The following is a 288,358-nucleotide window of genomic DNA, read 5'->3' as shown; positions in this document are numbered from 1 at the left end:
TGTGGGACTCTGCAGATGAGATATTTGGGTTCTGATGTGAACGGTGAGAGCCTGACTCATAGTGCTCATCCGGAGAGGAAGCAAGCTACCCATTTGAGTGATGGTCCTCCTATTCCTGCTGTGTAGTCTGGCATTGAGTGAATGGTGGGAGAATGTGTCGAAAGCAGTGGAGAGGTTGAGGAGTATGAGGGCGGTGGTCTGTCCACAGTCAAGGACGATGCGTACGTCACCTGTGGAAACAATGAGGGCTGTTTCGGTGCTGAGGTTGTTTTGGAATCCTGATTCGAGTCGCCCAGAAGTTTATGGCATTCTAGATGGTCAGAAAGTTGTCTGTTGATGGTCTTCTCAATGACTTTGGCTGGGAAGGGGAGCAGCGAGATGGGTCGGTATTTGCTGAGTACTTCGGGGTCGGCTAAGTGTTTTTTGAGGAGGGCAGTGATTTCAGTGTTGTTGTAAATAGCCCTTTCGAGGGTGCTTTCACTTGACATTTTGCTTTTCTCCTTCCCAGTTTTACACTGCTCTGGATGCTAGCCTTAGATCGTGAGCGCATTTGGCACTGCTGTGTAGTATCAAAGCTCTGAGCTCTCCATATACATACTGTGGATTGGTGTATATATGATTGGCTCATTTGAGTTAGCTGTAAGTCCCTTGTTATGGGGTCAGACGTATACCAAGCAATATATTTTAAATGCGCCTCCATAGGCATGCCGCACTGGTGGTGCCATCACTGAAGGTAGCTCATCGATTGTGCTACTGGTTTGTCCTGTTGGGGCCTGTGTGCATGGGTTACTGTTATTCGACTTGGCATTGACAAAGCTGTGTGCCAAGGTTCTACATGTCTATTGCTATATCGGAGTTCTCCCTGGTGACAGAGTGAGGTATTGGGAAGAGGTTGGAAGGTGTGTGTATATGTTACCTGCAAGAGTCGTGAATGACACCGGATAGTGTGTTCTGTACAATGGTGCCTGTTTCTCACATTGGTTTAGCATGAGGGGGTGTGGGGAAAGGCTGTCTAGCATTATTTCCTACGGGCAGAATAGTAACAGTATGGTGTTTAGTATCAATGTGTTCATAATGGCAAATCCTCTCCAGTAGTGGGAGTGGCTTCGACATTATTGTGATGGAAATGTCAATTTGGGAAAGTGGGCATTTTGATATACGTGGCTCTGTGTGCCTGGCAGCCTGTCTCCTAATTCACACTTGGGTGCTAGGGAGACAGCCTCATCTGTGCATTCCTCCTAGAGGGCCATAAACTAGGGGTTCATGGGAAACTGTGGACCTTCGACTCTGAAGGGCCCTTCTGGGACTGTTACATGGTGGTGGAATTGGCACTGTCCTGCATTTCAAGGGGCAGGGTCTTGGCCCCACTAAAGATTGTGATCAAACCTCCTGGGGTAGAATGGCAGAGAGGACAACATTTAGAGAGGGCCTAGCATTTCAAAGGTGGCCTTTTGAAGTGATTGTATCTTCAAAGCCATGGTGGGTTTAACTACTGGGGCTTCGGCCTCCAAAAGTAGAGAAACTTTTGGATTTCGAACGATACTAAGCTGGTTCAGTACTGAGAGATTGACACGAAGAATCATTAGGGCAAGAGGGTCTGCAACTGTACTATCTGCAGACTTGTGGTAACCTGGAGCTGGTTGTGCTTCAAGATGGGGACTATCACTTGGTGGATTTTGCCTGGACGTTGTGGCCTGGAGCTAGTGTCAACTGTCGCAGCCTGGGTCTCGAAGTACTCTCCAAGGGCCAGTGAGCTGGCCTCTTGTCCACAAGATCCCAGGGACACAAAGGATCTCACTGTCTCCATGAGATCATAAGGACCACACTGGGTGTGGCAGAAACAGGGGGAGGGAATCATGGTTGGGACAAGGACCGTCCTCACATACACCATCATCTCGCTGTGCAAGTGAAGTGTGTATGCAAAGATCAGTAGCCATTGGATGTGAGGAGCTGGAGGAGTGCGATGAGGGCTTGCTGAGTCTGAGGGACCCTTGCTTGCAACCAAGGGGACATCTGCTCATTTGCACTCTGGAGCATGTGGTGTCAGAGGGGTGTTGGGGGAATGTGAGCCGGGAGCTGAGACTGTCTTCTACCTCCAGATCGGGAGGGTGACAATGCCTGACATTGTGGCCTCTGTTTGAGGCAGTTTACTACCTCTCCCCGGACCCATGGCACAGGGTGCTTTGTTTTGGAAAACATTGTAACAAGACCCGAGGGGTTTCACATGCCTTGTGGGCATCTGCAGCTCACTGCTGGGGGTCTACGGCAGGCCACACCTTCGCTTGAGGGAAAATAATTTCTCCAGACGGGGAGCATGGCAGCTTCCTGGGACACAACCTTTTGTCTATGTGGGGATATCGCTCCCACACTTGTGCAGGTGCCTGAGGGTCTAATCTGTATGGATACTACTATGTAACTGGTTCTTTCCATATTAGGTGTTTCCGACTGTCTAGTTAACAGGGCTCCAGCAGGGGCAATGTGTGTCATTGGCTGGCGGAGTTGAGAGTCTGAGGGGCTGGGTCACGAGGCATAGTCAGAGACTAGTGACATTTTGACGTTTCTGCGGTGGGAAAGTCTGACAATTGCATATGACTGTAAAGTGTATATACAATGTGTGTTTTGTTTTGATTTCAATAAAGAAGTTTGACAATTGCTTATAACTGTAAAGTGTATATACATTGTGTATCTCCTTTTGATTTCAGTGTGCATGTGTAATATAAAGACTAGTGTTTTTATATATAAGTGTGGAGTCTTTTTGTGGCAAATGCAGTGTGTTGCGGGGGGTGTTGTGCCAACAATTGACACTAAAGCCCTGAGGATATGCCTGACTGATAGGTGCCAAGCTACCAGAGAGTGAGCACAGTTTATCAGATGAGTGTTTCGTACTCATTCTAGTTGTAATGGTGGGTTCTGACTGGGTCTAACTAGCATGTTTGTAGCTATCGAGAAAGGTGTTTTTGAGGAAAGTGTTGATGAATGAAGCGAGTGCAGCACTGATCGTGGCTCTTCCCAGATTGCAGATATGTTGAGGACCGTAGAAGCCCCTAAGTGGACTGTTTTCATTATTGCTGCAGTGTCCTCGATGGATAAAGGGTTCTATGCTGTCAGTTGGTAGTCTTTGGTTGATGAGATTAGAAGACTTGGGAAGTTCGAGGGGGGGAGGGGTTTGACTGGGTCTGAAAAGAATAAATACCCAAGCATTCCATTCGGGTAAAATATCAAAGCGAAAATGCATTTGAGGTTGATTTTGTGTCCACTCGAGTAAAAAAATCTACCCGAAATGCTGAACTTGACTGCCCACAGTAAAGAACTGCTGCTCGCTTTCAAGCCGACTGCTGAATTTTCTGATCCTATTTGTCAAAAGAACACAGCATTCATAGTATCACGGTGTTTCAGTGCTTCTCGTCTGTTTTTCGTGAAACTGTATAATCTGTTACGCAATATGGTGTTATGGCAGTAAAATCACTAATTATGCATCACAAGAGAAACGTTAAATTACATAATTACTCCAAGCCCTATCAATAATTTGGTAATCCTTGCCCCCATAGCACTTTCCGTTTCAGTTTGAACATTTTGAGACTGAGCGTAAACAGATCAAATGGTTTGTGCCGTCCCTTCAGGAGCTATCATGCGCACAGTTTTAGAACAGAGAGTTCACGCACATCTCTAAAACTGGGCAAGTCCAAGGCCACAGATCTTCTCCTGAGCATCAATAATTCTGCATGCTGCCATCTCTGTCAACAGAGAGTGAGAGCCATGTGCTACCTGACATCTATGGCTGTTAGGAAAGAGCGAATGGAGGTCAGTTAGACGTAGCGAGCCCTAGCAGCTGCTACCACTGACATTTCAACCCCTAGCACCATCCTTGTTACACCTGGTCTCAGAGGTCATGAAGTCAGAGACAGAAACAGAAAGGAAATGCTTTCAGAGCCCAGTTCCCATTGTGTTCTTTGCATTTCTTGCCCTTGAGCAAGGCCCTCTGCAGCAAAAAGTAGCTTGTTGGGAATCAAAGTTTGGGGAAAGTAGGTCAACCTTAGGAGCTCAGATGGTGCATGATATCACTTGCACTGCCCAGCGTCGGATTGGTAAAGCGGGCACTCGGGCAATGGCCGAGGGGCGGGTATCCGAGTTTCAGCTCTGGGCCGTTTTTTGGGCATGGGGGGGGGCTGTCTGTGCTGTTTGCATGCCACCAGCGGCCCAGTGGGTGCCTGAGTGGCCTTTCAGGAGGCAGATGGGTGGAGGTGTCAATACCGTTCTCTCGCGGGGCCGCCCATTAATGTATGCAGATTGAGGAGGCATGGGGGCTGTACAGAGGTGGTCTCACTTGCATTCATGTGTGGTTCAGCAGTGTGAACTAATCCACGCATTTTTGTTTCTAAGTGAAATTAGGAAAACATCCGCAGATGTGGGCCACTTTTTTTGCGTGCCCGGGCCTATTCTTGATCCCAATCCAACCCTGGCACAGCCCCTGAAATGTTTGTGAATCAGCGTCCATGCCAGAGCGAGAGGCATTTTGCAGTGAAAGAAGGGACCTCACCTGAGGACACCCAGGCGTCATCAGACTCCGTGCTCTGGCTGTCATTTCCGCTGGCAGGGCTTGTCAGTCACCGAGAGCCAAGGAGCGCTCCCTTCCCGCCGCTCTCAGTACCCAGGCTCTGGTGAGAACAGGCTGCAATCTGCTCAGATGGGATGCCTATGAAATCATTACAATTGACTGCACAGAGCATTCCGCGTCCGGGCTGCTGGGCACCGAAATACAGGAGAATTTCACGCTCCAGCAGATAAGTTTCAGCAGGGAAAAAAGTCTGATTTTCGCAAGTGTGTCATTTTTCGATTTTCCTTTCATTCGCCAGTTACATCGGTATGAGCGAGGTCATTCCGGTGATTGAAGGGGCAGGGCTGGGCTGTGAGAAAACAGCAAACCTGAATAGTACTTTAAAGCCAGAATCACATTTTACAAATCACAGGAAGGGGACCCCACATTGTAAGTAAGAATTTGGGGGTGAGTCCACTAACATTTTTGTTTTTTTTTAAACAGGGCCAAATGATTTATTTCAAAGCAAAATGTTTTTAAAATCCACACGTTTTTGCAGGGCGCTCTGAAGAAAACCTATCAAATGTTCTAGCACCTCATGAAAATGGACACTACCCTGGAACATAATTCTTCTACATCAGTTACTCACGTATGTCCCTTTGGAGATGCTTTCAGGACCCTTTGCCCGATTCACCTTGGAAAGCCGTGCCCTACCCCAACCCCAAGAGGATGCTCCCTTGTCTTGCAAGGCCAGCCCAGCCTTGGCTTGGGGAGAAGGTTGTAGGTGGCTACGAATAGCTGCTTCTTGCTTCTACATCAGTTACTCACGTATGTCCCTTTGGAGATGCTTTCAGGACCCTTTGCCCGATTCACCTTGGAAAGCCGTGCCCTACCCCAACCCCAAGAGGATGCTCCCTTGTCTTGCAAGGCCAGCCCAGCCTTGGCTTGGGGAGAAGGTTGTAGGTGGCTACGAATAGCTGCTTCTTGCTGGAGCTAAATACAAGGAATGTTGGTTTGCACATGATGATTTAACGTAAAGGTAATAATAAAAATAATAATAGGAATGCATTTTATATTTTGGTTGCTGTCACTTATGACGCGAAGTATCGCTGTAATTTACATATGCTGTTATCAGTATTGATCAAAAAATGCCTAAAAATCGAATCAAGCTCTATTGTAGGGATTAGATTTTAATTTTAATTTATTTATCACAACTATTAACAATTCCTGTCAGTTTTAGGTCACACGGCTGTGGTCACATCAGAATTTGGTATATTTTATGTCGCTGAAATTGGTGAAAACAAACATGAAACACGCAGGAAAAGCTGCATGACATTTCAGCTATAGTGGCATGCTCTGTCCTAGTGATGGGGGTATCAGCCATCTAATGCTGAATTCACATCAGCCCCCCTCTTGGTTATTTGGTTACCTTGTTACCTATTAAAATGCCTGAACATTTGTCTGCCTTTTCTAGTTCAGTAGGCAGGATCCCCTTGCATGGTCTACCAATCAGTAAATTGTTCCTGCTTTTTCCATTTTCACTACATCTGCCACCAGTATAAACTGCTGGCAGCCAGTGATTGCTTTCTTTGCTATCATCAAGTGGTCGTTGGGCTATTTAGAGAATTGCACTTTAGATGTGCTGCACATGGATAGTTGGAGCTGCATTAGTTGGGGTGTGTCGATGAGTATTTTATGTGGCATCAAGGAGGCTGTGACTAGTCGGCTGGTGGGATGTGCTACCTCTTTCTTGGTACCTAGCCATCTAGATTCAAGGAAGGGCTGCTTGGTGCCCGATCGTGGTCGGTTGGCACTCTCCAGTCTTAATGAAGGACTAGTTAGTTTTTGCTAGAAGGGTGTTTTTCATGGCTCATCATCCACATCAATCAGAGCATATCAAGGGCTGTGTGCAGCACCTGACCTTGCTGTAGTTATGCTGGGGATACTTAAATTCCCTCCTGTTTTACTTTCCAATTAAACAGGTGTAATTTGGAGGCAGACCTTCAAGGTCTTGGTTTTTACAAAACTTGATCATGGGGAGAGTATTAACTATACCTATCACTCTAATGCAACATGGGCACACTGTGTATGTGTGGTAGCCGTGGTAAGGCCACAAGATGCTAAACCTCCTTGTGGACTAGTTTAAAGTAATAGAATCCTGATATTGTTACTCATTACTAATAGATGTGATCAATTCCATGTGCCTGAGCATTATCAGAAGGAACAGACCCTTCTACCTATTGCAGGGGGGTATGAAGACATCAAGTAACCAGTGCTATTCAGAATCAGAACTCTCATATCTTATGTCTTGTCCAGGAAGGCCATTCTTCTCCCATTATCTTAGCAAACATTGCGGTGAGGAGCTAAGTAAAAACATATAGATCTGCTGTGCCCATCATTTTAGAAAATATTGCAGTGAGGAATTGAATCTAAAATTTAAAATCTGCTTCTACATTTATTTTAGCAAACTTTCAATCAATCAATCAGGGGAAAAATAATCGCACCACTCATCCGTGAGGGTCTCAAGGCGCTTTTTGCTCAACTTTGGCTGTAATATTGCAGTGGTGAATGCTAAAATACTCACTTACTCCACACCATACATAATTTCCCCTTTTTAGTTCGAGCTTACAACATTGGAATGTTGCATTGCGGGCTTTTTCCGGCCCGTTGAAGCACGGAGCACTCTATCGTATTCAATGGAGTGCTCCACATTCCAATGTTCTAATACACTTTATGAAACATTACAAAGCAACACAGCTGCACAGCAGCCACACTGCTCTACAACATAGCTTAAAACAAAGGCCAAACCAAAACATCTGGCTAATCACTTATAAGATCCCAAAGGTGAGACATATTGGCTATTCCAATACTTGTTTTACTGTGTTTATGGTGTATGGTTTCTAGGGTGCAGGGTTGGCCTTTGCAGTTTCTATTTTTTTTGTTACAGTTGTATATAGCGCAAACTCGACCCAAAGGCATCAGAGCGCTTTACATGAGCACCAGTTGCATTACAGACAGACACATGAAATTTTAGACATGTTAAGCCACATCCTCTCCCCAGCTGTTTTTGGTCACAGTTTATTGATTGTGCACCTTTTAGGTCTGGCTTGGCAGCGCAACTGTCGCTAGTAATTATGTGATCACCATAAAAAAGAGCTTTAAGAAGCAGTACTGAGAGAGGAGCTTAGGCTACCCCCACATGTTAATCTTCATTTCCAAAAGCTTTTGCTTGGACAGAATATATGTGCTTCTACTGAAAATAGAATTTGTATTACACTTTTTGCCTTGTGGGAAAGCTTATGCTCCATACAGTAGGCTCAAGTATGTACTGGTAACAAAAGAAAGATCAAGGCTAATCTGTTTATTAAGAAAAGTTATGATGAAGCCAGTATACACGACATTTATAATGAAAGACATATGTTAAAGGGTGGATTGGTATTACACTGTGGTAAGGCCTGTAGGCAGTGATTTAATTCCATAGAATGTTGCAGATTACCTTATTAGGCAAAGGTTTTGATGTTGGGTACTGCCTTTGAAAAGCGTTGAAGGTAGAGGTATGTTTGAAATGTGCATTTTCCATTTGGTCACTCCATATTTTAAGTATTTTATTGGACCCTACATTTTTGCTGGTGACAGAATTATGTGCACTTTACCCCTACTAACAAGTGGTAAAGCACTTGTTCTCCCCCTTTAAATATGGTTAATTTGGCACATGTCTAATTGGTATGTTTATTTTACCTACAAGTCCCTATCATATGGTACAAGGGCCTGGAAGTTAAATGTCACTATTTGACTGCAACACCTATTGTGCCATCCACTATAGTGGTAGTGCAAATATTGCTTCAGGCCTACCCTGTGTAGCCGAACTGTAGCAGTATACATTTGGTAATTTGTCCTTTCAAAATAAACCCTTTCGACAGGTCAAAACCTCCTGTTTAAATATTAATAAGTCACCTCTCTGTAGACCATGTAGTGCACAAGGCAGGGCACACAGTATTTAAAAGTAGGACATGTGGACATTTAATGTTAACATGTCCTTACAAAGACTAGCACCCAAAAGCTATTTTCCACTGTGGCACATCTATTCCTAATACTGTATCTCGGGAATGGTAAGTAGCTAGAACTATAATGAAACTGCTGGCTCCAACGCTAGTCATTTTAGCAGCCTTAGAATGATACATGTCTGAGCCGACCCTGCAGGAATACCATCTTCGCCAAAGACAAGGTGTCCAGTGGGAACGCATGTGTGGCCCCACAAATACTGAATTGTGGAACTTGTAGTCCCGCTTTTGACACTGTAAACAAGGCCTGAAGACGCCAGCATGCCTAATGGTGCTGGATAAAATGCCACAACTGACAGAAAATACTAGAAGACCTGGAGCCACTTGGGGGGACTCTGGAGATGGTCCCAACGGGCCACTTGGACAGAACCATTAACACACTGAGCCACGATAACAGTCTATGGGACCTTCATTAATGAATGTATTCATATCTGGCACATGGACAGTGCAGTCTGATACACCACCTGCCATGGATGACCTATTTACCGACCCGTTTTTGCACACCGGGTCTTCTAAACCCAAACTTCTACTAGGGAAACACGAACTACAAATCCGAGAATGTAACCCCATACTGACCGGAAAATCAGGACTGGCTATAGGGGCCATTGGCCAGAATTCTAAGGCATGCAGCGCCACAACTCACCTTCTCCGTTGAGTGCCGAGCCATCCTTTCTTTCCTGAACACTGTGCTCCCACTGGTGGACTGTGCTGTCCTGTCAAGGAAGAGAGGATGGAGGATACGGACACTGGACCTGGACATCACATGGTCCACTCCCTGTGCAGAGGCGGAAGTGGAGCAGATGGATTAGTCTCCTGTCAACCCTCTATGCATGCGCAGAGCAGGAATCACTAACCACAAGGAGTGAGCAGATCACGCATAAGCACTCAAAGAAACGCTAGTTTGTATTACTCAAATTTAGCTTAGTGCTACGAGTTGGAGGACACTAAGATTACCATAATATACTCACCACCCACAACAAAGTGCAAATTGAGAGTGCTCAGGCCAATCTTGATGCTACTGTAATGAATCAGAGCCGCATCAGGATTGGCTGCAGCGGATTTTGGGTGTCTGTGCTGGTGAGGAGGAGAAGGAAAAGTATGGCGATGCAGCGGTGCGGCAGGATGGGCAGGTAAGTTATATTTTATTTATTTTATTTGTATTTTGTTGTTGTTAGTTTCCCCCCTCCTTCACCCCCACCCCGTCACTCAGCTCGGACACCAGTTGCTTCTACTTTACACCGACATGCAACACCAGACCCTTGCCAGGCCAACTGCACTTACAGTCCAAATGTGGCACACAACACTTACATCACTGGGCTGGAGAGGCAAAATCACGCAGGCAATGCCATTATGGGATTCTGAAAAGCTGGGTACACTAGGGGAGATGCCACGGTTTTGATAAATGGGGTCCTATAGGACTCTCTAGAGTTGGGAATCTTTGGACCAGGGGAGGAATAATTCAATTTCATGACCTACAAAGGGAATATGAACTGTCACCCGCATAGAGCTTCCGGTATCTGCAAGTACGCCATGTCCTGCAGGTGGCCATTCCCCATGGGGAAGACCTCCCTATATCGTCGCCACTTGAGGACAGATTACAGGATGAACACATGAACCGCAAAGCAATATCACTCACATAACAAAAAAGAATCAATAAATAGCCAGATCTACTTATTTAATTACAACTACATTGGGAGGCTGACTTGGGGACTCTGGCTGATGATGGCACTAGCCTTTCTCAAAGAGTTGTACGTTAGAGCACAATTTAGACTGGTTCAATTGAAAGTACTCCATAGTAGGGTGGATTTCACCTGTACTACCCTGTTCAAAATGGGTAGACTGGCTGATGCGAATTGCGTAGAGGGTGTGGCAGTGAGTGTACATTCATCCATGTCATTTGGGACTGTCTGCTGGTCCGGAATTTCTGACAGTCCTTGGTGACATGTATGAACACTCTATGTGGTAGCAATCAGCAGGTCTCTGCCAAATGGTGCCTTCTTACTGTGTGGGAGGCCACTGACTTAGGTTGTATGGACCAAATTTGGATGATGTTGGGTATGATTATTGCACAAAATATTGCTCGACAGTGGGGGTCGGTGACAACAACGCTTCTGGAAGACTGGAGGAGAAACATGGATTGCTGTATAGTAGCAAAAAAGGTGGTATATGAGGGTTGTATTTTCCTGGGGAAATCGGAGAAGGTCTGGGGCAAATGTGATGTTTATAGGGGAAGCCCCTGTGCTCCCCCAAGAGCACTCCATTGGGAGGCCACCATTTTTGGGGAGGGCATATTTGCCACATGATATCTGCAAAGGGCTGGAGTAGAGTGTGATTGGACTATTAGTGACGACACAATACAAAACGTTCCCATTGTTTAATGGTGGAGCTACTATGGCTTATCTGCTTATTTCATGCTGGTTATGAACATAATAAAAAAATATTTAAAAAATCCAATTCCTTAAAAAGACACACTGTGATAACCCCTCTTCATGTTGTATATTGCTTTGCAAACAATAATTGTGTACATATCTTTTATTTTATGACTGTATGCCTCATGTTTGCCTTTTATTCAAGGTTATGCTCAAGACAGTATGCCTGAGTTGGTTATGATGGCAAGTCAATGATAACAGTTGTGGTATGTTTTTCTGTTATCCATTTCTATTTTCTTTAGTTAGTTATGGTGGTGTTTCCTTTCAGTGTTTTTAAAACCTATAAAAATCAATGGATATCAACTATTACATTTTTTGTGTCATAAAAGTTCATGGGGGGGGGGTCAGTGTTTTTCCAACAAAAAAGTCCTCTTTTATTTCCGTTCTTCTCTCTTTTATTCCTTTTGTCTGTTCTTCATTCATTCTTTCATGCTTTCCTTCTATTCTTTCCTTGAAATTGCTCTGTCTCATCTATTTCCATTATTTTTCTCACTTCTTCGAGAATATTATCTCCTAGCACTCAAACTCCTCTTCCCGGCAAGGCAGTCTCACCTCAGGTAAAAAATGTGCATGACTTAAAATGCACAGGGTCAAGACTGATTTGCATATGGCCATGTCTGAACTGCGGTGGCGTGGTGAGCAAAATAATGATGGATTAAACCCAGATCTGTGACTGGGGGTGAATGTTTTGCCAATGTGCAACATTCCGTCCATCATCTTGTGTGTTTTGCTGTCGCCCTATATGGGAAGGGTATGCCCAGACGTGGGTCCCGTGCTCACTACGCCACTGGAGTCAAGCTATCCTGGCTGAAGTGTGGTGAAACCCCAAAACCAATCCTAGGATGCTTGATTCCGGTCCAGGGAAGACATGGCTTGGTAGTTCGGGCTGGACTGTTCCCATGAGGCACAGGATCAAGACTGATTTGCATATGGCCATGTCTGAACTGGGGTGGCGTGGTGAGCAATATAATGATGGATTAAACCCAGATCTGTGACTGGGGGTGAATGTTTTGCCAATGTGCAACATTCCGTCCATCATCTTGTGTGTTTTGCTGTTCGCCCTATGTGGGAAGGGTATGCCCAGACGTGGGTCCCGTGCTCACTACGCCACTGGGGTCAAGCTATCCTGGCTGCAGAGGGGTGAAACCCCCAAACCGATCCTAGGATGCTTGATTCCGGTCCAGGGAAGACATGGCTTGGCAGTTCGGGCTGGACTGTTCCCATGAGGCACAGGGTCAAGACTGATTTGCATATGGCCATGTCTGAACTGGGGTGGCGTTGTGAGCAAAGTAATGATGGATTAAACCCAGATCTGTGACTGGGGGTGAATGTTTTGCCAATGTGCAACATTCCGTCCATCATCTTGTGTGTTTTGCTGACTTAAAATATGTTTCACTCGCAATATTTGATTGCAGCTGATGAAAAGTTAATAGTGAACATTTAGCACACTATCATACTGTTGTTTTCATTAGTTAAATCTCAATGGTTCTCTACTTAGGGCATGAAGTATATCTTCTGGCGTAATCCATTATTGGAAATCAGTGTTAACTAGTCCTGTTTTTGTCTCAAGTTACCAAGAAAGGAATGGACATATAAATGTATTATTAGAGGCCGATTCCGATCCAGGTCGGAAAGCACTCCGACCGAGCCGGATCCGGAGTGTTTTCCGACCGAGCTGGAGGCCTGCAGTCCGACCCAGTGAGGACGATGCGGCCGTATGCTGCCGGACTCGGTTCGGTCGGACTCCCATAGAAGTCAATGGGAGCCGGTCGTACGACGCATACATGGGCTCCCATTGACTGAATGGGTACGTCATGGAGCAGTGCGCCCCCTACAGTGGGTACGCGTCGGTGCCATCCGCACCGTACATGCCTGTGTTGGGGAGACCCGTAGGTCTCCCACTGTGTTCCGACGCGGACCCCCAAAGGCAACCATCCAGACGTTTTGCGAGCCGGTCACTCCGGCTCGCACAGGCTGTCCGACGCGTGCATCGTACTGGCTCGGCTGTAAATCGCATCCATTGCACGTCACGGTTAGCTTCCGACCGAGACGTACAGAACGGTTCGGACCCTGAAACGACTCGGTCGGTAAATCTCACGTAGCTTGCAATGTACTTGCTCGCTCGTACAGCTGTACAAGTCGGCCGGAAAACATGCGTGCGGCTCGTAGTTTTTCCGGCCGGATCGCGTTTGGTGCCCTTCCGACCTGGATCGAAATCGGCCCCTTAGTGTCTGATATGATTGTTGATCTTTCTTTATCCTTGTCTTCATGCATTGTGGGCCCTGCCTATCAGATATTGTATTTATGTGGAGGTTCATGTGAGGCCTACTAAGCACTGATTTCTACCACGCATGAGGTCTGTGTTTAATTGAAAGTAGTGCAGGGACTGCTGTGCTCATGTCGGGCATTTATGAGAGTTGCACCATCTGCGTTATGTTTGTATGCTGTGCAGAGGTTTCATCCCTTGCACTGTTCTTGTTCATTTTCTATCTTGTGCAGAAAGAAAAAGCACAGTTACATATGTTGCAAATAAATGAAGCACAAAATGATGCAGATAACATTAAGCTGAGTCCAGATGAGATGAGCCATGTTCCCCAAAATGGCAGCAACAATTAGTTAGAGTTGTGTCCTGGGTTCCCAAGGACCTTGAAGGCCGTCACCAGGAAATTTTTGATGGCTTGTCATGGGTCACAAGTTTGACATAGAGTGAGCACTCATAAAATAAATGCTTTTAGAGATAGGGGCTGCACATATACTGCTTTAACTCACTGTGCAAAAGCGGTGTAAATGCAGCAAAATTCAGTGTTTTCCAGCATCCACTGGAAAGCTAATATTCGTTTCTGTGAGATTCTATCTGTAATACTTTTAATTGAAAACCAGAAGCCCTACTAATGGGCTGGATTGTTTTATCTGGAAAAGGTATGTCTGATGCCACTGGTCTTGTCTGTTTTTTATGAAAAGTTACAGTAGTGTCAGTAGGACTGTCTTATTTATTATGAAAACACATGACAAAGCCAATATGCCCTATGGGATGAATATTATTACAGAGTATTAAAGCCAGTAGACAGATATTCTGTTACATGGAATTCCATACATTACCATACTGGCCAAAGGTTTTGATGTTGGTTAACCATTCTTACAAACCGAGGAGGTAGAAGGTTTGCACTGTGATAACTCTAATTGACTCCCCTTGGGAGGGGCGTTATATAGTTTTGCCAATAACATTTTGTACATATTTATAATTTTAGACTGGATGTCTGAACGTTGCCTCATGGGAAATCTTATGCTCAATACAGTAGGCTTGAATTGGTTATGGTCACTAGTGCTTAATATGTAAAAGAATCAGTGCTGCGGTCCAAAGTTTTGCCCAGAAGCTCACGGTCGGTTCTTTTGAATGTAGAGGTTGCCAAATACCAAGGTTGTGTTGTCCTGATACCACCTCATACCTCTTTCAACCACCATATAATCCCTGCTTCTTTATCCCACTCTATTAGGTTCTTTTTCATCCCTGCTTTTTTTCTTGGTCACTGTTTTCAGGTCTCGCCTACGCAGCACGCATGAGTTGCATAGGAAAAAGACCTTTTGAAATCGCTTCAGTTTTGCAGGCAAAAACGTGCACGCGTTGCTTTGAATGGCACCACGTGCACGTTTGGCGATTCCCTTGCAGGAGCGAGCTTTAAAGCCATCTGGTTTTAATTAATATATGGTTCCTGCTCGCTCCCGCAAGGGAAACAGGAGCAGGCCCCCTCCTCTCTCCCCTCCCCCTGCTGCCTCCTCCTCTCCTCATCATTAGCAAGTAGCGCGAATCTGACACCGGTGCTTTAAAGCGCTTTATAATAGACCCAGACACTACATTTAAGGCACAATGATAATAAGTGATTTGCACAGAGTCACAGGATCCGTCGTGTCCATGGCGGGATTCGAACCTGTTTCCTAATTCCAAAGTCTATAATTTTGCAATTTTACCGGTGGGCGGCAGTAAACACGGGAACGACAGCGCCTGCCTCTGTCTTTACAGGTACCAAGTGTATTTAGCCTTAAGGTTTCAATTTCAATTACAAATGCAAAATAGCTAATTTTCCACGCAGCATTTTTCCCAATTTAAAGAAACCCCTTGTTTACTTTCTTTACATAGTTACAGTTTTTTGTAGTTTCATGTAGAGCGAACTCGACCCGAAGTTATTGGAGCGCTTTAGATGAGCACAGGTTACATTACATTTGGTTACATTTCACAAGGACACATTCATTTTTGTAGCTACGGGGAGGTTACGAGATTTGCCCAGAATCACAGAACGTTGAGCCAACTCCGAAACGAATGAATGAATGAATTCTTTTATTTGTGTGGTAACTTAAAACCTAAAACTCCTAGGCCGAGACTAGAGCCTGGTTCCCCAGCTCCAAAGTCGGCAGATTTTGGTCTGCAACTCTTTTAATATTCAAAAATCTATATCACCTCACTAGACGGTTCACTGAGTATGCGGCTAAATTTGAGTAATACAAACTAGCGTTTCTTTGAGTGCTTATGCGTGATCTGCTCACTCCGGGTGGTTAGTGATTCCTGCTCTGCGCATGCATAGAGGGTTGACAGGAGACTAATCCATCTGCTCCACTTCCGCCTCTGCACAGGGAGTGGACCATGTGATGTCCGGGTCCAGTGTCCGTTATCCTCCATCCTCTCTTCCTTGACAGGACAGCACAGTCCACCAGTGGGAGCACAGTGTTCAGGAAAGAAAGGATGGCTCGGCACTCAACAGAGAAGGTGAGTTGTGGCGCTGCATGCCTTAGAATTCTGGCCAATGGCCCCTATAGCCAGTCCTGATTTTCCGGTCAGTATGGGGTTACATTCTCGGATTTGTAGTTCGTGTTTCCCTAGTAGAAGTTTGGGTTTAGAAGTCCCGGTGTGCAAAATCAGGTCGGTAAATAGGTCATCCATAGCAGGTGGTGTATCAGACTGCACTGTCCATGTGCCAGATATGAATACATTCATTAATGAAGGTCCCATAGACTGTTATCGTGGCTCAGTGTGTTAATGATTCTGTCCAAGTGGCCCGTTGGGACCATCTCCAGAGTCCCCCCAAGTGGCTCCAGGTCTTCTAGTATTTTCTGTCAGTGGTGGCATTTTATCCAGCACCATTAGGCATGCTGGCGTCTTCAGGCCTTGTTTACAGTGTCAAAAGCAGGACTACAAGTTCCACAATTCAGTATTTGTGGGGCCACACATGCATTCCCACTGGACACCTTGTCTTTGGCGAAGATGGTATTCCTGCAGGGTCGGCTCAGACATGTATTATTCTAAGGCTGCTAAAATGACTAGCGTTGGAGCCAGCAATTGTCATGTGACGGACAAAGGGCCATGAAGATTTTGAGTGTGCCTTCTGAAATTTGTTTTACTATGTGAGAAGACGTGATCCCAGGACGTACATTATAAGGATATATCACGACGTCAAAGAATACTTTCCCTTTTAGGTCATAGAACTTCAGGTAACTTGTAATACTCAGTAAGGTGAGGTGGCAGTATTTTATTTATTATACCACAGGGTCACACCTTCACTCAGACCCCCTTTGCTTTATGAGATCCTTGGTCTCTTTAACTTATCTTGTCAAGAGCAGGCTTGATTGCAGATAACGTGTAATGCACGTGTTGGATGTACTATGAATGTAAGCACACCCAGGACTTTAGGTAGGAAGAAAAAACTGGGGGGGTCTCTCAAAGGGGCGTGGCCAATGTAATTAAGGACGTGGCTTAAAACACGTAAGTTAAAAATCCGTGCTTAGCATAGTGTGCTGCCCGACTTGCATTTTGCTGTTTCTGTCACTGCATCCAGATATATGATACAAGCAATACTTCACCTTCAACAAGCCAGGACTATTTGCTTTGTCAATGGTTGTTAGTTGCATATAATAAATAAGCAACGACTATGGCTTGTATATAATATTGAGAAATTTTCCACTTACAGTCCTGGTGACACCACGACAATGTTGCTGTTCCTGAGTTTCAAAAAGAGAAGGGAAATCCAGAGAGAAAATGACTCTTTAAAGGATTTCCCTTCCCTTCAACACTCACCTGGCATGACTTCATGCCGTAACTTCTCCACTAGTGAGAAATGAGCAGTGTGAGCACATGCACATCGATGTGCCTGCTGTCACTGCAGTTGGAAACAAGCATTGGCATAGCCAATAGGTCTCGCTTTTGGGACCTTATAAGTATTTAGTTATGCAGCACAATATCCTTGGTGCAACAACATCAACTGTTGCATGGCTAAACACTTATAAGGTTCCAAAGGCGAAACCTATAGGCTATGCCAATTCTTGTTTAGTTTTTCTCTTCCTCCCCCTTTCCCCCTATTGTATTTTTCTCTCTCTTGCTGTGGGTGAAAGTCTTCTGAGGAAAAATAAGGGCTGGGCCCAAAAAAGGAGTGCTGTGAGCTCCACCTGCAACCACCGCCTCAAATGTATCTAGTGGTTGAAATGGAAAAATGTAAGTGCAGGTACTCTGTAGAAGAGTACCTGCTTGTTTCTGAGAAGTGCTGGTACTCTCCACTTAAAAGTATAGCATTTATCTTGAGAAGTGCTGGTATTCGCCCTATCAAAATAAACAAGCATTTGCAATGCAATAGGTCTCTCATTTCGCAAGTTTAAGCTATTGACATTGTAAATAACAATGCCTTTCATTTATGTTTTAAAATCAAAAATAAAAGGCATTGTTATTTGTAATGTCAATAGCTCAAACTAGCGTAAATTCGAGACCTATTGCATTGCAAATGCTTGTTTAAAGCATGTGAAGCCGGATCCTCAGACAGTAGCTTGACCACATACTCCATAGGGGGGGGGGCAGGCGCTGTGCGTCTGTTGATTGGTGTCAGCGAACCGAAAGTGCATCCAGGCAGATAGAAACAAGGCGATACAGGCAGCAAGCAGTGTGCACGACACTGCTCGGGCCCGAGCCAATACTCCATCACTCCACAAAGTAAAACAAGTGATCGCCTACAGCGCAAGCGCTGTTTAGACTCAACATAAAAAGTGCTGGTACCATAGATCTTATCAATTTATTCAGAGCATTTTTTTAAGAAGGGCTGCAAGACTTTAAAAAGATATGTTAAATCCAAGAGACTTTTAAGGGCAGACTAATATTACACTGTGCATACACTACGCACATTGCTATTTTAAGATGGCTCTGTGCTGCTATGCTTAATGGTTTACTCTACCTTGTCATATCAAGCATATGCCTGCCACATTTAAGAGACCCTCAAGCCTAATCGATTGCCACCCAACAAGGGAAGCAGCCTGGCACTGTGCCGCTTGGCGGTCTGCCATAGGAGCATTATATTGCCCTAGCAGGTCCCTGCCATCGTGCTGATAGAGCACTGGAACGCTTACTAAACTCTATGAGGCATATTATCAAGAAACGGCGTTAGAATTATTGTCGCTTTAGCGGCAGAAAACTGCAGCTAAAGCAGCGATAATGGGCTTGACAATATGCCGCAGAGAATTCCAATAGAAGCCCATGTTCTGGTGTCAACATGGGCTTCTATTGGAATTCTCTGCGGCATATTATCAAGCCCATTATCACCGCTTTAGCGGCAGTTTTCTGCCGCTAAAGCGGCGATAATTTTAACGCCGTGCTTGATAATATGCCCCTATGAGAACTCTTGATCCTTGAAGAAATCACATTGTAGATGCTCGTCACTTGCTATTCTTTTTCAGTGTTTCAGAGGGGGACCGCCGCCCCTTCTCAGTTTACATCCATCGACCAAGAAAATATATTGGTCCCCGCCCTTCGGACACATTGTCCGCTTTCTTAGCCAAACCCCAGGCATTTCTAGTCCTGCGGAGACCCGCAAATTCATACAAGGGTCGAAACGCCATCGACACATATACAAAGACAGGCTGTTTTTTGTTGTTGTAATTATGATACAATTATGTCTTCCCTGTGTCTCTAAATCTGGCTGAATGTAAAACTGCTGCCTTATGATATAAAGCAACCAATATAACGTGTATGTGTACATTGTACTTCACCCTCATGTTTTTGATTTCGGCTTTGGTTTTGCTGAACTGCAGTTGTTCATAAATACTGGCTGTGCTGAAATTTTTGCTGCTAACTTCTTTTTGAAGGCTACTGTGTATTACACATGTTAGTATAATACATTTTCTGTAAACAGAAATAATCTGTGAACAACACGTTTTCTAAAAATGAGTTCCATGTGAATGCTTTTTTCGAGTATAACATTTAAGAGACAACGGGGAATATTATCAAGAAATGGCGTTAAGATTATCGCCAGAAAACTGCCGCTAAAGCGGCGATAATGGGCTTGATAATATGCTGCAGAGAATTCCCATAGAAGCCCATGTTCGGGTGTCAACATGGGCTTCTATTGGAATTCTCTGCGGCATATTATCAAGCCCTTTATCACCGCTTTAGCTGAAGTTTTCTGCCGCTAATGCGGTGATAATGTTAACGCCCTGCTTGATAATATGCCCCAACATTTTTTGTGTTTTCTACTTTTATTATTTTCATTATTTTGCATATGCTTGTTGAGAGTGTGGTTGTGCGATTGTATCAGTGGGTGGATTAATAGTCAGTCACACAGCGCACCTAGCCCTTGGGAGTAATGATAAAACAGACAGAAACCGTAACCCTACAAAGACAAACAACTGGAGGAGAAGAGTCTGTGCTCAACCACAGCATAACCCGGACTCCTCTGGAAATGATGTTTCTCGCCGCGCCAAGCGCCTCCAACATTTATAATAGTTTCCAGCGGTAACCACGGGAGTGATAAATTTGATTTGCTTGTAGATACAATTGATATATGTAGAGAATCTCACCCACCGCAAAGAGCGGTGAAGGGTACGGAGGCCAACTCTATTAAATCTGCTGGAATTGGAACATTTGACACAAAAACTGCTATAACCCAAAGTCAAATCATGAATAACACGCCTCGCTGCTCAGCCTCACAAGTGAAATATAGCAGTGTCACACTGCCTTCAACACAGCAGCCCAATCCGAAACCAATTTCTGCTGTGAGCTGGAGTACGAGCGAAGAGGCTCAGAGAAGTGCGTCGGGCCTTTCATTTGTTTGCTTTTTGTTTCTAAACAGGACAGACTCTGGCACCCAAGCGTGCTGTTTTCATTCCCTGCACGTTTGGGTGTTTGCAAGCACGGGGGATGTAGTGGCTTCAGATGGTGACGCCTTCAAAGGAGAAGTGATTCGACTAAACTGGGAGCCAGAAAAAGTGAGCAAAGCCAGCTTCCTCGTGTGCTAAAGCGGCGACAATGGGCTTGATAATATGCCCTTGAGAATTCCAATAGAAGCCCAGGTTCTGGTGTCAACATGGGCTTCTATTGGAATTCTCTGCGGCATATAATCAAGCCCGTTATCGCTGCTTTAGCGGCAGTTTTCTGCCGCTAAACCGCCGATAATTTTAACGCTGTCCTTGATAATATGCCCCTCAGTTACTTTATGATGCAAAACGGTTGTTTCCCACTCAAGCCCTATTCCAAGTGTTGCATGTCCGCGTGAAACCATGTTTATTATTATCTGCATTACTTGAAATTTTATGCACATCGCACTCAAATATGATTTTTATTGCTGAAAACAAAATATGCCATTGGCTTTGAATTACTCTAACCAGACAATACAGTTTAAAAACACAAGCAGGACTAAAAAAAATAAAAAAGGATAAAGGTGAAGCACCAAGGCAGATTGCACAACATACGGTACAGGCGCATTCAAAACCTTTTCGACGAGTTTGCACTTGCGTGCTTGTATAGAGTATAGTTACGTAGGCTGTGGCTGGACTGCTCCAAATACATAATGACCTGCGATTTAGCGGGTACTTCTCAATATATGGAAAATTTGGAACTTTCAGGATGTTCAGGTGGAATTTCACATAAGTGAGAATGATGTCAGAACTCACCTATTTACTCACTCGTCCATATATAAATTCCACTCAGTATGTTAAACAAGCGCTTCAGACATCTGTGTCTGACCTGCATGCAGTAGCGACTGCTATGGGGCAGTAGTGGTGAACCGGGAAGGGGAGGGGGAGAGAGGGGAATGGGTTATAAAAAGGTAAAATCCACTTACCTGCAAGCCGCCTCCTTTCCTCCGACATATGTCCGACGCAGAAAACCAGGAAACAGGAAGCCCACAGGCTCCCAGACTCCCCTAGGCAATCACGACGCTGCTGTCACCAGCATAATAGCAGCATCATGATTAGTCTGAGCACCATGGTTCGGCGCTCAGAGAGGGACTGAGTGCCTGTGCATGTTCTCCACCAAGGCTGTACAATATAGCCAGGTGGAAAACATGCTAAGTGTGCACAACTGTTTGGCCAGCCCAAGACGGCCCGTCAAAGAGACAGGTGCCCACCACGCATCCCCCAGCTCTGTTGGCACCTGCCCGCACCTAAAACCAGGACAGAAAAATACGATGATAATAACATGGTGTTATTATCATTTTATTTTTCCTGTGTGGCAACATGCTTCTGCCTTATGTGTACATATGTGCAACATCAATGTACCCTCAACATGCGAAAGACTCTGCCTTCCTTCACCTATAATACATCTAAAGAAAGCCTATTTTTCATAGCCATGACTTGAATAGCCAATAGCTCCTTGTTAATGGTTGTTAAGGCACCAGCAATATTAGCAGCCAACTGATCCACAATGGTACATTGCTTTCTGATCTTCCAGTCATTCAAAGCTACTCAAATGGATATAATCATAGCACCAAATATATCTCCTGACACTTAATCAAAGCTGCACTCTTTCTCTGTTCAATTGTATTATCCCTCTCACTGAATTAATCCACTTGATAAACAAGGGGGGAAACTAAACCTAAATAGACGCTACGCACCCTATTAAGAGGGAGTTTAAAATTGGCTGTCCTATCACACACATAATAAATCCCCTTGATAATGGGCTATCGTCAAGTCAAAATCATATTATTTGCAAATTATTTTCTTCACACTTGCTCCAACCCACTAATTGTTCTGTTTCCTTCTGTTTCTTTTTACCTACCACACACTTTTGCCCCTTTCAAGTCTGGTCAAGACTGAATCTTGGGTGTTCTCTTGCATTTCCAACCATCTCTTCTTCTCTCTCTATCTCAATCTGTCTCGCCTCCTTCAACTTTGCACTGAATCTTGTTGTTAGAAATGGGGGGTCTCTGGTTGGCAGTGGCTTGCACCCTTTCCAAGTAGGGACCTTTCCCTCTAGTCAGGATAAGGGAATTACACACCCAGATAATCCCTGCTCACCCCCTTAGTAGCTTGGCATGAGCAGTTCGGCTTATCTCAGAGGCAATCTGTAAAGTATTTGTACATAACACACAGAGTAACACATTGAAATCTCTGCACATGAACACCACACCAGTTTAGAAACATAAAGTATCTTTATCTAAACCAAACAAGACCAAAATGACAAGCATTTAACACACATAATTCAGGAGCTGCTTTGATTCATTTGGCCACACGTTGGTGGTGCATGGAAATTTTTCCAGCACAGCGGTGCTGAGTCAATTTTGATGATTTTAAGCAGGTCTTTTCAGCTGGAACAGCCTCCAAAGACCCAGGACTAAATTTGGCACCACACAGTGGGTCAGATAAAGTCTTTGATGACCCTGAGACTTCTTAACAGGAGGGAAGCATACACAGCCCCTTGTAGAAACATTACTAGCAGGGTACAAAGCAAAGTCCAGTCTTTTTCCTCTCCAAAAGCAGAAGCAGCATCTGCAGACCAACCCAGCAAAGCAACACACAGCAAAGGGGCAGTACTCCTCCTCACAGCCCTTCAACTATTCTCCTTGGCAGAGGTTCCTCTTGATCCAGATGTTTTCTAAAAGTCTGATGTTTTAGGTCCAATACTTATACCCTCCTTTTGGTCTATGAAGTAGGCATTCTTCAAAGGATTGTCTTTTTATGCACAAGTTCTTGTCCTGCCTAGTTTTGGCCCCAGACACACTCCAGGGTGGTGGAGAAAGCATTGTGACAACGAGGCACAACCCTATTCAGGTGCAGGTGAGAGCTCCTCCCATCACTCTAGCTCAGGAAGGCCCATCAGTCTGTTGATGGTCCATCAGGATATGCAAGGCACATCTCAACTCCCTTTGTGTGACTGTCTAGAGTGAATGCACAAATTGCCTCTTTCAATCGAAACCATTCCACAAGTAGGCAGGGGCACAGGATAGTTAAACAAGAAAATGTCCACTTTCTAAAAGTGGCATTTTCAAACACACAATTAAAAACTACCTTTAATAAAAGCCCAAACTCCAAATCTCTAGCTGTTCCCAATTGAAAGTTACACTTGTAAAATGTTACAAGGCAGCTCCAATGATAGCCTATAAGTGAGCTAGTCCTTGCAATAGTGAAAAACAAAAGTGACAGTATTTTACTAGCAGGACATGTAAAACACACTAGAACATGTCATATCTTTCACATACACTGCACCCTGCCCATGGGTGTACCTTGGGCCTACCTTAGGGGTGCATTACATGTAGTAAGAGGGAGGGTTGGGGCCTGGCAAGTGGGTGCAATTGTGAGGTCGAAATGGAAGTTTAAAACTGCACTCACAGACACTGCAATGGCAGGCCTGAGACAGGTTTACAGGGCTATGCAAGTGGGTGGCACAGCCAGTGCTGCAGGCCCACTAGTATCATTTGATTTACAGGCCTTGAGCACACATAGTGCACTTTACCAGGGACCTACCTGTAAATCACATATGCCAATCATGGAGAACCAATCTGAATTACAATTTGCACAGGGAGTACTTGCACATTAGCACTGATCAGCAGTGGTAAGGTGCCCAGCTTACACAAACCAGCACAAACGAAGCCCAGCACACAGTCAAAAAATGCAGGTGTTAGAGGAAAAAAGACAGGGGAAACCACACTAATGATGCCAGGGCTAACACTTGTCTTCTGTTTATTGAACCCTTCCACAAACTCCTTCTTATCTCTATTTAACCTGAATGTAAATTGGTTTAAACATAGTTAGTTTGGTTAATTTGTGCAGTGTATATAATGTATCTAGACGTAGTCCACAGTCTTTCACTTCTATAATAAGAATGCAAGACTCCAACAATAGGCCCCTTCTCCAAATAAACATCATTTGGAAGATATAATTCAAGAAAATCCTTTTAATATATATAACATCTATAAACACACTGCCTGACAAGGAGCAGGTGCAGGGAAGATGATGGCATGTCACGCTTTAGGAGCAGATGCAGACAAAAGGTACATATGTAACAATCATGTACTTCAATTAATGTTTAATATTCATCAAATAAACTAAAGTACACATTTTTCGAAAAATGACCTTCAAAATTATTTCTGTGCAACAATTTGTTAACTAACTTTATTCTTTCATCTATTAAGGCCTGGGTATTTTTGATTTTAGGTGAAGCATGTCCAACTGAAGTGCAAAATCCCACTACTAAGCCGCCTATGAATGTTAATATCATAACTACCTAAATCAATTGTAACATTTTGCTGCAATATTCTCTCCATTAGCCATGCTTGTTCTACGAAAATTCTATGAACAAATAAAATCATAATCTAATGTGGTGCAAAGTCAACAAAACCTAAGTTTCATCAAACAGATCAGATGTCATTCAGTTCACCATTCAATGTCCAAGGAACCTACAGTTTTCAACTCAATACCTAGAAGGAAACTCTAAAATCTTCAACTGAACAAATAAGGTACAAAACAAAACAGACTCTAACTTGAGATTTCAGTTTGAAACTTAGTTCAATATTTCATCAAATCAGGAAATTATTCAGAAATGACTGTTTCAACTTCAACTTTGATCAGTTCATACTCAGGGTTATTCTTTAAAAATGATTGGATTGTCTGTTAAATTGATGACTACTTCATCTGATTGTCCAGTTTGCTGGGCATCAACTTGATATGATCATTCAGGAGATGCATACTTTCTGTTAGGCCCTCTCAGTCTCTTGGGTCTTTTCACTTTCTGTTGTTCATTGACACTGTCACTTTGTTCTACGTGCTCTGTTTCTTCTTTAACTGTTTTGAGTCTTTGAGCTTTCTCTGTTACTCTTTTCCTTTATCTTAAACCTCTTGGACAAATTCTGTCACAAGAAACTCTTCTACGTGAAGTACTTACGATGGCTGTTTTTCACAGTGTACATTTTCATCTTTACATCTGTTTTCAGTGTCTGCTGATGCCCTCACTTTATTTGCCATAGATTGAGGATGGTTTTCTTTTTGACCCTCTTTGCCCCTCACAGCTAATCAAGACTCTTCAAGGGTTCAGGAGATATGCAACTTTAATCTCTGTCTCTGTTTCTTTCTCTAGATTTGAAACTCATTAGTAATCTCATCCTGATCTTTCCCTTTTAGCTTTAAAGTTTGATCAGATCATATAGGACTTGCTGACACCACATCTTGCAGAGACCAGCTTGTGTTTCTTCTTCTTCGATATCCACGCATCGGGTTGGGGTCTGATTTGATGAATTAGTGGCTTTTGTCACCACTTCTTCATCAGCTTGTCTTACTCCCTTTGTGTGCAATGTGTGAATCCACTGTGCCAATCCGGTACATTTCACAGCAGTATTCGTCACAAAGATCAATTGGTGCAGCCACTTCCAGCAGAGCTCCAGACAGGTCTTGCAGATATGCTTTTTCACCAGAACCCAGTCTCCACAGTTGAGGTTGTGGCACTGCTCCTGCCTCACTGGTGTTGTTGCTAAGTAGACCGGACGAGAGATACAATACGCCACATCAGTCAGCCCTTTGCAATATTCTGGTCAATAACTGCAATGGAATTTCTTGTCAATTCTTAGAGCTATACAGAGTAGCTCCATGATATTATTCTTAAAATGTGGGACACAGCCCAGTTCTAAAGAAACTGGCATGCCAAATCTAGGTGTTAACTCTTTCAATAGTACTTTGGCTACAGTGAGGCTATCATATCTTCTAGTTGGGTACGCCTCGACCCACCTGGAGAAAAGATACATGCAGTGCTTAATTTGAACTGGTGGTTTCCGGTGCTCAAAACCGGCAGTTAATCATCAAAATCAGTGCTTTTTATGAGCACCAGTTAAGGACACATTAATTTATGGGGACATTAAGGGATTTGCCCAGAATCACAGGATGTTGAGTCGAAGCGAGACTCGAACCTTGTTCCCAAGCTCCGAAGTTGGCAGCTCTGGACATAACGCCACATCCTCTCCTCACTTTCATGGTTAATAGTTGGTTCTGTTTTAGGCGGCGCTAACTTGAGAAATGAACTTCTACGAGCTGCCCCCTGACGAGAGCCCACGTACTGATTTTCTTTTACAAATTAACCACTGAATACACTACTACTAAATTATGCCAACGCCTGTTCAAAACAGGCATCTCTACAAAATGTAACTGCATTTCAGCAAATGGGTAGTCAGACTTTCCAATAGGTCACATGATCACAACTGTTTTCTTGCCAACATTTAACATCTAGCAGGTAATGCATCGCTGAAACAAACTCTCAACCATGGACCGAAAGTGGGCATTAATCATTTCTTTTTTTTAAAGGTATGAATCATCTCATCCCTACTCATATGTATAATACCATGGAAATATCAGATCATTGGCAGGCTACTGAGTATTCGGTAAAACATCCTGCCATTTTATCAGGCTCCAGCAGCAGGTGACAAAAAGCAAGGCCTAAAACAGTAAATGTAACCCTTGCTAAAGAACAACTCAAATCTAAAAGGAGAATCAAATCCAATAATTAGAAAGCAAATGGGAGATTGTGGAATTCCAAGATGGCAGCTAGGCGCCTTTCCCTAGGCACCACACTAGTGTTTCAAGCGCATGCTTAGAGTAGAATGTGCAGTGCACACTGCTTTCAAACTGCGCACATCACTGAGTAAATTCCCCTGTGAGCAGCCTTTACCTCAGCCCCCGTAGCGAAAGTCAGTTGGGAGTAGTGGCGTCGATTTTTAGTCTTTGTACTAGTTCTTTGTGTTTTCTCCCAATTTTACAGGAATGCCATTGGTCAAATAGAGACTAGTAGTGTCTCTATTTTGAGTTTTGGCCATTTGTTTTAGGAGACTGTGAGAAGCCTCTCTGTAATGTACCGCATCCTGTGAGGAATTAGTGTCTCTGCTTCAAGCCTGGAATTTGAAGCATGCTTCAGAGGCAAACAATTATAAGAAGGGACGTTCATAGGTAGTGTTTTCAAGCTGCAACTCCTTTAGAACAAGTCGGTCGCGATAAGAGCTAAGTGATAGTTCTAATTATAACATTTATGTTTAAATGCCTTGTAAGTAGAGTGAAGAAAAAAAACTTCAGTGGAAATGTTTATTTGGTGACTCTGGGTTAGTTTCTAAAACGGAAGTCAGGAGAATGAATTCTTACTTGAGGAATCGAGGAGTCCTTGTATCTTTTAATGTCTTCATGGCACAAGCAAGTAAAACCTGAAAACGAATATATGCAAAGGTTACAAATAATGATAATTGCACATCAATTATAAAAGACTTATGAGCAAAAGGTTACATGAAGGTTGAGTGATGTGCAATTGACAAGAACTTAATAGGATTGTTGCAATAATACACATTAGAAGAGGATCAATAGACTTAGACACTTGGGGTATGTAGCATATATAACTGTTCAGTGTTTTCAATTGAGTTAGAGATAAAAGCTAATGAAAGATTAGGAATGAAGAATATTGTATATTGTGTTTTTTTGCATTTTCTTACACTCTCAAGAGAAAACTGTTGGACTTGGCCCTTTTTGCAGGGTCATCCATAAACGTTTTGCCTTTCTCCTAGCCTTTTTTCTGATATGGTGTTGGTGGTTTTAGGACTCTGGGCACTTTAGCACTGCTGTCCAGTGTAAAGTCTGTGTGCTCTCTGTGATACAAATGATAAGGATTGATCGACACCTGTTTGGCATATTTAATTTACCTGTCAGTCCCTTGTAAAATGGTATCTCAGATACCCAGGGCTGGTAAATTAAATGCTACTGGTGGGCTTGCAGCGCTGATTGCGCCACCCACCAAAGTAGCCTTGCAAACCTATCTCAGGCCTCAGCCATTGCAGGGCCAGTGCGCACAGTGTTACTACCACTGTGACGTGGCACCTACAGTGTGTGCCATGTCTGTGACCCCCTTTTACTGCATGTCAGTTACCCCTAAGGTAGGCCCTAGCTAGCCCTATGGGCAGAGTGCATTGTAGGTAAAAGATAGGGAATGTACCTTAAGTGTGTGACATGCCCTGGTAGTGACAAACAGCCATTTGTGTTTCTCACTACTGTGGGGCTGCCCTCCCATAGGAATGCATTGGAGATTCCCTGAAAAGTATTTTAGTGGTAATTCCTGATATGAGAGGCGCAGCGTGGTCAAGTTTGGTATATTTGGAATAGTGATAGTAAAAGCTGTGCAATGGTGTGAGCAGATTTATTATAATTTTTTTGTTCAAATATATTTTTATTGATATTACACATAAACAAAGTACAGCATATGTATTAGACAATCAGCATTGTTACACAAATAAAGCAGAGCAAATGACATGTAGCACAGCGAGGTTCAAATCCATTCATGCACAGAGGACAAATCTCTACCCCTGCTTCACCACAGTGGTATCTTATAGGAATGTCACATCTTGAGAACATCATATAGCATTGTATAGTGAAATAAGACGGACGATGTACACATGGGGTGCATAAAGAAAGCCGTAGCCTGGAGTGTTTAGGCCTAATCGTATAATGATTAGATTGAGTATTAGGACTCCTGGTCAATCTTAGCTGGATGCTCCAGTAGGTATGCCTGAAGTGGGCCCCAAATGTCCTGAGGGCGTGAGGAAACCCGGAGTAGCTCAGCATACGTACAAGTTTGACCCTGCCATAGTGTCATGTCTCCAATCCATTCCTTGAATTTGAGTGCCCTTCCCCGACCCCACCTACAGGCCAACTAGGCTAAAGGATACAAATTTACGATGAATTGCTGGTACCTGCTCAGTGAAGCCTAGTAAGGCCACAAGAGGAGACCTCGAGAGGGATAAAGAAGTCATGTAGTCTAACGCTGTGAAGACCTGTTGCCAATATGTGTGAACAGATGGGCATCCCCAAGCGAGATGAAGGAAGTCAGCAGCTTCCGTCTTACATCTATCACATCAGTTTGTGTTGCGTAACCCAAATTTGTGTAGTTTAACCGGGGTATAATAGCTGTGGTGGAGGAATTTGTAGTGAGTAGTGCGTAGGTGGCTACTGGAGGAGACCTGTTCTGTTTGTTTACAACAATACGTAGATTGTGTATTAGAGATGTCATGTTCCAGTTCGGTCGACCATTTATCTCGAGATACACATTGAGGGTACGCGGCATCAACGTATACACGGTGATACAATGTGGACACTAAATGAGAAGCGGTGGGTGAACGTAGTACATGATGTAATGGGGCTACCACTAAGTGCTCCAATAGGTTTGCAGGAGTGCAGTCTTTAATCCCAAGCCTTAGTCGGGCTGCCCTTTTGGTGGTGGCTGGCGGGTACCCACCCTACTTCTGTGCTGGATTTGGGAAGACGGGTGCCCACCCCACACTTGAACTTTGTTTTTAAGCAGGTTCCCACCCCGCAATTGCAGAAAGAGAAGGAGCGCCGAAAACGGAAGTCAGGCACCTTCACCTGATTGTGGGCCGGGCCTGCTCAAAACGCGAGAGCCTCGCGGGCTCCCTTTTCTGCACCTCGCTCCCCGAGAGTGGAAGTCCGGCAGAGGCGCAGATGATTGTTGCACGGGGGGCCCTCATGAGCTAGGTAGAGAGCCTGCGTGTTTCCTGACAACCGGCTTCTGCCCAGTATCCCGCCCAGTTTCCAGAAGGAGGAATCTGGCCGCTGCTCTAGCCGCAGAAGGACTGACTCCGGGCAGAACTTCATTCCGGGCTTGAAGCCAGGCGGGAGCCCACCCCGCATTTGTGTGCACAGGGTGAGGAGCTGAGTTGCCAGCGCGAGTGGGAGGAATCCTGAGAGCCCGGTGAGTGGGGCTTTAATTTACACATGGAGAGGAGGCACCAGAAGTGCCAGTGAGGGGGGAATTGTCGGGGCACATTGTCGGTGCCTGCCCCCCCACCCCGTCAGAGGAGGCACCAGAAGAGTCCCAGTCCTAGGGGCTGAGTGCGGTGCATTGTTTTTGTGTGCTAGAGGCACGGAGAGTGCTAGTGTCGTTTGTTTCCTGCACAGCTGCGCAGCAGATACAGGCAGCTGCAACGAGGGGGCCAGTGATTTTCTTCTTTCTAAAGGAGGGTTGAGTGCGCCCCAGGCCCCAGTGCACTTGCGCACTTTATGCTGAGGTAGTCAGGGGGCCCTATACGAGGTCCCTCTTAGAGCCCTGACTGTGCAGGACACAGGGCATTTGAGCCCCGAGGAAGGCCAGTTGGCCTTGGGTCATTTTAGGGTTTTGTTAGGGCAGAAGGCCCTTGTCAGTGCTACTATGGTGCACTGCTGCTTTTATGCCTAAGATACGTCCTGCCTAATGAGATGCCTCATGTGATTTATGCCCCATGATTATTGTGTCATGTGATTTATGCCCCATGATAATTGCATAATGTGTTTATGCTGGTGAGGCCCAATGCATAATGAATTTATGCTAATGAGGTTTGGGCCTAATATGTTTTATGCCTAATGTAATTTATGAGTAATGTTATGCCTAAACTCATCTATGATATTTTAGGATGGTGTCTGATGCTAATGTGATAATGCTTAGGTCATTATGGTACCAGTAGGGACTGGTTATGTTTTAGATTTACTTACCTGATCTAATGGTTCTGACAGTGGCTCGATTGGCCCTGTCCTGTATATAATCCCCTGTGAATATTGCCTAGTGCTAGTTGGCACAGTGTATATTGTGTGATTACTATTCTAATGTGTTTATGATAATACAAAGGCTATTTTTTATATAACCTTGTTTGGAGTTCCTTTTTGTGGTGTGCCCAGTGTGTTGCTGCTGTATGTGTGTGTTGCGCAAACGCTTTTACATATTGCCTCTGGGATAAGCCTGACTGCTCGTGCCAAGCTATCAAGGGGGTGAGCAGGGGTTATCTTCAGCGTGTAACTCCCTTGCCCTGACTGGAGTGGTGGTTTCTGCCTGGCTTTGGCGCAAGCCTTAGCCAACCAGAAATCCCATTTCTAACAAAAACACACATCAGCAAACACATAGTGCCAACTAGTTCAGAGATTAGAAATATCCTAAATGAGAGAAGGAACTTAAGGAGTCACGGTTGTCTCTTCTTTTCTCCAAATCCCCAATCCCCTTTGGGGCATTCTTGTCCTCCAGTGAATTGGAGGACAGAGGGGTTCTGAGCAGGGCATTGCGAACAGTCTTTATTCTGCTACTGTGGAATTCATAGGTCAGAGATTCTGACAGAGTGAAGTGCCCACACTGATTTTTCACCTGAGTAGCAGGGCCAAGGGTTTTGATTTAAAATATCTGGGAGGAATCTTAGAAGCAATTCAAAAGGAATTAGTGACAGTTAAAGAGGAAAACAAAAGTCTAAGACAAGAATTAGTGATGTTTAGGAGAGAAATATCAGATTTAGCTAAAAAGGTGAGTGGAATACTTTCAACAACTATTTTTAGGCTTCCATCTGAAGAAGAAGGTTCAAGTTCCACCTCAAAACCTGTATCTAGAGTTACTATCCAACTCGTACACTTGTTGTCCCCTGTGATGCCTGTAGATCCCCCTGAATCCTCTAATGGGGAACCACAGAAGGCTCAAGCCTTCTTGACCCAATGTTCCCTACACTTTATGGGCCCGATTCACAGAACAAACTTAAGACTAAATCCTAAACTTAGTACCATTCTGGTATTCACAGAATGCACCTAGTACTTCTGGTATTCACAGAATGAATTTACTACTTTTGCTATTCACAGAATGAACTTAGTACTTTTGCTATTCACAGAATGGATTTACGACTCCTAAACTTACGTCCGCACTCGGGCCGGAAATTCCGGCCCGGAGGCGGAGCTTCCGACCCGGAGGCGGGGCTTCCGGCCCGGAGGCGGAGCTTCCGGGCCGGAGGCGGAGCTTCTGGCCCGGAGGTGGAGATTTCGGCCATAGCTAAATCGGCCGGAATCCCCACCTCCGGGCCGGAAGCTCCGCCTCCGGCCCGGAAGCCCCGCCTCCGGCCCGGAAGCCCCGCCTCCGGGCCGGAAGCTCCGCCTCCGGCCCGGAATTTCCGGCCCGAGTGCGGACGTAAGTTTAGGAGTCGTAAATCCATTCTGTGAATAGCAAAAGTACTAAGTTCATTCTGTGAATAGCAAAAGTAGTAAGTTCATTCTGTGAATAGCAAAAGTAGTAAGTTCATTCTGTGAATAGCAGAAGTACTAGGTGCATTCTGTGAATACCAGAATGGTACTAAGTTTAGGATTTAGTCTTAAGTTTGTTCTGTGAATCGGGCCCTATGTGCGGTCCTTCGATTTTACCTGATGCACAATCTCAAATGGCCTTTATTCTGCCTTCTCTCAGCGGAGATACAGCATCAGGGTCTATGCCATTATCTTCCAGAGATCGCCCAGTCCTGTACAATTCTGAAGAATTCAAATGAGAATTTCTTAGCATTTTTGATAGAAGGAAAGTGTCACAAACTACAGACAACAAGTTACCAGAGTTGAGGGAAGAAAATAGAGACTTAGTGGCCGACTTGGTGCAGTTTAACCAGCTGGTGGTGGAAAGGGAGTGGCCAGAAAGCAAAAGAGCAGCAGTCTTTTATAGAGGCTGAAAAGATGATTTGGAGGATGCCTTGGCTCAAATACCTACCAACCGAAGTCTCTGCTCCAGTGGTTATGGTTTAAAAAAAATATTTTTGTCAAAATGAAAGAGGAGGAGACAGAAAGAGAGACTTTTGTTCCAATGTGCCATGGTTTGATAGATTTTGGCCAGAGAATCCAAAGGTCTCAGTACCAGCATGGAGTTAAACCTATGCAAATAGGAACTATTTGCGGTCCTTTGTCCATAGAGAAAAAAGAGAAGAGAAAACAAAATAACCAATGTTTAAATTGTGGAGCCAGTGGACATTTTGTAAAAATGTGTCTGAAAAAACGTAAGCAGTCGCTGAAGGAAACCTTGCGGCACCATCAGTAGCATGAGTTGGTCTGATGTATGCAGATAAAGATACAACTCCAAAGGCCCATCAGTTGGTTAATACCTTACATTCTTCCTCTCCTCATCTGGTCCTATCTATGATGCTTACGTTTCGAGAAATTTAATTGCAAGAAGAATCAGTAATTGTAGATTCTGGAGCCACCGGAAACATTTGGGAGAAAGTAGGATTGACCGCTATTTGGAAGAACTGGAGTGAAGCAGTTCGAGCAGCTGATGGGACAAATATTTTATCTGGTCCCTTTATGATACTCACTGATCAAGTAGAACTGATCTCTCAAGAAGGGTTCCAAGAAGTAGTGCAATTTAATCTGAATGATGCCCCACAGTTTCAACTCATACTAGGGTTACCATGGTTAAACAAGCACAATTCCACAATAGATTGGAGTACAAGAACCACAGTCATGGATTCGGAGTTCTGCAAAGAAAACTGTTTTGGAAAACATGAATTATGTCAAGAAATAGATTTAGCTACCTTACGATGTGAGGGAGCAGCTTCATTATGTGCAATTCATAGCGATGAAATTCCACTAGAATATGAAGATTATTTGGGTGCCTTTAACAATGGTAGAAGCAGAGAAGCTCCCACCACTCAGAGCCTGTGATTGCAAGATATAGCTAGAACCTGGTTCAAATCTGCCATGCAGTAGGATATATGCTCTAACATAGAAAGAATACCAGCGCTTGAAGAATTATATACAAAAATACTTAGCCAATTGATTTACTTGATCCTCCCAATCTGTCTTTTCCTCACCACTTTTCTTTGTTCCTGAGAAAGAAGCAGAGCAAAGAGTGTGCATTGATTATAAAGCCATCAATTTAATAATTACCCTTTGCCCCAAACTCAGTGTTGTTGGACCAAGTGAAGAGGGCACACGTTTATACCAAAATTGACCTGAGAGGAGCTCATCACCTCATACAAGAGGGAGACAAATGGAAAACAGGTTTCAGGACAAAGTATGGCCTTTTTGAGTATCAGGTGATGCCGTATGGATTGTGTAATGCCCCAGCAGTTTTTCAACAATTTATCAATGACGTGTTGAACAAATTCATTAACAAATGTGCCTTAGTCTATATAGATGACATTCTAATATATTCAAACTCAAAGGGGGAAAATAGAGAGCATGTGAGAGTATTTTTGCAGAAATTGAGAGTAAACTGTCTGTTGGTGAAGCTAGAGAACTGTGCCTTCAATGTTAAGTCTGTAGAGTTCATCGGGTTTGGACTATCCGTAATTGGAGTGACTATGGAGGAGCAAACAATAAAAGCTATCACAGTGTGGACATCCCCTAGTTCAGTGAAAGAAGTTCAGAGCTTCATAGGCTTTGCAAACTTCTATCCAAAAGATTTATCCAGGACTTCTCCCAGAAGGTAATTCCTCTAACCGGTCTATTGAAAAAATAAGTTCTTTCCAAATGGTCACAACATGCAGAAAATGCCTTTAAATGTTTAAAAAAGGATTTTACCACTGCCCCAATCTTGCTGCTACCAATCCCTCTGCATTATTGTATGTAGAAACCGATGCATCTGATTTGGCTATAGGTGGTGTAATATTTCAAAGGCACAATAAGACTGGGCAGTTACATCCAGTGGTATATCATTTACACAAACTGACCTCAGCTGAAATTTATTATACCATTACTGAGAAAGAACTGTTTGCAATAAAAGATGATTTCAAGGAGTGGAGACACTATATCATGGGAGCCAGACATACAATCACAGTGTATACTGATCATCGAAATTTGAAATGTTTGAAATCAACAAGAACCTTGACTCCGAGACAACTTCGTTGGCCCTTGTACTTTACAGATTATAATTTTGTCATCACATATAGACCCGGAACAAAAACAGAAAGTCAGATGCTTTATCATGAATAGATACAGAAACACCTAGGAATTTGATAGTCTCAGAAAATAATTTCAGAGACGAAGATCATAGGAGCCACTCTAAAAGGAACCATGTAAGAACAAGTAAGCAAGTCCCTGAGTTTAGAAGAAATGAAGGAGTGAGCCGGTCAGGATTCAAAAAGAGTAATTTGAGATCATTTGCCATATCGAGATGGAGCCTTGTACGTTCCAAACCAAGCTCACGTTAAAAGACCTTATAAGAGTGTCATGATAGCCCATTAGCCGGTCGTAAAGGAATCCTGAAGAATGAGGATTTAGTAAAAGAAGGTTTTGGTGTCCACAAATGACTAAAGATATCCAACAATATGTGACAACCTATGAGAGTTGTGCTCTGGGAAAATCAGAGATGCAGTCCCCTAAAGGTCTGTTTCAAGCATTGCCAATCCCCTCTCATCCATGGCATACCGTGACCTTAGATTTTAGAGTGGACATACCTTCTAGTCAAGGGTTTGATACCATTTTAGTGTGTGTCCATGCTTTTAGAAAGTTGGACCATTTCATTCAATTAAAAGGAATGCCAAAAGCAAGGCAACTCACGCAACATTTTGACCAACACATACAATATGCAGATGGTATTCCAAAGGTAATTATATAATATTGAGGCACTCGGTTTTTGCAAAAGTTCTGGAACAGTTTCACAAGTGGATTAAACATAGAAACCAAATATTCAACCAGTTGCCATCCTGCAATAGATGGACAAACAGAACGAGCAAACCAAGAACTAGAGCAATATCTGAGATTGTTTCTTTTAGACAAAGAGGGGACTGGCCAGAGCATCTCTGGGTTGCAGAGTTGACACACAATAATACAAAGAGTGTGTCTACAAATTATTCCCCTTTTTATATGAACTATGGTAGACATTCCGAATTCCGTGGTAGACTTTCAGGAAGTCACTATCCCTGCCATGAAAGATGTTGTCCAACATTAGGTATTAATACACCAATTAGCAGTAGAAAATATAACCATGGCCAAGGAGCTTTACAAATTCTATGTAGATTAAAAAAAAAACAGAATTGAAGGTTGGAGACAAAGTGTGGCTGAGCTCAACAAATCTTAGACTCCAGGGTGGTTGAAAGTTCCAACCTCATTTTGTGGGACTATATCGAATTGAGAAAATCATAAACCCAGTAACCTTTCGATTAAAATTGCCTCCGGATGTTAAAATACATCCTTTATTCCATGTTTCATTGTTAAAGAAGATGCCACAGAATTTAAGAATAAAATTGCCACATAAGCCTTCACAACTAGCAAAAGGGACAGAGTTTGAACTGAAACAAATGTTAGGCTCTAAGGAAGTGATAGGTCAAGTGTAATATCTAATTGAGTGGAAAGGCTATGGACCAGAAGAAAAATCCTGAGGTCCGCGTACAGATGTACATACTCCTCATTGACTAGAGCCTTTCATTAGAAATTTCTAACCAAACCTCGTCCAGAAAAATCCTCCTTGCAAGGGGGTACTGTCAGGATCCAGCAGCAGGCCCCAAAAGCAAGGCCTAAAGCAGTAAATGTAATCCTTTCTAAAGAACAGTTCAAATCTAAAAGGAGAATCAAATCCAATAATTGGAAAGCAAATTGAAGATTGCAGAATTGCAAGATTGTCTCTAATGTCCCTTTCCCCAGACACAGTGCTAGTGTTTCAAGGGCAGGCTTAGAATGGAATGTGCAGTGCACACTGCTTTCAAACTGTACATTTAAGTGAGGAAATTCCCCTGTGAGCAGGCCTTACCTCAGCACTCTGTCGCGAAAGTCAGCTTAGGGTAGTGGCGTTGGTTTTTAGGTTTCATACGTGTTCTTTGTGTTTTCTCCCATTTTTACAGAAATGCCTTTGGTCAACTAGAGACTAGTAATGTCTCTGTTTTGAGTTTCCCCATTTTTTAGAGGAGACTGTAACACGCCGCCCCCTGCAAGGCATTTATGTTTCTGCTTCCATCTTGGAATTTGAAGCATTCTTCAGAGGAAAACACATAAAGAACATTTGTTGGATGTGTTTTGAGGATGCAACTCCTTCAGAACAAGCTGGATGAGATAAAAGTTAAGTGACAGTTCTAATTATAATATTTGTGGTCAAATGCCTCGCAAGTAGAGTGAAGGGGAAGAAAAACCTTCAGTGTATATGTATATTTTGGGACTATGGGCTAGTTTCTAAAATGAAAGCAAGGAGAACAAGTTCATTGAGAAGAAAAAAATTACTCTTACCTGAGGAGTCTTTCAATCATTACATCTGTTCATGGCACACACAAGTAAAATGTGAAAAGAAAAGGAGTATACCAAAGGTTACCAACAACGATAATAGTACATCAAAGAGAAAAGACTCATGAGCAAAAGGTTATTTGAAGGTTCAGTGATGTGTAATTGAAAAGAGCAAATTGACAACAGAATTTAATACGATTGTTGCAAGAAGAATACACATTAGAGGAGGAGCAATAACGTTAGGCACTTGGGTTATGTAGCATATATAAAGGTTTAGCGTTTTCAATCGAGTTAGAGATAAAATCTAATGAAAGATTAAATAGGAAGTGTACTGTGTAATGCATTTTTTTGCAGTTTTCTAGCAAGGAAGCATACATCAGCAAACATGTATAGCCATCTATCACAGCGATTAGAAATATACTAGATGAGAGAAGGAACTGAAGGAAATCAAGGTTGTCTCTCCTTTTCTCCCCATCCCCTTTCCCCCCTTGGGCTACTCTTATCATTCAGTAAATTGGAGTACGGGGGAGTTCTGAGTAGAGCACTGAGAACTATCTTCTCTCTGCTCCTGTGGAAATCATAGGTAAGAGTTTCTGACCCATTCTTTGAACCCCAAGTATTGCATGCATCTTTGGTACTTCTACCTGCTACCCACTTTTCTTCTCATTACAGGGTGCTTCATGCTTTAGGTCTCTGAGCTCACTGAATGTCTGAACTGTTGTCAACACCATGCTGGTGACATGGTCACTGTCGGTTTTACATAGTTTGTCTACATTGAATGAGCTGGAATCAAGAGCACACAATTGGGTCACCTGATCAGCATATGTGTTGCCCTGTGTGACCATGTCCTTGCCACTCTTGTGGGAAGCAAGTTTCACAACAGGTATTTTGCTGGGTAACTGAAGTGCTTCAAAAATATCTAGAATATACATTCTATTTTATATTGGGAAATCAGAGGATGTCTGTGGGGTTATTTACAACTTTGAGATGTAATTATTATAAATTTGTAAATAATTGTACTATTTTATGACTTTATGAGCACAAACGGAAAAGAAAAAATCTTTATATAAAAATGAAAAAATAATGAATTCTCTTTGGTAGGAAATAAAATAACAAATTATATGGAAAATATGTTACAAGACAGTGTTAATGGGGAGATGTCCTAGATTTGAGCCTTTAGCCAATGTTTGAAATTAAATAGGTCAGATTAGAGGTTTTCCCTTATTTGTTGTTGTTTCCCCCTCCTCTTGGACCTGAAAGCAAACAGGGAGTACCTTTCTTTCTATAGGATTCATAACATTACACCATCTGATGGAAATATTTTCAGTCACCAGGTTAATTTGTTTGCATTTCGTCAGAAAAAGTGGTTAGTCATATGCTGAGTTTGTGTACGAATCAGCAACTGAATGAGGAACCTTCACAATTAGAGTCCAACCCATTACAATTCCTTCACTCGCTGGATACCCACACTGACTGCTGTGAAAGATTTCAGGCAACCAGGAAGTGCCATGCCCTCAGAGTCCGGTATGGCTGGAAAGTAAGTCAATGGCATCTCACTTCTGTAAGGGTTCATGCTAACACAAACAATGTGCACCCGTCACATTTGTGACAGATGAGGAAAATCATTCTCAAAATCTGACATTCTTAGTGCTGGTACACTACAGAGCTTGTCTCTGAGCTCTAGGAATACATGTATGTATGAGTCATCTCAGGGGACCGGATCACTAACATCATTGTGAGTAAGCCTCTTTGTCACTAGAAAAGGGTTAGAAATCCACCGGCAACAGTAGTCAGTTATTCCAAGGAACATTCACACTGCTCTTTGAGCTGTGGTTGGATTCATTCTCAGAAATGTGGAAATGTACTCTCTGGACACCTTTCTCACTCCCTTCTCAATGTGGTGGACCAAATATATGACCTCTTTCTGACAGTACTGGAGTTTATTATGAGACATCTTGTGCCCATTCACTGCAAGATGATTTATGCAATTATGTCTAATCTGCTACTCTCTGGGACTTATTTACAAGCCCCTATCGCCACGGGAAAATCTCTTTTATGATGTTCCTGTGGCAATAGGGGCTTCACCTTATTTACAAGGCAGATTAAGCCACTTAACGTGGCTTAACTCTGCCTATTAAATAAGGCCCCCTTCCACGCTATGCTTTGTTTGAAGGGGGGAGCAATGGGTGCTGCTGTGGGCATTCCAGCATAACACTCATTGATTGTGACGCTGCCCCCTATTTACAAGGGAGGCGTAAACAGGAGGCAGCGCCAGAGTAGTAAATGTTTCATTTCTCCTAGTTTTTGCTGTTTTCCTTTATGCTGCGTAGTGCAGCACACATGAAAACAGCAAAAGCCCAATGATTGTTTATGCACAGAAAGGTCCCCCTTCCTGCACATAAACAATCATTTAAAAAAAATCCACTTTGCAGCTTTTACAAAACAACATTTAAAGATTGTTTATGTGAAGGAAGGGTGACCTTCCTGCACATAAACAATCTTCCCCTGCACACAGCCATCTTTGCACTATGGTGCAAGGGTGCCTGCGTTGGTGCTAGGCTGCTAAGTGTAGCAACAGCGCAGGGGGAAACGCACGGCTGCACCATATTTTTGTAAACATGCAGGTGCAGCCCTGCGTTTCTGAAGTGGTGGAGTGAGGTGTTAAGCCAGGAAGGCTAACACCTCACTCTGCCACCTCCCTTGTACATATGCCCCTCTGTTGTTTTAGACACCGCCAATAGGTCCTCAATGTATTGTACCAGTAATGAATTACAGAGTAACTGTAAAGTGTCCAGATTTTCTTCAATATCTGATTAAAGATCAAAGGACTTTCTCTATCTCCCTGAGGAACCTTACACCATATCAAAATTGTGTTAAACAATGTAAAGGCAAAAAGAATCTGACTGTTCACCTGCAGGAGAATGGAGAAAAATGCTTGGCTGTGAATGACTAAGCATCTGATGGGATTAGGAAAAGGATTTCAAGAGGATCCTGTAACACAGAACATCATGAGATAACAATTGTATTACTTTTTCTATGGTCCTGTACTATTCTCCATTTTTGGTTTGCATTTTGAAGTCCTAGAATTGGGGAATTATAGGGTCTGTCCAATACTTCCTTTAAAATGCCCTGATCTATCATTTGTTCAATCAATGGCATCATCCTAGAGTAAAGTTATAATGGTGTGTTTAAGGATAAACTGCATCTGGTTTCCTTTTTTTTTCAATCGCTCAGCATCTTTTATCAGTTCAACGTCCTGTCTTGTCTGTAAAATCCCAAACTGCCTCCTTCACTGTACATTTCAAATTAGGAAGGAAGCCATCTTTTGCCAAAACAGGGAGTAAACAGACATCTGACTCTTGTGTTTTTATTTTGAAGTCATCATCTTAAATCTTGGGTCGAAATTGCCACTCCATTTAGAGTACAGAAGATTGTGCAATTCATCTTTGTTAGAAATGGTGGTCGCTAGTTGGCAGAGGTAGGTTTTTTTGAGCAATAGGGACCCTTGCTTCTTCTCAGGGTAAGGGAGATAATCACTTTAGATAACCCCTGCTCATGCCCTTGGTAGCTTGGCACAAGCAGACAGGCTTATCCCAAAGGCAATGTGTAAAGTATTTGTACCAACACTCACAGTAACACAGTGATAATACCACAAATGGACACCACACCAGTTTGAAAATAAAGTATCTTTATCTAAACTCAACAAGACCAAAACGACACAAATCCAACATACAAGTATTAAGAAAAATTACTTTCAAAAGGTTTTAGCAACTGAGTCCATAGCAAACTATGAATGCCTGATTTCCTGCAAAGTACCTGTGGTGGCGACAAAATTCACCAAGCCAAACTGCCACAGTGATGGGAGGGTTAAAAAACAAAGAGATGTGTCAATTACTGAGACCTTTGTGGATGCGATGCAACAGTTCTGCTGAACACAGGGGAGCGGTGCGTTGGGTCCGGTCTGTAGGGGGAAGTAAGGCGTCGATTCTGAGACGACTCCGATCCGCGGGTGATGCGTCAGAAAAAACTTGCCACACCGGGACGATGCGTGGAAATCCAGGATGCGTTGGCGAATGATGTGGTGGCGTCGAGCGATGCTGCCTCGGCCTTTTCAGTGGTGATCTCTCAATGCATCGGTTTCAGCAGTGGCGCGGCAGTGCAGGGAGATTCTTCTCGCACCACAGCGTTGCTTCGGAAAACTGTAGCAAGAATAGCGATGCGTTAACTTCCTTGTTTGTTGCGTTGCTTTCCAGCTCCCAGCAGCAGGAACAACCTCCAGGCACCACACAGTCACAGGCACTCCTGGCAGGTCAGAACTCCCAGCAAGGAAGTTCAGGGGGCTGGGTGTGAAGTCTTTCTGTTCCTGAGACTTCAAAACAGGAGACAAGCTCTACTCAAGACCTTGGAGACTTTCCTCAAGCTGGGGACACAGCACACCGTTAAGTCCTTCACCTTTCTTTGGCAGAAACAGCAACTGCATTCCAAACCCAGACACACAGCAAGGGCAGTACTTCCCCTCAGTTTCTCCAGGTCTTCTCTTCAGCAAATGTTCCTTCTGATTCCAGAAGTAGTCTAAAAGCCTAGGGTTTTGGGTCTGATACTTATACCCCAAAATGTCTTTGTTCTCTTTGTGCACGGGTCTCTGAGCCCAGTCCAAACCAGTTCTGTCCTCTCTGGTGCAGCTGCCTGGCAGGAAACTGGTCATCAGCATTGTGTAAGGCAGAGGGCCCTATTCAGGTACAAGGGAAATCTGCTCCCACCACTCTAAATGCAGACCGGGCCTATTCAGGTGCTAGTGAGAACTCCTCCCCCTACTCTGAATGCAGCACAGGTCTATTCAGCTCAGCACTGACTCATTCAGAAAAGGCAGGACACACATCCACATCCCTCCCCCGCCCCGGTGGCTGTCTGAGAGAATGCACCTCCCCAGCCCGTGTCACTCCAAAACCAGACAGTCAATACACAAACAGGCAGAGGCACACAGATTGGTTAAACAAGAAAATACCTACTTTCTAAAAGTGGCATTTTCAAACACACAATTTAAAAACCAATTTTAGTAAAAGGTGTGTTATTAAATTCTGAGTTCAGAGAGCCTAAACTTAATTTTTCTTTCTTATCCCTATGGAAAGATATGCTTGTACAATGTTATAAAGTGTTCCCCATTCTGTCCTTTGGTGCAAGATAGCCTTTCAATAGTGAAAAACGAAATTGGCAGTATTTCACTATCAGGACATGTTACACACATCAGTACATGTCCCACCTTTCAAATACACTGCACCCTGCCCAGAGGGTAGGGGTGTCCTATATGTAAGAAAAGAGAAGGTTAGGGCCTGGCAAGTGGGTGAACTTGGAAAGTCGACATGGCAGTTAGCAAACTGCACACAGGCACTGCAGTGACAGGCCTGAGACATCTTTTCAGGGCTACTCATGTGGGTGGCACAATCAGTGCTGCAGGCCCACTAGTAGTATTTGCTTTACGTGTCCCTGCACACCCAGTGCACTTTACTAGGGGCTTATCAGTAAATCAAATATATGCCAATCATGGATAATCAATCATAATAACAATTTACACAGAAAGCATATTCACTTTATCACTGATTAGCAGTGGTAAAGTGCCCAGAGTCCTAAAACCAACAAACACAGGTCAGGAGAAAATAGAAGGAAGAAGCAAAACGTTTGGGGATAACCCTGAAAAAAGGGTCAAGTTCAACAATCTTTCACAGCAAATCCCTTTCCAATAGATTAAAGGGACATGCTACTGGGTGGCCATTCACTCCACATTCTACATATGGGCTACTCGGGTCTACCTCTAGGATTTCACCAAGCATGCAATCCTCGTCCCTCCTCAGGTATGGTCAATGTGATTAGTTTGGGACAAGTCTAGTTGGACTTTCAGAATGTGCTAAAAACTGTAAATTGTGGAAACCGGTCATCAGTTAATAAAGGGTTATGCTGCTAGTTAAAATGTTGTTGAAAATTAAATCCTGTACTTTTCATGACTTACTGCATCATTGGGGATCGTGACATTCTTGCATGATATGGTCTCTGATTCTGCATGCTCTGCCCTTGGGTCAGTCAGGCTGGGGTTGCTGACTGCATTGGCCCATGCTGAGACATTACATTCATGTTCTGAAACCAAGAATGCATTAGAGCGTCATCCAGTGTTCTGCAAGGATCCAGTGTACAATCTCATTTACGATGTCCAATCTTGTTTCATTAATGGCATGATCTTTTTCTGGGTGCAAATTGTCACATTCATATTGGAATTATCAACAAAACCTCTACCTCCATGAGGAAGGACATATCCTTGCTACTGACTCTGGAATAGAATAGTCTGATACAAAAGAACCTCTCTGCCTACTCCTCTGAGCCGTGCCCATTTGCACCAACATGTACGTTTTTGATCTTTCTTTGCTCTGCACCACGTGTCACTGCAATACTTTACTTACTTTATTCTTTTTTCTAGGGCCTTTGTCTGCCAACACATCACATTCTTCTGTAGCTAAGAACTGAGTTCTGGGCGCAAACCAGGCACATACAATGAAACAAATCCAGTAAGGTTTTCACGAGCTGGGTCTTTAACTCTACTGCCCTGTCTATATATCTGCATTAGCTTCTAATAATATGCATGTACTGAATCTTGGTTCTTACATCGCCCTAATAATTTTAAACCAATTCACCTTTCCTTGTGCAATCTTCAAATTTAAATGATCAATTGTTGCTCTGAATTTTTTTATCACTTCTGGCAATTTACTATTATGTAGCCAATTCATAATCCCTTTACATTCCATCTGCAGGCCTTTGGGAACCACAATCTCAAACAGGATGTTTAGGTCCCCCTACAGTACTTTAGAAACAGTAACACGTCTCTCTATTTCTGTATGCCACTTATCAGGCTCTTCCCTAAGCTTTGGGAAATTCTTTGTAAATGAAGGACGATCTGATTGACTCCAAGGCGCATGCATATACATTTCTCCAAGCAATTCTTACACAGGGAACCTCGTGATCACTTCAGTATCCGGCTTATTTTCAATTGTTTCCATCACTTGCTGCTTTTTTCTCTTTCACCATGACACTGTATTTCCTTTTCCACTTTTCCTGGAATTTCTTTAAGTTTCTCCATCCTCAAATGCAATTCACTATTTCTTTAATGTGCACTCTTAAATTTGGTAATCTCCTTAATTTCTTCATCAACCATTATATTTCTGAAATTTTTTAAGAAATCTTTCTCTTATTCAGGCAAAGCTTCTTCTATTCTGTAAATCCAAACTGCATTTCCTAAGATTTAGACCTGTCAGCCTTACAGTGGACTGCCCCCACACGTTTTGCCTATTCCCCTCCTGCTTGCTGAAAATCGTAACCAGTGCTAAAGTGCTTGTGTTCACTCCTTAAAACATGGTAAAATTGGCCTGCACCTTCTTGGCACATTTTATTTACTTAAACGTTACTTGAGATCCTTGCCCCATATATCAGTAATGATAGGGACTTCCTATTGGTAGGAGACTTTAACATACATAGCGAACAGAAAGACTGCAAGGAGGCACAGTCTGTACTAAACGACTTATCCCTACTTGGGCTAACACAACTGAATTCAGGGCCAACACACCAGGCAGGACACACCTTAGATCTGATATTAGCCAATTTGCCCACAGTTACATGTCTAACCCCCCACCCAAGTCAGCTGGACTGACCATTTTATCATTGAATTTTATACCTCTCACCCCAAACATACTCTCTACGGACCGACTTCCCTCCCTAGCAAACGACATCAATGGCACAAAGTCAATAAAGACGTTTTTAAAGACAATGTCACAGAGCCCTCCATTACCACATCGGAGAATATCGAAAGCGCCCTAAGGAAGTTCGAAATAGCAACTGGGTCGGCTATAGATAACATAGCCCCTTTAAAACAATTCAAACCCCGGCCTGCCAACAAACAAGAAATCTGGTTCTCTGATGACCTCAGAGCATTAAAACAAGCAGCTAGGAAGCTAGAGAAAAAATGGAGAACTTCCCATCTGGTGAGTGACAGGAGTCACTACTACTGGGATTCACTATCCACCTATCACAAAGCCATCCGTAGTGCGAGAAAAACTCACATAGCATCCCAAATTACTGCTGCAGGGAATTCCCCCAGGGTGCTTTATCAGGTACTTCAATCATTTGTCAAACCTGTAGCATGCGTAAGCTCTGAGCTGGTGTCTCAACAGCTCTGCGATAAAATATCAATATTTTTTTCTAACAAAATAGATACTATCTACGAGAAAATAGTTGATTCGAATAATGCCATGACCACCGACACAGCTCTTGTTTTTCACGACACGGAACATAACCAAAACACACATACTCTAGACATTTTTCCCCCTATCACTCCCAAGGACTTACTAGCACTGACCACGCAGATCAAAAGTGGCAGCCCGGAAGATACTATCCCAGCCAGACCAATGGCCACTTTACTTGAAATACTATGCCATATGATTGAAAAACTTGTCAATCTGTCTCTTAGTACGGGCTCCGTCCCCAGAGAATGGAAGCGTGCTTTAGTAAGGCCTATTAGGAAAAACACTGCTACTCCATGGACTGAACTAGCTAACCTCAGGCCCATCTCACTGCTACCATTTCTGGGAAAACTGCCGGAAAAATATGTCAACAGACTCCTATCCAGCTATATCGAAACTGCTGGCGGCCTGGACTACTCCCAATCTGGGTTCAGGCCGAAACACAGCACTGAGTCCACCCTTTTGTCTGTCACGGACGACTTGCATATGTTCCAAGACAAAGGCTACTCTGTGATCCTAGTGTTACTAGATCTGTCGGCAGCGTTCGACACCGTGTCACACAACATCCTTATTAACCGGTTGTCGAATGTAGGAATTAAGAACAAAGCCCTTGCCTGGCTGAGGAGCTTCCTTTCCGATCGTACCCAGACTGTCACCATGGGCACATACCGCTCAGCGGAGGTAGAAATCACGATAGGGGTGCCTCAGGGCTCCTGTTTGAGCCCAACACTCTTTAACATCTACGTGGCACCCCTGGCAAGAGTGATGCGCAAATTTGGTTTCATCCCCGTGTCATATGCTGATGACACGCAGCTCCTCTTCCCCTTTAAAACCCTCACCACGGAATTAAGGAGTTCCTTCTCTGCAGGCATGAAGGCTGTAGCACAATGGATGTCCACCAACTACTTACAGTGCAACGTCAGCAAAACTGAGGTTATGCTGTTCGGAGAAGCTAAAATACTGTGGACACCTGATTGGTGGCCACTTGATCTTGGCACAGTCCCAGAGCCCAAACAGGTCGTTATGCAGGCGTATGTTTCCATACCATCAGCCTGCTACGCAAGGTCTTCCCCTTGCTGCCGTACCCCTTCAGAAAAACCCTAGTGCAAGACCTTGTCTTGAGTCAGATCGACTATGGCAATGGCCTGCTTCTCTCTGCCAATGAGGGAGTCTTGGCCAGACTCCAGGTAATACAAAACACGGCGGCTCGCCTGGTCCTTAATGCCCCTCCAAGAACAGCATCAAAGCCACTCCTAGAAAAACTACATTGGCTCTCAATCCATCAAAGGACAAAATTTAAAATATGCTGTCTGATCCACAAGAGCATAAATGGACAAGGTCCCTCCAACCTGGAAAAGAAATTCACTCCTTACATTCCTTCCAGGTCCCTCAGATCCAGTAATGGGCATCTGCTGGTAGTGCCATGCGCCAAGAATTCTAGGCACAGAGGCAAAGCTCTATCAGTGGTGGGACCCATATTGTGGAATAGTCTCCCTTTAACTCTTCGATTATGTTCTGAACACATGAAATTCAGAAAACAACTCAAAACCCTGCTGTTTAAAAATGAGATCTAGTCTCAGCCCTCTCTCTTTCGAATGAAGGACAAACCGGCCCAAAAGCGCAGAGATACTCCAGTTGGAGTCGATTCTAGCGCTATAAAAACCCATAAATAAATAAATAAATAAATAAAAACATTCCTAGCACTGTGCTATAGCATGTACTTAGGGTCTCTTAAATGAAATGGTACTAGTTGGACTAAAGCACTTGTTCTGCCATCCTCTCAAGTAGCTTTTTAAAACATATCTCATGCCTGCCATTGCAGCCTGTGTGCAGTTTTAAACCTCTATTTTTAATACATAGAGGTCACCCCCAAAGTAGGTCCTAAACAGCCCATAGGGCAGGGTGCAGTGTATTAAATAAGTTGGATATGTACTTTTAAGTTTTACATGTCCTGGTAGTAAAATACTCCTAAATTCATTTTTCAATACTGCAAGGCATTCCTCTCCCATAGGATAACATTGAAGTTACCTTAATATTATTTTTATAAGTGTAATTTCCAAATGGGAACAAGTAAGACATTTTTCCCCGAAATATCTTCTAAGCTCTTCAGGAAGCCGAGAACGGACCCAATCCACCTCATGTATCGAAACCGCTTTCTATTGTGGTTAGCCATAACTTTCAACTTTGCTCCAGTCTGATGCAACTAGATGCCAGCAGTTGCAGCTTTGACCTTTTAGGTGCTAGTTTTTACGAAAAACTTTTAAAATTCATAACTTTGGTTCTTCTGATTGGATTTTTGTTATTTTGGTGTCAAATTATTTAATATATATATATCTTCTTCCCTATTTTTCAAAAATGGTGTGGGATTTTTCCCGTGTTGTGTTTTAATTTTATTACTGTCTGTGTGCTACAAAAATACCTTACACATTGCCTCTTTGTTAAGGCTGACTGCTTTTGTGCCAAGCTACCGGAGGGTTAAGCAAAGTTTAATTGAGTGACTTTTTGTTGTTCATCCTGACATGTATTGTTGTTGTTGCTGAGAGGGGTTCAACCCCCCCCCCTAAATCCAAAAACCCAATTTCCTTCGCAAAGCATACTCATCAAACACTTATTTTCATGGCACCAAAGACCCAAACAATAAATCCCACATTGCACAATAATACACTCTCAATGAGTTTCTCTACCATGAAATATCACCCTTTTTATACATACTTCTCCTTAATTCACAGATCAGTTTCAGAACCAGAACACTGGGATACATTTAAAAAGGACCATTCCAACACAGGATTGAACTAGGGCAATTTAGTTTCTGGTTCTAATCTGCTGTACCATTGAAATCCAGTTTCAAACCATCCAGGTCCAGATACCCATGATCTAGGTGTAGTTTCTACCCATCCTCTGCTACCAGATCTGATGGCACTTTTTTTACTAAGGTCAAACTTAACTGGGAGAGATGTTAATCTCGTAAGGATTTTGTTACTTTTCAACTGGACCTGAGCAACACAGTTCAATGCAAATTATAAAATGGTGAAGCACATTAGGCTTTACAATGAAAAGGAGACAAGCATAAAAATTAAACCCATGAAGGTTTATTAAAGGTTTAAAGCTTTACAGTAGGCAAAATAAATGGTTAGGATCAGTCAATCAATTTAAAGAGATAGCATGTAGCTCAGAATACTCTGCCAATAATAAAATAGCAGAACAAAGTATAGTTTAGCTCAAATACAATGAGTCATATTTTGGAGGTCAGATGGACATAGTGGGATCCCCTAAAGATCAGGGGTGAGTGATCCCAACACCCTCCTCAAGGGGCTTTCTTTATAATGCAAAATATAATTAGAGTCCTACATGCAATACATTTTTGCAAGAGTCATACAATTTAAATCAATCAGGTTGAAGAAAGAACACTTTCTGAAATTACATTATTCAGCACCATCCCATAGATTTACAGAATGCAGTTCACATCCCTGGTGCCTCTCAGACACATAAATTGTTAATACAAATGTTGGTACTTGATATACAAGAAAAGGATCTCATGAGAAACCACAATGGTCTGATTAGGTGAAGCCTTGGGAACATTCACTCTCAATGAAACAGTATGCTACAGAATTGTAAGAAAAGAAACATCATTCTGTAGCTTGGAAATTGAAATTACAACTCAAAGCAATCTTAACAAAATTGCTTGTATGTGAATTGTCTGTATACAGGGTTGAGACAGGGACATACAAAATAACATGCTGAAAAGATAGTTGATGACAGCCGCAACCATTTTGAAATCGAGACCTACATTGCCTAATATTAGTATACGCACAGTTCCTTCAACATAACGTCTTTATTATATTAACATGTTAATTTTATTTTATCGTTGTTAATGCTATTATGCATATAAATATGAATTCCTCTTTCAATACCACACATAATTAATTGCATGCTACTTTATAACACTGTTGTCTAAAGGAAAAGATATTAAAAAAGGCACTGGATGTATTCACTGTATATAAATCAAAATGCCATCACTCATCATTAAGGGATTCAATGCCTGAAGTTGGTCCATGCTGTATATTGTTGTTGGTGGCGGAAGTATTTATGAGTGCCAATGGATCAATAGGTATGCAGGTCCTTACCCTGCGGTCTTTTTCCTGTAGGATGTTACAATGCATGTAAGTACCACACACGTACATACAGTGATGCCCCTTTTTGTTACTTTACCCTGCAGTACTTTGCCATGTAGGTAAATATTATTTTTCTCCTAAATGACATAAACATTATGTCATTTAAGAAAGGAAATGTAAGCCCTAAGGATGGGTAAGGGTTAGTGAATGGGTAAGGATAATGGAGGGCAGAGGTAAAGGAAAGCAAATTGTTTTTATATTTTAGGGTAGGGTAGATTGAAAGAGAGGAAGGGAATATTTAGGGTTTAGGGGAGGGTTGAGATAAAGAATGATAAGTGTTTTTTAGGGTTCAGGAGTGGGTCGACGTAAAGAGAAGGGAGGGTTTTTAGGGCTCAGGGACAAGTAGAGGAAGATGTAATGAGAGGTAAGGGTTTCAGGGTGCAAGGGCAGGTATAAGTAAAAAGAGGTAAGAGATTTTTAGGGTTTTGCGAAGGCTTGAGGTAAAGGGGGTAAGGGTTTTTTAGGGTTCCAAGTCGAGTAGGGGTAAAGGGAGATAAGAGGAGGTTACTGGTTTTATAAAAGCGTGTTTTGTGGGTTGTTCTCAAAAAATAAAAAAGGGGGTTTTCCCTAAAAAGTAGAACAAAATGATATATATATATATATATAATCACTGAAAAAACCAAAGGTTATAGGGACATTATAATTAGGCTCGTACAAAACCAGAAAAATTCAACAGTTTTAGTTAGCTGAGCTAACTATAACTTACGCCACCCCAATGCACTGCTTATGTCCTCACATATTACATCACTCATCACATCACTGATGACATCGGAAATGACATCACTGATGACATCTCAAATAACATCGCTCTTGGTTTCAACTTTACGCATAAGGTTTATCTTGGATGGGAGATTACGAGTGAGAGAATGGTCCACTTGTACAGCGGCAGGCCTTTGGCGGTATTGGAGCCATTGAGTTAACAGAACACAGGTTTTAGGAGGTCTTTGAACAACAAACCGTATGGATCACGTATATGTGTTATGAACATTCATGTTATATTACGTATTGGTTTATTTTGTATGTGGACAATGTTTATTCCTTATTTACTAACACTCCCTTGAGAGGATGTTCAATAAGCTCACTGGGGCTAAAAGGCATTGATACTAGTTGGTTACACGCTTCATTGGTTATCTTCGCCGCGCTTCCTGGTAACAGAAGTTGTCCACTTGGGCTTGATTGCATCTGCTTTAATGAATGAGATTAATTATTATTTATTTTTTGCCATGGGGACGGATTACCCTGATGGGTTACTTTTGTGGACACATTGGGTCCCATTATAGACACTTGAGCGCTGCACAAAACTATCGGGTGAATCCTGAAATGATAGAGTGTAAACACAATTTAAAGACTATGATCACTGATACGGCACAGTGGAGGTTAAATGTGAAGGCGCGGACTGGAGGCAGAGCTGATTCTTTCTGTCCTCTTACTTTTCCACTTAATTTCATGACTGGATGTTGATTGTCGGGTGGGGTATGGAATTGATGATTATAATAATTTGGAAAATGTTATGTAAAACAAATCTGTATGTCGGCTCTCTATGAAATGTTAGCAAACCCCAGATTGATCAAAAATGTATTATAGTTAAGGAATATGTGTGAGCTTTCTCGGTACGACATGTTTTCTGCAGTAGTATGTCACGATCCCCCAGCAATTTGCCCTTCTTTTATGTTGTTACCAAGAAGAAGAAGAATAATTCTCTTTTTTAACCAATCATGTGAATGAGGCTGCCCACCCGTAACCAAGACGACTTGATCTTGAAAACGCGTTGGCATTGTATGCTTTCCTACATGCGTATGCTCATGAGTTTACTTTATTAATCCCTAGCGCATGTATATACACACACACACACACACACACCCACACACACACCCACACACACACAAACACACACACCCTCCCCTCCACTACACACACACGTTTGGAGTGCCACATAAGTTATGCAAAGCAAGGCTAGGATCTCGGGGTAATTCCCAACTTTAAGTGGAGACCTGCTCTTGTTGGAGTGCAACGACAACATCAGCAACGCAGCCCAAATCAAATGTTTTTGTTTCTACCACAGTTTTTATTTAAGCATAGTATTAGCACAGTGCCATCCGTGCTGAGCTAGAAAAGTTAGGAGACTTTTGCTATTTGTGCAGCTAAATCTTTAAGAATATTATTAGCCAATGCTATCTACACTGAGCGGTAAAATGACAACAGGTTTTACTACTCCAGGCACAATATTAGAGCTTTGGATTAACACTTTCTGTGCCAAGGACGTAATGGTTATGTCCCCCGCCACTGTGGCCATGTCCGGAGGATGTAACTGGGCCAGGAAATCCCTCTGCTGTTTACAGCAGAAAGATTTATTTTTGTATTTTTCAGCCTTAGAGCAGGGGAGCTTACCCTGCCGCCCAAGGAATTAAATATGTTTTGTGGTCATGTAATGATGATCGGCGCCTATGGTGTGCTGCATCATTACATTAAAAGTGAAAGAAGCTGATTGGCTCATTGGAAAACAAATGGTACGTTTTGGTAGAAAAATGCACTGCGTCCATGTGACGTTTTGGACCATTTCCTGTTTCAGACACTAGGTCTATCCACATAAGTGAGGTACCATTTGTATTGTGTGACTAGCATTTGTATTGGGAGACTTGAGGAAATGTTGGGTGGAAGGAAGTTTGCGACGCCCTGCAGATTCCAGAAGTTTCCATCACGGAAATGTGAGGAAAATTAGTTTTTATAGTCAAAGTTTGAGCTTTGCAAGGGATACTTAGTAATAAAACGTAATGAGAGCCACTCAAGTCATGCCAGCCTGGACAGCCCCAGGTTGGTTATGTTTCCCTAGGTGCTGGCTGAGCTAAGATCCAAAATCTAAGGGAACAAAAATTTTAGAACATGCGCTATTACCAATTGTCCAGGCCCAGAGAGGCTTCCCTGTGTGGCCAGGTCCAAGAGCTCCAATTTGGTCCCCGCCAGGCCTCGGTGTAGGCGCTCCCGTCCTGGGCTCCTTCCTCCTGCCGGCTGCACTGTCAAAGGCCCGGCACGGGGGTCCTGGGGACTGGGTCCAGAGTCCTCGGGCCTGGATCCTGGGGACTGGCTACCAGGGCCTGGGTCATGGCTCCTAGTGCCTGGGCCCTGGGTCCCAGGGCCTGGGTCATGAGGCCTAGGTCCTAAGTCACAGGTCCTGGGCCAGGGACCTGGGTCTTGGTGCCGTGGCCTTGGGGCCTGGGGCCTGGGTCCTGGGGTATAGGTTCTGGGTCCTTGGCCTTTACCCTTGGCCATCTGGTCCCCAACTTCACCTGTGCATCAAGGTGCCTGTGGGCCCCGGGCCAGGAGGTCAGGTGCATTTATGCCTTCGGTCCCCTTTGTCACTCTGATTACAAGAAAGATGGTTAGCCTGTGGGATTACTAGGGACAGGGTACCCTGGACCCCCTTGTGGTCTGGTGGTTCTCAGCCAGTGACCAAACAGCCCATGTCTGAGGCCCCGATGGGCCCTGGGATGGGGTGCCCCTCATCAAGGGCTTCATCCTTCAGCCTGCCGTGTAGCAGAGCACCCAGGACTGCCACATTTCCAAGCAGCCAGGATGGGGTCCTGGGAGGTTTTTCCTGTGTGGCCGGATCCAGGAGCTCCGACCAAGCCCCGGGGCGGGCCCTCTCACCCTGGGCTCTGTACTTCGGCCTGCTGCACCATCAAGGGACTGGGAAGGGGGTCCATCGGACACTGGGAGGCTTGCCCTGCTTGGCTGGGTTCAGAAGCTCCGACCAGGGCCCTGGCAGATCCTGGGGTGGGGGCCCCCATCCTGCAGCGAGCTGCATGCCAAGGCACCTGGAATGGGGCCCCGGGGAGGCCTCCCCTTTGCGATACCCATCCAGAACTCAGGGTAGGCTTGCTCGCCCTGGGCTTTGTCCATCAGCCTGTAGCACTGCCAAGAGCCCGAGATGGGGGTGCATCGGGCCTGGGGAGGCTTACCCTGATGGATGGGTACAGAAGTTCTGACTGTGGCCATGGCAGGCTCTTGGGTGGGGGCCCCCAGTCCTGCTTCCTGCTGCATGTCCAAGTACCTAGGTTAGGGCATCAAGGGGACTGGGGGCCTTCCCTGTGACACCAGGTCCCGGAGCTCTATCCTCCAGCCTGTGGCACAGCCAAGGTCACGGAAGAGGGTCCAATTGTCCCGGGGAGGCTTCCCATGCTTGGCTGGGTTTATAAGCTCTAACCGAGAAATTGGTGGGCTCTGATGTGGTGGTCCCCCATCCTGAGCCCCGTCCTGCAGACTGCAGCTTGTCCAAGCACCAGGGATGGGGTGCTGGGATGCCTGGGGAGGTCTCCCCTGCACGATTGAGTCCAGGAGCTCCAACTTGGCCCTTCCCTGGGCCACACCGCTTGGCTGAGTTTAGAAGCTCCGAGCAGGGAGTTGGGGACCCCCATCCTGGGTCCCATCCTGTGGCATGCTGCGTGTCCAAACACCCATGATGGGATCCCGGGGGAGCCTGGTCAGGCCTCCATTGTGAGTCCAAGTCCAGGAGTTCTGACTGGGCCCCGTGACCCCGCTGAGCCCTACTTCCCTGGGCTCCATTCTCCAGCCTGCTGCACTGACGAGGTCCCGGGACAGAAGTCCATCAGGCATGGGGTGGTTTCCCCTGCTTGGCCGAGTTCAGCAGCTCTGACCGGGTCCCTGGCAGACCCTGGGGTAGAGGCTCCCGGTCGTGCGGCCCTCCATGTGTCCAATCACCCAGGATGGGGTTTATAAAGCCCGGGGAGGCCTCCCCTGTGTGCCTGGTTCAAGGAGCTCCGACTGGTCCCTGTGGCGAGCCCTCCCACCCTGGGTCTCCGTCCTATGACCTGCCCCACCACCAAATGCCCGGGACAGAGGTCTATCAGGCCTAGGGAGGCCTTCCCTTCGTGGATGATTCCAAGAACTCTGGCTGGGCCCGGGGTCCCGTTGGGCCCTGGGGTGAGCACTCCCACCCTGGGCTCCATCCTCTGGTCTGCTGAACTGCCAAGGTCCCAAGATGGGGATCCATCAGGCCCAGAGAGGCTTCCCCTGCTTTGGCTGGGTCCATAAGCTCTCACTGGGCCCCCTGGGCCATTGGGTGGGGGTGGCCCATCCTGGGCCCTGTCCTGCTGCCTACTATGTGTCCAAGCACCCAGGATGGGGTCCCGGGTAGGCCTACCCTTTGCGCCTGTGTCCAGGATCTCTGACTGTGCCCTGGGCACTCTTTCCCTGAACTCCGTCCTCCGGCCTGCCACACCGCCAAGAGCCTGGGATTGGCTCCATTGGGGCCAGGGAGGCTTCCCCTGCTATGCCGGGTTCCGAATTTCTGACTGGGGCCCCTGGCCTCTTGTCCTGGGCCCCATCCTGCAGCCCACCATGTGTCCAAGCACCCAAGATGGGGTCACGGTGAGGCCTCCCCTGCGAGCTCTGACTGGGCCTCACCAAGCCATTGGGCTCCATTCTCTGGCCTGCCACACCTCCAAGGGCCCAGGAGGGGTTCTATTGGGCCCATGTGGCCACCCCACTTCACCTGCATGTTAAGGTGCCTGCGGGCCCCGAGTCAGAACTCCATGTGAGCCACCCTTGCAGCCCGGTTCCTGAGGCCCTGCTGGGACTCCAAGCACCTGGGCCGCAGAGTCACCGTCCCCTCCAAGGACAAGCAGAAGCCCTTTCTTTGAGGCACAGCGTGACCAGTTGGCTGTCCTTCGAGCCTGGCTATCTGGTGGCACTGAGCCCTTTGGACATCTGGTCAGGCGCAATGCTTTCCAATGACACATCAAAATGGCTGGACTGCCCAGGATGTCCGGATGAGGGATCATTTGCTTCCTCAGGCCCAGCCAGGGTGCCAGGAGGCCAGGCACATTCGGTCCCCTCTGTCGCTCAGTGTGCACAGATTAAAAGAAAAGGTGGTGTTTTTCCTCTAGATTACTAAGGACAGGGTACTTTGGACCCCCTGGAGGTAAAGCAGTTCTCAGAATGGTGCTGCCAGGGCCCAGGCGAGGCCCCGGACCCCCAGTCACCTATGTCCGCTCCCGTGTCCCAGCCATGCCCGATTGACCTTTCCTCCAAGCCTTCCTTCCCCGAGAGCAGACAGAGACATGAAGCCTTCATCCCAGCTGCCTTGGAAGTCTTGATGAGGGCTCATTTGCTTCCTCTAGCCCAGGCAGGGCTTCAGGGGGCTTGGTGCGTTGTTGGCAGTGGTCTCTTCTGTCACTCACTGAGCACAGATTAAAGAAAGGGTTGTTGCCTTCCTTCGGATTACTAGGGACAGGCTACTTTGGATCCCCTTGTGGTTCAGCAGTATTTAGCCAGGTGGCGCCAGGGTCTGGGCTAGCCTGGCCTGTCTCCCAGCCCTGCCCGATGGGCATTTCTTCTCTGCCTGCCTTCCCCGGGAGCAGGCAGGGAGTTGAAGCTGACATCCCGGGCCAGGGTGGCTTTTCCGGTATGGATCCAGACAGAGCTGTATACTATGATCGATTAGGCATGCTTGGTCTGTTGAGGGATGCACTGCTTAGCCATCCTCGGTTGTTGTTTCAAGGGACATGAAGCCAACATCTCTGTTGCTTTGGAAGCTCTGATGAGGGCTCATTTGCTTCCTCAATCCCATGTAGGTCTCTAGGAGGCTGGGTGCCTTGTCACCAGTTGTCCCCTCTGTCACTCGGTGTACATGGAATACAATAAAGGGTGCTAGTCTTCTTCTGGATTACTAGGGACAAGGTACTGTGGATCCCTTTGTGGTCCAGTGATTCTTCTTACCAGGGTGGCACTAGGGCTTGGACTAGTCCACTTAGTCTCCCCGGGGCATGGGTCCACACCTGTATCCAGCCATGCCTGATGGGCATTTCCTTTGAACGGTAAATAGACATAATATCGAAAAAAAAATATCGAGTGGACAGAATATCGAGTTTTAAATATAGAATGGACAGAATATCGAATTGCCAAAATATAGTGGTGAAGAATATCGAAAAACAGGTAAGAAATATCGATTGCAATAATATAGAAGTAAGTAATATCGACAGTCATAATACAGTTGTTAAAAATATCGATTTTTTTTTAGTGTTTTAAGTGTTAGTATATGTGTTAAAAGTATGTATTAATATTGTAATGTATGTTAGTATATTTTTAAAATAATGAATTTTATGTTATTTTATTTTTGTGTAATTTAATTCCGTAGCGGGTTGTGGGTTTATAGGGGAGTAGGGTGGGAAGTAATTTAATTATAGTACATTAAATAATAATTTATAGGAATTATTAATTATTTTTAATTTAATTTTGCGTTTTACTTCTGTAGCGGGTTGTGGGTTTATAGGGGAATAGGGTGGGAAGTAATTTAATTGTTATTAGTTAATTATTAATTGGTATTGAAAATTAATTGGTTGTTGATTAATTATTAATTGGTAAATAATTTGTATTAATTGGTAATTAATTTGTATTAATTGCTTAATTAATAATTATGTTTATTGTATTCATTTAATATTTGTAGCGGGTAGTGTGTGTATAGGGGAATATGGTGGGAAGTAATATATTTGTAAATAATTAATTATTTAATTGATGTGTGTATATTGTTAATTAATATATCTTTAATTTAATTTAGCGTTTTACTTCTGTAGCGGGTTGTGGGTTTATAGGGGAATAGGGTGGGAAGTAATTTAATTGTTATTAGTTAATTATTAATTGGTATTGAAAATTAATTGGTTGTTGATTAATTATTAATCGGTAAATAATTTGTATTAATTGGTAATTAATTTGTATTAATTGTTTAATTGATAATTATGTTAATTGTATTCATTTAATATTTGTAGCGGGTAGTGTGTTTATAGGGGAATATGGTGGGAAGTAATATAATTGTAAAAAATGAATTATTTAAATAATTTGTGTATATCGTTAATCAATATATTATTAATTAATGATTAATTGGTATTATTAGCATTTATTAATGTTTGTTATTGAAAAACAATTGGTTGTTAATTAATTATTAATAGGTAATTAATTAAACAAAAATATATTGGTATTTATAAATAATCAATTATTAAATCTTGTGTGATTGGTAATTAATTGTAATACTTGTTTTGGTATTAATAATTAATTAATTTTTAACAAAATATTAATTTATTATTTTCCCTACTTTTGCACTTACTTGAGTGGGAATAGTAATTTTTACCCCTACGCTATCCAATGCTTTCCCTATTATTGCACTCTCTGGAGTGGGAATAGTAATTTTTACCCTACCGCTATCCAACGCTTTCCCTACTGTTGCACTCTCTGGAGTGGGAATAGTAATTTTTACCCTACCGCTATCCAACGCTTTCCCTACTGTTGCACTCTCTGGAGTGGGAATAGTAATTTTTATCCCTACGCTATCCAATGCTTTCCCTACTGTTGCACTCTCTGGAGTGGGAATAGTAATTTTTACCCCTACGCTATCCAACGCTTTCCCTACTGTTGCACTCACTGGAGTGGGAATAGTAAATTTTACCCTCCCGCTATCCAACGCTTTCCCTACTGTTGCACTCTCTGGAGTGGGAATAGTAATTTTTATCCCTACGCTATCCAACGCTTTCCCTACTGTTGCACTCTTTGGAGTGGGAATAGTAATTTTTACCCCTACGCCATTAGACGTTTTCTCTACTGTTGTAATCACTGGAGTGGGAATAGTAAATTTTGAACTCCCGCTATCCAACGCTTTCCCTACTGTTGCACTCTCTGGAGTGGGAATAGTAATTTTTATCCCTACGCTATCCAACGCTTTCCCTACTGTTGCACTCTCTGGAGTGGGAATAGTAATTTTTACCCCTACGCTATCCAACGTTTTCCCTACTGTTGCACTCACTGGAGTGGGAATAGTAAATTTTACTCTCCCGCTATCCAACACTTTCCCTACTGTTGCACTCTCTGGAGTGGGAATAGTAATTTTTACCCCTACGCTATCCAATACTTTCCCTATTATTGCACTCTCTGGAGTGGGAATAGTAATTTTTTCCCTCCCGCTATCCAACGCTTTCCGTACTGTTGCATTCTCTGGAGTGGGAATAGTAATTTTTACCCTCCCGCTATCCAACGCTTTCCCTACTGTTGCATTCTCTGGAGTGGGAATAGTAAATTTTTACCCTACCGCTATCCAACGCTTTCCCTACTGTTGCACTCACTGGAGTGGGAATAGTAAATTTGACACTCCCGCTATCCAACGCTTTCCCTACTGTTGCACTCTCTGGAGTGGGAATAGTAATTTTTATCCCTACGCTATCCAATGCTTTCCCTACTGTTGCACTCTCTGGAGTGGGAATAGTAATTTTTACCCCTACGCTATCCAACGCTTTCCCTACTGTTGCACTCACTGGAGTGGGAATAGTAAATTTTACCCTCCCGCTATCCAATGCTTTCCCTACTGTTGCACTCTCTGGAGTGGGAATAGTAATTTTTACCCTCCCGCTATCCAACGCTTTCCTTACTATTGCACTTACTGGATTGGTAATAGTAAATTTTACCCGTCCGTTATCCTACGCAGAAAATATTGAATATTTTTAATAAATATTACGTTAATATATATGTATTAATTATTTTTTTTACTTACATTAATTATTTATTAATTTTAATGTTATTTAAGTATTTTTAAGTATGTGTCAGTTAATTATATGTATTATTTCATTAATTTTACATTACTTTTAAAACATTTTAAAAATTCGATATTTTGACTAACTATATTATTTACAACGATATTTTGGATTCTATATATTTGTACTTTCCTGTTTGGAGATAGGGAGTCGATATTTTGGTATTCTATATTTTGGCATCGATATTTTTGTAAGTCTATATTTTTGTAGTCGATATTATGTCAGTGATCCCTTTGAACATGCCTTCCCATAGAGCCGGCAGGGAGACAAAGCTGACATTCCGGTGCAGGGCCGGCTGCCGGGGGAAGATGCAGACAGTGCCGTATACTGTGATCCTTTGGCCCACTTGGTCCATTGAGGGATGGACTGCTTGGCCAGTCTCAGCCATTCTTTCAAGGACATGAAACCAATATCTTTGCTGCTTTGGAAATTCCGATGAGGGCTCCCTTGCTTCCTCAAGCCCAGGCAGGGTTCAAGGTGGCTGGGAGCCTTGTTGCCAGTGGTCTCCTTAGTCACTCGATGCACACGGATTACAAGAAAGGGTGGTAGCCTTCCTCTGGATTACTAGTGACAGGTACTCTGGATCCCCTTGTGTTCCATCAGTTCTCAGCAGGGTGCTGCCCAGGCTGACCTGCCTGATCCCCAAGGGCCTGGGTCCACACCTGCCTCCCAGCCCTGCCTGATGGGCCTTATCTTTGAGCCTGCCTTCCCCAAGAGCATGTAGAGATATGAAGCCAACATACCACTGTAAGGCGGCCTGCCCGGGGAGTGTCCGGTCAGTGCTGGATACTCTGATCAATTGAGCATGCTTGGTCTGTTTTGGGATGGACAGCTTGGTCAGCCTCAGCTGTTGTTTCAAGCGAAGAGCTTCCACCGAGCCAGGGATCATCTGACTTGAGGGCCTGCCATTAGTGTAGACCCTACCCAGTAGAGCGAAGGCTCAGCAGCCTTGGCAGCTTGTGTCCCACCAGTGGTCTGACCAGAGTGGAAGGGGAACAGGTGGCGCTGGGTCCCAAATGCTGCCTGGTGGTCCGGCCCCTATGCGCCAGTCCGTTGCCCCCTCCAACCACACATTTCAGCAGCAGCTCGGAATGACAATGCCAAGGGGTGTCGCCACCACCCAGCTTGACTGGGTTCAGAAGCTCCGTCTGGGCTCTGAGGCAGATGCTCTGCCCTGGGCTCTGTTCTCCACATGACTCAAAAAACATAACAATTTTATTAGACCTGCAGGTCAAGTAACTTCAATAAACTCCATATCTTGTGCCTGTTTCGGAAATTCATAGGTTTCCTTGATAGCTATTTTTCACAATATATATTTTACCAAATGAAGTTCTGTATACCTGCTACACAATGAAAAACCATTGCAAAGTGCAGCTCAGTTATTGGCTTTGGGTTCCTCAGGTTCTTGGAGAACCTATAAGCCCTATACATCCCCACAACCAGAAGGTACTACAGAAGTTAAAATATTATGCTTTTTGTACTACTAATGAGTGATTACATTTTTAACATAGATTATGTGAGTGGCTGTGTGACTGTTTGTATCTGTGGGTGAGTGGGTGTCTGAGTGGCTATATGAATGTTTCAGTGGGTGTGTGAGTTAGTGTATGGGTGACTTATTGGCTGTGTGAGTGACTGTATTGGTGAGTGAGTATGTGTGTCAGTGGGTGTATGGGGGAGTGAGTGGCTATTGAGTGGCTGTATGGGTGATTGGTAGGTGTGTAAGTGACTGTATTATTAAGTGAGTCGATGTCTTAATGGCTGTATGAATGACTGACTGGCTGTGTAAGTGGTTGGGCGAGTAAGTGGCTGTTTGAATAGGTGTTTCATTAAGTGAGTTGGTGTGTGAGTGGCTGTATTATAGAGTGAGTGTCTGTGTGAATGGATGTATGGGTGAGTGAGTGGATGTGTCAGTGCTTGTATGGATGTGTGAGTAGGTATGTAAGTGGTTGTGTGGGTGTGTGAGTGAGTGTGTGACTGCTCATATATGAGTGGCTGTGTTGAGAGGCTGTATGGATGAGTGAGTGGGTATGTGAGTGGCTGAATAGGTGAATAAGTAGGTGTGTGAGTAGCTGTATGGGAGAGTGTGTGGCTGTATGAGTGGCAGTATGGGTAAGTTACTGGCTGTATGTGTGAGTGAGTGGTTGTGTGTGTGGCTGTATGAGTGTGAGTGGGTGTGTGAGTGCCTCTATGGAAGAGTGAGTGGCTGCGTGGTGAGTACTTGTACGGGTCTGTGAATAGGTATGTGAGTGGTTGTGTGGGTGTGTGAGTAGTTGTATGAGAAGTTGTGTAGGGTAATGAGTGGGTGTGAGAGTGCTTCTGTGGATGATGTCATCAGTGATGTCATTTGAAATATCATCAGTTTTGTCATCAGTGATGTCACTGACTGTGTCACGAATGATGTAACATGTGAGATCGTAAGCAATGCGTTCGGGGGCATAAGTTATAGTTAACTCAGGTAACCATAACTGCGGAATTTCATTGGTTCTGTATGAGTGAAATCTGAGAATAACTGTAACATCCCTTTAAACTTTGTTTTTTTTAGTGAATTTCTAAGGTTTAAAAAAAATTACATTTCCTAACTATAACGTCCCTGTAACCTTTGTTGTTTTTGTGAATTTCAACTTTTTTTATGTAATTTCCTAACTGTAACCTTTGAGAGTGTGTGTGAGTGGTTGTTTAGATAGGTGAGTTGTTTGAGTTTCTGAGTGGGTCTTTGAGTGTGTCCGTAAGTGTCTGAGTGGGTCTGAGAATAGATGCGTGTATTTCAGAGTGGATCTGTGAGTGGTAACTAGGCCTAGCTATACAATTCCAGTCCGCTCATGGATTTCGGTGAATTAGGCAAACCCACGTTCTGCGGAGAATGTTAAGATATCGATAAACTCCATACTCAACAATAGGGCAGATTTTGTCTTGCCAAGAGTGCTCGCAATCGAGCTTGAGCGACCTCTGTTGCAACCTGTAGTGTAGATGCCCGACCCTTTGCAGAGTGGTTGAGAAAGGGGTGCGGCCTCCAACGATGTCTCAGCAATCCAGCTGTAAACAAAAGGCATTCTTGTCCCCAACATCCCTCATCAGCCAAGGGGACTTCAGCCCCCAACCAGTAGTGTCCTAGGAGGCCCCTGTACAGAGTTGTTGAGAAAGGGGGAGGGGCTTCCAGCACTGTCTCAGCAGTCTTGCTGTGGCAGATTTAGTTGCTGCAATGATAGGGGTTCCTGGCCCCCATTAACCCCCAGTAGCCAAGGGGACTTCATCCCCCATCAGTACTACGCCAGGAGGCCCCTGTGCAGAGTGGTTGGGAAAGGGGGCGTGATGTCATCAGTGATGTCATTTGAGATGTCATCAGTGATATAATATGTGAGGTCATAAGTAGTTTATTGCGTGGGGTGTAAGTTATAGTTAGCTCAGGCAACTATAACTCATGAATCTCACTGGTTTCTAACTATAATGTTTCTGTAACATTTGTGTTCTTTCACTGAATTTCTAAGGTTTTTTTAAATTCAATTTCCTAACTATTATGTCCCTGTAACCATTGGCTTTTTCAGTGAATTTCAAAGGTTCTTTTCAAATTGTATTTCTAAAATATTACGTTCTTCAAATTTTTACTTTTGTAGCTAATTTGTAGGGTTTCTTAATACACAGGTGCCGATTCCGATCGGGTAAAATTATTTCCCATACGACTCGTATCCGTATATTTTTACCTACGAATCGTACAAGTCCCGTCCCACCGGTGAAGTACGATTCGTACGTGAAAAATACATACTAATCGCTTCGGGAAAAGGTCTACGAGACGTACCCGGACAGTTTTACATACAAATCGTAAAACTGAAGTCCGAGCGCACAAGTACAATCCGTAACACCCTTCCGTATATACAAGCGTATGTAAAACGGCCCGTACGGAGCGAACTCTGTACCACTCGTATCCCAGGTAAACTTGTGCCCAGGATACGAGTCGTACAGCCCCCCCTTCGTATGTCCGCACGTCCCCCTGTATGTCAGCACCGTCCCCCGTATGTCAGCACCGTAACCCCCATGTCCGCACCGTACCCCAGCCCCATACTTATACGCACCGTACCCCAGCACCGTAACCCAGCCCCGTACTTGTACGCACCGTACCCCAGCACCGAACCCCAGCCCCATACATGGACACACCGTACCCCAGCACTGTACCCCAGCCCCGTACTTGGACGCACCGTACCCAAGCCTCGTACTTGTACGCACCATACCCCTGCACCGTACCCCTGCCCCGTACTTGGACGCACCATACCCCAGCACCGTACCCCAGCCCCGTACTTGGACGCACCGCACCCAGCACCGTACCCCAACCCCGTACTTGGACGCACCATATCCCAGCACCGTACCACACCCCAGTACTTGTACGCACCGTACCCCAGCCCCATACTTGGATGCACCGTACCCAAGCCCCGTACTTGGACGCACCGTACCCCAGCACCGTACCCCAGCCCCGTACTTGGATGCACCATACCCCAGCACCGTACCCCAGCCCCGTACTTGGACGCACCGTACCCCAGCCCCGTACTTGGATGCATCGTACCCCAGCACCGTACCCCAGCCCCGTACTTGGATGCACCGTACCCCAGCATCGTACTTGTATGCACCGTACCCCAGCACCGTCCCCCAGCATCGCATATGTACGGACCTTACAACAACATTGCGTATGCGAGCACGGTACAACAACATCGCGTATGGATGCACCTTACATACGCAAAAATGACTCGTACTGAACCAGGACACTGTAAAACAGCACAAAGAGGGTCAATTCGACTCACACAACACCACAAAACACGTCTACAGTACAAAAAAAATCTAAATTACTGACCTGGCACATCCAAACAGGTAAACAGAGGCCCAAACTCACAACCACCTCTTACAACACACCCGCCAAAAATTCAAACTCAGGACCACCCACAAATGGACCAATAAAAAGGGCCCACACACACAAACCATGAGCCTTTGCAACAGACTCGCAGCAGCTACAGAGCACACCCCAACAACTGCACCCATACACCTTAACATATACACCTTCACACACACTCCTTCACACATACCCCCTCTTCACATTCTCACACACACCTTCACATTCACACCCACACACCCACAACCATCCATACCCTTACCCCACACCATTCCCACGGACAAGAATCCAAAGTTCACAAGGGATGAGCTGGACATCCTTGTCAACGAAGTCATCAGAGTCGAGCCACACATGGGGCTGCGACGGCGCTCACGGAGTTTGGGGAGGTCTCGGGCCTCCGAGTGAATTGGACTAAGACCTGTCTTTTCCCGGTCCGCAGGGGCACCCCTACCCCTACTCTGAGTAGGGAGATTAGATGGGAACCCGACTGCTTTAAGTATCTAGGGGTGTATGTCTATCATGAACCTTCTGGCCTCCTGGATGGGAACATTGCCCGGGGCATTCGAGCACTTCGAGGCAGTGTGGGCTTTTGGGCCACGCTACCGCTCTCGGTGGCTGGGAGGATTGCTTTGCTTAAAATGGTGGCGCTCCCCCGGTTGCTATATTATTTCCGGACACTACCGATCTGGGTCCCACCGACCACGTTTCGACTTTTACGATCCATGATTGTCGGATTCCTTTGGGGTTCGGGCCGCCGGCGGGTGGCCCTCAGGACCCTACTGAGGCCGAAGGAGGAGGGTGGGCTTGCGGTGCCGGACTTCGAAAAGTATTATTTAGCGGCGCAGCTCCAGGCCTTCACCCAGGAGATCGCCCGGGAGTTCCGGGGCCCCGAAGAAAAGAGGGGAACGGGCATGGCCAGGCATGTTCTCTCCTTCATAGCGATGAGACAACGGTTGGCCTTGCAGGACTTGTCAATGGAGGAGCGGACTATCCGCCTGTGCTGGAACCGAGCTCACGCCCGGGGCCACCTGCGAACACCGTACGCGCCTGAAATACCGCTGGGGATGCTAACGGCTCTGCCCCATGGGGGTGATTGGTCGCGGCTGGCGACCTGGGAGGACGCCGGTTTGCAGCTAATCGGGGATCTATACGAGGACGGGTCGCTCTTGCCCTTCCAGGAGCTCATCGAGCGCTTCGGGATTCCCCGCGGCGACTTTTTGCTGCACTCGGCCCTTGTTCGAGCGATCCAGGCGCACTGGAGACGCGGGCAGGAGGAACCTCCTTTATCCCCAGTATGCCAATACGTGATGATGTCTGCGGGCACGGTGAAGGCGGTCACTTGCCTTTACGGCAGACTGATCAATGAGGGGATGGCTCCCCTCACCACTTTGAGAAACCGCTGGGAGGAGGACATTGGCAGGGAGATCCCGGAAACGACCTGGGCCCAGCTAGTGCGGAGGGCCTGGAAGGGCACACGCCACGCCCGCTTTCAATTGGTCCACTACTACGTGCTCCATAGAGCCTATTTGACCCCGGTGAAAATCAGGCGATATTTTGGTACGACTTCGGCGGAATGCCCCAGGTGCCCGGCCCAGGAGGCGGACCTCCTCCATATGCTGTGGGCCTGCCCGGGATTGTCATCCTATTGGGAGGAAGTGGGGAAGACCCTGGAGGAGACGACGGGGAGATCTTTATCGCTTGACGCGGCGGTGGGCCTCCTGCACTGGTTCCCTCATACCCCCAAAAATAAAATTTCTAGCAAGTTCATTGATCTGGGGCTACTCCTTGCTAAACGGGAGGTGACCAGGAACTGGAAGGCACGAGCTGGTCCGACGGGAAGCCGGTGGCGCAGCGAATTTTTGAAGTGGGCGGCGGGGGAGAGTACGCTCAGATACCAGCTAGCTTGGAGGCAGCGTAATGAGAAGGCACAGGAGGCAGCGCTGGAATGGGAGATATTGGTGCAGGCCCTTAGGGATTATGGCGCCCCCAGCGACTCTGAGCTTGAGGAAGAGGCTCGCCCTGAGTCCCGATAGACGATTGCACTTTTCAGATCTATTGCTTTCCCCGTGGGTCCTTTTGGAGATCCTGCGGCGGTTGGTGCCGCGCGCTGATGGCGGGGGGAGGGGGAGGGTTTACCTGGGTTTGGGGTGTTTTAAGAGTGGGGTGTTATTTTGGGTTTATGGGTTTGTTTGGAAAAGCAGATGACGGACAGCGGGTTCTCCGGGCCAGCTTCGACATCCTCCTGAGCCCCCATTGAATTTCGCCGCCCGACCCTAGGGTTGTGGGCTGAATGGCTGTGTAAGTAACTTACGGTGGGGGAACGGAGGGTTGCGTCTCATTGATCGGGCGTGATATATAATGTTGGCCGGTTATGTAACGATTTACGGATTCCTGCAATAAAAATATTTTAAACAAAAAAAAATCAGAGTCGAGCCACAGATCTTTGGAACATTGGTCAGACAGACCAGCATAGCCGAAAAATCACGCCTGTGGCAGAGGTTCGTCGATAGGGTGAATGCTGTTGCGCCCATCAGAAGGACCAGGAATGAATGCCAAGCCATGTGGTACGATCTGCGGAGGGCAGTCAAGCGCAAAATGAACGAGGACTACGCCCAGAGCAACATCACTGGAGGTGGGCTGCCCCGCAGACCGGTACATTACCATCCCTGGGAGGAGAAGGTGATGGCCCTGCTTCCGCCGGTGGAAGTACACGGAGTCGAAGGAGTTGCAGAGCCTGGTGAGTACACAAACAACTTACGTAACATGGGGGTAATGGCATCCACACCCCAACTACACCAAATGCACACAACTACCCCCAAGCCCTCACCGGACACCACCACACTCAAAAACAACGCTCATACCACTAACATGTGTGTGCCCCATCCACAAAGCAAGGCCATGCCATGTCCCAGGCTACACGAAGCACAAACCCAAGACTGGATGTCCGGGATGCTGGGAGGGTGGGTCTCACAAAACACATTGTTCAACTCTGAATCAGACACCATTGCCCTCAGCCCATATGGCCCAGGGACATACCCATGCACCATGCGAATGCACAGGGACTGGCAAAGTACTGACATGGTAGCTGACACTTGGCCCTGCTGTAGGCAGCACAAAGCCCTCCTGTGACCACTGTAAACTCAAACACCAACACCACAAGCATGCACCATGAGGGGACAGATACATCACCTGGGAGACCCACAGCCAAATCACACTACACCCACCAGCAGGCCCTGTCACACACACCCCTTACACAAGCACACACCCCCGGGGCAGGCAATGGACTTACCCACTCTCACATTGGACATGTGACACAACAAGATCAATCCATAGCCAAAGAAGCATCCAAGCCAAATATCCACATGTCAAACACTTAGGAGAACATATCAATCTGTTCCCCGCAACATACCCATCCACAAGTAAACAGTGAGGGGAATGCTAGGCACATACAACTACCTGGAGGAACTGTGCCAACTTGAATATGTATGAAACATGGATGTTGCATGAAACAGCATTAACATTGTCTCTCACACACAGGGCAATGTCATGGATCTCCCCCCAACAATGGGGGGGAAGAATCACAGTCCCAGGCTCGGGAGGAACCTGATCTCACCGGCAGCGACGCCTCTCAACACTCCGTGGATGACCCCAACCCACCTGGACCCTCTGGTGTCCAAGCCCCTGCAGCACCTGCCTCAGGTACATCTGTGCCAACCACCACCCCCATTCCTGTCACATCCCAGGAGACACCCAGGAGCCTTGCCTGCACTGAACAACTGAGCCAGTCTGACCTGGAGGGACAAGGTTCGCCGGGCACCCAGGAGGAGGCAGACAACCCCGCAACTGCCTTCCCTCAGGGGTCCCATAGACCCGATGTGCCCACAATGGCAGGCCAGGCTCGTGTGGGCAGGGGTGGTGGGAGTGGAGGCAGGCGGAGGCAAGAACCTGACCAGCCAGATGAAGGGACCGGTATGTCACACATACGCAACATCATGACACCAGGGCCATCAGCCAGGTAGTGGAGACCCTCACAGAGATTAAGAACCAGCAGGCCGAGGAACACGCCAGTCAACAACAACACCAAGGACGGATGGAGGCAAGACTGGCTGAGCTCCTGGCGGTGCAAACGGACATAAGCCGCTCACTCCGTCGGATCACCGACAACATGGGCAACCCTCCCTGTGCCACCAGGCGAAGACCAACACCAGCCACAGGGAGGGAGGAGGAGGAGGATTCGTCCGACGGAGCGTCCCAAGCATTGTCAAGGCCTGCATCTGAGGGTCCCGCGAGGAAGGTGGGTCGTCCACAGAAAAGACCGTGAGAGGCAGCGGACCATCCACATCTCCCAGGTCACCTGGCCTGGCACCTGGCCTTCATGCGCAACAGCAGCACCTCATTCACTGACATTCTCTGCCACATGGACTTGCTGGTCACAGTCTGACCAATGATGACAAACACTGTGTTCTGGACTCTGATGACTTCAAATGCAAAGGATCCCATCTCCCCCTGCGAACTTTGGATTCTAGGCACACTGTATAGCACCTATTTTTACCCACAATAGACGCCCCCCACCGATAATAAAACTAAATTTCTTTAATTAGATGTTGCAGTCATTTTGCATGAGTCCACAACATATGTGTGGGGAAATGTCAAACTAGGCCTGAGTGTTGAACTAACTCCAGCCATCCATACCCTGGGATCTGAGTCCGGTACAGGACACACATGGGTCACAATGTATCATCCAATACAGACATGGAGCACAATACTCACCCGTGATGGCCTCAAGCTGCTGAGGGGGGGCTTGCAATACTGTGCGGACAGACCAATTTGGAAGAGCATCATTGAGGTGTAGAGGTCATGGCTCATGTGGAGGTGCCCGTGAAGGGAGTCCCAGGTATGTTTAGCCAGGTGGGAGAACTATGTCCTGCATGCTGGACTTCGGTGGATGTGAAGAATGTTGGCCAGGGCAATGTTGGATGCACGGAGTTGGCCGAACGGGGTCTTGGATGACAGACGTCCAAGGTTGGTTTGTGGTCTGGGGTTGTGGACTGCCTCCTGAGTGTGGGTGAGGAGTGTGAAGGTCATCCTGCAGCAGACAGTTATCCATTGCAGCTATCTCAGGTGGACGGTGATGTGGCTGGGGCGCGGGATGTTGAAGCTGAAGTGTGCAGATGCACCCTGGATATGGACAAGACTTCCAGGAGTTTGGCTGTACTTGCTCCGTAGAGGGCGGGGCTGTAGTTGACACAGCTGGTATCGTGGACCTGGGGGACGGTCTGTCTTGCCTTGGAGTGGATCTATCTGTGGGTCATGTGCATCATGCGGAGGGTGTTGCAGCATGAGGTAAAGATGCTGGTGAGTTGCATGGCAATTGTGAGCGACGAGTCCATGATGCACACCATCTTGTGTGCCTGGCCACTGGGTGCTGGTGCAGTGCCCTGGCGGGTGGGACACAAGGAGTTGACCCAGCTGTAAGGGGACAATCCTCAGATGATTACCTCAGTCCTGTACAAGTCCAGCCTCAGGTGGCTGATGTTCAGCCATTCATCAACAGACCTCATGCCTTCTTGAAGGTTGGAACTGGCAATGGCTGTGTCTTTGGTGAGGGTGAGGAGCAGCTGGCTGTCAATGGCATACGAGATAATGATGAGATTGTGTGCACATGTGATGGAGGAGAGGGGGATCATGGACACATTGAAGATTGACACGCTGAGAGATGAGCCCTGGGCCATGTGCCAGATGACGCCACTGTACTACATGCTGAAGGCTTGAGTCCCACTCCCATGGCCTTGCTGGTGAGCCACTTGGTGATTTCATCCTGGTCCATCCCCTGGATACCAGTGTTGGAGATGTGTGAGCTGACAGTGTGTGAGCACATCGTGCATAATGCTGTGGAGAGGTCAAGGGGGGTGTCCTCACCATTGTTGAGCAGGGCAAAGTTGTCGGTGTTGGTGGCAATGATGACGGTTGCAGTGGGGTGATTACTGTGGAAGACGGTCTTGTGCAGGTTGCCTGGAGCTCTTTCAGTGGAGGAAGTTTGTCTATTGCTCGTTGACTGTCTTCCTGATGACATTTGCTGGCTAGGGAAGCACGTTGAGGTTCCTTGAGAGCTAGCGTTCCTGCCGTCCATTGTCTAAGAAGGGCCTGGGTCACTGCATGCCTCTATCTACCATGGAATGTGGCTAACTCCAAACATACATACATGACGTGCTGGACGGGGCTACAAGGATGGGGAATGATGTGGTTGAGATGTTGTGTGGGAAGGGTCCTGATGGAGATCCCCAGGGGATGTTGCACATGAGCCGGGTGTTGTATCTGCTGATGATGGAAGTCCAAAACCTGAGGGTGGTTGGTCACGCGTTTAATAGTGCCTTCTGCCTCTGTGTGCCAAGGCTTGCGTGTATGTCCATGAACTTGCAGTGGTAGAAAGTTGCAAGGGCTTGGCTCAGCCTTGCAAGGGTGGGGTGTCTTTTGGATGGAGAGCTGATGTCAGTGCACTCACGATGCTGATGAGATCCTTGATGTTGTGCTGTTTTTTGGCCTCGGCCCCATCTGAAGGATCTCCAATTGTCCTTGCTGATGATATGGTGATGGCTGTGTGTGCCGTTTTCCAGGGTTGTAAGGCCACTGATGGTTATTTGTGTTGCAAGCTGTGCACAAGAGTACTGCTAGACGTGTATGAGTCCAGTAGGTCTGCCTTGTCCCAGGTGGCCTAATTGTTGATGTGCGTCACAGGAAAGTCCGTCAACGTGGCTAGATTGTTGGATCAGTTGCTGATCCAGTGTGTGAGGTTGCAGGGTGTGGCGGTGGTGTTGGTTCCAGTGTCCCACACAGCATGTCTGTGTTGACTTATATCAAGCATCTTTGGGGGATTCGTAGTGGGGTGTGTGGCAGTGTGTTGCCCGTCGGAGACGTGGATGCTAATGTGGATGGACCAATGATGGATGCTGGTGTGGTTCTCATCCAGCCAGAAGTTCCTGGCCCACAGCCACATGTATCCTATGGATGTGAGGGCGTGCGTGACGATGGACGTGTTGATGGCTTTGCGGAATTGTGGATGTAGGCCTGGAGATCTGTAGATGAGTGTTACTCTGAGGGTTTGCAGGGGGTTTGTGCCAAACCGGATTTGTGAACCTGAGTGCGTACTTGGGAAGAGATATCAATTCATCCTCCGGGATTGTTAGTGCCGTCCCTGCGGGTGCTCTTGTATCCGTCTGAGATGGCAATGAAGAAGTTGTGTGCTGAGGATGCTTTCATCCAGGTCACTGTCATGATGGTGATGTGTGGGCCTGTTGTGTTGAGGAGGTAATAGAGTCCAATGGTGTGCTGTTTGACGGAGCCGGTGTGGAGTAGGAGGGACATGACCTGGTTGGTGTGACAGGGCCTGGAAGGCGGGGCAGCGCTATGTAGGCAGTTAGAGCTGCACACTCAGCATGCGAAGGTGTCGTGTGTGCTCTTAGGGTATGCCTGAGAGCAGGCGGTTGATTTTCGCTTGGACATTGCTTGGAGTGTGGCTGCAACATGAGACTGTTGTGTGATGTGGGTCATGCAAGGACATGAGGGTCGTGCAATGTGCACATTGCATGCGCTGACGGTCCTGCCTTTGGCACCGCCTGGCCGCAACATTGGCACAGACAAGCTGATGACAGCCTAATGAATGGGTGGAGGGAGGAAGGGAGGAGCATCATGGAGGCGTGTGGGTTGCAGAATCGGGGAACTTGGTGGGGCCTTGCCGCAGGGCCCGCAGCAGCAGGCGGCATGTACTGGAAACTAGGCCAAAAGTAGCACACAAAGACAAGGATGTCAAAAAGGACAACTGCAATAGGTGCATGTAAAGGAAGGAGTGTCAGGTTACTCATGGCTCACCCAGAGAAAATGGATGAGCAATCACCAAAGATGACTGACACAGGATCAGGAAACATAAGGCCGAGCTGCGCACAGGAGACACACCCTCAGCAGGCGTTGACGGCCCGTTGGTGGGAGCAACCTGCCCAAATACATACACAACCATGGACTTCATGCACAATAGAGATTATTATCCATGAAGAACTGCATGCATGTTGCCGAACTACACATACACTCATATGCACAATCTTTGACAACTATGCCAGAGATGACGCATGCAAAGTGACAAGAGTCCTGCATTGACAGAGATGAGGCACTTCGGAGGGTGAGGAACACCGTTATTACTCAAGCTCACACTGAGGGAAATGCATCAATATGAACAGACTCACAGGTAATTTGACTGAACATGTGGGACCTACGCTGGACACCCCCTTCACAACACAGATGTTGTAAATCTAAATGAACTGGCACACAAGTTAACGGGATGAGCCAAACACCTCCTGCTGCACACGGAGAGGCTGCAATTCCCCATTGAGCTCGTCATGGGGATTTCCCACACTATGTCCACCCGTAGCATCCTGTATGTTTCAGAGGGAAGTTTTACAGACATTGATGCCTTCATCAGAATCCAAAAACCATTACAGATGACTGTCACGAAGGGTGACTGTTAATTCATGGGAGTCATGCTACATGTTATGTGACCTATGGTGAGTCAACATGTATGCATGGTAACACAACATGCACAGAAGCAGTCCCCACACATTCCATACACGTACCACCCCCAAAATACCTTGGTGCAATCCTTACCCAAAATGAAATTTCCCCATGTCCGTGCATGGAACGCTGATTCAGCACACGTTGCAATACTCATGACGAATAGCAGGAGGACAACGATGACACGAGCAGACAACATGCGCAAGAACCTGGGAATGACAGACACACAAGAAGTCAGCTAGAAGACTTTTCTCCACATACATGCTCATTTACTAAACAGGAACAATGTTGTCCCCATGCAAATTTAAAATAGTGTCCCTGCTAAAATGTGTGGAATGACATCATCACTCGAGTGACACATCAGAACACACATCTAAGTCACTTAGCATACAGTCAGCTGGACACACACATTGCAACACATGCCACCCTAGGCTACAAGCGTGCACACTCAGACCCAGTGACTCACCATTATGAGAAGAAGTTGCGTATGAGCTGACTCCGGATATCCTCCTCCTCCTCACTTGCCTCGTGACCAAGCCCTTCATCCTCCACAGGTGGATGTTCCTGCTCATCCTGCTCCAGGATGAGTGGCACTGCCTTCTCCACTGCCATGTTGTGCAGCATGCAGCACACGAGGAAGATTTTGTAGACTTTCGCCGGTGCATATGGGAGGGACCCGCCTGTCTTGTGAAGACACCGGAATCGGCTCTTCAGGAGGCCAAACGTCCGCTCAATCACTCGCCTGGTCTGCCCGTGTGCATTGTTGTACCGGTGATCTGCAGCTGATCTTGGGTTGCGGAGAGGCGTCATCAGCCATGGCATGTTGGGATCGCCAGAGTCCCCTACATGGAAACATCATGTAAATAAGTGGGTCAGGAGATGCCGTAAGAGCCAGAGATACCGCAACACACAGAACAAACAGAGTATACCCACCAACAATACATGCTCGTTCGTTGTGCAGCCGCAGCATCATTTGTGGCACCCTGCTACACCTCATGATGTAGGCATCGCGTGTTGACCCTGGAAAACGTGCACAGACATGGGAAATCAGCATGTTAGCAAGACACACCACAAGGGCATTTATAGAGTGGTAATGTTTACAGTTGCGATAGGCTACCTCCTGTGCCTGTGGTGGTACCAAAGCCACATGTGTCCCATCAATGGACCCAATGACATGGGGCATCCCTCCCAGGGCATAGAAAACACCCTTGACACCTGTCAACTCCTCAGGAGTCGGAAAATGGATGAATTCATCAAGGTGCTCCAACATGGCTGTCAAAACATCACGCAGGACACGGATGAACATTGTCTGTGACATGCCACCAACATCAGCTATGGTGAATTGAAACGTACCTGTGGCAAAGAAATGTAGGGCTGCCATCACCTTCATCTTGGGGGTCAGCGCAGTGGGATACCTGTGTCGCGGTCAAAGGTGTGGTGCCACCTTGGTGTTCAAGTCCTCAATCAACTGTTGTCTGAATCTTTAACGTCGGATGCAGGCACGTTCCCTCATGGCACCCAAGTCTGGCATTGGTCGAGGGACAGGCGGTGCCCTGCAGAAAATTGTGATGAATGACGAAGATTGAGAGCATAACAACATCAATGTCAATGAACAGAGCACATGCTCTACTGCTACTACACATCTGCTAAATACAGAGTCTGGTGTGTGCAATACATCCAGGACACATATGCTAGCTTGGTGATACTCCTACGAAAAGTCAGATACACCCGTTGATTGGCAAGTCTACATGACATGCCCTGAAACGAGCTGGGGGCCAGTCTGAGTGAACAGCCAGAGACATCAAAGGAGTGACATACATCCACATAGCTGCATTTAAAGGATGTCATCTCATACAGACAGCTGACAGCAAGCTAGACGCACAGGTCACATGGAATGTCACATGTACAGATCACACACATTGCGATGAAGGGGTACACGTGAAAACAGAAAACACAGACATTGAGACGACGCAGATATGTCCTCATGGGAAAATATCATGTCCGATGCATACAGACCCTGCTTACGTGGGAATCCACATGTGGCATGGTGTGCATAGATGTGTGCCATGCCCATCTCCACACAGACACATGTTGGATGCAGCAACAGCAGATGTAGTTGACGGAACAGTAACAGCAAGCTCATGGGAACACATGACACACACATGACATAGTCACATCGGGGCACGCTGATTGTGAAATGTCAGTTGTTAGTGTCTCTGTCCCTGGCATCAGGGGACAGTTGCGGGTGGTGGTGACTGTGCCATACCAGTGATGCTGTGCTTGACACGTTTGTACTACAGGCACACATGTGCAAAGTGTGAAGGGGAAGTGTGCCACATAGTGCCCCATCACACATGACATGTGTACACAGGTCATCACACATCAATTGTGCAACTACATGAGGAGACATGTGCAATATCACTGTCTGACACACCTAGGCCTTGCACATGAAAGTCTGCAATGACAATGACTTGATGTACAGCCTTGTGCGAGTCGGAGACCTCCATTCCTTTCGTGTGAACCTCCTATCACCAGTGTAAGCGTGTGAAACGCACCATACACACGCTCTGAGAGCGTGTGTACGGTCTGTATCACTATTGTAGTGGTGCCGTAGGAGTACGCGTGTTACGGACCGTACACACATTGTGTGTACGGTCCGTATCACTATTGTAGTGGTGCCGTAGGAGTACGCGTGGTACGGACCGTACACACGTCGTGTGTACGGTCCGTATCACTATTGTAGTGGTGCCGTACACACGCTCTGAGAGCGTGTGTACGGTCCGTATCACTATTGTAGTGGTGCCGTAGGAGTACGCGTGGTACGGACCGTATACATGCTCTGAGAGCGTGTGTACGGTCCGTATCACTATTGTAGTGGTGCCGTAGGAGTATGCGTGGTACGGACCGTATACATGCTCTGAGAGCGTGTGTACGGTCCGCATCACTATTGTAGTGGTGCCGTAGGAGTACGCATGGTACGGACCGTACACACACTCTGAGAGCGTGTGTACGGTCCGTTTCACTATTGTAGTGGTGCCGTAGCAGTAAGCGTGTTACGGACCGTACACACGTCGTGTGTATGGACCGTATCACTATTGTAGTGGTGCCGTAGGAGTATGCGTGTTACAGACCGTACACACGTCGTGTGTATGGTCCGTATCACTATAGTAGTGGTGCCGTAGGAGTATGCGTGGTACGGACCGTACACACGCTCTGAGAGCGTGTGTGGTGCCGTAGGAGTACGCGTGTTACGGACCGTACACACGTCATGTGTACGGTCCGTATCACTATTGTAGTGGTGCCGTAGGAGTGCGCATGTTACAGACCATACACACGTCGTGTGTACGGTCCGTATCACTATAGTAGTGGTGCCGTAGGAGTACGTGTGGTACGGACCGTACACATGCTCTGAGAGCATGTGTACGGTCCGTATCACCATTGTAGTGGTACCATAGGAGTACGCGTGGTACGGACCGTACACACATGCGTACTCCTACGGCACCACTACTATAGTGATACGCACCGTACATGTTTTTTTAAATAAAAAATTACATAGGGGACAAGTATTAGGCCCAAAATGCATGCTGGTTGTCATGGATACAGAGATTTCAGTTGCAATGTGGCCATCATGTGGGCTTGAAAAGTCAGTTGGCCCAAAAATTACAATGTTGCAAAGTGGTGTTTGCCTTGCTATGATGCTCAAAATTTGAACCATGCAAATTCGTGTCATTGGTGTATGTTTAAAGGGATTGGAGGAAACGTAGGATGCAAATGAGTCTGACCAATCACTCTGTACTCCTGTAAATTAAAGCCCCCAGCAAGACAGATATAAGTCAGCCAGAACCCATGAGAGGGCACTTGCCTGCACAACTTTCCTGTCGACCACACTGCTGCTGTCTGTGCTTCCTCTGGCACCATGTCACGGACTGTGGAGCGGGCCCAGTCATTCACACTTGAGGAGAATGAGGCCTTGCTGAATGTCCTCCTCCCACAGTACCCCAGCCTGTATGGGAGACCAGGGGAGCAGGTGAGTGCTGACCCCACTACCTTTGACTGTGCACCTGTTTCGTGGCTGTCACCACTGGCATTGTGTCCAGGTGTGACATCCATGCAATGAGGTTTAGAGTGGGTCCCAGGGGGGGAAGGCTTATGTCTGTCATGCAGAGCATGCAGTAATTCCTGTGTGCACTCCTCACTTGCATTGTGCTTACTGTGACATTCACTGCATAGTGCATGACACATTCAGCCTGGCAAATCCTTGGTGGCATTTTTTGGCTATTGTCCAGAGGTGATTCAGTGGTCCCCCCGGTGTGACAGGTGACTGTACCCACAGATGTGTTTGAGTTGAGGGGAGCTGTGGTGAGAGTGTCCAAGTGATGTGTACGCCCTCCTGGACATTGATGTGTGTGAAGGTTCCTTGTCATGTGGGTGAGTGTCTATGTGAAGTGTGTGAAGTGTGAAGTATGTGAAGTGTTGCATGGAGTGCTGCATGGAGGAGGCAACAGCTCTACCCATCTGATGTGAGGAGTAAGCCGTGCTGTGTGTCTGACTTGCTGAGCTAGCCCGACACCTCTGACACCCCACAGGCAAGTGGCACATGTGCAGAGTGAGGTATGTATCCGGTGTTGCCAATGGCAGGTGATTGATCTGTGCCTGTGTGTGTCTGTGTACTCTGCTAAGGTTGCGTCAGTGGGCTGGGGCATGTAACTGCTTTGAGGTGCTGTCCATCAGCCTGGTGTTGCATGTGATGCACAGTGTGTGCCATGATAAGGGAGTGTGTCGCACCACTCCTGCCACCTGTGTAGTTTCAATGCCATGTAGTGCATTGGGGCTTCCACAGAGGCCAATGTTGATATGAGTAAGATGGGATTTCTTGGCAGCATCCTATGTCCTGTTTAACATATCATCGATGTTCAAATGTGTGTCTCTGTGACATGGAGCAGGTGTAGTGATGTTGTCTCACTTTGTCATCCTCACAGGTAACTGCCTACGAGAAGGGGGGATCTGGAAGCGGATCGTCAGGGCCATGAGAGTGGCGGGGGGTCGCAGTCGGCGCCTAGCCCAAGTCAGAAAACGGTGGCAGGACATCCGGTGCTGGACCCAGCGGATCGCCTGGGTCAAGCTGGGGCTCTCCCCTCCACACCCCCACGGCGGGCGCCGACGTCTGACCACCCACATGATGCGTGTCCTGGCAGTGGTGTTCCCTGACCTGGATGGGCAGTTACAGGAGGGACAGACGCAAGAAGGGGGTAGGTACCTGTCTGTTTGTTGTGTTGTGTGTCCCCAGCTTTTGGAAGTGCCCTGTAGCCTGGATACACTGCCAGGGCTTATATGTGCAGTGCATATTCTGTTCCCCAAAGTCAACCGGTGCTCTTATTCGTCCCTTCCCCTGCTTGACATGTGTCCCCTGGTCTGTGTGTAATCACAATTGCACATGGTCATCTAGCCTGCCAGTTGATCCAAGTGCACATTGCTTTCAGCATCATGTGGGAGGGTGGTCTGTGACATGTGTTGTTACCTTGCCTGTGCCCTGTCCTGTTCACTCTGTTGGGGGTCCATATTTGTTGGCACTGATGATGAGTCTCAACATGGGAGTGTGAGGTTTCAAATGAACACCCTTGCAGCATGCATGACCAATGTTGTGGCCTCAGACATGATGTGCATGAGTGGGAGATATGCATAGTGCCAGGACGGTTGCTCATGTTACAGTCAGATCATTCCAGGAACAAGGAGCAGTGTGCCCACTACTCGTAACCATGTGTGTCATCCAACACTGTGTCCATTCTCAGTGTGTTCAGCATATGTTTGCCTCTGTGGCATTGTTCCCTGGCCTCATTTGTATTTATCCAAAGTGTGCTAAATGTGTCCACTGGACAGGGAGACCCCATTTGGCTTGTGCATACTCACACTGGGCAGTGCCTGTGTTCACAACTATCTGTCGATGATTGTTACTCACAAATATGTGTTGGCAGCCTCACGAGGTGATGTGGAGTAAATTTGGGAAGTCTTGCTGCACATTTTAGTAAAGCCTGATTAAGAGGTGTCACTTCTTGATCTGTCTCAATCACATTGTCTCAGGTATGGGGGATTTGTGCGGGCGAGGCCTACATTGCCAGACCTTATGTCTCCTGGCCAGGTCTGACCTGTATGTGATAATTGGCTGGACAGAGACTCAACGTGCAGTGTCCTAGTGATGTTGTGCAGGGTTTAATGTTTGTGCTTTGCAGCATGTGTCAATTGTTTAGATACATGATTCCTGCTCATTCATTTTTTGCACCAGTGTGTGGTCAAGATGCTACGTAGTTTGGTCTTTGTGTGCTGACATCTGTGTGGACATTCTGGCTTGCCATGGGGGTGTCTCCTCAGTGCAGGTATGCCTTTTTACAACACAATAGCAGGCCCATTAGCTCATGCATTGTCCTGGGTTTGGACATGTGTGCCACTCCACATGACAGGCAGTGGGTCAGATGTGTTGGCAACTGTGTCATCAGGTAACGGATGGCCATGTGACAACTGACATAATTCAAGTTGTTAGTCACAAGGTATTGTACCTTGGCACTCACAACACTTGTCAACAGGTCTTCATGTTTTCTATGCTTTAGTTTGATGTTTTGTTGTTCAGAACAATAATGTGCCTGCATGACAGATGTCTCCCAAGGAAGTGCACACTAAACCACCTTTACACTTTCAGGGAATACGCTGGCACAATTTTAAAGAAGGCACTGTTCTAATGAGACTGTTTTTCAGATTATACATATATATGTTCCCCCAGTGTTGTGAGAATTGGGTAGGTCCTTGGTTGTTGGTGATACCAACTTACGAGTATCAAGTCATCAAACCCTCCGTGGGCCCATGTATATGTACTTTCTGCAACAACATTTCTTTCTAACAGTGGCTTCTTTAAAGAAGGCTGCCAGCTTCTTCAATGACTGGGTAAATGTAGTTTTGCGTGCACCTTCTTGGGAGCCATCTCTTATGAAGGCACATGTGTGTTCTGTTCACAAAATGGCACATTCCCACATTCTGACCATGTCGATTGTGTCAAGTATTGTGATTCCCAAGGGACCAACTTTTTTTCGTTTTGTGTTCCAAAGTACTTACAGGTCTCTGAGTGTGGGGACACCTTTGGTATTGAGGTGTGTTACTTTGCCTTGGGTGCACCACTACTGTTTCTTTCAGGGTAAACAAGAGGTGGCATGACTTCATTGTATTGCTGTGCTCACCTGTTCCCAGACACTAGCTCCTCGGTGTTTTCTCATCGAAGTTTTGGGCTGGTGTGTCCCATTATTCCTTGTGTCCAAGTGCCATGGTGGGTCTACCAACTGGGGAGTACAGGGCTTACATATGTGCGGAGTAATCTAGCTGTTACTCATGTCATGATGCATTGCCTGATATGCACTGTGACCTATTGTTTTTGTACTCATGTGTCAGATGTATACAGGTGACAGATGTTTTTCTGTATCTTCACCTTGCCCACAGCATCATCATTGGAAACCGAGGGAGACACCTGCACGACCTGGATGAGGGACCCAGCACCAGTGCCACCAGTGCTGGCGAGTCTGCGGGAGCCATTGGCACGGAGGGGGAGGGGAGTCAGTCAGAGGACCTGTCTGGTGGCGAATCCAACTATGATGCAGACGGGTCCGAGGCTGACCTCATCGAGGGGGCGGAGGCTGCTACAACACCTGGCAGCAGCCCAACATCTGTCCCCACCTCCTCCATTCCCAGCCTAGCCCTCCCAGTTGCTCCAGTCCCTTCTGTCCATGCAGGGCACCACCATGTCTCCTTCGGGACAGGCACCGCACGCCCTGCCCCTGTCACCCATGCTGCCCTCAGTGCAGAGTCTGTGGACATACTGCGGCAGTTGCAGGTTGGGCAGGCATCAGTGCTGACTGTCCCCCATGGCCACACCACACTGATAACACAGATGGTGTCGTTCATGGAGGGCATGTCAGCATCGATGTCTGAACAACGCAGGTTTCTGCGGTCCATGGACTCTTCACTGACGGCAGCAGTGAGTCTCCTGCAGAGCTTCGTTACCACCCTACCCCAGCCCAATCTACACTTCCCTCTCTCATACCTGTCCTTTGCACACCCAGACATTCCCAAGCACACACCCCACCAGACACAGGCAGCACACCACCAAGTAAGGGCAAGTGCACACCTCCTGTCACGCACACTCAGGGTGATGTAGGCACACCCAAAAAGACATACACGCAGCCACAGTCTGAGTCCGCAGGCCTCACAACCCAGTCCCTCCAAAAGCACTCCCCTTGGCTCCCCTGCCAAACAGACACCCGAAGAGCTGGCCATCACCACCACTGTGACACCGCCCGGCAAGCGGGCCAGGAAGTCCCCGGGCAGGGTCGTCAAGTCCCCCCCACTGTTTACCCCCTCCCCCACGAGTGCTGCACCCCATCCCTCGGCCACCCCCCCCTCCGCTGCCCGTGGGGTTTCTTCCGGTGCAGGGCTTACCCTGGACGCCCTAGCAGCAGTGTGCAGTGATGTGCTAACATCCACCTTTGCCGCTGCCCCACCCCCTGCGTTGGAGACGTCCACCCCTGCACCCACCACACCTGCCCTACCCCCTCCTGTCCCTGCGGTGCCTGGTCCTTCCCCACATGATGCCCCCCCCCGGTCGATGAACCTGAGGGTTCCAATGTGCAGGCAAGCTAGGGGAGACGCATGCCCATGTGTCCCCCCAAGGACTTCCATTGTGGACTGGCCATTGGCCTTTGTATATAGTGTCATTTCATGAATTTCTTTTTTATGCTGAATAAAGCATTTTATTTTTACTTTGCACACTATTGCATTTCAGGTATTGATGTTGGTGCTGAGGCTCCTGGAGTTGGTGTTGTGGTAATGTGTTATGGTTCTGAGAAATGTTCTACTCTGATGGTCATGTGGTGGACCATGGTTTCTGCATGCCATTACAAGGTCTCTGCAAAGAATCATTGGTAGTGTGTTTTTTTGGTTTTGAGACATTGTCCCAAGGAGTGTTCCTTCCTCTGTGGCACCTGACATCTTCCCTGCAAAGAGTTGCACAATTGTTGTGCTGACCTGTAACTACATTTCCTTTGTTGGTGGCGGATCCCTTCAACTATGGCCATGCCTGCTTAGCAATGTCTCCGGCTGCATCGTCTGTGCCATCCTTGCTAGTCACTGTACTTGTGTATTGAGTATGTCGAAATGCCTTCATGGAGAAATTCTCCCTTTTCAGCACTATGCATGTGTGTACTCCCGGCCTAGCACACATATGGTACTTTTTCTGCAGGGTATTTGGGCACCTGACTCACAATTGTGGGCATTGTATCTGTGGGAACTCCACCCTAGTCATTCCATGAGAGACAACATCTTGGTGGCTGGCCCAGCACCTGAACATTCCTATCAGTCCTGGGATGTGCGTGACAGTGTGTGTTCCCTTTGGCTCTCTTAGCTTAGTAGGCAGTGACATGACTATACAGTCTTGTGGCATGATCTCAGTGTGTGTATTGTGCTGCATCCGCCAGGGATGGGTATGCATGTGTTATTTGTCCTCATACCCACATGTGGTGTGTCATGCAGTGGGGGAGTGACATCCATCCTCCTGGGAGTGGGACACTGCTGTCTGTGATGTGTTGTTATGGCAGTATCGTCATTGTCCACAGTTAGGGATGCGTACATACACCCATGGAGTTGTGGTCATCTGATAATGATGTACACCCCCCCATGTCTCTGTCCACTGCTGGGAGTCCTCTGCACCCACACCTCACTTGTCTGTCCACTGTTGGGAGTGAAATGCACCCACCCCTCATATTGCAGGTCACTGCTGGGAGTCCTCTGCACCCACGCCCATGTCTCTGTCCACTGCTGGGAGTCCTGTGCACCCACCCCTCACATGTCTGTCCACTGCTGGGAGTGATATGCACCCACCCCTCATATTGCAGGCCACTGCTGAGAGTCCTCTGCACCCACCCCTCACATGTCTGTCCACTTCTGGGAGTGATATGCACACACCCCTCATATTACAGGCCACTGCTGGGAGTCCTCTGCACCCACCCCTCACATGTATGTCCACTGCTGGGAGTGATATGCACCGACCCCTCATATTGCAGGCCACTGCTGGGAGTCCTCTGTACCCACCCCCATGTCTCTGTCCACTGCTGGGAGTCCTGTGCACCCACCCCTCACATGTCTGTCCACTGCTGGAAGTGATATGCACCCACCCCTCATATTGCAGGCCACTGCTGGGAGTCCTCTGCACCCACCCCTCAGATGTCAGTCCACTGCTGGGAGTGATATGCACCCACCCCTCATATTGCAGGCCACTGCTGGGAGTCCTCTGCACCCACCCCCATGTCTCTGTCCACTGCTGGGAGTCCTGTGCACCCACCCCTCACATGTCTGTCCCCTGCTGGGAGTGATATGCACCCACCCCCATGTCTGTCCACTGCTGGGAGTCCTCTGCACCCACCCCTCAGATGTCTGTCCACTGCTGTGAGTGATATGCACTCCCCCCATATATTGCAGGCCACTAATGGGAGTCCTCTGCACCTACCCCCATGTCTCTGTCCACTGCTGGGAGTCCTGTGCACCCACTCTCACATGTCTGTCCACTGCTGGGAGTGATATGCACCCACCCCTCATATTGCAGGCCACTGCTGGGAGTCCTCTGCACCCACCCCTCACATGTCTGTCCACTGCTGGGAGTGATATGCACACACCCCTCATATTGCAGGCCACTGCTGGGAGTCCTCTGCACCCACCCCTCACATGTCTGTCCACTGCTGGGATTGATATACACCCACCCCTCATATTGCAGGCCACTGCTGGGAGTCCTCTGCACCCACCCCCATGTCTCTGTCCACTGCTGGGAGTCCTTTGCACCCACACCTCACATGTCTGTCCACTGCTGGGAGTGATATGCACCCACCCCTCATATTGCAGGCCACTGCTGGGAGTCCTCTGCACCCACCCCTCACATGTCTGTCCACTGCTGGGAGTGATATGCACACACCCCTCATATTGCAGGCCACTGCTGGGAGTCCTCTGCACCCACCCCTCACATGTCTGTCCACTGCTGGGAGTCCTCTGCACCCACCCCTCACATGTCTGTCCACTGCTGGGAGTGATATGCACCCACCCCTCATATTGCATGCCACTGCTGGGAGTCCTCTGCACCCACCCCCATGTCTCTGTCCACTGCTGGGAGTCCTGTGCACCAACCCCTCACATGTCTGTCGACTGCTGGGAGTGATATGCACCCACCCCTCATATTACAGGCCACTGCTGGGAGTCCTCTGCACCCACCCCTCACCTGTCTGTCCACTGCTGGGAGTGATATGCACACACCCCTCATATTGCAGGCCACTGCTGGGAGTCCTCTGCACCCACCCCTCTCATGTCTGTCCACTGCTGGGAGTGATATGCACCCACCCCCATGTCTGTCCACTGCTGGGAGTCCTCTGCACCCACCCCTCACATGTCTGTCCACTGCTGGGAGTGATATGCACACACCCCTCATATTGCAGGCCACTGCTGGGAGTCCTCTGCACCCACCCCTCACATGTCTGTCCACTGCTGGGATTGATATACACCCACCCCTCATATTGCAGGCCACTGCTGGGAGTCCGCTGCACCCACCCCCATGTCTCTGTCCACTGCTGGGAGTCCTGTGCACCAACCCCTCACATGTCTGTCCACTGCTGGGAGTGATATTCACCCACCCCTCATATTACAGGCCACTGCTGGGAGTCCTCTGCACCCACCCCTCACCTGTCTGTCCACTGCTGGGAGTGATATGCACACACCCCTCACATTGCAGGCCACTGCTGGGAGTCCTCTGCACCCATCCCTCTCATGTCTGTCCACTGCTGGGAGTGATATGCACCCACCCCCATGTCTGTCCACTGCTGGGAGTCCTCTGCACCCACCCCTCACATGTCTGTCCACTGCTGGGAGTGATATGCACCCACCCCACATATTGCATGCCACTGCTGGGAGTCCTCTGCACCCACCCCCATGTCTCTGTCCACTGCTGGGAGTCCTGTGCACCCACCCCTCACATGTCTGTCCACTGCTGGGAGTGATATGCACACACCCCTCATATTGCAGGCCACTGCTGGGAGTCCTCTGCACACACCCCCATGTCTCTGTCCACTGCTGGGAGTCCTGTGCACCAACCCCTCACATGTCTATCCACTGCTGGGAGTGATATGCACCCACCCCCATGTCTGTCCACTGCTGGGAGTCCTCTGCACCCACCCCTCACATGTCTGTCCACTGCTGGGAGTGATATGCACCCACCCCTCATATTGCATGCCACTGCTGGGAGTCCTCTGCACCCAACCCCATGTCTCTGTCCACTGCTGGGAGTCCTGTGCACCAACCCCTCACATGTCTGTCCACTGCTGTGAGTGATATGCACCCACCCCTCATATTACAGGCCACTGCTGGGAGTCCTCTGCACCCACCCCTCACACGTCTGTCCACTGCTGGGAGTGATATGCACACACCCCTCATATTGCAGGCCACTGCTGGGAGTCCTCTGCACCCACCCCTCTCATGTCTGTCTACTGCTGGGAGTGATATGCACCCACCCCCATGTCTGTCCACTGCTGGGAGTCCTCTGCACCCACCCCTCACATGTCTGTCCACTGCTGGGAGTGATATGCACCCACCCCTTATATTGCATGCCACTGCTGGGAGTCCTTTGCACCCACCCCCATGTCTCTGTCCACTGCTGGGAGTCCTGTGCACCCACCCCTCACATGTCTGTCCACTGCTGGGAGTGATATGCACACACCCCTCATATTGCAGGCCACTGCTGGGAGTCCTCTGCACCCACCCCTCACATGTCTGTCCACTGTTGGGAGTGATTTGCACCCACCCCCATGTCTGTCCACTGCTGGGAGTCCTCTGCACCCACCCCTCACATGTCTGTCCACTTCTGGGAGTGATATGCACTAGGCCTGGGCGGTAAATTCCGTTCCGCTCGCAGAATTTGCGGAATTTGGGTGATTTCGCGTTCCACGGAGAACGCGAAATTGCACAAAAATCTGCTTTCCGCGACTTCGCGAAATATTTTGCTTGTTCGCGTTCTCAAAATGCGTGTTCGTGAGATATTTCTTCCCGAGCACGCAAACAGCGATTGTGAACAGGAAAAAAGCATCGCGAACAAGCAATTCCGCGCGTTCGCGGAATTTCTGCGTGTTCGCAGAGATTTTTTACCGTTTCGCGGAGATTTGCGTGACGCGATTACGCGTATTCCGCCCACCCCTAATATGCACCCACCATTCATATTGCAGGCCACTGCTGGGAGTCCTCTGCACCCACGCCCATGTCTCTGTCCACTGCTGGGAGTCCTGTGCACCCACCCCTCACATGTCTGTCCACTGCTGGGAGTGATATGCACCCACACCTCATATTGCAGGCCACTGTTGGGAGTCCTCTGCACCCACCCCTCACATGTCTGTCCACTGCTGGGAGTGATATGCACACACCCCTCATATTGCAGGCCACTGCTGGGAGTCCTCTGCACCCACCCCTCACATGTCTGTCCACTGCTGGGAGTGATATGCACCCACCCCCATGTCTGTCCACTGCTGGGAGTCCTCTGCACCCACCCCCATGTCTCTGTCCACTGCTGGGAGTCCTTTGCACCCACACCTCACATGTCTGTCCACTGCTGGGAGTGATATGCACCCACACCTCATATTGCAGGCCACTGCTGGGAGTCCTCTGCACCCACCCCTCACATATCGGTCCACTGCTGGGAGTGATATGCACACACCCCTCATATTGCAGGCCATTGCTGGGAGTCCTCTGCACCCACCCCTCACAGGTCTGTCCACTGCTGGGAGTGATATGCACCCACCCCCATGTCTGTCCACTGCTGGGAGTCCTCTGCACCCACCCCTCACATGTCTGTCCACTGCTGAGAGTGATATGCACCCACCCCCATGTCTCTGTCCACTGCTGGGAGTCCTTTGCACCCACCCCTCACATGTCTATCCACTGCTGGGAGTGATATGCACCCACCCCTCAAATTGCAGGCCACTGCTGGGAGTCCTCTGCACCCACCCCCATGTCTCTGTCCACTGCTGGGAGTCCTCTGCACCCACCCCTCACATGTCTGTCCACTGCTGGGAGTGATATGCACCCACCCCAATCATATTGCAGGACACTGCTGGGAGTCCTCTGCACCCACTCCCATTTCTCTGTCTACTGCTGGGAGTCCTCTGCACCCACCCCTCACATGTCTGTCCACTGCTGGGAGTGATATGCACCCACTCCTCATATTGCAGGCCACTGTTGGGAGTCCTCTTCACCTACCCACCCCCATGTCTGTCCACTGCTGGGAGTCCTCTGCACCCACCCCTCACATGTCTGTGCACTGCTGGGAGTGATATGCACCCACCCCCATGTCTCTGCCCACTGCTGGGAGTCCTCTGCACCCACCCCTCACATGTTTGTCCACTGCTGGGAGTGATATGCACCCACCCCTCATATTGCAGGCCACTGCTGGGAGTCCTCTGCACCCACCCCCATGTCTCTGTCCACTGCTGGGAGTCCTCTGCACCCACCCCTCACATTTCTGTCCACTGCTGGGAGTGATATGCACCCACCCCCATGTCTCTGTCCACTGCTGGGAGTCCTCTGCACCCACTCCTCACATGTCTGTCCACTGCTGGGAATCCTATGCAGCCACCCACCCCCTTGGTGCAGTACACTGCTGTCCTGGGCCTACACATACACCAATATAGAGGTAATATGGTGCACCAGGCCGTAGGCCAACATTCATGGTGTGTGTACACCTTGTATCCCAAATGTACTGGTGCCGTAGGGGTACGTGTGATACGGACCGTACCCCCGCATTCATGGGGTGTGTATGGTCGGTACCACGCATACTCCTACGGCACAAATACAATGGTGATACGGCCCGTACCCACGCTATGTATGCGTGGGTGCGGTACGTATCACTATAGTAGTGGTGCCGTAGGGGTACGCGTAGTACGGCCCGTACACACGCCCTGTGAGCATGTGTACGGTCCGTTCCACGCGTACCCCTACGGCACCACTACAATGGTGTAACGGACCGTACACACGCTCTGAGGGCGTGTGTACGGTCCGTACCACGCGTACCCCTACGGCACCACTACAATGGTGATACGGACCGTACACACACTCTGAGGGCGTGTGTATGGTCCATACCACACGTACCCCTACGGCACCACTACAATGGTGTTACGGACCGTACACACGCTCTGAGGGCGTGTGTACGGTTCGTACCACGCGTACCCCTATGGCACCACTACAATGGTGATACGCACCATACACACGCTCTGAGGACGTGTGTACGGTCCGTACCACGCGTACCCCCATGACACCACTGATATAGTGCTACGGACCGTACCCACGCTATGTATGTGTGAGTACGGTGCGTATCCCTATTGAAGTGTTGCCGTAGGGGTAGGCGTACACGTCCACTTCCGTTGTTGCGTGACGCAGGGATTGGTGGACACGCCCCCCGGAGTGACCAGACCCTTGAGGTAATGTATGTCCTCAATATTGTAGGTTTTATTTTGGGTAGGGGGTATTTTTCTTGCCCCTCACCCCCCCTTGGCCGCTGGGTGTTGTTCTCACCTCCTGCGGCGTGTGCGTCGGGTTCGGTGCAGCAGGTCGTAGGCTAAGAGTGCTGGGATGACACGTAAGATGGGGTCCATGGCTGTCCGTCGCGTACCGGGTCTCCGTTTTCGCATCGGACTCAGTTTTTCCAGCTTTTTTGGGCTGCCGTTAAAAAATAGCTGTGTGGAGTGACGTAGGGATGAATCGTACTTGCTGGTCCGTAAAACGCTGCCTGAATCCGTACGAACGTCGCGTACGCGCTGTCCAGGATCAGACTCGTAGGTATTTTTTAGCCGTACGGTGTTTTGTACGATTCGTACGGAAATGGTATTTCTGTACGAATCGTACTTGCTGGATTGTATGGTGGATTTCCCGGGTACGAGTTATATGGAGAATACGCTCCGTACGACAAATCGTACCCGAGTTTTACAAGATCGGAATCAGCACCTAAGTGTATCACAAATTATTTTATATTTTTCTATTAATTACATTTTTTATACTGTAGATATTCTCTTTTTACAAATAAACTTTTTATACATTTAAAAATCACGTATGCACACATTTATATGTAAAATAGAATGCTTTACAGAATGTGCACTGGTATACACCCATTAGCTGCAAAATTTGGTATGCATTGACCACAGTGAGCAGTCTCACAAATCAATTGTAAAGGATTAATGCAATGAAAAATCCACAAGTAATATATCCACATTTTGGATATTTATTTTTGATCATGGTTTTATTTCACGCTCATTTCCAGAATGAAAAGTGCAGTAAACACACTAGTCAATAATCCTTGACACTTGAGCGGTAAGACAAAAGGTTTTCAATTGCACCATTTGAGTATAAGTAAATTTATTCCTGCTTTACAACATACTTTCTTACCTAACCTTCCTATCACCAGCTGCTTTTAGATCCTGTCACAATAGATACTTTGCAAGAACTATGCCTACTGTGAAGTGCTATACATTTGTAGAAGTTCTAACCTGTTATGAGAAGAAAATTCCTGCAGGCCCAACGTCTGCAGACATGAGGCCTGCATAAAATGTCTTCTGAAGTCCTGCTTGGCACTCCCCCAAGTTCACAAACAATGTCACCTTTAAAGCACTATTCAATAATTAATCTTTTTCCTGGCCTGTGGTATCACTGCTGTCTAAGACATACCTATCCATGTAGATTAGATAGTAATTTAACATGATTTCCTCAACAGGATTCGTTAGAGTAAGCGTGAATGCTCTTTTTTCTTACTAGGGGGCATATTAGGCAGGGCTGGCGATATAATTATCACCGCTTTAGCGTCTGTTTTTGGGTGAAAAGCGGCAATAATTATATCGCAATATCATCAAGGACACACTCACGCGTGTTTCCTTGATGTAGAGCCCATTTTTTCACAGCCTCACCTCGCATCGCTAATGAGATGCAAAGATGGCGTGGCTGTGAAAACAACACATGTTAATATCGTGAAGGCAGCTTCGCGATATTAACAAGGAGGTGCAGCGATAAAAAAAATTGCGCTACCTCAGCCTTAACTCAGGAATTTAACGTCTGTTAAATTCCTGACTAAGGCATACTTTTAATGGGAGATGGATTATGCTGATACGACCACAGGGTCGTATCAGAAATGTTATCGCTGTTTTCAATGGAACATCGCTGGAAAACCAGCGATGTTCCATTGAAAACACCGCTATCGCCGAAATAATATCGCCATAGCGCTATGCGTTGTAAATATAGCGTCATCATGGCGATAATATTCAGCGATAGCCGGCGATAATATTACTATCACTATGTACGGCCAGCGATAATTATCGCTGGCCGTTGATAATATGCCCCCTAGGTTGCCTTTTTAACTCTTATTTTGGGTGTACTGCAGCTTCGTTCCACACACAATTCCCCTGAGAGAGCAGTTACAAGCCTTGCTGCTCTAACTGTGGGTGATAATGTATGGAACCCAGTTTCTAGGATGTCAAAAACAGTGAAACTGTGCAAAACAGGTATTGTAACTATAACGCTATTGCAAACACCATGTTCCCACCCCGTGGAAGTCCAGAAACAGGATGCATCAGCTCATGGATCATGAAGAGAAACTTATCTTTTAACAAGGCTATTGATTTACACTGCAAGCAACCAGGTTAATGAAGTCCACTAGCTCCATTAGGCTCAAGTGAACCCACCTTCTGACAATACACTGCGATTAACATAAAGCAATTAATCTGCCTTGTCCCACATATAATTAGGCAATAAATAACACAGTCATTAGCAAGAGACTGAGAGAAAAGTGGGAAGGTGGATTCCAACTTGGGGAAGTTTTCTCCAGTATCCTCGTGATTTGGAACATCATCATCAAGCATCACCATTTCTGTCACCGTCAACCTCGTCATCATTCTGTGAACTGCTGTGATCAACAAAAGGGCAGTCATTACATATACATCTGATTGCAGCTCCTATGCATCAAAAATGTAACAATATAACAAAGGTGCCATATTCATAGAACCACAGCATCGCCCACTTCACCATCACAGGACCACCCCTGCATGTTGCAGCTGGAACAAAATCACCAAACCCAACTGGAATGCTTCCCTCACTGCCAACAGACCCCACACTACCCCCAGACAGACATCAAAACCTTCTCCGACTGGATCACCAAATGAAAAATGCCAGCACCAGAAGATCCACTAAACACGCCAGCTGGTTCACCCCTGAACTCCAGCCCCTCAAACATGAATGCAAACAACTAGAGAGATGATGGTGCTACGACAAGACCCCCACAAACCACACCACCTTCAAAGCGCCTTCAGCAAGTACCAGCATCGCCTCAAGGAAGCCAAAAATGATGCTCTGACCATCTGAATAGAGACAAGCACTAACTACATGAAAGAACTCTTCAGCATCATCAAAGAATTCTCTTGTCCTTCCGCCACTGAGATCACGATCAGCCCCACCCAAGCCCTGTGCGACTCTCAGGCAGACCACTTCCACAGCAGGATATCAGACATCTACAGCACTTCGACCAGCAACCCTTCAACCTCAACCACTTCTTCACTCTCATAACTCCCATATGAAGCATGGGTGTGAAATTCCACTCCCCTCGCAGAGATTTTCCCACTCCACGTAGTTTGCAGAGTTCAGAAAAAGTCCTCTCTGATCCGCAGAGTTGTTTCCTCACTCGTGCGTGCCAATGTTAGGCTTACTCCAGACCACCTCCAGGTGAGATTTCTGAACGCGGACGGTCGTGGATGGCCAGTAACGCTCACGTTAAGATGACCTCCGTTCATGCTGAGGATGCTGCCACTTGAGTAGAACATCTACTTGAGTGGCAGAAAGATGCAGTGCCCTCTTGCGCTGCGCATGGTGCAGTTCACACCGATTTTCCAGCACAGGAAAAAAATCTGCTATTAAAAATCAGTGCAAAGGGCGTGACCTAATGCACTCTGCCGCTTGTGGAACTCCGTGTAGCATGGCGGAGTTTTTTGGTCACTTCCCGGAGTTCTGCGTAGCAGAACCCCCCGAACTCTGCCCAAGCCTATCCCACAGCCACCTCACTGACTGAGCCTCCCTCACCATGACCATCCCCACAGCAATTATGACCTCCATTCACTCTGGAGCACCAACTGACCGCTGCCCCCACACACTCACCACCATCCTCAATTCCTCCATCACCACTGCCATGTCCCCCAACACCTGGAAAAACACTGAGGTGAAACCCCTCCTAAAGAAGCCCTCCACCAACCCCAGCGAGCTCAAGAAATACCAGTCTAATGCACTGCTTCCTTTCTAGTGCAAGGTCCTTGAAAAAGCCATCAACCTCTAACTGACATACTACCTGGAAAGAAACAACCTACTCGACCCCACCCAGACAGGTTTCTATCCAAACCACAGCTCCAAGACCGCCATGATAGCCACAACTAATGACATCAGAGCCATCCTTGACAGCAACAAGTCAGCTGCCCTGATATTCCTTGACCTCTCAGAGGCCTTTGACACCATATCCCTCCACACCTTCATTTCCAGACTTCACCAAATCAGCATTGGAGGAAATGTCCTCAAGTGGACTCCCTCCTTCCTCTCAGGATGCACAAAAAAGAATTCACCTTCCTCCTTTTATCTCGAAACCTAGCAACATCATCTGCAGAGTCCCCCAGGGATCGTCTCTCAGCCGCACACTCTTCAAAGCCTACATGACACCATTGGACGACATCATCGGCACCCACAGAATCAACATCATCTCATATGCAGACGACGCCCAACTTATCCTCTCCCTCATGGAAGACACCGCCACCACCAGGCACAACTTCTGGAACGCCATGACCAACGTCGCAGACTGGATGAGATGCAACTGCCTGAAGCTCAACACAGACGACCGGTGTTCTCATCTTTGGAAACAACAACTCCCCTTGGGACAACACATGATATTCCCCAGCACTCAGTCCCTCTCCTACCCCCACCAACCCCGTCCGCAACGTCGGTATCATTCTGGACAACCAACTCTTCATGAAATGCCAGGTCAATGCAGTTGCCTCCTCCTGCTTCCGCATCCTCTGCGTGCTTCGTAAAACCTTTGGATGGATCCACGTCAGCACCAGGAAAACAGTGACTCAAGCCCTCATCTCCAGCTGACTAGACTGCGAAATGCACTCAACACCGGAACCACCACCCGACTCCTCAAACAACTTCTGACAATACAGAACGCCACAGCCAGACTTATCCTCAACCTCCCCAAATGGTCCAACATCACCCCCACCTCAGAAACCTCCACTGGCTTGCAGTCCAGAAAATATGGCAGTTCAAGATCCTCACTCATGCCTACAAGGCTCTCCACAATGCCAGACCCACCTACCTCAAACACCGCCTGACCTTACACCAGCCTACCACATATTTGCGATCTGCATCCCTCGCACTTATCCCCTATATCCGGTGAAGCCACAGTGGAGGTTGTTCTTTTTCCTACATTGCCGTCAAGTCCTGGAATGACCTCCCCCTCCATCTTTGAATCTCCTCCTCTTTCACCGACTTTAGGAGGGCACTAAAAACCTGGCTCTTCAACAAAGGCTCACCGCACCCCAGCGCCTGGATACCCCTACGCTTTACAAATACTCATCGATTGATTGATAGAAGTGGTTAAAAGGAAGACACAAACCTAATGAGAGAAGAATAAAGTTCCTCATAAGGAGCAGGATTATTTCTGGCAGCAGTTGGGTCAAATCATGGCAACCACATCCGGAAACCTGCAACATAGTGGGATGGTATACTGCTAGAATACTGAGTCTTAAAAATTGTGCTACAAAAACCTTGCAGACAGAATAATGGCAATCCAAAACCATGCGGGTAAGTATTTACAGGTAAGTATAGATGTGTTATTCTTAATTTATTTATATTGTTGGACCTGGCCCTTTTTGCTGGGTTATCCCCAAACTTGTTGTCTTACTCCTGTATTTTTTCTGACCAGTTTTTGTTGACTTTAGGACTTTGGGCACTTTACCACTGCCATTCAGTGCTAAAGTGCATGTGCTCTCGCCTTTAAACTTGGAATGATTGGCTTACACCTGTTGGGCATATTGAATTTACATTTAAGTCCCTTATACAGTGGTATCCCATATACCAAGGGCTGGAATATTATATGCTACTAGTGGACCAGCAGCACTGCTTGCGCCCCTCACAGAAGTAGCCTTTCAAACCTCTTTCAGGCCTGATGCTACAGAGCCTGCTTACTGCCACAGTGACTTGGCATTTAAAGCTGCTTCGTAACAAAATGTAGAGGGGGGAACAGGGAGGTAATTTAGAAAGAAATAGGTCCAGTACCAGTGCTCCCAGAGATATACGTTCTATACACTAATTGGTAACTGTTCCTGTCAGAAAAGCGGTCATCAACCTTTTGTGGTTGAGAGTTAATGTCAATGTGGTCTCCTAAGAAGATGGTTGGGTCTAGATGAAGGTGGGGGAATTCGTCCTTTTGGAATTAGTGCCCTCACACACCCTTGCGGGTGTCATGCGTCATCATCGGGCTGAACTCCTCATGAAGTTGACGCTGCTGTTCCTCACGGGCCCCGTGAGAGGGCTCTTTTTCTGAGATCTTTTGTAGGAGGTGCCACAGTTGTGCATGCGGGTGTGTGGGCTTTGTAAGAAAGTGTGAATGGATAAAATTACCTTGCCGGTACCTGAAAACAATTTTAATTACAGGATGGCGTGCTACTGACGTGGCTTACTACTGAGTACAAACTACAGAAAACCTACAGATAGGAATAGTTTTCATATGTATAAAAGCCACCACCCAAAAGCACTAAAGAACAATCTCCCGGTGGGCCAGTCCCTGCAATACACTCAACGAGCTCGAAACCCAGTCCAGAATACTCTCTGAGAACCTGTCAGAATGACGCTATCCAAAGAAAATTATACAACAGGCTCAGAAATGGGCTAGAAACAATCATAGAGAGGCCCTCCTGGAGATCAGAGAAAAATCAGAGATAGAGTCATTGACATACGTTACCATGTTCACTCCCAACTCCAACAGGATCCAAACAATTATAAAATAAACTGGAGGATTCTTGAGACATTGAATTTTACCCCAGGTCCACCCCCTCTTTCGCATTCAAATGCACTCAGAACCTTAAAGATATCCTGGTTCATACAAATCCCAAACTAACAATCCAGAGAGCAGAGACCACCTACTCTATGGGCCTTGACACCAGTAGAAGGACACTACCCTTGTGGGACATGCTCTGTCTGTCCCCTGACTACACCATCTAAACAGATTGACCTAGGTCTGGCTAGACCTTGGCATCAGAAACGCCACACGAACTGCAATACAAAAAACTGCATATACCTCATCACCTGCCCCTGCGGGATGAGGTATGTAGGGATGACTACCAGACCGATTAAAATCTGCATTGGGGAGCACAAAAAGACAATTCGCTGCAGAAAAACAAGCACTAGGTTACAGAATCATTTTCTGGAGAAAAACTATCCCCCGGACACTCTTAGGTGAACAATCATTGAATCTAACCCCGACTGGGCCACCAACACACTATTCAGGCAAGAACAACGGTGGGTTTTTCGATTGAAAAGCAACATAGGGGGCCTCAATGACAACATTCCTTGTGTGGAATTGATGTGCTAATCACATGACTGGTGCAATCAGAATAAACAACACCATCAGACCAGGGCTTTATGACAGTATGGGGTCCACCATATGATGTACTACTTACCTCTCCAGTACCCGCCCCACATACCATAGGGACGAATCCTGCCTCACAAAGACACTGTAACTACTTAGTGGGGCCAGAGACATCTTCACTGTCTAATGTATGACAGCACCTCATGAGTATCTGCTCACTAAAGGAATTCCAACATTTCCATATACATTATTTATTGACATTTATGACCCATGTTCCTTAACTAGGTGCATTGCAGGATTAGGGACCGCGCGTAGCTCACACTTACCTAGGCTGGTCATTTACCTCCCTTCTGGATCCCATTAATCCATTTACGGTCAGTATAGGGACCGACATCCTCTTGTGTTTTTTGCCCATTAGCACAATCGAACCATACAAGACCCTTTCTAAGAGGGCCGCCACAGTAACATCATTTTGTTTGCACTGCCCATGATCACTATCAAACCAGAGGTGAACCCTTGGTCAATATGGCTGCCACAGTAACACGACCTTTGCCCTGAAGCCACGTTATGGGAAACGCCCACACCGGTCCTGCCGATTCCAGGAAGTGAACGGCCTATAACTAGGCAACCATTTCTCCTCACGCTACGGCAATCCAGTTCGGCATGGCAGGTAACGGGCTATCAAGCAAGAGGCACACTGTAAGTATATTCCGGCTGCTCTCCACTATGGACTCAGGTAACTTTACCGCACCATTGGCTCACATACTACACGAGCTCACGTAGCCTTCACTTACTTTCTCGCACTTACAGTTTTGCCTCTTTGCGACCGCAGTACTAGCCGGCAAGGCCAATCCTTACGTTCAGAGGGGTAGGCGGCCTTTATGTATATCTTGATATTTCTGTTCTGTATACAATGAGAGGCACACATTGTCAAATTATCCTCATTTTTTACTGATTATACACGTTACGAGTGGCGCACAGATATAGACGTTAGCAGCAGACCGCTCTGTGTCATTTATTATGCTCAGACTTCCATAAGCACTTACATACCGGATGTAGGTATCAGCCACTATTCGCTCAATGTCAGATAGCGTTAATGGACTGTCATGATCACACAGGCATTTCCTGCCTTTTTTACTTGACCGTCATTTGACACTTACCCTCTGTGTTGAGAATTGATGCATGCATGATATAACGTGTCACCGTTAAATATGCCTCATTATGGTAACAACACTGCCTGTGGGAATATTCATTTCACACTGGCCGTAATTGTGTGCAGGCTTCTGTCACGCACACGTGTACTTGATCACGATTACTACGGAATGTTACGCTGAGCATGCTATGTATACTAAGTGGAAATTGAACCACTATGACAGCATTCTAACCCCATCAAACACTCACATATTCTAATATATTTTATTCATTTTATTCTGTACTCCTGTATGTCTTCTCTCTGTGTCTCCACCAGGTTAGGATTAAGGAACACGAACAATACGTTCCTTACAGCACAAAAAAACGCACTTGACCTCATTGTAGGCATGGTGGGATTATAGGGTGTCTTTTCCCTGATTCCCACGTTTCTTTTCACTTTTCTCGGTTCTGAAGAAGCGCACAGGGATCCACTAGGGACCCGCCTGATGCGCAAAACATGTTGACCAGACTGCACTTTTGTATCACTTTCACAGATTGAGAGCAGTGGGAATATACTTGACCCTCCACCACATTTGCTTTAAGGAGAGGCTCCATTCCAACCTTTTTTTAACCTTACCTTCCGGACCCTCGAATTAAAATTGTTTTCAGGTACCTGCAAGGTAATTTTATCCATTCACACTCTTTTTTACAAGGCCCACATACCCGCATGTACAACTGCGGCACCTCCTACAAAAGATCTCCGAAAAAGATCCCTCTCACAGGGCCCGTGGGGGCAGCAGCGCCATCCCCATGAGGAGCTCATCCTGATGATGAAGCATGACACCCACAAGGGTGTGTGAGGGCACTAATTCCAAAAGGAGGCATTCCCCCACTTTCACCTAGACCCAACCATCTTCTTAGGAGTCCACATTGACTTTAACTCTCAACCACAATAGGTTGATGAAAGCTTTTCTGACAGGAACAGTTACCAATTAGTGTATAGAATTTAAGGATGCTTGCCAAGCCTGAAACTCCCTTTTTAGTTCATGTAGGTCACCCCTAAGGTAGGCCCTAGATAGCCCAATGGGCAGGGTGCTGTGTAGGTAAAAGATGGAACATGTACCTTCATTGTGTGGCATGTCCTGGTAGTGACAAACAGCCTATTTGGTGTCTTACTGCTGTGAGGGCCGCTCCTCTCATAGGTGTGCATTGGGAATTCCCTGATAAGTTTTCCAGTGGTTATTATTGATCTGAAAGGAGCAGGGTTGCTATGTTTGGTATGTTTGAAATAGTGGTAATAGTGGATTTTTCATTAATATTGGAGAAATGTCACTTTTAGGAAGTGCAAAAGGAACAAATGATGGACGTTATACTGAACAATGCAACCATTCACCGTCAGTCACAAAGATTTGGGTTTAATCCATCATTCTTTTGTTCACCACACCCCACCCCAGTTTGTACCCAGCCATATGCAAATCAGTCTTGACCGTGTTCTTCATGGGAACAGTCCATCCCAAACTGCCAAGCCAGGTCCTCTCTGGACAGGAAACAAGCATACTGGGATCAGTCTCAGGGAATCACCCCTCATCAGCCAGGCTAGCTTGAATCACGTGGCGCAACGAGCAAGGGACCCACGTCTGGGCATACCCTTTCCACTTAGGCCGACAAACGCAAAAGGAACAAATGATGGACGGAATTCCCGACAATGCAAACATTCACTGCCAGTCACAAAGATCTGGGTTTATTCCATTGTTCTTCTGTTCACCACGCCACCCCAGTTTAGACCCAGCCATATGCAAATCAGTCTTGAACCTGTTCTTCATGGGAACAGTTCAGCCTGAACTGCCAAGCCAGGTCCTCCCTGGACCAGAAACAAGCATCCTGGGACCGGTTTCGGGGCATCACTCCTCATCAACCAGGCTAGCTTCAATCCAGGGGCGCAGTGAATATCGGACCCAGGTCTGGGCATACCCTTCCCACTTAGGGCAACAAATGCAAAAGGAACAAATGAAGGACGGAATGCTGAACAATGCAAACATTCACTGCCAGTCACAAAGATCATTCTTTTGCTCGCCACCAAGGAAGTGGATATTTCTATGTGCTTATGACCAGCAGCATCCCGTGCAGGTAAGAGCGGTGGTGTGGTTGGGCCGGGTGGGGAAGGGATTTCGGTAGAAGACAACAAGGGAAAATTAATTAATTATTTAGTTTTCCATCGTAGTTGTCTTTTGATTCCCCCCAACCAAGCCAACTCCGCTCTTACCTGCACGGGCTGCTCCTGCTTTTGACTCTTTGTTCTTTGCAGCCTGACTCCAATCCATGTCTAGGGTAGAGCGACAGCTGGGATTGTGCATACTTTCCAGACAGCCATCACACAGGAAGGGTTGGGTGTAACAGGGTTGCATCTGCATTCATCTGCATCCTGAATGGTCTTTCTGGGCTGGGAGAGAGGAAGGTGGGGCACACTTACATTTATATAAGCTGGGCCCAACCCGAATACAAAGGGCTCGTTTAACCCCTACTGATGTCTGGAGACAAGACGGGGATTGAATGGGGGTGTTGAGCACTTCTAAGGTTTCTTTTAAAGTTACCTCCACATCAAAGACATTTCGAGTATAAGTACAGGGGCTCTGACCCCATATTTCTAGACACTGCATGGGACTTGTAACCAGACGCTTCTGGCTCTACATACTGCACAAGGATGAATTGCTGTGCTGCTAGGAAAACTTTGCTTTGTTGTGCTGACCTACTTGCTTTCTGGGCTACTAGAGAGACTGCCACTCTGCTAAGGAAACCATTGTGCTGGCCTGTTGCCTGCCTGCCTGCTCTTCATACTTCCAGTGCTCTCCACGGACGGGTGCGGTGGCTCCCTCCCTGCTTAGTTCAGGATGGCTCAAGGATCCCAGAACAATGCTGCTTGTTGGTCGATTGTAGCGTGTGTTCTTATTCAGCGCATGCAGAGTGCTGAACTCGGCTCAGCATAGATCGTGGTTACTGCTTTTTCCCAGCTTCATTTTGGAGTGCAGGCGTCTATGATTCATCACACTTTTGGCTACGCACCAATTGCTCTGCAAATCCAGTGCTTTCTCGAGGTCTCCTAAGACTACCCTCCTCGATGCCACATGCTGGTTCCAAGGGCCACAGCTGAGTACAAGAGGAGGCCCTCGGGATGCATTGCAGGGACGACCAGGAATCCCCTTGATGACACACTAGCTGCCACATGGAGCGTATCAGCTTAATCTCTGAAGCTTCTGCGTGGCCCAGCGCTGCATCGTGCTGGCATCAGAGGTGGGCCCAGTTGTGGTTCACTGATAGAATATCAATGGTAAAAACATTGATGTAAAAATATTGAGAAAAAAATATAGATAGTAAAAATATCGACTCCCTATACTTAAACAGGTAAGTACAAAAACATTGAATCAAACATATCGAAATTAAAAATATAGATGTAAAAAACATTGATTAAAAGATATAAATAAAGTAAAATAATATATATTAAAACAATTAAATATTAAGTTTATCTTTAACAAAATGAATTACATTTAACATACATTTTAATTAGTGCGGATAGCGAAGGGGTAAAAATTACTATTCCCACTCCAGTGAGAGCAACAGTAGGGAAAGTATTTGATAGAAGAGGGTTAAAAATTACTATTCCCACTCCAGTGAGTGCAACAGTAGGGAAAGTATTAGATAGCAGAGGGGTAAAAACTTACTATTCCTACTCCAGTTAGTGCAACAGTAGGGAAAGTACTGCATAGCAGAGGGGTACAAATTACTATTCTCACTCCAGTGACTGCAACAGTAGGGAAAGTGCTGGAGAGCGAAGGGGTAAAAATTACTATTCCCACTCCAGTGTGTCCAACAGTAGAGAAAGTATTAGATAGCGGAGGGGCAAAAGTTACTATTTCCACTCCAGTGAGTGCAACAGTAGGGAAAGTATTGGATAGCAAAGGGGTAAAAATTAATATTCCCACTCCAGTAAGTGCAAAAGTAGGGAAAGTGCTACATAGCGGAGGGGTAAAAATGACTATCCCCACTCCAGTGAGTGCAACAGTAGGGGAAGTATTGGATAGCAGAAAAACAAAAATTACTAATAACATTTAAACAATTAAAAAAAATTAAATAAACTTAAAAATAAGTCAAACATATTTTAAAATATATACAGTTAAATATATTAAACATATAAATAGAACACATATTATAATGTTAATTACATTTAACAAAAAGCTACAAATATGATATAATAAATACATTTATAAACAATATTTATTTAAAAGGAACAAATATTCACACACAAACAAATTATTTAAAACATAAATGTATTTATTTTATATCCTACCCTATAACACCAAACCAATAAAAAAAAGACATCAACATTTTTATTGAAATGTATTTGCATAATTAACATAATTAATAATGAATGTAAAATATATTATTAATAAAGCAAGATAATAAACATTCATTGAGTACACATACTTTAACACTATAATATCCACAACACACACCTAAAATTAATTACACAATAACGATTGTTGATTATTAATTAATTAATTTAAATTAATTAACAAATAATTAATAATTCATCAATAGAAAATAGATTACATCTCACCCTTCCCACCATTTACACCTAGAAACACCACAACAGACACCTAAATTTAATTACACAATTGCCAAAAATTAATTGCTAACTAACTAATTTTAATTAATGAACAACTAATTCGTAATTAATCAATACAAAATAAATTCATTCCCATCCTTCACACCATTTACACCTATAAATACCACAAAACACACCTAAAATTAATTACACAATAATTACTGATTAATTAATTTAAATTAATTAACAACTCATTAATAAACACTTATTAATAAATTAATTTACACATTTAACACTATAACATCACAATTAAACAAATCCTAATAAATAAAAATTATTCAATACATTTTATATAATTAAATTACTACCCACCTTATTCCCCTATAACCCACAAGCCGCTATGGAACTAAAAACACAAATTTCAAATAAAAACAAATTAATAACTACTATAAAAATGAATAAAATGTATATAATTAAATTACTTCCCACCCTATTCCCCTATAAACCCCCTATAAAGCCAGAACCTGAACTAAAAATTCAAAATTCAATATTTCTTTTCAAATTAACTACTTACATTTTAACACATATAATAAAAATACAAAAAATTCTTATACAAAAAACAAACATCTAAAATCTAAATACATAACATTAATAAAAAATCGATATATTTAACAACTATGGGGTCCATTAGGATGGTGGGCAGACTTCAGTTCGCCTGCCACCCTAGCGGTGCTGGGACCGGCCGCCAGTGAAGCGATGGTCCCGCACCACCAATTAGGATGCGACCGCCACTGTGGCGGTCGCATCCCGCATATTCAACATTGTGGCGGGCAGTGCTGTAAGCAGCACCCGCCACAATGTAGAAAAAGCATGCTGTGCATTGGCATGCACAACATGACAGGCACTGCGTGGTGCTTGCCACCTTGTGTATGCCAATGTAGGGGGTCATGCAGAAAAAGGTAACCCCCTGGTAAGTTAATTTGAGGTCAGGGAACAGGGGGAAAAAAGAAAATATCAACTATGCTGAACAGTATCCCTCTCGACCTATCTTACTTTGCTTAAAGTGGGTACAAATGGGAATAGATATCACAACTATATTTCCATTTTTATAACTTTTTTTTATTTATAGTTATTTTTTCATCATGATTAATACCTTCTTCACATTATTTTCTCATACAGTGCAATTCATCTCTATTTTAGTAAATGGTTTTTTCTTTTTATACAAAAATATAAACAAACGTTTTTTTGATTATCAAACCATGTGAGTTGCATCGATAATTCACAACAATTAAGAAATAAGAGTACCCCCACACTAATCACACCTCTAAGATATCTCCATACATATCACATTCATACAACACCTTGCATACAGCACCCCAAAAGGAGAAGAACAACAATTGTGGAGCTCGTCCAAGACAGGGCAAGCCGTTGAGTCTTCTGACAGATTGCTAAACATTGGGGTGTCTCATACTATCCGGTCGACGCACGTTTCGGTGGCCTAACATTCTTCAGATGCCACCTTCTTCAGGACCTGTTGCTACATGAGTTAATCACGGGCAATGGTGGGGGCCTGAATTGTCTGAAAAATCAATAGGATAACGTTACTGGGCATAATTTTGTATTATATCCAATACCATATATCGATCCCACAGGAGAATTTACAATTTATCTCCCACACATAATTAATTTAAAAAACCCTTTAACACTGTCGGGTCAGCAATAGCGCTACTGAATTCATTACCCTCTAACAGGTTTTATTAGTTATCAAAAGGTGGAGAGAAAAAGAGAAAGTGAGAAAAAGTGAGAAAAAGCAGAATATGTAAGAGGTAAATGAAGTATACACTCTTTGCTTATTGTTCTCAATCTACCCAAATATCATTCTGGGGAACTTACTTACAAACTATTTTTAAAAGATGTTAGGAAAAATTATGTGTAAATCTACCTTGTAACAGGCGAATTGGCTCCTCAGTTTTAATACGGAGATGTATGGTTATCTGAATATCACAGGGAATTTGCTTGACTCTGGCTATTACTGTAGGAAATAATAGTAATTAGCTCATCTCTTTATAATTGATATTTCATTGCTTAACCACCAAATAATCCGATATATCTTGATCAAACATACCTCATATTCATCTGAGTCATTCTAAAACTGTACAATGCAGCCGTAACTACGTCACGTAGTCGGTTTTCGTTATCTTGTAATTTAGGAGACTTTTGCCTTCAAAATACCATTTTCCTCGGGGAACCTGTGTTAAATCATAGGGACTGAGAGTTATTATCTCTAAGATATCTCATAGTGGGGAATTAGATGGATTGTGCCTATTATCAAGAAAAAACGTTCACTCTATTTATAGAATGAAACCTACTTAGTAAGGGCTATTCTCAGTCTTATCCTTGCAGGTGTTCTTGGTTTTTAAGCTCTTTATCCTTTTTTGTCTTGACGGCTATAGCTATCTTCATCAAAATTCAACGTCTATGTCTTAGTGCCTTAGCCAGCGCTAATAGGAAAAACGAAATGAAGAGAAGGAAAAAATCAGCTACTTTGATTTTTATATTCCACCAAGCTAATATATGCACATGAGTTCCTCGACTGTAATGTGCTCTCATTTCCCGTATCTTTGGCTGTGGCCCCCTGGTGTTTTAGGCTATATCACATACTAATGAGGTTCTCCCTCTACTGCACACGCAATGTACCCCCCATGGGTCCACATCGCGCCCTCAATGCGATTCCCGCATGCCTTTCCATGGCAGAGTCTCCACCATGGAAAGGCATAACACCGCCCACATCATAATATGGATGGCGGTGCCATATTATAGGCCTTTTCCACCCGGTAGGCAATTGTGACGATTGGCTACCGGCGGAAAAGCGGCAGACGGTCTTTCCATCCGCCACGGTACCCCCCGCCATGCTAATGTGGCAGGGAGTTAAAGGCCGTCCCGCGGGGTGTTTTGCCTGGCGAATCGACACCACTGGTTGGGTGGTGATGATCCGCCCGCCATGCTAATAGGCCCCTATATTTTTACAAACGATATTAAACACTTCGATATTTTTTAATTTGATATTACTTTACTAAAATCGATATTCTTGACCAAGAAGATTTTACTGTTGATATTCCTGACCCACGATATTTTTACCATGATATTTGTGCAATTCGATATTTTTATCTCGATATTCTTTCCCTGCACCCTGAGGGATGTCACACCACCGTCCGGCATTGACTTCATGGGTGACGCTATTGTTTTGGACTGAGGAGGTAAGACTGGCCCCAGGGGAGTTGGGAGGCCATCCTGCACCTCGTTCACAGGCAGCGGCCATTGACTCCGTGGCATACGGGGGACCATGCAAGGTCTCCTCGGCGAATCCCGAAGTGGATGCTTCCTCTACTCAGTTTTGGTCATAACTTTGGGGGCACTGTATGTGGCTCCACAGACAGGGTGAGACCTCGATAGAGGACCCCCGTTTAAAGGATTGATGTTCTGGGGACCAGTAGAGTTACTGGAGTAACTGTGGTAGGTGTGCAGGGGTTCCTGTACTCCCACGGTTGGCCTGAATTACTGTATTATATGTAACAGACATGCAGGAGTTTGTGCGCACTAGGTGTTCATGTCCTACAATGATGATTGGTGAGTCAGGTGTTTCTCTCTGTACCATAACTGCTGCATTTCATGCACTGAGGTTATGATATGTGTTGTTTTTGCCTTGCACATTATTTCAGGATGGACATGTATGCACAATGATGGTGTTTTCATGACGTGTGCTACATAAAATTATTTTTCTTATTGCACTTACCGTGATCTTATGACAATTGCACAGTTGACAAAGTGATATTGATTTATGTGGTTTTGGTCTATGTTTATATTTAATACAGAAACATACTTTCATATAATATTGTGTGGAATCTATTTTGTGGTGCATTTACTGTGCCACTAATGTGTGTATTGTGAAAACTCTTCATGCATTGCCACTGAGATAAGTCTGACTGCTCATGCCGAGCTACCAAGGGGGTGAGCAGGGGTTAACTTGGTTGTGCAACTCCCTTACCCTGACTAGAGTGGTGGGTTCTGCGTGCATACCCTGGCCAACCAGAAACCCCTTTTCTAACATCTACCTACTTTTACAATGTATGTATCTTCATGATAGATAGATGTGAAGCTAAGAATTGTGAATCTATACTTACATAGATGCACTCACCTTCAGGGTATGCGGTAGTCAATATTCTAGCTCTGATAATTTTGTAGAACAATAATTTGTGCTTGCTATTATCACACACGATCTGCAAGATATCTGAGAAACCAAGACTTCCATAACTGTGTGGATAGCCAGATAATTGGGGTATATGATGGGACTGCAAGTGATAAAGGAAAAAGCCTTGTAAATGTAAAATTTCATCTCAAAGGCAGAGCTGAACATAAAGGTTGGGTGTTTGTTCTTAGAGCCAGGTTATTAATGGCAAAAGAATGTTTGTTTAGAAGTAGTGTTAGTCCTTCATGCAGTTTACCAGAACTGTGCAACTGCCTATGCCTCTTTCTATTCTCTATCATCCTATTACCATTCCGCAAGTGGATATCCTGGAACATCTGACATGAAGTTGACCCGATTCAAACTCTTTTGGATTTTCTGAGGCACCAACCTGCCAGGATTTCTTCAGATTATCATGTAGCCCATTCCCCAAAGACATTTATGTCACAAACAATAATAGCATGGTTTAAAGCAGTTAATGGTATAGTCTGACTATGTCACATGGTAGGAAACTGGTTTTTAATGTCAAAAATGTGTTGGCCAATGCTTTTTTTCTGGCTGGTCCTAAGGTGCAATTTCATCTGTGTTTCAAATTTTCCACTTTTCAAAACACAGCAATCCTATATTGTATTTAGAGACTAAAACTGTAATCATATCATTCAGTGACTTCTCACTGACTAGATCTCTGGAGCAATATGTTCCTCCCAACCTCTGTGTCTGATAAAATGTAGATGCATGTTAATTGCCTGCTTGTAAGAGGTGTGTGAAGCTAGTAAATCACAGGTCAAATTTTGGTGGGTTGCCAGCCTTTCATCATTGCTCCCTAGCAATAAATTCATAACGCAACACAACACAACATAACATAACATAAGACTTGTAAGTGTAAAACTGTGAGACGTTCTCCCAAGCAAACACTCCTGACATGCTGCTTTAGGTCTTGTCATCCCAGATGACCAAATCACTATCTGGAGCTGACTTGAGCTGTTAAAGAGAACCCTGAACTTGAAACTGTCTTGGTGACTGCTGGGCATGAGGGGATCAACATGACAGCCATCTCTGAGGATCTAAGTAAGGAGCGGTACACGCTCCTGGCAGCCTGGAAGAAGCACTGGAGGGCTGATTTGAGTCCCTGAGCCCTCTGTAACCTGCAAATGCTGAAAGCACCTGGATTATTCAGGGGCACCCTTCACAAAAGACGAGTGAAAGGTGAATGGAGAGTGTGAGGGCTCCGGCATCACTAGGAAGTGGTCCACACTAGTGAGACCAAAGCGGGAGCATGGCTGCTGCACAGCAGTTCACTCCCCTCACGCCACAGGCCGAGGGAGCAAGATTGAAGGACTGCTGCATCTCTGAACTAGACGAAACAAAAGTGAACAACAAGTATAGAGGCACATCAGAACACCCTCCAGTGTGAGCATTGACCCAGGACAGACAGTCAAAGCTATCAGGAAAAAAGAACACTGGTACCCTAACAGGAAAAAAGAGCACTGGTACCAACAGCAATGAGCTGAAAGGAACTACAAACTGATGCTTTCAATTGAAATACTGGGCACATAGACCTCTGGGTTACAAGGGAGTCCCTCGCCCCACACCTAAGCCACTGGAGACTGGCCCTGCCTGGATAAACACTAACTACTGGGCCCTATTATTCAGGAGTGGAGGAATTAATCCAGCCTCCATAATTTTCCAGCATCCCATAGCGTTAACATCCCTGAGGTGTCCCCACCCATGAATGAGGCTGCCACAGTGTTAATGTCACTCAGGCTACGAGGGATATATGTCCACCGGGACCACACAAAATCAAAAGACCTGATCAGTAATTTCACTCCAGGGCTGTTCCCCTAAATAAACAACAAAAACACCCTCCACCAGACAACATGGTTGATGCCATTACAAGAGAGGACATGAAAAGCAGTATTCCTGGAGTGATCATTTACAGAAGGATTTGCTTCCCTCAGTTTAGAAAACAAAATGGAGTGGGCGATGCCCAGTTGAGTTGCCTAGGCAGCTGTTGAGGAGATGGGCTGGGAATCACCCCTTCGGCCGTCACCTGCCTTCCGGGCTTTGAACTCGCTCGTCTGGCTTCCCACTACACCTTCCGAATCTGCGTAGAAGAATGCAGCGAGAATTCAGTGACGCTGCTACCCAGCACAATCAAGCTTGTTTTGGTTTTCCTTTGTGTTTTTCTTATTGAGCGTGCCCTCGTCACCCCTCAGCCGCCTCCCTCTTCCAGGACTACAGCCTGGGCACCTGGGAGCTGATTTCTCCTACCAACATATCATGTTTAATTGTTACACTGCTGCCCCTGTAGCCTAGCCCCAAGTGTTTGCCTTTGACGACCCGAGCTAGATTGGCGATCACCTGCCTTCCTTACGCCTGATCTTGTGGCCGCCTCCCCCATCAAGTCCTATTCCATGGGGTCGTCTTCCCTGTTGTTTTTCCGATTGGATTTTTTTTCTTATTTGCAAAACCGCCAGTTTGTTGCAAAGTTGCTGGGGTCCATCACTTGGGTCCTCCATCATGGCAGCTTCGATTGATTTCCTGGCTTCGGTGGATTTCCTGGTTGATGCTTGCTCCTGCAATACACCGTTCCATGTCCAAGAGGATCAGACACAGGGAATGGAGTCCGATTCTGGATGCATGTGTTTGCTGGTCCCCAGCCGGTTTTTTGACTCTCACACTGACTTTTTGGTTTCCCTTAAGTTCTTTCTCCCTTGCTGTTCAGTCTGACCCTTTCCGCATTGCAACCCTTTTACTTCCCCTCTCTACCTTCTATGCCCCATAGGTCTTGTGTCCACTTTATGGGGGATATTCACAAGGAGCTATCGCCGAGTTAACAGCACTTTATCGCAGCCAAAGTTGTGATAAATCGATTGCCCCATTCTCAAGCTGGTGTTAACAGCCCACAGCACTAATTTACCATCGATAGCAGCCGCAAAAAACATTGCCACAGAAGACCCCCGCAACAATCGCTAATGAGATGCAGAGTAGGCATTCCCGTGCCCAAAGCCACAACAACACTCCACAACATTCACAACGACCAGCCAGAACTGCGATAAGAACACAAAACCGGCGATAAGGCGCGTTAGCAGCAGGAAAATAACACCTGCTCTGACCTGGTGCAAAGTCGGACCACAGCCTGCACCACAAAAGGGAGCACAGCCCACAGCCACATCGGAAGGGCAACAGATGCCATGGAGCCACTGGTCATGCGGGCCGGGCACCCAAGACGACCATAACACCCACCGCCACCACCCCAGGACCCCAACACCCACCCGGAACACCATCACCCCCCCAGACCACCACAGAGGCAGCACAGACAAAGACAGCTGATCCCCAGGAAATTCACCAGCCACACAGACCCAACACCTGACAATGTCATTGCCCACTACAGGCTCAAAAGGACAACCATCCTACGCATCCTGACCAACAACGCCCAACAGGCTGATGGCACCAACACTGCAGACAACCAACATCCCACCCCACACAAAGCTGCTGGCTGTGCTGCACCTGTTGGCCCCTGATACCCCCAACCAACACCCACCACAGTCAGAGAAGTCACACAGCCAGCCACATCTAAGTCCCTCACACCTGACCTGGACATCACCATCAGCCTGTTACCCCAGTCCCTATGCGTCCAACACAATGCGCAGGATCCACTGGACACCAAGCAAGACCCATATGCCATAGCATACATGTCATACCTGTGCCCCCTGCCGACACAGCACACAATCACTGCAACAGAAAACACACATCACATCAATGTGCAGACAACAACTGAACACCGTGGAACCTCCACCAATCTCGCCTCCAAATTCCCAGCCAGTGTGCATGATTCCTCCATCCTCCGACAGTCCATCAGCAACCAGCATCCCCAGGATGGCACCAAGGGAAATGCACAGCCCCATGGCAAGTTCCAAATGAACACCCCACTCACCTCAACTCCACAACCATGCAACTCACAACCCTGGCAATGCACATGTCACAAAATCAAAACCAATATGCTAAACAACATGCCCACCCACCAGACATGACAGAACAACTCACAATGGGAACCTGGGCAAGCCATGAACATGAGCCATCAACGGCATGGCACCTCAGCCACACACTAGCCCAATGTGGGGAGAGGTGGCAACCAGGCATGTGTGAAGGAGGCAGGAGAACCATGACTGGGAAAGCACACTATGCCAAGAGTGGCAGAGATGTGCTGGACAGAGCGCAGCATGCAGAACACACCCATATCCATGGCGACATACACCTCTGGTGTATGGAGTGTAGTGGACAGTGGACACAATCATGTCACCCCGGCCAGTTGGGGAGTTCGCAGAAATGTTGCCTATTATGTCCCCCCCAGTAAGCGTGAGCGGAGTGGGTTGGCCTGGCGTACGCCCGGCCAGCGTAGGGGTGTGAATAAAAAGCACGTAGCACTGGGCGTGGTCTTCTTCCGGAAAGCCCAACGTCTCTGCCAGGGTGGCGGCTCTCACCATGCCACGAGGCCGACGCCGTCCTCCTGAGCTGAGCTGCCTGCGATCCTGTGCACCTGCTGTACCACGGCCTGCTGGACCCCGAACTCGTCAGGCCCACCCCTGCGCAGACAGGCCACACTGATCACCTTCTGACACCGGCGTGTGTCAAGGAGGGTCCACCATGTGCCGGTGCAAGCTCTAAGCACCAGCTCCGTCACCTCTGCAGCCTCCGCAGACCCTCGCTGGCCCCCCGACACTGGCTCACATTACTCCTTCCTCATTCACATATATACACCGCCGTCCTCTTCGGTCCACTGGGTCCCATATGTGAAACTGTGTCCTGAGTCCTGAATTGCAGTGACCCCAAAGCTGGGGCAGCGGCCACAGCACCAGACCCCCCCGATCAGTGAGGCATAGTTCCATATGGGCATCTTGCGACACGTGTTGCCACTAACCCTGTACAACACCAGCCAGCGACACGTGGTGCCACTAACCCTGTTCAACGCCAGCTGGCGACACATGGATGAGGGACCAGGACTACCCTGCAGACCAGTAGGTCCCACATCCAGCACCTAGTCGCGAATCATGAATGGCAGAGTCCACACCAGTGGTCGCACGGAGAGGAGTAAGAGGAAGATGCGGCTAAGTCTGGACAAAATTCGGGTCACAGTCACAGAGGTGACTGAACATTATCAACACCTGACCTGGTGCCAACAACCCTTTTTATCGCAAGTCTGCGTACCGTGGTGCCACTGAACCTGAACTATGCAGGCCGATGGGGCCATCCAACCTATGCCGGCGACACTCAGTGAATGGCCTGTGCTGACCGCTGCCTCAGGCCTACACTGCGGTCCAGTAGGTCACACATGTGAAACTGTGTTTTGGGTAAGATGTGGAGGAATCCACACCATTGGACACACCTCATTGCAGGCGGCATCCCCTAACTGCACTGATGCCACTAACTCTGTGCGCAAAGAGTCATGTGTACCCCTTCACATGGGTACCCCCACTTTTTGCTGGTGTTTCACTGTTTTTCGACCTTAGTCTGGCTGTGGCCCTGCTAATCAGGACCACAGCCTAGCTGCTTCCTCTCTAAAAAGGACGCGCGCAGAGCCTGAATCAAGAGGTACTGCCGCTAGCTGAGTGTTAGAGTGCTTCACCTTTTAAAAATTCAACTTGTATTGCTACTGTTTTTATCGCTGCCCCATCACACTGCTATTTTTAAATTCAATTTGCTTGTTTGCACATTTACCTGTCATCCCCGCTGGAGTGCTCCTTAAGCCACGGTCCGACTCGGCAAGTGCCGTTGAGCGGAGGGCTGGCTGGAGACACTTCCTGGGCAGTGCATTTCCGGGTCAGTCAACGCTCTCGTTCCTCGCTGACTCAGTATATATTCAGATGCACTTTGGATCACGCAGCGGACGCGCGCAGCGGGCGCGCCGGCGGCGCGCCGAAGGCACGCCAAAGGCAAGCCCGTCTGCGCCCGTCCGCGACCGGCCGGGACCTAGGGCCACAACCCCTGGCGGTTCCCCTACTTCTATTCGCTACAGCGCCCATTCGCTCAAAGCCCTACGGGGTACCACCGCCACACATTGCGCTCACTCTATAAATCCCATGAGAGAGCTTTCTGGTTGCCCTTCCTGTTGCTTTAAACTGTTAACAAGTTTCAAGGAGTCCAACACACCCGCCCTACCCCTGAAGTTGTTCCTACTAAACTGCCGCTCCCTTCCCAGACACTCTACAGAACTCCGCCTTCTACTAGAAGATCGTCAGCCTGACGTCTTATTTTTAACGGAAGCCTGGCTACACAACAACTCTGACCCAGATATTTGCCAGACCCTACCCCCCGGTTATCTCATACATAGAGCTGACCGTAAGAACTCTAGAGGCGGAGGACTAGCCATAATATACAAAATGTCTATTAGCTGTCGCTCATCCTCAGAGGGCCCCCCCGACTGCGAAAGTATGCTGTTCGCTTTGGAACTCTCACCCACTTGTACCTTCTCTGGTCTTTTAATATATCACCCTCCCGGACCCATAGGCCAATTCCTTAACTCCCTTCCTTTATTCGTGGCTGAGCGAGCTGTAACCCTAGCAAATTTTACGATGCTCGGTGACCTCAACATCCACTTGGATGACCCCTCTAATCCTTCCGCCAAGGAGCTGTCTACCTGCCTCTCCGCCCTTCAAATCATACAAAAGGGCTTCTCTCCCACCCACGACAAAGGCCACTTACTTGATCCAGTTTTCAGTAATGCACAGAAATTATCAGTGGCCGCGCCTATCCCACTTCCTTGGACTGATCACTTATTAGTTCCCATGACCTGGGAGACTAGTTCCCCAAATCCCGTCCTGCTGTCTACAGCCACCCTGGACAGAAAATGGTCGAACCTCTCTGCCAGTATTTGGTCTGCTACTCTTGCCACCAACAGACCCCCCATAACCCTAATCCTGATCTGGCTAATAACAATTTCAATGCATGGATCTGTAACTCGTTGGACACGCTTCTGCCTAAAGTACCGTCCTACAAGAAATGTAGGGAGAAATCGGCCCCTTGGTACACCCCTAATTTAAGGAAAATTAAACAAACCTGCAGACAACTAGAAAGAAGATGGAGACTGAACTACGAGGAATGTAGGAAATCTGAGTACAAAGAAGCTTTAAGATCCTACAAAGCTGAGATTAAATCAGCGCAAATACACTTCTATGAGGACAAGATCAATGCCGCTGCTTCTGACCCGAAAGAAATATTCCGAATAGCCAAATCCCTGTCCTCCCCCCCTCAGGAACCTCCCAAATTGGAGGATGCCTCTCAGCACTGCAATGAGTTAGCTGAATACTTCCACCAGAAAATTCAACTAATATGTCAGTCCTTTTCTCCTTATGTGCTTGACCCCTCCGATTCCAGTCCCAGATCCAAAACGACGAACTCTCTAGAAAAATTCCCCTTGCTAGATGAGAAAGGTCTGGACTATCTCCTCTCCAGGGTAACGTCTGGTTCTCCCACAGACCCTGCCCCCCCTCAACACCTTTCCCTGATCTATTACACCATAGGCCCAGTCATCATTGACATACTCAACTCTTCCATCACTTCTGGCAGAGTACCCCAGGCCTGGAAATGCGCCCAGGTTAGAGCTCTTTTAAAAAAACCTAATCTGGACCGTTCTAACTTGGCAAACTATCGCCCCATCTCTCTCGTCCCATGGCTGAGTAAATTGATTGAACGTCATATCAATGCTACTTTAGTCAATTACTTTGAATCCAATAATCCTTTCCACATCTCCCAAACAGGTTTCCGTCCCCAGTTAGGCACCGAGACGGCACTGATCGCTGTTACGGAAGAAGCCAGAAGACTTCTAGATCAGGGCGGTTCAGCAGGTATCATTCTACTTGACCTCAGTGCCGCCTTCGATACTGTCAACCACAACATCCTTCTTGAACGGCTGACTAACATGGGGATAGGAAAGATGGCACTCACTTGGATTCAGTCCTTCCTAAAGGATCGTTTCTATCAAGTCTTTGAGGGGACATCTATGTCCAAGCAGTGGCCCCTTAACTGCGGGGTCCCGCAGGGATCCTCATTGAGCCTCACCCTTTTTAATTCCTACATGGCCCCACTGGCCGAGATAGTGCATCCCTTCGGTATCAAAATAATCACCTAAGCAGATGACACCCAACTGGTGGTGGCACTTAACCACCCTGAGGGTTCATCTGGCGTTCTAGGACTCTGCCTAGAGGCAGTCGCCCAATGGATGAGCCATTCCCACCTCAAAATAAATGGGGAGAAGACCGAACTTATGTTCCTAGGGAAGACCCCCTCGCCCTCCTCATCTTTTGTCTGGCCACCATGTCTTGGACCTATGCCCACTCCCAAGCAACAGATTAAAAGTCTCGGAGTATGGCTGGATAGCTCCCTCTGTTTTAATCATCAGACCACTAAGCTCTCGGCCTCATGTTTTGGACTGTTGCGAATGCTCAGGAAAATCCTCCCCCTGCTCCCTTTTCAAGCCAGGGGAATCATGGTCCAGGCCCTGATTCTATCCCGCCTGGACTACGGGAACGCACTTTACCTGGGCGCCCGCCAGTCCACCTTAAATAGGCTCCAGGTTATCCAAAACTGCGCAGTACGTCACCAATTACAGATTCCCCACAGACAGTCAGCTAAGCCTGCCTTAATAAACCTACACTGGCTGCCCATCCGAGCCAGGATCCAGTTTAAAGCCATGTGTCTAACTCACAAAGCCTTCTGGAAATACGGCTCCGACATTATTCAATCCCTAGTTGTGCCCTATCAACCTACCAGAACTCTCCGTTCTACTGCCGCTTTCCTTGCCACGCCTCTGAAAGTTCGAAGATCTAGATGGGGCGGTCGCTCCTTCTCTTTGAATGCCTCCAACCCCTGGAACACTCTCCCACACACGCTCCGTAGTGAACCTAAGATATCAATCTTTCGTAAACACCTCAAGACCCACCTGTTCCTCTCAGCATTTCAGTGATACTCCTTCTTTTGGTGCTCTCCGTGTCCGCAAGCGCTAGGAGGCCTCTGGGTAGCTACGCGCTATATAAATATAATTTCATTCATTCATTCATTCATTAGGTACATATCTAATTGGATTCTGGAGTGCCTTATAATTCCCTAGTATATGGTATACTATGTACCTAGGGCATAGGTGCCTCAGAGGCCTACCAGGGGCTGAAGCATATATTGTGCCACCCCTGGGAAGCACTCCAAAATGGCACCACAGGTCTGCTACTGCAGCCTGGGTAAGAGTGTGCTTGCACCCTTTACCGTGGTATAGGTCATCTATATCCACACATATATACAGACACATATAAACCTATAAGCCACTCCTATGGCAGGCCTTAACAATCCTGAAGGCAGAGTGCTTGGTTTTGTGTAAGAGAGTGCCAAAGCATGAGCTGAGCCCCTCTGCAGCTTTCGTAAATACTTCCTTATAGCTGTTCTGTGATAGAGCCATACCATATACTCTTAAGTGCATTATAACCTCGCGGTAGATGCTAACTTTGGAATGGCTGCATCAAAACATGTCGTGTTTGGTGTCAAACGCTTTGGAATACTACCCCCCAACCAGTTCTGGTGGCGGGGGTAGCATTCCACCCTTCTAGAGGGAGAGATATCTTCACACTGGTCAAACCCAGTAGGATTTTCCTGAGCCCTGGCATCACAAATGGATGCCTCTGCCACAGACACGGGTCTGTCCTCCTACTGCTGACCGAAACTCCGGCAAGGGAGGCCTGGACAATAGGTTTCCTGTCAAAGGGAGGTGTAACCACCTCCCCAGACAGGCAGATTTATATTGGGGCTGGGAGGGAGCACTCTCTGGTGCTTTGAAGTCCTGCACTGGGGGCACGTTTGCTGTCCATGTGGATAGTCCAGTTCAAACCGGTTGCAGGGGCTACCTGCCCCTGCTCTGGCGAGAAACTGGACAAAGGATATGGGTGTAACCACCCCTCCTTCCAGACCCACCCATAGGTGGGGCCTTAGAGTTAGTCCATCCCCTAAACTTAGTATAAGTATAGGAATCCAGTCCCTAGAACTTTAGATTACCCTCGACGAAACTCTGCAACATATATCCTGGACCTTCGATGTTCTATCCTGACTAGAAGACTGAAGAAATCTCCCTTGGAGTCAAGGAGTGACTCCCCTGCTTGGCAGGCACCAAAGAAGCAACTGACCGGCCTGCATCGCTGAAGCTCCCGCCGGACACCAAAGTCTTTGCATCACCAAAGGTGGATTTCCAGACTTCCCCGAGGCTACCCTGAGTCCACAGCAAAGCTGAGGCCTGTGGCTATCGTGGGTGACATGGAACCGCAACCCCTGGACACCGCAGCAACACTATCTTCCTGGTCCTCCTTGAAGTTGTGCTTTGGGCTCTCAGTAGCCACAGCCTTAAGCACATCCTGTACCGAAGATTGTTGGCCTCCACTCCACGAGTGACCCGAAGGCCAGCTCCAATTGCAACCGCTCGAGGCTCCTTCGCGATCACTAGCCCATTGGCTAGCAGGTCCCCACGAAGGCAACTCCTTTTCTAATTGGGCTTTCCCTGGTTGCTCCAGATGTGCCCTGACTTACATTTGCTGGGTGAGTCCCTCAGACCTTGCTGGTCTGCACCACAGTCCTTTCTCTGAATTCCAGTGACTTGGCGTTACCAAGGCTTGTTGGGTCCATTCTGGTCGCCAACACCGCAGCACTCAACAGACTCTGTGGGACAGCTCGACTCCGGCTCGTGGACTTCCTCGACACCTCCGGGACCTCGTGGCTGAAGAGTCAAGACACCCATCCACTCACCTGAAGCACCCGACATCAGTGGTCCATCCTGCCCTCAGTCACTGGCTAGTGACCCAGACTCTGTCCCCTCTGCTTTCAGGTTCCTTCCATCCTAGATCCAGGCTTGGATCTCTTCGGACACTTCTCCTCTACACGGCAGCAGTAGTTCTTTGCAGGCTTCCATTGAAATCGACGACGCAACCCAACACCAAAAGACAGCTATGCACCCGGTTTCCCTGGGTGAGGTAACTCGAGTACTCCGGTGCTCTCGTGGGTGCTAGCCCTAGAACTTCATAAGTCCATAAGGGTTTGGTCCTGACTCGATTAGAAGTGTCCCTAATCTTTAAATATCCAACCGCGACATTGCCCTTAGAAGATAACGGGAACCCGCGGTTGTGTTTACACACTGCATATAGTCCCCGTGAGTCCCCTGTGTCACTACCTTGGGTGGTTCCTTGGGGTCCCAGAGATTCTACAGGCTCTATGCCTTGTGTCTATTCCAGTTATGGTTCTTATACCATTTTTTTGGCATATGGTTTGGTACGCCCCTAGGGCCCAAACGTCGATTTGTGCTATTACTGATTCTTGCTATCTTGTAAACAAAGTACTTCGAACTCCAGTCTCATAAAGAGACTAGAGGGGTGTGTTTTAACCTAAATACATATATTTTGAATATATACCTGGTGTGGTTGTCCTTTCATTTGATCATTCAAGAGATTATAGACTGGTAAAATAAGCTGCTTTACATTCCTTCAAGATTTAGCCTGAAGGCTTCTCTCCATAGCTACCACTAGGATAGCTTTTAATAAAGGTTGTCTTTAACCATTCACCATAAGTGGTTGTTTGGACTGATACAAGGTGCCCACTAGAACTAGTGGTCAGCATATATCAGGCCACCTTCTCACATTGGTGTGCAGTGTGTGGGATTCCAGTTTGCTATTGTTTTACCAGATAATCTCAATTGAATTGATCAACTGAAAACCACTAAAGGTACCTAAGGTACATATAATATCAAGTTTTGCTACAGTAAGTTCTATTGAACTTAGAGTTGTGTGTTAAGGAATAGCACACCCTTTCTACAACTCAAGAGAGTTTTGTAGGCCACACTAGTGTAGCTAGTGCAATACACCACACCACATTAGTAATGTCTAGTCAGCCAGGAACCAATGGTTCCCTACTAGGAACCAGTGAGCTCCTTCCCTATAAATATGAGGATCTCTCCTTTGCTCAGCTAAGGGCCTTATGTTCCATTAGGAAGCTGAAGGCAGGCAAAAGTCCATCCACCCTCATCTCATAAAGATACTTAAGCTGGATGATATCACAGGGCCTAGTGGGCCTGATGATGTAGACAGTGTGGGTGGGGCAGCACGTGAGGGTGGGCCTAGGGGTAACAATTCCCCTGACCCTACCTCTAATGCTGACCAGACTGGTGACAATGACCAGACTCTGGTGAACCCAGATCTCCTGGATGAGGATGAGGAGGATGACAGTATGCTCCTTCCTTTATTCCGCCAGGTAGACCTGACAGAGGGGCTAGAAGAGATAGATCTCTGTCAAGGGGATCTATCCAGTCTAACTCCTCTATAGGGACCTCTGTCTCTTCTCACAGAGGGAAGGAAACCTCCCAGGAGAGGAGAGAGAGACTGCTAAAGTATGAGCAAGACAAGTTCAACCTCAGAAAGCAGCATATGGCCTTAGATAGGGAAGCCCTAGAGCTCTACAGAGCTAGCAAAAAGGAGGGACTAGAGTCCCTTGGTGGCAGCAATTTCCCTAGAGATAGGGAGAGATCTTATGGCCATAGAAACCTAATTAAGATTGTCTCTACCTACCAGAGTGGGGATGACATCCACACATGAATAACTGCCTTTGAGAGGGCCTGTAAAGTACAGAAGGTCCCTCAAGGTCAATGGGAATCAATCTTATGGCTCTCCTTTGCCGACAAAGGCAGAGACAAGCTCCTCACTGTAAGAGAAGAGGATGCTGATGACTACAAAGTCTTGAAAAGTGCACTAATAGATGGGTTTGGCCTAACCACTGAACAATACAGGTTAAAGTTCAGAGACACCCAAAAAGCACAAAATCAAGACTGGGTTGACTTTGTTGACTGTGCTACTAAGGCTCTGGAAGGTTGGTTATTGGGCAGTAAAGTGTGTGACTTCAAAGGATTGTACAATCTGATAACGAGGGAGCAGATTCTTAATAACTGTCAAAATCAACTGTTGCACCAGTACCTGGTAGACTCTGATCTGACCTCTCCCCAAGAATTGGGAAAGAAGGCAGATAAATGGGTCAGAACCAGGGTGAGGCAGAAGATACAGAACCAAGGCGGTGACCAAGAGAAGCAAGATTCCAAAAACTCTGATAAGGGTGGGGACAAGGGTAGAGACCAGAAGTCTTCTCAAGGGCCCCAAAAATCTTCTTCAAGTGGGAATTCACAGGCTAACAAAGGGAAAGGCCAAAAGAAACCTTGGTGCAAAATCTGTAAACAGAAAACTCACTGGACTAGTGCCTGCACCAAGGCCAAAGAATATACTCCAGCCACCACCAATGCCCCTAAGGCACCTGCTCCCCCTAGTGCAGTTACAATTGGTGGTGGGAATACACAGAATAAGGGTGTAGTAGGGTTGACCCTGGGTTCTGAGATGGACTCTGGCCTAGTCAGAGTACCAACTCAGGTTGTGCTTGTCAGTGATGGGGGCATGGATATGTCCCCCTTTGTGAGTCCCAGTAACTTGGGCAAATACAGACATCAGCCTTTAATTAATGGAGTAGAAGCTTGGGCATTCAGGGACAGAGGAGCAAATGTCACAATGGTGACAAAAGATCTTGTGGATCCGGGGCAGATTATACTTGGTGAAATGTACCAAGTGACCAATGCTAGCAATGTCAGAACAGACCATTCTCTACCAGTTGTTAACTTCTCCTGGGGAGGGGTAACTGGCCTTAAGAAGTTTGTGGTAAGTGCAGACCTACCAGTACAGTGCTTGCTTGGCAATGATCTAGAGACTTCAGCTTGGGCTGAAGTGGAGCTCAGGACACATGTAGTTATGTTAGGGATCCCTGCACATGTCTTTGCTGTGAGCAGGTCACAGGCAAAAATGTCTAAAACTGGACAGGCCCTGGATTCTGGAATAATGGACCAGGTGCCTCACAAGAGGAGGAGCAGTAGGGTTAAGGCAGAGCCTTCCCACCTGTCTCAGGATGCTGATCAGTCTCCTCAGGGAGATGATTTTGAGCCGGAAGAAGGAACTATCCCAGAGGAGCTTGAACCTGACCAGGTTGAGTTCTTGGGGACAGGGGGCACTTCCAGGTCTGATCTGAGCCAGGAGCAGAAAACCTGCCCCTCGCTTGAAACCCTCAGACAGCAAGCTGCTGATGAGGCTGCTGGGAATGCTAGTGGCACCCATAAAGTTTATTGGGATGATGGACTCCTATACTCAGAGAGTAGAGACCCCAAGTCTGGTGCATCCAGGAGGTTGGTTATACCTCTGAAGTTTAGGGCTTTCCTATTGACACTAGCCCATGATATTACCCTAGCAGGACACTAAGACCAGAACAAGACTTGGGACAGAATTGTTCCTCACTTTCACTGGCCTCACATGTCTGAAGACATAAAGGAGTTTTGTCGCTCCTGTGTAACCTGCCAAGCCAGAGGCAAAGCAGGTGGCACTACAAAGGCCCCCCTGATAACATTACCTGTGGTGGGGGTGTCCTTTGAAAGGATAGGGATTGACATTGTTGGTCCCATGGATCTACAAACATCATCTGAGCACAGATTTATACTGGTGGTAGTGGATCATGCCACCAGGTATCCAGAAGCAATTCCCCTAAGGACCACTCCAGCACCTGTAGAGGCTTTCCTAAGGAGGTAGTATCTGACAGGGGTGCAAACTTCATGTCTAGTTACTTGACTGCTATGTGGAAGGAGTGTGGAGTGAACTACAAGTTCACCACACCCTATCACCCACAATGCAATGGTTTGGTTGAGAGATTCAACAAAACCTTAAAGGGCATGATCATAGGACTCCCAGAGAAGCTTAGGCGAAAATGAGACCTGCTCTTGCCCTGCCTTTTATTTACATACAGGGAGGTGCCTCAAAAGGGGGTTGGCTACAGCCCATTTGAACTTTTGTTTGGACACCATGTCACGGGTCCATTGTGTTTGGTGAAGGAAGGATGGGAGTTACCTCTCAAGCCCCCAAAGCAAGACATAGTGGACTATGTACTTGGTCTCCGCTCTAGGATGGCTGAGTACATGAAAAAGGCAAACAAAAACCTTGAGGCTAGCCAGGAACTGCAAAAAGCCTGGCATGACCAAAAGGCTGTACTGACTATTTACCAGCCAGGACAGAAAGTGTGGGTGTTGGAGCCTGTGGCCCCAGCAGCTCTCCAGGACAAGTGGAGTGGACCTCACACTATTGTTGAACAAAAAGGGGAGGTTACCTACTTGGTAGACCTTGGAAACCCTAGGAGTCCCAATATGGTACTTCATGTCAACAGACTTAAACCATATGTCGACAGGGCAGACATGGGCTTGCTCATGGCTACTGATGAAGGACAGGAGGAAGAGAGTGACCCACTCCCTGACCTGCTTTCTCAGAACCCTGATGATGGGTCAGTTGATGGTGTAGCCTTGGCAGGCAGCCTTACTGCCCAGCAGCAAACTGACTGCAGACACCTTCTCAGCCAATTTAGACATATGTTTTCTCTTACTTCAAGTCAGACCACCTGGTGCCCTCATGAGGTGGACACTGGGGACAGTCTACCTGTGAAGAATAAGATCTACAGGCAACATGACCATGTCAGGGACTGTATAAGGACAGAAGTCCAAAAGATGTTGGATTTGGGTGTGATTGAACCCTCAGTTAGCCCTTGGGCTAGTCCAGTAGTCCTGGTACCAAAACCTCACACCAGTGGTGAGAAAAGAGAGATGAGGTTTTGTGTAGACTACAGGGGTCTCAATGAAGTCACTAGGACTGATGCCCATCCCATCCCTAGGGCAGATGAGCTGATAGATATTTTGGCCTCAGCCAAGTTTCTAAGCACATTTGACCTAACAGCTGGCTACTGGCAGATCAGACTAGCTGATGATGCAAAGCCAAAGACAGCATTTTCTACTTCTAGTGGGCACTATCAATTTGTGGTAATGCCCTTTGTTTTGAAGAATGCACCTGCCACTTTCCAAAGGTTGGTGAACCAAGTCCTTGCAGACCTGGAAGACTTTAGTGCAGCATATCTAGATGATATTGCTGTCTTTAGCTCCACCTGGGAGGATCACCTGGTCCTCTTGAGGAATGTTTTGGAGGCCCTGCAAAGGGCAAGCCTCACTATCAAGGCTACTAAGTGCCAGATAGGACAGAGTCAGGTTGTGTACCTGGGCCACCTTGTAGGTGGAGGCCAGGTTCAACCATTGCAGAGCAAAATCCAAACCATAATGGAATGGATTGCTCCAACTACCAAGACTCAGGTGAGAGCCTTCTTAGGCCTGATTGGGTACTATAGGAGATTTGTCAAAGGGTATGGATCAATAAAGACACCCTTGAATGACTTAACTTCCAAAAAGATGCCCAAAAAGGTTCAGTGGACAGCTAGCTGTCAAAAGTCATTGGATGACCTGAAGCAGGCCATGTGCACTGCTCCCATTCTGCAGAGTCCTGATTACTCCAAGAAGTTCATTGTCCAAACAGATGCATCTGAATTGGGGATAGGGACTGTACTGTCACAATTGAATGATGAAGGTCAGGATCAGCCAGTAGCTTTCATAAGCAGAAGGCTGACCCCTAGAGAGAAACGTTGGTCAGCCATTGAGAGGGAGGCCTTTGCTGTGGTTTGGGCTCTGAAGAAGTTGAGGCCATACTTGTTTGGTACTCACTTCCATGTTCAGACAGACCATAAGCCCCTCTTTATGGCTAAAACAAATGAAGAGTAAAAACCCCAAACTGCATTTTCCTACAGGGGATGGACTTTACAGTGGAACATAGACCTGGGAGTAACCATGCCAATGCGGATGGACTCTCTAGGTATTTCCACTTAGAACACGAAGACTCAACAGGTCAATGTTAGTTTAATGTCCCTGCGTTTGGGGGGGAGGTTGTGTAGGAGAGTAGGATCTGCTTCACATGGGTACCCCCACTTGTGCTGGTGTTTCACTGTTTTTCGACCTTAGTCTGGCTGTGGCCCTGCTAATCAGGACCACAGCCTAGCTGCTTCCTCTCTAAAATGGTTTCCATGTACATTAGGTACATATCTAATTGGATTCTGAAGTGCCTTATAAGCCCCTACTATATGGTATACTGTATACCTAGGTCATAGGTACCTCAGAGGCCTACCAGGGTCTGAAGCATATATTATGCCACCCCTGGGAAGCACTCCAAAATGGCACCACAGGTCTGCTACTGCAGCCTGGGTAAGGGTGTGCTTGCACCCCTTACCGTGGTATAGGTTACCTATATCCACATATAAATACAGACACATATGAACCTATAAGCCACTCCTATGGCAGGCCTTAACAATCCTGAAGGCAGAGTGCTTGGTTTTGTGTGAGAGGGTGCCCAAGCATGAGCTGAGCCCCTCTGCAGCTTTCGGAAATACTTCCTTCTAGCTGTTCTGTGGTACAGCCATACCATAGACTCTTAAGTGCATTATAACCGCACGGTAAATGCTAACTTTGGAATGGCTGCATCAAAACATGTTGTGTTTGGTGTCAAATGCTTTGGAATACTCCCCCCCTGCCAGTCATGGCGGCGGGGGTAGCATTCCACCCTTCTAGAGGGAGAGACATGTTCACACTGGTCAAACCCGGTAGGACTTTCCTGATCCCTGGCATCACAAAATGGATGCCTCTGCCATAGACACGGGTCTGGCCTCCGGCTGCTGACCGAAACTCCGGCAGGGGAGGCCTGGATAATAGGCTTTCTGTCGAAGGGAGGTGTAATCACCTCCCCAGACAGGCTGATGTGTATTGGGGCTGGGCGGGAGCACTCTCTGGTGCTTTGAAGTCCTGCACTGGGGGCACGTTTGCTATCCCTGTGCATAGTCCAGTTCAAACCGGTTTCAGGGGCTACCTGCCCCTGCTCTGGCGTGAATCTGGACAAAGGAAATGGGTGTAACCACCCCTCTTTCCAGACCCACCCATAGGTGTGGCCTTAGAGTTAGTCCATCCCCTAAACTTAGTATAAGTATAGGAATCCAGTCCCTAAGACTTTAGATTACCCTGGATGAAACTCTGCAACATATATCCTGGACCCTTGATGTTCTATCCTGACTAGAAGACTGGAGAAATCTCCCTAGGGGTCAAGGAGTGACTCCCCTGCTTGGCAGGCACCAAAGAAGCACCTGACCAGTCTGCATCACTGAAGCTCCCGCTGGACGCCGAAGTCTTTGCATCACCAGAGGTAGATTTCCAGACTTCCCCAAGGTTACCCTGAGTCCACAGCAAAGCTGAGGCCCGTGGCTATTGTGGGCGACGTGGAAACATGACCCCTGTACACCGTGAACTTATGCAGCAACACTATCTTCCTGGTCCTCCTCAAAATTGTGCTTTGGGCTCTGAGTAGCCCCAGCCTTGAGCACCTTCTGCACCGAATATTGTTGGCCTCCACTCCACGAGTGACCCGTGGGCCAGCTCCAAGTGCGACCGCTGGAGGCTCCTTCGTGATCACTAGCCCGTTGGCTAGCAGGTCCCCACAAAGGCAACTCCATTTCTTATTGTATTTTCCTTGTTGCAAAATTACCGGTAAAAAACGGGGGTCAAAGGGATAATTTAAAGACCTGCACGGAAAAAATCCCCTAGTGTCTATATCTGAAAACAACAAGAAATCTGTGGGTCTGCGAATGCCGTACTAATTGTCCAAAGCCACAAATCCAGATGCTACAAACAGACACAAAAGTCCTCATAAAGAGGACGGAGTCCCATCACCCACCGAAGTGGCATGCTTCATCATCTGGGGCCTCCTTTTAACCACAACCTGGTGTGGTTAAAGAGCTACAACTCCAGGGTGGCTGAGGAAGGAGGAGCTCACGGATGTTTTCTGGGTCTTAACAACCTGATGAGGCCTAATTAAACAGAGACTAAAGTTGCCCTGCGTGTGGTGAAATAACGTGAAAGGTGTAGTGTATGTGCAAGATCAGTTAAAATTGGCTATCTAACGAATAATATGTTTATTGAGTATCATTAGATGTCCAAGACTAAAAAAAGGGTGGTCGACATGTTTCAGCCATTAATGATCAAAAATTGTGATCATGGCTTTCATCAGGACCAAATGCTACTACTGCAACATTAACTAATACCAGGTGAAAACAAAATAAGCCTGAATGGAATCAAAACGATACCTCCGGCAGGTATAACCACTCAACTGATGGTAAGTGGAGCTGCAGGGGTTCTTAATGAAGTACCTGTGCAAAACACAAGGGAAAAACACAAGAAAAGCATATATTAATATAGCAAGGGGGTAGGGGGTAGAACAATTAGTAACTTTCAGCAGTTGGTGCCAACAGGTCTACCACTGCTCAGCTTACCCGTCATAGATCGGGACTGTACGTCTACGCTCCTGGTGACAACTCAGGGCGTGAGGCAGCGCTCTGTTAAAACAAGAATAAAAAACAACCTAGTATAGAAAAAGGTATCATAGATGGTAAAGTGATCTTTAGACCAATGTAACTCAAATTAGAGCTACTGCGCGTGTGTGTCAAACAACCTTCAACAACAGTCATACACCTCGAGTAAAGAGCCCTGCAAAGGAGCTCGCACACAACTCCAAATGTAACTCGCTCTAAAGAAATAATAAAATCGAGCGAGGCACAGGAATGGTACTATCCTGTGTAATGCAATCTACATTATAGGCCTTATGTTCAACACAAGACAATGAGCGGGGGAACACGCCACATGTGGCCAACCCTTGGGACACTGAGCATTATGGTCTTAGCTCGGAAGAAAACTGCGCGCTAAGCATCTCATGCTTAAGCGAACTCGAGGCTGTAAGTATCCATAGATTCTCCCCATCAAGGAATATAGAGTGCGAGTCAGACACCAAAAATAATGTGACTTGCTAAAGACTAAACATGGTAATTCCTGAAGGGGAGGGAGCTAGCTTTGCGCGTGTTAAGCTAAACAATAACATGCAATGTGTAAAGCGAGTCTAACACAAACAAAGCAAACGCTGGCAAGGTACAAGCTAGAAAAAGAAAGACGTGCTGTATTGACTATGTAGTTGGTACAAATGCACACGCCTCTCGCTAAGCCCAGGCAAAGCCCTCACCATACAATGGTTCGCTGTAAACACACTCATCTCAAAAAAGCCTAATTCGGTGAAAGCCTACATGGCCGTCGCTACCCCAGGCGGTTGGATGTGTGTGGTGTGCACACACTCCACACACATCCAACACAGGTATCACTCGGTAAGTGTGCCTGATAATAAATGTGGCCGTGCGCACGTGCCTGTAGCCATTCACACATCTGAGCAAGTGTGTCCGTGTGTTCATTGTGTCAGCTTGATGAGCACGGGCCCTGCAACATCACAGTGTGCTGTCTTCTGCGGACGCTGCCATGTCACCTCGGCATTGGCAGTGACCCTGGACACGTTGCCCCGCACCTGCCCCCCTGCATGCACAGGCTGCATGTGCTGGTTCAGCAGGGGGGGCAGGGCGTGGTATGGATCTGGCCCTGTGCAGGAAGTGCGGTAAGTGTGTCTCTGTTTTGGGGTGTTGTCACCACCAGGGCCACAGTACACAATGTTGCAATGTGGCATGTACCAGGAGTGTGGCCCGCAGGTACGGGGACATGTAGGAGAGCAAGAATTCTTTGCGTCTTGGCACATGCATGCCAGGTGTGATGTGTATCAGTCTTGCGGATGCATGAGTCTGTTGCCTGGCCTCATTCGCAGCGCGATCCCAGCCAGCCATGGGCTAGACACCTGTGTCCGCCCTGTCCGGACCATTGGCCTACACCCAAGTGGGCGCACACCTTTGAAGGCCAGCGTCGTGGCGTTGTTGGCATGGCGCTGGACATGCACGGACAGGCATTAGAATGGTGTCCTGTAGGATGCAACCATGCAGCGCACACAAGTGTGGGTGTCTGTGGCAGGGAGGAGCAGCTGTGTGGCAACGTGACACACAATGAGTCCACTCATGTGCATTGTGCTGCGCATATCATCCGTGATTCCCAGGGTCGCAGACGTCCCACCACACCCATGACCAGCCTCTGTACATCTCCTGTATGCATGCAGCTGGTGAAGTTACTGTGGGGATGAAAGGTCCTTTGTCTGTACTATCAGGTGGTAGCATATCTGCAGCTCCAAGCAGGAACTTGCATGTGCGCAGCACCCCCTGACAGATACAATAGCATTTGCTTGCGACTCCCACACTATGCACTGCCCGGCGTGAAACCAATGTGTCCACATCCCACATGCAGTAGTCCTTGGTCGTAGTTGGCGTGCGTGATTTGGCCTACACACGAACTCCCACCTCACCCAAGGCATGCACCCGTTGCACACAGACACTGGTCACTGCACCGAGCTGTGCCATTTCAACCACAGGAGTGTTTCAGGGCAAGCCAGTGCTGCTTCAGGCAGAGCCACTGACGCAATGGCAGAACATCCCGGACACATGGTCTACTCCAGTCACGTGGAACTGACCCGTGCACATCTGCTGCATGTACTGTGGGCACTGCCTTTGGCAATGCTGCGTATCAGTTACCAGCTGAGCTTCCACCTTGTGCACATCACCTGCGTGTAGCCTGTGTTGCATCGTCGCTCGTGCATATTTGAGTGGTCCATGGATGCCTGCCTCTCCAATGTAACGGTAGCAGACCTGGATTTAGACGTGTGTGTGCACCCTCTGTTGGCCCACGACCAGGAGTGTCACCAGGATGACCGCTTATGGCATGCATGGATGTTTGGCATGCAGGCTGGAAACTGGACCTGGGAGATTGCACGAGTCATCGTGTGCAGTGAGCACGTTGAGCCACTACCCGATTGGGCTTTGGTGCACATTGGGTCCAGTGGTTGAAGTCAGCACATCTGTCCAGGTCAGCTGATTGATTACGTCGACCACATGTCAGATGGGGTGGACGACGATCACTCATTGGTGATGTTGACCTACTCAGCTGCACTCGCGTTCATGAACAAGTGACAATGTACCTGCAGTCAGAACTGGATGTGAGCCATTGCACTTCTCATGACACATGGTTGCATGTTGTGGATATGGTCACATGTCCAGAGACGACAGTGGACATGGCTGCATTGGCCAGGACTCATGTTCCAGGCGCAGACACCCAACACGGGTTTGCACTGACTTGTGTTGGTGAGGGACTCCCCCGAGGTGGACATGGGCGCTTTCCTACGTTCCTCATTCAGAACTGCTGCTGCATTTGTCGGCATATCGTGGCACTTCGCTTGGCCGTACTGACTTGCACTTGTTGATAAAGTTTACACACTTTCACTTGTCTCCAACTGTGCTGTGTCTTGATTTGTATGCCAATGCGTGTGTCATGGACTCTCTGGCTTCCTGCAATCCGTGCAATGCTACCCCATAAGGACTGTGTGTTTGTACTTGTGCATTATCATGTCCCTGTTTCATGCTTTGCCAGATGCGTATGGCCGTTTACCGGCTACAGGCGGGTGCACTTGTGTCATGTGTTTGGTTGTGCACAAGTTGGTGTTTGTACCACATTGTGTTCGATGTTGGGGTGCTCTGCTTCCTATGTGTGTGTGCTGCATTGTGTGTGAGATGTCCCTTCAGCTCTGATTTGGCTCACCCTTCTCCTTTACAGGCAGTGTTGTCTTCACTTCTGTGCTTGTTCATTGGTGTGACATTGCTGGGTTGTATGACTTGTGCTCCTGATTGGTGTTGTTACTCTTTGGCATGGTTTGTCTGCAGTTGTGCTGTGCTTAGTTGTGCATGTGTGTCATTGTGCCCATCTCCCCCCGTCCCCCAGTCCCTGATGGCTCCTCTCTCTGTTGCTGTTGTGTCTGTGGTTTGGTGCAGTTTCCGGTCCCCGAGTCCTGCCACCATCTCCAGACTAATGTGGTGGACACCATTTCCTCCGTGTCATCCAGCTCCTGGTGTGGGGCTGGACTCCCACCTCCGGTGTGCATTGCTGCCTTCTTGTTGTTGGAGTGTTTGTGCTTGTTTGTGCCTTTTGCATCATTGCTGGAGTTCTGGTTCTCTGCCATTGTCCTCCTCCGCTCTCAGGCTGCATTCATCTTGTCCAAGTTGGCCTGCCATGTACAATATTTTGTTGCCAATGGGTTTGTTGGGGTTGTCTGCTGGCTCGGGTTACCTCCATTGTGGTTGGCTGTTGTTTTCTGTTTGGTCTGTCTTACTTTTTCAGGCTTTTGTTGTGCTTATTCCCACATGCCGTGTGTTTCGTGGTCCTGGCAGTGCTTATCCCTGCTTTCCTCATCGCAAATGGGCTCATCGCAAGTTTTCTGGTGTTGTGGTTTGTGTTTTTATCTCCGTCGGGGTGGTTGTATCACGGACATTGGCCGCGTTTTCGGCAGACTACCGCATGCTACCGCCGTCTTGTGAATTCCACGTTAACGCAGGGTTATTTTCTCGTGATGGGCTGCGATGTGTAAAGACGCGTTTGCATTTTTTGGTGATGTTTAGCACACATTCTTGTGAATATATCCAACTGTTTTTCTCGAATTAACTCATGTTTACTGTGTAACACTGTTTTTTATTCCCATGTTATGCTATGCTCCAGTAACTGATGTAACGCATCAGGTGCAATAAATTACTTTTGGATACAAATCGCCGGTTTTGTTGGAATTATACCTGCAGTATGAGTGCGCTTTCAAGCAAAGGAGAAACGTTTTATGGAGATGTAATTCTGGCTTCTTCTGCCGGAGAAAGCTGCACCACTCACAGAAATATTGCGGAGGCCACCAGTTTGGAACTTTTTCAATAACTCAATGCAGGACTGCAGAGGAAAATAAAAGGTAACTGCATTTGATTATCCGGAAGCCCATTGGAGGGCTTTGAATGACATTCCAAAATAAACCAAGTCTTTTCAGACCCCACGAGAGGGTAAGTATTGACTGAAGGAAACTACATGTCCCAGAAAGCGTCAAAATAATATTCACTGGGGATGCTCACCAGGGGGCTATAAAGTGTATGTAATTAACGAGGACAGGTGCTTCTTTTAGCATTTCTGAAAAGACTGGGGAAATGGCTGTGAACAAGGAGCTTGTAGCTCTGAAACCCATCAGACACGAAAAACTTACTTTTGGATACAAATTGCCGGTTTTGTTGGAATTCTACCTGCAGTATGAGTGCGCTTTCAAGCGAAGGAGAAAAAGGGTGTGAGAAGATGCACTAATTTATCACATGGATGACGTCATCAGTGATGTCATCAGTGATGTCACTGACCATGTCATGAGTGATGTAATATGTGACGTCATCAGCAGTGCATTGCGGCGGGGCGAGTTATAGTTAGCTGAACTAACTATAACAGGGGAATTTCTAGGGTTTTGTACGAGGGAAATGTCCAGCTAACTATAACGCCCCTGAAACCTATGGTTTTTTCAGTAAATTTCTAAGGTTTTTTAAATGCCAATTCCTAACTATAACGCCCCTGAAACTTTTGGTTTTTTCAGTGAATTTCAAAGGTTTTTTAAATGCCAATTCCTAACTATAACGTGCATGAAACCTATGGTTTTTTCAGTGAATTTCCAAGGTTTTTTAAATGCTAATTCCTATCTATAACTTATCTCTAAAGATATCATGTTTAATGATTTTCATTGGATTTCTATATTTTTCAATTTCAGTATGTCACTTTCATTAATTATGATTTTTTGAAATTCTTTTTTAACACTATTTTTTTAACCTATTTTTTCATTTAAATCTTTTTCAAAATTAAAAAATATTATTTGTTTTTAATGGGTTTTTCAAACATATTTTTTATATTTAAAATTTTTTTTTTTTTAACTATGGGGCTGATTCCGATCCTGGAAAAACCGGGTACGAACGTTTTCTCCGTCCGACTTGTACCCGGTAAAAACACCATACAAACTTGCAAGTATGATTCGTACGGAAACACCATTGCCGTACGAGTCGGAAAAAACACCGACCGACAGCAAAATACATACGATTGTGATCCGGGACACCGCGGACGTGACGTCCGGACGGAGTTAAGCATGTTTTTACGTCCCAACAAGTACGATTCGTACCGACAGCAGTCCGGACGGCAATATTTTTACGGCACCCAAAAACTGCCGGAAAAGCGCAGTACGCCGCGATGCGAGCGGAATAGGGGGCCCGGTATGTCCTGTCCCCCCCCCAGTCCCCCATATGTACGTGCCGTCCCCCCCCAGCCCCCCGTATGTACGCGCCGTACCCCCCCAGCCCCCCGCATGTATGCGCCGTCCTCCCCCAGCCCCGCAGATGTACACGCAGTCCCCCCCAGCCCCCGTATGTACGCGCCGTCCCCCCCAGACCCCCGTATGTATGCGCCGTACCCCCAGCCCCCCCGCAGATGGACACGCCGTACCCCCACCCGTGTATGTACGGCGCGAACCCCCACCCCCGTAGGTACGACGCGTACCCCCACCCGTGTATGTACGGCACAGACCCCCACCCGAGTATGGGGGTCCGCGCCGTACATACACGGGTGGGGGTCCACGCTGTACATACACGGGTGGGGGTACGCGCCGTACATACACGGGTGGGGATCCGCGCCGTACATACACGGATGGGGGTACGCGTCGTACATACACGGGTGGGGGTACACATCATACCTACGGGGGTGGGGGTACGCGCCGTACATACACGGGTGGGGGTCTGCGCCGTACATACATGAGTGGGGGTACGGGGTGTCCATCCGTTGGGGGGCTGGGGGTATGGCGCGTACATACGGGGGGGTGTTCGGCACATACCAGGCACCTGTTTGGACGTCTCCATGGTTGCTATAGGAGTTCGCTCCGGACGGTCTTTTTACCATACGGTTGTACAGTCGGACGGACGGTACGAATCGTACTTGCGCGCTCGGACTTCAGTTTTCTGATTCGTACGTAAAAATGTCCGGGGACGAGTCGGACACCTTTTCCGACCCGAGGACGTGTCGGGGAATTTACCCAATGCGATTCGTATGGACTTTTTCACATACGAATCGTACTTGCCAGTTTGTACGGGACTGGTACGATTCGTACGGTAAAAAATCCAGATACGATTCGTACGGGGAATTTTTTTCCAGGATCGGAATCGGCCCCTATATGTTCAAAACTTTATTTTATATATTTTTTTCCATGATTTTTGGATCCGCGCACCCTATGCGCACCGTTCTTGATCCCTACATGGTAGCATCTGCGCATAGTATGCGTTGGGTACGTGTTTAGTGCGCGATCACAACGCGACCGGTACGCGGCTCCCAGCCTATACGCGACACATTCGATGTACGTAACGCGACGTTTATGCGGTTCTACATGTATACATGTAATTTTCACAATGATGTTCCCATTTGTAAGAAAGGCCAAAAATATTTTTTATTTCTACACCTTCATTTTCAAAAATGGTAAGCATATACATTAAAAATTCCTGAGCATCTTGTTGGATATTTTGTGAAAATTGTGTAGAACCAGAACACATATCTAAAACACTACACACATCTGAAACAGATTGTATTTTACTTGTATCTGTTGTCAACTTTTCATAAACAGAATGCAACAGAGAACAAAATCTTTTTTGCTGATTCTGCATAATTTGTTCTCGGAAACCTTCCAGATAAAAAACAACATTGACCACTACATTAGCATAGCAGTTGACACCTGAACTATTTTCAAACTGATAATCAACAATCTCTTCAACAGTGTCCAATTTCTTTTTACCTGCAATCACAACATTATCTTGTTCTTTTCCCTTCTTGACCTCTTCAGTACAGATATTCTCAAACCTTCTTTTTTGACCAACCACACGCTTTTCAAATACAGGATATTGACCTAAATTGGGAGCATACACCCTTCCTAACCTATTATACTCTTTTACACAGTTTGCATCTGCAGTAACCTTCGTCTCATCAAAATCAATCAAAAACAAACCAGATGATGTTCTGACTCGTGACAAAGCAACATATGCCATACCCTCTTTAAATACGGTAGATCCAATGTTCACCAATGCACTGTCTACACTTAATCCTTGAGATTTAAGAATAGCCACTGCGTATGCCAGAGAAAATGGAAATTGTTTCCTACGGACATATAAATCTTTAACAAGCAAAAAACGAACTGAACAACGACTAATTTCTTTAACTTCATCAATCTGATCAAATTTAATCAAAAAAATTAAATTCCTTCTTTTTTCTGATAATTCACAAAATCCCCCACTTTACCCATTGCATCATCAACTAAACCTTTCTCTACATCCAAATTACGCCTTAAAATTACCCGACAGTTTACACACGCATATAGTGTCTTTTCTAAACCAGCAGTTTTAGATATTTTTTTTTCTAAACAATCCAGTTTTGATCTCAACTTTCCCTTCAAAATAATAGTGATTCCTTCATGCTGTATTTTATCGATGGCTTCCATTTTTACAATTTCTTCATTTTCCAGTTTCAATAGTTCTTCGTTGAATATGGAACACTCGCGCAGTGTTAGCATTAAACAAATCACTGATTTATTTTTAGCAATTTCCACGTACACTTTTGCAGGAGCTGCATTTTCATTTGGAAAGACATTGCAAAGTAATCTACTCTTCAAAGCTTGTTGGCTTGTTTTGAAAGAATTCCAATTCTTATATCTTGAAGAATACTTCCATATTCAGCATCATTTGCCTGTCACATATTTGTTGTCAGTTCTTTGTATTCAAAATGAGTCCAAATGTTCACATTACCAACACTGCCAAGAGACTTTCTGGTATCTTCATGGGCTAGTGTTTTAAATACCGGTTGTCCTTTTACCGGAGTCAGTTGCAGTAGATCTCCAAAAACTATGACGTGTTTTCCTCCAAATAACACGTCATACTCTGTTTTAAGAATTTGCTGCATTCTTAAATGCACAAAGGCAAGCATCAAGTTTGAGACCATGCTCACCTCATCAATAATGAGAAGTTTCATTTTCTTCAGGACTCTTGAAACTTCACAACAGGCTTCTCCAGATAGCTTGTGGTATTCCAATTTGTTCTCATGCTCTACTGGCAGCATTAGCAAACGATGTAAAGTAATTCCTTTGATGTTACGTGCTGCCAACCCAGTTGGAGCAGTGACAACACAAGACAAATGTGAATCAGTTGTTTTCTGCAGATAACTTGTAATTACTTTAATTAAGAAACTTTTTCCTGTTCCAGCTTGACCACTCACATACATTCGGATAGGTTGAAATGATGTACATGAGCATCCTCTCTTTTCATGAAGTAATCCATGGTCAATCTGCAATTTCACTTGCTGATATATTTGTTTCTGTTCAACATTTTGTTGTTCTTCCAAGTTTCCTAACTGTATTGCATCTTCTTGAGCTTGAGACTTTGCTGTTTCCACCTCATTTATTGCAATCGCTGCTTCATTTTCAACAATTGGTTGTCCTAGTGGATCTTGATTCAGTGCAGCAGAACTTTGACTGTCTTGAGAACTGTCTCTAGCAATCTCAGCTGCAATGGTAGCTTCTTGATCAATTTCATCATTCAACATTTTGACATAATTTGCGAAAGCACTGCATTGTATGCTATCTTTAGTAGCATTAAATGGATCTTCATAGCTGGGAAAATCTCCAAGTAATTCCAGTTCTGAACGCCATGGTTTGAACATTTGCAAAAGGGCTAAATAGTAAAATTCCCTTTTGTCAGCAGTGTCGCAACTCAGTTTCCTGTGATTAATTACATTTCCTTTCCTTTGTTTCACCAGACATCCTTCGGAACCAATCACTGCATATTTTCCATCGTTGATGTTCTCTGTAGTATTCCGTTTAAAAGTGTAGTTTTGCAGCACTTCATAGAGACACATGTTCTCAAGATGATGACTTCTATTTGGGTACTATCAGCCGCGGTCGGTAGTAGGAGTAACTGCAGGGCGGTGACGTGGGGAGGGGCAGGGTGGAGGGTAGTAAACTATGGATTACGGAGGTTTACAGGTAAATTAACATATAAATTAATAAAACGAATTTCGTTGCGTGCACTGCATCGCATTTGGGGATGCAGTGCACGCAACAAAATTTGTTTTATTAATTCATATGTAAAGTTACCTGTAAACCTCCGTAATCCATAGTTTACTACCCCCCACCCTGCCCCTCCCCCTCCCCACGTCACCGCCCTGCAGTTACTCCTACTACCGACCGCGGCTGGGTAGTATGTGTCCAACATATTCGTTTTCAAAATATCTGTACTTTCTGGTTAATTTTCTGCTAAATATTCAATTTCTTGAACAGATTTCAGTACCCGATTTCGCATTCCTGCAAGACCTAGACTCACCCAAATGATTCTTCTACTTTTGGAATATAGAGTTGCAGATGATAACCGATCTGAACATTCATATGCTCCAATTTCACGATGCGATAACATCTTCAAACTGAAACTGTATAATTTCTTACTTAGAGTCTTCTCGTGAGAAATCTCTTCCCACATTTCTTTCAATTCCGTCTTTTCTGATTTAGTAATGTAAGACGTTACATATCGAGCAACAGCAATGGAATTGTCCGCAACATACTGAATATCCATGTTAGCGTTCCACATGGATAAAATAACTGGATTGCAGTCATTTATGTATTTCGATTCTTTGCTTCTTCTTAAGCTGTAGGTGTTTTTCGGAGACTTTCTTGTGATGGTATGTCGCATAGCTGACATAAAACTGTTCACTCTTCCTTTGGATAATACAGGACGTGGAAATCCAAAAGAACATTTGGTATAGAACTTATCCTTTGACTTGTACTTTTGTCGACAATATTTTCCACACCTGTGGCTTTGAAATCGTAAGACTTGTTGTTTTAAGTTTTTATCTTCTCTGCTATTGGGAAGAGCACATGTAGCATAATTCTCAATGAAAGACAAAACAGTTTCATCTGAATCTGTTCCAAATTTGGGGGCGTCCTTGATCCATAACAACATATGAGTGTGAGGAGCAACTCTTGCTTGATACTCCTTTCTCCAAAAGAAATCCACAACTTCTCCAAGAGGAGGATTCTTTTTATTGCAGATGAAAGACATCATAGCTTCAAATCTATGTTTGAAATATCTGCATACATTGACAGGATCCAAAGAGCACAATTCTCCAGGTGTCTTGTATTCAATATTTTTTTATATTGGAATTTGCCTCTCGAAGAAATTCAAGTAAATCATCCCAAGCATACTCAGCACAGCTTAGTGTAACAAACCATGTAGGAGTTCCCAAGTTCCGTAGCATACATTTCAGTTCTCCATGTCCACGGTACCAATATTCATTAGTCCCACGCTGACATGCCATCAGATTAATCAACTGAGATTCTAAATGATCTCTCTGATGCACTTTATCCATAAAATCCTTTGCAGTTACATTTTGAAGATGCATTCCAGTTTTTAAAATGTGATTTACTGCATATAAAAGTCCAGACAAGTCACTTTCAAACAGAAGATGAAACATATAAGGGATACATTGTCGAAGTCTTGGATCTTCTGCATATAATCTTGTTGTCCGATATTCAGATGCAGGAATCTGCACAGGACGTTCATCATATCGTCCCCCTTTTCCTGTTGGAAACAACTGCGGGAAACAACGAGCTTCCAAGCTCTCTTCCCATACACTCATGGGACTTCCTGTTGCTTTTTTCATTTGAAACAACTCAATTGTATTCCCCATCACATCTTTGGAATGAAGAGGATGTACACTGTAATGTTCATAGATCTCTTCACGTCTGGACATGTCCACTTTTTCTATTTGTCCACTTATTGTTTCAGTATCTTCTGCTAAATCTATTTCTTCTTCTCAAACAAACACATTTCTATAGTACTCATTATTTTTTAACAGATACAATGACGCCTTTTGCACTTTTCTAACATCCACTAACTCTTGCCAAATTTTCTTATTCTTAGTAGGAACACCATTAACTAGAATGACTAGTGGCTCTGAACTGGAACTGTGTTTCCATTCTCCCCCAAAAAATCACAATTTTTTTTTTATTAAGAACTCTTTTCCTCCTACTTTTGGCCTTCATTACATGGATTGGTGTATCTAGTGATCGAATTCTGTTTAATACTAAAATAAACAGTTTCCTTTTTATTTCAAAAGCCTTTTCCACAATGTTTTCAATATACTTCTTCTTTTTATAAAATAAAGCTCTCTTTTTATATTTCTTCACATCTTTCAGCAAATTATGCACTACTCTCTTGTAAAATATTTTTTTGCGTAATTCCTTATACTGATTTTGCCTTCTTTTACCATACTTTATCTCCTTTGACTGACCATTTGCTTTTTTGCTTTTCCTCTTATTTTGAATTCTTTTCTTAGTTGAAGCATTCTCAGTAGTTCCAGCATTATGTACATTCTCTTTGGTCCTACAAACATTTTTAATATATTGCTTTGTGATCTTACCAGAAGATTTTTTCCTTTTAGCCACATTATCTTGTACATTCAATACTTGTGGTTGATGTTTCTTCAAGTAATCCTCCTGTCTCTGTTCTTTTCTTTTTCTTTTTTTTTCTGGCATGATTTCTATATTTTAACGTTGAAAAACAGTATCTGTAAAAAAGAATCACAAATAAATGTATATTAATAACTTTCAAATGTATACTATTCTATTACTGTAGAAACACATTTTATATAAAAACTGACTAAGAAACTAAAACCCTGAAGCACAAGTGTGACAATGGTTAAAACACTACTTTGAAGCAGTTCATGCCCTAAAGCCTACCTCACTAAAAGACTACATGCTAACTGACTGAATGATTACAGTACTATAAGGAGACAGACTGGGTGAGTGACAGGGTGTTTGCTAGAAGTGTATGAATACTGACTGGGGAATTGAAGGTGTGAAAGACAAGTGTGTAGGTGGTTAGAGGACTGCATGCATAGTGGATAGGCGTTTGAAGCAGTCCATGTGCTAAGACCTGGCTCACTGCATGAGTACTTGGGTACTGACTGAATGATTAGAGTACTGCAAGGAGAGTGCCTGGGTGAATTTATAAGTGGTTGGCTTTTGGCGCAGTGAATGGATTAGTACTTGGTACTGAATGGGTCACTAGAGGAGTGCAAAGGGAGTGACAGGGTGTTTGCTGGAGTGTATGGATACTGACTAGGGAATTGAAGTTATGAAGGAGAAGTGTATAGGTGGTTACAGGACTGCATGTATAGTGGATAGGGGTTTGAAGCAGTCCATGTGCTAAGGCCTGTGTCGCTGCATGAGTACTTGGATACTGACTGAATGATTAGAGTACAGCAAGGAGAGTGCCTGGGTGAATTTAAAACTGGTTGGCTTTTGGCGCAGTGAATGGATTAGTACTTGGTACTGAATGGGTCACTAGAGGAGTGCAAAGGGAGTGACAGGATGTTTGCTGGACTGTATGGATACTGACTAGGGAATTGAAGGTGTGAAAGACAAGTGTGTAGGTGGTTAGAGGACTGCATGCATAGTGGATAGGGGTTTGAAGCAGTCCATGTGCTAAGGCCTGGGTCGCTGAATGAGTACTTGGGTACTGACTGAATGATAACAGTACTGCAAGGAGAGTGCATGGGTGAATTTATAAGTGTTTGGGTTTTGGCGCAGTGAATGGATTAGTACATGGTACTGAATGGGTCACTAGAGAAGTGCAAGAGGAGTGACAGGGTGTTTGCTGGAGTGTATATATACTGACTGGGGAATTGAAGGTGTGAAAGACAAGTATGTACGTGGTTAGAGGACTGCATGCATAGTGGATAGGCGTTTGAAGCAGTCCATGTGCTAAGGCCTGGCTCAGTGCATGACTACTTGGGCACTGACTGAATGATTAGAGGACTGCAAGGAGAGTGCCTTGGTGAATTTATAAGCGTTTGGGTTTTGGCACAGTGAATGGATTAGTACATGGTGCTGAATGGGTCACTAGAGGAGTACAAAAGGAGTGAAGGGTGTTTGCTGGAAGTGAATGAATATTGACTGGTGAATTGAAGGTGTGAAAAACAACTGTGTAGGTGGTTAGAGGACTGCATGCATAGTGAATATGCGTTTGAAGCAGTCTATGTGCTAAGGCCTGACTCAATGCATGAATACTTGGGTACTGACAGAATGATTAGAGTACTGCAAGGAGAGTGCCTGGGTGAATTTATAAGTGGTTGACTTTTGGTGCAGTAAATACATTAGTACATGGTGCTGAGTGGGTCACTGGAGGAGTGCAAGGGGAGTGATAAGGTGTTTGCTGGAGTGTATCTTTACTGGTTGGGGAATTGAAGGTGTGAAAGAGAAGTGTGTAGATGGTTAGAGAACTGCATGCATAGTGCATAGGCGTTTGAAATAGTCCATGTGCTAAGGCCTGGCTCACTGCATGAGTACTTGGGTACTGACTGAATGATTGGAGTACTGCAAGGAGAGTGCCTGGGTGAATTTATAAGTGTTTAGAATTTGGCACAGTGAATGGATTAGTACATGGTGCTGAATGGGTCACTGGTGAAGTATAAGGAGAGTGACAGAGTGTTTGTGGAAACTGTATGAATACTTTCTGTAATATTGAAGGTGTGAAAGACAAGTATGTAGGTGGCTAGAGACCTACATGCATAGTAGATAGACGTTTAAAACAGTCCATAGAGTAACACTTGGATCACTACAAAACTACCTGAGTACTGACTGAATCATTACAGTACTACATAAAGAGTGACAGGGTGAATCTTTTTAAGTTTTTTGGTTTTGGTGCAGTGAATAGATTAGTACTTAGTGCCATATGAATCAGTGGATGTGTGCAATTGAAGTGACAGAGTGTTTATTGGAGTTTATAGATACTGACTGGGAAATTGAAGGTCTGAAAGACAATTGTGTTGGTACTTAGAGGCCTCCATGCATAGTGGAAACACGTTTGAATCAATCTATGTGCAAAGTCCTGTCTCACTCCATTAGTACTTGGGTACTGACTGAATGATTATACTATTGCAAGAAGAGTGCATGGGTGAATTTATAAGTGTTTCAGTTTTGGCGCAGTGAATGCATTACTACATGGTGCTGAATGGGTCACTGGAACAGTGCAAGGGGAGTGACAGAATGTTTGCTGGAAGTACATGGATACTGACTGGGGAATTGAAGCTGTTAAAGACAAGTGTATAGTATGTTAGAAGACTGCATGCATACTGCACAGACATTTGAAGCAGTCTATGTGGTAATGCATGGTTCACAACATGAGTACTTGGAAACTGACTAAATCATTAGACTACTGCTAGGACAGTGCCTGGGTAAAACTTTTAAATTTTCAGTTCTGGCGCAGTGAAGAGAATAGTACATAGTACTGAATCAGTCACTGGATGAGTGCAAGATGACTGACAAGATGTTTATTGAAATATATAGATACTGGCTAGTTAATTAAAGAAGTGGAAGACAAGTGTGTAGGTGACTAGAAACCTGTATGCATACTGTATAGGGTTTAAAGCAGTCCATGTTGAAAGGCCTGGCTCACACCATGAGTACTTAGACACTGACTGAATGATTAAAGTACTGCAAAGAGAGTGCCTGGGAGAATTTATAAGTGTTTGGGTTTTTGCGCAGTGAATGGATTAGTACATGGTGCTGAATGGGTCACTAGAGGAGTACATGGGGAGTGACAGGGTATTTGCTTGAAGTGTATGGATACTGACTGTGGAATTAAAGGTATGAAAGAGAACTATGTAGATGGTTAGAGAACTGCATGCATAGTAGATAAGCATTTAAATAAATGCATGTGCAAAGGCCTGCCTCACTCCATTACTACTTGAATATTAACTGAATGTTTACAGTATTGCAAGGACAGTTCCTCGGTGAATACATAAGGAATGACTACCTTTTAATTCTACCTAAACTTGAGAACAGAAAAATTTTTAAGCAGTTATGCATATTCAAAGAAATGAAGTTCTCAAATGCTTCTCTCACAGTGGTTACACAAATGCACACAGACTCACAGTGTGATTCTAGACAACAACCACTATCCCTAGGAGTTTACCAAAACTCATTCACTACTGTGGAAGTGGTAAGGGAACTGCACACAATCTACATATTTCAGGACTGCACTTTTGTGTCAAAGCCTGACTCATTTAATCAAAGCATACGCAAAAACTGCCTTTTAATGCTACTAAAACTTGACAACAAGACAGGTTTTAAAACAGTTATCTGTCAGCAAATACACAATGTTACCAAATGCTTCTCTCACAGTGGTTCCCAAATGCACACAGACTCACAGTGTGATTCTAGACAAGCAGCACTATCCCTACCAGTTTACCAAAACTCATTCACTACTGTGCAAGGGGTAAGGGGACTACACACAATGTACATATTAAAGTACAGCACATTAGTGTCAAAGCATGAATCATTTTATCAATGCATAAGCAAAGACTGGCTTCTATTGCTACTAAAATTTGACAACATGACAGGTTTTAAAACAGTTATCTGTCAGCAAATACATGATGTTACCAAATGCTTCTCTCACACTGGTTCCCAAATGCACACAGACTCACAGTGTGATTCTAGACAAGCACCACTATCCCTAGGAGTTTACCAAAACTCATTCACTACAGTGGAAGAGGTAAAGGGACTGCACACAAAATACATATTTCAGAACTGCACTTTAGTGTCAAAGCCTGACTCATTTAATCAAAGCATAAGCAAAAACTGCCTTCTAATGCTACTGAAACTTGACAACAAGACAGATTTTAATACAGTTATCTGTTAGCAAATACACGATATTACCAAATGCTTCACTCACAGTGGTTCCCAAATGCACACAGACTCACAGTGTGCTTTTAGACAAGCAACACTATCCCTAGCAGCTTACCAAAACTCATTCACTACTGTGGAAGGGGAAAGGGGACTTCACACAATCTACATATTAAAGTACAGCACATTAGTGTCAAAACATGACTCATTTTATCAATGCATAAGCAAAGACTGGCTTCTAATGCTACTAAAACCTCACAACATGACAGGTTTTAAAACAGTTATCTGTCAGCAAATACATAATGTTACCAAATGCTTCTCTCACAGTAACTCCCAAATGCACACAGATTCACTGTGTGATTCCAGACAAACAACACTATCCCTTGCACTATACCAAAACACATTTCTTCATCTAGAAGGAGTACTACATTTTAGTGTAGAAACATAACTCATTTCACAAATTCATAAACAATCACTGATTTCTAATTGTACCAAAGTATAAAAACAGCACAGTTATCTCACTGCAAACACATGAAAAATACAAATGCTTATCACAAAAGACCTCCTCTCAATTAAATAACTCACCTTTCAAGTAGTTGTGTAGATTAAGACGTATATCAGTCACACACCAGATTATCTTATACAGAACCTCTGCACTGTGCACCTGTCAGCAAAACCAAAAAATGGCAAAGTTTCCCTCTCATTTTCCCCACATATACAGGTAAACATCAAATCACATTCCTTCCCACATAAATTCAAAACCAAACACACATTTCTATTGGTTAAACATTTCAACCCTTTCCAAATGACATAAATGTGAACCCTTCCCCCAATCAGCCTTCTGCCTGTTACCATAGAAACAGGTCATGGAACACTGTTCTGAGCACACAGGTCACAAGTTCAGCACACAATTTTGCTAATCAAGACAGCAAGTGTGCTTGATTTTTCAACATATCAGCTTATCATATATAATGTTCCTTACAATCAGTTTTTGTTAACCAATAAGAATCATGCGTTTAAAAAACAGAAATATGCACCCTACCTTTCAGTGTAGAAGGTTGTCAAACAATCAATGATTTCTTGTCTTTTTTCAAAACTGCATCTTAGCCACCATTTTAGGAAAATCTTACTTTCCAAACTTCCATTTCATTTACAGAGACCATCTGAGTGCATCTAGACCTACTTTCAAGATGCTTAGAGTGTGGATTGTGGGACACAGCTATATTTTCTGGAGCCAAAGGTATGCAGAAAACAAAGGCATTCACAAAGACCTCGGTTTGCCAAATGTAGACATTAAGGGCCATATGTAGGTAGGGACACATTTACCACTTCATAAATACCGAATTTTACCGATTCGGTATTTATGAAGTGGTAAATGATATGTAGGTAATTGGTCGGTAAATATTACCGATTCGGAATAATTCGGTAATTACCGAATCGGTATTTACCGATTCGGTAATGAGGCATACCTTCCCATTGATGGGAAGGTATGCCTCATTACCGAATCGGTAAATACCGATTCGGTAATGGGGGGAACACATGCAGAGGTGGCAGGGTGTCACATTGACACCCTGTTGCACCCCTGAAACGGCCATGTGTGCACATGTGGCACACATACATGCCCTAAGGGCATGTATGTCTGCCATATTGCACACTTCTAAGCGCTTTAAAACGCTTAAACACATCCATTCATTATTTACCACCAACTAATAGTTGGTGGTAAATACCGACTCCAAAACACACCCACACACTCCCCCTACATCTCATTTCTGTATTCGGAATTTACCGAATCGGTAAAATTACCGATTCGGTAAATTACCGAATGCAGAAATGAGCCCCCTACATCTCAAAAGCCAAAATACCGGTCGGTAACGGTATAATTACCGAAAATCGGCCGTTACCGACCGGTATTCGGCTACCTACATGAGGCCCTAAATATATTGGACAGAGAGGGTTAAAGTGGCACCAATTGATGCCATTGGTGAAATCCTTCATGCATATCCAACACACTGACCTCATAATAGTGCACTGTGTTGGCAATGACCTAGGCACTTTGACTGGGGTAGGTCTGGAAATGCTTATGAAGGACACCTTTACAGAACTGATTTCACTTTTCCCCAAAACTGCCTTTGTGTATTCTAACATATGCCAAAGGCAGAAATGGAACTGGTCCGATTATTTTTGTCCCCAAATTGAGAAAGCTAGGAAACATGTGAATAAATCTGTTTCTGCTTTTCTCCGAGACTATAGAATGGGGTCCATTTTCAATAACAATCTGCGCTTTCATATGCAAGAGATGTATAGGAGAGATGGAGTACACTTTACTGATGAAGGAAACAGAGTCTCCTCAACAACTTTAGACTCTGTATAGGGACTTACTTATAAGTACCAAAATCTCTCAATGAACACAACGGCCCTTTTTAGAGCCACTCAAGAACAAAACACTTAAGCTTGATGTTTATCTCCCAAAAATGTCAATTTTTTTTTCCTTGGATCCGCGTATCCAACGCGATAGGAACCGATCACCCAACGCGAGAGAATCCGTGCACCCAACGCGATAGGATGCAGGCACCCTGCGCGCATTTAGCCGTTTAAAAAATAAAAAAAGGGGGCCCCAGGGGGTCCTTCTGGGACCCCCTAAGCAGATCTAGAGGGTCAGAGTATTTCCACTCTGCCCCTTTATATGTTTCACACACTTATTCCCCTTGCTTCTTCTGCCTCTCTTCTACTAAGGCAGAAAATGGCCGCCAACAGTTTCTGGTTTCGAATGTAGACAGACACTCGACAGCCAATTAGCATTCAGCGCGTGATCGTCAGGGTGCGCGCTCGGTGTGGGGAGGGTGCGCTTACGGTGCGGGTAAGGTGCGTGGATCCTCCCCGGCCATAGATATCACTAACATTTTTACCCTAATTTTCTCAGGAACTACTAAACAGATTCACACCATTTATGCAAAAGGCACAAGTCTGAACTGAGGACTACCTCTTTGCCAAATTAGGTGTAATTCCGTTCAGCAGTTCGGGCTGTAGCTGCGACAACAGATCCTATGGGAAATTGCATGGGGAAAACGCGTTTTGGGACCCCCCTTTTTTCTCTGCCCCCGCTTGACAAATCACCACAAAACTTTCAGGGTAGAAGCGGAGCGGAGCTGGCCAAAATTTGTAAAATTTCGCGAAGATTCGTCAATCGGCGCCAGACTTATTGCGAATAGAATGTTGCGGATTTCCTATGGAAAATAGGTCCTGACTATAACTATCTACTGGCGACCGCCAGTAGATAATATATATATATATATATATATATATATATATATATATATATATATATATATATATATTACCTACTGGCGGTCGCCAGTAGGTAGTTATAGTTAGGACCCTGTTTCCATAGGAAATCCGCAACATTCTATTTGGAATAACTTTGGCGCCGGTCGACGAATCCTCGCGAAATTTTCAAAATAGGTGGGGCGCTACGCTCCGCTCCTACCCTGAAAGTCTCGGGGGGATTCGTCAAGCAGGGGCCGAGAAAAAAGGGGGGTCCCAAAACGCGTTTTCCCCATGCATTTTTCCATAGGACCTTTAGACACAGCTACAGCCCGAACGGCTGAACAGAATTACTTGAAATTTGGCAGAGAGGTAGCCATAAGGTCAAGGAAGTGCCTTTTGCAGGTCTGGTGTAAATCTGTTCAGTATTTCCTGAGAAAATAGCATTTAAAAGCATATATATATGTGGGCGGAGCCTAACCACACATCTCATCCTGAGATCTGATTGGCTGTCAGCACTTCATCCAAGAAGTGTTGGCAGCCATCTTGGGACCAATATACATGATAGCACCTCATTAAAAAGCATTGCAGTTAATAGAAGGTTTTAAGACTTTAGTTACATTATAAATCATTTGTTGATGGTACCATACTCATTTTAGGAATTGTGGTATGTTCTAAGGTGATTTCACCATGTGAAAAAGCCTTCTGCTGGGATATCATGATTGAGAGAAAAATATTTTCTCATGCTTTTACCACAGAGGTTTGGAAGGTGATCTATAGGCTAAACTGAGAGCTTATTTTCTGTAAATTCACATTATCTTTCTCAGTCATGTGAGAATGAAGTCTGACATTCTCAGTAAAACATGTACATCCAACAAGGGCAGAGACTGTCAGTTGATTCCTTTGTGTTCTACTGCAGCTTCCCAGAGTGTTCCAAAGAACTACTAGAGCGCTAACAGTCCTACTTATGATAAACATATGGCACACCTGAAGCCATCTTGCTTGGATTAAAGTGGTAACTCTTAAAACATTTAATTTAAAAAGGAACGAAATGAGGGGGTTCATTTTTCCATAAAAAGTATGATTAGTGCTGCAGAAAGAAAAATTAGGGCACATTTTGAGTGACTTCTCAAATCCTCTTCTATTTCATTAAAAAATTCTGACATGCAGACTGAAACATGCACTTTCAATACCAGCAGCAGTTTTCCCTGGTGAGCAGTAGCTTTACTACAGTGATCTAATGAGCAAAAAGAGTGCTAACATTCTGAATTTATGGCAAATGTGTGACACATCTGAATGCCTTCTTGATGGAATCAAAGTAAAAAACTGAAAGTATTTCCTACTGAGGAGACTGCAGTAAATGAGGAAATTAGGAAACTTCATAACAAATAAGTCTCCCAAGATGGCCACCAGAGACAAAAGAGCCCAAATGTAGCCCAAATATCACCCAGATGTAGCCCAAGTATAGCCCAATGACAGAATGTCCCAGAATGTTCTTAAAAACAACTAGAGCGCTTACTGTCTTCATTATGACAAAAGTATGGCACACCTGAAGCAATCTTGATTGGAATAAACTGGTAACACTTAAAACATTTAATTTAAAAAGGAACACAATGAGGAGGTTCATTTTGCCATAGAAATTATGATTAATGCTGAAGAAAGAAAATGAGGGCACATTTTGAGTGATTTCTCAAATCCTCTTCTATTTCATGAAAAAATTCTGACATGCAGACTGAAACATGCACTTTTAATACCAGGAGCAGACTTCCATGGTGAACAGTAGTTTTACTACAGTGATCTAATGAGCAACTAGAGTGCTAACATTCAGAATTTATGGCAAATGTGTGACATATCTGAATACCTTCATGATGGAATCAAAGTAAAAAACTGAAAGCATTTCCTACTGAGGAGACTGCAGTACATGAGGAAATTAGGAAACTTCATAACAAATAAATCTCCCAAGATGGCCACCGGAGACAAAAGAGCCCAAATGTAGCCCAAAATCACCCAGATGTAGCCCAAATATAGCCCAATGACAGAAGTGTGCAAAACACTTATTATTTTGTGTTTTTGCAGTGTTATATAGTGCAGACTTGTCAGGTATTGGAGTGCTTTACATGAGCATTGGTTACATCACACAAGAACAAATTCATTTTGGTTGTAGACATGGGGAGACTAAGTGATTTGACCAGAATCACAGAATGTCGAGCTGAAGCAGAAACTTCAACCTGGTTCCCCAGTTGCAAAGTCTGCAGTTCTGGAAGTAACACCACATCCTCTCCCCTAAGTGCAACATTTAATCAAGTGGTCAACTGGATAAAAAAACATAAAGATAACAAATAATTTAAAAGTGCTTTGTCGCTATTTGAAAACTCAGAAAATATGTCCTTATTTTAGTCTTTTAGAGCACTAACCTTAATTTTGATGCCAATAAGACCCTCTCATATATGTAATTTCTAAAGGAAATGCTCTAGGTATTACAGTTTTGATTACATCAAGATGATGTCTAGTTGTTCATTAGGATACTGTTGAGAGGCAGAGGCCAGGGGCACGGACTCTGAAAATTGAAGGCAGGTAGGAGGGTGCAAAGGCAACAATTTAACCACACTGAGCAGGCAGGAAGGGCTGTGGAAGCACAACAGACTATGGAGGGCAGTGGAAAGGGGGGCAGGGGCAACAAACCAACAATACAGGACTTGCAAGAGAGGCTGTTGGAGGGAAGATCTACTACGGGTCAAGGAAGCTAGGGGCGGTCCCCAGATCCCCGGGAGCCACCACAGAACTGAGCAGGAGAGTGAGTCAGGGACAAAAGGGGCACCTTAATTTGAGCCGGGGTGCCTAGGAACGCTTGCTCCAAAAATGAAGAAAACAGACATACGAGACATGGAATTGGAGGCAGAATACAATGGCAGTTTAATGAGAAGATGCAACTTCAAAGAAACCGCAGAATAGAGACATAAAGTACAAAATACAGAATCCAGATAATCATACAGCTGTCATAATATTCTCTGTATCTCAATTAATGTACTGACAGAGAGAGAGAGAAAACACATCTATAAATGCATCATGAGAAACAAGTTACACCAAGGAAAATGTTACCTAGGAACACTCACGTTTACTCTTAGAGCAAGCATTCCTGCAACTACAATACAAAATCTTTTAAATGCAAAAGTAAAGAGAACAATGGTTAAACATAACATGACATTTCATATAGGTAAAATAGAATAAGATACTTCAAGCAAAGCAGAGCAAGACATTTTAAGCAAAGGAAGACAAGAGCTTCCAGCTCTTGGGGAAAACCTGCACTGCCTGTTAACCTACATACAGATGGCGAGGTAGTCCGTCGATATCTGTGGGTGCTCCCTTTTTATATCATTTTGTGGGCTCCTTTGCACGCTACATCTACCTACGTATGCTACCCAAAAGCTTCGTCTGCAGATTTTACCAGACATTTCGTCATTTACCCACTTAATGCTGACAATGGACTGGGTGAAAAGGTCAGTCTCTCAGGCCAATCGCTTATCGTAAGTTCCATAGAGCAAGCAGAAAATAATGGGTATTGTACGGGAATTCAATATATTCATGTATAAAATCTCCTCAGTTCTCCTAACTTGACGCTCTGCGGTTGCCACTTCCTTAAAAGCGGGAAACCTGCCCAGGAAGCAAGTACCAGTCCAGGTTGCAGCCTACTGTATGTCGACAGCTTCAGGGGGATGTTGAACTTTGATACCGAGCACGGAGCACTCGGGTAGGGTGGGGGCTACTAGTTTGGATCAGAAGGCCTCGCAGACCTGCCTTCAGACTGCTATACACTAAAATTGCAGAGCTATGGTCAATTTAACAAAGAGGCCTACATATTGAACAGAAGGGCCTACACAGGGGTTTTATGCTGGCTGAGTGGTAAGGATGTCTCAGGATAATTATATAGCAACACAGGACCCGCTGGTCAATTTAATACGGCCTACAAATGCAGCTGGCAGGGCAAGGACAAGGGTCTCATACTTCAGGTGTGGACAGAACGGGTCAGGGGCCCCCTGTGATACAAAATCTACCCTCCTTCAAGGCTGTGGCAATGTAATAGACCATTGTGGGCAGAAGGAAGAGGCAATGGTAGTACAACCATACATGCCAACAGACCCGATTCAGCCAGGAAACGTCCAATGTTTTTAAGCTCAAATGGGCTTTATTTGATCTGTCTCCTGTCTACAATATCCTCTTTTTCAATGTAACTCAAAGGGGAAAATCAATACCCCAGTTTTTTTTCAAAATCTCCCTCTTACCAAGTTCAAAATGTTCGCAAGTATGGTACATTGGATCATGGAAGGAAATGGGATAGGGACATGGACTTGGATAACAGAGGACAGGAGGGACATGGAGAGGTGCACCAAACTGACCCTGCAGGGCAGGCATCAGGGTTTGCAGCAGCACAATACACCACACAGGGCATGCAGGACGGGAGTGCAGCACAACAATCCATAGAAAGCAAGAGGGAGGGGACAGGACCATGCACATGGACAACAGAGAACAGAGGGGCAAGAGGCAATGGTAGCTAGCTGACCATAATAGACAGACAGGAGAGAAAGCTGCAGCATAACAGACCATAAAGGGCAGGAGGGACGGATCAGGGGCATTACAATGGAACAGACAAGCCAGGAGGGAGGGAGTAGGGCTGGGGGCAAGGGGGCAGGGCAGGAGCAGCAAGATAGCCATGGAGGTCAGGCAGGATGGGCACTAGAAGCAAGACACACCATGAAGAGCAACAGTGAGACTGTGATGGCATACACACAGACCATGGAGGGAAGGTGGGAGGGGGTCAGGGGCAGCTAACTGACCACACAGGGAAGGTGGGAGGGGCCATGGCAGCACAGAAGACCATGCATGGCAAGTGGGAGGGTTAGTGGCAGCACAATGGCTATGATGGGCAAGAAGGAGGGTGGAGGGGCATGCACAAAGGACGATGGAGGATAGAAGGGAGGGTCAGGACCTGTGCACAGACAAGAAAGTTCAGGGGAAGGGACCTCACAACAGACCACACGGGGCAGGCAGGAGGAGCAGTTGCAGCACAACAGACCAGGGAGGGCAGAAGGGTGTGGCAGTACAATGGACCATGTAGGACAGGAGGAAGAGGATAGGGGCATGGCATGTGGACAGGCAGGGTGGAGGTGGCAGGGACAGGTTACAGTCATCTGACAATGCTAGGCAGGTGGGAGGGGAGTGACAGCTCAACAGAACACTCAGAGTAGATAGGAGTGGCAGGTCCATGGGACATGGTGGGCAAAAAGGATGGAGCAGGGGCATGCACAAAGACATCGGAGGGCAGGGGGAAGGAGAATAGGGGCAGCAAGCTAAGCACAGAGTTTAAGCAGGAGGTCAATGATGGGGCATAGAATTGGGCAATGGAGGGCAGGAGGAGTGGACTGGTACATCATACTAAATTGAGGGCAGTGGCAGCACATCAGACCATGCATGGCAGGAGGGAGGAGGCTAGTCCATGGATTCACACAACAGAGGATAGGGAGGAAGGGGATGGGGCAGCAAGCTAACTGTTCAGAGAATGCGGGTATTAGGAACTTTATTGTTTTTAAAACATTGTGTCTGTGCGAACTACTTAAAATATGAACAAGTATGCAGCATAATCTCACTTTTATTCAGGAAGAAGAGGACGTTTGTGACTGTGACTCCGGGCTCACTTGGCAGAAACAGCCCCTGACCCTCCACCCCCTATCGCAAAATGTAATGCCCGTGAAAAGGGTAGGTGAACACAGTGTTATATAGAACATAGTGCTGAGAGCACGATTGAAAATGAAAACTAGATATAGTGTATGGTATAAACTATGCACCAAAAAGTGTGATATAAGATGAACCGGGCGTGAAATATAATATGCAATACATTGTGCGCAATGACAGATTCATTGGAGAGCGCGAGATAGCACAGGCACTAGCGCGTGCTATGCGATATGCGCCTTGGAGTGTAATATGCACAGGGCAGTGTTGTGTAACCTAACTAGTCTCTAAAGTTGTAATATAAAATATGTGCTGGGGAGTGTAACGTTGCATATGCACTGTGACAAAGATATGGATCCCAGATTGTAATATGTATGGCATAGCACTGTGCGTTATAACATAGGCATCGAGAAAGGCACGTTAGATGGGGCAATATAACCCGTGCGAAGACAAGTGTGGCATGACATATTCACGGGGTGGTGTTACAGTGCACATGGGCTAGAGAGTGTCATAGCATATGCACTAGCTAGTGGAATACAACACAGAGGTGTGTGGCACTCGGCAGGCAATGGTGGGTGTAACACAGCATTGGGCTCTGTCAGGAGCACGCTGTGACTCTCAAGTGATGTTCGTCCCCTTTCCAGAGAGTAAAATAAAAAGTATTACACATCCGGCAGTGGATGTGTGTTTTATTAACCGTGAGGGGGGTTTCTTGCATAGTTTTGGTCGAATTTTTGTCGAATCCCCTTTGAATGGCTTGGTGTGCATGTGTATTAAATGTGCCCGTCAATAGCTACCCATGTTTGTATAAATAAACGACAAGGGTGTCTACCAGGATTAGGCACGGTAGGGCATCAGACATGTCAGAGCTTCACTAGTGGTGTAAATACATTCCACGTGGATTCATTGCATGCATAGTCGCCTTTTAATGAATATCACGCAAATCGTCATGGTGATAGGTACGTACGGTTTGTCCAGCATGTCCTAGGTGTGTCTATAAATATATATTTTTTAAAAATAATAAAAAACAGTGGCCGGCCCTGGGGATTGGGGTCAAAAAAATATAATTAGGAGACTGGCCCTGGGGGATGGGGTCATCAGGGCCAATAAATTAGAATAAGAAGGGGAACCAAACAGCCCCCCTTCTTAAAAAACTAAAATAAATAAAAGACTGGCATCGTGCCGGAGGCCATGCCCCCTCCGTGCAGCACTCTGCAAACGCGCCCCCAACAGGCATCTCCAGTATGCGCCAGGGAGCTGCGCTGCAGCCAGGTGTTCTGAGGCCAAGCCCCTTTTTACACCTCTCAGCAACGCAGCTCTGTGGCGCTTACTGGAGGTACCTAGTGGTCTAGTTTGACCCTAGGGACCCTTAGGATTCAGGGGGACTTAATCTCTCAACTTAGAACAGCCACAGGGCGCGTTTACACAGTGGTGAAGGGAGGGGACGGGGCCTGAGGTGACGTGTGCAAACACGCACTATGGCACGTTTTAAATTGGGGATATAATTTCCCTTCAATACTGAGGGCCCCTGGGGGCTAACTAGCCCACCAAGTGCTTCCAGTAAGCGCCACTGAGCTGCATTGCAGAGAGGTGGTCCAGGCCGTGCCACTTTTTACACCTCTCTGCAACGCAGCTCTGTGGCACTTACTGGAGGTACCTAGTGGGCTAGTTGGACCCTAGGGACCCTCAGGATTCAAATGAACTTAATCTCCCAACTAAAAATGGACACAGGGCGTGTTTACACAGTGGTGAAGGGAGGGGACGGGGCCTGAGTTAACGTGTGCAAAAACGCCCTGTGGCCTGTTTTAAGAGGTAGTTTTAATCCCCATGCCCTATTATACACTAGGGGCTTACAGAGGAGGTCATGCTAATCACAGGGGGACCCCAACGCATAATGTTCCCTAGTGTATGTAGGTGTTTTCACTGTATTCTAAGTGTCTTTTAACATAGCACTGGCTCTAGGACTGGTTAGTCAGACTCAGTTACCACCAGTAGCCGTCTGAAAAAGTTGAGGGTACAGGATGATTTTGCAACAAGGCTTCTTTCTGCTCTTCTTTTTGTTCTTTCTGCACGTTATCCTTCTTCCTGCACTTATCTTCGTATTTGAGGACTTCTGTTGCTTCTTTCTGCACTTCTTTTGTTTCTTTCTGTGCATTTTTTCTTCTTTCTTCACATGTCCTATCTCTGTAGGCATAGTTAGAAATTAGCATTTAAAAAACCTTTGAAATTCACAGAAAAAACCATAGGTTTCAGGCACGTTATAGTTAGGAATTAGCATTTAAAAAACCTCAGAAATTCACTGAAAAAACCATAGGTTTCAGGGGTGTTATAGTTAGCTGGACTTTTCACTTGTACAAAACCATTGAAATTCCCCCGTTATAGTTAGTTCAGCTAACTATAACTCGCGCGCCCGCAATGCACTGCTGATGACGTCACATATTACATCACTCATGACATGGTCAGTGACATCACTCATGACATCACTGATGACATCTCAAATGACATCACTGATGACATCACTGATGACATCATCCTTGTGATAGAGTGGCAGACCTCCTCTCACCCTAATATAACCTTTGATACACACATTCAAAAATAGAGACTAAAATTTTCAAAACAATGGACATACCAATACCAGTTACAACAACCTCTTCAGTAATTCTAAGATCCACATACACATCCACTCATTCACCAACAGTCCTATACAGTCACTCATACATGTACTCACTCATCATATGTACTCATACACCTATACATCCTGTTACACAATGCCCCTCATCCATAGAGTTACTCACACACATAGTCACTCATGCTAATAAAGAATCAAACATACATTTACTTGCATATACAGTTATACACACACCACCATACTTACTTCTACGGAAACTTACACATACTTAGTCTTTTAAACAATCACTTATAGAAACACATACTTATTCATACAGGAACTCTTTCAATCTCTCACTCTCACATATACTCACATATATACACCAATAGTCACATATACTAGTTTAAAACGTATGTAGTTACTCATAAAGACACTATTGAGACAGTCATTCACTCACTAACACACCCATACACACACTCATCCACCCATACAGTCCTGCACACATGCTGTGTTCAACACATACAAACAGTGAGTCACTCATTCATGCACCTATGCACTACGTAATACCCCCCACCGAACCATGCAGACACTCAGACTGATACTCAAAAAACCAACTAATAACCTATATAGACACCCATGTAGCTACTCACCAACCCATGCAGCCACTTATACACAAAGTGAGAGACTGATACAGATATTTACATATTTAAACATTACTCACTAAGCCATGTATTCACTATGATACACTTAATCAGTCAGTTACACAATCAATTTTTCAAAAACAAATCATCCATTTAGACACTTATATACCCATTTATTCTTCCATCGACCTTGAGATATACATATATAAAACATATTTAATTTTCAGAAAAACACACATTCACTGGATGATGTCATCAGTGATGTCATCAGTGATGTCATTTGAGATGTCATCAGTGATGTCATGAGTGATGTCACTGACCATGTCATGAGTGATGTAATATGTGACGTCATCAGCAGTGCATTGCGGGCGCGCGAGTTATAGTTAGCTGAACTAACTATAACGGGGGAATTTCAATGGTTTTGTACAAGTGAAAAGTCCAGCTAACTATAACACCCCTGAAACCTATGGTTTTTTCAGTGATATATATATATATATATATATATATTCAGTGAAAAAACCATAGGTTTCACACATGTTATAGTTAGCTGGACATTTTACTGATAAAAAACCAATGAAATTCCCCCGTTATAGTTAGTGCAGGCAACTATAACTCACGCGACCGCAATCCTCTGCTGATGCTAATACTGTATTTAGACAATTATTTGCCCATGTCTTCTTCCATTAAATTTTAGCTATACATATATTACAAATATTTTTTTTTCATAAAGACACATATGTCATCAGCAGAGGATTGCGGTCGCGTGATAGTTGCCTGCACTAACTATAACGGGGGAATTTCATTGGTTTTTTATCAGTAAAATGTCCAGCTAACTATAACATGTGTGAAACCTATGGTTTTTTCACTGAATTTGCAAGGTTTTTTAAATGCTAATTCCTAACTATAACGTGTGTGAAACCTATGGTTTTTTCAGTGAATTTGTACGTTTTTTTAAATGCTAAGTTACTTTACGCCATTCGTGGCGTGCGCGCCCACTTAACGCAGTTCGTTCCGTGCGCACATGGAGGACATATTCAGAGCTTCGTTGTGAAAGTTAATCGTTTCGATTTCTAATGTGTTATAAGCCATGCACAAATGGGGCCCTGCGGCAGCATTTGCACACGGGGTGGGGAGAATGTGGATCATTTTTTTTTTTATTTATTTGTACCGTACGCGTACGGTAAGCGTAATCGGTGATTTTTTTGGGGGTACTTTGGGGACACATACATCAAAGCTAGGTGGTTAGAAACTGTCTAACCAGTCCGTTTATATGTTTTTGGCCTTTGTTTATCCTCTCCCCGTCAGAGTGCAAGAGAGAGAAAATGGCGGACGCCGCTTCCTGGTTTCGAACGATTCGAATGTTTACTAAGATCTAACAGCCAATCAGAATTGCGCTCGCGCACGGCACTGTACGCGTACGGTAAGCTTACCGTAAGCGCACCGTAAGCTGGCTCAGATATATATCTTGATTTAAATGCTATTTTCTCAGGAACTACTGAACAGATTTACACCAGACCTACAAAGGGCACTTCCTTGACCTGAGGACTACCTCTCTGCCAAATTTCATGTTACTCTGTTCAGCCGTTCGGGCTGTAGCTGTGTCTAAAGGTCCTATGGAAAAATGCATGGGAAAAACGCGTTTTGGGACCCCCCTTTTATCTCAGCCCCCGCTTGACGAATCCCCCCGAGACTTTCAGGGTAGGAGCGGAGCATAGCGCCCCATTAGTTCTGAAAATTTCGTGAGGATTCGTCAACCGGCGCAAAAGTTATTCCAAATAGAATGTTGCGGATTTCCTATGGAAACAGGGTCCTAACTATAACTACCTACTGGCGACCGCCAGTAGGTAATATATATATATATATATATATATATATATATGGAAACAGGGTCCTAACTATAACTACCTACTGGCGACCGCCAGTAGGTAATATATATATATATATATATATATATATATTACCTACTGGCGGTCGCCTGTAGGTAGTTATAGTTAGGACCCTCTTACCATAGGAAAACCGCAACATTCTATTTTGAATAACTTTGGCGCCGGTCGACGAATCCTTGCGAAATTTTCAAAATAGGTGGGGCGCTACGCTACGCTCCTACCCTGAAAGTCTCGGGGGGATTCGTCAAGCGGGGGCTGAGATAAAAGGGGGGTCCCAAAACGCGTTTTTCCCATGCATTTTTCCATAGGACCTTTAGACACAGCTACAGCCCGAACGGGTGAACAGAGTTAAATGAAATTTGGCAGAGAGGTAGTCCTCAGGTCAAGGAAGTGCCTTTTGTAGGTTTGGTGTAAATCTGTTCAGTAGATTCTGAGAAAATAGCCTTTAAATCAATATATATATCTGAGCCAGCTTACGGTGTGCTTACGGTGCGCTTACCGTACGCGTACGGTGACGTGCGCGAGCGCGATTCTGATTGGCTGTTAGATCTTAGTAAACATTCGAATCGGTCGAAACCAGAAAGCGGCGGCCGCCATTTTGTGTGTTTCACTCAGAAAAAAAAGGGTGATAACTTGAAAAGGGGGCAAGGAATAGAGTTACAGACCCCATAACATTTGAAAGGGGGTCAAAGAAGGACAGAAAAGTACAAAAAAAACATTTATTAATTTTTAAAAAAAATCGCGGGGTACGCGTACGGTAAGCTTACGGTAAGCTTACCGTACGCGTACGGTAGAAATTTTTTTTAAAAAGAAATGAAATGCAGATTTAAGTGTTTAGATATTAGGGGGCTCTAAAAAGAGCCGTTGTGTTTATGAAGTGATTTTTTAGTGGTACCTACAAGTAAGTACCGATGCAGAGTCTAAGGTTCAAGAGGAAGACTCTGTTCCCTTCATCATTGAAGTGTACACCATCTCCTCTATAAATGTCTTGCATGTCGTAACGCAAGTTGTTGTGGTAAATGGAACCCATACCATAGTCTCGGAGGAAAGCAGAAACAGATTTGTTGACGTGCTTTCTTGCTTTGTCAATCTGTGGACAGAAATGATTGGACCAGTTCCATTTTTGCCTTTGGCATATGTTAGAAAACACAAAGGCAGTTTTAGGAAAAAGTGAAAACAGTTGTGCAAAGGTCTCCTTCATAAGCATTTCCAGACCTACCCCAGTCAAAGTGCCTAGGTCATTGCTACCACAGTGCACTATTATGAGGTCAGGGTGTTGGATTTGTATGAAGGATTTCACCAATGGCATCAATTGGTGCCACTTTAACCCTCTCTGACCAATCCATTTAATGTCTACATTTGGCAAAGCAAGGTCTCTCACCATACCTGTTTTCTCTGCATACTTTTCACTCCAGAAGACATAGCTGTGCCCTACAATCCACACTGTGAACATCTTCAAAGGAGAACTGGATGCACTCAGGAGGTGTAATTCAGTAGAATGGTAAAAAGAAATGAAAGACAGTTTGGAAATGGAGGCATACATATTTTTTTTATTTTTTTTAAAACTGATTGGCTGTTTCATACCATTCTACAATAAAAACTAGGCTGTATGTGTAAATTTATAGAAGCATGTTTTGTATTGGTACAGAAAAATGTGTTACCAAAGAACAGTACTATGGATTTGCTGTTAGGTTTGAAAAGTCAAGCACTCCTGCTCTTTGGAAATGAAACATTGTGTGGTGAACTTCTGACCTAACTCTAAACAGCAGTGTTTCAAGAGCTGTTGATATGGTAGCAGGCAGAAGTCAAGTTTGGGGAAGGGTACTAGGCTGAAGTCAAGTTGGGGGAAGGGTACTTTTGGAAAAGGGTTGGTTTTCAACCAATAGAAATGTGTGATTACATTTGAAAAAAAGGGGGAAGCACTGAGATTTGAAATTAACATGTATATGTGTGGAAAAAAAGAGGGAAACATTGCCATTATCTGGTTCTGCTGAGAGGAGAGAGGTGTACAGAACAGAGATCCTGGCTCTGATAATCTGCTGTTTGAGTGCCACATTTCTTTCACAGCAAACTAATTTTAAAGGTGAGTTTAGAGTTTGAGAGGGGATGTATATGGTAAATTAAGAAATGAATAATAGAATTGGAATTCCTTTTGTTGAAGTTGTGTTTATCATTTTCTGTTTTGGGAGAAATTTAAATGTGAGGAACATGTAAAATAATATGGACTATGTTTTCACGATAAATTAAGGTGTACTGGTATAAATAAGGAATACTTTAAGGGTTTGAGGTTGCACTCAGTAATGCAAATACATTCAGCATCAGTAAGGCTGGTTGCCCTTGCTGGAGTGTAGTCAGTCACCCAGGCTACACATGTTGCTGGTCTCAGAAAGCTGTTTGATATTGCTCTGGTGATTTTACATTTGCATTAGATGGAAAGGGGGAGGTATTTTTTTTCTGCAGAAGCAGACTCTTAGCACACAGCCAGCTGCTTATCCTGTGGAATCATGCATAGTATTCACAACCGAGTGGGGTTTGAGGTTTCAGTCAGTAATGCAAATACATTCAGCATCACTAAGGCTGGTTGCCCTTGCTGGAGTGTAGTCAGTCACCCAGGTTACACATGTTGCTGGTCTGAAAATGTTGTTTGGACATGTGCTTTTTTAAGAATCTGAAAAGTGGATTCATAATGTGTCAGTCTGTAAAAGTACTTATCACTTGCCAAAAAAAAGAGTAGTAAGTGTGCTTTCAAATTGGCAAAGAAATTTCGTTTTGTGACTAATATGAAAACATGACTCTGTGTGCAAATAGGAATTACAGGCAGAGATTTATTGCGTATTGCTCTGGTGATTTTACATTTGCATTAGATGTAAAGGGGGAGCTATTTTTTTGTGCAGAAGCAGACTCTTAGCACACAGCCAGCAGCTTATCCTGTGGAATCATGCACAGTATTCACAACCGAGTGGGGTTTGAGGTTGCAGTCAGTAATGCAAATACATTCAGCATCACTAAGGCTGGTTGCCCTTGCTGGAGTGTACTCAGTCACCCAGGTTACACATATTGCTGGTCTGAAAATGTTGTTTGGACAGGTGCTTTTTTAAGAATCTGAAAAGTGGATTTAAAATGTGTCAGACTGTAAAAGTATTTATCACTTGCCAAAAAAAAGAGTAGTAAGTGTGGTTTCAAATTGGCAAAGAAATTACGTTTTCAGACTAATATGAAAACATGACTCTGTGTGCAAATAGGAACTACAGGCAGAGATTTATTGCGTATTGCTCTGGTGATTTTACATTTGCATTAGATGTAAAGGGGGAGCATTTTTTTTATGCAGAAGCAGACTCTTAACACACACCCAGCTGCTTATCCTGTGGAATCATGCACAGTATTCACAACCGAGTGGGGTTTGAGGTTGCACTTAGTAATGCAAATACATTCAGCATCACTAAGGCTGGTTGCCCTTGCTGGAGTGTAGTCAGTCACCCAGGTTACACATGTTGCTGGTCTGAAAAAGCAGTTTCGACATGTGCTTTTTTAAGAATCTGAAAAGTGGATTTAAAATGTGTCAGACTGTAAAAGTATTTATCACTTGCCAAAAAAAAGAGTAGTAAGAGTGGTTTCAAATTGGCAAAGAAATTACGTTTTCAGACTAATATGAAAACATGACTCTGTGTGCAAAGAGGAATTACAGGCAGAGATTTATTGCGTTATGCTCTGGTGATTTAACATTTGCATTAGATGTAAAGGGGGAGCTATTTTTTTATGCAGTAGCAGACTTTTAGCACACACCCAGCTGCTTATCCTGTGGAATCATGCACAGTATTCACAACCGAGTGGGGTTTGAGGTTGCACTTAGTAATGCAAATACATTCAGCATCACTAATGCTGGTTGCCCTTGCTGGAGTGTAGTCAGTCACCCAGGTTACACATGTTGCTGGTCTCAGAAAGCTGTTTGGTATTGCTCTGGTGATTTTACATTTGCATTAGATGGAAAGGGGGTGTTATTTTTTTATGCAGAAGCAGACTCTTAGCACACAACCAGCTGCTTATCCTGTGGAATCATGCACAGTATTCACAACCGAGTGGGGTTTGAGGTTGCAGTCAGTAATGCAAATACATTCAGCTTCACTAAGGCTGGTTGCCCTTGCTGGAGTGTACTCAGTCCCCCAGGTTACACATGTTGCTGGTCTGAAAATGTTGTTTGGACATGTGCTTTTTTAAGAATCTAAAAAGTGGATTCATAATGTGTCAGACTGTAAAAGTACTTATCATTTGCCAAAAAAAAGAGTAGTAAGTGTGGTTTCAAATTGGCAAAGAAATTTTGTTTTTTGACTAATATGAAAACATGACTCTGTGTGCAAAGAGGAATTACAGGCAGAGATTTATTGCGTATTGCTCTGGTGATTTTACATTTGCATTAGATGTAAAGGGGGAGCTATTTTTTGTGCAGAAGCAGACTCTTAGCACACAGCCAGCTGCTTATCCTGTGGAATCATGCACAGTATTCACAACCGAGTGGGGTTTTAGATTGCAGTCAGTAATGCAAATACATTCAGCATCACTAAGGCTGGTTGCCCTTGCTGGAGTGTACTCAGTCACCCAGGTTACACATGTTGCTGGTCTGAAAAAGCAGTTTGGACATGTGCTTTTTTAAGAATCTGAAAAGTGGATTTAAAATGTGTCAGACTGTAAAAGTATTTATCACTTGCCAAAAAAAAGAGTAGTAAGTGTGGTTTCAAATTGGCAAAGAAATTACGTTTTCAGACTAATATGAAAACATGACTCTGTGTGCAAAGAGGAATTTCAGGCAGAGATTTATTGCGTACTACTCTGGTAATTTTACAGTTGCATTAGTAGGAAAGGGGGAGCTATTTTTTTATGCAGAAGCAGACTCTTAGCACACACCCAGCTGCTTATCCTGTGGAATTATGCACAGTATTCACAACCGAGTGGGGTTTGAGGTTGCACTTAGTAATGCAAATACAAACATGTAAAATAATATGGACTATGTTTTCACCATAAATTAAGGTGTAGTGGTATAAATGAGGAATACTTTTAGGGTTTGAGGTTGCAGTCAGTAATGCAAATACATTGAGCATCAGTAAGGCTGGTTGCCCTTGCTGGAGTGTAGTCAGTCACCCAGGTTACACATGTTGCTGGTCTCAGAAATCTGTTTGGTATTGCTCTGGTGATTTTACATTTGCATTAGATGGAAAGGGGGAGCTATTTTTTTTATGCAGAAGCAGACTCTTAGCACACACCCAGCTGCTTATCCTGTGGAATCATGCACAGTATTCACAACCGAGTTGGGTTTGAGGTTGCAGTCAGTAATGCAAATACATTCAGCATCACTAAGGCTGGTTGCCCTTGCTGGAGTGTAGTCAGTCACCCAGGTTACACATGGTGCTGGTCTCAAAAAGCAGTTTGGACATGTGCTTTTATCAGAATCTGAAAAGTGGATTCAAAATGTGTCAGACTGTAAAAGTACTTATCACTTGCCAAAAAAGTAGTAGAATGTGTGCTTTCCAATTGGCAAAGAAATTTCGTGTTCTGCCTAATTTCAAAGCATGACTCTGTGTGCACACAGGAATTGTTTTTAGATATTTAATTTGTGAAGGTGTTATTGTGATTTTCACTTCTAGGAAAGGGGTACTTAGTATTTTAAGATTTGAAAAGATCATAAAAAATGTAGTAATATATTTAAATATAAAAAAGGATTTTTTTTTTTGTTTTTTTCAGGTATTGCTGAAGAGCAGTGAACAAAATTTAAGATGCCTACAAAATCCAGAGTAAGGAAAAACCACAAAAAAAACTATATTTGAAGACAACTGGAGGACCTAAGTTAGTTGGAGATGCTCATGTTGGGAAAAAGAGAAAGACTTCTGGTAAGCAGACAAAAGATTTTTTAAAGAACATCTTCAAAAAAAGGAAAAATGTACAAAATGTCTGTACTGGAAAGAATGTTTTCAATAGAAAAGAACAGGAAAAAATTGAGAATTTAGTTAATGCAAATATACCTTCTGCAATAACAAAGATTAACTTAAACAGAAAAACAGCGTTTAAAGAGATACGTAGAAAAATGTTTCAGAGAAGAGTTATGTCCAATTTGATAAAGGATGTGAAGAAATATAAGAAAAAGGCAAAATATTACAAGAGAAAAAAAGAAATTGAAGCCATTGCAGCAAAGGCATTAGAATTAAAAAGGAAACTATTCATTTTAATTTTGAATAGGATGCGTACATTAGATAAAATGGTTAATGTACTGAAATCACAAAGCAAAAGGAAAAGAGTAGTGAAAAGAACAAACTTTTGTAAAGTGTTTTTAGGAGAATGGATGCATAGTTCAAGTAGTGAACCTTTTTTTAATGAAGAGAGTTATTTTCAAAGTAATAGTTTGCTGCATGCAGTTGACACCAGAGGTCGTGCTTATGAAGTGAAAAATGGTTGCATAATGGAGAAGGAGATAATTGTTCCAAGAGATGAGGTACAAGTGATGGCGGATGAGGCTATGGGGAGACGTCCTAAAGCCCCATTGTACACTTGGAATTGTAGTAGTATTTGCACTGTGCGTCAGGAATCTATTGATAAATTTCGTGAGTTTCTAAGAGAATATAGTAAAAAAAGTGTAAAGCAGAAGATTAAGGTGCTTCAAAGTCTAGATCCATGCAGAGTGAGAGAGAATACTGGTTTGCAGGGTCATTCTCTGGCTTGTCTATCTAGAAAAGTGTGTAATAGTGTTTTCCATCATTTTAGGATGCTGGCTGTTCATCATACTGAAATGAGAAAGTTTGTGAGACGGTTGTATTTTGCTAACAGTCCAGCAATAAAGTTAGATGAATTGAATAGGGCTCTGTTCCGTGGATCGGTATCAGATGTAGAGAAGGTTATTGATGAAATTCAGTTTTGTTACTTTGGTCCTGAACAAGACAGTGCAGAAAAGGACACAGTAAATGAGGAAGAAGTGGAAGAGAATGTAGAACCCTCTGTAAGTAAAACATTTAATGATCACATAACACAATTTGCAATAATCTCTAATGAAAGACCAAATATAACTTGTATTTGTTGCCGCAGAACTCATTATAGAAAACAAACTAGGAATGTTGATCTCTACAGAAAGAGTGAAAATGAAGATAATTATAAGTGGAAGGATTTTGCCACATATATATTTCTTGAAAATTGTTTTGAATTGGGTGAAGATCAGCGTATTTGTAAATACTGTTACAACAAGTTAGAGGAAAATAGAATGCCAACCAGAGCTGTACATAATAATTTAGAATTGGATGTTATTCCTGCCGAACTTTCTGAATTAAATACATATGAGTCTATACTTATTCAATGTGTTCATCCGTTCCAGACCATAGTATGTATGGAGCCCAAAACTGGTAAATTACCTCCTTCAGATTTACTGAGAGGTTTAAAAGGTAGAGTGGTGTATTTGCCCTTGGATTTGAAAAAAAATATGGAAACTATTGATGCAGATACTTTGGAAACTGAACCATTAGTTATTCTGGTTAATGGTGTACCTACAAAGAATAAGAAGATTTGGCAGGAGCTGGTAGATGTACGGAAAGTACAAAGAGCAAATTTGTATTTGAAAAGGAATAACAAATGGTATGAATCAATTTATATAGAAGAAGAAGAAGAAGATTTACAAGAAGACACAGAAACACCAACTGGACAAATTGAAAAAGTGGACAAGTCAAAGGAAGAATAAATTTATGAACATTTTAGCATACATCCTCTACATTCAAAAGAAGTTATGGGAGACAATATTGATCTGTTTCAGATGAAGAAAGCAAAAGGAACTCCCGTGAGTGTATGGGAGGAGAGCTTGGAAGCTCGATGTTTTCCCCAGCTGTTTCCTAAAGGAAAAGGAGGACGATACGATGAACGTCCAGAACAGATTCCAGCTTCTGAGTATCGGACTACAAGACTATATGCAGAAGATCCCAGATTTCGACAAAGTATTCCTTATTTGTTCCATCTTTTATTTGAAAGCGACTTGTCTGCACTATCTTATGCAGTAAATCACATTTTAAAAAGTGGAGTACATTTACAAAATGTGTCTGCTAAGGATTTTATGGAGAAAGTGCAGCACCGAGATGATCATTTGGAAACACAACTGATCAATCTGATGGCTTGTCAGCGTGGGACAAATGAATATTGGTACCGACGCCATGGTGAATTAAAATGCATGTTACGGAATTTAGGAACACCAACATGGTTCCTTACCCTAAGCTGTGCTGAGTACGCTTGGGATGATTTACTGGATTTTCTACGAGAGGCAAATTCAAACATTAAAAACATCAAATACAAGACAGCAGGAGAACTGTGCTAATTGGATCCGGTTAATGTTTGCAGATATTTCAATCATAGATTTGAGGCTATGATGTCCTTCATCTGCAATAAAAAAAATCCACCTCTTGGAGAAGTAGTGGATTTCTTTTGGAGAAAAGAGTACCAGGCAAAAGGTGCTCCTCATATTCATATGCTGTTGTGGATCAAGGATGCCCCAAAGTTTGGAACAGATACTGATGAAGCAGTGTTATCTTACATTGAAGAATATGCAACATGTGCTATACCAAAAAGCACAGAAGAGAAAAAGTTAAAGGAGCAAGTTTTACGTTTCCAAAGTCATCGGTGTGGAAAATACTGTCGACGGAAATACAAGAGCAAAGATAAATACTACACTAAATGTCGATTTGGATTTCCTAGACCTGTTCTTTCAAATGGAAGAGTAAACAGTTTTATGTCATCTGTGAGACATACTATCACAAGAAAATCACCTAAGAATACCTACAACCTAAAAAGAAAAGAAGAATCAAAAAATATAAATGACTACAACCCAGTCATTTTATCCATGTGGAATGCTAACATGGATATACAGTATGTAGCTGACAATTCTATTGCTGTTGCTCAATATGTAACGTCTTACATTACTAAATCTGAAAAAACTGAATTGAAAGAAATGTGGGAAGAGATTTCTCACGAGAAGACTGTCAGTAAGAAGCTGTACAGTTTCAGTTTAAAGATGTTATCGCATCGAGAAATTGGATCCTACGAATGTTCAGATAGGTTATCTTCTGCAAGTCTCTACTCGAAATCAAGAAGAATAATTTGGGCAAGTTTAGGCCTTGCAGCAATGAGAAATCGGGTACTGAAATCTGTTGGAGAAATTGAATATTTGGCCGAGAAGGACCCAGAAAGTACAGATATTTTGAAATCAAACATGTTGGACACATATTATCCAAAAAGAAGTCATCATCTGGAGAACATGTGTCTCTATGAAGTGCTGCAGAACTACATTTATTCACGGAAAGCCGCAGAAGACATCAACAATGGAAAATATAAAGTCATTGGTGAGGAAGGATGTTTGGTGAAGCAAACAAAAGGAAGTTTGATAAATCACAGGAAGCTGAGTTGCGACACTACTGACAAAAAGGAATTTTACTACTTGGCTCTTTTACAGCTGTTTAAACCATGGCGTACAGAGGATGAACTACTGGGAGAATTTCAAAGCTATGAAGATTCTTTTAATGCTTGCAAAGACAGCATACAATGCAGTACATTCTCAACTTATCTGCAAATGTTAAATGAAGAAATTGAACAGGAAACTACAATTGCAGCTGAAGTAGCTAGAGACAGTTCTCAAGACAGCCAAAGTTCAGGAACACTCAGTCAAGATCCCCTAGGACAACCAATCGTTGAAAATGAAGCATCAATAGCCATGAATGAAGTGGAAACGGCTATGAATCAAGCTCAAGAAGAATTTATAGACTTACAAAATTTGGAAAGACAACTGAATGAAGAGCAGCAACAAATTTATGAAGAGATCAGAAGCAAAATTGATCACGGATTTCTACATGAAAAAAAAGAGTGCTCATGCACATCATTTCATCCAATCAGGATGTATGTAAGCGGACAAGCTGGAACTGGAAAAAGTTTCCTAATAAAAGTCATCAGAAGCTACCTACAGCAAAAAACGGATTCTACTTTGTCTTGTGTGGTTACTGCTCCAACTGGGTTAGCAGCATATAGCATAAAAGGAATCACCTTACATCGTTTGCTAATGTTACCAGTGGAGCATGTGAACAAAATACAATACAACAAGCTAACTGGAGAAGCATGCTTGGAAGTTTCAAGAGTATTGAAGAAGATGCAACTTCTCATTATTGATGAGGTGAGCATGGTATCAAACTTAATGCTTGCCTTTGTGCATTTAAGAATGCAGCAAATTCTAAGGACAGACTATGACGTGTTATTTGGTGGAAAACATGTCATCGTTTTTGGGGATCTTCTACAACTTACTCCAGTTAAAGGACAACCAGTGTTTAATACTGTGACACATGAAGACACAAAGAAGTCATTGGGAAGCATCGGTAATGCAAATATTTGGTCCTTCTTTGAGTACAAGGAACTTACTACTAATATGAGGCAAGCAAACGATGAAGAATATGGAAGTATTCTGAAAGATATCAGAATTGGACTACTCACAGAAGTTGGCAAAAAAGCATTACAGAGTCGGCTGCTACATAATTTATTTCCAAAGGAAGAAATAGTTGCAGAGAAGATATACAAGAACATTGCAGAAAAGAAAAGTGTCATCTGCTTAATGCCAACTCTACGTGAATGCTCAATATTCAATGAGGAGCTTTTAAAATTGGAAAAGGAAGATATCAGGAAATTGGAAGCAGTGGACAAAATTGAGGATGGAAGAATTACTATCACATTAACAGGCACACTGAAAAATAAATTGGATTCACTAGAGAAGAACATTTCCAAAACAGCTGGATTAGAAAAAAATCTATATGTTTGCATGAACTGTAGAGTATTTTTAAGGAGAAATTTGGATGTTGAAAAAGGTTTAGTTAATGGAGCTATGGGAAGAGTTGTGGGTCTTATTAATTATCAGAAAAAAGATGGAATTGAATGTTTAAAAATAAAATTTGATCAGATAGAAGAAGTTAAAGACATTTGTCATTGTTCAGTTCGTTTCATGCTTGTGAAAGACTTATATGTACGTAGGAAGCAGTTTCCGTTTTCGCTAGCATATGCTGTAACTATTCACAAGTCTCAAGGATTGACTGTAGATTGTGCTTTTGTGAACATTGGTTCAACTGTGTTCAAAGAAGGTATGGCTTATGTAGCTTTGTCACGAGTGAAAACATTATCTGGTTTATTCATGATAGACTTTGATGACTCAAAAGTTAGTGCTGATACAAATTGTGTAAAGGAGTATAATAGATTAAGAAGAACCTATGCTCCTCATTTAGGTCAGTATCCTGTGTTGGAGAAACGTGTAGTTTCTCGTAAAAGGAGAAATGAGAATATCTGTAATGAAGATGTAGAGAGGAGGAAAAAAAAGAGGAGTGATGTAATTGCAAGCAAAAAGAAAAAGGAAAATGAAGAAGAGGTTTTAGGATGTCATTTTGAAAATAGCTCTGGTGTCAACTGCTACGCTAATGTAGTGCTGAATGTTGCATTTTATCTAGAAAGTGTGCAAGAGCAGATAATAGTAAATCAGAGAAAAAGATTCTGTTCTGAGTTGAGTCTCCTTTTTCAAAAGCTGAGTTATGATAAAACTCAAATAGAAAGTGCTACTGAAATTAGAAAACTTTTAGATGTATGTTCAGTACGAACACAGTTTTCTCAAAATGTACAGCAAGACGCACAGGAATTCTTGATGTTTTTTCTTCAGGTACTGGAAGAAGAAGGGGTTCCCATTGAAAATATGTTTGGTGTCTCTTATAAATGGGAACATAGTTGTGAAAACTGTTACAATACATGTGGCTCTAATGTTGATTCTGAAAGGTTTATTTATTTAACATTGCCAGAAAGTAAAACAGTCACTTTTGCTAAATTAGTTAAAGATGCTAATCATAACATGGAATGCGGTGAGTGTCAATCTGAAATGTTTTCAACGTTAATTTTAAAGGAATACGGACAATATGTAATTTTAATGATGCAACGATGTAAAGCTGATGGTTCAAAATTGGATACTTTAATAAAGAAGTTTACAGGACAGCAATTATCAATTTCAGGAAAAACTTTTGTAACAGTTGCAATAATTTTCCATGAAGGACCTACTGTTACTTCTGGACATTACACAGTTTATCTTAAATGTGAAAAAGGCTGGACACTGTGTAATGATTCCCAATTGATTTTCAAGCAACGTTTGCCTTTTGATTTAGCAAATTCCTATCTAATCTTCCTGAAACCTAAATTTTAGAGAGACTTGGCAAGATCTGTACAAAACAATTTTACCATTTTATTGGATTACCATTGGAATTTTAAAAAAAATGATTTTTCAAATTATCATTTGGCCTAATGGAAAGGGAACCAATTGTAATGTGGACTTTTTAAATTTTTAATGAAACTTTGGAAAACCAAAAATTTAGACAAAATCGGTAACATCTGCACAATTTAAATTTTGGAATGTTATTGGATTGCCATTGGAAATTTATTCAAAAAAGATTTTTAAAATTACTATTTGGCCATGAGGAAAGGTAAATAATTGTATTGTGGACTTATTTAATTATTAATTAATCTTTCGGAAACCAAAATGTTACAGAGAATCGGTGAGATCTGTACAATTTAAACGTTAGAATTTTATTGGATTACCATTGGAAATGTAATCAAAAAAGAATTTTAAAATTACTATTTGGCCTAAAGGAAATGGAACCAGATGTATTGTGGAGTTATTTGAGATATATTTTTGTGATTATACTTCTGAAACAAAAATGTCAGACGGTATTTTAAAGAAATAAGTATTGATATTAGATGATATTTTTTTAGAATATTATGCATTTCTATAATGTTATGTTTAAGTAAAAAGAGATAGTGGGCTTTTTTAAAACAATCTTTGAGATTGTTATTTTTTTTTTGCCCGCTGTTAAATGATGAATGCAATTGCTTTCACAATTTATAGTGAAATGCAATATATTCTGAAAACAGCAAAAAAAAGGCAAAACATTTTTGGGGAAAAATATGTAAATACGTGTACTGTGTTATATATTGATTTATTAAATATTAATACTTTTTTCTTTTTTTTCAGATTGTGAAAGAAAATTTTCAAAAAAAACCAACCATTTTTTCAAGTAATTTCAATTACATTTTAATTAAAAATTAAATTGTTGGGTGGGACAGGTAACTGAGAAATTAGAAGGTCTCTTTCTTCCACTTTATCTCAAAAAGATTTTTAGTATTTAGTTATTAATTCCTCAAGCATCTTGAGATGTGGTAATTGATTTTTAGTGTTTTAAAAAAAAAAAAAAAAAAGTTTTAAATAAAAAATAAAAAAAAGTTGAGAGGTAAGGTTGGCTCTTAAAAGAGCCGTTGTGTTCATGCAGGGACAGAGGAAAGGAAGTATGGGAACATTAGCTGGTTGGACATTTGTGCTGGTCTATTTTGTTGTTAATGAGGGGAACACTGGTCTCCCTATGAACAATTAGATCATGGCAAAATGAACACCGCATAGTAACCCTACCAAACCGAGGGTTCGTTTACAGAGGATCAGAAAAAGGTGAATCTGCCCCCACAGATGAAGGGCTCAGCTGAGCTTCCGAAGAAGGACTCGGCTGAGCTGCTGTTGATGTGCTTGCTCGACTTACTGAAGGGTTGCCTCTAGTATGTCGTGCATGTGTCCTAGGATGCACATCCTCAAGGTGTCTCAACATAGTGTGATTCCCGAAGGAATACTTCTTGTTGGGATTACCTCTCGAAAGTACACGCTGGCACAGCTTGCAAGTCACCAAAGCAGCATTGACTTTTTTCTCACCCTCTGGAAAACTGAAATACTCCCATATGAAAGAGCTCTTCTGTTTCCTCTTTCTCTGCCTGATGGTGGTGCTGCTAGCCTCACTCTCAGTAGAAGAGTGCTGGTCTGCCATCGTATCACAAAGACAAGTCAGCTCCTTCTCCTAAGGGATCACAAGCAGAAATGAGGGGAATGGGTGTGGTGTAGGAGAGTTCTAGAACTGAAAGTAGTTTCAACCAATCAAAAGTTGTGTTTCATGATCACATGACCCACCGTGCGCGTACGTTACGCTTACGGTGCGCTTACGGTGCGCTTACGGTAAAAGTACGCATGCGCGTAAAAAAGACACGCGCTCGCGCGCATGCGCAAAACAGTCACTCCACAACACTTCCGCGTAACGTGCGCGTGTAGCGTACACGCCTACGCGCCCCACGCACAGTACGCGCGGCTACGCAAATTGCATAACTATACGCAAACAGAGTAGATAAATTACGGACATTGCGTAAACCGTACGCTTACCGTACGCTTACCGTACGCGCACTAAAAAAAAAAAAAAAAAAAAAACTATTTTCTATGTTATACTAATATATCTTACCTGTTTGGTAAAAAAAAAAAAGAGAAAACTTGATATATTGCAGATTTTTTTTAAGAAAAACATAGTGTTTTAAGAGAATAAAAAGTTTTAAAAAAAACTTGTTTTTTTTTTTAAAAAAACACATTTAATATAAGAATTTATAATAAAAAAATCATACAAAATCAATTAAAAAAAATATGGGAATCACATATGTTATAGGTAAGAATTAGCATTTAAAAAACCATACAAATTCACTGAAAAAACCATGGGTTTCACACACGTTATAGTTAGAAATTAGCATTTAAAAAACCTTGCAAATTCACTGAAAAAACCATAGGTTTCACACATGTTATAGTTAGGAATTAGCATTTAAAAAACCTTGCAAATTCACTGAAAAAACCATAGGTTTCACACACTTTATAGTTAGAAATTAGCATTTAAAAAACCTTGCAAATTCACTGAAAAAACCATAGGTTTCACACATGTTATAGTTAGGAATTAGCATTTAAAAAACCTTGCAAATTCACTGAAAAAACCATAGGTTTCACACACGTTATAGTTAGAAATTAGCATTTAAAAAACCTTGCAAATTCAGTGAAAAAACCACAGGTTTCACACACGTTATAGTTAGCTGGACATTTCACTCGTAAAAAACCAATGAAATTTCCCCGTTATAGTTAGTTAAGCTACTCACACACATAGTTACTCATGCTAATAAAGAATCAAACATACATTTATTTGCATATACAGTTATACACACACCACCACACTTACTTCTATGGAAACTTACACATACTTAGTCTTTTAAACAATCACTTATAGAAACACATACTTATTCATACAGGAACTCTTTCAATCTCTGACTCTCACATACACTCACTTATATACACCAATAGTCACATATACTAGTTTAAAACATATGTAGTTACTCATAAAGACACTATTGAGACAGCAATTCACTCACTAACACACCCATACACACACTCTTCCACCCATACAGTCCTGCACATATGCTGTCTTCAACACATACAAACAGTGAGTCACTCATTCATGCACTTATGCACTACGTAATACCCCCCACTGAACCATACAGACACTCAGACACTCATACTGATACTCAAAAAACCAACTAATAACCTATATAGACACTCATGTAGCTGCTCACCAACCCATGCAGCCACTTATACACAAAGTGAGAGACTGATACAGGTATTTACACATTTAAACATTACTCACTTAGCCATGTATTCAATAAGATACACTTAATCAGTCAGTAATACAATCAATTTTTCAAAAACAAATCATCCATTTAGACACTTATATACTCATTTATTCTTCCATCGACCTTGAGATATACAAATATAAAACATATTTAATTTTCAGAAAAACACACATTCACTGGATGATGTCATCAGTGATGTCATCAGTGATGTCATTTGAGATGTCATCAGTGATGTCATGAGTGATGTCACTGACCATGTCATGAGTGTTGTAATATGTGACGTCATCAGCAGTGCATTGCGGGCGCGCGAGTTATAGTTAGCGTAACTAACTATAACGGGGAAATTTCATTGGTTTTTTACGAGTGAAATGTCCAGCTAACTATAACGTGTATGAAACCTATGGTTTTTTCACTGAATATATATATGTGTGTGTGTGTATTATAGGACCCTGTTTCCATAGGAAATCCGCAACATTCTATTTTGAATAACTTTTGCGCCGGTTGACGAATCCTCGCGAAATTTTCAAAACTAATGGGGCGCTACGCTCCGCTCCTACCCTGAAAGTCTCGGGGTGATTCGTCAAGCGGGGGCTGAGAAAAAAGGGGGGTCCCAAAATGCATTTTCCCCATGCATTTTTCCATAGGACCTTTAGACACAGCTACAGCCCGAACGGCTGAACAGAATTACTTGTAATTTGGCAGAGAGGTAGCCATAAGGTCAAGGAAGTGCCTTTTGTAGGTCTGGTGTAAATCTGTTCAGTAGTTCCTGAGAAAATAGCATTTAAATCAATATATATATCTGTAAGCGCGCTCCGTGCGCTTACCGTGCGCTTACCGTAAGCTTACCGTACGCGTACGGTGCCGTGCGCGAGCTCAAATCTGATTGGTTGTTAGATCAAAGTAAACATTCGAATCGGTCAAAACCAGGAAGTAAATTTGAACATTTAATAGATAACCTTTCACAACGAAGCGCATAATCTGTCCTCCGTGTGCGGACAGTGCGCGAAGCGCATCTTGCGTACATGGCCCATCCAGCGTAACGTGGGCACGCGGTGCACGTAGCGCACCGCGTGCCCACCGTGCGTGCACGGCACTAACTGCGTAAAGTGGGCGCGTGGTGCGTGCATGGTGCGCGAAGCGCACCGTGCGCGCTCGGAACGAACTGCGTGAAGTGGGCGCGCACGGCACGAATGGCGTAAAGTAACTTAGCATTTAAAAAAACGTACAAATTCACAGAAAAAACCATAGGTTTCACACACGTTATAGTTAGGAATTAGCATTTAAAAAACCTTGCAAATTCACTGAAAAAACCATAGGTTTCACACAAGTTATAGTTAGCTGTACATTTCACTCGTAAAAAAACAATGAAATTCCACGTTATAGTTAGTGCAGGCAACTATAACTCACGCGACCGCAATCCTCTGCTGATGCTAATACTGTATTTAGACACTTATTTGCCCATGTCTTCTTCCATTAAATTTTAGCTATACATATATTACAAATATTTTTTTTTCATAAAGACACATATGTCATCAGCAGAGGATTGCGGTCGCGTGAGTTATAGTTGCCTGCACTAATTATAACGTGGAATTTCATTGGTTTTTTACGAGTGAAATGTACAGCTAACTATAACTTGTGTGAAACCTATGGTTTTTTCAGTGAATATATATATATGTATGTATATGCATGTATGTATGCATGCATTTATGTATGTATGTGAAAAACACAATCCTGGCTCCCCGCAAATTTATGACGAGGCCAAACAGGTACGGATCACCAGGCGTTGATTATAAATTGCAGTGCTTTAATTCAGAACAAGTCAGTCCATAGCAACCAGTCTATTCCAGGCCAGTACCTAGCATGACGCGTCACGACCGCTCAAGCGCGGTCTTGTTTACATGACACGCTGCTGTAATCATTCTGTTTAAATAGTGACCACCAAACACCCGTGCATAATTAGGCATTGCAATGCTGATAGACATAAACAACTGACTTTTGCTTTTAAGATCTATATAAATGCATACAGTGCTTCATGTTGTTAAAAAATGACAAAATTATTTTTAAAACATGGATCTCTCAAAAAGAACTCACAATATAATTAGTATCGGTCTTGTGACTGATATCCATGGTTATATGCATATGATTCATTCTAATTAATGAGAAATCCCCAAATGAATTAAAATAGTCAATGTAACATCTCACTGTAATGATATAAAGAAAGTGCTAGTGCTTACGTATAGCAAATTGCCAGAAGTGCTATTTAAAAAAAGTGCTTATGTGCTGCAAACTACTTGTGTAATAAATACAAGGTCATGCAGACATTTAACATTATCATCTTGGAACCACACACATAGCTATCATTATATGGCACTATCAATAATTTATAATCCATCAAATCCAATTGGCCACACCCTGCTCGCCCCACCAGCCAGTTGCCCCGAGGAACTGTGGTCCATGTAGTGGCGACGGCGAGTAAGCCTGTGCCACAGTGTTTGAAGAAAGTAAGTGTCGCATTAGCCATCCCTGGACACGTGTTTCGAGGTAGTTGCCTCTCGTCAGCAGGGAGTAGGTAAGTGTATGGGGGTGCCGCGTGGACTGCCAAAAAGTATTAACAGGTAAAGTACCTCTCATGGCGCGCAGGTGCTGGTCCAGGGCTCGTCAGCCCGATGGCTCAAGGGAGCCATAATACATCAAATCCACTTGGCCGCACCCTGCTCGTCCCACCAGCCAGTTGCCCCGAGGAACTGTGGTCCATGTAGTGGCGACGGCGAGTACGCCTGTGCCACAGTGTTTGAAGAAAGTAAGTGTCGCATTAGCCATCACTGGACACGTGTTTCGAGGTAGTTGCCTCTCGTCAGCAGGGAGTAGGTAAGTTTATGGGGGTGCCACGTGGACTGCCAAAAAGTATTAACAGGTAAAGTACCTCTCATGGCGCGCAGGTGCTGGTCCAGGGCTCGTCAGCCCGATGGCTCAAGGGAGCCATAATACATCAAATCCAATTGGCCGCACCCTGCTCGTCTCACCAGCCAGTTGCCCCAAGGAACTGTGGTCCATGTAGTGGCGACGGCAAGTACGCCTGTGCCACAGTGTTTGAAGAAAGTAAGTGTTGCATTAGCCATCCCTGGACACGTGTTTCAAGGTAGTTGCCTCTCGTCAGCAGGGAGTAGGTAAGTGTATGGGGGTGCCGCGTGGACTGCCAAAAAGTATTAACAGGTAAAGTACCTCTCATGGCGCGCAGGTGCTGGTCCAGGGCTCGTCAGCCCGATGGCTCAAGGGAGCCATAATACATCAAATCCAATTGGCTGCACCCTGCTCGTCCCACCAGCCAGTTGCCCCGAGGAACTGTGGTCCATGTAGTGGCGACGGCGAGTACGCCTGTGCCACAGTGTTTGAAGAAAGTAAGTGTTGCATTAGCCATCCCTGGACACGTGTTTCGAGGTAGTTGCCTCTCGTCAGCAGGGAGTAGGTAAGTGTATGGGGGTGCCGCGTGGACTGCCAAAAAGTATTAACAGGTAAAGTACCTCTGATGGCGCGCAGGTGCTGGTCCAGGGCTCGTCAGCCCGATGGCTCAAGGGAGCCATAATACATCAAATCCAATTGGCCGCACCCTGCTCGTCCCACCAGCCAGTTGCCCCGAGGAACTGTGGTCCATGTAGTGGCGTCGGCGAGTACGCCTGTGCCACAGTGTTTGAAGAAAGTAAGTGTCGCATTAGCCATCCCTGGACACGTGTTTCGAGGTAGTTGCCTCTCGTCAGCAGGGAGTAGGTAAGTGTATGGGGGTGCCGCGTGGACTGCCAAAAAGTATTAACAGGTAAAGTACCTCTCATGGCGCGCAGGTGCTGGTCCAGGGCTCGTCAGCCCAATGGCTCAAGGGAGCCATAATACATCAAATCCAATTGGCCGCACCCTGCTCGTCCCACCAGCCAGTTGCCCCGAGGAACTGTGGTCCATGTACTGGCGACGGCGAGTACGCCTGTGCCACAGTGTTTGAAGAAAGTAAGTGTCGCATTAGCCATCCCTGGACACGTGTTTCGAGGTAGTTGCCTCTCGTCAGAAGGGAGTAGGTAAGTGTATGGGGGTGCCGCGTGGACTGCCAAAAAGTATTAACAGGTAAAGTACCTCTCATGGCGCGCAGGTGCTGGTCCAGGGCTCGTCAGCCCGATGGCTCAAGGGAGCCATAATACATCAAATCCAATTGGCCGCACCCTGCTTGTCCCACCAGCCAGTTGCCCCGAGGAACTGTGGTGCATGTAGTGGCGACGGCGAGTACGCCTGTGCCACAGTGTTTGAAGAAAGTAAGTGTCGCATTAGCCATCCCTGGACATGTGTTTCGAGGTAGTTGCCTCTCATCAGCAGGGAGTAGGTAAGTGTATGGGGGTGCCGCATGGACTGCCATAAAGTATTAACAGGTAAAGTACCTCTCATGGCGCGCAGGTGCTGGTCCAGGGCTCGTCAGCCCGATGGCTCAAGGGAGCCATAATACATCAAATCCAATTGGCCGCACCCTGCTCGTCCCACCAGCCAGTTGCCCCGAGGAACTGTGGTCCATGTAGTGGCGTCGGCGAGTACGCCTATGCCACAGTGTTTGAATAAAGTAAGTGTCACATCAGCCATCCCTGGACACGTGTTTCGAGGTAGTTGCCTCTCGTCAGCAGGGAGTAGGTAAGTGTATGGGGGTGCCGCGTGGACTGCCAAAAAGTATTAACAGGTAAAGTACCTCTCATGGCGCGCAGGTGCTGGTCCAGGGCTCGTCAGCCCGATGGCTCAAGGGAGCCATAATACATCAAATCCAATTGGCCGCACCCTGCTCGTCCCACCAGCCAGTTGCCCTGAGGAACTGTGGTCCATGTAGTGGCGGCGGCGAGTACGCCTGTGCCACAGTGTTTGAAGAAAGTAAGTGTCGCATTAGCCATCCCTGGACACGTGTTTCGAGGTAGTTGCCTCTCGTCAGCAGGGAGTAGGTAAGTGTATGGGTATGCCGCGTGGACTGCCAAAATCCCTTCATACTTGAAATATAGATGTTAAAGATGACGCAGAGACCCCCTCTATATTGCATAATCCCATACCTCACTAAAGTGCTAAGTGTAGAAGAACTCCTTCATATATCAAAATTATTTACAACAAGTCTCTATCTACACTGATGACTAGAAATATACAAAATATACTTTTAAGACATAATAAAAACTCATTAACAAGTATTGACGGACAGGCCTGCTAGTAGGTGGTAAGAAGCACAATCTGTAGACTCACTACTGCCATACTAAAGGAAATTGTGTAGATCTTCTCTGGTGTTCAAACCATTCGGCATCTTAGTGTCTAACTGTAAAATAAACTGTGACTCCAGTTGCCACAGTAGTTTTTCCCTGTTTCCACCTCGTCTAGATAATAGAACTGCACCTATCACAAAGTATTTTAGCTCACTGAGATTGTTATGATGAACTAATTTTAAATGCTTGGCCACTGGGTAATTTGGGTCTGAGTTTACCACCTCTCTCAAATGTTGCAATATTCTGTTGAATACCTGGAGATTGGTGCTCTCCACGTATTTCAGGCCACAAAAGCACTCTAATACATTGATGGTTTGATCAGTTCGACACGTGTAGTGACCTTTGAGCTTAATAGGTTTATTGCTAAATGCCGTTATGTATTCAGTGGTATTAACTCCGAACTTGCAAGCTCGGCATATCCCCACAACCAGAAGGGTGCATCGGATGTAACGGTATATTGCTTTGAAATATCTGTCATACTTAGTAGAAGCTACAGGTGAAAACGTTGGCACAAATGGCTGTTTTGTTTAACTCATTTTCAATTGTTTCTATTTTCAACTGTTAATTTCTATACAAAAACCTTGAAGGTTCTACACAAATGACCCCTTGCTAAATTTAGAATTATGTCTAGTTTTCAGAAATGTATAGCTTTCTAGGATCCATCATTGGTTTGATACCCATTTTTACCATTAACTGGATTAACTGGAATGAGCTTGAAAGAACAAAAAATAGCAAACATAGGTTATGTCCCAGAAAAATGCCAAAACTGTGTAAAAAATGTTGGTTTTATGACAAAAGTCTGCTTGTCCCTGAAAGCTAGGAAGATAGTGAAGATAGCACTACAACCCCTTTGTTGATACCATTTACAGGGAAAAAAACAGATGCTTTCATCTGTAGCACTTTGTTCTCATTTTTCCCCAAAGCACCAAAATGTAGATGTATTTTGGCTCATTTTTAAGTCTCCTCCAGGGGAATCACCAAACTTTGGGTACCTTTAAAATCCCCATGATGTTAGAAGAAAATGACGCAAGAATGGCGTGGATACCTTTTGTGGTCAAAAAGTTACAGGGGCCTAAGTGCGAACTACCCCAAACAACCAAAAAAAGGCTTAGCACACGGGGGAAAAGGCCTAGCAGCAAAGGGGTTAATGTAATGTCAGTCAGTACAATAGGCCACTGAGTACTGATGATTTGCCTGATTTGTTTTTCCTGCCTACTGTAAGCAGTAACTGCCTACTAAATGAAGGAACAAGTTTAATCTTGTCTCTGTTGTAATTAAGCAGGTTTTTCTGGTGTGAGTGTTGGCTTTAGTGAGGACTGTATTTACATCAGTGCTTTTATATAAAGCATTGTACTGCTTCCTGTTGGCATTGCTCTAAATCTCTTTCAGGGCTACAGATTTTGCGCATTCTTAAAAACTCCCTATAGGGGATACTTCAAATCAAGTGCCTTGGGTGTGCACTTCTCGCATGAAGAATAGAGTTCCCTGCCTTGCTTTTTCTGTGGAGTTTAGTGTGTACCCTTCCACCCTCAATATATAGCCATACATCTAAAAATTCTATACTGCTGAAACTAATTTGTGCAGTGAGTTTTAAGTTAAATGTATTGTTGTTGATTGAGCTGACAAATGTTTCTGCTTGCTCTTTAGTGCCCTTCCACACTACACATACTTCAATGTTTCACATGACCATCCCACATGATTTTATGCTACAACTTTTGGATATGCTCCCCCCACCAGCCAACATGGAGACATGCGTAGCTGGGGGAGAAGCATGCACCCATGGCCATTCCCATTAATTCTTGATATACATCCCTGATGAAAAGAAAATAGTTGCTCTTTAAACACATTTCGATCATAGTTAAAACAATTCGATTGTGTTCATCCAGGTGTATGGATCTTTGATCCAGGAAGTGTTTCACAGCTTCAATTCCATCACCATGATGAATACTCGTATATAGAGATGTTATGTCCATAACTATGAATGAGTGATCTTTGTCCCATTCAATAGGTTGTAGTTTTATTAAAAAGTCACCAGTATATCTGATGAATGAAGGTAACCCCTGATACATATTCTTGCAGAAAAATTCCATATATTTTGACATTGGGTCAAAAAGACTTCTTTTTGCCGAAATAATGGGTCTTCCTGGAATAGTTGTAATGTTTTTATGGACTTTCGGAATGAAGTAGAGAACAGGAGTTACCGGATGTTCATTTCAAATAACTAACTTCATTTTTGGTCAGCAAGCCAGTTTGTTTCCATTGGGCCAATTCATTGAATACCATCTCTTTTTCTTGTCGTAAATCCTGAACCGATACTTTTCTGTAGCAAGCTACATCATCTAAATGCCATTTTGCTTTTTCCATGCATAGTTGTTTTGGCCGTAAGACAATATTCCCGCCCTTATCCGCTTTTTTAATTACTATATCGTTGTTGTCTCTTAGTTTCCCTCATTAAGTTGGAGTATTGTACTTCTTGATGCCTCCTTTGATGTGTCCTTCGATTGATAGATATATTTAATGTTTTCAGCTCATCCACTAATTGTTCGCTGAATACATCCATTGGATCTTTTGGCATGACTGATACAAAAGTGGAAACTGGGCGGAAAGGGCTACATACTGTGCTGCTGATATTGATACAAGCCTCCATCAGGTCCTGTTGAGTGGAATTGGTAGAGTCATCATTGTCATTGGCTAAAGAATGTAAAAGCCGTAATGTGTTTACGTCAGTTGCCTGTAAATTGGTAGTGGCATCCTTGGTAGCTGTTACACTGTTGTTACTGGTCATTGAATTCTTTAGTTGATAACATTTTATAAGTTTCAGCTTGCGAATAAATTTATATACATCCACCCTTGATTGGTTGTATTAAAAATTGCTCTCTGGGCAGTATGTTAAACCAAGAGATAACAGTTGTACCTCAGCCGATGCTAAGGCAGTATCAGTTAGATTGATGACAGTATTGTCAGTAGGTGAAACTACTGTGTCCATTTTTTCGCTTGTGCCCCTCTGTTTTTGTTGTTGCCTTGATTTCCTCCGCCTAGCCCTCCTTCGTTGGTTCCTCCCCTCCCTGTTTGGGTTGAGGCTTCCGAGGCCATTAGGTCTGTTGTTGATCCTGCCTTAAAAATTTGAGTTCCTCAGCTTGTGTTAGATTGGTTGCCAACATCGACTGCAAGCTTGATCCTGGCTATCTAGTGTCTTCAGATTCACGGCTACTTAGAACAGAGCTTACATCTAAATTGGATGTTTTAAGGACATTACCTGTTTGTATTGCCGTTTGAGCAGTGGGCATTCTGGTGGCTAATGCTTCTCTCTTGAATGTATCGAACATTTTTGAAAAAGTAAACACTCGTCCTGTCTCATTATTGTTTTCATCACGTACGAATTTGAAGACCTTCCTTGCCTTAATTAATTCATCATGTTTTTTAATACATACCTTAATGTTCACACAACCTTTTATTATCAGATCCTTTTGATCTAATCCTTCCAATAGCCCATTTATGCGTTCAATTTCTTTCAGAGTTTCCGCTCTGACATCACTCATGACATCACTGATGACATCTCAAATGACATCACTGATGACATCACTGATGACATCATTCAGTGAATGTGTGTGTTTCTGAAAATTAAATATGTTTTATATATGTATATCTCAAGGTCGATGGAAGAATAAATGGGTATATACGTGTCTAAATGGATGATTTGTTTTTGAAAAATTGATTGTATAACTGACTGATTAAGTGTATCTTAGTGAATACATGGCTTAGTGAGTAATGTTTAAATATGTAAATACATGGCTTAGTGAGTAATGTTTAAATATGTAAATATCTGTATCAGTCTCTCACTTTGTGTATAAGTGGCTGCATGGGTTGGTGAGTAGCTACATGAGTGTCTATATAGGTTATTAGTTGGTTTTTTGAGTATCAGTATGAGTGTCTGAGTGTCTGTATGGTTCAGTGGGGGGTATTACATAGTGCATAGGTGCATGAATGAGTGACTCACTGTTTGCATGTGTTGAAGACAGCATGTGTGCAGGACTGTATGAGTGGATGAGTGTGTGTATGGGTGTGTTAGTGAGTGAATGACTGTCTCAATGGTGTCTTTATGAGTAACTACATATGTTGTAAGCTAGTATATGTGACTATTGGTTTATATAAGTGAGTATATGTGAGAGTGAGAGATTGGGAGAGTTCCTGTATGAATAAGTAAGTGTTTATATAAGTGATTGTTTAAAAGACTAAGTATGTGTAAGTTTCTGTAGAAGTAAGTGTGGTGGTGTGTGTATAACTGTATATGCAAGTAAATGGATGTTTGATTCTTTATTAGCAAGAGTGACTATGTGTGTGAGTAACTCTATGGATGAGTGGCGTTGTGTAACAGGATGTATAGGTGTATGAGTACATATGATGAGTGAGTACATGTATGAGTGACTGTATAGGACTGTTGGTGAATGAGTGGATGTGCATGTGGATCTTAGAATTACTGAATAGGTTGTTGTAACTGGTATTGGTATGTCCATTGTTTTGAAATTTTTAGTTTCTATTTTTGAATGTGTGTATCAAAGGTTATATTAGGGTGAGAGGAGGTCTGCCACTCTATCACAAGGATGATGTCATCAGTGATGTCATCAGTGATGTCATTTGAGATGTCATGAGTGATGTCATGAGTGATGTCCCTGACCATGTCATGAGTGATGTAATATGTGATGTCATCAGCAGTGCATTGCGGGCACGCGAGTTATAGTTAGCTGAACTAACTATAACGGGGGCATTTCAATGGTTTTGTACGAGTGAAAAGTTCAGCTAACTATAACGCCCCTGAAACCTATGGTTTTTTCAGCGAATTTCTAAGGTTTTTTAAATGCTAATTCCTAACTATAATGTGCCTGAAACCTATGGTTTTTTCAGTGAATTTCAAAGGTTTTTTAAATGCTAATTTCTAACTATGCCTACAGAGATAGGACATCTGAAGAAAGAAGAAAAAATGCACAGAAAGAAAAAAAAGAAATGCAGAAAGAAGCAACAGAAGTCCTCAAAGATGAAGAAAAGTGCAGGAAGAAGGATAACGTTCAGAAAGAACAAACAGAAGAGCAGAAAGAAGCCTTGTTGCAAAATCATCCTGTACCCTCAACTTTTTCAGATGGATACTGGTGGTAACTGAGTCTGACTAACCAGTCCTAGAGCCAGTGCTATGTTAAAAGACACTTAGAATGCAGTGAAAACACCTACATACACCAGGGAACACTATGCGTTGGGGTTCCCCTATGATTAGCATGACCTCCTCTGTAAGCACCTAGTATATAATAGGGCAGGGGGATTAAAACTACCTCTTAAAACGCACCACAGGGCGTGTTTGCACACGTCACCTCAGGCCCAGTCCCCTCCCTTCCCCACTGTGTAAACACGCCTTGTGGCCGATTTAAATTGGGAGATAAAGCCCCTTGAATCCTGAGGGTCCCTAGGGTCCAACTAGACCACTAGGTACCTCCAGTAAGCGCCACAGAGCTGCGTTGCAGAGAGATGTAAAAAGGGGCACAGCCTAGACCACCTCTCTGCAAAACAGCGCAGTGGTGCTTACTGGAAGCACCTGGTGGGCTAGTTAGCCCCCAGGGGCCCTCAGGATTGAAGGGGAATTATATCCCTAACTTTAAACGTGCCATAGGGCGTGTTTGCACACGTCACCTCAGGCCCCGTCCCCTCCCTTCCCCACTTTGTAAACACGCCCTGTGGCCGTTTTAAGGTGGGAGATTAAGTCCCCTTGAATCCTGAGGGTCTCTAGGGGCAAAATAGCCCACTAGGTACGTCCAGTAAGCACCATTGCAGAGAGGTGTAAAAAGGGGCACGGCCTGCACCACCTCTCTGCAACGCAGCACAGTGGTGCTTACTGGAAGCACCTGGTGGGCTAGTTGGCCCCCAGGGTCCCTCAGGATTGAAAGGGAATTATTTCCCCAACTTAAAACGCGCCACAGGGCGTGTTTGCACACATCACCTCAGGCCCCGTCCCCTCCCTTCACCACTGTGTAAACGCGCCCTGTGGCTGTTGTAAGTTGAGAGATTAAGTCCCCTTGAATCCTAAGGGTTCCCAGGGTCAAACTAGCCAACTAGGTACCTCCAGTAAGCACCACAGAGCTGCGTTGCAGAGAGGTGTAAAAAGGGGCATGGCCTCAGAACACCTGTCTGCAACGCAGCTCCCTGGCACATACTGGAGATACCTGTTGGGCTAGTTGGCCCTCAGGGACCCTCAGTATTAAAGGGGAATTAATTCCCCAACTTACAACTCGCCAGGGGGCGCCTTTGCAGAGTGCTGCAAGGAGGGGGCGTGGCCTCCAGTGTGATGCCGGTCTTTTATTTATTTTATTTTTTAAGAAGGGGGGCTGTGTGGCCCCCCTTCTTTTTCTAATTTATTGGCCCTGAGGACACCATCCCCCAGGGCCTGCCTCCTAATTTATTTATTTATTTATTTTAAATTTGGAAGGGGGCCGCGTGGCCCCCCTCGCAAGGCCTTAATCGGCCCCGGAGACCCCAACCCCCAGGGCATGGCCTTTTTAAAAAAAAAAATCTTTAGGAGGGGGGCTGCGTTGCCCCCCTCAGGCCAATTATGGCCCCGGGGACCCAATCCCCAGGGCCGGACATTGTTTTTAAATTTTTTTTTTTTTTAATATATTTATAGAAACACCAAGGACATGCTGGATAAACCGTATGTACCTATCACCATGACGATTTGCGTGATATTAATTAAAAGGCGACTATGCATACAATGAATCCACGTGGAATGTATTTACACCGCTAGTGAAGCTCTGACGTGTCTGACACCCTACCGTGCCTTATCCCGGTACACCCGCCTGTAGATACTCAACAAGTAGACACCCTTGTCGTTTATTTATACAAACATGGGTAGCTATTGACGGGCACATTTATTACACACGCACACCAAGCCATTCAAAGGGGATTCAACAAAAATTCGACCAAAACTATGCAAGAAACCCCCTTCATGGTTAATAAAACACACATCCACCGCCGGATGTGTAATACTTTTTATTTTACTCTCTGAAAAGGAGACAACCTCATTTGAGAGTCACAGCGTGCTCCTGGCTGAGCCCAATGCTGTTTACACCCACCGGTGCCCTCCGAGTGCCACACACCACTGTGTTGTATTCCACCAGCTAGTGCGTATGCTATGACACTCTCTTGCCCATGTGTACTGTAACACCACCCCGTGAATATGTCATGCCACACTTGCCTTCACACGGGTTATATTGCCCCATCTAACGTGCCTTCCTCGATGCCTATGTTATAACGCACAGCGCTATGCCATACATATTACAATCTGGGATCCATATCTTTGTCACAGTGCATATGCAACGTTACACTCCCCAGCACATTTATTATATTACAACTTTAGAGACTAGTTAGGTTACACAACACTGCCCTGTGCATGTTACACTCCAAGGCGCATATCGCATAGCTCGCGCTAGTGCCTGTGCTATCTCGCGCTCTCCAATGAATCTGTCATTGCGCACAATGTATTGCATATTATATTTCATGCCCGGTTCATGTTATATCACACTTTTTGGTGCATAATTTATTCCATACACTATATCTAGTTTTCATTTTCAATCGTGCTCTCAGGACTATGAGTGCTAACATTCAGAATTTATGGCAATGTGTGACACATCTGAATGTCTGCTTAAAAAACTGAAAGTATTTCCTACTGAGGAGACTGTAGTAAATGAGGAAATTAGGAAACTTCATAACAAATAAATCTCCCAAGATGGCCACCAGAGACAAAAGAGCCCAAATGTAGCCCAAATATCACCAAGATGTAGCCCAAGTATAACCCAATGACAGAAGTGTGCAAAACACTTATTTTTTGTGTTTTTGCAGTTTTATATAGTGTAGACTTGTGAGGTATTGGAGTGCTTTACATAAGCATTGGTTACATCGCACAGGAACATATTCATTTTGGTTGTAGACATGGGGAGATTAAGTGATTTGACCAGAATCACAGAATGTCGAGCTGAAGCAGAAACTCCAACCTGGTTCCCCAGTTGCAAAGTACACCTACCCTTTTCACAGGTATTACATTTTGCGATGGGGGGTGGAGGGTCAGGGGGTGTTTCTGCCAAGTGAGCCCGGAGTCACAGTCACAAACGCCCTCTTCTTCCTGAATAAAAGTGAGATTATGCTGCATACTTGTTCATATTTTAAGTAGTTCGCACAGACACACATTTTAAAAACAATAAAGTTCCTAATACCCACCTTCTCTGAACAGTTAGCTTGCTGCCCCATTCTCCTGCTCCCTATCCTCTGTTGTCTGAATCCATGGACTAGCCTCCTCCCTCCTGCCATGCATGGTCTGATGTGCTGCCACTGCACTCCATTTAGCATGATGTACCAGTCCACTCCTCCTGCCCTCCATTGCCCAATTCTATGCCCCATCATTGACCTCCTGCTTAGCCTCTGTGCTTAGCTTGCTGCCCCTATTCTCCTTCCCCCTGCCCTCCGATGTCTTTGTGCATGCCCCTGCTCCATCCTTTTTTCCCACCATGTTCCATTGACCTGCCACTCCTATCTACTCTGAGTGTTCTGTTGAGCTGCCACTCCCCTCCCACCTGCCTAGCATTGTCAGATTACTGTAACCTGTCCCTGCCACCTCCACCCTGCCTGTCCACATTAGGGGTGGCCGGAATTTGCGAAATTAAGTTTCGCAAATTATCGCGAAAATGCTAAAAATCTCCGCAAACACGCCGGAAATATCGCGAAGACGCAGAAGTTTTTATCCCGCCCGTTCGCGGTATTTTTTGCGTGATCGTGGGTCGCCAACTTACCCATGCGGTTGCTCACGGGCGCGGCTATCTTGTTTTCACTTGTCCCGCCTCTCGCGATGCTTACTTCCTGTTCCGGGTCGCGCAATGCATGTTCGCGCCCGTTCGCGGTAGTTATTTCCTGTTCGCGACCGCTTTTACTTGATCGCGTTGCTTTTTGCTTGCTCGGGGAGAAAATATCGCGCGAACTTGCGCACGTGGTCGCAATGGGCGCGGCCATCTTGTTTTTCACTCTATTGCATGGTTCTGGGGCCTGATTTTGAATCCTCCCAAAATCTTTTCAATCCTTTGTTTATAGCCATTTAATATTTCTCTAACTATTTTCCTGCTTCTATATTTTTGGTTTTTGTCTACTTTTTTTTTGTTTTTTAGCTACTCTTTCTCTCTTTCTATTGCCTGCTATTTTTTTCCTTTACTCCTTTATTTTTTTAACCTTTTCTTTCCCGCCCCGTCCCCAGAACCATGTCTAAGGGTAGGGCTGTTCGCCGTCGCAGCCAGAGCCTCGACCGCCTTCCTTGCGGAAGGCGGCGCCCACAAGGGGTGCAGGCACGGGCCTTATTTGGGAGGTGGAGTTGGCTGCACTAATTTTCTTTGTGCAGCGCCACCTCCCCTCAACCCTGGCAGCAGGTGGCAGGCCTGGGTCCGGGTACGGCCTCCGGGAGCGTCAGCAGTGGTGGGGGAAGGTGCGCCTGGCAGTGTCGCACTTCTCTGGGGTCCGGCGCACCCAGGCGCAGCTGACGCACCAGTGGTCTGACATCCTGGACCGTGAGCAGGACCTGCTGGACCTGCTAGGAGTGAAGATCCCGGGGCTTGGTGAGTACCTATTTAATTATTACAACTTTGTGTCTGTTCTTCTGCTCTGTGTTATATATTGCGAATATCTTTTTTTCCTTCCAACCAGCTAGAATGTTGCTGCTTACAATACATTCCAGGATAATTATGTTTAAAAGTCTTCTTTGATTATGACACAGGTGCTCTTCTGTGCTACTACTAATCTTACTTGTTTGCAGCTTTGCGTTTGCGCTTGCTTAGCGTGATTCTTTACGAGTTTATTTTAGAGAAATTAAGTTACGTAATGCTACAGTGACTCTAGTCCACTCCTTACTTTGTCCTGTCACTAATAGATAGGGGCGGATTGATACTTAGGTTTAGGCACTTTGTATGAGCTTCTAATTTGTTAGTGGTATGTGTGATGCCCCCTCACTCAGTTACTTGACGTGCTGTTAGTACGGCAGTCTTTATTAGAACCTTTTCTAGTTTGTTCAATGAGTGGTGGTAGGCTTAGCGCTAGCAGATCAGCATCAATCAATCAAACCAAAATTTGGTGTATACAAAAAATGTAGTCATGTGTCCTCCATGATTTGACCATATGCATTGTTGAGGAATACAGTGGAAATGCATACTTAATGTACAATTGGCATGCCTGGAATAGGTGGACTAGGTTGGGTGGGACGTCGTACTTAGGCTTAGTTGTAACTTAGTATTCTGGAATCAGAATGGAAGACTGGATTACTGTTGATAAATAGTAACTTAAGTAGTCGAAATGCGAATCCCCCGATATTACTTGTTGACCAGATGAGATTGGTCAATTTAGTTATTGCAATTGTTGTTTACATAATTGTTTTTTGACCGTTGTTGAAAAATATTGTATTTGTTTGACACCATCCATCAATGTTTGTCTCTTTCTTATATCTTTCCTGTTCATCAGCACCCAGGGGCAGACAGACATGGAGTGGGCAGTCGGCGGGACAGTCAGACAACCACCAGGAGGACACCAATGAGGGTTCTTCTACTGGCCCCAGTAAGTCTTCTTGTTTTTAATAATATTTCTTATTCCATAACTTTTACTGCCCCATATTTTTCACGAACTATTGTTTGTTTCCAAATGCTATTTTTTTACCACCAATTATCCTTCGATCTGTACGGTTTCAAAAATCTTATCCCTGCCTCCGCTATGATGACTCTCAGTACTACTACTACTACTACATACTATCAGTCTATCTGTACTGTAGTAGCTAGTCTTGCCCAGTTGGCCAGTGCCACTCTTTATGTCAAAGGTTGTAATATAAAACTCATATTCACCAGTAGCTCGAGCCATTGAGTCCAATCCTTTGGGTCGTCGTCTTGTACTACTTTTACTCTTATTGATCTTGAGTCTTTGTTAATCTTGAGGCTTTGAAAATTCACAGCAACAACAGCACAACCAGAGTTATTACTATTTTGATATGATAGCCTATAGGACATACTACTACTGTTGTAGGGATCTTGCACATACACAGACATTTGCACCAGAAAATAGGATGTTGGTGATGGTAGGTTGGACCTTCCTCGCACACCTCAATCAGAAATTCCGCACCCACCACAATTCCACTGCTTGACTATAGTACTGTCTTGTCATAACTATTAGGTCTCCGAACCCTCCCCTCAAGATACCCAACAAGTAGACAACCCAGAACATAACACACCCAACCTCTCAGTCGTGGAAGCAATGCACATGCACACCCTTACTTTAATTTGCTCACTCGTGTAAGTTAGTCCACACCAAATACCACCAAGTCTATGTAAGTTCAAAATGTTTATTTCACAATTGAGAAGCTCTGTACATTGTTTGATTATAAAGTGCAGCACCAACCGGAAAATCAATAACATTAAAACAATATACATTGTTACACTTGGGAATTAAATCATGATAACTGAACAGTGGTGGAAGGCAGCACCACCATCCCCTAGGAATTTAGTTTATATAAATTTATAAATGAAGATGTGAGTGAAGGGACCCCTCACCTTAGAAGAACCTAGTAATGGTAGTTGTTGCATCATTCAGAAGCTCTGGTTCGTAGAAGAGAATCTTCCGTCTGTAATGCGAAAAATGAAATTGTGTGCGTTAGTATATTGCAACTTGCAAGCATTTCTCAGCCGTGCCAAAAAGTGTAGCATTTATGGATAAGCAATATGGACTAACAGTATACCAGTACTTCCTAAAAAAGTGGCTTGTTAATGTTTTTGTTGACCGCTTGTACGCAGCGCGTAGACTAGACAGTAGCAGTGTGAGGCAGTTCATGTGGGCTCAAAGGTGTCTTATACAAGAAGCTGCAAGGTAACGTCACATGTAAAAGTAAAATGGTAGCATGGCTAGGGCTAATTAAGCAAAGGCTACAATGATCATATATAACTATTAGTGTCTACTCTACTACTACCTGATTTGTACTAGTGATGTATGTTAGTATTAACTCATTTTTCAACCTTGCTACTGATTAATAGGGGGGAGGTGTATATGACGCCTAATAAATGTGTAATGTTTTCTAGGCGCACTACCGACCACCATTGCCGGGGCCAGCGAAGGCGACGGGGAGGGCGAGGATTCGCCAGTTGCTGCAGATAGCAACGGAGCGGTAGGGGGAGTGGCAGCACCAGTGGTGGGCGGTGGTAAGTTAGATTCATAATCCTTAACTATTGTTGAACTTGACAGTACACTCACTGCAAGGGTGTACTGTATGTATATGTATACTGTCCAGTTGTGACTTAGGGCCCCATTAGGATGGTGGGCGTATTGCCCCCGCCGGGCCGGCGGTATTCACTGCTGACACTGCAGGGGCAAACCTCCCGCCATCCCTGTAGAAAATATTCAGACCCCCCACATGTCAACCAGGCGGAAAAGGGTTCAATATGGCGGTGGTGTCTCTCTGAACACACCGCCAGCCATATAATCTGCATTTTGGAATGCCTTTGCGTGGCGGCATTGCCGTCCACCACGGAAAGGCATGCAGACATTGCAGAGTATGCTTTGGGGCCCCCATGGAGGGTACCTACCTATGCTATGGTACACCCCGCCTTTCAAAGCAAAACGGGACAGGCTCTGTGCGGGGCCCGTCATGTTGTGCTTGGAAAAGCAGCACAACATGTATTTTTAGCATTGCTTTCGGCAATGCCAACCAGAACGTAAAAAAAACAGGATGCGCCCGCCACTGTGCCGGGTGCATCATCCTAATTAATTGTCCCCACGGGACTCCCACCCTTTTTAGCGTGAGGATGGCGGGCGGACAAAGTCCGCCCGCTATCCGATGTCGTAAGTAAGTATGAGTTGTTGGGGACGTTTGAAGAGTGAACTAGAAGACTAGAATTCTACCATGCCACTATGTGTATAAATAATTATAAATAATTAACTTGTCTTACTGTTTTTCTAAGAGTATATTTTACAATTGTCTTGTTTTTTTCTTTTTGATACACAGCTACTCCGAAACAAAATCGTAAGGAGTTGGCCGCCAAGGCACGGCGCCGGAAGCTGGAGGCAATCCAGCGGGAATACCGGCGGCTGGTGGTCTTAGCCGAGGAGGAGGAGGAGACTGCGGCAGCAATTGTTCAAGCCTCCTCCAGTGCCTCGGGCCCCAGCCACCGCCCTCCAGTGGTACGGCACCACCGTCTGGCGGCTGCCCGCCGCCACCATAGTGCCATCTCCGGTGCCCCCCCACTGTGGCTGCAACTGCCGCACCCTTAGACGCCGCGTCGCCCGTTTAGAGGGCCAGATGCGTGTCCTCCTTGAGTCCCGCCCCACCACTTAGTCCCTGTCATCTTGTTCTGCCCCTTTTTTAATTCTTGTTTGGGTGGGTGGGTGGGAACTTGTTTGGGTGTTACGGACTTTTTTCTCCTATGGACATTGGTTGGGGTTAGGGAGGGAGCTGGGTCAGCTTTTGTGGGTTTAGTTTATTTTTGTTAGGGTAAATTAAATATATTTTTCTATGTTACATGCAATGTTGTTAATGTTTTGTAGGTGGGGTAACTGTTTTACATCACATTGTTTCCTTGCTGGTGCATGGCCGCCCATAGCCTGTGTTTGATTTAAATAATTGGCTGACTGTATAAGACACAAACAGATAGATGAGACACACCTCACTCATTGACTTGTCCTTCTAGTACTTTCAGTCTGTCCTCTAGTTTATGCATTCTTTGGACTGGTGTGTGAAAATGAAATCATTGACAACATGTCCATTATTAATTCTGCCTCCCCCAAACTTCTCTCTTACCGGTGCTTGATGTTTATGTCCAACTGTGGCACAGCACTGGCTGCATGGTGAAGATGGTTTCCTTTTTCATACATGCCATGATTGGGGTGGTGGTGGTGGTAGCATAGTAGTAGTAGTCGACACTGGCAGGGCGGCAGCATTTGCAAAAAAAGAAAAGGAGACAGTTAATCGCCTTTGAGAGACTGTTAGAGGAGTAGTAGAATGAAGTACAGTACAGAACTTACCGAGCAACAATAATATGCTCAAATATTTGACAACAAAACATAATGGTGGTTGGGATAGCCTACTAGACAGAGTTACAAACTATAGTTGTGTCAAGTCACTTGACTAGGCCTACAACCTAACAGTTAGTGCTGTATATGAGGAATGACAACAAACAAATCCAATCAATGCCGGCAATTCATGCTGAGGTATATGTTCCTTTGTTAAATAAAATAACCTCTGAAATATCCTACTCATGGGTGGGCAAGCAGAAGAAGATCATCGCTCTGCCTTGAAATTGAAGTACTGTTGCTTTCGCCACATCCGCCCCAGCAAGTGTGTGATTAAGTATTGGTGTACATTTAATTTAGTCACACCTCGACAATAAGTCACACTGCCCGGGGGAAGAGGGTTAGGGTTTGTTGAATGGATGGGAAGGGGGTTTTTGGGAAGGGTTTGACATAGAAAAACAGTATGCATGGAGAAACAAACGACAATCATTGAAGACTACCATATCCATATGTTAAGGGAGAAAAAGGAAATGCATGCATGATGATGAGAGACCCGGATTACATACACTTCTGGTTCTTGTTCTGTTGTTCCGGCCTTAATACTTTTACAGATAGCAAATAGAAATTTTAAATATTGGTAGGGAAGAATCGTAAACACAGACCAAACCTAATGATGATAACAACAACTCCAAGAACACACTGTTGTAAAGATTGCATACAAAATATTAATCAAATTATTTAAAAGAAGATTTAAGTGGATACTGTTACTGTGTTATCCTGGTAAAGAATGTGGACTGGATTTGCATCTCGGCATTCCTCTTGCTCCTCTCGTCCATCAATCTTGGGTGTGTCGCCTCGAGTCGCCACTCGCCACTGCCCGGCTGGAAAAAAAATGTTGATTTATTGGTAAGGTAAGTGTGCATTGTAATGTTTTCCAAAGTATAGGGCAAGGCCCGGCCTGTAATTGTAGATGGAAAACCAAAGGGGATATTGAGAAACAAAGTTGAAACAAATGCACACCTTATGGTGTAGTGCAACAAGAACACTTTCCGAGGTGGCATGTATGCATCATCTCAGTCTACTCTAGTCTGTTTCCAGCATTGACCTTCAACAATACCAGGAGAGAGCCGGCCCACAGTGCTTAGCAGTAGCACATCCTACGTTAAGACTTTAGAGTACTTTTTTTTTTTTTTTAAAGAGTTGGACAAAGGCAAAGCACATTATCCATTCAAAACATAGCATTTTACAGTTTAAGTTAGTAAAATCAATGCACCGCAGACATCCCACCGCTACACTCTATTCCACTTCTACACAGACATTTGGGTCTGCTGTGGTTGTTGTTGACGTGTTTACCTTTAGGCTTTTACGTTTTATGCCACTCAAGAAACATCCTCCTGACTTCATCATCATCTCCGATACTTTTACTGACTGACTGTGAAGATTGGCCTGCAGTATAAGTAAAATTTTGATTACACAACAAGAGTAGAAATATTACTGACTTGAGTCATTCTTTAGTGTGTACAGAAAGATAGATTACTAGTACACTTTGACTTCACTTTGTGCATAACAAACGAACAACAAAAACACAAAGACCAATCACTCAGAGTCAGGTGTCCAATGCATGCCATTAATTGTCATTACCTGCTCCTTCTCATCTTAAGTTAACGGGCCGTCTATTTCGCCATCATCATGATGGACGGTGCTGTTGTGTCAATCATACTCATTGCTCAGATTGAGTGAGTACCCTTCCTGTATTGAATTAAAAGCAATGTATCACCTAGCTGGAGGAGAAGTACAAATGTAATATTTGCAAGAAGGGGAAAATTTAATTTACCTTGAGTTAAGTTTAGTGTGTTCTGTAGAAAGATGATTAGTGGCAGTGCACAATTACATAACTTCATGCACAACAAACACAACAAAATCATTCAGTCTGCGACTCTGCGTCCAATGCATGGCATCAATCATTACCTGTTCCATCTTATTTTCAGTTAATGAGCAGTCTCTCTCGGCTCTGAAAGGAGGATAGCTATAGTAGTCATCTTATTCATGCTCCACTTCTTTTAGCAGGACTAGGAAAGTTTGAATGTGTTCTTCTACCATTTTTACCATCATCCAATCATCATTCATGAGGGCAATGTATTTGGGCAGGAGATTCAGTATGATGGAGCGGAGGATCTGGATTCGGAGTACTGTACTGTCAAATTGCAGACACCTGAAACTTGTATATGAAATTAGAAGAGTAGAAGACGGTGGTAATGGATTTGTTGTGATTCACAAGTTTGTAACCGGAACGACAGACACACAAACAAAGGGGGAAAAAAGGGAGGAAGACAGTAAGTGCAAGCCTAATTGTCAGGGAAGTATAGCTCGTCATCAAACTCTGGGGGTTCAGCCAGTAGTAGGTAATCATGTGACACAATACTTCCGTCACTTGAGCCGCTGTCCTCATCTTCCTCCATTGCTTCACGTATTGTGTAATTCAGTGGTATGAAGTGCTGATTCATTTTGATCATTGTTAACCTCTCCACGTTTTTGGGCGAGAGACTGCTCCTTCTCAATGTTACAATGGAACCAGCAGCACTGAAAACACGTTCGGAAGAGACACTTGCGACAGGGCAAGCCAGATAGCTTATCGCCAGCCTGCTGAGCTGTGGCCATTCAGATCTTTTCCTATACCAATACTGCAATGGGTTTTCATCAATGTACACCTCTGTTGGGTCGTCCAGATAGGCCTGGACCATCCGCTCAATGTTCAGGGTTGCTGCTGATAAGGTTTTGGGCTCTTTTCTCTGTGCATCAGCACTGTGCTTATTAATGCCTAACTTTACATACCAATCGTGTAATGATTGTACTCCTACTGATCCAGTTATTGTTGCTGTGGTCGATAGTAATGGTGAGTCTTGTGATCCAAACGCACTGCCCTTAGCCGACGAAGTTGCACTTGATCCTGCATGGCCTGCTGCAGTACTTCTTGTGGGTTGATCTTTCGGGCTTTTAATTAGCAGCCGTTCGTTTTCCAACTTACTGGCTGCTTCAGCTATGCAAGTTTTGTAGCGGGCAACATCAATTTCGGAGAAAGCAAAGAATGTCTTCAGTCCAAATTTTGCACGTGGATCCAGAATTGTAGCACAAATGTAATGTTCTTGTGACAAAATTTTATTTTGTATCCTTACATTTTCAGCTAAGCGACGGGATAAGCTCTCCACCAAGTCATGAGCTTCCCTTTTGTCTTCTACACCTTTGTACGATTCCGACACATTATTCAGCTGATGCTCTAGCATTTGCAATAATGGGATAGCTTGGCCCATTGTACAATCCTCCTTGCTGACTTCACGTGTGAAGACCTCAAAAGGACAACGCATCTCAGTCAGGCATTTAATTAGGCTCCATTGCTCAATGTCAAGGTTCATGCCTTTAACAGTAGCATCCCCTTTTCTTTTCCAGACATATTCATGGAGTGACCTGTACTGCTCATACAGACGATCAAGCATGTAATACGTTGAGTTCCAGCGTGTTGCCACCTCCTGGATGAATGCCTTGACTGGCATCCTATGTTCACGTTGGATGATCCGCAGCTGCTTCCGAGCTTTAAAAGAATGGCTGAAATGAGTGCATATTCTTCGGCAGATGGTCAGTAAATTGCTGACTATGGGTTCTTTTTTCAGAAAGTCTTGAACTATAATGTTTATGCAGTGCGCCAAACATGGAACCCTGAAATAGGAACCAAGTTCCATGGCCTTAAGTACATTACTGCCATTGTCTGTGGCAACAAAACCAATACCAAGCCCTCTTGGCCGCAGCCATTCCAAAACCTTGCTGCGAAACTCGTGTAAAATGTTTTCAGCCGTATGAGATTTCTCCATGGTGAACATGGCTACAGTTGCATGTTTCCGAGTACCTTCAAAAATCGCAGCTGTGTCAACAGCACCTTGTGCAGATAGCATATCTCTAACCCCCACAAAAGAGATCCAGTGTGCAGTGATGCACATGTAATCTATGGCTTGGCAACTGGTCCACATGTCTGTTGTCAGGTGGATATTGTGAACAGCACTCTGCTGCAAAGCTTGTCCAACCAATTCCAGCACATCATGATGTAGTGCCGGAACAGCAATTCTTGTGAAATATGACCGGCTGGGAACCTTCCATTTAGGGCAGATGGCAGACATCAATTCAAGGAAACCCACCCCTTCCACAAATGAAAAAGGAAGAAGGTCCAGGGCTAACATTTTAGCCAGCTTCGCATTGTACAACCGTGCCGTTGGGTGGTTGCGTTGGAACTGCCCCTCCAACCTAAACATGCTCTCAATGGTAGGCTGAATTACTTTCCTTTGTGGTGCTCACCCACTTAGGCTCAATGACACAGATAAATTGCGGTACTCGGTCGCCTTGGTGTCTCAGCCTGACTCAGAGTATGGCTCTTACTGCGGTGCCACTCTGATGTTACTGAGGAGGATGTGGGTGGTGTCACTGCACTACTGGGGACAGGGCTAGAAATGCCTCCCTCTTCTTCACCTTCCACCGCAATAATATCGCTTCCTGATTCTTCCTGACCAACTTCAATGGGTTGAGTTTTTCTACTTTCTTTTAACTGAAGTAGGTGATTCTCCCACACGATAGTGTGGTGTATTCTGAGATGACTTGCTTGTCCTCCGGTACCATAGTTTGTACCAAGCTTACCACGCCGAACACCTTGCAGACAAATTGAGCATATAGCAACGTTCTCCTCCTTGGTGCTAACAGAAAAAAAGTCCCAAACTGGGGAGGAGAACTTTCTGGCACTGCTGGATGTGCCACTTTCAATACCAGATGAACTGGAGGGTGTGCTTGAAATGTGACCCTCTGCACCTAGACTGTGACTTTTACTACCACTACCTACTGAGATGGTTGAGCTGGATGTAGGTCCCTGCCGGGCCTTGGAAAATATGGCAGCTGGAGGTAGTGGTGGTGTAAGCTGCGTTGGTGATATCCGTGCCACATCCCGCTCAGTAGCAGCCTTTCTGGATAGGGTGAGAATGTTGGTCTCCCATCCCTTTGTGGCGGGAGTAATGTGCGTGATGACTGGCTCGTCTTCATCAACATCATCATCACCCCCCTCTTCTACATCTACCTCCATAACTCTAAGTTTTTCTGGGACCTTCCTTTTCAGAAGCATTGTCTTGTGGCGTATATCACTCTCAGACCGAGCTGGTGGGACCCAAGTGTCATCACGATCATCAGAAGCGGGGCTTGAAGAAGAAGATGATGGACTAAGCCTCCTTTTCCTTGCTGGTGGTCTGGAAGACAATAGATCTTCTGAAACAGTGGTTTGACTTTGCTCCACTTTGTCTGCAGGAAGCTCGATTTCCTGAAATGCCCCTACGTCAGGTGCAACAACTACTATGGTGGGCTGTTGCTGCCGCTGCTGTTCTTGTTGCGGCCGCTGCTGTTCTTGTTGCAGCCGCTGCTGTTCTTGTTGCGGCTGCTGCTGTTCTTGTTGCGGCTGCTGCTGTTCTTGTTGCGGTTGCTGCTGTTCTTGTTGCGGCTGCTGCTGTTCTTGCTGCTGTTCTTGTTGTGGCTGCTGCTGTTCTTGTTGCGGCTGCTGCTGTTCTTGTTGCGGCTGCACACTTATCTGCTGAGTTTGCACCTGCGTTGAACTTGATTGTGTACTACTTTGCGGTAATGACATTTCTTCGACATCGCTGCTTGTTAGTAGACTGGCTACCTCTGCGACACTAAAGCCCTTGGGCCTAGGTTGGTGTGGTTGGACCGCTGTGCTGCTCCCAGCTTGGTTGCCGGACAACGCTGCTGCAGGCGTAACTTTTTTGGTGCCAAAAAAAACATTGGCCGGCACACCACCAGTCGTGGTTAATGGCACTTCCTTTTTCTGTTCCTTCTTCTCACTGGCAACTTTCTTGGTACTGGACCTAGTAACTTTCTTTGGGGCCATCTTCTTCAGATGTCAGGCAGGATGCAGATGCACAACAAGCTCTGGTCACACGTGGACGTGATGCACAGCAGGACTTCTGTCTGGCTGGCAATACAACGGGTAGCCGGGTGATGCTGATGACACCGCCTCCTCTGTCTTTTGTGCACCTGGAACCAAATAAGCCAGGAGAAAAACATCAGTGAAATGTTGCATTTGTTGTTGTGATTCTGTTACTTAGTACTGTACTAGTGCAAACTAAAAAATATAGTCTAGCCATTTATTTTTATTTTTTAACAAGGGCTATGTTATACTACTGTGTACAGTCACACACTACACTCTCAGGAAGGATAGGAAAGTTAATAATAACCACCAAAATAAAAATGTAATGGCAGTGGGGTGGACCCTATTTGCCATAAAAAATTTTGAGCATCTCGGCATCCATGGAGCTGCTGCCGGCAAAGGGAGTGGATGGATGGAAGCAGTAAGCCAAATAGCCAATAGGAAAACCATGCAGGCCTATGGCAAAAGCAGGACAATAATAACTCCCAGTCCAAACACAAAGGGGCATATTATCAAGACAGGTGATAAAATTATCGCTGCTTTAGCGGCAGAAAATTGCCGCTAAAACGGCGATAATGGGCTTGATAATTTGCTCTATGGAATTCCAATTGTAGCCCATGTTAGATGTCCTTCACATCTAACATGGGCTTCAATTGGAATTCCATAGAGCATATTATCAAGCCTATTATCGCCGTTTTAGCGGCAGTTTTCTGCCGCTAAAGCGGCGATAATTTTATCGCCTGGCTTGATAATATGCCCCAAAATAAGGCCACCAGCCCCATGGACACTCACAAAACACAAACAAGCAGGGGGCCTGGGAAACACAAGGCTGCATGCTAAAGCACACTGCTCTGCCTTTTTAATGCAAAATGAAAATAAGAACATTCACAGGCCCCAAAAAGGTCTGCAGGGTGCATGCATTGCACACCAACACACCAGACACATACAACAAAAGCATGTCTTTAAGACAACCAACATCAGAAAGGCCACCCCCAAAAAAAACACTTCCCCAATGCAATCCAATGCCATCCATGCCCTAAATGATGTCTAAATTCAACAGACCACACAGAAAACACTTGATTAATAAAGCTGTGGCTACCTGCTCTGATCCTAGTGGATGAAAAAGCAGGCCTGTTGGCAGACAAGGCCAGGCAAGCTTGCGGGCCTAGCCTTCAAAATGGCCACCAGCCACATGGCCAGGCCCAACAACATCACAAAGGCCACCCCCAAAAAACACACTTCCCCAACTCAATCCAATGCCATCCATGCCCTAAATGATGTCTAAATTCAACAGACCACACAGAAAACACTTGATTAATAAAGCTGTGGCTAACTGCTCTGATCCTAGTGGATGAAAAAGAAGGCCTGTTGGCAGACAAGGCCAGGCAAGCTTGCAGGCCTAGGCTTCAAAATGGCCACCAGCCACATGGCCAGGCCCAACAACATCACAAAGCCCACCCCCAAAACACACTTCCCCAACTCAATCCAATGCCATCCATGCCCTTAAATGATGTCTAAATTCAACAGACCACACAGAAAACACTTGATTAATAAAGCTGTGGCTACCTGCTCTGATCCTAGTGGATGAAAAGCAGGCCTGTTGGCAGAAAAGGCCAGGCAAGCTTGCAGGCATAGGCTTCAAAATGGCCACCAGCCACATGGCCAGGCCCAACAACATCACAAAGGCCACCCCCAAAACACACTTCCCCAACTCAATCCAATGCCATCCATGCCCTTAAATGATGTCTAAATTCAACAGACCACACAGAAAACACTTGATTAATAAAGCTGTGGCTACCTGCTCTGATCCTAGTGGATGAAAAAGCAGGCCTGTTGGCAGACAAGTGCGGGCGCGAACTGTCGCGAGACAGCGCAAAATGGCTATCAACATCCAACATCTCGTGGAGAACGCGACCGGGTCGGGAAAACTTGTCAGCGAACACGGGGATCCAGGTAAGGCGATCGCGCGCACGCGAGAATGTACTTTTTTTACAGCGCGAGCAATAAACAAATTATCGCTAAGCTGCGGAATGCGGAAATTTTGACATTTTCGCGCTTTCCGCGGAATGCGAAAATGCCAAATTATCGCAATTTCCGCGAACGGAGCAGAATTTTGGCCCAGGCCTAGTCCACATGCCATGCCCCTATCCCCTTCCTCCTGTCCTCCATTGTCCATTTTACTGCCACACCCTTCTGCCTTCCCTGGTCTGTTGTGCTGCAACTGCTCCTCCTGCCTGTCCCGCGTGGTCTGTTGTGAGGCCCCTTCCCCTGAACTTTCTTGTCTGTGCCCAGGTCCTGACCCTCCCTTCTATCCTCCATTGTCCTTTGTGCATGCCCCTGCACCCTCCTTCTTGCCCATAATAGCCATTGTGCTGCCACTAACCCTCCTGCTTGCCATGCACGGTCTTCTGTGCTGCCACGGCCCCTTCCACCTTCCCCGTGTGGTCAGCTAGCTGCCGTGACCCCCTCCCACCTTCCCTCCATGGTCTGTGTGTATGCCATCATAGTCTCACTGTTGCTCTCCATGGTGTGTCTTGCTTCTAGTGCCCATCCTGCCTGACCTCCATGGTCATCTTGCTGCTCCTGCCCTGCCCCCTTGCCCCAAGCCCTCTGTTACCATGTTACCATGTACCCCTATTCCCTCCCTCATGGCTTGTCTGTTCCATTGCAATGCCCCTGATCCGTCCCTCCTGCCCCTTATGGTCTGTTATGCTGCAGCTTTCTCTCCTGTCTGTCCATTATGGTCAGCAAGCTACAATTGCCTCTTTCCCCTCTGTTCTCTGTTGTCCATGTGCATGGTCCTGTCCCCTCCCTATTGCTTTCCATGGATTGTTGTGCTGCACTCCCGTCCCGCATGCCCTGTGTGGTGTATTGTGCTGCTGCAAACCCTGATGCCTGCCCTGCAGGGTCAGTTTGGTGCACCTCTCCATGTCCCTCCTGTCCTCTGTTATCCAAGTCCATGTCCCTACCCCAATTCCTCCTGCCTTCCATGATCCAATGTACCATACTTGCGAACATTTTGAACTTGGTAAGAGGGAGATTTTGAAAAAAAACTGGGGTATTGATTTTCCCCTTTGAGTTACATTGAAAAAGAGGAGATTGTAGACAGGAGACAGATCAAATAAAGCCCATTTGAGCTTAAAAACATTTGAATTTCCTGGCTGAATCGGGTCTGTTGGCATGTATGGTTGTACTACCATTGCCTCTTCCTTTTGCCCACAATGGTCTATTATATTGCCACAGCCTCTCTTGCCAGTCCTGTATTGTTGGTTTGTTGCCCCTGCCCCCCTTTCCACTGCCCTCCATAGTCTGTTGTGCTGCCACGGCCCTTCCTGCCTGCCCAGTGTGGTCAAATTGTTGCCTCTGCACCCTCCAACCTGCCTTCAATTTCCGTGCCCCTGGCCTCTGCCTCTCAACAGTATCCTAATGAACAACTAGATTGTTAACTTTCTATATTTATTACAAAACTGTGGAACGCCTGACGTCATCTTGATGTAATCAAAACTGTAATACCTAGAGCATTTCCTTTAGAAATTACATATATGAGAGGGTCTTCTTTGCATCAAAATTATGGTTAGTGCTCTAAAAAACGAAAATGAGGACATATTTTCTGAGTTTTCAAATAGCGACAAAGCACTTTTAAATTATTTGCTATCTTTATGGTTTTTTTTCCAGTTGACCACTTGATTAAATGTTGAACTTAGGGGAGAGGATGGGGTGTTACTTCGAGAGCTGCAGACTTTGCAACTGGTGTGAACATGGGCTTCGATTGGAATTCTCTGCAGCATATTATCAAGCCCATTATCGCCGCTTTAGCAGCAGTTTCCTGCCACTAAAGCGGCGATAATTTTAACGCCATCCTTGATAATATGCCCCGTAGTTTTTTCTATATTTAACTCTGGCCCGACTGGGGGCCCTAGGGACTGCCACCTCCCTGGGGTAAATGGTAAAAATTAAAGTGGGAGCCACACAGCCCCCACAACCCTGGGAACCACCTTCTCCACGGGGCTTCTTTAATTATTAAATGGGGGGCCTCTCGGAACCCCAAGCCCCAGAGACCGCCTCCTCTCTGGGGCTTTACAAGTGAAAATGTGGGGGCATGCTCAGACCCATCACAGCTCCGGGAGCCACAACCTCCCTGGGATTTTACTTTTATTAATGGGGGGCTGCGCAAAACCCCCAGACCAGTGACAGCCATCTACTCGAGGCAAAACATGACATAAATGTGGTGGGGGGCACTCGGACCCCCACAGCCCTGGGGACTGCCAATGTAATATTAATGCGGGGGCTTTGGCACCCCCCGCAGCCCCAGGACTGGCACCTCTCTGGGGCAAATGGGTGGGACCAGGGCACCCACAGTAGAGGCCTGGCCCCAGGGGATGGGGTTCCCGGGGGTGAAATCATTGAAATAAATTTTTAAAAAGCAGACTGTGGGGGCTGCAGTCCCAGGTGGGTGGCAGCATGGCTCCCCTCCCAATAATTAACTAAAAAAATCTTTAAAAAATTTAAGACCAGGCCCCGGGGAATTGGGTCCCCGGGGATGAAATAGGCCAGGGGAGGGGAGATACATAGCCCCCTTTCCTAAAAAAGAAGAAAGACATTTTTTTTAAAAAGCCTGGCAACTCACCGGAGGCCCTGCTCCCTTTCTGTACATCTCTACAAATGTGTCTCATGGCGCACTGCTGGTTTGGGGATGAAGACCCCTTGTCTCCAGAGGTTCCTTGGGGGCGAAAAACCCCTCCTGTTACCTCAAGTAAGTCCCACACAGCAGTATTGCTAAGAGGTTGTAGGAGGCCACGCCTCTTTTTCCACCACTCTGCAAACGCGCCTCCTGGTGCCCAACTGGTTGGGCAATGAATTCCACTTTACCCCTGAGGGCCTCAGGACTAAAGTGGACTTCGCCAGTGAAGTGGCATAGAGTGGAGTTGCTTACAGTGGAATAGCACAGAGTGGAGTACATAGAGTGGAGTCGCATACAGTGGAGAGGAGTAGGCAGGAGTGCAAAGACTGGAGTGATGTAGAGTAGAGTGGTGCAAGTGGAATGTGGCAGAGTGGAGTGGGGTAGAGTGGATTGGAGAAGAGTGTAGCGGTGTGCATTCTTATAGAGTGAAGTGGCATAGAGTGAAGTGGTGTAGATAGGAGTGGCGTAGAGCAGAATAGCATAGACTGTTGTGACATAAAGTGGAATGAGTGTGGTGGCATACAGCGGAGTAGCGTAAAGTGGAGTGGTGTAGGATGTAATAGGGTTGAGTGTACTGGTACACAGTGGAGTGGCATAGAGTGGAGTAGCATACACAAGAATAGTGTTGAGAGGAGTGGTGCAGAGGGGATGGCATAGAGTGGAATAGCATAGAGTGGAATAGTGTAGAGTGATGTGGCATACATTGGAGTTGCATAGACTGGAGTGGCGTAGAATGAAGTGTTGTACAGTGTAATAAAGTACAATGGCGTGTCGTAACGTGGAGTGATGTATAGTGGATTGGTGAACTGTGGGGTGGTGTAGAATGGAATGGCGTACAGTGGATAAGTGTACAGTAGAGTGGCATAGAATGGAGTGGGCTAGAGTGTAGTGGCCTACTTGTGCCATGAGGGAACTATAGCTCGCACCCTTATCATGCACATATTACATCACGTATGATATCTACTATGACATCATTGATAATATCACTGCAGCATTTGCAGTGAAATTATTAATAAGAAAACTGTGCATAGCTGTGGAGTGAGTTATAGTTACCTTAGCAGTATAAAGAAATGGTCCCAGAGCATATATGCTTATATAACAATGTCAAAAACAACATCAAAGAAGAATAAGCAATTAAGTAATGCTGAAGTGTTATTTAATCACACTTAGCAATTGGTCATTTGTGAATTAAATCAGCAATAAACAAGCAACATACGACAAAGAATTGAAGGTGCCCAGGATAGGGAGGGAGGTGATTTAGAGTGAGGTAGTAGGGCAAGTGACATATAGCGTTTGACAATATCACAATTAAATTGTTGGGCATATTACTCTATGCCACGCAATCAAAAAGGAGTTCATTCATTAGATATACAATCATTTACACAACCATGTACTTTTGAACAAACACAGTGCAAATTGCACTATTGATGGTACTGGTCTAAGTTGTATGTCGACGTTTCGACCCCTTAACCCAGGTAGGTTGATTGGGTCCCTACTGACGGGGTCTTCATCAGGACAAAAGTGACGGTGTAAACGGGGGGGGGGGGTCACCTAGAGAAATATTAAAAAAGGGGTATTACATCATATCCCAAGACGGCAATTACCTGGACAAGAAGGGGATGAATCACTATATTTACCGTGTTGAAAGGTTAGAACCTAGTAGGTACTGGCTTTGCGTAGACGACACTAGGGCTTCAAGGCTCCAAAGAGGGTCGGAGTGAAAGGCACCTGAAACAATAAGGTGTCAATGCGGGGGTGATCCGAAAGCAAATTAACTTGATTCTCAAATCCAAATCTAAATAAATTCAACTTACTTAGTCAAGATTAATTATCACACCATTCTGGAGACATTAATTAATGCTGCATCGCTAGCCGTGGCAATACCATTGGTGGGAGTAGTGAAATGAATCACAGTTAACGTTGGCCTCTATATATAAAAAACACAACAAAGAAAAGAAGGGAACGAAAATATTAGAAATTTAAAAAACGGAGGACATTCAGCGTACAGGTTAAAGAACCAAAATCTAGGAACATCAGGTTAGTTTAAAACCCACTAAGGAGTAATAGGCAAAATGCATAGAGCAGGACCAATCAACTGCATCTAGGTCTATAGGAAGACATCATATGAAAAAGTCAGGAGGAGAACCGCTAACGCACATTGTCTACAAAGAGGAAATTATATCCACGACTCAAGGGGAAAGAAACTCGTCCAAATGGACTCGCGGGGTCACATAAACATGTCCAAATGGATCAAAAGGCACGGGGGTAATCACCGTAACCTTGAACTTGGTGGCAAAAAACTAACTAACACAGCCACAATAAATCAGCGACTGCTGGCAGGGAGAATAATTAAACAAGCGAGCCGGAATAACAGAATATCCGTGTTCGCATACGAAAAGCCAGCGTGGAGGTCAAATTTCGGCACGAACTCCGGAGGGGCAGAAGAGGGAACAAAGGGAGATAATCTTACCCTGAATCACAGCAAGCTCATTTCTTCAAAAAATGAATGAAAGGAAGCTGCTGCAGCATGAACCCTTCATTTATGTTGTTGTGCGAGGACGCCCTACGCCACATGACGTCCCGCGTGGAGCAGCAGCTAGATGCTTGCAGTGGCACCGTAAAAAGTGTATTAGAAAAAAGACACCGGATTGGTGTGTTCGTTAAAACGGTATTGAAAAGGGGAAATGACCGTATAGTCGAATTTGCGGGAATTAGGGACTTTCAGGCCATACATCCTCCGCGTTGCGGCGATTCAAGGCCGCCATCTTGGGTGGGGGGAGATCAGGGCCTGACACTTTCGGGCGCCATCTTTGGTGTGGCCCTAGTGGTCTACGCAGACTCCCGCGTTTGGAGGAGTCTATATAACTCGGTGCCGCTCTGTAGGCAAGAAGACTCTTTTAAGCAGCGCTCACGCTTGCTTCCTGCTATTAATTATTTTAATTCCTAACTGCACGATCGCGCCGCGCTTTTACTGGACTAGCGCTGCTTTCTTACCTGCTGCATTTCTGGGCTGATATTTCTCCCTAGGTCCTGACACTGCACGATAACTGTTTGTCACCCCGCATTTTGCGGGAATTAGGGACTTCCAGGCCATACATCCTCCACGTCGTGGCGATTCAAGGCCGCCATCTTGGGTGGGGGGAGATCAGGGCCTGACACTTTCGGGCGCCATATTTGGTGTGGCCCTAGTGGTCTATGCAGACTCCCGCGCTTACGGCCATTTAAGATGCGTGGGGTACAAGCGCGCAGCGAAGGCGCGCAGCGGGAGCACGCCGGAGGTGCGCCAGAGGTAAGCCCGTTTGCGCCCGTTCGCGCACGGGACGCGACGGGTGCGGGAAAGGCTGCCTCTTCATCGCAGGGTGAGCTTATCTATTCTTGAGATGAACTCCTAAGCCTGAATCCCAGTGCCACTATTCAGCCTTTGGCTGAGCTACATAGCACCAGTAGGTTCCCAGAAACATTGTCTTGTGGTCTACTAAATGTAAGATCGCTTAGTAAACATCATGAGGAAATCGTGCTCCTCATAGAGTCCGAGAAGATCGATATACTCTTCATGACAGAAACCTGGACTAGAATAGACAGTATGGTGGATCTGGGCCTAGCCTGCCCTCCAGGCTATAAAATCAAACATAAACCCCGGGTGGGAGCTAGGGGAGGTGGAGTCGGCCTGATTTTTAGGGAGACCTTACATCTTTCCCAGTTTGACATCAAGGCCATTCCAGGCTACGAGCTATTGGGCTTTTTCCTAAATAGTCAGGGAGGTGTTCTGTACACAGGGTTGCTGTGTTATAGACCCCCGGCCAGATCTTTATCAGAGGTATCAGTGCTAATTGACCTGATTCATGATTTATCTAACTCCCACACTAGACTCTTGGTATTGGGAGATTTCAACCTATGGCCAGATGGTCCAACGGATTCCGCTTTTAAAGATCTGGAGCAGGCCTGTAGTAACATACAGTTGCAACAGCTAGTATCCATACAAAAGGTCATATTTTAGATCTGATTTTTGCAGATATAGGGAAAGTAGCTATACAGAACATTCAACCTCAATGTTGGACAGACCATGCGTTGGTTCACTTCACCCTTTCACTCCCCGCAGCCTTTACAAAGAAAGGTAGCCTAGGTGCTACTAGGGTGAGTAGACAATGGTCCAAGCTCTTGACGCAGTCCACCCTGCCTGCCTTGCTTCCGATGGGTTTTTCTTTGGGAGATAGTGTGGATGCGAGTTACGAAAACCTTAGCCAGCGAATTGTGGCTTCACTTGACTCATTAGCTCCACTGCGAAAAACTAGAGATAGGTCCACTTATGCTATGCCGTGGTTTTCAGAGGAACTGCTTCAATCCAACCTCCAGTGCAAGAGGGCGGAGCGTGCCTGGAGAAAACAGTACTGGGAATCAGATAGAGCCTGTTTTAGGCAAAATTTGGCAACTTATAAAGCACAGATTAGATGTGCTAAAGCTAAATTCCTAGAGGACTCTCTATTGTCGGCGGCGAACAAATCTCAGGCGCTGTTTAAAATTGTTAAAGACCTATCGCGTCCTGCCTGTATTGCAAACGATGTCCCTGTATCTCAATCTCTGTGCGACTCGTTGGCACAGGCGTTCGAGGAGAAGATTGCCACCATTTTGAGCAACCTTGCTATTTCGTCAAGTTCAGGCACCCAGTCTTTGCCCACTCCTACCTTGACATCTGTCATGGAAGGAGATGTTGGTTTAGCATGCCTGGATAGTTTCCCGGTTCCATCTTTCGAGGAATTTAGTGCACTGGCTAATAACGTCTCCTCGGGCTCGCCCCTTGATCCACTTCCTCACAAATTCTGGAAGCTATTTCGGGAAGAACTCTTTCCGCCATTATTTGTGACCTGCTGTCAATCCCTCAGGTCTGCACGAGTACCGGATTGCTGGAAGTTGGCAGTGGTGTCTCCACTTCTTAAGAAGGAATCTTTGGATCCTTCTTGCCCTGCCAATTACAGGCCCATTTCCCTTCTCCCTTTTCCAATCAAAATCTTGGAGAAATGGGCTACAAAACATCTTTCCAGCTATCTGGAGACCAATGCATGCCTGGATGTGGCCCAATTTGGTTTTAGACCAGCCCATGGGACAGAGTCAGCACTGGTGACTGTGCTAGATGACCTCAGGACCCGTGCCGACCAAGGACGGGCAGCCTTTTTAGTGCTGCTCCACATGTCGGCCACGTTCGACACGGTCAGCCACACGATCTTGATCAGGAGGTTGGAGGAAGTGGGGGTGACTGGCTTGGCCCTTGATTGGCTGGTGTCTTATCTGGATAATAGACACCAGGTAGTGGCCCTGCCACCGTTCAAATCCATCATCAGAAGGGTTGGGCAGGGCGTGCCTCAGGGGTCAGCCATCAGTCCTATCCTTTTCAATCTTTACCTCTGCCCCCTGATCAAGCTGATAAAATCTTTTGGCATCGCAGTCACCAACTATGCGGACGACACCCAACTTATCTTCTCGTTTGAGGGTAAGGAGGCGGTGTCGCAAGAGGTCTTCCACCGTTGCATGACCTCTACGGCAGATTGGTTATGCCACATCTCCCTACAATTCAACAGTTCCAAAATGGAGGTTTTACATTGTTCAATAGACCGTACCCCCAGGCCTCTTCCGTCTGACTTTTGGCCCCTTCCTTCCAGGGCACTAGTGCACCGGCAGACTGTGTGCGGAATTTGGGAGTATTTTTCGGCTCCAACCTTCAATTGGATGTATCCGTTAACAAAACAGTGGCAACGTGCATGGCTTTGCTTCGCACGCTGAGGAAGATCCTACCACTGCTCCCAGCACAGGCTAGACCAGAGGTAGTGCGGAGTACCATCTTAAGTAGACTTGACTACTGTAACGCACTACTTCTGGGAGCCCCGGTGACTCTGGTGGGAAAATTGCAGCGCGTGCAGAATTTCGCTGCTAAATTGGCCCTGTCACGCCGGCGTGCTGATTCCTCTCCCATTGCGCTCAGGGACCTCCACTGGATGCCAGTCCCTCAGCGGATCGAATTTAAAGCCCTCTGCATAGTTTTTAGGGCCCTTCATAAACAAGGTCCCATCCCTTTGCAGAACATGTTCTCGTGGTACACTCCGTCTAGATCTCTCCGCTCTGCCACAGCCTGCTTGGTGGTAGTCCCTAAAATCCTGAGGACTCGGTTGGGAGGCCGGTCTTTCAGGTTCTCAGCAGCAACTTTGTGGAACTCTTTACCGCTGGCTTTGAGGAGTGTGGGAGATCTTCCTTCTTTTAAGAAAGCTTTGAAAACACATCTCTTCCCAAGAGTGGCGTAAATCATACAGTGGTTGATAACATTGTGCAGGCTCCATCAAAAGTCTAAGCGCCAGGATGCCCGTTGGGTGGCAGTTAATGCGCTATACAAGTATACCTATACATACATTGAGTACTACATGTTATTAGTTGTATTTTAAACAGGAGTAACAACTGGGGCAATCTTTATAAAAGGTATTAGAGGTCGAAAAACTCATGTTGTTGCAATGAACAGTACATGTTTCAGTTATACTTAAAACAGGAACAACTACAAAGACAGCCTTAGTATAAGTCCAAGAACAAACACCGGATGATTTAACAAAATTAAAAAGAAAAGCACCATCGATGAATGTGATGTCATACCTAAATATAAAACATATATATGTATACGTATGTATATGTCTAGTTCATACGGTCGCATAAACATCCGGATACTGACAATAGGCATAACATTTAGACATTAGCTAACTCAACACTACAACAATTGTCATAAAGTTAAATATAGTAGTATGCCACAAATGTCAAGTATATATGGATTGCAGAGTCACATACTAGAGTCTGATTTATACATAATAGTCTGGCATTTGGTAAGGTTATCAATTTGTGCAGTGAAGAACCAGAATGAAATCAACATACCTCCCTAATTGCTAAGACAGGCTAGTTGGGCATTACTGGGGTCTTGTTCATTCAAACCACTATTGATAGTGTCCAAACGGATCATCCATTTGGATTCCCTTATAGTAAGGATCGAGGCTATGTTACCTCCTCTTGGGCCCAGCTCTGTTTTTTCAATCACCAGCCATTGCATTTGATCAGGGCTATGTCCCAACTGACTGCAATGCTCAACAAGGGGTGCTCCTGCAACAGAGCATCTGATCCTACTTTGGTGTTGTAGTATCCTCGCTTTTATTTTCTGCTGTGTTTGGCCAATGTATAGGTACCCACATGGACAGACAATCCTATAGATCACGTTGATGGAATTACAGTTGGTATGGGAATGCAACGTGATTGTATGATGTTTGTAGACGAAGTTTTTGGTTTGTATCGTCGTTAGGCACGCTTTACAGGATCCACATTTATAGTATCCTTTAATAGGTGGTAAGTTCCAGAGCGACTGGATAATTGGTTCCACTGGGTCCTCCAGAAAAGAGTGTACCACGTGATCCTTGATACTCATGGCTTTTTTGAAGGAGTGCATGGGTAAATTAGGTTGATCAATCTCGGTTGCCACCAGGTTCCAATGGTTATTTATTATCTTTTTTACAGCGTTACTCCTGGTGGAAAACGTCGTAACACAGATCATTCTTTTGGAGGCCGAGTCATCAGGGTCTTTGGCCATTAGTAAGGTTTCCCTTGGGTTGAACTAGGCCCTCTTCTGGGCCCTCTTGACCAAACGTTTGGGATAGCCTCTTGAAATCAGTCTGGTACTAAGATCTTCGGACTCCGTCAAATAGTCTGCCCGCTTCGTACAGTTTCTGCGGATCCGTAGAAATTGTCCTACCGGAAGATTGTCTCGTAGGCCACGTGGATGATAGCTGCTGTACCTTAGGAGAGAGTTACGTTCAGCAGGTTTCCTGTATAAAGTAGTGAATAGTTTGTTGTCTTCACTAAAGATCTTGAGATCGAGGAAAGCTATCTCCTGGGCATATGAATGGATGGTAAACTGGATAGCTTGATCACATCGATTCAGCCACTCATGGAAAAGATTGAGTTGAGCTATATCACCGTTCCAGATAAGTAATATATCATCGATATATCGTTTCCATAAATCAACATGTTGGTGAAAAGGGTTATTATTAAGAACATAGAGTTTTTCAAAACTATCCATATAGAGGATGGCTAGATCCGGGGCGAAGGCAGCCCCCATCGCTACACCCTTCGTCTGTATATAGTAGTTGCCTTGAAAATAAATGAAATTCTTCTTCATAGCAATAGTGAGGAGAGCTATGATGAATTCAGTAGGCACCCTCATCGGAGCAGGTCGTAGATTGAGAACTTCTCGCATAACACCCAGTGCCGGTTCTTGGGGAATACTTGTATATAGTGAAACGATGTCACATGTGACAAGTAGTTGCTCATTAGGGTCAAAAGGTTTGTGGTCCACCAAGGTAATGACTTGCATGGTATCCCTCAAGTATGTTTCCGTCTTTTCAGCAATAGGTTTCAAAAAGAAGTCTATGTACTTGCAAAGTGGTTCCAATAGTGAGCCACAACCAGATACAATAGGGCGTCCAGGCCGGATGTTTATGCGACCGTATACATATATATGTTTTATATTTAGGTATGACATCACATTCATCGATGGTGCTTTTCTTTTTAATTTTGTTAAATCATCCGGTCTTTGTTCTTGGACTTATACTAAGGCTGTCTTTGTAGTTGTTCCTGTTTTAAGTATAACTGAAACATGTACTGTTCATTGCAACAACATGAGTTTTTCGACCTCTAATACCTTTTATAAAGATTGCCCCAGTTGTTACTCCTATTTAAAATACAACTAATAACATGTAGTACTCAATTCGACTATACGGTCATTTCCCCTTTTCAATACCGTTTTAACGAACACACAATCCGGTGTCTTTTTTCTAATACACTTTTTAGGGTGCAACTGCAAGCATCTAGCTGCTGCTCCACGCGGGACGTCATGTGGCGTAGGGCGTCCTCGCTCAACAACATAAATGAAGGGTTCATCCTGCAGCAGCTTCCTTTCATTCATTTTTTGAAGAAATGAGCTTGCTGTGATTCAGGGTAAGATTATCTCCCTTTGTTCCCTTTTCTGCCCCTCCGGAGTTCGTGCCGAAATTTGACCTCCACGCTGGCTTTTCGTATGCGAACACGGATATTCTGTTATTCCGGCTCGCTTGTTTAATTATTCTCCCTGCCAGCAGTCGCTGATTTATTGTGGCTGTGTTAGTTAGTTTTTTGCCACCAAGTTCAAGGTTACGGTGATTACCCCCGTGCCTTTTGATCCATTTGGACATGTTTATGTGACCCCGCGAGTCCATTTGGACGAGTTTCTTTCCCCTTGAGTCGTGGATATAATTTCCTCTTTGTAGACAATGTGCGTTAGCGGTTCTCCTCCCGACTTTTTCATATGATGTCTTCCTATAGACCTAGATGCAGTTGATTGGTCCTGCTCTATGCATTGTGCCTATTACTCCTTAGTGGGTTTTAAACTAACCTGATATTAAACATAGGTGTCTGGTAGGTTTGTGGAAGCTGATGAAATTTTCGAGGTATGCAGTGCTTGCGTTGTGTAAGGCTTTAAGGTGTGTGTGAAAGGTTTGAAAAGGGCTCTTTTCAGATATGGAGCCAATGGGCTCCATTCAGGTGTGAGCTGGTCTCTGCGTGGGTGGGAGGCTGAGGGTGAGTCTTGCTGCTGAGTTCTGTATGGTCTGAAGTCATCTGGTCAGTTGAGTGTTTATTCCAGTGTAAAAGGTGTTGCCGTGGTCTAGTTTGCTGGTGATGAGAGCTTGGGTAACAGTTCTGGTGTCGGTAGAGAGATTTGAATATTTTCTTTATCATCTATGTGTGTGGCAGCAGGAGGAGGAGACAGTGATAACTTGTTTGGGTATGGCGTGCTGGTTCTCGATGGCTAAATGTTGGAAAATGGGTTAATGGTAGGGGTAAGTATGCACCTACCACTAAAGGTCTCAGTATATTAGCTCCGTGATCATCCCTTAGTAGCTGTCAATGAGCAATCGGACCTAACTTAGGAGACAAGAGTGTAAAGCATTTAAAAACACCAATACATCAACTAAGTTAGGCACAACACACAATAAAAATCAATTAATAAAAGTAGGATTTTTTTAATGAACAAAAAGACAACAAAACTTCAAAAATCCAATGTAGGGAACCAGAGATATAATTTTTGAAAGATTAACCACTTTATGGTGCTTTAAAATATATAGCACCACTCTGGGACATCAACTCGTGCTTGACCGGAACAAAGTCAAAGTTTGAGGCTGATCGTGATGGAGCCCTGGTCGGATACACTAAGTGGGAGGCCCAAGTCAAAGTTTTACAATTCACACTTTTCTGTAGCTTTTTCATCCCACATTGCTTAACCCTCCACAGCAGGCCAGATTCAGAGAGGGTCCGCTGGCTTGAATTTCTGCAAGGCCCCGGTCAAATCCTGAAAGCCCAGATCTCTGGGGCATTCAGCGGGACAAACCTGAAATTCTGGCCTGGTTGTAGGTAGTAGGGTTAACTCTCGAGGTCGGGTCGGTCACCTTATGGATCTTTTTCCCAAAAGTTCTCCAAACTGCAGGAAGTGCTTTTATACTCTGATTTAGCAGCACTTGGCCTATATCAACAATTCAAGGGATCAACTCATGTTGCAGGTCATACTTTAGATCAAATTTTCACAACCAACCAATCATTGACCTGGGAATTACCCAAACCTTTACTCTGGACTGACCACGCTACCATCGTTTTCAGGATCCCCACTTACAACGTGATGAAAAAAACAAACAGACGTTATAAAAATCTTTCTAGGCAGTGGTGGAAAATTACCCCGATTTTGGTAGCTAAGGAGTTGACGTTCTCTATCCCTTTAGATAACCCAGACATTGATCAAGCTCTCTCTGACTATAATAAAGCTCTGAATTCGGCTTTTGACAAAATAGCCCCTCTCAAACCTTATGACAATGGGCTACATCGACCTCATGTGCCTTGGTACACGATAGAACTAAAAACAGAGACAGCCTCTTGTAAGAGATTAGAAAGAAGGTGGAGTAAGACTAATCTTATTGCTGACAAGAATACCTATAGACTATCTTTAACCATGTACCATCACAATATCAATAAAGCCCATCAACTGTATATAGTAAGCCAAATCGCAGAGGCTAAAACTTTCTCCATAGCCCTTTTTAAAGTGCTTAAGATCTTTCATAAATCCGGATGTTTGTTCCCTGGAAATAACTATTTTGGAAACTCTTTGTGACGCCTTAGCCAACCACTTCGAGGATAAAATTAAAATGGTTTATCAATATTTGTCTACTTCATCTGACCAGGCCTGTGAGGAGCTCAATTTGTGTGCACTTCCTTCTAATGGCGTAATAAGCCTATGTAAATTTGAAGATTCTTTTTTTTGTTGTAAACTTTATTCACCAGTTTCATAAGAGTTACGTTCAACACATGATTGCTCACTGAAATTTTGCATTTAAACAAAGCACGATACAGCAAATGAAAACCATTACATTTCTAGCGAATCTTATACCTCTCCCGACCTCCTACCAAATCCCAAATCCCCCACATTCAGTCCATAGCTATACATAGCATCTGCCCTTACATAAAAGGAACTGTTACACCGGCAATCCACCTGGATCCACATATGGAGCAACTTATCCCAGTCCAGTTGGCATGATCCCACCTGTTTGTTGCACAGCAGGGGATGCGCTTGATGCAATCAAATAGCTCCTATGGGGCCCCCAGATATCACGCAGACGGGATGCTGGTGGTTGGTCACTATTCGTATTGCAATTTGTTAAACTGTTGAGCCAGCCTTTTAATGTTGGGGAGGCTTTACAGACTTATTTTAGAGCGATCTCTCTCTTTGCCAGTAATAGCACAATTGACATACACTTACGAACCCCTTTTGGGAAACCAAACACGTATCCCAACAGAGCATTCTCAGGTGTTGGCGTTATCTCTAAACTTGTCATTGCCCCAATTACCCTGTATACTTGTCTCCAATAGGTCCTGATTTTGACACAATTCCAGGCGAGATGCACAAAGTCAGCATGTGGCGCCCCACATTCAAACAATTATTTGGTCTGTCTGGATCAATAACGTGCATTTTTTCAGATGTCATGTAGATTCTCCTCAAAAATTTTAAATGTAGCAATTTTTGTCGGCTGTTCTTTAGTTTGTGTGCAGCAGAAGGTCCACTGATCATCCAGAATGGGGTGCCCTAGATCTCTTTCCCAAGCATTTAGAGCCTTAGCATCTCTGCTGGGAACCAATGCAATGCACACCCTGGACAATTTAGAAATAAGATGAACTCGCCCTGGGCTCCCAATTACAGTGGTCAGCGTGGCAAAACGACCAGGCTCCACAGGGAACCCTGGAATCACCGATTTTAGTGCACAGCAAACTCTGTTTAGTTTAAAATGGTCCATAAATGATGCCTCACTAAATCTCCCCTCGTCTGTGCTATAGAAGACATGGCCCCCAGTAAATAGATCCCCAACTTTACTTATATCATATTTGGAAAGTGTGCGTAGTACCAATTTCTCCTCCATAATGGGCATCCATGAATTGTTGGAAATCAGGAGAGAATAAAATATGAGCACCAGTGACTCTAGCTAACTACTTTCAGGCCCAGCTAGCAGTCAATACAGTTTGAATATCCAGCGGGTCCCGCGGGAGACCCCGCGGCAACACCGTGTTCAGAGAGCCGGGTAAGGCTAAGTCTGCTTTGGGCCTAATGTATGGGATTCCAGGGGTGAGGGTGATACCAGGAATGCGCATAACTGCATTGTGTGACCAAATAATACAGATGGAGGTTCGGAACACTGAATCCCCCTCGCTCATATGTGAGGGTCAGGACATCCCAACTAACCCTAGGCCTCTTGCCCCTCCATACCAACCTAATGAGATGAGAGTGCAACATGAGGAAGAATCTATTTCGAAGTGGAATGGGAATATTGTTAAATAAATGCAAGCATTTCAGGAGGACAATCATTTTTATTAACGCTGCCCTGCCCGCAATCGAGAGAGGGAGTCTTAACCATCTTTCCACCTGCAGTTCTAATTTATGTATAGCCTAACCGTAGTTCAGCCGGATTATTTGTTTGTTCTACTTCTTTGTGAACATAGATGCCCAGATATTTAGTCCAGTCCAAACACCACTCAAGTGGATATTCTCAGCTTCATTTCCTGATGTTACTGGTAAGGTGGAATATCACTGACTTGCTCCAATTTCTGCCCGAGAACCGGCCAAACCGTATAATCTCTCTAACAAGTGGTTCTAGGTTCTCTTGAGGGGTTCGGACATATAGGATAATATCATCGGCATATAATGAAGTAAGGAGAGGGCCAGTACAGAACTGGAGACCTCTATGCATATGTCTTTCCTGAAAATGTCTGACCAGGGTCCATAGCTAATATAAAAAGTTGCAGGGATAATGGGCAGCCATGCCTTGTGCCACGTGAGAGGTTAAAAGAACACAAGAGTGTGTCGTTTAAACTAGGGGTGGGCGGAATTTGTGAAATTACCTTTTGCAAATTATTGCGAAAATGTTTAAAATTATCGCAAACAAGCGGAAATATCGCAAAGATGCGGAAGTTTTTTTCCCGCATGTTCGCGAGATTTTCTGTATGGTTGCGGGTCGCCAACTTACCCATGTGGTTGCTTGCGGGCGCGGCCATCTTGTTTTGAGTTGTCTCGCGGTGCATGATCGCGAGAAGAAAGACGTGAACGCGCGACGCATGACGTCACTGCGGGCGCGAACTGTCGCGAGACAGCGCAAATGGCTAAAAACAATACAACATCTCATGGAGAATGCGACCGGATCAAGAAAACTTGTCGGCGAATGCAGGGAGTCAGGTAAGGCGATCGCGCGCGCGCAAGAATTTATTATTTTACAGCGCGAGCAAGAAACAAATTATCGCCAAGCTGCGGAAACCGGAATTTTTGACATTTTCGCGCTCTCCGCGGAACGCGAAAATGTCAAATTATCGCAATTTCCACGAACGGAACGAAATTTTCGCCCAGGCCTAGTTTAAACGGATTCTAGCCATCGGGCGGTGTATAATTGCGCTGTTAGATCAATAAAACCTTTTGGCATACCCATCTTCCACATTACTGCCAGAAAAAAGGGCCACTCCAAGGAGTCAAAGGCTTTTTCGGTGTCCAGGAGGACCGCTGCAGCTGGAACCTCAGGTGCTATCCTATGCAGCACCGCAAACAACGTTCTCAAGTTGAGGGAGGTTGATCTGTGGGGGACAAACCCCGACTGGGCCAGGGAAATAATTAAATCTAACAACAGTGCTAGCCTTAACGCAATCATCTTGGCCAAGATTTTATAATCTAGATTTTAGAAGGGAAAGCGGCCTGTACGCCGTGCATTCCAGCGGGTCTTTTCACGGATTAGGAAGAAGAAGAATTACCGCTTCTCCTAAAGTGGGAGGCAGCTCCTTCTTCTCAAGCGCCTCATTGTACACCTCTGGTAGGAGTGTCGCTAAAAGGTCTTTGTCGGACTTGTAGAAGTCACCCGTAAAACCATCAAGCCCCGGGCAGTGGAGCCGTTCATTGCATCAATTGCACTGATGATCTCCTCTACGGAGAATGGTTCCACGATGAGCTCTTGCATAAATTTCTCCAGGTAGATCAAGGCTAACTCAGCCAGATACTCCTCTTGACCAGATGCATTGTGGGTTACCTTGGATGTATATAGCATGGGATAGTATGCTAAAAATTCATCCCAAAATCCAGGGGTGTCTGTGTGAATCTGGCCAGTCGGGGACCTAATCCTAGTAATATATGACCGTCCAGGTATGGGCCTTAAAAGTCGTGACAATGTGCGACCTGGTCTCTCACCCTCTCCGTAGCGGCGAGCGACGGCATATTTACTTAAAAAATGGGTTTCCCTCCCCACAGCTTCCCTGAAGTCTGCCAAGAAGGCAAGGCGTGGGCCAAGTTCAGCAGGATCCGGGCGATCAATCTGCACCCTGTCCATCAGTTGTAATATCTGCTCAATATGAGCAAGTGCAGCCTAAGGTCCCTCAACACTCCAGCATTCTTAGAGAAGCAAACACTATGTGTGTAGGCTTTAAAGGCCTCCCAAAGTGTGGCCCAGGAATTGACTGATGCAGTATTTAACTCAAAATATTGTTCTATAGCTTTGCAAACTTCTGATTTAAACATATCATTCATAAGGGCCCTCCCTTGGAACCTCCACTGCCTTTCACACCCCTTTGGTCTAGGAACCCGTGCCTTCAACGTGACCGGAGAATGATCCGAGTATGTTCTGGGCAGTATCTGGATATTCCTATACCAAGTGGATAGACCTAGGGATACCAACCAGTAATCCAATCTGGTCCATGTATCGTACTGTGTAGAGGAGTGAGAATATGCGGGATCCACTGGGTTAGACCGTCTCCATATGTCCCACAACCCAACTGAGTCGCACAGCTCTAACAGCGCTCGGCGCCCTCGTGGTTTTGTATCAGGGGAAGTAGAGGAACTGTCAAGGGAGTATCTAGTAAGAGATTAAAATCGCTCCCATCCATATATGCTCCGTGTCGAGCTGTAAGGGTTGTCCATGTAAGTAATTGAAAAACTCTGGGCTGTCCGTGTTAGGGGCATATATGCACGCAAATGCCATGCGATACCCATCAACTGCCCTACTACAATGGTATAGCGGCCTTCTCTATCGCTGTGGGTTTTGTGTAGTTTGAAAGGGAGACGTTTGTGTATCAGTATCACAGTGCCCCTCGCGTAAGTACTGTAATTCGTAAAGTACCGATGTGTGCCCCAGCTAGAAGTGAAATGGGTGACATCTCTTTTGGGTAAATGAGATTCTTGTAAAAAAGCGACGTCTACCCCATGCCTCTGCAGGTAATGTAGTATGTGCTTCCCTTTTCTGGCATTATTAAGGTACCTGACGTTCCAGGTGATAAGTGTCAGGTCGGAGTAGGCAGGCAGGTTATTTAATGTCGTCATTTAGTGTGGATCTTAGTGAGTGCTGTATTGCAGCAACGCAAAATCTCTGCATTGAACAGTGAGTATACTGGTATGCAGATAGCTGTAACCAAACAAAGAACATCCCCCCACCTCCCCCCACCCATCCCTGCGCAACCCTGCACAGAGAACTTCTGCATGTAACCAGAAGCAAAATGTATCATGTAAACATCCTAGATTCATAAACATAAGATAAGTAAGATACATTACAATCTAATGTCACCCTTACCGTGCTAAACACACAGGGGAGAGGCAACACCCCATCAGAAACCGAACATTGCAGTAAGCAAAAAAGACCTAGTGATTATCCTATCCCAATATAAGAAGAAGCCATTCAGAACAGTGCCATGGAATTACGTGATATAGTCGCCGGATTATTCAGAGGAGAAGAGCTCCACACTGGCCACCGAACCACTGTGAGGAGGGGATGTAAATTTGAATATTCTTCACCAGACACTATTCAGAAACTTCTTGTCTCAGCCACGTCAGGCTCTCCCTTAGATGTATGCTCTCCCAGAATCATGGCAGACCTTTCATATGTGTTTGCTCCCTCAATCTGTTCACTATTTATTGTACCTATAAATTTAGGTAAAATTCCATTGATCTGGAAGTCGGCTCAGATTAGACCTATTTAAAAAAAGGCCAATTTGGCCCCGACTGATCTCAACAACTATAGACCCATCTTGCTTATCCCTCTACTGGGTAAGCTGTTGGAGAAACACATAAACAAGCAACTTATGGAATATCTGGAGGCCAATGGAATCTTTGATCCATCTCAGTGTGGTGTTAGACCATCACAAAGCACAGACACTGCCCGGGTAGTGGTTACTGACCACATCAGATGCTCTCTTGATGCTAACATACCATCTATACAGGTGCTGCTGGACTTGTCCGTAGCAATTGATACTGTATTCCACCCCAGGTAACTGGGTAGGCTGCAAGAGATTGGTATCCACAGAGTAGCTCTACAATGGCTGGATGATTTCCTTTCTCGCCTCCACGGACTACATCCTCCTCAGGGACCGGACCTTCCACCTCGAGAACAACAACGCCACCATCTCCACCACCCTGATCGTCAACCTAGCCAATCTCGGACTCAGACAACTCGTCACAACACCCACCCACTCCGCCGGCCACACGCTCGACCCCATCTTCTCCGCAAGCCCCCACGTCTCCTTCAACCACACCACCGAACTCCACTGGACCGACCACCGCTGCATCCACTTCACCTTCCGGAAACCCACCACACACCACCGCACCCAACAGATGCCTCGCCGCCGTTGGAGAAAAGTCACCGAAGACCAGCTAACCACCACCCTCGCCCAGAGCCCACCCGCCGACCCCACCGACCCCGATACCGCCGCCCACAACCTCAGAGAGTGGATCGACGACTGCGCCAACACCCTCGCCCTGCTCAAGACACCCTCCAACAGTCACACCAGCAAGAGAGCCAGCTGGTTCACTGACAACCTCCAGGCCTCCAAGCAAACCTGCCGAAAGCTGGAGAAGAACTAGCTCCGTGAACAAACACCGGACAGCTACGCAGCCCACAAGAACACCTCCCGCAGACACCATCACCACATCAGATCAGCCAAAAGAGCCTCCTTCAGAGACCACCTAGACAACAACGCACACAACAGCAAAGAGTTCTTCAACATCGTGAAGGAACTCACCAACCCCAGCTTAAACACCAACGACATCCCACCTTCGCAAGACCTATGCGACTCACTGGCCACCTTCTTCTATCGCAAGATCGCATACATCCACAACAGCTTCAACGCCACGACTGCACCGACAACCACTGAGACCTCTGCCCCCATGACCACCACCTGCACCAACCGCCTGCTCTCCTGGACCAACATCAACGACGACGACACCATCAAGATCATGAACACCATCCACTCAGGATCCCCGTCAGACCCTTGCCCACACCACATCTTCAACAAAGCCAGCACCGCCATTGCACCCCATCTCCGGAAAGTCATCAGCATCTCCTTCGAGACAGCAACCTTCCCGGAGAGCTGGATGCACGCCGAGATCAACGCCTTACTCAAGAAACCCAAGGCGGACCCCAAGGACCTCAAGAACTTCCGGCCCATCTCCCTGCTCCCGTTCCCGGCAAAGGTCATCGAGAAGACCGTCAACAAACAACTGACCCGCTACCTCGAGGAGAACAGCATCCTGGACCCGTCCCAATCCGGGTACCACAGCAACCACAGCACCGAAACTGCCCTCATCACCGCCACCAATGACATCAGGGCCCTGCTAGACAACGGAGAAACATGGTCTGCCACTGTGTTGTAAATAAAACAGCGATATGATTAAGCATTCACTGAAGACATGTGCTCTTCATGTCTGAATTACGTTTTCTGCTTTATATTGACTAATGTTCAGACTCCATTTTGCTTAGCCATTCGCCATTTTGTATGGCCATGAAACCACGTGCTCTGCACGAGAAGAGTCTTACCTCTTCATTAGTCACTCCCGAGATCTGCCTAGCAACAGTCTATGAATAACTCCTTTGTGCGTTTTGTGCATGTTCAGAACTGACCACATCTGTCACTGATTAGGCTTTGCTTAAATGTGTTTTCGCGGGTCTGAGGAACTGTTAACTCCACCCATGTATTGATCATGCACTGAACATGTCCATATAAGGCCATAAATCTTGCTTCATGTTGTATCCCCCTACTTATGAGCCCCCCTATTGTGTATAAAAGGGGACCATGTGCACAAGTTCTTTGTGCTACTCTGTGCAATACTGTAAAGTGTTGTATAGGTTGTAGGACCACCTTTGAAGGTTAATAAACTTTGTCTTTGTATTTGCAGTTTCCGTGCCAACTTCCCTCTAGTACTTTGTATACAGAAGGGCGAACCCTTTGTACTTGCGGGCCTAGCTGGGGCCTGTACTCATCAACCGCACACTACGCACACGCCTCCACGACACCGGGATCCAAGAGAACGCCCTGGACTGGACCACCTCCTTCCTCTCCGGCAGAACACAGAGCGTACGCTTTCCCCCCTTCCGCTCCGAAGCCACCGAGATCATCTGTGGCGACCCCAGAGCTCATCCCTCAGCCCAACGCTGTTCAACATCTACATGGCACCGCTCACCCACGTCGCCCGACTGCACAACCTCAACATCATCACCTACACTGATGGCACCCAGCTGATCCTCTCCCTCACCAAGGACCCCCACACCACCAAAACCAACCTCCACGAAGGAATGAAGGCCGTCGCCGAATGGATGAGGAACAGCCGACTGAAGCTGAACTCAGACAAGATGGAGGTCCTCATCCTCGGTTCCACCCCTTGGGCCTGGAACAACTCCTGGTGGCCGACCGCACTGGGAACAGCTCCAACACCCACCGACCACGCACGCAACCTAGGGGTCATCCTCGACTCCACCCTCTCCATGACTAAGCAGGTCAACGCCATCACCTCCTCCTGCTTCAACACCCTCCGCATGCTCTGCAAGATCTACAAGTAGATCTCCACCGAAACAAGAAGAATGGTCACCCAGGCCCTCGTCAGCAGCAAGTTGGTCTACAGAAACGCCCTCTATGCAGGAGCCTCGGCCAAACTCCTGAAACAGGTTCAACGAATCCAGAACCCCTCTGCATGCCTGATCCTCGACATCCCCCACCGCTGCCACATCACAACCCACCTGAAAGACCTACACTGGCTCCCCATCAACAAGAGGATAACCTTCAAGCTCCTCACCCACGCACACAAGGCACTCCGCAACACCGGACCAGCATACCTCAACAGATGACTCAGCTTCTACACCCCCACCCACCCGTCAGCTCCGCTCTGCCGACCTCACCCTCGCCACAATCCCCCGCATCCGAAGAGCGACCTCCGGCGGCAGATCATTCTCCCACCTCGCCGCCAAGACCTGGAACACCCTCCCCATCCACCTACGGCAGACCCAAGACCTGCTGACCATCAGAAAACTCCTCAAGACCTGGCTTTTCGGACAGTAGCAGCTTTTCCAACCCCCCAGCGCCTTGAGACCCTCACGGGTAAGTAGTGCTCTTTACAAATGCTATGATTGATTCTAGCAGGACCCAAATGGTCATTTTGGGTCCCTATAAGTCTCATTCCATGACACTGGACAGAGAGGTACCACAGGGCTCCTGCCTCAGCCCCACACTTTTCAACATTTATGTTACACCCCTTGACAAAATTGTCAGAGCCTTCAACTTCGATATTATATCATACACAGACGATACCCAGCTATTATTCTTGTTTGATAAAAATCTTGCTAAAACTAAAGAATCTTTTTCTGCGGGTATGAATGCAATTGCTAACTAGATGACAGAAAATTGTCTCCAGCTAAACGCAGCAAAAACTGAGATTATGCTGTTTGGGAAGGCCCAACAACTCTGGACACCTGATTCGTGGCCCCCAGAACTTGGTGCTGCCACCTCACCCAAACTATTAGTAAAAATTGGGGGAGTCCGGATGGATCAATCTCTAGCTATGAAAGAACAAGTCTTGGCCACCACAGGCTCATGCTTCCACATGCTGCGTCTGCTGAGAAGAGCTTTTGCTCTACAACCAAGCACAGCACTGAAAACTTTAGTTCAGGAATCGGTTATCAGCTGTCTGGACTATGGTAACATTCTCTTGGCCTCAGCCAATAAGATGTTGCTACCTAAATTTCAGGTGGTACAGAACATCGCGGCATGTCTCATTTGCAACCTCCCTTCTGGAACAGCATCCTCCCATCTTCTACATGCTTTACATTGGCTACCGGTGAGAAATAGAATTATCTTCAGGATCTGCTGCTTAACTCATAACGCATATATAGTAAACGACACACCTATATATCTTCTAAGATTTCTCGCTACTCTCCCCCCAGAGTCTTAAGATCTTGTGACAAATCTCTACTCAAGGTCCCTAGGTGCAGAAAGCCCTGGTCAAGAGGCAGGTTGTTTTCTTTCCTAGACCACCTCCAATTCAGGAAACTGCTCAAGACTAACCTAGTCTAAAAGTAGTATCCTCTGTCTGTTGCCTTGGTATCCAAGCTGAGATATTCCCCCCCCCCCCGGATGATTTGTGCATGTAATAAATTAAAATACCATAAGAACAATAACAAGGTCTCCTTGTAGGTTCAAAGTAGGTCTGGAGTCTCCTAGATGGTCTTTAGGATGTCTGTAACACAATTCCCCCAATGCACCTGCCCAAATCCTTGAAAGTCCACTGGACGCACTCCAGGATGGGGACTCCTGGTGAAGATGCAGGTGGGCTCTGTTAGCCTCTGGCTTTCAGGCAGTCAACGCCATAGTCCTTCCAGAAGCAAGACACAGTCCCCAGGGTTGTAGTACCAGATTGTGCAGCAGGCGCAGTCATTCAGAGTACAGACATTTGGGTGCAAATCTAGATTCCAGCAGGGCAGTCCTTCTTCTCCTTGTAGTTTCAGGCAGCAGATCTGAGAAACTATGCAGCAGTCAGACATGTATTTAGTGTTGTGTAGGGACAAGCAGGGGGCACCTCTGTCCAATGAGATGCTGGGTGCCACCCAGAAACATGGCAACCTCCTCCAAAGTACGGCATATTCTTGTCCCACAAGGCACTGCACTTCCAAAATCAAACATGGATGATTTATCTCCAGAGGAGTAAGCGCTAGCTAAACGAACCCGCTTTTCCATTAGCTCTCCTCCCCCTGACCTCTTCAAATTCCTGTCCAAAGCCTGCTATCTGGCTGGGACCCAGGATGTGGGGGATAGGCACACCTGGCATTCCTTACTGATCTGTTCTCTCTTTGAGCTCAGTTTTATTTACCCAGCCCCATCTGCAGGACCCATCCTCCCAGTAGCAGCACTCTCTCCATCAGAAAACCTCTTTTCCTGACAGGCCATGTTTCACCTAATCATAGCAGCCTGGCTAAGCCTCTTAAGGCTGACCAATTAGCAGAGACCACTAGTCTCTTTGTACTAGTTACGATAATTTCAACAGTGGCTGGCCAGTTGTTGGATTTATCAATACCAATCTTTTAAGTCCTTGAATTATATTTTACTCTTGTCCTAGCAAGATTTACAACTAAGTAATGTATTGCAATGTTAGCCTAAGGAGCTCAGTATCTACAATGTGGAAAATGACATGAACAGTTTTCCCCTCACCAGGGCAGATAAAACATCTTGTATAAGGCCCTTGCTTATAGTTACAAGACCACCCCCCACCCCTGGGACATCTAGGAGAGACCCTGGGGGTAACTAATATGTAAAAATAAGGTAGATCATCACTTTTTTAAGTGCCCATACCACCAAAGTCGAGTTTGAACACAATTTACATTCAAAGACAATCTGCAAAGCCAGACTGCCTTTAAAATGACAGCAGACACTCAGCAGTGCACACATGCAAGTGTAGGAACTCTGCTGGGCCTCTAAACCTCGATGACCTAGTGCATATTAGGGACTTATAGTTTCTGTTACCATCAATTGTGAGAATCTAGTTTTAAAGACAGACTGCAAGGCAGGACTGCCTTTAAAAGGACAACAGGTACACAGCAGCACACACATACTAGTACAGGAAATCTGCTGGGCCTCTAAACTTTAATTCCACCTTCTTATATTCTAGGGGCGTATAGGTAGTTTGCACCCCCTGACCCTAGTATCTATTAAGTACTTATTGGATCTGTCATTGCCAATTGTAAGTGGACCCTATTACATATACCTTTTTACACATAGCACTGGTCCTGGGCCCGGTTTGCAGAGCACAGGGTACTGTTAGAGTCATTTAACACCAGTATCATTCAGCAAAATAAAATGGGAGTGAGCAGGGAAAAAGGATGACTCTCTAACACTTTGCCAAGGTTCTCGGAGTGGGTTGTAGGAAGGGGCTTGGGTCCAAGTTTAGCAGGCGACCAAGTGAAGTCCCACAGCAAGGTGTGTCTGCCAAAGATCACAACTTTTGTCTTGTTAGTGTTTAGCTTGAGGCAATTGGTTTTCATCCATTCAGTGAATTTACTCATGCAGGCTGAAAAGTTGGCTCAGTTTTTTAGTGTTCTGTCGATGAGGGAGAGTATGAGCTGGGTGTTGTTGGCATATAATAAAACATTGATTCTGTGGGTGTGGATGATACTGGTGAGAGGGGACATGTAGGTATTGAACAGAATTGGGCTAAGCAATAATGCTTGAGGGACTTCACAGATGAGGTTAAAGGCAACAAGCAGAAAGGGGCCAGGCTGACTGACTGGCACTGTCAGGAAGGAGCATATCCAGTGAAGTACAGGACCTTGGATGCTGGCTTTGTGAATTATCAGATGAAGATAGAGTGGGTGGTGGGGCTGAAAGCCACAGAGAGGTCCAGAAGTATGAGTGCTGAGGTGTCTCTTCTATTAGAAATTGTCTGTGGTGGAGATGAGGGGATTTTCCATGACGTGGTTGGGCCCAAATCAAGATTGAGTGGTGCTGAGGAGATGGTTTATATTGAGGTGTGCAGCATCTTCTCCAGGACTTTCACTGGGTAGAGTAGCATAGAGATTGGTCAGTAGTTGGCTGATGTTGTTGGGTCTGCTAAGGATTTCTTGAGGAGGGGGGGTACGGTGGCGTGTTTCCAGGGATCTGGGTAGGTGAATGTGGGGTTAAAAGTGTCCAGGATTGGAGTGAGTGCAAATGAGTCCTGCTCTTGGCTGTAGTGATAGTGAGGACAGAGGTCTAAGGGATCTCCAGAATGGATGGACTCCATAGTTGTTGTGGGTTCTGCTGTGGTGATGAAGAACCATGCAGTTTGTGGTTTCTTGTGTGTTGGTTGAGACAGGCAGGAGTGCTGCAAGGGCTGAGGGGCTTGGTTGGGGGTTGAAGTTGTCATAGAGGCTGGTGATCTGAAAACAAGGGATAGCTCAGTGCAGAGGTCCTGAGAGAGGGTGAGGCAGATGGATCTGGCTATTGGGGACGTGCAATCTTTTACAATGACAAAGATTACTTTTGTGCTGTTGGTGCTGCATTCAATATGGTCTGTGAACGCAGAAGCATGGCAGTGTCTGGGGCTAGATCTATAAGTGTCCCTGTTTGCACTGTTCTGTCTAAATCTTCATCTAAGCTCAAGTTGCTTGCAGTGGTGCCTGGACATCCTAAACTTCTCTGTCGACCAGCTTGGCTTGTGCTCTGGTTTTCGAGGTTTTGTTAGATTTAAGGGGGGCAAAGACATCTGCACAGACAGTGATCCTGGCGTTGAAATTGGAGATAGAGTCAGGGAGGCTGTTGCTGTGCCAAGGCTGTGCAGAGGCTGTTGTTGTGCTAAGGCTGTGCTAAGACCAGGATGCTTCTGAGACCGTGTTTCAGTCTTGATGTGAGGGTTTGGAGGCATTATTTCTATCGTGGTGTGGGATGGGAATGATGCAGCTGATGAAGGAGTGGTGACAAGTTGATTGGTGTGGGCTTGTGATTTCACTGAAGATGGTGAATATGGGCCCCAGCAGGTGTCAAGTGGCATATGTGGACCCTTTTATATGATGGGAGAGGCCGAGTTTGGACAGTTTATTGAGGAGCAAGGTCATGATGGGATCAATGTGGTCTTTCTGGTGGACGTTTAGGTCGCCAAAGAGGATTAAGGTGCTGGAGTCAAGGATCAGGTCTACCATAAAATTGTGGACATACTGGCAAACTTAGGGGTATATTATCAAGCCAGGCGATAAAATTATTGCCGCTTTAGCGGCAGAAAACTGCCTCTAAAACGGCGATAATGGGCTTGATAATATGCTCTATGGAATTCCAATTGAAGCCCATGTTTAATGTGAAGGACGTCTAACATGGACTTCAATTGGAATTCCATAGAGCATATTATCAAGCCCATGATTGCTGTTTTAGTGGCAGTTTTCTGCCGATAAAGCGGCGATAATTTTATCGCCTGGCTTGATAATATGACCCCTGGTGTGTGGTCCTGGGTGTGGGTGTATATGAAGGTGCCACTCAGGGTGCAGTTGGCAGTGATGTAGAGGTTGAAAGACAAGTGCTTCATGTTGCAGGGTAGTTTTTGATATGGTGGTGGTGCAGTGGATGGTTTCCTTGAATATAATATGATTCTTCTTCTAAGTTTGAATTGTCTGTCGTGTCTGGTGACCTTGTAGCCAGGTGGGATTTCTGTAGTGATGTCAGACCTAAAGTAGGGGTTAGCCAGGTTAACTTTTGGAAGAGCAGGTCCAGTGAGTGGTCGTGAAGCAGGCCCCAGATTTTGGTTGCATGTTTGGTATGAGAACGGGTGTTGAAGAATATGCAGAACAGGGAGGAGAGTGGTGTAATGTGTGCCTGGTGTGTGTAGTTGAGAGAGTGGGATAGTTGAGTGCTGGTGGTGCGTGTGTGGTGGGGTGGGTGTGGGAGGATGTAAGTAAACTTGCAGATCACACAGGAGAATGACCCTTCGGTGTTTTGAAGTGCAGCGCTGCTGCAAAGCTGAGCAATGTCCAGGGTTCAATGCATACTGAGCAGTGGTGGAGTAGCAGCAGGGCCAGGGAGGGCGGAGCACCAATGGTCCTGTCCCTGGTTACAGGTTGGCTGGAAGCGGGCACAGACTGACTTGCCTTTGGTACATTAGTGGTGCACCTGCAGCATGCATGCTATGCGCAGCCTACATTAAGTAAGTTCAGAAGGGGGGAAGAGAGACGGGCAGTGGACAGGGCTGGGAAGGGGCATGAAAGTCAGCAAAGTGGGAGAGGGCAGGAGAGCGTTTTAGAGACAGGAAGAGGTAAGGATTGCAGTAGAGTAAAATTAGTAGAGAAAAGAGTAGAGAACAAGTGAAATTAGCACAGAAAGAGAGTGGAAAAAGACGGCAATGAGCCCTGCAAAAGATTAGAAAAATAGTGGTAGTGGCTCAAAAGAAACAGTGGCAAAACAGCCAGGTCAGCACAACATGAGAGACGGAACAAGAGGCAAATCAGCAAAACAGAGGTAAGAAAACAGGTAAACAGATGTGAGAGAAAGAGTGGAGTATGAGTAAGCTTGTGAGAGAGAGAAAGCAACAGTGAAGAGAAGCAGAAGGAGATGGTGGCAGGAAGCCTCTGAATGCAAAGGAGTGGAGTCTGCAAGGGCCAGGCCTGGATGGAGGTCCTAGGGTGTCTGTGTAGAATTTTCAAAAGTGAGCTGAAAAGCCACTCAGTGCAAGGGTTTCCAGCTCGCCTGGTGCTCACCGTGTGATATCAGCACTTCACCAGGAGACCATGTGAAGAATTCTGTAATCATGTGACACATGGCGACACCATAGTGTATACTTACAATGAAATGGCACGCGTCATTTAAAAAACAAAGGGATGCGGAGTATTTGCAACCATGGTGCAAGGAGGCATGTGTTGCAGGGATGATTGTGTTTGTGGAGGAAGGGACACCATCCTGCACAAAAACAATCATTAATGGCATTTTGCTGCAGCACACATAGAAAGAGCACAAAACAAAGAGAAATACAAGTATTTTTTCCTCGTTTACCCACTTTTACTCCTCCCCTGGAAAGGCATTAGTTTTTGGCCCTGCCTCAGATTTACAAACGCTGAGTACTGCGTGAAAGAGGGCCATGCGTGCAAGGCCATGTAAAGCCACACAAAGTGTCTTTGCGTGGCCTTGTAAATATGGGCCAGCACACAGCACCACCATAACATCGAAAAAAGCGACGCTCTGGTGGTGCTAGGGTCTTGTAAATATGCCCCCATGTGAGTCAGGTGCGCAAGGCACATAGGACTCAAAGGGTTTCAGCCCCACCCGTCGTGTGTGTCAGCCCGGGCTGACACACAGACAGTTTTTGAGCTTATCGCAGCCACACCCGAGTACTTCACAGGTCTTTAAAAGACAATTTACGTGTTAACAAGGCTTTGTTCTTTTTTCACCCCTTCATCTCCACTCTACCTATTGCTTGAAGAATTAGCCCCCCCTCCCCAAATCTTTAGTAGCCCCCCACCAAAAATAAATGTGGCTCTAGTTGCGCCTCTGATGTGAGTTGGCAGGACTGGTAAAGCCAGGGGTAGAAGCTGCTGCTCCTGCCTAACCCCTGATAACATTCATAACTGCTGTACATCTGCTGCCACCTCGCCCTATCCTCAAGCACCGAGGGACTCGCGCAGCCATGATGGATTTTATATCACAGATCTCATGCATGACAGCAGAGTCTGCGGACCCCCAGTGAGAATTACATCCTGACCGCACAAAAGCACCATTTTTGATCCTGGGTTTGATATCCCACAATGCAATGCGATAATCAGGACTGGACAATTATCCCACTCCAAAGGCTGCCCACCTGCGCACGGCACATCGACCTCTGGGATTAGCTATTAGCTCCTGCGCGCAGAGGTTTATCCCTTTAATCCACTCATTTACAACGGTGCTTAAAAACAGATTACTGGATTTACTCAGCAGCTGGATTTCATGGAGACTAATGAGACCCTGCGGCGGTCTCCATAAACGCTCCATTGTTTCTCTGAAATCATTTTATTGGCATTACAGGATAAAGATGGGGAGCATGTTAATTTCACGTTTGTATTTTTCGCACATCACCTCTGAAGGAGGCTGCAGGGCATTTGGCGCGCACCCACCCACAACACTGAGGCCGAAAAGAGCGTCCATAAGAAGTCACCGAACCCCTTATTAACCATTATTAGCCTATACAGGCCATACAGCAACAAGAAGAGCTGTGCTGATTTTCTAATCAGTACCTAGAGCACAGATGAGCAAAAAGCACTGCACCCCTGAACAAAGCCAGGGCACGGGGTCCCCTTAGGGCAACTGCAATTGTGGCATTCAAGTTTTAAGGTGCTTCCCTGTAGACCCAGTGCTGGAAAAAAGTTCTAGTCCTAATACTTGAACCAGACAGAAGTGTGAAATCACCACCACCAGGGTGTTACTGGATGCTATAACCATGCACCAAAGGGTCCTGCGCATGACACTCAGTTGTGGTGGTGGCTGGAGCGCAGTAGAAGGCACTAGGGTGCAAATGCTTACAGCATAAACAAGTCATCGGATGAGACTTCACATACAGATATGCAGGGCAGGGCTTACGTTGCCACTTGGCACTTCCGATTCTTCCTGCACCATGGAGTTACAGAGAGAGAATGCAGGGCCGGACTGGGAACCAAAACTGGCCCTGGCAAAAAGCTCGGCTGGCCCCCCTGGGAGCGGCCGAGCTCTTTGCCAGGGCCAGTTTTGGCCGATTTTGTTACAGGGGCCGATTTTGCAGCTATGCTGCAAAAATGACCCTGTAACAAAAACAGCCCCCAGGGGCCCAAAATCGGCCCCCACCCTTGCGGCCCACTGGGGAAACGCCTGGTGCCCGCTACGGCCAGTCCGTCCCTGGGAGAATGTTATAAGCCGTATTCATACAGGGTCCCTGTTTCTTCTTCCAGTTGAGCATACCTTCTCCTTCCACATTACCTCCTCGTCCGTCTTACCATCCCATTCCTTACGCATGAGCAGTTTGCCTGCTCCGCAGAAACTATTACCTATCTGAGGTAAAAATACTTCCCCCAATATGGCGATGCCTACTCAGCATGCATAAAGGGGGAAGCGCGTCATCTGGACATCCTGAGAATACCAAAGAAACTCATAAGAAAGAAAAAACAAGAAAACAATCACCATAAACAGAAACCAGGGAGGGAGGCATAGGCTCAGGAATGGAACAAGAAGACCAGGACTCAGAGTAATGAAGATTACCTGTGAGTAGCCGGCCATTATCTTACAAACAATGAGATCTAAATGATTGCACCCCAAAAAGTGCTGAAGTATTGCAGCCTACAAGGACAAAACTCTGAAAAACGGGAATGAAGTTACCTTTTGTTTTAAATGCCAAATCCCTTGCATTCATTCTAGACATTTTCTTTCAAGAACCTCTGTCTCTGAAGCTCTGCAAGAATTCTTAGACTAGACTACAAAGGTTAAATCCTAGTACATTACCTCTCTGGCCCTTCCTCGGGCCCTGCAGACTATCTCCTTCTCCCTACAGGGAGAGGGAAAGGTAGGTGGGGGTCTTAGAATGTGGCCACCCACTCATAGCACTATCCAACTAGTGGAATGAGTGCCTTAATGGCAGTCACCCCCCACTTCCTGGCTGCTTCTCACTCCCTTCTACCACTCTACAATGACTATGTTTGGAAAGGTAGACATGTCCCTGCTGTCTAGAATCAGAGAGGCCTAGTTACCCCCGCCTGCTTGTATCGGGCAACCACAGTAATTAACAATTTCTGTCCACCTTGCAACACTTGTGTACTTTCTCCTTTGGTGCAGCTTATATTTGTAAGGTGTCACACACAGAGCTTGGGACCAGTCAAAACAACTCTAGCTAGGGATAAAACAACAGTCATCTTGCCTTAGCCGCCATGAAGTTGGCGAGAGATACCGGGCCAGCCACAGACCATGAAGCTGATGCTCCGGAAAACAGGGACGCCTTGACCTGGAACGACTAGTTCAGAAAGTGATGTTTGCCTGGAAATATTAATGTTCCACTGATTCAGAAGTGAAAATATGTTGAAAGAGCTTAAGAGTGAGGTAACCAGTCCTGCATGTCTACCTGATCAATGCATGGTAAAGCTGCAGAAAGTGGAAATCCACCTGAAAGGAGTAAATGAGAGGGATCAAATTAAGTAGATGACCTCCGTAAATGATAGCGGCTTGATTGAACAAATGCCTTAAGCATTGGAAGCTGATGTCAACCCAAGGTCCTGAATTCTATGGGCATCAGAAGTGGTACCAGTGCTTAATGAATGCAGGTAATTGAAGGTGTTGAGTGTTGGAAATTGTCTCCCTCTGCTAGGTAGTACCCCATCACCCATAATGACTTCACCTATTTATTTTTGTCATCCTTTAAGGCAGTCATCCAGAATTGTTATTCGGACTGTTTGAAAGTGAAACCTCACATTGGCATTTTACATCTTCCAAAGTTAACCATCCAGGATGACAAGTGGGTAGGGGTGCTATCGCTTACACATGAGTGAGGATTAAATTGAATTTGAATTTGAATTTTTTTAAAACTTATAAAGCGCACGTTCACAAAGCAGTTTCATGGCGCTAGAGGAATTCCTGGGCAGAAGAGTACAGGGGACTATAAATTGAAGGCCTGCTTAAACAGAAAAGTCTTAAGGACCTTGCGGAAATCCATATAGGAAGGAGAAAGTCTGATGAGAGGGAGGGAGTTCCAGAAAGTGGGCGCGAGCACCGCAAATTTCTGGCCTCCAGATCTCTGTTTCTTAAAACGAGGGATGACTAGTAGAGATTTGGCGGATGAACGAAGGGCTCTGGAAGGGCAGTAGTTGGTAACGGCAGAATTTATGAAGGCAGAGGCCGTGCCTGACCGGGCTTGGAAGGTGATGCAACCGAGCTTGAACAGGGCTCGTTGCTTGATAGGGAGCCAGTGAAGAGCAATAAGAAGAGGTGACGAATGATGAAATTTGGGTAAACCATGTACCAGACGAGCTGCCTGGTTCTGTACCATCTGAGGGCGTTGAAGTGCGTAGCCGGGAGCACCATTATAAATGATGTTCCCGTAATCAATCTTGGATAAAACCATGGCCATTACAATCAGCTTGAGTGCAGAGGGAGTGAAGAACCGAGAAACTTTCCTAATGGTGCGCAAAGTGAAAAAACAAGAAGAGACAACCGAGCTAATATGAGAGTGAAGAGTCAAATGATGATTAAGTGTGATGCCAAGAGTCTTAACAGAATGGGAGGGCGTTGGAGGGGAGCCGAGGGAAGAAGGCCAAAAGGAGGGAGACCAGGGGTTGCTACTGCCACTTGTCAAAATCAACTCCGTTTTATCCGGGTTAAGTTTAAGATGGTTCACATTCATCCATTCCCGGATAAACAGCATGACATACTGGAAGGCAGAGACGGCTAGTGAGGGAGAAGAGAAATTAAAAATGAGTTGTAGGTCATCAGCATAGTTATAGACTGTGACCTCCATTTGTTGTAGTGCAAAAATGAGAGGAAAGATATAAAGATTAAATAATAAAGGGGAAAGAGAGGAGCCCTGAGGGACACCACATTGAACCCTGCGAGGGGGGCGGAAAATTCTACCAGATGAACGGCCTGGGTACGATCGGCCAGGAATGAGCCTATCCAGGTCAATGCTTGTCCTCCTATGCCCGCCGCCTCGACACGGGACAAGAGGATGGAATGGTCTACCGTGTCAAAGGCGGCGGATAGGTCCAGGAGGACCAGAGCCTGAGGGGTGCTAGTATCAAGACCCTCCCTGAGTTGATCCATGACTGAAATAACCACCTTCTCCGTAGAATGGCGGGGACGAAAACCCACCTGGCAGGGTGCAAGGTAATTGCTGTCCTCAATACAAATGCTAAGTGTCTGGGTGACATGAGACTCAGCTATCTTTCTCAGATAAGGGAGAAGGGATATCGGTCGGTAATTCATCGTGGATGTGGGATCGGCCCCCGTTTTTTTAAGTATAGGAAGAATAATAGCCTTCTTGAAAGCGACAGGGACAAAACCGTGCATGAAACAGTCATTAAGAAGGGTAAGAATCGGGGATGGACATTTGGCAAAGATCTGGCAAAGAATACGTGCCGGGCCAATGTCAGCTGGGGAGCCTGACTTGACGCGGCTAAGTAAAGGAAGCAGGGTTTCTCTGGTGAGTGGGGGGATGGAAGTGAGGGACAAGGCATTGCCTGGAAGGGGGGGTTGAGGGAGAGTAAGCAAGGAAAGGGGGATGTTGGCTTTGATACAAGTTATTTTATCAATAAAGAATTCATTTAATGAGTCGCATAACGCCTGAGAGGGGAAGATCTTGGGCAGAGTTCTGTTCGAGGATGCCAACTCATGAACGGTGGCAAAGATCTCCCGTGGTTGGCTTTCAGCAGCCAAAATGCACTCCGAGAAATATTCTGTTTTAGCTGCCAAGATGGCTTGTTTGTATTCTTTAAGAATGGTAATATAATATTGTTTCCGGGTAGGGCAGTATTCTTTTCTCCAGGCTCGTTCAGCCTGCCGTAATTCTAATTTTTTGGCTTTAAGGCCAGGACTAAACCACTTGTTGGCATTGTGGGTGCGGTTAATGGTGACCCGCTTCAGAGGGGCCACTACATCACAGGCTTTGGCTAGTCAATGATCTAGGGTGATGATCTGGGAGTGGGGAATCAGGCCTGATAAGTCTGGGCAGGTGGCGTTTAATAAGTTGCACAGAGAAGAAATATCAACTCGATTCCAATTCCTTGTTCGAGTGGTTTTTGAGCAAGGAGGTATCGTTTTGTGGTTCAGATCATGGAAAAGGCAAGCATAGAATGGTCGGACCATAGGCAGGGGGAAATTTTAGGGACTGACATCGGGATGTTTAGTGTCCATATCTGGTCATGAATGTGGCCCTGGGCATGAGTAGGGCCTTGAACATGCTGGGTGAAATTAAGGCTGAGAAGCAGTTGTGTAAAATCCTTAGATTTAGTATCTTCAGCAGGGTCGTTAGGCCAAAAATTAAAGTCACCCAGTACAAGAACGGAGGCGTTGTTGACCACCAAAGTGGCCAGTAGGTCCTGGATGGCCGAGAGAAAACCTGGAGATGATTGGGGAGGGCGATATATTAGTACTCAGGTAATAGGAATCTTAAAGGAGGTGGAACGGGCTACTAAACAATCAGCTGTAGAAATCGTGGATGAGGCGAGTATCTGAAAATGAAGGTCTTTACGGGCAATTAAGGCTACCCCGCCGCCTGCTTTGTTCTCCGGGCGGTCTGCGGGAAGAATGGAATAATGAGGCGGGAGGGCTGCCAGAATGCTAGGTAGAGAATCCGACCGGTACCAAGTTTCGGTAAGAAACAGAAGGTCAGGAGAGTTGGAATCTAATAGATCGAATATTTCAATCTGATGTTTAACGGCTGACCTTGTGTTCAGGAGGAAAGCAGCTGTGGAAGAGGGGAGAGAAGGGATGGGTGAGATGGCCCTGGACTGAGCGATGCCAAGGAGCTGAACATAAGACAGAGTAGCAATGTTCAGGGGCCTCTTTTTGTTAAGAGCGCGCAGTTGATCAGAGGTGTATGTTATGAATTGCGCATAGTGGCCTGCCCCTTGTCCCGGTCGGTCGCGGACGGGCGCAGATGGGCACGCCTTTGGCGCGCCTTCGGCGCGCAAGCGGCGCGCCCGCTGCGCCCACCCGCTGCGCCCACCCGCTGCGCGGTCGGGGGAAGCACATTATTTATAATGGGGGAAACGGAAGGGGCGTGGCCTGAAGTGGTAGGCGTGGCCAATGTCCTCCGGGGAATAGCGGCGGCAGTGTGGGGCTCCGCACCAGCGATGGATCTGCTGTGCGGGGCTACCAAGAGCGAAGGAGAGCTCAGATGGAGCGAGTGGGCAGGTGAGAAACAACAATTTTCTTAAACGGATTAAAAACAATAGCTAGCGCTCTCCCGGCTTTTCGCCTCAGGAGATAGTAAAAACCTCTGACTGGCGCGCAATCCGTCAGCGTTTAAATGCCTGCAGCGGGGGGCGTGGCCTGAAGTGGTAGGCGTGGCCAATGTCCTCCGGGGAATGGCGGCGGCAGTGTGGGGCTCCGCACCAGCGATGGATCTGCTGTGCGGGGCTACCAAGAGCGAAGGAGAGCTCAGATGGAGCGAGTGGGCAGGTGAGAAACAACAATTTTCTTAAACGGATTAAAAACAATAGCTAGCGCTCTCCCGGCTTTTCGCCTCAGGAGATAGTAAAAACCTTGTTAATATACTTTTTTTTTGGCAGATTCATTCTGGTCAAAGTCTCCTAGCCACTTACAAGCCGTCCTGAAAAATGCATCGAATATTTTGTGATAAAAGCCATTTTATTCCCTTGGCCCCACTCCAGAGCACCTTCCAATCAGAAGCTAGAGCCAAGTGCAAGGTAGTGAATTTGATCACTCTCCGCACAAATCCTTTTAAACCTACTGATAAATTCACCCCACTCTTCTGAAGACAGTGGGGCATATGATCAAGCCCAGTTCCGCCTCTTTAGCGGCCGTTTTCGGCCGAAAAGCGGCTATTTATATATCGCGAAATTATCAAGGACACGCTAACGCGTGTTTCCTTGAGTAAGCAGCCGTTTTTACTCCACTTTGCATGTCAGCGATTATTATCGCTAATGACATGCAAAGTGGGCGTACCTTAGCAATACTAAATGGGAAACACTTGCTAACTTTGCATCTCCATATTAACAAGGCTGCCCCTGACCCGCGATGCGAGAGGAAAAGGCGCGCTAAGCCCCCTTTATAGCAGGATTTAACTCCTGCAAAAATTCTGACTAAGCCATTTCTTCCATGGGAGGTGGATTGATGGGCTAAGTCCACCATGGCCTATCAGCAAGGATTTCACTATCGATGATGTTTTATCGCTGGATTTCCAGCGATATTCCTGCATTTCGCCACTATTGCTGGATTTCAGATCGCCAATGTGCTAAGCATTGTTAATACGCCGCTATACTGTCGATGAAATCCAGCGATAGCCGGCGATAGAATAAAACGCGATAATTATCGCTACTTGTTGGAAATATGCCCCAGCAAGTCTGCCTCTTTTTTACCTGGTGTAAACTTTTCAAATAAGAAATCAGACATTCTCCAGTTCGATACTTAGAACCCAAGATACATTGACCATCTCGGTTAGTCTGCCTAAGGTCAGCTACTACCATCCATACTCCATGCCCGTGAACATCGTTAAAACTTCTAAGGTTTCATCATCAAATGTTGACACTTGGGTGAGGATCTCAAAAGCAACAATTTATGCCACACTTTGACTGGCCATCCCCATCAAGAATTTGACCTCTTCCCCCAGCCCTTACCTAAAGCACTCTGGTCATAAGGTATGGTGGCTTGCAGCGCTTTTCAAAAACCCAGATAAAAAATAAAGAAAACAAAAGTACTTCATTTTGAGCAGCACTCCAAATCTCGATTCACCAGCTACGTCCTAAATGTCAAACCTCGTCCTTTAATCGCACACACAAAACTTTCCCACCAGTGACCTGTTGGAACCCTGCCTGTGTCTCTGAATTACTGTACCCCACTATGCAGGGTCGGATTGAGACGGTTGGGATAGCGGGCAGTCGTGCATTCGGGCCATTTTTCTGAGGGCCTCAGACAACCGGCCTACAGAGCCTTACAGTCTTGAAGCCCCCCCTGCCCACCCCCGCCACGCCCCTGTAATGAGTCTTCATGTCAGCCAGACCCTCCACACAGCCTAGCTAGGAGCTCGATGTTGCTCTGGTCCTTGGGCCATTTTCACGTCGGCGCCCCATGTGTCCCATACGGCCCAGCAGCAGGGTTTTCCCCCGGACACCTTCCCGCCGGGCCACCCCACTCTGGCAGGGGAGAAGGGAGTATGCTGAATCCTTGATATTGGACCGGTGTTATCACCTCGGCTCCAGTGTCTTTTAGGCCCTAGAGGTGGGGGGGTGGGGGGGGGGGGGTGTATTTGCATAGGCCTCGCTGTGAGGCTACCTTTTCCAGAGAGAAAAATAGAAAGGCTGTGAACTATGGGGCAGATTTACAAACCCCTTGCACCACTTTTGCGTCACTTTTAACAGTGAAAAAGTGATGCAAAAGTGGTGCAAGGGGCTTGTAAATATTCCCCTATGTTTGAGTCTCCGCATTGACTCAGCATTCTGTGGTTCTGGGTAAATCACTTAATCCCCCAAGGCCTAAAATAAAAATCAATTTGATCTTGTGTAATGTAACTAGTGCTCAAATAAATCGCTCCAGTGCCTTTGGGCTGAGTTCACGCCATATAAAACTACACAAACAAAAAATAACCAGCCAGATTCTGCAAAGGCCTGCGCCATGATAAATAAGGAGGACTTAATGTAAAAACACCCATATTCCTTTTCAACATGGCTGCTCTGCCTTTGTCTATGTTTAACTATTAGTCACCTTTAGAACACATTCTAATGTGCTTTTGAATTACTTTGCTTTTAAAGTGCATACTGATGAAGGAAAAAATACTTGCTTTGGGTGATTTTCTTCATTTTAGTATCATCCCGGACATTAAAATACTGTTCATGCTGGTAAAAAACTTGCCAGGTGGTAACCCTAGCCAGATCCATGGTCGTGGCCCTTGGGGGCATTTTATTTCACCCCTCCAACTGGGCCAAACTGCAGTGCTTCTAGTTTTCACCAATGTTGCTGGCTGTATAAGCTCTAAAATACTTAATTTTACAAACATTTCTCTAAAAATGAGTCCACTGAGACTAAACAAATGGTGAACAATGAAAGGGTGAGAATGGGGGCCACTTTATTTCTAGGGAGTGCCTGGGCCTCATTGTGATCCCAATCTGACCCGGTGTGAAGGGTATCAAATTGGACTAATACATGAATACTTATCTGAGAATGATGTGCACATCACACAACTGGCTAAAATACAAAAAGCTCCTTTGTAAAATTGTGATGTCAGTCCACAATATATGTTGATTTCACTGTGTAGGGAGTGCCATTCAGAAATCTGTATTTTTGGCAGGCATTTCTATGGACTTGGAGAGCCACAAACAGCGAGCTCTGATATGCCATGGAACAGCTCTGTTGTAAAATTACTGCTGAAAGTATGGGAAGGTTATTGTTCACATACAGCTACAGCTTATACTTCATTTCTCAAAAGCGCCAACTTGAAAAGTGGCAAACTGTGTGCTCAAGACCTGGCAAAGACACACCCACACACATTGCTGGACACATCCTAGATGTCAGTTTTGCCAATCCGAGCTAGTCACTTTCCAAAGGATTAGTCACATGGTCAGACCACCATCCGGTAGCTTTCTAACACAAGACATTACAACTCCCCCCACCTTACCAGCAAGCACACATCGACCTTGGAACAAACTGAATTTTGAGGATCTGGAAACACAGATCTGGACACAATAAATGCAGATAAATAACTCTATGAATGGCTCCTAGATGCTTTTGATATCCTAATTCCACTAAAAAGAACAAATGATGCCAAAAGAAAACAAGCACCTTGTGGCTTAGTAGTGGGAAAAGGAAGATGGCAGTGTGAAGCCGCGAATGCGCTGACGCTCTCCCTGCTCTCCCTACTCCTCTGCTAGTGCCTCAGTGACTCTCTACCTGCGCTCCCACGCAGACAACATGTTTCATTCTCTTAGCGGCTAATGGATAATGGATAACATGTTAGCCAAGATTTAAATCTTCTACGTGCTACTCAAGGACCCGGAGCAGGGGCGCCTTCTCCGAGGTGTGCTTCGACATTGCTGGCCTCATTACCTATCTGCCTACCCGCCTGTCTGCTGATGTAGCGAAGCCGCAGGAGCCGCTGAAGCTGCCAAGGCCGCAGGATGCGAGCCGCGGGACGCTGCTCGCTTCAGGTGCCGTGGTCCGTCCCGTGGGGTTTCTGGGCTGCCTCACTGGTTCTCTGGCTGTTTTCGCCTGTTCTCTGGCTGCCTCCCCGGCTGCCCTTATTGCTTTCTTCTCAGCTGTGGACCGTGGCCCTGTGGGAGTCGTGGGATCCTCCCTCCGGGGTTTCCTTCTGCCTTGTTGCTGGCTGTTGACTCCCCAATTTCCCGAGGTTGCTTCACCGGCTTGCTGCTTGCTGGCGCGGTTTGGCCGCGGTGAGAAGTGGTGAAAAGCAGCAAAGTTGTGGAGACGTGTGGAACCTTTCCCTCAAGGACTGCTTTGCCTTGGTTTTTGCCCCCCCCGGTCCCTGTTGGGCTCTGCATTTCAGTGTAGGGGGTGTGCAGCTGTGTAACAGCAAAATAACATGTCTGAGGCTCTCTGAGGTCTGCTTTTGACGAGTGGCCCCCTTGTCTGTTTACACTCAGCACTCTGATACTCATAGGATACTCACCTGTTGCTGAGACTTTTGGAGACATTTTTGAGCAATAGGAACAGTTTTTTGTCTACTTTGCTGGGCTTCGGTCAAGTCTCTGCCACAGTTTACCTTCACCAGACGCTTGTTTTTCATTTTCTACTTTCCTCCACAAGATCAGCGGATATGTCGCATCTCAACCTTAAACCGAAGGGTTTCTCAAAGGGTTTCGCAAAGGTGGTTCTCCTGGTCAGGCCCGCTCCAGCTCTCTTACACTCCACAATTCCCCTCAACTGTTCTTATAGTTTGTTCTGTTAGCGCAATTTTGGGGGGGAAAGCGTCTGTACAAGAAATGGGCCCACCACGCAATGCAAAAACCAGGCGCAACGGAATCTCCACACAGGCGGAAACAAGTGAAGCACTTCATGTGGGGGGCAAAGACAAGGAGAAGGAGAAGGTTACTGGGACGACTGGCAATAACGGGGTAAGCAACACCACTTCCTTTACAACTGGTGAGCCACATTCCACTGTACATACTTTACAAACAGCTACTGGTAGCAATAGTAGGCTTAAAGCGGAGGTTCAGCCTGGGTCTGGGTCTAGGTCCGGGTCTGGGTCACAAATAGGGAAGTCTAACTTGAACTTACTGCAATCCGGCCACGCAAACGAAATCCTTCGTACATGTGGCTCTGAAAATTCAATTTCAGGTCTTGTAATGGCTGAGGTGCTAAACACTGCAGTGCAGGGAAGTAGGAACTGTGTCAGTCTTGCATTTGACAGTAATAACAGCCTAATCAGCAGCGTCTCTCCTACAACTGTTCTACTCTCTGATCCTATTTTCATCACAAGATCTCTTCCAACTGATCAGACTGACAGAGCAGACTGAGCAGACGGAGTGGGAGTGGATGGTCCCGATAATGATAACGGTACTAATCAGGATGATATGGCTGGGAGTGATAACGTCATAGATACAGCAATAGTCACAGCTACAACCGCTGGTCATGGGGGTCTTATCAGCCAGGAAGCAGAGGATCTCGCTAAACACACAGAGACTCATAGAGAATCAACCAGTAACATCTCAGTCCAAAATTTAAATGCTCAGATTCCAACAGAGTCGGCGCCAGATTCAGAACAGCATGACCTGGTCCGGGACCCCATGTTCAGCGCAAAGAATGGATGCAATACCCTAATGGGGCGAAGGCTCAGAAAAATATGAATCTTAATACGCCTAAAAAACTTAAAGGAGGCAAAGGGCGCGGACGAGGGGTAAAACAGCAAGTAACTGAGGCAATGGGAGACTAAAGGATGCAACTATCAATGCTCCTAAGGCCGGGACAAGGATCAGCCCTCTTCGCAAGTGGGTGTCATCTAAGGGAGAGGTCAAAACTATTACCTCAAGACTTTCAAACCCTAATCAATCTGCGGCCTCCCCGACTGAAACATCTGAAGGAGATCGGGCAGACCTCAGGAGCGATGGAGGGAGCCAGAGGCAACCTTCATCGGCTCCCTTGGAGAAACCTGACCCTCTACCCAGTGGTACTTCATCAACATCAACATCTTCAACATCCTCAGTCTTCTCCCCTGCCCCCCACCGTCAGGTGTTACCTCCGAATCTGTCAGAAGCGTGTGTCAAGAACTTCAACAGTACGGGAGAAGATGCTCCCTTCTCTAGCATTCTGTCGGCACTGAACATTCAGAGAGCAGAAGCCCAAGAATACCATCAGCAGGCTAAAATCAATAGCTCTGAAATAAAGCAAGCATTGGCTGAGGTCACATCCAAGGTCGCCCAACTTTCTTCTGAAGTTGCTGACTTACAACAACGAGTGGTGGAGGTGGAAGAAGCCAATACATTTACAGTTAATCTTGTTAAAGCGCAGGATTCTCAAACGTCAGGAATATAGTTCAGGATCGAAGATTTCGAGGAGCCAGAACCTGTGAATTTTTGGAATTCCAGAGGGCAGAGAAGGCAGCGATCCACGCGCTTTCATCGTCAATCTCTTCCAAAAAGCCTTCCCTGACCTCGCAGACTGGGATATAGACACCCAAGTTTAAAGAGCACATAGATTACCATTGTCAATCTCAGCCACCTAGGGTAATCAATCTAAAACCAATTTTGCCCGACTAATTTTCGTGTTCCTGGGCAATTTTCTTTCGCGTCAAGCAATATATTTTAAGGCGCATCCTGCAGCCCCAGTGAAGGTAGATACAATGACTATTTTTGTGTGATCTGATTTATGCAAGGTGACTATCAAGCGGTGGAGGCATCGCCAACTTATGGATCCCTTTAAGACTGTCTCATCGCAGGTGTATGTGCAAGAGCCCGCACGTTTGAAAGTAGTCAAGGATGGCAGACAATATTTTTTTCTCAATGAGCAAGACGCCAAACAAGCTTTGAGCAAATGGCAACCAGCTAGCAAGTAGTATTTATAGTCTTAAGCCCATTGCAGTAACTCTAAGAGAGGATGTTCCTGTGAAAACAGACTTCTATCTTCTGCACTAAAACAGACACTATAACGGACACTCCTAAGAGACTTCCTCTCCTTATTCTTTCCCGTTTTCCCTTTTTTTTTAAAATTATTCGTAAGCACGTATGGGGGGTCTTTTCTTTTTTAGATACAAGGCTAAATGGTATGATCGACGTACAGGGTTGGGGGCAGTAGGGGTCACAGGGGATGGGGGTCTAGGGAGGGCGTCTTCGCAATGCTGTCATCATGGGACAGCAGGGAAAGGGGCGATTCCTTTTTCCAGTAACTAGGAGGGGGGTGGGCGAAGGGTCAGGTAGGGATGGTTGTCCAGGTAAGGGGAGGGGGTAAAAGCCACAGTTTCGAAAGTTCAAACACTGTATTTATGCAGAGCAACAGACAGAGGAGTCTTTTATATTGAGTACTTATAATTTGATCCGGATTTTGAATATTTTACAATGCCTGAACTTAAGTGTCTATGTTTGGAATGTAGCAGGATTGAATCAAGCGGGGAAACGACGATTAGTAATGGAAGAGTTACAGACTTTTAAGCCTCATATATTAGGGTTGGCAGAGATGCATATTGCTTATAAAGACGAAGCACTTTTTAAGCACTTGGGATACGACCTTATGGCGTGCACATCACAAACAGTTTCTATTCGTGGGGTGGCTTTGTTAAAATCCAGACTGTGTCAGGCTACTGTCGTTCGCTCACTCACAGATATTAGGGGGAGGTGGGCAATATCACAAATTTTGATCTATGGGCATACGTTTACAATATGTATGGTTTATGGCCCCAACACAGACTGCCCAGATATTATCTATCAAGTAAGCTCCGAGCTGTTGGAATGGTCTGGCGATAAGATAGTGATGGGCGATTTTAACTGCATAATGGATTGGAGGATTGATACAACTAATGTTTCTGCTCGCGCCAGAATGTGTAAAACTAGAACTGCTATACATGAGCTCTTACATTTGCATCAGTTGGAAGATTCTTGGAGGAGGCTATTCCCCAATGTCCCAGGCTACACCTTTTTTTCATCTCCTCATAAGCATTATTCTAGAATTTATATGATTTTTGCCAAATATTCCATTTTGGAAAACGCACTGGTGGCAGTATGTCCTAAAATCACTTCAGATCAAAACCCTGTTATGCTAACAGCACAGTTACAGTCAAACACACAAGCACCAACTAGGGATTTTACTTTTCCTAGACATCTTCTTAGCAATTCGAATACATAGAGGTGATGCACAAGGCACTTGGGGAGAATATTGACTCTAATATGGGTTCGGCATCAATCACAATTGTCTGGGACTGTTTAAAGGCTTATGTCAGAGGACTCACACTCCAATTTGTCATAAGGCAAAACAGGTTGGGCTCCCGACAGTGGGATCAGGAGCAAAAACGGGGCTTGAACTTGGAGCATCAGCATGCTGCGGCTATTGTCACAAAGAGAGTGACTGAACATTCGCTATATCAAAAGGTTGTAGAATCACGGGCCAAGCTCAAAAGACGGCTAAAAGACAAAGTCGCTAATAACTATCACAAGCTCAGGACTAAACAGTATGAGTACGGCGACAGAGTCGGTCTGCTATTAGCTAATCAAATAGCAGATCAAAATGCTAAAACCCAATTAAAAATGATTAAAGGGGTGGACGGTTTGATATACACTAGGTCTGCTCACATAGTCGAACAATTTGGGTTGTTTTATGCTAACTTATATAGTTGCTCAGGCAGTTCGGGAGAACAGATCATTTCGGAATACGCGCAGGAATATCAGTTGTCAACCCTGTGTCCGATGGTATTCGAGCCACTGGATGCAGACATTGATGCATGCGAAATCGGGGAAGCTATAAAGGCTCTGCTGGTTGGCAAGGCAGTCGGCGAGGATAAGATTCCATTGGAATTTTTTTAATCTTTAAAGATATACTGGTCTCTATCTTCCTTAAGGTATGCAACTCTATTTTTCAGGGAGAAGAGGTTCCTCTCTCTTGGAACACATCTAATATTGTCGTTTTCCCAAAAAAGGGGAAGCTTATTGACGATATGAGTTCATATCGACCAATAGCGCTGATCAACGCCAACGCTAAGCTCTTTTCTAAAATTCTTTCGGCTCCCCTAGCTCCGGTAATTCACTTAATAGTCTCGGAGCAGCAGCACGGCTTTGTCCCTGGAAGAGACACTTCCGCTCATATTAACATGGCAATAGCTGCATTCGATGTTTCTGGTCAGATAGGTCAGCAGATGGGGATGCTGATGTTAGACGCCGAGAAAGCCTTCGACCGGGTGATATGAGAAACACTATGGATATTTATGTCTTGTATGGGCTTCGGTCGAAGGTTTATCTTGGCGGTACAGAAACTATATAATCACCCAACAGCTACAATTAAACTCAATGGGCTTTCCTCTCTTTCTATTTCAGTTCACAGGGGGACCCGGCAGGGTTGTCCTTTGTCCCCTTTATTATTTGCTATTTATATCGAGCCTTTTATCCAACATCTATTGATCAATGGCAATATTGATCCAGTTATTCTGAACGGGACAAATCTAAAGCTAACCGCTTATGCGGATGACATCGCGATTTTTTCAGTCAACCCTGTTAAAGCTATGGCCGCAATCATGTATGAAGCACAGCGATTCGGCTCCTTTTCTGGCTACAAACTAAATTTGCACAAAACACAGAAGATTTAAAATTTTAAATTAGTCCAACACCCAGTAACTTTTGGAGTTACAAACACAGCTATCTATCTGGGGGTATGTCTTAGCGGCTAAGTCAACAAAATCATCCCACTAAACTATGATACATTACTAAAGAAAGAAGTTACGAAGTTGCCACCGTCTCCCTCTTAGTATCTATGGGTGGTGCAATGTGGTTAAAATGAATATTTTAACCAACATTTTTATATCTTTTTCATACAATCCCACTAATTATACCATCTTCTTTTTTCAAACGCCTAGATAGTGTTTTGGGTAGCTTTAGCTGGGGATATCGATGGGCTAGAAGAGCTATTCGACTTCTAAAACTTTCATGTATACAGGGCGGATTCAACCTCCCACAATTTAAGCTATACTTTTGGTCTGCATTTATGGGACGGATAAAGAGTATACTCAGAGGAACTGATACAAATCCCAATTGGATTTCATATCAGCTGGCGTGCGGGCCAAATACTGGGTTTTTACTATATCAAACATCTGATCCTAACTATTTTAAGCGAGTTCGCTTTAAGGTAGTCAGAGATATTAACAAAATATGGCGTGAAATTTGTAAAACCTACGCAATAGCCGACTTGCACCAATATACGGTGCTATTGGGGAATCCTTTGTTTCCTAATACATTCCACAACCATATCGGGAAAGAATGGCAAATTAAGGGCATAACGCGGATGGGTCAGTTATATGATGATCAGGGTTTTCGAACTTTTTTATCGTTAAAAGAAGAATATGATCTCTACCAAACCCATTTTTTCAAATACTTGCAAGTTAGCGATTATCTCACTCGAGGTCGGGGACTATCCGAGTTGTCTAGCTCATGCAAGATCTTGCCTATACTTGTCGGCACTAGAGGACGAGGAGCCATCGGTAAAATTAATCAAAAACTTATTGGGGCGGTGGGCGATGACAGTGTACAAATTGCTGCAAAACTTAGTCGGGTTTTTGGCTCTGATATTTCTAGGGAGGAAATACAAGAGTCTCTTCAAACTATTGATTCAGCTGTAACATCTGTCAATCTAAAATTACAACAGCATAGAATTATTTTTATGCTATATTACACTCCCAAGAGAATTTCCAAATGGGCTAACAACTCAACTGCTGCTAAGACCAACTGCCCTAAATGTCAGGAATATGCTGCTGATCTACACCATATGTTTTTTACCTGCCCTCGGCTAAAGGATTTTTGGTCTAACATTGCTCTGGCTTTGACAACTTGGGTCAGCTATGATAGCCCGGTCTCAGAGAAAGAGCTGCTGTTGGGACTATTTTCCGAATCCGGGTGAAACCCTTAGCCTCCATTATTGCTTCTTGTGCTCGTCTGTGTATAGCCCGCTCTTGGATACATGCTACACCTCCCAGTATTAATGAATGTTGGTCTTTGATGAGGGAGATCTTCGAAATGGAAACTGCATTGGCAAAAGCTAGAGGCCCCAGATCCCTGTTAAAACTGTGCAGGGTTTGGTCCTGTCTTCATTGGGATTGATGATTGTATGTAGCCTCATCTTTTTCTTTTTTCTTTTTCTTCGTATTTTTTCTTCTTCTTTCCCTGTCTTTTTCTTTCCTTCTCTCCTTTTACTTTTTTTCATTCTTCTTATGTTTTTTTTCTTCCTAAACGCTCCTTTGCGCTCTGCATATGCACACTGATGCATCTCTATTTGAAAATGTTGTTATATTTACTATTTCTGCTTCTTTTTTGTGGCAATGAAAAATAAAAAAACTATTAAAAAGAAAAAAAGAAAACAAGCACCTTAGATGAATGCAGAAATAAAAAAAGATTGAACAACACATTGCAAAGCTACAACACACTTGGCTCAAAACAACCAACATTCAAGATAAACTCTGCCTATGCAAACTCAACAGAATTTAATCTATTTAAAAAGCTACTATTCAACAGAATTCAGCATGAAAAGTGTGCAAATAAAGGCTTTTATAACATTCTCATGGAATTTCATAATCCTAAATGCACAAAAGTAAACCATCCTACTTTCCAAGAATTTACTGCCAAACTGGCAAATCATTACACATCCAAAGCAGACATGTTGGATTCCTATTTAAACTAAAAGAAAACCACCATCCCTTTTCCAACAATCGCCCCCGAGGGTAGGTCAACCCACCATCTGAATTCCTTCAAGCAACTATCAGCAACTAAATTTATAGATCTTGTTATACCAAGCTGGCCTGCCAGCTGCCCCTTTGACCCTTGTCTACCCCAAATCTTCAAGAACATCCTTTTAACAACCTCTGCTGCCACCCCAATCAGAACAATCATCAATCATTTCTTGACAACAGAAGCTTTTCCCAAAGACTTAAGAAAATAAATACAAACAACAATTATTAACGAAAAGAAACCTGTTTTTTCAAGACCTAAACAACTACTGACCTATTGCAAATGGACCATATCACAGCAAACAAATAGCATGATCAGCATTCACCCAGAAGTCTCGGTTTATTAAGATAACGCCATACTTTCCAGCTTCAAAACCGGATTCCCACTAGGAAAAGGCACAGAATCTGCATTAATTGCAATCTTGGATGACCTTAAAAACACAGTAGATTACAACTGGGTCACTACATTACTTTTCTTGGACCTTTCAGCTGCCTTCAACACATTTAATCATAACACTCCAATCTAAAGAGTCCGCTAAGCCAGCATTGATGGGAATGGTCTCGACTGGATCAGATCCTACCTTCAAAACAGAACAAATACAATCAATAGTCCTCCTTTCTAATCTACACTCTACAACATAAAAGCAGAGGTTCCTAATGACTCTACAAACTCAACCAGGCTTTTCAATCTTTGCATGAAATCATTACTGGCAATTATCAAGTGAATTTCAGCACACCTGCTGTAACTATGCAGAAGACGCATAAATACTTTCTCAACTGGAAAGCCCCAAAGATACTGGAAACTTAAAAATCTTCAGTTGTCTCTGAGTGGTTGATCAGTGGGTGACATGGAGCCAACTCAAATTGAATGCACTCAAAACTGAAATACTCATCTGTGGCGATTGTAAAATTTATGACCCTTACCTGGTGTTCTCGGACCACCTCCTAAAGTATCCAAGGAAATAAGAAACCTTGATATTACCATGGACTCTAAGCTATCAATGAATGCACATGTGGATAAGATAGCAAGATCAAGTTTCATTACTATGAAACTGGGCAATGAATCTTCCCCCACCTAGGACTTTCACTCAAATTTCAAGCTACTATCTCTCCTGTGCAGTTCAAACGTGATTACCCCAATGGCCTCTAACATGGGTAATTCCTCTCAAACTTTAAAAGACTACATGAAATCCAAAACTATGCTGACAGGATACTCCTACATATATAGCCACAAGCCCACATCTTCCCTGCCTTTGGGGCCCTACATTGGTTGACAGTTGCAAGAAGATCCACTTTGAAGCTGTTCTGTATCACCCACATAGCAATACATGGAACAGGACCACTTTTCATTAGAAAGAAAATCACAAAATACATACAACAAAGAAACCTCCACTCTAGAACTATTCAATATACTTACTACTTAAAAAAATTAATTAATACATGAATCAGAATAATTAAATAATAAAAACAAATAATACTGATTAATGAATGGACCAAAACCCAAACAGAAATGATATGGGTATGTATCTCTAGATATGTTTTGTTATACTCACTAGAGGAATAAAAATAAATAAATAAATAAATAAATGTTTTAAAAATCAAAAACATACATACATATATAACTTTATCATTTTACCCATATACAAGTAGATCAATATATCACTAACTTAAAGGTTGAGGAGTGTATGACTATAGATGTATTTTCCTATAATAGCACATATCTGTCATAAAGTGTAAATATGAATCCAGCAATTTTAGCTATAAGTGCGTCACTACTGAAATATTGGGGGAAAATATAAAAAGGAAAAAAAGAAAAAGAAACAAAAACATAATAATAAATAAAGTAAAACAATTTAATTTACAGCAAAAACTGAAAGACTGAGTTTGTAAATATTTTTCCATGCATGTACATATGGGACTTTACTAGTGCAATTTTATATCTCCTGTTTATTTTCATATGCATATCATGTTAAAACCTCTATATATGTATACCTCTTATATAATGTCATGTACCTACTTATTTATATATTTTCCTCCCACTACAGGGAGAAAAAATAGAAAACAAAGTTAACTAATCTCCCCAAACCTCACCAATCTCCATTATTATTTTTTTCTACCCAGTACTACTCATACATAGATTTTTTACACTGACCATCTGCACCACAAGATGAATGAAAGGTGGGATCAGCCCTGGATTAATTTAAATCTGTGACCTGCAGTTTACACAAAGATTTCTGTGGCTGACTTCCAGCTTTCTGAGGGGCTCATTGCAGGTTCGTCAGAAAGATGTGAAATATTGTACTGAATGTGTGGAAAGTGGTTTGCTATACATTTAGCAAAACTCACAAATATGGTAATACAAATTCTTTATACAGTAAATTCTTGCTCATCAGCAATAGCAAAACTCTTGAGAAATTTGGGACCGATAAAAGGAAAAAAAACATTTTATATCCAATATATTCCTCATTGTTATTTCAAAATTTGCAGTAATGTCACATTTCTCAGTTGCAATAAAATATTCACTGAAATTGTGATATTATAGCGAAGGCTCAACGATTTCTACTTGAGGGCCAGAGTAATGGTGTGATGACATTCTTTGCTCCCTTTTTCGGACTGAAATTGTAAAAGTTAGGACCATTATGCCACTTTTCTTCAACCTGTGGGCAGAACATTGGGACATTATGCTGAGGAATCATGAAAGTAAAAGGCAAACTAATCACCAAACCTTACATTCCTTGCTTCATTTACACGTTTCAGTCCCTCCAATTTGACAAAACATCACTGTCCTTCCTCCTATTCTCAGATATGGTATGAAGATTGAAAAAGACTGAAAAGTAACCTCCATTAGATTCCAACCAAGCTGCCCTGGATGGAATTTTTTGCCCAAGATTATGACTGCACTTTTTATGATTTACTAAATCCAGGGCCAACACTCTTTTCCTCCTTCCCCCTTATATCTACTATTCCAGTGGTGACCTTTTCCATTCTTACGATTTTTTAGCATTGTAAGTCTTGTCCAGTCTACTTTTCTACTCCACTATGTTAGGGGATTGATTTTTTAACATTGACATCTACATGCCAATGAACATGCAAATGAACAATGGAAGTTCTACAAAATATCACCCATTCCATTACAATCCATCTTGAATATTTTAGTTTAAATGTAAAATGATTTTCTAGAGACAGGATTGTAGTGTGCTAAAGTATGCACCCCAGGCTGGCAGAACCCACCACTTTAGTCAGGGTAAGCTAGATACACACCAAAGATAACCTGTTCTCACCATCTGGTGGCTTGGTGCAGAGCAGGCAGACTTATCTATGGAGGCAATGTGTAAAGCACGTGTGCAACACACAAACGCAGTAACACAATGAATACACCACAAAAAGAGACTCCACACAGGGTTGTAAAACTAGGCTTCTATATTATAAACAAATCAAGATCAAAATGACATAAATCAAATAAGAACTTTTTAATGATCTCAATAATGCATTGGTTTTTCACAGTGTTAAAAAATATGTTTCTCTTTCATCTAACACTTTATGAAAATGCACAGATAAAGATTCTTATCGGGGGTCGGCAAGGACAAAGTCTTGTAACGTTAGTAATATGGTTCTGAAGGTTCGGGCCGTTTTGGTCTCTTGGAGGCAGTTGCACGCCTACATTTGGGGTCCTCCACGGAGGTTCCCCCCAGAAATGCAGAACCAAGAATACCCCCAAGTACAGTCGAGTCTAGAGCCCTCTGGGGCCAAGGTTGTAGCTTCCAGGCAAAGACCGCCCACAAGCAAGCTCTGGATGGCTTCAGTAGGTGTGAGAACGACCCCCAGGCTCCAGACACACAGAGCGAGGGGTCAGTGCAGTTTCCCATGACCAGGGAAACTCAAGAAGGTACGGCTAAAGTGAGACCTCGAAGGTCTGATATCATTTTTTCAATACCTTGAGGTTGGAGCAGTAGGGAGCCAGGTGTGCTGTACTGGGCTGTCCTTGAGTAGTTGAGGCATCCTCATTAGTCTGCTGGCCAGCACATGGTTCTTCAGGAGGATAAACTCTCTCCCGGCCAGAAAATAAATACAAACAACAATTATTACCGAAAAGAAACCTGTTTTTTCAAGACCTAAACAACTACTGACCTATTGCAAATGGACCATATCACAGCAAACAAATAGCAAGATCAGCATTCACCCAGAAGTCTCGGTTTATTGAAGATAACGCCATACTTTCCAGCTTCAAAACCGGATTCCCACTAGGAAAAGGCACAGAATCTGCATTAATTGCAATCTTGGATGAACTTAAAAACACAGTAGATTACAACTGGGTCACTACATTACTTTTCTTGGACCTTTCAGCTGCCTTCAACACATTTAATCATAACACTCCAATCTAAAGAGTCCGCTAAGCCAGCATTGATGGGAATGGTCTTGACTGGATCAGATCCTACCTTCAAAACAGAACAAATACAATCAATAGTCCTCCTTTCTCATCTACACTCTACAACATAAAAGCAGAGGTTCCTAATGACTCTACAAACTCAACCAGGCTTTTCAATCTTTGCATGAAATCATTACTGGCAATTATCAAGTGAATTTCAGCTCACCTGCTGTAACTATGCAGAAGACGCATAAATACTTTCTCAACTGGAAAGCCCCAAAGATACTGGAAACTTAAAAATCTTCAGTTGTCTCTGAGTGGTTGATCAGTGGGTGACATGGAGCCAACTCAAATTGAATGCACTCAAAACTGAAATACTCATCTGTGGCGATTGTAAAATTTATGACCCTTACCTGGTGTTCTCGGACCACCTCCTAAAGTATCCAAGGAAATAAGAAACCTTGATATTACCATGGACTCTAAGCTATCAATGAATGCACATGTGGATAAGATAGCAAGATCAAGTTTCATTACTATGAAACTGGGCAATGAATCTTCCCCCACCTAGGACTTTCACTCAAATTTCAAGCTACTATCTCTCCTGTGCAGTTCAAACGTGATTACCCCAATGGCCTCTAACATGGATAATTCCTCTCAAACTTTAAAAGACTACATGAAATCCAAAACTATGCTGACAGGATACTCCTACATATATAGCCACAAGCCCACATCTCCCCTGCCTTTGGGGCCCTACATTGGTTGACAGTTGCAAGAAGATCCACTTTGAAGCTGTTCTGTATCACCCACATAGCAATACATGGAACAGGACCACTTTTCATTAGAAAGAAAATCACAAAATACATACAACAAAGAAACCTCCACCTCCACTCTAGAACTATTCAATATACTTACTACTTAAAAAAATTAATTAATACATGAATCAGAATAATTAAATAATAAAAACAAATAATACTGATTAATGAATGGACCAAAACCCAAACAGAAATGATATGGGTATGTATCTCTAGATATGTTTTGTTATACTCACTAGAGGAATAAAAATAAATAAATAAATGTTTTAAAAATCAAAAACATACATACATATATAACTTTATCATTTTACCCATATACAAGTAGATCAATATATCACTAACTTATAGGTTGAGGAGTGTATGACTATAGATGTATTTTCCTATAATAGCACATATCTGTCATAAAGTGTAAATATGAATCCAGCAAATTTAGCCATAAGTGCGTCACTACTGAAATATTGGGGGAAAATATAAAAAGGAAAAAAAGAAAAAGAAACAAAAACATTATAATAAATAAAGTAAAACAATTTAATTTACAGCAAAAACTGAAAGACTGAGTTTGTAAATATTTTTCCATGCATGTACATATGGGACTTTACTAGTGCAATTTTATATCTCCTGTTTATTTTCATATGCATATCATGTTAAAACCTCTATATATGTATACCTCTTATATAATGTCATGTACCTACTTATTTATATATTTTCCTCCCACTACAGGGAGAAAAAATAGAAAACAAAGTTAACTAATCTCCCCAAACCTCACCAATCTCCATTATTATTTTTTTCTACCCTGTACTACTCATACATAGATTTTTTACACTGACCATCTGCACCACAAGATGAATGAAAGGTGGGATCAGCCCTGGATTAATTTAAATCTGTGACCTGCAGTTTACACAAAGATTTCTGTGGCTGACTTCCAGCTTTCTGAGGGGCTCATTGCAGGTTCGTCAGAAAGATGTGAAATATTGTACTGAATGTGTGGAAAGTGGTTTGCTATACATTTAGCAAAACTCACAAATATGGTAATACACATTCTTTATACAGTAAATTCTTGCTCATCAGCAATAGCAAAACTCTTGAGAAATTTGGGACCGATAAAAGGAAAAAAACATTTTATATCCAATATATTCCTCATTGTTATTTCAAAATTTGCAGTAATGTCACATTTCTCAGTTGCAATAATATATTCACTGAAATTGTGATATTATAGCGAAGGCTCAACGATTTCTACTTGAGGGCCAGAGTAATGGTGTGATGACATTCTTTGCTCCCTTTTTCGGACTGAAATGGTAAAAGTTAGGACCATTATGCCACTTTTCTTCAACCTGTGGGCAGAACATTGGGACATTATGCTGAGGAATCATGAAAGTAAAAGGCAAACTAATCACCAAACCTTACATTCCTTGCTTCATTTACACGTTTCAGTCCCTCCAATTTGACAAAACATCACTGTCCTTCCTCCTATTCTCAGATATGGTATGAAGATTGAAAAAGACTGAAAAGTAACCTCCATTAGATTCCAACCAAGCTGCCCTGCATGGATTTTTTTGCCCAAGATTATGACTGCACTTTTTATGATTTACTAAATCCAGGGCCAACACTCTTTTCCTCCTTCCCCCTTATATCTACTATTCCAGTGGTGACCTTTTCCATTCTTACGATTTTTTAGCATTGTAAGTCTTGTCCAGTCTATTTTTCTACTCCACTATGTTAGGGGATTGATTTTTTAACATTGACATCTACATGCCAATGAACATGCAAATGAACAATGGAAGTTCTACAAAATATCACCCATTCCATTACAATCCATCTTGAATATTTTAGTTTAAATGTAAAATGATTTTCTAGAGACAGGATTGTAGTGTGCTAAAGTATGCACCCCAGGCTGGCAGAACCCACCACTTTAGTCAGGGTAAGCTAGATACACACCAAAGATAACCTGTTCTCACCATCTGGTGGCTTGGTGCAGAGCAGGCAGACTTATCTATGGAGGCAATGTGTAAAGCACGTGTGCAACACACAAACGCAGTAACACAATGAATACACCACAAAAAGAGACTCCACACAGGGTTGTAAAACTAGGCTTCTATATTATAAACAAATCAAGACCAAAATGACATAAATCAAATAAGAACTTTTTAATGATCTCAATAATGCATTGGTTTTTCACAGTGTTAAAAAATATGTTTCTCTTTCATCCAACACTTTATGAAAATGCACAGATTAAGATTCTTATCGGGGGTCGGCAAGGACAAAGTCTTGTAACGTTAGTAATATGGTTCTGAATGTTCGGGCCGTTTTGGTCTCTTGGAGGCAGTTGCACGCCTACATTTGGGGTCCTCCACGGAGGTTCCCCCCAGAAATGCAGAACCAAGAATACCCCCAAGTACAGTCGAGTCTAGAGCCCTCTGGGGCCAAGGTTGTAGCTTCCAGGCAAAGACCGGCCACAAGCAAGCTCTGGATGGCTTCAGTAGGTGTGAGAACGACCCCCAGGCTCCAGACACACAGAGCGAGGGGTCAGTGCAGTTTCCCATGACCAGGGAAACTCAAGAAGGTACGGCTAAAGTGAGACCTCGAAGGTCTGATATCATTTTTTCAATACCTTGAGGTTGGAGCAGTAGGGAGCCAGGTGTGCTGTACTGGGCTGTCCTTGAGTAGTTGAGGCATCCTCATTAGTCTGCTGGCCAGCACATGGTTCTTCAGGAGGATAAACTCTCTCCCGGCCAGCTCTTCAGTGGATGCACAGTGCTGGTTTCCCCCTCTTGATGTTGTTACTGATGTCACAGGCCTCTCTGTTGCCGGGGCAACACATGGCTCATAGGAATGCGGCTCTTTGGTTCAGCGCACATAGCCTGGGCGGCACGGAGCAAGAAGGGGGGACACGCAGACCCTAGGTGCCGAACTTCACCTCGCAGAGTGCTTGGGGGCTCGGTGCACTAAGACAGCGCGGCGCTAGTCAGGCAAGGCAAGTGCTGGTCCTTAGTGAGGCACTTGACCAGGTCCTGCAATCAACTAACAGTCCTTAATAAAAACGGGAATCAGCCATGCACTGATCGTGCCAACGACCTGCTGCCAGACTCACAAGCTGCAGAGTCACACAGCCCTTGGAGCCCTTGGAGAACACTTCTGGGGCACAAAAGATGACAGCAAGTAGCATACCAGCACATCAAGGCAAGTTGCAGAATGGCAGTTCCTCCTGCAGCCCAGCACTCAGCAGGCAGTGGGTCAACACAGCAAAGAAGTTAGCAAAAATGGAGATCCCTAATAAATATAGACAAAGTTGATTTGCTGTAGCGCCTTTTTAACTTTGCATTCTAGATATTTGAAAGTTAAAATATAGCACGTCAATCTTTGGAAGTGAGAATTTTTTTGGCGGTATGTTTTGCCTTAATTCTTTCTAAAAATAAATCCTATGTATGACATTAAAAAGATATTGTAAGCAAAGGATCCAAAACATGTAAGAAACTTAATGGTTGTCAAAGAAACTTTGACATAAATTGATTTTTATGTGTTCCATTTATTTGGCAGAATTTGTACCCAGATGCCAACTGGCTCCATACCATTTGTGACTATGAGTGGGCGGAATTTGCGAAATTCACTTTCGCAAATTATCGCGAAAATGTTAAAAACCTCCACAAACACGCGGAAATATTGCGAAGATGCGGAAGTTTTTTTCCCCGCCCGTTCACGGTATTTTCTGCGTGGTCGCGGCTCGCCAACTTACCCATGCGGTTGCTCGCGGGCGCGGCCATCTCGTTTTCACTTGTCTCGCGGTGCATGATCGCGAGAAGAAAGACGTGATCGCGCAACGAATGACGTTACTGTGGGCGCGAACTGTCGCGAGACAGCGCAAATGGCTATCAACAATCCAACATCTCGTGGAGAACGCGACCGGATCGGGAAAACTTGTCGGTGAACGCGGGGATTCAGGTAAGGCGATCGCGCGCACGCAAGAATGTATTATTTTACAGTGCGAACAAGCAAAACATTTCCGGTAAATTGCGGATTGCGGAAATTTTTACATTTTCGCGCTCTCTGCGGATCACAAAAATGTCAAATTATCGCGATTTCCGCGAGCGGAACGGAATTTTAGCCCAGGCCTATTTGTGACACCCACAGCTAGTCCTGCTTTTCAGCAGAAAGCACTTTGGATGCTGGAAGTTTTCAGCCCATCCTTACGATTTAAATATGAAACTACAAGCTCCAAAATGCAATGCTGGCTGAAGGAGGTGCATAAGAAATGTGACTACCTGGTAGATTTGAACATATTTAACAATTTAAACATTACAGTGTTATTCCTTTTAAAAGTACAATGACATGCATGATTGCCAGCATGCTATTGGCAGACCTGGCACCTTAAAAGAGTTAGCACAATTCTCTATCAGAAATGGGGAGGGGCCTTATGGTTTTATCTACTACCAGCCTGGACACTAGTGGCAAGAAAAGTTACCTCCACTCTTTTCTTTCAGTAATATCACAGTTCTGCTTTTCAGCATTTTTGATCGTGCTGCCCAGATGCATTCTAAAATCTCATCTTGGGCAGAACATGGCACCGCCTCACATCAAGTCTTGTGGGAGATGTCAAAAAGAATATACGTGCAAAAAAGATCAAGCAACACCTTTTGTAGAGAGGGAAATTGATTTTCCCTCAAGATGGTACAAACAACTGCACAACTCTTAGCCTGACTCGGAGCCAAACTTGGGCAGAAGAGCAGTCCCCAATTTGAGTTGGTGGTTGGTGGTGGGCTCCACCGGCACTCATTTTTGGGAACCGGCACTTCTTTTTCCTCAACATGCTTTGATGCAGAGCTAGAGAAAAATACAAAAGGAGAAAGAAGGAGAAGACGGAAAAATAGCGACAAAGGAGGAAAGCAGGGTTGAAAAACAACCAGCAAGAATGACATCATAAGGCAGGAAGAGCATGGTGATGGAAGAAGGAAGCATGAGGCGGAAGCAAGGCTAGGTAGCATTAGTATTCGGTACCCTGACCTTCAATCTCGCCGGCGCGGCTCTGAACAGAGCTTTGGGCCCGGCACTTACCCTTTAAAAAAAAAAAAATAACGACTGCAGAAAATATGTTGAAAGTTTTAGACCAACGGTCCAAGCTGCAAAGCTTTCGAAATCCTCACACCAGCTTCTCAGCATGCCATCTGCCTTTCAGCGAGCTCCGAGCTGAACATCTGTTTGGTATTTTAAGTTCTCTGTGGGCGCGAGCACAGAAAAATGTTCTGTTTTGTAAAGAAGAGGAAAGCGAGGTGTGAATTTATATTTTGCGGGCAGGGGAGGACATCCTACGAGGTAACTAGTGACTCAAAAAAGACTGGTCGTGTTACTCAACAGACTCTGCCCCAGCCCTATCGGCCTTCTGAGAAAAAAACACAACCTTTCCAACTTTTTCATCAACAATCTCTTTAGCTTGACCTGCATCGCAGACTCCTTTCCTCCCGTATGAAAAGCCTACTCTTCGCTTTGCACAACACAGAATGCTGCCCTGGGAATTTGGAAGCACCCAAAGGAAGGGCAAGAAAACAGGTCCTTTGCATTTATGCACTCGCGCTCTGGAACAAACCACCCTATGAAGCAGTCAATGCCTCCTGCAATTTGGGAGGGAATTAAACCCCCTCTTTTTCTGGCATAATCTCCTCTATCTAATTTACACACCCCATCTGTCACATGTTCCCTGCCCAAGATATCATGCCCCATCTTTCCTTCCCGGTAGCGCAGACAACATGGTCCTCATTCTCGGAGGCTGCGGTATTTTGAGTGGTAAAAGCTATAGTACTGGATGAGGTGTTTACTGGGTGCGGTATTACCTCCCCATGTTTCGTTCTGTACCCTCCAGTGGAGAATAAGGCAATAATGCGGCTTGTCTTCCCTTGTTCTGAAGCAGAAGACCTGGAATGTTTCAAATTTTCCAATACAAATTCAGCAGTGGCTCCTCCGCTAAGGCGGAGGGGTACTGCCCCACTGCTCTTTGAGCAGTGGAAAAAGGGAAAATAAAATGATAATTACACTGTGTTATTATCATTCTATTTGTCTGCTGTGAGCAAGGTTTACAGTGTGGGGTGGGGCTGGGCTGTCATCTCAGCCAGCAGGGCGGGAGTGGTTAGGGCACTTAAGTGCGCATGATGATTTGGCCAGCCGTCTTGGGCTAGCCAAACAGTCATGCGCACTTTTCATGTTCTCCACCGACTGTATTGTACAACCTGGGTGGAGAACATGCACAAGCTCATAGTCCCCGTCAGAGCACTGAACCACGATGCTCAGACCAATCACAACGCTGGTATCACCAGGAAAGCAGCGTTGTGATTGGCTTAGGGGAGCCTGTGTGTGCTTCCTGCTGGAACAAAAGAGGAGGTTAGAGGTAAGGCGGTGACTGGCAGCAAGGTAAGACACTTTTAATTTATTTTTCTATCCCCCCCGCCCTACCCGTACAACTCGGAGGCCGTCACACCTGTACAAATTTCAACAAGTTTTACATGACAAAATGTATATGTGGTTAAGAAACACTATGGACTCCAAGTACGAGTATGAAGGATTTCGATGTGACAATGTGGGTGGGCCAGAAGGCCAGAATTTACATTTCCAGACAGCATCTTCTCACCTAACTCCTCCCATTGCAAGTTAGTTCCTATTGAATGTGCATTCCCTCTCTTTCCAGGTGAAATTACAGATAGATCTACCAATCCCACAGTGATTAAAACTCACGAACAATATGCTCTAAGAAGGTGGTAAATAAGAGCGGGGTCTGTTAGGTGGGCTTGGGGGTAGAGGAGAAAGTTGGCTTCCCTATGCCTTAAGAAGGTGTTGGATAGGGGACCAGGTATCAGATCCAGGCCTCACTTGCAGCCCAATCGTAAAGTAGTTTTACTGGCTAGATTTTCCTGTCAGTAAAGCCAGTCTAGTTTTCCCGCTCCCAGAAAATCTGTTAGCAAGACACTAGGCAATTCGTAATCAGAAGGAAGTTAATAACATTTCTAAGGTTAGAGCTTTGCCTTCGTCATAATCGTGCCGATGTGCGTTAATTACACATCCACTGTGAGGTAGATTTACTAACATTTTGTGCTGAGTTTGCAAACCAGCAAAATAAATTATTTACTTTCCAATAAAAACTTGTTTTGCGGTGGAAAGTTTCCTAAAAGTAACGTAAAGCAGCGCCTAGTGCTGATTTGCATTACTGAGTACTAAGGGGGCGTTCCATGGGCTGTACATGGGCGTTCCTATGCTACCACCTGTGGTTTTGGACGCAAAACCCTATCTATCAAAAATTTGATACACGATTTTGCGTCAAAAAATATAGCCATTTGAAATCAGGCACTAAAAAAAGAAATGTTTTCCATTTCTCTTTTTTGTCCAACTATGCATGTGTGCTACACTGTACATCCCACATACAATGTAGGAAACGTTTTGATGCTGAGCTAAGCATAGTATTTTGCACAGGAAGGGCACCCTTCCAGTTTCAATATTTGACTGCAAATGGAAGGACTCTCTATATACCCTTGTGGAACTTGGTACCATGTCAAGACACAGTTTCCGAACCAGAAAGCAAATAAAAATTGGCTATCCGGGTGCAAAGAAGGCTTGACACAAATCCGGGTGCAAAGAAGGCTTGACACAAATCCGGGTGCAAAGAAGGCTTGACACAAATCAATGCACTATGGCGCAATGGTGTGTGCGTGACGCTCGGCAGCAAAATCTGTTTCGGCACTATAGAAAGGGGAGTGCCATATCTGGTATGGTATGGTATGGTGTTTCCACCCGCTCCTTCTTACTCAATGCAGAGCAGCATTTTTGGCAGCTGCGCTGCATGAGAATTTGGTAAATGTGCCTCTGTGTTTCCAATTGGATCCAAACTTCTATTTCCATTTGATTCAAGATTTACTCACAACTTAGATTTCCAGCCAGCATCTCCTCACCTACCTCCTCTCATTGCCAGTTAATTCCCATTGGATGTGGAACAACTTTGCATTCAGTTCCCTCAATGTTCCTTGTGTGCTCTGATAACAACCTGTAGTAGCGTACGCTGCATTTCAAAGGGTCTTTTTCACCCTGAAGCCACCTTTTCTGCCAGTGCAGACCTCCATGGCTACATAGAGGCTATCAAAACAAACAAATCAAATACATTAAAAAAGAGATGCAAAACATATGTTCTCACTTTTCTTTGGAAATATTGTCGCCAGTTTCTTAAATTCTGCTGATTGCTTTTTCCAACAATTGTTTTCTATTCCACGTCTTGTATCGTGCTACACAGCAGTTGTCATAGTGATTTCAAACAATAGGTGATATCTTATACTCTGATTCTTTCATTGAACACTGAGGAAAATAGAAATAGGACAGAGCTGAACTGAGGCTTCAATAGCAGCTATTGTTTGCGGCTGCTTACAGGCACCGGGCAATTGCTAGTTACCCACCTACCGTGAAATGTAGTTAACCCTAGTCGCATTTCACAAAACAGTAACACAGGCCTTCGGAAATGGTCTCTTTTGTTCTGAACACTGGAATTTACATGCAGTGTTGCCACAAAGGATGAAACTCCATAGGAAGATTAAGTCAATAGAAACCTAAAATGTATTTTTCCTTAAAGCGGACATTTTCAAAAGGCAATAGTACCTCAGCTTTGCAATAATGCACAAATGTTTCAGAAGCTAAACATTTTACATCGTTTTTCTCCAGTTCACTTTTTTACCAGGGCAGAACTGGAGCTAGTAGACAATTAAATAAATACAGAAATACAGGACACACCATTTGCTGCTAAATCATTTTCCATGATTAACAAGCAAACAAAAATGATGTATCAGTAGTCCGAGGTAAGATAATGACCCACAATACATTGAATGATTTATGCTGCCTTTGTAGCAATAAACAGATAAAAAACGAATTTGTCTCACAGTAGACCTCATTTCAAGTCAAGTCAAAGTATGCTTTATTCGAGATTTCAATCATAAAAGCAGAATACATACAACAGGAAGAAAGAATTAAAATTCATACAACATTTTAAAATAGAATTAAATTTACAGCCACATGATATCAGAATACAAGACATACGTTTTACAATTTCTAACTTGATTGACAGTTCTAGTTTGAAAATGACGTACTACACCTATTAGACAGTTAAAAAATTATAAAAAGTTTGAAATTTATCTTGGTTAAGAATTTCTTGTTTTTTAAAAGAATACAAGTTGGAAATATAGACAATGGATCATAACAGAGAATAGTCAAATGACTAGCAGTCTCTGTCGGACGGAGCCTAACCAAATCTGTGACTGCTCTTCTACCCAGGTCATATCTAAGGGGCAACAAAGGTGAACTTTTAGGGACACTGGTTATTGCCCGGAGAAATTTATTTTCCGAGGTTTGAAGTGCAGCCACCTTCTCGAAGCCCCATAGCTCAGCCCCGTAGAGTGCAGAGCCTAGAGCCTTCGCTTCGTAAACCTGAAGTACAGGTTTTACTGGTTTGGTCAAAGATTTTCTATGCTCTGAGCTAATGGCACCGGACAATTGCCTATGTCTAAGTGTAGCAATATCTATATGCTGACGCCTTCTATTCTCACTAGATATGTGTAGTCCTAGGTACTTAAAAGTATTCACCACCTCTAGCGGGCGGCCATTCATAGTAATTTTGGATTTAAAGCTACGATGGGGATTAAAAGTCATAAGTTTTGTTTTAGCTGTGTTGACCTCTAAGCCATACTCCCTACAAAATTGGTCAAAAATAGACAAAGCACACTGCAGACCGCTTGGAGTCTTAGATAAAATAAGCGTGTCGTCTGCAAACATTAAAATAGCCATTTTTGAGCCAGCTATAGAGGGAGCATCCACCTGTGCAGAGAGCATACGGGCAACAACATCGTTGATGTACAATGTAAAAAGGATGGGAGCCATTGAACATCCTTGTCGAACACCCCGTTCAACTGGAAAACCCACAGTCACCGAACCCTGTCCCCCCCACTGAATTTTGGCAAAATTTGTTTCATGAAACCTTATTATTAGTGACAGTAACTCTTCTGGTAGACCCTGGTTCTTAAGAACCAACCACAGCTTGGTCCGGGGAACTAGGTCGAAGGCAGCCCGCAGATCAACAAAAGCTGCGTACAAGCTGCCCTCGCCCAGCACCACGGTCCTCCATTGCAACAGGGTAAAGCGGAAAACCTGGTCCACCGTGCTTGTGGACCGACGGAATCCTGCCTGGAAGGGTGACAGGGCATTGGTCTCCTCGGCCCAGTCAAGGAGCCTATTGACAATCACGCGCCCCACAACCTTTTGGATAGTGTCAATAAGGCTTATCGGTCTATAGTTGCCCGGGTGGGACCGGTCGCCTTTCTTGAACACGGATATTATTACCGCACCCTGCCAAGATATTGGTACCGCTGCGCCCTGCGCAATTGCATTAATAAGAAGATGTATATACTTACACCAGCGCTCTTTGTCATTGATAAAGACATCAGCTGGGACACCATCAAGTCCTGGGGCGCGTCCACCAGACACTGAGCTGAGGGCCATCATAATCTCTTTGATACTAAAGAAATTTTCTTTAAATTGAATTAAACTTATATCTGACCCTGTGACGACTTTATTTGGCTCAGCATACTGATTTTTGAAGAATTTTACCCATTCATCTTCTGGTACATTGTTATTTGGGGGTACGGGTAAACCCGAACTTCCCCACTTAACGATGCTCCAGAATAACCTGGAATCATTCCTGTCACTAGCTATCTTTAGCTCAGACCAATGATGCTCATCCCAGGCTTTCTTTGCCTTTGATATACTAGCTTTATATTCCTTTCCTTTATGGCGGTTCCTAAAGCTAGTCGAGCATCTCTACATTGGTCATTGTACCACTTTGCAGGCTTTGGGGCTCTCTTTCCTTTATTTTTCACAGGTTTAAGGAAGTGGTTTTTTATTGCACAAAAGAGGGAGTCGTGTATTTCAACTACTCTGCCCAACCCGGTGCTAGATGAATTAATATGCTCAATGGCTAGTATTGCTTTATCTACTTCGCCGCTGATGTTAGCAATGGCCAGTTGGTTGGTCACTATGTTCGCCCACCTTAATCTGCGCATATCGTTAGTGGGGACAGTCAAAGAAGGGGCAAGCTCAATCGGGCCAATGGTCCGGTTGGTGGAAGACCACCATTTGTGATCTGCACAGAGGGGGTTGTGATCACTCTCACTCCTCCAAACAACCTCCATGTCGCAGATCAACCGCCATAGTTTAAGACTACATAAAACATAGTCAATTCTACTTTTGTGTCGCCCGTTATCAAATGTACTAGTCCCATTTTTATCAATTCGAGTCCTCTCGTTTAGAGCTCTTAAGCCCTTTTCATAGCAGAGGGCATTCAAACTAATCACGTCATCGGTCCAACGCACAACCGATTTGAGCTCCAGCTTGGGAACTCCCCATTGCCGATCTTCTTCGTCCCCAAGAAAATCATCTTCGGTAGCTAGGGGTTCGAATGTTCTGTTAAAATCACCCGCAATGACAATGTTATTGTTTAGAGAGTGAATATCAAGGAGACGTCCCAAGGCCGCTAAAACCTCAGATCTCCCTCCCCTGTTACTCCTCACATAAACATTGTAAATACCAAGCATTCCCAATTTATCTAAGTTCATTCTGATTAATTGTATGTCTCTATGGCTGGTGTCAATGGCTTTGACAACTAACTTTAGACTCTGACGGACCCATATAGTTAATTCACCCATAGGTCTCCCCTTTAGACCTTTTAATGCAGGCACAGAGTAATTCAAATATCCCTGAGCAAAAGATGGTTCACATAGCCAGGTCTCTTGAAATATACACAGGTCAAAGTCATTAACAAAACAAAGCCAATCATCAGATATCAGTTTAGAGGCCAACCCAGCAATATTCCATGAAAGTAGCTTCCCCATATTATCCCCAGTGCCAACCGGGGGGTTAGTTAATAAAGGAGGATCAAGGGAAATAAGGGGATTAATACAAATACCAACATTTGTTTCTAGTGGTAAGTTTCCTAACTCATTGGGAGGGGAAGGTAAATCAAAAGAAGTCTCTTGGATGTCTATCATTGAGCCCTTATGGTGATTATGTCAATCCACTTCTTCAAGATTTGCTAGAGCCTCATAGCGGTTTCCAAGAGAGATGACAGGATTGGACTGTTTACAAAGTGGAACCCCTGGATTAGCAGTGGGAACTATTTGGGTTCTTGGGTAAAAATAAGTCAATTCCCAGGTAGAAATAAAAGACCTCCCATTGTTCATATGCCAATTAAGAATATGGCTGACGGCTCTGGGATCTCTGAAATTGATTATAACAATATCCCTGTTTATATTCTTAGGTGTGTTTCCCAACCAAGAGAGACGCCGTACATGTCAAATTTCGCCATTTATATACAAAGGAAGAGGGCGATTCTGACCAAGCCAATGAATAACTTTATTTTTTAACTGCGAGTAGCCTTCGGTTGTCCTCTCTTTTAATGCTGGGACTCCCGCAAGAACAACCACAAGGGGAACTGCTTCAGGTGGCAGTTCTAATTTGAGCCCCTTGCATTTCTTTATAGTAGGAGATGGAATTTTACCTTTTTTATCACGTGTTGTACCAGATTGAATTAAGTTATCTTCCCTCAGAGACTCTCTATCTTTATTTGAAGTAAAGTGTTGCAATGATTTGGAGGTAATGACTCTTCCTATGCTTTTATTATTTAGATTGTTAATACTTGGATGATTTTGAGGAATAGAGTTTAGAGATGGTACAATGGGGGACGATACAACAGGTGCTGTAGTAATAGGGGGCGCCATCACTGGCTTTGCAAAATTCTTGATTAATTCCCTGTTATTACCTATTAGCGATTCTACATTATCAAGTCTATTAACTATTATTTTTAATCTCTCAAGAATAGGTACAATGAGAGATCTAAATAGCTGTTCAACATTACCCAATACCTCCGCAATAGATATATCATTTGGTAAGCAAGGAACGGAAGTAACTGGGAGAGATGTTTTATCATTACAAGTTACAGGACCCTTAGCAGTTGGAACCAAATCAGAGTGATTACTCTTTTTTTTTCTCTTTAACGGCTCACTACCTCTCTTTCTCCTTTTTCTAGGTGGTGGACCTGAAAATTTGGATTGTCTGGGTGTGTTAGCCTTTTGAGGTGGAAGCTTAACAGCTTGTGGTGGTGACTCAATTGAGAGTACTGGCTCAGGAATTGAATTAAGGAGTAGAGGTGGAGCAGTTGGGGACTGGACATTATTTAATTTGGGTAAGGAGATTACATTTCGTATTGGGAGATCATCGTTGCTGGAATTATCTAGGACTTCATTTTGGGAGTAGCAACTCCTAAGTGGGGAAGTGGCTTAGTGCAAAGAACCCACGAGGGATGGCGTGTTTTTAATAAGCTCTATAGAGCTACGGCACTTTGCCCTTAGATCAGCAAGGATTGATTCCCGTTCTAATCCCGAGTTGACCCTAAATAAATAACTATCTAGGGTCCCCTTATTAGCCCCTCCAGCCATGTTGATAATAATACCGCTGTGGTTGGACTATGGGTCGAGTTAACAGCTATATATAAGGTAGCTCGCTATGGGTAAAACATGCAAAAAGAGCAAAGGGCACAGAACAAGGGAGTGAATGCCAGCTCACGAATTAGTTTGTTCAAATAAGTTCACAAGCACCTTTAAGGGGGTGAGCCCGGCCCGGGCTCCCGAGGGCTACAGAGGGCCCGCCCTTTGCCCGGGCTTAGCCCGGCGTCACCCGCGCGCGTCCCGCGACGCGGAGGGAGCCTCTGAGTTATTCTACGCCTCCGGGCACGAGAAGGGCAGGAAGGAACAGCAAAGCACCCTGGGAGCTGTAGTCTCCCCTTGCTGCGGCCACGATGGTGTGGGGCGGCGGCAGGGGAGACACGCAGCGTCAGGGACCCAGGAGCAACTGACGATGAGGCAGGCAGCAGGACCACCAGTCTGGGCTCCGGGAAACGAGGTAAGATCCGATGAGGCACCCCTCATTTCAATTTTCACATTTAAAAAATGGAGAGAACGATAATCTCTCCTTTAAGTAACTAGTTTATGTGGGATTCCCAATGGTTCAGTCCCCAGAGCAAAAAATGATAATGAGCTCAAAGAAGATATGACAAAGGAACAGGTTGATGAGGTTTATGACCACACAGTAAGAGTTTTAAAGCAACACAATTATTGAAAAATGTTACTAGCAAAAATCAATAACAAAAGTCTTGCATGAAACAACAAAAACGTTGCCTTTTGATATTAATGGTAAAAAAAGAATGGAAAATTAACCCCAAATAAAAAGAAATGTCATAATTCTAAACTAATGGTAAATAGTGTTATCTTAAAAGCAGTGAAAAATACGTAAATAATGAAAATGTTGTCAAGTGTATTCTTTAAAGCTGACATGGACCTAGCTGACTTTTGAACACTCAGAGTGGTTTAATGCAAGGTGTTAATTTGTGCTGGTGAAGGAATTTGCCTTCACACGCTGCACGTTTAATGCATCTTGAAAATCTCCAGTGAGACTAAGGTGGAAAGAACCCGGAAGTTGTATCTCACTTTAATTCCAGAAGGCTTGTTATCTCAAACGGATGACCTCAGGCAAACCAATCGCTGTAGATGAAAAAATCTCCCAAGACTATCCTGGAGGCTGCCTCAACAATTGGGCTCCTATTGATTTTAATAAAATGCATGAGTGCTCCATGAAAATCAGGGACATCTGATAGCTAAAATGCCAAATTGTAAAATATATCTTTCCTGGCAGTGATTCGTAGCACACTCACCAGGCTGACTCTTGATCAATGTCATAATCCCCAATATTGTTCTTTGATTTGAATTTCTAGAATTGGGCTAAGAACAATTTTTGCTTTATTATACATTGTGTAATATTTAGGGCAGGTCTCCAGTGATCCTGACAACCTGATGAAAACATTGTAGATGTGCCTCTTCAGAAGAATTCAGTCTAAATAGGACTAGTTTACTCCTCACAACCCGGTCAGGTTTTCTTCGGGTTTCAAGCACTTACTGTAAAGGGCCCGAATAAATCCTTGGTGTGTGCCGTCTGGGCCTAGAATAACCCCACTTCACAGCAATGCACACAGACACTTAGGGGCATATCATCAAGGCCATGCGATAATTATCGCTCAGCGCTCTTAGCGCGAGGATAATTATCGCCGGCCATCTCTGAATTTTATCGCGGAGATAGCGTGCTATCAGCAACGCTTATCTCCAAAGCGATACAATTCAGAGCGCCAGCTGCCAATTGTGCGATTATTGCTGGAAATACAGCGATAATCGCACAAGGTATGGCGAAAGCTTGCTGATAGGGCAAGGCATACTTAGCCATGATATTCACCTTACATAGGATATCATGGCTAAGTCAGTTTTGAAGCAGGCGTAAGGAAAGTAGCAATAACAGAGGTTATCGCTACTTTGCTTGTAGCTCTGCAGTTTAGCGTGCCCATTGATAATTGGAGAAATGTCGCTTAGCGACATTTCTCCAGTTATGTCAGGGCAGGAACACCCACTTTGCATCTCATTAGAGCTGCAAAGATGGGCGTTGGGGGGAAAGGGCAATAATGCAAGGATTCACGCGATAGCGTTACCTTGCTGATTAGGCACTAAAATTACCGCCGCTTTCCGTCCGGAAACGGACGCTAAAGCGGCGATAATTTTACCTCCAGGGCTAGATGATATGCCCCTTAGTACTGGTGTCGCCGAAACACTACGAGCTATTCTTGGCTCTTTAATTATACTGATCAGCCGAGCCCGGCCTCCTGGGTGAATGTGCTGTATATTGTATAGTAAAGGCCGGGTGGCACTCTACACTTACGTTGACTGAGAATACCAAACAGAACTTCTGCTTCTTCTGGATTCATAGGAATCACAGGATCGGCCCACAGCTTTCAGACACAAGTGGTGTTCTGCAGACAACAAAGACAAAGGGCTCAATGCTTATGTAGGCCTAGCTATGGACTCTGACCAAGCACAGTACTGAAGCAAGTCCATTCCAGAAAAAGTATTCGTTCTGCCTGACCTGAGTAAACCCCCAAGTATTTCCTCACCATGTGCAGAGGAGTTCCTTTCGGAAAGTGTATCCCCATTTAAGCTTAACCCCTTCGGTGCCACGCCCTTTCCCCCTCCTGTGCCGGGCGTTCCCTTAGTGGGCGGGTTTCATGACGTGATAATCTCGTCATGGGTACAGCGCGACCGTGCTCCATGACGAGACTATCTCGTCATGGGCACAGAACAGGTTAAAGAAAGAAAGATCCAGCCATGTCATTAAAGGAATAATGACAATCCAAAATATAAATATTTGTTTCTCAAATAATTTTCACTTCAAGAGAAAAATTATGTCTTACAAACCTTAAGGACATTCCTTGGGTGCTAAAAACGGAACTACTAATTCACTACAACTCCACCTCTTAACTCCCCCACTACCTTTGCCCAGACAGGCTTTTAATCTACCAAATGCTCTTTTTTCTTCAAACAGGCCTTTAACATTAGCCACTTTGCTTTATCTCCATTTCTAGGTATGTAATTATTCTCTACATGAACCTCCTGACTGGGAAACAAGCAGCAGTTAGAAAACAAATACAAATGTTTGGAATGCACACGAAGATTTGTTTGTTTAGGCAAAACCTCACCCATAAAATGAAAATAAAGTCAGCATTGTTCACTTTTAAAAGGTGGTACATTTTGGCAGAGCATACAGAGGCTGAAGCCCTGTCCACTGGTATCTGACTCCAGCAGAAGTCATAACCCATGGCCTCAACCAGCAAAAAAAGGTGGGTGCTTTCAACAGGGTTGATGGAAGGTTCTGTGGGGCATATTCTCAAGGATTTATCGCCGAGTTAATGACACTTTATCTCAGCCAAAGTGGTGATAAAATTATCGCCCTATTCACAAGCTGGTGCTAACAGCCGACATCACCAGTTTTCCTGCGACAGCAGCCGCAGAAATCATTGCCACAGACTACACCGGCAACTTACGCTAAAGATATGCAGAGTAGGCGTTCCCGCGCAACAATCCGCGACAACACCACTTCGCAACATTCTCAATGACCAGCCAGATCGGCGATAAGGTGCGCTAGCAGCTGGGATTTAACACCTGCTCTTACCTGGTGTTAAGTCAGGCGACAACCTACACCATAAAAAGGGAGCCCAGGCCAGAGCCACACCTGGAGAACAATAGATGCCATGGAGCTACTGATCATGCAGCATGGGGCACCAAGAGGGCTACAACACCCACTGCCACCACCCCGTGACCCGAGCACCCCCCGAACCCTCTCCGCCACCCCCCCGGACTACCACAGAGGCAGCGCAGACAAAGACAGCGGACCTTCAGAAAACGCACCAGCCTCACAGACTTAACACCAGAAGATGTCATTGCCCACTGCAGGCTCAAAAGGACAACCATCCTCCGCATCCTGACTATCATTTAAGGGTGGGCGTAGTTCGCGAAGTAGCACTTCGCGAAGCTACGCAAAGTGAAGTTCGCACTACGCGAGCTACGCGTAGCACTTCGCGAACTGCGTAGTAACATGTTCGCACTGTGCAAGATGTTGTTTTCAATGATTGCACAGTGCGGACAAGCAACCGGCACTGTGCAATCATTGAAAATGGCATCTTGCACAGTGCGAGCTGTAGTTTTCTGCTGCTCGAGTAGATTTTTACTCGAGCGGCAGCTTTCTCAACGCGAACTGGTAGTCTCTCATCGCGAGCGGTCGCGAGCATACGCGACCCCTCGCAATGAGAAACCTGACCTCCTCGCGTTGGGAATCTCGCCGGGAGGTTTATTTTCCATGCTCGCGATCGCGAACAAGGAAAAAGTCTCGCCAGGATGTCATTTTGCTTGCTCGCGGTCGCCAACTTGACGTTGAGGACCGCGAGCAAGCAAAAAATGACCGCAGCACTACGCAACACTACGCTACGCGTGTTCGCACTGTGCTACGTGCAGTTCGCGTAGTGCGAAGTAGCGCGAACTTCGCAAACTACGCGAGCGTAGCGTAGTGCTTCGCCCAGGCCTACTATCATTGCCCACAGGCTGACGGTACCAACACAGCGGCGGACAACCAACATCCCTCCGCAGACAAAGCTGCTGGCTGTGCTGCACCTGTTGGCCTCTGGTACCTTCCGACCAACAACCTCCAGAGTTGGAGGGGTCTCACAGTCAGTCCTATCAAAGTTCCTCACACCTGTCTTGGATGCCATCATCAGCTTGGTACACCAGCACCTTTACTTCCCACACACTGCGCAGGAACAGCTGGAGATCAAGCAAGGTTTTCTACGCCATATCTGGCTTCCCGCAAGTGTTGGGGGCAATCAACAGCCCACACGTACTCCTCGTGCCCCCTGCCACCACTGCACACAATTACCGCAACAGGAAGCACACGCATTCCATCAATGTGCAGGCAATAATGAACCACCAGGGACTCTTCACAAATGTCGTCCCCAACTACCCAGGCAGTGTGCATGATTCCTTCATCTTCCGACAGTCCATCATTAACCAGCGTTTTGAGGATGGCACCTATGGGAATGCATTGCTCGTTGGTGAGTACCAAATGAACACACCACACACCTCAACTCCACTATCATGCAACTCACAACTCTGTGAATGCACATGTCACAAACTCACATACAACATGCCAAACAACAGGCCCACCTACCAGACACGACAGCACAATTTACTGTGGTAACCTGGGCTAGCCATGTACACGAGCCATCAACGGCATGGCACCTCAGCCACACAATAGCAGAATGTGGGGAGAGGTGGGAACCAGGCATGTGCGAAGGAGGCAAGTGACCCATGAATGAGAATGTACACAATGTAAAGTGTGGCGTGGATGTGCTGGCCAACTGCAGTATGCAGATCACAGACATGTCCATGTCGACATATACTGCTGGTGTTTGGAGTGTAGTGAACAGTGGAGGCAACCATGTTACCCCAGGCAGGGGGAAAGATCGCGGAAATGTAGCTTGTTACGTCCCCCCCTGTAAGCGTAAGCGGAGTGGGCTGGCCCGGCGTACGCCAGGCCAGTGTAGGGGCGTGAATAAAAAACCTGTTGCTCTGGGCGTGGTCCTCTTCCGGAATGGCCAACGTGTCTGCCAGGGCGGCACCTCTCACCCCACCACGAAGCCGACGTTGTGAGCGGCGGTGCCTGTGATCATGTGCGCCTGCTGCATCACAGGCTGCAGGTCCCCAGACCTGTCTTGGCTACCCCTGCGCAATCAGGCCACACCGCTCACCTGCCGACACCGGCGTGTGTCAAAGAGGGCCCACCACGTGCCTGTGCAAGCCTCAAGCCCGAGGCCTGTGACCTTGCCAGCCTCCTCAGACCATCACGGCCTCCAAGACACAGGCCCCCAGCACTCCTTTCTCGTTGACGTACTCCACTGGCCTACACTGCGGTCAAGTAGGTCACACATTTGGAACTGAGTCTTGATTTATTAATGGCAGAGTTCATATCATTGTACACAAGGAGAGGAGGAAGAGGAAGACGTGGTTTAGTCCAGAGGGAAAAGGATCCTCGCTATGGAGGTGATCGAACACTACCATCAACTGCTCTGGTGCCTCTAACTCTGTGCATCGCAAGCCAACATCACATGGCTGTGGGCCCCTGCTGACCACTGCCTCCGGCCGACACTGTGGTCAAGAAGGTCACAAATTTGGAAATGAGTCTTGATTATACAATGGCAGAGTACATATTTTATGGCAGAATTTAAATCACTGTACTCCCTTCGATGTGGTGCCACCTACTCTGTGCATCGCATTCCAACCACACATGTCTGTGGGCCCTTGCTGACTACTGCCTTTGGCTTACACTGCGGTCCAGCAGGCCTCACACTAATCCAATCCATTCCAGACCAGGCAGGACACGGCATTGTCGCAGGCTGCACACATGCATGTGTGCTTCTACCTACGTCAACCACAAATCATCGCTACATGCCATTCCAACGTCATGTGTGAGAGTTCCAGGAGGAGCTGGCTGAACAGCAGTTGGTCCTTGATGACCGCTGCCTGCGGCCTATACTGTGGTCCAGTAGGTCACACATTTGGAACTGAGTCTTGATTTCATGATGTCCGAGGTCATATGTTTATGGCAGCATTTATTTCACTGTACTCCCTTCGATCTGATCCCAACAACACGTGTCTGTGGTCCCCTGCTGACCGCTGCCTCTGGCCTACACTGTGGTCAAGTAGGTCAAACATTTGGTACTGAGCCTTGATTTATTTATGACAGAGTTTATATCATTGCACAGGCCTCATCGCAGACTGCATGCTCCTCCAGCTCTGGTGCCACTAACTCTGTGCCCCTAAATTCATGGACACTCTCTGGTTGAACTTTGGTAGCGTCTGAGTATATGGCCTGGGGGTTGTCTTTATCATCATGTAACTGATACTGAATTGGTGTTAAGAACGAGTCTGTAGCATTCATCCCATCCATATTGCCTGTTTCTGCTTGGTTCTGTCCTCTGTACCATGACCTGGAAGAACACCTTTCACTGTCCCCCAAAACACTCAGCGACATTCACCTTTGACATTGACGAGGACCCGCTCAGCTCTCGTGGCCCTTCCTCAGTGCACTGCAAGTCACCGTCCCATGGCGGTGTGCCTGTGCCGGCCGCAGGGCCTCGGGGGCCACTAACTCTGTGCATCTCAAGTCTGGGACCATTACTGTTTGAACTTTGAAATTCTGATTGTCTGATCACTGTTGTAGTTGTTTCCAGCACCAACCACTCACTGTACACGTGACCCTGGCAATAAAAGGGGCCCGGGCGCACGTGCCCGAAGCTAGTTCCACAAACTATCTAAGTGTGTCCGTGTGGTCATTATGAATGCATGAGGGCCCCGGGCCCTACCACATAACATTGTGCTGTGTACAGTGGATGCAACAATGTCAACTCAGGCAGTGGGGTAGACCTGGGACATGTAGCTGTGTCGTACCACCCAGTAAGCGTAAGCGCAGTGGACTGACGTATGACAGTCCAGTGTAGGTGTGTGGTTAATCAACCAGGGGCTCTGGGCGTGGTTAAGTTTTGGCCTTGCCAAGGAAGTAACTAATGCGTGTGTCTCTGTTGTAGTGTTGGCGTCACCCGTACCGCAATGGGCAATGTTGCAAAGTAGCATGCCCCCGGAGTGCGGGCTCGGCAGAAGGGGTAAATGAGGGAGCGCAAGCCCGCTCGGGGTCCGGGGTCATACATGCCAACTGTTGTGTGTGTCGCTGTTACCGCAGCATAAGCGAAAGGTCTACCCTCAACCGCATCGCGAGTTCAACCAGCCATTAACTCTACATCTGTGTCCGCCCTATTGTTACCATAGGCCTACACACACGTGGCCGCACACCTTCAACACACATCACAGTGTCATTGTCAGGCTTGTGGACATGCGCAAACAGGCATGACAATGGTGTGCCGTAGGAGTGCAAGTGATGCAACTGCACTGAGCACACTAGTAAATAGGCTCGTAATAAACATTGATGCCGCTCATTTGCTACAAGCACTACATGTCAAACAGGAATTACTAAGTCACACATATCACACACCAATGAATCAGTGAGCCTGCCAACACATCATGCAGAACCGACTATTGACTCATGTCTCTTTCCACTGTCACAGGTGACCAAGGATATGCACTCTGCCAATCAACGATGACACCCCTCCGAGCCACCAACACACAGGCCCGGAGGCAGTACAATGCGGCCCACAAACGCACCAGGGGCATCGTGGAACGCACATTTGGCGTGCTGGAGTCACATTTCAGGTGCCTGGCCATCACAGGTGGAAGGCTCATGTACAGCCCGGACATCGTGTGCAAGATGATCGTTGCATGTTGTGTGTTGCACAACACATGTGTACTTACCAATGCTTCATGGCTACAAGTGCCAGATGCACCGGACGATGATGAGGAAGATGAGGCAAGCGGACCACACCCCACTTTAGCTGCAGCAGGAATAGCCCATAGGAACACCATCATTGACAATTTCTTCAAATGAGCGCATCACATTGTCACAGTCCTTAGCAATCATGGGACAGTACATAAGGATCACAGACACAGCATGTGCAAATAAATTCATTCAAACACACATTCCCTGTGTGCATGTCACTCCTCTGTACAAGCACATCACTCTGATAAGTGTAAGTGCAACATGTAGTGCTAACAATCTCAGAAATTGGAAATGGATGGTGGGTGTGTCACCTCTGTACAGTGAGGCTGTTTGGGGTGTCACATATTCGAAATGCCATTTCTGTGTGTCAAAGAAATTAGGGTATCCCACTCATCAGCTTCTCACATGTGTCCCAATTCATTACATATAGGCTGACATTTGTGACCTACAATTGATAACAGGGCTTCTTTTGGGGTCAGATATGTACCACCATGATGCATGGATACACCCTGTGACTCAAGTCCGACAACATGAGCAACATGGACGTAAGGGGGAATCACTGCCCCTACATTTGTCAATGCTTTCATACTTGATTAATCATGGACATGACACATCTGTGTGTATTGGAATATATACTATTCACGTTCAATGGAGTGTGGAAGCTGTCTTAGCACTGGGCCATGAAGACAACACTTTACAATGATGCCCCATGGAGGGCCAGCCAGAGTCCTTTAAGGATTGACAAGTTACTCGGAAGGGAAAGAGTCCAGTACGCAGGCTGATTGCTGTGTCATTGTTTTTCAAACAATATATGGCAGTCCATGTCGAGGTACAAGGTCAGTGTCGCTGAGTGTATCGGAGGACAGTGGAAGGTGTTGTTCCAGGGCATGATGCAGAGGGCAGAACCAAGCAGGAAGTAGCCATATGGCTACTGCTTCCTACTTACCACTAAGGCAGATTCATCTTCATCTTCAGCCTCTGACGTTTTATGTTCCTCACACGTGGGGGGTGAGGTTTGGTCTGCAGCGCTGTGTGACACTGACACATCAGGGACCGGAGATGTGAATGTAGAAGTAGCAGCAGCATTCAGCTGCGCAATGTCTTGTGGCATCACTCCCATGAAGAAGATCTGCAGGGCATGGAATATCCCATCTACAGCTTTCTTGTGTACAGCGTGGTGGCCATTCTTTGCGCCTGCATCCGCTCCATGTTCTCCATGACCCTCCTCATGTTTCCCAAATCACGGATGACATCGCTGTAGCCACTCTGACTGGACAGTTGTTGTCTACAAGTCATGACTCCAGCGACGCCAGCCATGGATTGTTTGAGGGCATGGGGCGGACTGTGGGTGTCCGTTAGGGAGTGTATGTTGTCCCTGATGGGACTTAAACACCCACGAATGGCATCTAGTTTGGCTGCCATGAGTTCGAGTCCCACCCGCACCTGTCCAGCCAGGTCCTTCTGGCAGTCTAACACACAGCGTTGGAACGCCATATGTTCTTCGGTGAGGTGCTTGGAGCCAGATGTGGTAGTGGGTGCATCCTGCTGTGTGGTCTGTGCAGGGGGTGGGCTCACCTCGATGGTGCTGGGCTGCCCTGCTACTGGAGGTGGGGTGCGGAGGGTGTCCATAAACCGTTGGAGTTCATCTAGGTGGATGTCCTGGGGGTCGTCACCATCATCACTGACGTGATGTAGGGTCTACTCTGCAGGAGGTGTTGATTGTCCCTCTGGAATGTAAAGGGGAGATGCAGTTTCACAGTGTGTTCCATGTATGTTGACGCATTGGCGAAGTTTACATACAGACTGCATGACAATGTACATTGTGACTGTTTGTCGGGAGATGCCTATTTGATGCAGGACAGTGGGCATTTGTACTAAATCAGGGATGTGAGATTGTACTCATACCTTGTCATCTCACAGTTTCCTTCTATGCCAGATGTGATTGGCCATTTTGGACACACATGCGGCAACAGTTGTGTCCTGTGTTCTGTTGTGAAAGTGTTGCAGTTTGTACAACATTGTTGTCAATGTTGAGGTGCTCTTATTCTTATGTGTGTGTGCTGCATTGTGGGTGAGTCGGCCCTGCAGCTCTGATTTCGCGACCCCTTATCCATTTCAGGCGGTGTGCCTTTGACTTCCTTGCTTCTACAGAGCTGAGATGTAGCGGACTTGGATGAATTGAGCTCTTGGCCGAATTGTGACTCTTGGGCATGGTTTGTACGCAGATGTGTTGTTGATATCAGGGGTTGTTTGTGCACGTGGATGTGTTAGAGTGTGACCTGCTCCTTTCCGGATGAGGTCCACACTCAGCCACCTCAGTGTCGTGGTGTGCACAATGTCATAATAATTGGACTGCATCCATGACAATCGTCTTGTAGTGTCACGTGCATTGTCAGTATGGCTCACAAATAGACATCTTTGCTGGGTTTTGCACATGTGCATGTGTTGGTGGTGAGATTGGTGATGTGTGGTGTGGGACCCCTTTGGGGACATGGGGTATGGGGGTCTACTTGGTGTTTGTATGTGTGCTGCAGTGTGCCACGGGGATCAGGAACATGATCCAGAGATATTGTGGGTGTGCAATGTGCTCTACTTAATTGTGCATGTGTGCCATTGTGTCCATCTCCCCCCGTTCCCCCAGTCCCTGGTCAGTACTCACCCTGTTGATGTTGTGTCAGGTCATGTTGAGTAGTGTCCGGATCCCCAATTCCTGGCACCGTATCCCGACTGATGACTGTGGCCACCATTTTCTCCATGTCATCCAGCTCCTGGTCTGCAGCTGGACCCCCACCCCCAATAAGCGTTGCTGCTTTCATGTTGGCATTGAGTTTCTTCTTGGTTTTGCCCTTCACATCATTCCAGCGCCTCTTGACCTCTTTCATTGTCCTCCTCAACGCTGCAACTGCATTCACATGGTCCAAGATGGTCTGCCATATTTGTGTATTTGTTGCCAATGACACGTTGGAGGTGACAAACAGTTGTTGGTAGTGTTCTATCACCTCCGTAACGATGATCCTGTTTTCCAGCGGACTGAACCACGTCTTCCTCTTCTCCTTGGCCTTCCCCAACCCCAAGGTTCCTTGCTGGTCGTCTTTGGGGCTTGTGAGGTTCACGTTGTCTTCTGCACTGGGTCCAGGTGCATCCATGGTGCTACACAGTTTATTTTTTTTTGCTTTTTTTTTTGTTCTGCTTTTATAGTGCAGTTTCCCGCATGATGCGTGGGAATTGCAGGCCTGTCGCTGGTAATCGCTGATTTTTGTATCGCGATTGGCCACATCGCAACTTTTTTCGCGTTAGTGTTTTGTGTTTTTTCGGCATCGCGTTGATTTTAAGGTGGTCATTTCGTGCGTTATCGTGAGACTATCGCATGGTTCTGCCGTGTTGAGAATACAATGTTCACACAGTGTTATTTTCCCGCGATGTGCAAAGTTGCGTTAAGCGAATTTTGCGATAATTATCACACGTTCTTGAGAATATCCCTCTGTGACCCTTCGAGGGAAGAGAGCAAATTCCGTCTGTGCCATTTTATGGCTGGCGCAAAAACCTTTATGTTGTATAGTCTGGTGCAAACTTCATCTGCTCTATAATGTTTTATGCAAGCAACACAAACTGTGTAACAGATCCTTTACTTACTTTGCATCAATTCAAAGTGTACGCCACACGATTCTGAAGTTGCCCTTTGTCACGTGGGAGAGTCCTGCTTCATCATTCGATTCTTGACTTGTAGTTTTCCTTCCCTTGTAAATGATGGACTTCAACTACCAGACTGTGCAGATAAAACCAGGAGTGCATAAGCTGCTCGCGAAAGAGATAAGGAAGTTTGAGAACTCCCTCACAATTTTTCCAAGCGTAAGTATTTTCTGCCAAACTTTCTTTCTTTCTTAAACGGTCCTTTATTTTATGAACTGCCTATAATTTCTGTATCGGAAAGCAGCATCAAAGTCACCATAACGGAAATTAAGTGTAAAGGTCCATTACAGAAATAAAGGTGAAAGGTAAAAGGCTGCTATTTCTTATTGGGAAGAAGAAAAAAAGGAAATGCCATGTGGGATTTTACATTTAGACATTTTATTATATTAAATGTTAAAGAAACGTCTTGGTGACTTCAATATCGGCATAACTAGGGACTTCTATGTGTTTATTTTATTTAACGCTTGTTGCCACGTGGCTTGCAACTTCGTCGCAAGAGTAGCCGTAAGTAATACGAAACTTATTTGCTATTGTGTGTTACCCACTGATGTTTAAAGGTGGTGATGCTGGATTCAACTAGTTTGGTGTTTTTGTTAACCTTCACGAAATTGTCATTCAGAGAGGGTCTAAAAGAAATATTTGATGACAGACAACTCAATTTTGGTTTTGTAAGAAAATCCCTCAAGAAAATTCTCGTTGAAAAATCTTTTTGGGGAGAAAATTCCCCAGCAGGTGTAGTTTTGCGATGATGACTGTATTGTCTAGCTAAAGACACACAATTGATGGACGGAATGCAGAACAAATCAAAACATTCACCCCCTGTCAAGAGATCTGGGTTGAATCCATCATTCAATGGATTTAGGCCCAGATCTCTGTACTGGGGTGAATGTATGAAATTGTTCTGCATTCAGTCCATCAATAGTTCTTTTTGCATTTGTCACCCCGAGTGGAACGGGTATGCACTATGCTCAGACGTGAGTCCTGTGCTCTCCATGCCTCTGGAATTAAACAATCCTGGCTGAAGAGGGGTGAAACCGCGAAACCGGTCCTAGGATGCTTGTTTTCAGTCCAGGGAGGACCTGGCCTGGCAGTTCGGGCTGGACTGTTCCCATTGGGCACAGGGTCAAAACTGGTTTGCATATGGCTGGGTCCAAACTGGAATGGCATGGTGAGCAAAAAAACGATGGATTTAGGCCCAGATCTCTGTACTGGGGTGAATGTATGACATTGTTCTGCATTCTGTCCATCAATAGTTCTTTTTGTAGTGTCTAGCTAGACATGGTCTAGTGTTCCGCCCGCAAATGTAACACACTTTACACCCACCCACCACAGGCATCACCAGTCAGGTGATCCTGTCAATAAAAGGGGCCGAGCGCACGTGCCTGGGGCCAGTTACTGCACCAGATTACTTTTTGTCCGCGTCAGTCAATCCTCTCCATGTGGGCCTGAGGCCCAACATTACACTGGTGACGAGGGTGGGATGATCCCGCGTGTGCAGCCACTTTTTGAAGGTGGTGAAAGGGGAATGTGTGCTGCCCGTGCTGAGGGCACCCCCAGTAGCGGGCGAAGACATTAGTGAAAGACCGGGGGAGCGTGTGAAGAGCCCCAGGGTGAAGAGGAGGTGGTCGGGTGCCCACTCCGCACCTGACGTGCCTGCATGGAATGCACCCCTGTGAAGAGGCGCTGGATGCGCCTGATAGCCCGTGCGGCATGTGAAGAGCCCTAGGGGTGAAAGAGCCAAGCGAAGCCCACCTGCATCAGTTATGATGATATTGCAGGCAGGAGGTGAGCCAGGCGACTGTGGCAGTAGCCTATGGTGAAGCTAGCCCCAACTGGATCAGGAGCAGTGACAGCGCCGCATGTGTGAGCGAAGGCACGTAGCAGCTAGCGTAGCCCTGGTGGCCCGTTCAAGGGAGAAGTGCAAGCAACTGAAGGGCGCGAAGAAGATTGGCCTCTGGCCGGAGGTACACGGGAGCCCACCCCGCATCAGCAAGAGAAGGTATGCCTAATGCGGGAGGACGGAAAGTGGAGTAGCCAACCACTCATTCGCCCCAGCATGGATGAGAAACGGTGCCCTTTCCCCGCCCCTACGAGGAAGAGAGCACAGCCCGCGGCCGATCGAAACAGCCAGTGCGAAATGAGGCCAACCCCTAAAAGCCAGCAGTGAGGCGACCCACACCCCACTCTGGAGAAGGTCTTGAAGCCACAACAGTTTGCAAGAGCGAGAGGTGAGGCAGAGTGGAACCGGCAAAGTGAAGGCCCTGCAGCCCCTGCCGTGACGTTCGATTGGCAGGAGGAGGAGCCGGAGTAAATAGGTCAGCCAATCAAAGCCCGCAGCGTGGCTGAAGCTGAGTGTGTAAACGACACCAGTAGAGAAGTTCCCCGGTCGTGTGTGCACAAGATGAAACAGGGTGCATAATAAAGGAAAACACCTACCTGGACTGCGGAGTGACGGGACAAGGGGCACCCGGGGAGCAGCTGGAGGTGCGTGTTGGTCCTGGTGCCGGAGTCCTTGCGGAGTGGATGCAGGCAGCACCATCCCCAAGCACGAGGCCATGCAGCGTTAGAGTTCGGCAGAGACTGGGACACGAAAATAAAACAACACTGCCACCTAATGGCCAAATGGAGCCACTGCGCCCAAAGTTAAGGCAGATTGGAGATGCCAAAGGCCAGAATGACAAGACAATGACTGTGTGCCTGAAGGAGATGATGAGTCAAATTGCACAGCGAGTGCATCCAGTGGAGAAACCAAAGGGCAGAAGAGCGCCAATTCTGAGGTGCGCGGCAAATGCACCCCGAATCTTGACTGCATGGGCAGGCGCCCAGAAGAGCAAGACCTCCTGGAAGAGAAGGAGGCATGCTGAAGAAATGAAGCGCGCCAAGCGTAGGCTACCAGAAAGAGGTCGAAGAAGTGGGTGGTTAGACCACCAGAATCACGGATACCTAGAAGAAGGAATGAAGAGCGCCAAGTCCGAGGTGCACGACAGACGCACCCAGAAGCTTGACCGCATGGACAAGCGCCCAGGAGAGCAAGACCTCCTCGACGAGAAGGAGGCATGCGGAAGGCATCAAGGAGAACCACTGCGGTATCCCAAAGGATGGTGCCAATGAAAGTTCCCAAGAGGAAGTACAAGTCCTACTGACCGGACAGATCTGAGACAGGTCCACAGGAAAGATGAGACCATCCAATGAACATTCCCAAGAGGAAGTACAAGTTCTACTGACATAACCAACCTGAGACAGGCTCACAAGAAAGGTGAGACCGTATGGGCGGCCAGCGAGGTCCATGTGACACCAACATGAGACACGTGGCAGGATGCCACCTCCAAGTGAGATACTGGTCGAATGAGAGAGAAGAGAGTGACATGACGCCACTCGGCGGAGAGAGAAGGAACAGTGGCATAGCACCAGAGGGCAAACGACCACCACAGGCGTGCAGGAGGAAAGGAGCAGAGCGACAGGGCAGAGGGCTCACACCACCAAGACACCAGACAGCCACCAGCCGGACTGACGTCCCGGGAGACAGCCTACAGAGAAGACCCAACTGGAAGCCAGACCGACGTCCCTGGAGACAGCCCCACGAGGAGAAACAGACGTAAGCCGCCATCACGAAGCGAGTATCTCTCCAACGCTTCCCCGAGCGACCATTCAGTCCCAAAGATCGACAGGATAAGTCAGACGACATCCCTGTGTCCCATTGCAGATGACACGGGCGAAAGACAACCTCAGCATGATAAAGGCAAGCTGCGAAACCCCTCCAGTCCTTCTCGCTCCACACTCACCCAAGACAACAGACCTCCGCCTGCTGCTCAACTGAGAAACAACCACCATTTATCATCACCACCAAAGAGCATCGCACCACCAACGTGACTCCACACAGTCTAGATAACCGGAGTTCCATGAGCGAGCCACCCAGGAACCGTCTGTCTGTGCCCCCGTCAACCTGCAGCGTACCGAAGTAGAGCGCACCCGGCTATTGGAAGATCCACCCCTGGGATTACACAAGACTAGACCGTGGCCCAGTGGGGTGTTCTGCAGTGACCCCTAAGCGCGGCCTAAGCAAAGGCCCGCACAGCCCACGTGGAAATCCAGGGGCAAGGAGCCTCGGCGAAGTGCTCGTGAAATGGGAGTCTGAATGGGAGAAATGCGTCGCCAGCAGCTCCTCGACACACATAGGATGCAGAGAGGTCACAGTCGAAGACCGGAAGGCCTCACACACAGAAATCTTCCAGAGTGGACATCACCACAGCTCCCAATGCACTGATGCTGGACTATGTACATAGACTTCGACACTGCGAGACCAGGCCGGTCTAAAACACTTCGGCAAGACCAACTAAAACATCATGACCATGCGGTCCAAAGCTCCAGTGACGCCTGGTTTATGGCCTGAAGAATCTCAATTAGTGCTATTTGTTGTTTGTTTGTTTCCTTCTAGGTTGGACTTCTTTTCTTTTCATTAAGGTGGGAGGGGATGTAGTGTCTAGCTAGACACGGTCTATTGTTCCGCCCGCAAATGTAACACACTTTACACCCACCCACCACAGGCATCACCAGTCAGGTGATCGTGTCAATAAAAGGGGCCGGGCGCACGTGCCTGGGGCCAGTTACTGCACCAGATTACTTTGTGTCCGCGTCTGTCAATCCTCTCCATGTGGGCCTGAGGCCCAACATTACAATGACAAACGTGTCAAACCTAGGGAGTCTGCAATTTTTCACACGCGCACAATTTCATCGAATGAATGGTAATTTGAAATAAACCTAATTTGATCAACTTTAGAGAGATGAAGGGATTAGTCAGTCATCTGAGATTCAATCTTAAAATCTGCATTTTGTAAGTAGGTCTATGCTGTGCTACATCCCAAATGGACATTCTTATCACATTTATTGCCCAGCCAAAAAGGAAATAATAGAATAATACATTTCCTAACGATCTTTAAACCAGGCTAAGAGGTCAGTGAATCAGTGTGACCAGAGTAAGCTGTTGTGTCACACCTTTCTAATATACTGCGTCCGAATAATGGACATTATAGTATTGGTCCATTACACTCTCCTCCGCGCTGTGTTGAAATACAATGAATGGATCTTACTCGGCCTGTAGTGGTGCTTGAAGGCGAGATTAAAAAACACATTTTAATGTTCACATTCATCTCTGTACGCACACAGCCTATTGATTGAATAAGAAGTACTGATTTTCCATATTTTAATCTTTTTATAGGGCAAATGTTTGGAATGAAAATGTTTCTGGAGAGAAATTGCATGGAAAAAAATCATTAAAGATGCTTTGCAATCAGACATACAAAAGCATTTCTGGTTTTCCTGGGAGTAATCAACCTAGTATATTCATGAGACATAGACTCCACGTGACAGTCGAGCTTTGCACTGTCTTAGATCTACAGCATGTGAGCAGGTCGCGTGCTAAGTGTAACGGTCTAGTTGTTAAGCGAGAAGAGAATGATAGCCCGGAAGGGCAACCACACAATGTAACACTCTCTGGCCAGGCATAGCCAGAGAGCATAAATAAATGGTCGGAGGTCGCACAGGACTTCTGGCCCGACTAGTAATTGTGGTGTGTGCCTCGTCATTATTAAGCAGCGCTATATTAACATTTGTGACCCCCCACACCCCTACCTTGAAGACACCGTTACACTGGTGACGAAGGGTGGGCGCCATCTGTGCTGAGATTCCCAGGCGCACCTGTCGTGTGCCCCGGTCCTAGCTGCGACCTTCCACTACGTCTCCCCATGGTGCTGTGCCTCCAGGAGCCGGCACGCTCCCGCTGAAGCCTGCGGCCGCCAGTCATCAGCGGCGATAAATCAACGCATGGGTGGCGCTGCCTGAGGCCTGCAGCGGCGTCATCCTGCCGGTTCTGTGTTCCGGCTGCCTGCCCCGTGAGCCTGAGTCGTCACTGCCTCATCGCCTCAGCGCATGCGCGCTTGCAAGAGAAGGTGCTTCTCTGCCTGTGAAGTCTCCTGTTTGCTCCGTCAGGGAGCCGAGTGACGCCACCTGCTGGGGGAAGGTCAGTACTGCATGCTCCCAAAGCTGCAGCTTTTGTACATCCAGCCTTGGCCCTGCTATCTCCCGGCTTATGCACACGAGGGAGCACACCTGTCTTGCTGTATTTTGTTGGGGGAAATAACGGCAAGCCAAGAGAACAGGCCCCAGCACCCCAGCATTCAAGGCAGAAGAAGGAAGTCTGACTGCCAGGGACAAAGCATATCCAGCCACTTTGCCATACTTGGTCTAGCCTTGCCGACAGGTACCACGTTGCTGACGCCCCCGTGACACCACCATGTCAAACCCGGGGAACGCAGCCGCAGCCCAACAGAATGCGGCCCCCGCTCCACAAGTGGCGCAGCCCACCTCACAGCACTCCCAGATTGCGGCGCTGTTCAGCAAACTAATTGACCCTGCCACAGCGTCACCCAGATGGATGGTATGGATCTGCAGACTCAACAACTATTTCACCGCAACTCGCGAAACGGATGGCGAGGTCAAGAGGTCACTACTGCTCCATTTTGGCAGGGAGGAAATATACAAACTGTTTGCCCACCTCCCGAGCACAGGCCCTCCCACGGATTATGACGCCGCCGTCAGGGTGCTAAATGCCCATTTCGACCCGCAACTCAACCCCGACACTGAGCGCTTCAAGCTCCGTCAAGCGCGTCAGAGGGAAGGTGAAATAATGGACGCGTTCCACGCTCGCCTGCGGGAACTGGCCAGTACATGCACGGATGATGACCAGAATAAAGAGGTGAGAGCACAAGCAATCCAAGGATGCCGCAACAAACATCTTCGGACTCTCATATTGCGACAGTCAGGAATCACTCTAGAAGATATCCTTATCCTAGCAAGATCGCACAAACTGTCTGATGCTAGAGCAACAGTCATGGATGCGGCGCTTGCCCAACAGGCAGAAAAACCTGTAACAATCAAGACGGAGAGAGCAGATGCCTTACGGACATCATCCAGAGGTGCCCGAGGGCGATGGTCAACCAAGAGCTCGCGAGGGCCAGGCTATGGCTACTGTGGAAATGAGGAACACCCACCAGAGGAATGCCCCGCACAAGGAAGGACATGTTCAAAATGCGGCATCCCCAATCACTATGCAAGTGTTTGTCGGGGAGGAGCCCGAAGCAGAGGAGCGCGTGGAAGACGACCTCCATCCAAAGCGGTACGACATCTGTGGCTTGAGGAAGGAGAGAGCTCTAAAGCGACAAAAGCAACAGCCAGTCGGAAGCAATATATCGAAGACTCATCCACTGATGACGAGGCGGAAGCGTACCTGATATCATTTGCAAGCGATCTCAAGAGAAGGCGGAGACCTCAGCCGACATGTGCCATTGAGATCGCAGGGACACCAGTGACAGCGCTCATTGACACCGGAGCGTCAGTAAACGTTTTGGGCTGCCAACAATACAAACAGTTGAAGCCAAGACCAGCACTAACCCCATCAAATGTGAAGATCCTAACATACGGAAGCCAGAAGCCAGAAGCCGTTACCTCTCAAAGGAAAGTTGAAGGTACAGGCCAAGTCCGACACCCACGAAGTCACCATGACGTTCCACGTCATAGACCGAGAGGCGGAAACTCTAGTAAGCAGCCACACGGCTGAAGATTTAGGGCTGGTAGCTTTTGCCAACGCAGTCAAGGCACTGCGGAATGATGACATCATGGAGCTGTTCCCACAACTCTTTAAAGGCCTCGGGTGCATGAAGAGGCCTCAGGTGAAATTACATATTGAACAAGCCGTGAAACCAATTGCCTTACGACACCGTCGAATACCGTTTCACCTCCGGCCACTCATCGAGCAAGAGCTGCTCAGTCTAGAGCAGCAAGGAGTGATTGAGAAGGTCACGGGACCAACGCCATGGGTGTCGCCGATGGTCATCGCGGAGAAACCAAAGCAGCCCGGAAAGATCCGCCTCTGCATCAACATGCGCATGCCAAATCAAGCAATCAAGCGTGAACGCCATCTCACCCCAACAGTTGATGATATCCTAGCTGATCTCAACGGCTCTAGGTGGTTTTCAAAACTCAACCTCAACACCGGCTATCACCAGCTGAAGCTAGTGGAAGAAAGTAGATTCATCACAACTTTCTCAACTCATCTAGGACTACGACGCTATAAGAGGTTGAACTTTGGCATTTCTTCGGCAGTGGAGATATTCCAAAATGCGGTCCGAGAAATGTTATCAGGACTCCAAGGGGTCCTCAACGTCAGTGATGACATTCTCATACATTCTGCAACACTCGAAGAACATCACCGGCATCTCCAAGCCACCCTACGGCGCCTAGTCGACCATGGAGTAACACTCCACCGGGACAAGTGTCAGTTCTTTCAAAAATCGATTGAATTCTTTGGCTACGTATTCAGTCAAGATGGCGTGCAAGTAGATCCCAAGAAATCACAAGCTATTCAGCAAGCGCCGGCCCCCACCACAGCATCGGAGGTCTGGAGTTTTATGGGTATGGCCACATATTGTAGTCGATTCATACCCAACCTTGCAACCATAGCCGAACCCCTAAGAGCCCTGACCAAGAAAGATGTGGAGTGGAAGTGGGGACAACAGGAGGACGAAGCGTTCCAGAAAGTAAAATCGTCTCTGTTGAGCAAGACCACGATGGTGTACTTCGACACGGACGGAGGTTATCGTGGACGCCAGCCCCGTAGGGTTGGGAGCGCTCCTGGCCCAGGAGACAGAACTCGGAAAATGAGCCCCGCTAGCGTTTGCGAGCAAATCACTCACACCAACGGAAGCGCGCTACTCCCAAATCGAACGGGAAGCACTCGCCATCAAGTGGGCTTGTAACCACTTTCATCTTTACATTAGTGGACACCCGTTCAATGGTAACCGACCACCAGCCATTGCTCCCTCTGTTCAGAGGTACCGCTCCGCACCCACCCCCATAGATCGAAAGGTGGGCAAAACAACGACAGCATTACCAAATGGAAATAGAGTACCGACCCGGAGCCAAGAATCCGGCTGACTTTCTGCCACGACACCCGCTAGCAGAGGGCGCAGAACAAAATGAACAAGAACAGTGTACCGAAGAATACGTGCGCATGTTATCACAATGGGCCTGTCCACGAGCCCTCACTGGAGAGGAAATCAAAGCAGAAACCGACAAAGACGCAGTGCTACAGAAAGTACTGGAAGCTCTATGCCAGGGATCGTGGGAAGGATTCCTCCAGGGCATCATCGGATGGAACAAAGACGACCGAGCTATGGTGCTACGAGGGTCACGGATTGTCATCCCTATAGGCCTCCAGGAATGAGCAACAGTTCTGGCACATGAAGGCCATCAAGGCACCGTGAGGATGAAGTCGGACATGAGGGAAAAAGTATGGTTCCCCGGTCTAGAAGCAGCCGTGGACACTGTTGTGAGAAACTGCCGAGCCTGTCAACTCACAAGCAGCCCTGAAGCACCAGCGCCGGTGATAACAGATGATCCTGCACCCTCCCCGTGGTCATGGGTGAGCCTAAACTTCGGGAGTTTCCCTGACGGACGAGTGACTGCTGTCTTGGTAGACAGTTACACGAAGTACCCTCTCGTGGAAGTCATACCATTCACGTCCTTCAACTATTTACAACCTGTACTGGAGAAGGCGTTCGCCCTGTTTGGCTTGCCCCATGTAGTCAAGACCGACAATGGACCACCGTTCCAGAGAGGGGAATTCCAGGAACTGCTATCACACCTAGGGGTCAAACACCATCGCATCAACCCGCAATGGCCGCAAGCAAATGGTGAAGCAGAACGCTTCATGCGAACACTCAATAAAAGACTTCGGATAGCAGTAGCAGAACAGTCGGACCCTGAAGTGGCTCTTCACCGTTTTCGAAGAGAATACCGAAGTACCCCTCACTGCACCACACAACGGTCGCCGTGGGCGCTGATGCTGGCCGGGCCCCGACGAGACACTATTCCGGTAGCAGATGGCTGGGCGCCAGAGCCATACAATCCTGAGGAAGCACAAAGCCTCCGGACTATGACCAATGACAAAGCTAGCCACCAAAGGACGGCACAATCTTGAGTCATGGCACCAGGGTGCACGGTCCCAGTGCATCACCGTCGCAACGGAGGAAAGTTTCGCACACTGGCCAGGCCTGTGGACGGTACGGAACATCAACGGGACGGCCGTCACGGCTACAAAAGCACGGGAGACCATCACCCAAAATATATCCTGGTTTAAGCAAGTACAGCCAGACAACGTGGAGCCGCAGCATCCCAGTGACCCCGGCGATGACTACCCCACGAATGACAGTTCGCCATCGTGTACAGAAAGTATTCCAAACAGATTCCACGAACCTACCACTTCATCCGCAGAATGTGGACAAGACAACACCAGGGAAGCCGCATCAGCAGCCAGCCCAGTGACAAGTCAACGGGACATGCAACACCGATACAACCTGAGGCCCAATCCCAGACCGAGTCAGAGACTGGCAGATTTTGCATGTTGACATTCTGAAAGAACACTAACTTGGGATGGGATGTAGCGGTCTAGTTGTTAAGCGAGAAGAGAATGATAGCCCGGAAGGGCAACCACACAATGTAACACTCTCTGGCCAGGCGTGGCCAGAGAGCATAAATAAACGGGCGGAGGTCGCACGGGACTTCCGGCCCAACTAGTAATTGTGGTGTGTGCCTCGTCATTACTAAGCAGCGCTATATTAACATATGTGACCCCCACGCCCCCTACCTTGAAGACACCGTTACACTAAGCACGTATCTGAGTCCCTTCATCCATTTTCACAACTACCAAAAACACACATTTATCGAGAAAACAGAATGTGCCAGATAAACCTGCCGAGACCATTTCTAAGGCCCTCAGTACGAGTGGTCCGGATAAAGATCGCACACAATAAAAACCGACACTGACGTACTCAGAATTTAAAGAATGTATCGCCCTTTTACAAGTGGTCCCTCTAAAATCGGGCATAACTTGGATTTTAGTGCTTTTAGCACCAAATCCCGCATCTGCATGTTTGAGCTGCAGAAATTTAGCCAGATGTTTCCCTTTTTACGATTTCATCATCCCAGTATGCACAGGCTTTAATAAAAAATTGCAAAACTCACAGTTCTGATACTTGTAGTAACTAGAGGTGGGTGAGCCACTGAAGGCAAGAGCCTGGTTCGAGCCAGATGTCTGGCTCTGGCTCAGCTTGCAGTCCTCTTGGGCGTTCGAGCCAAAAACAATCCAAGTCTTCTTGAAGCCTAATGTTGGACCCCCACTCCTCTGCCCCTTTTCTGTCCATGAGCACAATTGCTGGCCAGCACAGCACTTTGATCTTTTAACATTGAAATATGCTGAAGACCAGTAGAGTGTTGTGGAAGTGCTATTCCCGCAAATTAATCTTTCACTTTGTTGTGATTGTTTCCCTCGAGGACTTTCACAGCACTATAGATGTCTTTATGTCTGAATCAGTCACCCCACACTATGCTGTAGTAAAAAATGAAATGCAAAAAGCATGCTTAGTGTGAGATCCATGTCAGTCTGTCTCCAGCTGAGCTCTGCACTTCACTTGGCTGAACGTGAAGACGTATATATCTTGGTTGCTTAACCCAGACAGTTTGCCTGGGTAATAGGTGTAAGTGCCTTCACTGAGGTGTTGAGAATATTAAAATCAGTCTTTTTGTTAAGTTATGGGACATTAGAACAGCATAGCATGAATTCCTTATGGTTGGTTCTTTTTTCCGGATGGCAGCCATATCCAAGTGTCGATTTGAAGGAGAGTATCATTTAGTGGTTGAACTGCAACGTAAAACCAGGAAACCTTGCATCAGTCTTGGCTTCCACTTGACCACGTCGGGTGATTCTAGGAAATGATTCTTTTCCAAAGTGCCTTTTTCTTTCATCATCACATGAAAGCTCCTTGACAGTCTCGAAAAAGCACTTTGACACGTGTTAATACACTATATGCTGCTCTATCTATAATATTATCCTAGGCCGCCGACAGAGAGGACACAAGACCACTGACCTGTCTCTTGGTTCGCCAACAGCCTAGTCATCAAGGAAGTGGGGGTGTGGGCATGAATGTTTCTGAGTTTTGCTTAAAATCTATCTCGTCATAAATAAATATGCTTTTTTCAATTTCGAAGAGTTGTTATTGTATATGTAGTGGACATATGTTGCATATATATATATAACTTAAATTCCACCTATGTGTGCTCAGCTTCTAAGAACAAGGACAAACCATTGGCTTAG

Source organism: Triturus cristatus, chromosome 3_2 (genome assembly GCF_964204655.1).
Source record: "Triturus cristatus chromosome 3_2, aTriCri1.1, whole genome shotgun sequence".
Taxonomy (NCBI): domain Eukaryota; kingdom Metazoa; phylum Chordata; class Amphibia; order Caudata; family Salamandridae; genus Triturus; species Triturus cristatus.
Note: the sequence above shows the minus strand (reverse complement) of the source record.